The following is a 288,358-nucleotide window of genomic DNA, read 5'->3' as shown; positions in this document are numbered from 1 at the left end:
GAGAGAAATTTGTGGGCCTTCTCAGAGAGATGCTCGTGTTCTTTCATGTCATTCAGTGTCGATTGGATCTGTAGGGAGAAATTACAAGTAGGGTCAGAATCAAGGAGTGCATAGTGAGATCGATTATTGAGATGTTTCATGGCTTCATCGATGTACTGCTGGCGGTCCATAACAACGACGGCTGATCCTTTGTCTGCAGGCTTGATGATGATGTCGGACCTGTTTTTGAGTGATGAGAGAGCCTGGCGTTCTTCTCGAGGAAGGTTGTCATGTGCTCTGGTGACGAGGGTATCTGTGGAGCGAACTTGGGATGAGACAGCTTGGATGTAAGTTTCAAGGGAAGGAACTCTATTCTTAGGTGGAATCCATGTGATTTTCTTGTAGAAGGGCTCGGGATCAGAAGGGGGTGCATCTAAAAAGAACTTTTTGAGACGCATCCTGCGATAGAATGTAGAGAGGTCTTGGCTGAGAGCTATCTGTTCAACTTCTGGTGGCGTGGGGTAAAACTTGAGACCTTTAGAGAGAAGAGAGGTTTCTGCTTGGGAGAGAGGGGAGGATGAGAGATTAACAACCAAATGGGGGGATACATCATTGTTGTTGGTATGTCGTCTAAATCTGTTTGACCGTTGTCGCTTCTTTGTGAGGTTGCCTATTTTCTTGTTTCTGCGTTCAGTGAGGAGAGACCTGTGTTTAGAGAGATCAGATTCAATTTCATCATTATACTGAAGCCATTGGGTTTGGGTACAGCAAGAACGTAGTTCGTCTTCCAGGCTACTGATGTCAGCTGAAAAAGAATCAAGAGAAGCAATACACTGTTCAGAGAGGATGTTAATTAATCGAACTGAAGCTCCATGTAAGATCTGGTTCCATCGTTTGCGAAGTTCAGGTGTGAGCGTACCGAGACCGGGAGTGCAATGAAGTTGGAGGCCTGTGGGTATAATGCGATTGAGGGAATAAAATCTGTAATTGTCCTGGTGAAAAGAGGTCTTGAGGGCCTTCAGCTTGATCTTCCTGAGCTGGTGAAATAAAGATAGATGGTTAGTCATGGTAGAAAAGAGACCTAGAATAAAAAAAAGTGTAAAACAAAGAAAATGGATATTCATAACAAATCAAAATGTAAAGAAGGAGAAAAGTCGAGCAGATTTGAACTGGACCTAAAACAGAATGATAATAAGAATACACAAAGTTAATTAAATCAAGCTGAAAGAGACCTAGAATAAAAAAATAAAAAAGGTGTAAAACAAAGAAAATGGAAATTCAAAACAAATCAAATATAAAGAATGAGAAAAGTCGAGTAGATTTGAACTGGACCTAAAACAGAATGATGATAAGAATACACAAAGTTAATTAAATCAAGCTGAAAAGTAAAATCGACCAGACAAAGATACCAGAAAAAAACAAAACAAAAAACAAAGTTATGCAAGTTTAACTATGAAAGGAAAGTAAACAAGAAAACACTAAAATACAAATACAGAAAATCAAACATATATGGATAAAACAAGACAAATTAGATAAGAAGGATCACATGTGAGAGATACAACAGAAGAATAGGAGATCAATGGCAAAAAGAAGCTGCTGAAAACTGCTTATCTAATAAAAGAGAGCCAATGGAGTAAATTAGAAAGTCAAAAAGGGGCCTAAGCTTTCGATCCTAGCAGAATCTTCGTCGGAGGCAAAATGACAAACATATAAAGTGGAACAACCATAATATAGACCACAAACAAGCTACAGCAACACTAGAAACTAGGAGACAAAATGGGCATTAGTGAGTAGAGAAGACCAATCAGGTTAGTGAAGGGGATGAAAGAAAAGGAGTAGGCAGACACAAAGGGAAGTTAGTGTAAGTAAGGCCAGTAAAAGACCTCAAGCCAAGAGGGATTAAAATAATGAGGCAGGCAACATCAAACAGGATCTGGAACAAAACAGTGATAATGGGATGAAAAACAAGAGAATTAGTGAGAGGTGGGTCAAACAGGTTACAAAGAAAGGCTTAATAAACTGGTGCATAAGAGTGGGGGGAAAAAGAAAAAGAATGGGGAACAACTGATAATGTGCAAAAGACATATAAGTATATATGATAAAGCATTAAACAAACTAAGAGAAGAAGGTAAGTGTAAATATGTATCTATAAGTGATATGTATATAAATATATCCAAAAAAGAAATGTATATGAAAAAATATATAAATACACATATGGTGTAACTGATATTGTAATCCGCTAGGTGTGACGGGAAAAAAACATAAGACTATATAGTAGGAAAAAAAAAAAAAAAAACCTGTATATGTGAAAAAGAGGAAGCAAATTGCCTAAAACGGTAAAAAACATAGAAATTTAGCGTAGACTTTCCTCCAGACCCAAATATTTATTATAGCAAATAAAGAATAATAAGCAACAATTAAAAAAAAAAGACCCCATGATCTTATTAATGTTGAACAAAATGTAAATATAGCATAGTCTTTCCTCCAGACCAAGTTATAAAAAAATCATTCAAAAACAAAACAACAACCAAAAACAGACTCCGCAATCTTTTCAACATTGAATAGCTTCTTCTTCGTCTTCTTCTTTCCTTGGTTGGCAACCAGTCAGGATTGACTATTTTTGCCACAGCCTCGGTTAATTTTCAATAGCTTATTTTTTTTGTCTTTTCCTTTCCTTTTTTTTTCTTCTCTCTCTTTTCCTTTTTCTTTTTTTTTCCTTCCTTTTCTTTTTCTTTTTTTTCTTTCTCCTTTTTTTCTTCTTTTTTTTTCCTTTTCTTTTCTTGTTATTTTTCTTTTCTTCTGTTTTCTTTTCTTTTCTTGCTATTTTTTTTTTTTTCTTTTTTCCTCTTATATTTTTTATCTTTCCTTTTCTATTTTTCTTTTTTTTTCTTTATGCGTTCTGTTTCTTGCAGCACGTTTGATTCTCTTCTGCTACAGCAAGCTGCAACAGAGAAAACAAAAGTAAACTGGATTTGTGGCCTGATAAAACTTCAGGTTTCGGGACACCGAAAACTAAAGTATGGGATGAAAGTGCAAAAAAAAAAAAAAAAAAATTGAAAACAAAACCAAACAAACCAACAAATAAACAAAACTTCTCTGTTCATCCTTTTCTCCTTTCTGTCCCCCCTGACAAATCATCAAATTGATAACTCGGATAGCATCGAAATATCGTGTAGTCTTTGTTCCAGCCCCGGTTATTTCAAAATAGCAAATCATAAAGAACAATATTAACAAATACCCCACAATTTCATTAATAATAATAATACATAAGATTTATATAGCGCACTTTCAATCCTGATTAGATGCTCAAGGCGCTTTAGAGCAGAACAAAACTATTTACATATAATACATGTCTGAACAATAAGTCAATGTCAATCAAAAAACACTTTTGTACAGGTATGTTTTCAGGTTGCCCTTGAAGGTGGTCACTGAAGTCTGGGTTTTCAAACTATTAGGGAGAGAATTCCACAGGCTAGGCCCTATATGAACAAAGGCCCGCTCCCCGCATGATTTATTAGCAACTGGAATTTGTAAGAGATTAGATGATGAGGATCGTAAATTTCTTGAGGGTTGGTAATGATGCATCAAAGACCTATTGTAACTGGGGGAAGTTCCATTGACTATATGAAAAATCAAAAGAAGGATTTTAAAGACTATGCGTTCCTTCAGGGGCAACCAGTGAAGAGTTTTCAATATAGGGGTGATGTGGCTGCGCTTGCTAGATAGAGTTACAATACGCGCAGCTGCATTTTGCAACCTTTGCAATTTTCCAAGTTGAGAATCTGGTAAGTTGTAAAGAAGGCTATTACCAAAATCGAATCGTGAAGAAATGAGTGAATGTACCAGTTTCTCTGTTGCTGAGCGAGTGAGATATTTTCTTATGAAACCAATATCGCGCAATTGATAACGAACTGATCTGCAAATGTTTGTAATCTGGTTGGACATGGACATGTGAGAATCAAAGATAACTCCAAGATTGCGACATGTTTTTGACAAGGGGATGTCATTGCCTGAGATAGAAATGGAATCAATGTTGAATTTGTTAAGTTGAAACTTTGAGCCAAAAACTAAAAACTCACATTTACTATGGTTCAAAAGCAACGAGTTTGACTTCAACCAAGTGTCAATGTCCATTATGCATCTTTCAAGATTACACAGGGCTTGTGTGGCACTAGTTTGATTGGGTGAAAACGATACAAAAATCTGAATATCATCTGCATATAAGTGATAGTGAACAGAGTGACGTTTAAAAATATCTTGAAGCCCTGTCAAATAAATGGAAAACAAAGTGGGCCCTCCAACAGAGCCCTGGGGGACGCCGCAGACAAGTGGCCTAGATGAAAAGGTAACATCATTGATGAGGACTGACTGTGATTGCAATGAGAGATAAGATTTCAGCCATTGTAGGGCCTTGCCCTGAACACCTAAACTAGTCAGAGTGTTAATAAGTATGGTGCACTGGCGTAAATCCGTGTTGAGGGGTGGGGGGGATGACTGAAATATTTTGGCATTTTTTTTGCAATCATGTTTTTAGATATGCAAGGAATTGTAATTGATATGTCCACAGTGGCGTACCGTGGGTCACGGCATTGTGGGGGCACCAGCAAAATCTTTGAATCACTGAGTGAGCGCGCGAAGCGCGCTCAGTTGCTAGTTATTCTGACCTAATAGAGACATTTTAAGGACAATGTCATTGAACGGATATGTATCTCACTGATCAAATTATGCGAGCGCGAAGCGCGAGCTGAATTTTGTAAATATTCACACCTAAAAAGGGACATTATAATCAAATTTGCGTAATCATGATAGTTACCTGTCTCGCTAAACAATGCGAGCGCGAAGCGCGAGCTGAAATTTTCGTATATTTTGACCCCAAACAGCGAGATTTTAAGGAATATATTTTAGGAATCCATTAAGAGTATGCATATCTCACCATAGTCATCTAATGCGAGTGCCAAGCGCTTGCTGATTTTAGTAGAATTACATCTGAACACATGAAACACTTTTTGTAGTCATTGCAATCATGATTATCATACGCATCTCACTAATCAAATATTGCGAGCGTGAGGCGCGAGCAGAAAATTTAGATAAGTTAGATAATTCAGACCTGAAGTGGGGCATTCTAAGGTTTCTTCGTAGGAATTAACTTGGACCATACGTATTTCATTAACCAAATGATGCGAGTGCGAAGCGCGAGCTGAAAATTTTTGATATTCATATCAGAAAAAGGGACATTTTAAGGACTGATTTTAGGAATTCATGAAGAGCAGACATATCTCACCAATCCACTAATGCGAACGTAATCACGGACAGGAAATGTTTTTATATATACGAAGACCTTAACATGGGGCAATCACTTTTTGAGTCATGTAAAAGAAGCATAGGCCTATGTCACTACATAAAACAATGATAATTCAAGTGCTAGGAAATATATTTGGTTTATATTGACTTGAAAACGGGATGTTTTAGTACAACAGGATTATCGTTGAACAGACAATGCGAGCACCAGGAACAATGAAGACGTAGGCCCTGGGCAAATTATGTTTCATAAAGTAATGATAAAAATGTTTCTTATGTAATGTAACATAACATAATTATAATATAATATAACATTATAATGAATAATACTTTCTTCTTTCCCACTACGTTTCTTTTCCTTTCTCCCTCTTTTCTCTTTTTCCCCATTTCCCCGGGGTTTTTTTGTCAGCCGATGGGGGGAGCATGTGCCTCCCATGCCCCCCCCCCCCCGTAGTTACGCCACTGTATGTCCATATGGCAAATACCCCTCCAATATTATTATTTTTTTACCCCATGATGGTTTAATGGTTTTATTAGAGATTACATTAAAAAAAATTTGACATTCCATCTTAATCCCTTCCCAAAGACCCCAACATTGATGAATTGGAAGAAACGGGGGTTTCTCTTCAATGTTATAATAAGGACATAAGTATTTCGTTTGGAAATGGTGAACTGGCTCTTTATTTGCATTTTATGATTCAATAATATTGTTTTATTTGTTAAGCGGTATTTTAGGAAGAATTTTCACCAATAAAACAATTATCTCTTGTGATTTTTTTTTATTTCTTTCGTAAAAAGTGGGGGGGATGATTGTACAGGCCATCCCCCCCTCCTCGAAAAGTGGGGGGGATATATCCCCCCCATCCCCCCCGGGATTTACGCCAGTGGTATGGTGTGGTCTACGGTGTCAAAAGCGCCCGACAGATCTAGGAGTACCATTGCTGTGACAGATCCACTGTCCATTTTCTGTAAGATAAAGCTAGAAACATTAGTGAGGAGCGTCTCGACACTGTGATGAGGTCGATAGGCAGACTGAAACGGGTCAAATAAATCATGTTCTAACAAATAATCTGTGAGTCTTGAAAAGACAACCCTCTCAAGAATCTTGAACAAAAAAGGAAGATTACTAACTGGTCGGTAATTTGTGAGTGATTCACAATCTAAAGATGGTTTTTTTTTTCAATAAAGGACGAATAAGGGCCGTTTTCAAAGCTAATGGGACAGTGGCCTCATCTATGCTTCTGTTTACAATATCATAAATTATTGGAGCGAAAGTAGAGGCAAAATCTTTTAAAAGAGTTGTGGGGATTGGATCTAATTGGCAAGATTTTGGAGGCAGTTTACGAAGAAGATTAAGGATCTCATCTGCAGAGGTATGTTCAAAAGTATCCAGCGTGGAAGTGGTGACAGGTTCAGGATTTGGGTAGACAATATTAGGACTCAAACTATGACGAATGTTGAATAACTTGAAAATATAGCTTAGTCTTTCTTCAAGATCCAGTTATTTTAAGATAACATATCATAAAAAAGATATTATAATAATAATAATAAAACAAAAGCCCCACAATCTTATTGATGTTGAATAACTGTGTGTGTGTGTGTATTTGAGTTTTGTCAGACGTGTATCAATCACATATAAATATAGCGTAGTCTTCCCTCCAGACCCACTTATTTTAAAATTACAAATCATTTTTTTAAGAGTCAACAAGTAACAAAGGCCCCCACTATCTTATTAATGTTAAATAACATGGAAATATAGCGTAGTCTTTCATCCAGACCCAGATCTTTCAATTAACAAATGATGAATAATGATAATAAATTAATAATAATAATAAAAACAAAAGACCCACGATCCTATTTATTTTGAATAACATGGAAATATAGCGTAGTCTTTCCTCCAGACCCAGTTATAAAAATCATTAAAAACACAATAACAACAAAACAAAGACCCTGCAATCTTATCAACATTGAATAGCATGGAATTATGGTGTAGTCTATGCTCCAGACCCATTTATTAAAAAAAGGGAAATTATAAGAAACAATAATAACAAACAATATTAACAAAGACCCCACAATATCATTGATGTAGAATAATGATGTTGATGTTGTTGTTGTTGTTGTTGTTGTTGTTATCTTGGGTTTTAAGGCGCGTATCATTCAGATATGAATATTTACGCCTATGATTAATTTGTCGTTTTTGTGGTATGCATTATCACAGGGTTTTATAGTTTAAAGATTGGTCTTAGCTTTGATTTTTTTTTCAATATTTGTTTATCTTTTAAACAACCGGGTCTAGACGAAAGACTAAGCATAATACTCGTGTTATTCCACAGGAATAAGAATATGACAAAGTCTTATGTTTTTAAGATTGTTTAATTTTTTTTTTAATGACTGGGTCTGGAATAAAGACAACGCTCGAAACATGTGCTTTTCTACATGGTTTTAATTTGGAGGATTGTTGGTTCTTAGATTCCTTGTTGGGGGTTGGGTTTTATTGCTTTTATTCTTGAAATAACTGTGTCTGGAGGAAAGTCTACAATCGATCTTCATGTTATTCCACAGTAAATAGATTATTGGGTATTCGTTTGAGAATATTTGTAAAAACTTTTTTTTTCAAATAATAACCAAGTCTGGAGAAAGGATGTTTGCTTTACCCATGCATTGTTACAATGTTTTGCAGAGGTCCTAGTATTATATAAAAAAAAAATGGGTGTGGGGTAAAGACATATTTTTTTTGCTGGGTGTAACTTTTGAGGATTGGTCTTAGATTTGAAGTTTTTTTAATTCATTTTTTAAATAACCGGGTCTGGAGGAAAGAGTGTGTTTTAAAACTCATGTTATTCCACAAGAAGAAGAATGTGATAGGGTCTTAGGTTAGAAGATTTTTTTCGTAATTTTTTTAATGATTAGGTCTGGAATAAAGACAACGCTCTAAACCGGGTTCTTAGGTTGAAGGATTGTTTTGTCTTAGATTTTGATTTTTTTTTAATATTATTACTATTAGCTTTATTTTGAAAATTACTATTAGCTTTATTTTGAAAAAAATAACTGGGTCTGGCTGAAAGACTACGCTATATGTCCATGTTATCCAGCATTAATAAGATTATGGAGTCTTTATACTGTTTTTGTTGTATTGTTATTTATAGTTTTAGAATAACAGGATTTGGAGAAAAGACTGAGCTCGATTTTCATTTTTATTCCACTGGAATATCAGTATGGTATTTTAGTTTGGACCTATATTATAATTTTTTTAACAACCGGGTTTCGAAAAAAGACTTTGGACTTATATTATGACTTTTGAATTAACCGGGTCTGGAAAAAAGACTTTGCACTTTTGATTCTATATGAACGCATTAGTATAGGGTTTTAGTTTTTAGTTTTAAATAACCGGGTCTGGAGAAAAGACTACGCTTGATTCTCAATTTACTCTTAGTGCATATATTCACAATACGCGCCGAATAAATTAAAGCAACAACAAAGACATTAATTCCACCAGTTTTAATTAACTGGGTCTGGAGAAAAGACTAAACTCGATTCTCATTTTTATTCCACTGGAATATCATTATCGTATCTTAGTTTGGACTTATATTATAATTTTTGAAATAACCGGGTCTGGAAAAAAGACTTAACTTATATTACAATTTTTGAAACAACCGGGTCTGGAAAAAAGACTTTGCACTTTTGTGCTATATGAACGCATTACTATAGGATTTTAGTTAAGAAGGGATTCGCCAAAAATCCGTTCACATTTATTACATTTGTGGGTAAAGTCATTATCACATTTGTGGGCGATCAAAAATTATTACATTTGTGGGTGAAGTGTTATTAGATTTGTGGGTGCAACACCCCCCCCCCCTCCCCCGTAAAGGTAATAATGGTAAAGGTAAAATGACGGAGTTAAAACTGGCAGATCGAGGTTTAGGTGGCAGAGGCAAAAATGACAAGAGGTAATAAAACATCATGACATGCTAAAAAATCTTTCAGGAGCGGGTGTGAAATGATTTGTATATTGATATACTTAAGGTACAATAAAAACTATTTTAATTTTTCTCTAAGAAAATGACATTTCATTGATATTTTTATTGCACCATATATGGGATAAACTGCTCGCAAATGACGTCACCACTAAAATATGAAAATCTATTTGCTTTTTAAATCTTTGATGGTTTCCCTAAAACCCTCACCAATATCATTTAATTGTATTTTTCTATTACAATGAACTTTATATGTCAGGGTGAATTTTCCCTTTAATGAATTGAATAAAATACTTGGGATTCAAAGTGTGCTTCAAATTTGAATATTAGAAGAGCGATTTGACATGAGAAGGCCGTGCATGTAAGTCAAGGAAAAAATAAGAAATACCAACTCGAGTGTTATCAATTTGGTGCAGAAGGTCGAAAGTATGATTTAAAAATGATACTGTTTCCATTAGTTCCCACATTATAATTCTTATTTTCTTCTCAGAACCTTTCTCATTCAATCTACTGTACATGGAGGGGCTTTTGGACTTTTTGGCATGGGAGTTTAAGACTGGCCATATTCACCTCTGCCATTTTTACGTCTGCCATTTTTACCTTTGTCATTTTTACCTCTGTCATTGTTACACCGATGCAAAAATTTGATTTGATTGATTGATTCATTTATTATATTTCCACACTTCATTAAAAGATGGTATTACATAGTACAGTACAATATATACATTTGAATATTCCAACGCAAAAAGAAAATATACACTACACTAAAATAACATTATTTTCTGAATATTATGTAATTAAAATTGTCTAAATTTGTGCAACTTTTATGATTTTTGCCGGATACGCAATGTAAAGTAAGGATTGCTTTTTGTCTACTGTTTTTAGTCTGGTTGTAATTGACCTATTGTAGATTTGATTGTTCTTTTAAGTTCTTGATTTACCCTGCCATAACATATATTTTGTATGTAAGGGGGTCACTGTTTAGCAAGCCATAGGCTTTTGTTGTGATTTCCGTACACATTTTATTTTATGAATTATTAATAAGTTGAATACTTGCTCCAATACACATCTGACTCAACTCTCTTAAACACTTTTACTCAAAATGGTATTATCATTTTATGATGACATATATCAATATGTCATCTTAGCCCCGTAGGGAAGATGGCAACAACTGGCGAAACCTTAAACTCCAAAGTGTACACGATGAATGGTAGCCCGGTTATCACAATCTACTCATAAAATTGCCAATATGAAATTTACAGTATCGCAATCTCGGTTCTCCTGGTCCAATTGCATTCTGGTGGATGTTTCATGCTTTCACATACACTATTTTTGTCTCACCTGAAAATGTATATAGACTTAGTTCGTGAAACTTAAACATAAGGTTAATCAAGTATTACTAAACATCCTGCCTGAGTTTCAGGTCACATGATCAAGGTAAAAGGTAATTTAACCCTTTGAGTGCGACGGGCTTCCACAGAAGCCCAGCGAGTCGTTCACTTAGCTACGACGGGCTTCTACAGAAGCCGAGAAATGTTTGGTTTAATTCAGTGAAGTTTTTCAGCTTTTTCGTAATTGTTATGTACTAAAACCTCTGACACTATTTCCTTCATAAACCTATTTCGATAACAGATTGAAAAAAATATACAGCTACGTGGGGAAAAATCCCGAAAATATAGGAAATCATTTCAACTTTACCCGATTTTTTCGTTGGAGTCGGACGGGGAGGATAAATTTTGTGACGAGCACGTACGCGCGCGCATAAGGCCTGATCACGTGATTCGTTCTGATCACGTGATTTGATCCATATCGTTGTTCTGATAGATACATACGCTAACATCTTTTCTGCAAGATCGTCACGTAATAAGCTACGCGTTTATTCACCATTTTCGTCTTATTTGTTTAATCAAGAAGATATCATTTTAGATAGAATGATATCTCCTTGGTTTCATCGATCGATTGCATTTTCAGAAAAGCAAAAAGCTTGTAATGTCTTAGTACTTTGAGCTGATCTCAGTGCACTTTTTGAACTTTTTCCCTCCCCATCATCCCTCTTCTTCTCATTATTTTTGTCTACTATTCTGAAAAAAGGAGAAAAGAAAGCAGTTTAGCACACCATTCATCTTCTGCTCTTTTCAAAGGGGGAACGTCCATGTAGTTCATGATATCGGCACTACCCGAACAAAAGAATGTCTGGGCGGCCACTCAAACAAATTCCTTCCGAAAAGAGCAGGATACAGATGGCCAACGCCCCGAACAAAAGGAAGATTAGTGTTTATCGGCAGGATGACCCATTGAACGCTTTTCGTACTTAGCAATACAAAAAGCTTTTATGAATCTTTTTTCGACCAACATACCGTATCTAAAAAAATGTCTCATTACCGACAACACAGGTGCTTATGACATCCGTCAGTGATTCATATTGCAAAAAGGCGCTTCCCCTGGGTGATGATGCATATAAGGATGAACGAATAATTATTTAGGGAAATTATCGAAAAAATATGTTCAAATGTCAGGGAGGACGAGAGAGAATGAGATACAGAGATAAAAGGGGTAACAGACAAGTGCGCTTTTGCTAAAATTCCATGAATATCTACTTAAACGAATTACAACATGACTTTATTTTTTGGTTAGATTACTTTTTAAAAAATCCCACAATGTTTGTTTGTTGCAACTCGGTCCTAAGACCCTTGCCAAACTGATGACTTTTTATCATTGTTCTTGTTTGCCCCCCCCCCCCCCCCACCCGAAGAAAAATGTTCTGACCTACACTCTAATATTTCTTGTTTGTCTCCTCTCTCCGATTTTCTGTTTTTAATTGCGAGTAACGCTGTAGAAAAAATAAGAATAAAGATCGTCCTGGCCCCTTTTTTCCCCCGTTACGACCAAAAAAAAAATCGCATTTTGGGCGCTTACCATGGTTAGCATCTAAACCAAAATGTTTGGAAAAATATGTTATACAGGGACTGCAATGTTTTTTTTATGGTGCAAGTGTTGAGCTGTGGGACGGGGATGAAGCGGCTAAAAAAATACAATTTGTTAATTCATGTAATTTTACAGAATGAATTTATAATAGGTTAGGTTTTAGAACCTCTTCATCTTATTTCCTTTTCTCACCCAGATGAAAACTTCTGCATTGAAAAGTTGACGGAAACATAATTACTTCAAATGATAAAACCAATAATGAACTAAGTTTCCTCGCGCGAAATGGAGGAAATAGAATAATACAGGATGATACATTACGCTAAGGCACCCCCTATAAAGAAAACACGTTTGTATGGCGTGTCACCCGACAGAATCCTCTCAATCCTACAAACTTTTATTCATGTGCAACCTACCCCCCCCCCCCAAAAAAAAGGTTGATACCGACCCAAATTTTATTGATTTTCGTACTTTTTGCCGATTTCTTTCTCATTTTTTTAACTGGCGAATAGCGTGGTAGAAAAGATTCATAGAGGAAAAAAAATTGTTTCCGTGACTGAATGTGGGAGGGAGTGGACCGGCCGAAAAAAAAATCAGAAAGTTATATAGACTTCGGATTTTTTGTACATGTTTGCTGAAAGAGGTGAGGACGGTTATTTATTATCGGTTCTGAAATCAAGGAGACAATAGAACAAAACGAAAGAACAAATAAAAAACAACACTTATGATTGCGGATGCTATAATTTATTCAAGAAAAAATACTTTCTTTTACTTTCAGTAATTGCTTTGCTCTTTTTGAGGGAATAGTAAGATAAAGAAACGTAGAAAGTGACAAGAAGAGAGTTGGGAGGTATGATTTCAGACTTACAATTTTAGTCACTTTTATTCGTTTAACTCTTTGAAATAATTTCATGATATTACAATTTGAATACCGATGCGCAAACTTCAGGAACAAAATTATTTTATTACTATAATATCTGCGGGGGAAATCGAATTAAATGAAACATATAATTTATAAAAAAATCTAAAAAAGAAAATTACTTTTAGTGAAAGATTAAGGCCTCTGTCTTGCCATAACCCTAAGCCCCAGGTTCACAAAAAATAGTTTAGTCGTGCATTTTTATACGATGATGATGATGATCATCATCATATTGTCTTTTGTGAAAGATATCTACCCACGTTTTCAATATAGAAAATGGAAGATGATATAGAATTTTTTGTGAAATGACAGTTACAATAGTAATTTTAGAAGGTTTTTCGGGACATTATTTGAGAAATAGGGGGAAAACCCCCCAAATTTTCGACATGATAACCACGATGCAATAGGACGAGAGGCCCACAAATGCAACCATCTCCAATCAATACAAGTTGGCAAAAACGAGGCATTGATCTCTCGAAACCGTTACCGATGAAGAGAGGGGGGGGGAGATGTTAGATGTAATGTAAAATGACAGGTACTGAGAAGAAAAAAATCAGAAAGAAAGGATTGAGGGGGATGGGGGCGGGTATATACCTCGTAATCCAAATCGGGAAGAAAGAAGACGATACAGATATAATTCAAATGAGAAGAACTCAGAGAAAAAAGGTGTAGAAGGGAGGGGATATAGAAAGACGATAGATATAAGGGAATGAAAGCGGTATACATTCAGTTACAGGTTAGAAACCAGAGAAAGGGAAAACGAGGAAATCCCTAATTGGTACCGTTTTATAAATACATTATACATGCACATGTTATATTAAAAAATGCGCAATAATTTAAACAAATTTACCATCCGCCAGTCAAATAGAATGATATAGCTTTCAAGTGTTATTGAAAACTTGTAAACAAATTTTATATAAAACGGGCCCCTGGACAACTTTTGAACCCTCCCCCCCCCCCCCCCCCCCCGCTTTCTCTCGTTCTCTCATCCGATATTGCTCTTATTTTTGTCTTCTATTTCAAAGGAAACAAACAGAAAATAAAGGAATTAAGAACAACGTTTATCCTCTGCTCTTTTAAAAATGAACAAAAGAAAGTCATGGCGGACGCTCAAACAAATTCCTTATAAAAAAGAGCAGGGGACTAATAGCCAACGCCCTGAATAAAATGAAGATTAGTGTATTTCGTCAGGATGACCTAGTAAATTATCGGATTATCGTCGTAATTATACACTTTGCAAAGATCTGCAAGGGGGTAAAGAGACCATTCATGAGCAATGAAAAAAGAGCAGACAACAAAGCGGTATCGATCGTACCCGACTTGTCCGCGCGTGCTGATTGCCCTTACGCATTTTTGTACACAGTGCCTATTGACCGAAGATTTTACAAAATAACACGACTTTTTCCTCGTAAATTCCTTAACTATTCTGTTGATTTGAGAAGCAAGACCGTTAATTCTATAAAGAAAAATGTCTGATCTTTCATCTTTACATTTACTAAAAATCCTGAAAATACTTCAGTTTGGCGCAATTAGCAATAGATTAGGAAAACACCGCCACAGATCCAAATACCAGCAATGTACAAAAACAGCTCCGCCGCAGGGAGAAGTATCCGGTTTCGCGGGCCCGCACGCAAAGGGTTAAGGTCAATGAACTTAGACTACGTTGCGGGAATCAACGTCAAAATCATAACATAAGGTAAAGTTTTTTAAAAATGTCATCATAACTTTGCAAATATAGGGACCTAGTTCATGAAACTTGAACGTAGTGTTAATCAAGTATTATTGAACATCCTGACTGACTTTCAAGTCACATGACTAAGGTCAAAGGTCATTAAGGGTTTTTGATTGTGTTACGATACTTCAACAAATAACAATGAAAATTTAGTTTTTAATTCTATTTCCTTTTCTTTTATTACAGGAAATAGATCAATTAACAAAACAAAAACAAAACATCTTGAATAGTTAGATGTGCAATCCAAGGTTATGATAGTCCCGTATTAAATCAAAATAAAATCCAAGTTGGTTGGCGAAGATTCCTTAAATTAAAGTTCACAATGATGGCTATGGTGAAATCGATGTTGAAGCACGATGAATAACAAGAGTCACTGTAACCATGGTAACGAGTTGAAATGTCTGTGAAGACGATGTTGATGATAATTAACAGTCAATTTCTGCAATCCATGGGTGAAAAAGCGTTCATTAAAACAGGTTGATGATCTCGAGAACTGAGAATTCCTCTCTCAAAGTAACTGCAAACAGTTCATTGATGGCGTGCAAATAATTCCACAGAAGATAAATGTTGTAATTAAGTATCACTGAACATCCTGTGCGAGGTTCAGGTCACATGATCAAAGTCATGGCCATGATGGGGGTATTTTGTTGAATAACCATCATAACTCTGAAAGTGTATGGATCTAGTTCATAAAACCTGAACATAAGAGTAATCAAGTATAACTGAACATCTGCGAGTTTCAGGTAACATTACCAAAGTCACCAAAGTCAAAGGTCATTTAAGGTCAATGGACTTTGGCCATTTTGTAGTCGATTATTAGATTGCTGTCATAATTTTCAAATTTTATAGATATGGTTCATAACACTGGTCTCCAGTTTCCGATGGGGGAGGGGAGGTAGGACATCCGTACTTTTTTTTTCTTCATGTCATCATTTTAACCTATGCCAATGTATGTATTGCCATGATGGCACTCGGGGTCTGCCTCGTTAAGACCTTTCGGTCTTTTGCAGTCTCCCAAATTTCATTTTGTATTTATGTATGTTTAATTGCTTTGTTACCAATTATGTATTTCTCCGATATTGTATTGAATTGAATTGAATTGTCAAGTCATAGGTCGCATGATCAAGGTTAAATGTCATTTATTGTCAATGAACATATAGTATTGTATCATTATATGAATTGTGTTTTTGTGAATAATTATTTTATTGTAGTTTTCAAAGTCAGCAATGTTGCTTTGATGAATCGCGTGATGCAGGTGAGACTGCCAGAGGCGCCTTACTTGTGTTTTTTTATTTTTTTTTTAACAAGTTCACACCTAGTTACCAATAATGCATAAAGCATTTCCATTTATTTGAAAGCAGGATAAAAGAGCATTGTAGATTAAATGCCTTGCTCACGGGCATAGGTGCCGCGGCCGAGGATCGAACCCCGGACTTTACATGTATAGCCAGGCGCCTTAGACCACTCGGCCACGGCACCTCTACTTGTTCTTTCTAGGAATCGATTCACGTTTATGATGAAATTAAATTGGTAAAAGCACGTGACTTTAGCAATAGGATTAATAGTTCCCCTCAAATATAGCTCGATGATTCTTTGAGTTGAAGTTTAGTTTTAAAAATGGTCGCCATGTTTAGTATTATAAATCACGTGGGTTTTTTTTATAATATTTAAGCTTCAACAACCTTAATGATTATTTGGGGCGAGCTTTTATCCACTCCTGTCATGCCGTGGACTTTCTCAAGCCAATTGATCAGTCACAAAGTTTGCTGCCTGTGGTGGTCTGTACCTCCGTGTTTCTTGATCACAGGACCGAAGACTGGAGACAATGTATATCCATGCAGAGTCTCTGTACTTGATTAATCCTTTAATTCTTTCACCTCTATCATTCCCAAATGATGAAAGTTTCCGTAATACACGTGTTTTTTTTTTATACGCAGATATACAGACCACCCGCTGACAAGCTTAAGGCTAATGAACCGGCCTTTCGACAGAACACACTCAGACGTGTCATCTTATATTTCGAAAACGAAAAGAGGATGTCAGATATAAGATGAGTGAATAACCATCAAGGGCATATTCTGTGGATTAAATGGCAGACATGATCTTAAAAAGCCTAATTCTGAAAAAAGGGATACATCCATCGACAGCATTCAGAAAATAGACATTCTCTTTTGTTTTTATTATCATGTCCTACGAAATCTGGATTATCAAGTAATCCGAGTATATAACATTTGAATCACATGTATTATGAAAGTTTTGCTGCCCATGCAACATTGGATAGTTAAGAGTTAGACCATAGACCCTACAACGAGTAACACCTTCGTAGAAGGGTTCATGGTTAGACTCTCAGAGGCCAATAATATATTTTAGAGGTCAGAATTAATGGGATTGACAGAAATGCATGCAAATTAATCAAAAGTTTAGAATGAAAAAGGACCAACAGGAGTGAGTCTCATTCTAAATGAGTGAGAGTTGACAGCCCTGCAAAAATTTCACTAATCTGTCAGTGTTGGATTTCTCTATTTTTTGTTAAATTTGTATGTATCACTCTCCGGACTGCTTTTCCAATGTCTTTCATAATAAATCGAATTGAAATGAAAAGAAACAATTGAACTGAAAAAGAATGCAGCCCTTACTCCTCGCAAAATTCCCTTCCGCAGACGTTTCAACCTGAAAAAAACGAAACTGGGAGCAGTTTGTCGTAGATCTGGATAATATCTTCAGAACCTCCCTGCACTCACTGCTTATTACCATGATTACGACACCTTTGTAAAACTGCTGAAGAAATATCAAGGAAGAATATTCCATGAAAATGCCATACAAGAATACACTCCGGGCTCGACGGATGACTCTAAGCTGCTGTACAATGAATATGTGAGGTGCTTTGAGAATGATCCCTTTCGCGCCGATACACTTGAATGTGGGGGAAAACTTGACAACTGCTATCATGGATAGTAAAAAAAAAAAAAAAAGCAAGATTTCATTGAATCAACACATATGACTTACAGCAGCAGGAAAGCCTCGAAAACAATTCGGATCCTTGTAAACGACAATACAAAGTCTCAACCTAGGCCCCAGGTTTCTGCCGACCAAGTGGCCCATCAGTTGCTTGTGAACAGTTAAGGTAACCCTATTCATTGCCAGCAAAGATTCAACCTCCCTAAAGGTGGAGGAAGAGCCTCTCAAGAGTTATCTGAATTTACAAGACATTTCAGTGTGAACGACATCGGCATGAACGACGCTATCAAAGCGGTGAAGAACAAGGCTGCTGGATTGGATGATGTTCTCTGTAAGCATATCAAACATTTTGGATTTGTTTAACTCCATTGGCTGTTTGACATGCTTAACTACTTTTTGAGTGAAAACAAAATGCCAAACATATGGAGGAAATCAAGGATAGTTGCCTTACTCAAACCAGGCAAAGATCCAGCCAGCCCAAAGAGCTACATATTCATATATCAGCTCTGTCACATACACGCAAGCTCTTTGAAATGTTCATGCTCAACCGCATTTCTTCCTTTGTGGATGAGCTCCTCAATCCAAAACAGGCAGGTTTCCGCTCAGGGAAGTCTTGTACTGGTCAACCGCTGAATCTGACACAGTATATCGAAGATGGCTTTGAGAAAGGGCTGATAACTAGAGCAGCCCTTGTCGACCTTAATGCAGCTTATGACACAGTAAATCATCGGATACTCACATATAATATGTCTTTGAGATGACGAAGGACCTTGAGCTGACACAGCTGATCCAGAAGATGCGTTTAAAACCGGCAGGTTTTTTTTTTTTTTTAATCTTGGTGGATCCAGCAGCAAATGGCGGAAGCAGGAAAATGGTCCCCCACAAGGAAGCGTCCTCGCCCATTCCTCTTTAACATCTACAAGAATGACAAACCAATCCACCCAGGTACTACGAGCTGCATGTACACTGATGACCTGTGCATTGCTCTGCAAAAGCAGTCCTTTGAAGAGGTGGAAAAAGCACTCGGCGATGCTCTGGTAAGCCCTACTCCTTACTATGCTGCATATTATCTCCTGGCAAATCCAGAATAAAAAAAACAACTCGGCGCGAGAGGGTCGAAAATTCAAACTCCTTGGATCTTCTTTATTTTGCGTGTAATGATCGGTTAGGATGCTAAAACATCCCAGGGAGCGAAGACGGCTGGTTTTGGGGGGGGGGGGGGTTCGGGGGCAATTCTGGAGAAAAAAAAAATTGCCCAATTTTGGCCAATTTTCCATGTCGCGGGTGGGGCGAGAGGGTCGAAAATGCAAACTCCTTGGATCTTCTTTATTTTGCGTATAATGATCGGTTCGGATGCTAAAACATCCCAGGGAGCGAAGACGGCTGGTTTGGGGGGGTTTCGGGGGCAATTCTGGAAGAAAAAAAAATTTGCCCAATTTTGGCCAATTTTCCATGTCGCGGGTGGGGCGAGAGGGTCGAAAATTCAAACTCCTTGGATCTTCTTTATTTTGCGTATAATGATCGGTTAGGATGCTAAAACATCCCAGGGAGCGAAGACGGCTGGTTTGGGGGGGTTTCGGGGGCAATTCTGGAGGAAAAAAAATTTGCCCAATTTTGGCCAATTTTCCATGTCGCGGGTGGGGCGAGAGGGTCGAAAATTCAAACTCCTTGGATCTTCTTTATTTTGCGTATAATGATCGGTTAGGATGCTAAAACATCCCAGGGAGCGAAGACGGCTGGTTTTGGGGGGGGGGGTTCGGGGGCAATTCTGGAAAAAAAAAGTTTGCCAAATTTTGGCCAATTTTCCATGTCGCGGGTCGGGCGAGAGGGTCGAAAATTCAAACAGAGATGCAGACCGGCAATTGAGGGTCAGATGGTATTAAAAATTGTTGAAACACACTAGCAAGCCAATCTACCTCGGCGTCACCCTAGACGTTTCTCTTACATACAAAGAACTTGATGCCAAGACAAAGGCTAAAGTTGGAGCAAGGAACAGCATCATGAAGAAGTTTGCCAACACAAAATGAGGAATAGATGCCAAGACAGCTCTTGCCCTACGTTACTTGACTGAGTATACAGCCCCTGTTTGATGTAGGTCATCCCTTTATTGCTGCAAAGATTGCTCCAGCCCTGAATGCTTCTTGCAGAGCAATTACTGGCTGTATGCGACCAACAAGAGTAGATGATCTTTACCTACTGTATGGTATTGCCCCTTCACACATCAGAAGAGAGGTGATGTCAGCTCAGGCGGAAACAAGGCAACCAGCAAGAAGCTATTCCCCATTATCCACCCTTTAACCACGAACCGGTCAAACAAAAAAGACTCAAATCAAAACGTAGCTTCCTTCACTCGACTGAATCTCTTGATGCCTCTGCTCACAATCAAAGAGCCACTCTATGGTCTAACCACCTTCTGTCTTTGACACACAAACTGTCCTATGGACCACTCCCTCAAGGTCCGAATGAGGAATGGCCAATCTTGCTATGTCTTAATCTCCTACGGTCTGGAACACTACGGTGCAAAGTCGTAATGCAGAAATGGGGCTACAGCAGGGATGGAGAAACTGCCTGCGACTGTGGGAGGATCTGACGGTGTAACACCTTCTGGTCTGCCCTTCCTATCAGAGCTGTGCACTGCCGAAGATCTGGGGTCTTTTAACCCGAAAGCCAGATCTTGTACCCTCCACCTGGCAGGACTTGTGTAGGGACCCGAGAAGATGCTCGCCTGTGTTTAAAATAAATAAAAAGCAGAAAGCCTAATTTTCAAAAGAAACAAATGAAAGTGTGAAGATTAAGCGTGACCCGTTGGAGCCAATATTCATTTGCCATAATACCTTTTCTGAATACTAATAGAAAGTGACTACATATAAATGAGAGAAAGAAGGGACGAAAATGAAAAGAGATAAATTGAAAATATTTGTGAAGAAAAAGAGTGAGGAAACAAAAGTCAACTACTATTTCATATTGTCGAATGTATAATAGCCCACCTCGCATAAAAAGAAAGAAACCTTACATCTATGTCTATTTTTGAAGACCGATGTTACCAGCCCTTCGACACAATACTGTTTTTAATTTATACAGATTTGAAATGCCAGGTTTCACGGTCTAGAATTAAGTCAATATACACAGAGAATAATTCAACTCGCGTAAAGCGTTTTCATATATTTTGTTTTATAAGTTCATGATCATAAAAAATAAATTATATAAATAAAATATGTTTAAATATAATGAGATATACGTATTGTTTCCAATATTACGGATAAATGTTGTTATATTGCAGATGCTTTCTGCTCGTGTTTTTAATGTATGGCTAAAACGCCCTATATAGAGGATAATGTGATATCTTCTGAGTTTATCTATTAATCTTGTATTTTGTCCAACTGGATATTCAGCCAAGTCAGCCAATTTCCCCTCCCCCCCCCCCTCTTTTTTCGTGTTCTTTTACCTCTGTCACGTCGTATTCCCTTACTGCTATAGGGAATATTGGATGGCCTTGGATGGGATGCATAGAAATATTTTACGGGCTGAAGAACCATATTGGATGAGTCGGAGACGAATCCAATATTGTTCTTCAGCGAGTAACAATAATTTTTACGCATCCCAATTGGTCATCGAATTATTATTATTATTATTATTATTACTTAGACACCCCCACAAAGCTAAACACGAATTAATAACGCAAAAACATTTTTTTTTTACTCATTAATGTCAATCCTGTAAATCATGAGCATGGCAATCTCTGTAAAGATGCGCTAGCGTATAGTGCAAGCGCATTTGAATTCAAAATTGACGCAATCTCGCTCCTTTGCCACACCTCCTGGCAACTACATGCAATACGCAATGCATTTCATTGTGACGTAACAATTGCTTCATTTTAATCTTGTGGGCGGGCAAAATATTCATTTCATCCAATATTAAAGCAATATTGACTGGCCTCGGGGGCGATACGACATATATCACCCAAACTAGATTTATATCGCCCGAGTTGTAGACCGGGTGATATCAATTTAGTGAGGGCGATATATGTCCTTTTGTCCCCAGGCCAGTCACTATTTCTATTACTAACCAAATCAGACATCTAGAACAAAAATCGTTCAAATTTAGATATTTCAAAGTTTAAGAATGAGAATCTAGTTGGTCATGTTGAGAAGACTGGGCCTCCGAACTTTACCATTGTGACGTAATTGAAATGACGCATCCCTGGCCTTGTTTGTTTGTTTGTATTTATTTCCATATAAAACAAATAATATACATAATCAAATTACAAGAAGAAAAAGAAAAATCGTCAAATGAAATATGGAGGATTGCCCATTTCAGCGGCATTAACATAATGCCGCTGTTCTTCCATGGGGTCCTTTGCAACGTAAACATGGTAAATACGTATTATAACAAAAAAATACACAATACTTAATCAGTAACATAACAAGGAGAAAAAAAATGCAAAGACTAAAACTAACTTACGGTTAAAAAATATCCCATTGTGGAAATGCCCCCCTCCCCTTTAACCCACCCTACTATTGATTACTTAAACGCCCAATTTAGTCTGTTATTACACCGGTTACTATCGTATGGCAGTGAATAAGGGATTGCGGATTTCAAATATCAAAATAGTCAAAAAAATTCTGAACGTGTTTATTAAATATATTAAGTGTGTCCAGCTGGCGTAGCTTGAGTGGTAGTTTATTGTACAAGACAGATCCACGATATAAGAATGTACGTTTACATTGATTTGTTCTTGGTTTGGGAAGCATTAGGTCTGAATTTGATCTTAGTCCATAGTGCTTTTCGTTAAAAACAAATTTATCAGTCATATAATCGGGCGTTAACTTATGGAACGCAGTATCCAACGTTGTCTCAACCTGGGGGGCGTTTCATGAAAGGACTTGTCGGACGTTTTATCCGACAAGTCCCATTTTATCCGACAGTTACCATAGGAACAGTGCCTCTCAGCCAATCAAAATCATGGAAAGATGTCAGATCTGACAACTTGTCGGATGAAAATATTGATGAAACGCTCCCCGGATTAACATTTACCGTGTTTACATGTGATCGGCTTTTGCATCGGCTCGCGGTTCTGAACCGCGAGCCGATGCAGAATCGGCTTTTTTTTGCGTGTAAACGCGATTAACTTACATCGGCTCTCGGTTCAGAAACGGCAATTTTGCACTACAAAAGTAAAAGGTGCAGAATCGCGAGCCGATGCAGAATCGGCTTTTTTACTTCGTGTAAACAGAAAGCCGATTCTGCATCGGCAGTTGGCGCGCATTTCATGTACTTTACCATTATGACGTACTTCAAAGCGCACTGATCCAGTTTTGTCTTTATTATGACGTATATTGTTGGTGCGCGGATCATTTCAGGTTTTTGACCCAAAAGCCGATTCTGAACCGTGAGCTGTAACAGCGTGTAAACGCGGTGCAAGATAAACCAAAATCCGATTCTGCATCGGCTTTTGGTTCTGAACGAAAGGCCGATCACATGTAAACACGGTAATTGTGACGTATAGCACTGCGCGGTTCAAAGACGCGTACAAAACGCGTAGAATACCCGGATGTTAGCTCTGCCTTATTGCCCGCGACATTTCCACGCATTTTCTCATTAGTGGGTTTTCGCCCAGCGTCGTACGACGTAGAACGTACGTGTGCAAAAATCGCCAACTTTCATGGAAACAGAGGCCCGAGCGTTCTTGAGCTCAAATCACGGACGGTTCTTCCGCAAATTAGCGGGCGTCCGCATTAGAACGTAGGATTTGTCAACAGCCGTCAACAGCCAATCAGATCGCTTGTAGAGCGAGCAAGCTGAGCCGATCGATGTAAACACATTCGCCCATCGCGTGCATGCACATGTTGTACTCTACTCTGACTACACTGATAGCTGAAAGCTTCAAAACATGGACTCGAATGCGAGTTTTTCGGTGAGTACCATTTCAATTATACTAAAATCAAGCTAAGTATAATTTCAAAATGTTACAGTAGAAGTTTAAACGAGTATGATTATTGAAATATGATTGAAAAGCCGTTGCATGGCTCGGTCGACGACGCGACTGCAAGACACATGGCACTGCCAGTTGTGTGCACATAGTAGGAACATATACAATGCACATGTTGGCGTGTCAACATTACATGCCAACCATGCCAGCCGGTCGATCCGGCCGCGTTCAGCGATTTGCGAAACTGCTTACAAGCGAGAGTTGAGCGCGACGGACGCACGAACAAAGAGATCGTTCTACGTCGTAGATAGCGTCGTACGACGCTGGGCGAAAACCCACTATTGACTTTCCTGAGCGGGCAATAAATTGGGCCCGTGAATAAACAATCGACCAGTTCGTAGTTAATCATGGACGATTTTGGTCAAATGACCTTTCATTTCTTTCACTATGATAGGCATATTTCAAAGCAAGATATATCGTAAGCTTGCCTTACATAGCAGGATGAAGAAATTGAGTGGACCAGGTGACTAGAATAGCACACCAATGAACACTTGTATTTGTTGCATTGCTACTTTGAATGCATTCCATAGCGTGTTGCACAATGTACTTGGCAAACTGTGAAATACCAGTCGTTCGTGGACGCATTGTTGTTTTTTGTGGATGTAAAAGAAAACCACAATTCAAAAGAATATATGAATAATCAAGACATCAAAGTTGGTGCTTATCTCATTATATTTTAAACCACCATGTCACTTCAGTACAAATGACCTTCCTCTGATCATGCGCAGAAAGGAACTACGAACTGGCTTATTGGAAATTTATTGACCGGCCATTTGATCCCAGTCTTAGGCAGGCAACAATGTATCAAATTTGCCCTGCTCAGATGTCTGATACGGTTAGTAATGGAAAATATTGGATGGTTTTCATAGGCATATACGTTAACAAGTGGAACGCCTCTGGCAGTCTCGCCTGCATTACGCGATTTAACATAGCAGCAGTGCTAACTTTGAAATCTACTATAAAATAATAATTCACAAAAACACCATTCATATAATGACATACCACGTTCACTGACCATACATGACATTTGAACGGTGACTTAAGACTTGTCACTTACACCCATGTCCACATTTCATTCACTCTATCCATAAACTTTCAAAGTTATGATGGCAATTCAACAATTACCCCAACATGGCCTAAGTTTATTGACCTTAACTGACCTTTGACCTCGGTTTTGTGACCTGTAACTCACAGGGGATGTTCAGTGATACTTTATTACTCTTATATCCCAAGTTTTATGAAATAGATCCATAAACTTCAGAGTTAGGATGGTAATTCAACAAATACCCCCAACACGGCCAAAGTTCATTGACCTTAAATGACCTTTGACCATGGTCATGTGACCTGACACTCGTACAGGGTGTTCAGTGATACTCGATCACTCTTATGTCCAAGTTTTACGAACTAGATCAATAAACCTTCAAAGTTAGGATGGTAATTTAACAAAGACCCCCAACACGGCCAAAGTTCATTGACCTTAAATGACCATTGACCATGGTCATGTGACCTGAAACTCGCACAGGATATTCAGTGGTACTTGATTAACTAACCTAATGTCCAAGTTTTATGAACTAGATCCATAAATTTTCAAAGTTATGAAGGTAATTCAACAAATACCCCCAACTTGGCCAAAGTATATTGACCCTAAATGACCTTTGATCTTGGTCATGTGACCTGGAACTCGAGCAGGATGTTCACTAATACTTGATTAACCTTATGTCTAAGTTTCATGAACTAGGTCTATATACTTTCTAAGTTATGAAGTCATTTCAAAAACTTAACCTTAGGTTAAGATTTGATGTTGACGCCGCCGTCGCCGTCGGAAAAGCGGCGCCTATAGTCTCGCTCTGCTATGCAGGCGAGACAAAAATCAGTTTTAATATTTTTGTCTCTTTGAAACAACCTCACAAGACGTCAAAATATATCTGCGCCTCTAAAACCCTACATCTAAATAATAATATTTTCCATCTTCTTCCTTTCTTTTATTACATGTCAACTAAACTTCTTTATGTGCCCATTACCGATTACGAGTACATGTATATATAGGGCAATTAATTTTGTTCGTTTCGAATAGATTTTTAGTGTAATAAGTATTGTATCAATTATACTTTTTCACAGGTTGCAAAAACTATATTGCAGTATGATATCATATAAGGTAATATAAATGAATTATATATAGTGTGGCATGGGTAGTATGTGGAATAATGTTTTTCATTTTGTTAAGTACACCATCGTTTCTCAAGATACTAGTAGTATGTGTTCATTCCAATTTAAATTTGCATCTATTGTAACACACTTAAATTTGGTGTGTTTTTTTTCTTTTCAGAGGAATATAGTCAATGGTTACATTGTAAGAAAATTCAGCCATGTGTGAATTTATATGTTTGAATATATAAAGTTTGTTTTATCGATGTAAACTGAAAGCGTATTACAGTTAACATACTTAAGCCACAAAGATAGTTTTGGCAATTTACGATTAATTGTGTCTACTAAAGTTTCTAAACTTTTTTGTGACCAAAAAATGTTTGTGTCATCTGCGAATATTACAAATTTATAATTACATATTATAAAGGCGTTACATTAGTCAATGAGTACTACATATTTTTTTAAAGCAAAGGGTCCGAGATCGATCCTTGTGGAACGCTGTATTTCATTGATTGAAGGTTAGAAGAAATATTATTATGCATATTTCAACTCGTTATTCAAAAAACAAAGGAAAATTGGATATAAAGCTTAATAAATTAAGTTAATTCTGTAAGATATGTAGGTGTTTAAGTTGATCGTAATCTCATATGGAATGTTCATGTAAAACATCTTTGTAGATCAATATCATTTAAGTTACATGCTTTAAGACATTTAAGTTCAACTCTTAAACCAGATTTACTTAATACTTTATATAAAACAACTATTCAGCCATGTATAGATTATGCTTGTTCCGTTTGGGGTAATTTTTCATTAAATTATTACATTATTATATCATTATATTATCTTTGTATTGTATTTTGTGTATTGTATATATTTATATGTCCACAGGCGTATCCCGCCACAAGCATGTTCTTCTAGGGACCTACGCCTTCCTCTATATACATAAGTTGTATATATTTATATTCTTTATGGAAATTGATTTCATATGAACTCTTGTTAACAAAAATGAAGAAATTTTGTAAAATGGAGGAAAAATAAATGTTTATTTGAAATGAAATGAAATGAAATGAAATGAAATGAAAAACAGGGAACTTATCATAAGACTGCAAATGCGAGCGGCACGTATTGTAATAAAAGAATATGATATTTGTATTAGTTGTACACTAATGAAGAAACTGAAATGGCAATCTTGTGATACAAGGAGGGATTATTTTTCATGTATTTTAGCTTACCAATGTATATATGGCCTTGCAACTAGTAGACTATGTAATGATATTGAACTATTTATCGATAGACATGAAATGTATACACGTAATGCTGATTCACCGAATGCTTTATTACCTAAGCCAAATATTGAAAGTTTCAAGCAATCCGTTAAATACAGTGCGTATCAAAAAAAGTTTACACTGTGAAAAAGCCCTGAAAATTAAAAAATGTACAACATGTGGGTAATTGTTTCACATATAATCTTGGGTTTGGGTCTAATCTATCCAATGAAAGTAAAAGTTTGACAGAATTTGAGTGAGCACTGTCTATTTTCGTAAAGCTCGCAGAAATCTGTTTGCGCAGAAAGGCTCGTTTTCACGCTGTGTCAAAAGGAAAGGGCAAGTGTCAAACTTAGCCTGCGAAACATTTCTCATACATTTTCCTTGCACTTTAAGCCAACTGAAATAAAACGGATACATTCAAGCATTTCGTAACAATTTTGACACCCAAATTGAAATTTCAACACTTAGTAAGCACAACATTCACCCTTTTTTGTGCCAGCTGGATCTGAGGACATAACTAAATCTGAACAAACGTTTAGATCAGACACCTCAAAAAAAATTTCAGTAAGTTTTTATCATTTAAAGTGGGATTACATTTCATTTATCATTTAATACTTGTTTCTCCATACTTTTCCCAAGCTTCCCAATGCTTAACAGAATGGAAATCAAGCCTGAGCCATTTCATGTAAATCACAGCTCAGTGGAAAGCAAATATCGTCACGATGGCCTCGGTGTGTGGGGGAGTGGGATGGGGCGCAATGCACTCTTCGAAGTATTTTGGGTAAAGGAAACAAGTTAAAAATAAAATATATCTTCAAATCAGTTTTACTAGCTACATTTCACGTGTTCTTCATGATTAAGGTCGACTTTTATTCCCATAACTATTTCAAAGTTATGCGCAATTCATTTTTCACTAACTTTTCAAAAGTAAGTGATGCTCACTCAAGCGGATATATTTTTCGACAGTTATATCGTCGTTTGCTTAAATGGATCTGTACCAATGTTTAAATGTGGAAAAATCTTCAGGATATTACAAATGTATAGTTTTACAGGACTTTTTCTAAGTGTAAACTTTTTTTTATACGCACTGTATATATAGTGCAATATTTCAAACCATTACATCATACATTTCAAGAGGTCATACAAAAACAAGTATTTTTAAATTGACAGTTGACTGATTTTTATCCATATTTTATTGTGTAATTATAGTTGCACTGTTTTCTTTCCTCTCTTTCTTTCTCTCCCCCTCTCTCTCTACTTCTGCCATATACTTAACCACACTATCTCTGTCTTACCTCTCTCTATCTTCCTGCTCTTTCTATTTTAGTGCAACTTTTATTGTAAATTAAGCATACCCAGTATCTTAACTTAATTAAGTTTGTATGCATTTTTATTGTTGTTTGATATTTTTTAATGTAACAGGACCGTGTTGAAAAACAGTGTATTTTATTTGAACATGTTTCAGTTTCAGTTTAGTTTATTTCACTTCCATTTTCTGATAATAAACATAACAAACATATATATATACATATGTATGAATGTACAACACAGAATAAGTGTCATAAGAATACTTCAATGATTAATTAACAAATTCGTAGGAAATAGATGGAATGTATACAATTTTTTTTGCTCCAAATATATTTTGATGATTAGACAAATTATAGATTACAGTTAGCATGTGAAAATGAAAATTAGGGACTTATTAAAAAGCGAAGCTTGTAATTGTAAGTCCCTTATCCTGTATGTTATCCTGTATAAAGATGTTTTAATAAATAAATAAATAAATATATTTGTGAATTAGATTTTTTCTATCTGACAAATAGCTCTCAATCCATGATAACACAATTACTATATCTCCATAATTTTCAAGTTTTTAATGTAAAATTTGGTTGTCGAGGGTATCAGATGCTTTGCTTAGGTCCATGGTACTCCTTTTATATTCATTGTTTGACATTGCATTTGTGATTTTATCGTATATGTACTAAAGATTTGTCCGTTGAATGTCCTTTCCTGAATCCATATTGGTTTGAATGTATATAGAGAAAAGTATAAAGGAATGTGTAAAATCTGTTGTAAATATTTTATTGTTAATATTTTGGATATGCCGGGAAGAATAGACATCGGCATGTGATTGGTTATTTCATGTGGATTGCCTTCACAAAAAACCTTGGCATATTTTTAGGGAATTAGGACGTCTGCCGGTGAAGATCGATATAATCGAAACATGATGCAATACATAGTTGTTTAGGAATGAAAGTGCTTATTCTATATTGAGATTTGCTTGATATGAGATGTGTTTTTATTTCAATTATTTCCTGAACATTTGTGGGTTTAAAGAATAGCGAATCATTAGTGGTGTGGGAAGAAATCTTGCAAAATTTTGATTTGGTCTGTAAAGTTGGTTTGCCAATGAGGGTCCTATGTTAACAAAAAAATGAATAAAATGTATCAGCTACATCTTCTGAATTTATTGCGGCATCGAGAACTTTGAAATTATCTTTGGCTAATGTTTTAGATTACCAGTGTCAAATCAATTCATTAATGATCTTCCATGAGGTTCTCATATTTGATTAATTCTATTAAGTTTCTCCGAATAAGAAGATTTGGCGAGAAGCTCGAAATATATTCGTTAATCCATTTCTATAAGTTTTATGTTTATTTGTGTTAAATAGAAGGGTTCTTTAAAATGCTTTATATAGTTTTGATATGTATAGATTGTAAAGTTGATATTGTATTCCATGACATTTGAGGGGTTTTTTTAACAGGTGATACCCAGGGCCCTGTGATTTTTTTACTCGGAGCTGAGGTGGATTTGAAAAGAAAAATTAATAAATAAAAAAAGGTTACACTCCAAAATGGAGGTCATTTTTACACATCTTTGAGAATACCAGGGGTGCTACCTTTGGAAAACAATACACTCAGCATCCCCAAGGAAATATCGGAGCTCTTCAGCCCCCCCCCCCCCCTCCCTTTACCATGGTGATACCAGAGGGAAAAAAATCATAATATTTCTGTATTTTTTGGTTAAAATTTATGCATGCTGTATTTGAATGACACTCATGAAAAACATCCAACCGGTTTTCACTTGCAAGATCACTTTTAAATTATTCAATGTTATTATTATGATTTAATATTATCATTTCATTGTTATTATTTCATCTTACACTAAACATGTAGTTTTAATAAAGAAATGTATTATATTTTGCAATCGATTTTTTTTTCTTTTCTTTTTTTAATATAGAGGCAACAATCATTTTCATGACTTAAATGGGACCCTTTCCTTACAATCCCTGCTCTTCAGGGTTTCTCATTGTCTTTTCTTTCAATACTTTAATCATTTGCTGTGTTGTTTTTAACAGTCATGATGATGTATGATAACGCTGAAAATCGGCTGAATTCACAAAAAGCACCTTTGTAAAAGGCTTGTTTGTAGAGCAAGAGAGACGAATAAATCTTTAAATAGCTCTACGAGACTTTGGCTTGTATTTCATTCAGAGTCTCGACTCACTTTTTATCTTAAAAAATGAATGATGACAGAAACATTGTTCAATTGATTATTTTTCATAGTCAGGTTGATATCCGACAAGGTTATGGAGAACAACGTGTAATGTTGCTCATAAAAAATATGCTCGAAAGGCAATTTTGTACCGGTTGCGAAGGAAACTTGGAATATCACCGAAATAATACCACCGCCCTAAATGCCGCTACGATGGTAATCAAATTTCCAACACATATACAAAATGCATCATGCACGTCTTTACCCCCAAGATGAATATTTGTGGCAAAGTTTCATGAGCACTGGCTAAAAACTGGGTAAGTGGTTTAATCTGCAATAATTTTAATGGACGTTTGACCATAATAATCATGGGCCACGATTACCGCATATTAAGACCAAAAGTCCAGGAAAACTATTCATGCCTCACAATTTATGACATACGTATGCGAAAAAAAATCATCAGGCACATCTTTAGCTGAAGACCTGTTTGTGTGTTCCCAATTACGTGAGCACAGGTCATAAAATGAAGAAGTAGTTGAATCAGCTTGATGCTTACACATACATCGGTATTATACGCCGTTACCATGACAACGCAGTTCCAAAATATTATTTGAAGAAAATAATATTTAAATGCTAAAATGCATCCTAATATTTTAATATTAATGGTCTATAGCCATTCTCCGGAGGTGAAAGGGGTACTTGAATTGTAACATGATACCTATGTGCCGCGCCAAAGTCTAAGATGGGGGCTGCGGAACTAAATATTGGTCTTAATACGGGGGTTTCAGGAACGGCTCTTGGATCTAAGATTGCTAAAAGTGCAATGCTCCGGAACTGGCTACATAAAAAACGGGGGTCTCTGGAACTCATAGATCGTAGGCGTAATTGGTAGCGGCTATGTAAAAAAAAAAAAACGTGCACGCGTCTTGCTAGATGCATATCGGGCTAGCGCAAGCTAGCTACGGGCGCGGGGGCTTAGGCGGGCCGGCGCTATGCCTATGCGCCAATCGAGCTCGCCGCTCCGACCGGCTGAGTGAGTACATGTGATGGACGTGCACTGGAACGAGAAAACACAAATTTGATAGTCTTCGGAACGGGGAACAAACATGTGAATTATTATACAACACATAGATCCATGACAGCTGATTGGATGAATGCACGTCACATGATAAATCAGCTATAGCACGCAAAATCATGACATCCATTCAATAGCTCCCAAACTCAATAAATGCGCATACCATGGCTGTGGCCAACGAACGTAGAGGGCAGCAATGAATCCTATAAAAGAATTTACGATTTGAAATCAGAAAAAAAAAAGAGTTTGAAGAAAGAAAATGGAATATGGTAGGGATCAAATTATATCCCCAATGAACAAGAAATGCTAATTGATTCATTCAGCGTTGGAGCTCAAACTAACGGCACTGCAAGATTGTGAAAAGTAGCCCATGTATGGTAGTTAGAATATATCTGAAATGTCTAAAAATATTGCCAAAATCTTCATTTTGTTATGAATAACGCATATTTAGTCCCACTGTAGTTATATTGAGCGCCTCATGTTAAACAACACAAAATCACTTTATCGTATTAATTTTTTTCATATCTATTTGAGATGGAAGTGGATATTGGCCATGGGTGTATTCCTATTTTGAAGGTTTGATATCTTAATTTCACTTTTAAATGTTACTGTAACAAGTTAGAGCTGTCACCCAGCAACATTGTGATACATGAATGACGTATTTATAACATATACAAGCGGAGATATGGCAAATTACATTTCACCTTCCCCTCAAAAGTTACTGATTTTTTTTTCTTCATTTTTTGCTATGTTACATTGCGCTTTAAATTCAACGGTACCACAATTTGAGACTACTACCTACCTAGCAGTGATCTAGAGGGTCCATACTACCTATGGTATCAAACCTTTTCAGTGGTGTGGATTGCATGAACTCATTTTTCACAGGTCCTTGCTCCCGGACTAGTATATTGGGAAACTTTGTATGGAGGATGTAGTGGACTTGTACCTTCGATTTATATCATCAATATCAAATAATGGAGCTATTTCCATGATTATTCCTGATTGTTTATCTCTCCTTCCTCTTCTTTAGTTTATAGATTTTGTTGTTTTGATGGATTCTGCATTTTATATCTTTAAAAAGAATGTATTTTCCTTACAGACTTTATACAGTGAATGTGATGATGACAAACATATCCAATCTAAATGCTGAGCGCCTAGCAAGAAGGCAAAAAGTCCAATTTTTTAAGTCTTTGGTATGACTCGGCAGAGGATCGAACCCACGACCTCCCGTACATGAGGTGGACGCTCTTCAATTGAGCCACCATGCCCGGCAAAACCATACAATAATTCACCATGGTATGTCTTCTCTGTCTGCCCTTTTAGGGGCGAGAAATAGAAAACTAATGAAAAATGAACAATTGTATAACATGAAATTCATTTAAAAAAAAATTGGAGAATCAATAAAGCTGTAAATAAAAAAGTGCTGCTTCGCAAAGGGCACATTTCATTTTGAAAAAAAAATCTTTCTTTTTTCCTGTCGGCGATTTTTGGAGGGCAATTCCCCCGCTCCCTCCTCGGTTCCGCCCCTCCCTAGCCTCTTGTCGAGGCCCTGGCGGCTGCTTCCCGAGCGAAGCGAGGGATTTTCTAATTCGCGAAGCGAGCCTTGCGCGAGCCAGGGCCTCTTGACATCTGAGCTGAATTATATATTCATGAGAAACGTCTTCCTAATGAATATACATGAGACATGATATTACCGGTCACCTAGTAAACCAATGAAATGTCAAAGCTGTTTCGTCTGGGTTTCGGAATACTATAGTAGTCCACTATTCTGCAGGGGATTCATTTAATTGCGGGACACTAAAGGGAATATAACCAGCAAAATGCTACAAGTTGAAGTAGTGGTACTACTACTACTAGTAGTACTGGCCGTAACAGACCCATTACCGCCCCGAAACTTCCCGGGATATACTGGTCAGCCGCTGGTCAGACTCGAGTCAAGTGGAAGCAACTCCACTCCAGCATTCCCTCACTGCACAGCGGAGATCGATAGTCGACTCATAGTGGAATCGCATGAAATATTACATTTTTTCAATATCCTGTGGGAAGATTTACAAAAACATCTCGTCCTTTCAGTGCAGATTTAATTTCATCGACATGCAAATCCTTAAATTGGTCAATATTCAGCATTTTAGAGGCATATTCAATGCTCTTTGATATTTCGTCGTCACTCTTTGCCAAGAATCCACGGGTCGCCATTCAAGATGAGCTCATGAATATAATTAGTCAATGTGAAGTCAAAGCAGCCCGCGCTCTCATTGCATGATTTTCACCGACCAGTTTTTGGTCGGAATATTGGTAAAAACAATAAAAAAAACAAAAGAAAGTCGGTGAAATTCGGCTCAGATGTCAAGAGGCCCTGTCTCGCGGCGCTCTGCTTCGCGATGTTCGCTTGGAAAGCAGCCGACAGGGCCTCGACAAGAGGCTAGCCCCTCCCCACTTTTTGGGACTCTTCTCTAGCGCATGTGCAAATAGGAGATACTAAATGCAGCTGCAAACAGCTGCAGATGAAAACATTGAACTTGTCTTTTTAGCCATTCTGCTGTACAGCAGGAAACTGATTCCATCTGAATGAATTACACTTTGCGTTAATCTGCGTTTTAAAAAAGATGAATAGAGTGGAGTGATTGTGATTTCTTTCTTCTTTTTTTGCAAGAAGGTAAGTTCTATACTTCTCTATACTCAAGATTATTGTTATGGTAAAATCGTTCGTAACGTAGTTCAAGTTTCAAGTTTATTAATTTCCATAATCTGATAAAAACAATTCAATTCATTTGTTCTTTTCAATTAAAAACATCAAAATAAGTACAGATGAAATATACATGTATATACAAAAAATAGATCATACATAAGCATAGCAAATAAAAGTAAGAAAAATAAAGGAAAAAAAACTGTAGAAAGCTTTTTTTATTGAAAAAAAAAATTGTAAATGGCAGGAGTCCAAATGTTAACAAATAAAAATATAATGATAATAATAATAGATGGCACATGTATTTGAATAAAAAACAATAAAGTATCTAAAAAAACATTGAAGATGAATTCAAAATATATTACAATTAATAGAATATTAATAACAGCAGAACGTGGTGGGATCAACAATGGACCTAAAGACATTTTGAAGGTCGGTCCGTGCCACATGAAACAGACTTAGCCCAAAGTATATAATGTGAACCGCAGCTACAATATAAAAACTGTGATTTTAATTCGTCATGATGACGAATTAAATGGTCTGTCATATCATTTTTTTGAGCGAAATTACTTATTGATAATAAACTATTGGTCATCATAGTAATCTGGAGAACAAAATTTGATCATGACAATAATGGTCAACGTGATAAGATAATCTAAATGATATGACTAAACGATGATGATGATAATGATGATGGTGATGATGATGATGATGATGATGATGATGCTGATCCAATAATGATAATGATAATGATCATGATGGTGGTGGTGGCGGTGGTGGTGGTTGTGATGATGATGATGATGATGATGATGTTGGTGATGATTATGATGATAATCCTGTAATGATGATGCAAAAGATGAGGAGGAGGATGGTAATAATAATGATAATCCAATGATGGCGGTGATAATAATGATGGTGGTGGCGGTGATGATAATGGTGGTGGTGGTGGTGATGATGATGGTGGTGGTGGTGGTGATGATGATGATGATGATGATGATGGTGGTGGTGGTGGTGGTGGTGGTGATGATGATGATGATGATGGTGGTGGAGGTGGTGGTGATGGTGATGGTGATGATGGTGGTGGTGGTGATGATGATGATGATGATGATGATAGTGATGATGAAGATGGTGGTGGTGGTGATGATGATGGTGATGATAATGATGAAAACATAAAAGTAAAGGGAATGGGAATGGAAGAAGGATAGATTTTGCAAAACATTTGGCAAATCGTGAGGCTATTCCACATCCCCGGCCCGAGTATTTACATAAAATGCCGGGCTAGGCCGTCCGATTTCACTTTTTGACATTTTCACCTAAATATGGGATATTCTATTCATTTTTTTTTGTCATCACGATTGTGACCAATGCTACCTGTATTTTGTTCTCGGTCTCACCTCAATTTTTATCAAAATATGATTTTTTTTCATATTAAGTTCTTGCCTAAATTGGGATTCGAACCCACAACCTTGCCATTGTAGGCCTATCCCAAAGGGTTTATCTCAGTTACCTTTGTTGCTCGGGCTATTGTCAGTTATGTTATAGCTTTCCAATTCAATTCAAGTATTCATTTCCAAATTCATCAAAAAGAACACAACGGTCGTATTCTAAACTCAGGTTAACTTAGACCATGGTCTAACTCCGTGCTAAAATTATGGGGAGCCAAAATCGCAAAATTTCTTCTTATATTGTATATTTATTCTATTTGCTATTTTGTTTCCCACAGCTTTCATAATGAAGAAAATATTTCAGTTATCATTCTGAGACAGTTACGAACGATTCGAGTGTCATAAGAGTTAATAAATTGAACTCGTACTAATAAAGATTTGTGCCCCAATTTGCTCTCCATAATAAAACCAGGGTTTAACGCAACCCCGATTTCAGAATAAGGACCAATGAGAACAAAATTATACTATACACAAAGAAAATGTAAATACCAACAAAAACAAAGGTATTAAGAGAACATAACCGGAACAAACAGTGGTCATAGTAAAATAATGGTTGGCACATAACTACAAAATTATGTATGAATAAAATAATAAATGGAAATGGATCATGCACTAAAAAGAAGTAAAAAAACTTTTTAAACGCACATACCCAAGATTCACCGTATGGATGGATGCGGCAAGTACCAAAGAATAAATAAAAATAAGAATCATCATTTAACAAAACACTAAAACTAACTTGAAAATTTTCGCTTCATATTGATGGATATTCATGATGTGTAGCCTTTGACGAAATAAACCATATTTTGACGTCGGGAAGGAAAGCTGGTAGGAAAAAAATCGACAGACAAAAACGTTATCAACTCAATTCAATTGTATTGTTTAATCATCAAATGCAAAAGCAATGCAAACATGTCGACAACAAAATTAAGGGAAAATACAATATACAATGATGGTAAGGTGACCCCGGAGAAGCATGGCTTATAAAAAGCGGTCACCAGGTAACAAACATATCAAAAATTATCAAATATACAAACATAACTGTCTATTTAAAAAAATACTCTCATCTATAAATAACACACTCATGCAAAAAAGGGGGATAAGTAATTTTTGAAATTCTAGATGTTTTTATTTTTTGACATTCAGTCTCTGCCATCAATCTCTTTCGAACTGCAATGAACATGCACTGCAACGGTTCCTCTCTTTCGCACGATGCATGTTTTGCCTCCGTATTCGCAATCGCGACTGGGGCAGATTCTATCCTGCACAGAAAATCGATCGAAAATGCCCGTCAGACCACATTAAATGAACAGCTGAGAGGTCTTTGTCGAGCATTGGTGAACCGGTACAGCTGATTGTCGTAGGATTCTGAGCTGACGAGAAATTTCAAATATGTCGTTTGTACACTGAGAGTCCTGGACGAAAGTGCTGTTTTTATTCACCGATTTTCGACAGAGATTGCTTTCTTATGAACCAGTCGCCCGGGGGGGGATTTCAACGGCGAGTGGATACCATGCGCGACCATGTGGTCTCGAAAAGCACCCTAAACACGTTTTTTTCCATATTCTGAAAATGCACCCCTTAACAAGTATTGTCGTGTGAAACCCTACCCTTAACAAGTATTGGAAACAAACGATACTCATGGCAAATATCTCCTGAATTGACCCCCTAAACAAGTACAATGATATTGTCGTCGGTTTTACCTATACCTGATTGGGTTAGTACAGCCCCACCTCCAACATCTCACGCAAAATCGTACCCTAAACACGTAGTTTTGACTCTTGGGGCAAAAAAGTACATCCTTTGTAAAACAATTTAGTCTTAATTTTTTACACCCTCGCAAATTTGACCCTAAACACGTACTTTTTAATTTTCTAAGTGTTTTTTGACACCATTATTACGTTACGTACGTAACGTGCCCTATCTTGAAAAAGACTTCCCTTTTACGTGTCTTTTTTTTGGTCGCGCATGGTATCCACTCGTCAATGTAAGTGCCCCCCTCCCCCCGGGACCAGTCGTGAATGGCTTTTGACAATATATATTCTATGTTAAAGAATTTGTTCCCGTCGCGATTGCGAAACTGCCCATTCTTTATCAAGATGGGACCATATACTACCGGTATCATTGTAATCAATAATTCTTCGGTAAAAAATTTGGACACCTCGCTATATTGTCTGGTCATTGTGACAGTGGCATCTGTTATCACACCTTACAATTGTGTTACATTGTGTTTCAAATTTAGAGATTAATATATAATTGGAATCAATACACATTGCATTATTCTCAATTTTCTAAACACAAATGTAAAAAAAAATCAAAACACACACGCTATGAAGCAAATCTCATTCTAAATAATATATATATATATATATATATATATATATATATAAAATATAAATGGCATTTATTATGAACGAAAAAATCTCTCGTATTTTTTTCAAGACCAACACTGGGAACAAAATGCCTATAGGTCATGCTAGATGGAATTGATATGCCTAGTTATATCCATAAAACTTTTACGGCATTAATTGCAATCAAGGGTCAGTGGCATCGCACTTATTATTATAAACTCCTCAAAAAAGTTTGGAAATCTGACTTTGATCGATAATCCCTCTTCGGTTTTAGTAAATATCAATGTGAAATTAATATCAATCAAAAGAGCATTTAATTATCCTTAAGATGATACTCTACATGACATGATTATGGTTCACATGGAGGTGCAGTGCCTTGAAATGTGGGGCAAGGTCAAAATTCAAAAGCTGCAAAATGGCACAATATTGAAAGTCACTGTTCTTTTTTCCGTGGTGATGAGCGAGTTTATCAGCGGATTTGTTTTTACTTTGACCGATAATTCCTCATCGGGTTTAGTAAATATCAATGTGTAATTAATATCAATGAATAGATCATGTAATTTTCTTTAAAATGATACCTTATATGATATGATTATCATTGACATGGATGTGCAGTGCCTTGAAATGTGGGGCAATTGCAAAATGACGCAATATTGGAAGTCACTGTTCTTTTTTCCGTAGTGATGAGTGAGTTTTTCTGTAATTTCTTTTGTTTTCATGCACCTTAACATCAACATTAACATGGAATCAAACACACCTCTGCACAAGCAAAAAAAAAAAACATGCATGGGTATTTCAAACAACGACACAAACCATCTCACAGAACCATCACTACAGAAACAGGGGCTTGTTTTTTTTGAGAGGTTTACATCCGTTTTCAAGGAAGCTAATCCAAGAGAGAGAAAATCGGTATTTAATATGTTATAATTACATTAAGCTTATAATGCTGCTCTTTGCTAATAATATTAAACACAAATTGCCCACTTTCTATTCCACTTTCAATAGGAAATTCAGGTTAGTCAGTATTTTCTATATCAATATGTCACCTGACTGCGCGGACGATCGAATTATGCGGTGATAGGCTTTTTGCACTAGTATTCAACCTAGTCATAATAGATGTTGTGTCTTACATTGTGTAGATTGCTCAACTCCATGTATATCAGTCCACGCTGAGTTTGACTAATTCCCTGTTTGGTCTCATTCCCAATGGTAGTCAAGTACATGGATGGGGCAGGAGCCGATTATGAAAAAGCGTCATTAGGTTGAATACTAGTGCAAAAAGTCATTCTAATGTTTTTTGCCTCACCTGCATGGCAGAATGAGACTGTAGGCGCCGCTTTTCCGACGACGGCGGCGGCGTCAACATCAAATCTTAACCGGCAAGGTTAAGTTTTTGAAACAACTTGAGCATAACTTAGAATGTATACAAACCTAGTTAATGAAACTTAGACATAAAGTTAATCCAGTATTACTTAACACCCCGTCTGAGTTTCAGGTCACATGACTACGGTCAAAGGTCATTTAGGGTCAATGAACTTAGACAGTGTTGGGGGAATCAACATCAAAAACTTAACCTAAGGTTAAGTTTGGTTTTTTTCGTCATAACTTCAAAAGTATATCGACGCAGTTCAGACCTAGTTCATGAACTTGGCCATAAGGGTAATCAAGTATTACTAAACACCCTGCCTGAGTTTCAAGTCATATGACGAAGGTCAATGGTCATTTACGGTCAATGAACTTTGACCATGTTGGGGGTATTTGTTGAATTACCATCATAACTCTGAAAGTGTATTGCTCAAGTTTCAAGTCACTCTTGTGAGATCTTTGACGTGATGATAAATCCTGGAGATGCAGGATTGATCCAGGTCAAACAGAACAGACAGGTCCAACTAAACTTCTGCAGGATTTCGTCGTGATACATTGATCATAATAGCTGCAGGATCCAGGCCAACATGCCTAAAAATGGAACTGACCGGTCTAAATCAACTCTGGCAAAATCTTTCACGTCATGATAGATGCCAGAGCTGCAAGATTGATCCAGGTAAAAAAAAAAACTTGGAATCGGAACTAACAGGTCCAAATTAACTTCTGTAGAAGACACCATAGATCATGTAGCAGCAGGATCCAGGCCAACACGCATGGAAACGGAACTCAGTGATCCAAATCAACTATAAAAGATCTTTCACTTCACGCTAGATCCCGGAGCTGCGCAGGATTGATCATAGTCAAAACACCTGGAGACGGAAATGACAAGTCAAAATCAACTCCTGCACGTAGCATTAGGTCCGGGAACAGCATGGAGAACTAATTTTATCATTGCAGGCTACGGAAGGGAGGGGTTAAACCAAGGCCTTTCAAGCGACCGACTACTGTTAGCAAGGTATAACATGGTACCCATGCGGGCACTCATTTGGAAATTACATTCTGGCGATATTTTGGTGTTTTAAATGATTTTAAACTTAGTTGACTGAATCACTTCTTGGCGGTCATTTTTTCACCTCTCCAAGATCAGAGATCAGATATAGGTTGTAAGAACCCATGACCTCCTGGTCAGCTCTTGTAACCGTTCTTCTACAAAAGTGACCACTCGTTCAATGTTTATTTTGTGGAATTCTTTCCAAGGGCATTTGTAGGTATACAGGTTTTTAAAATTGTTTAATAGGGCCTCATTGGAAAATAGATAGCCACAAATTTGCAAAATGTCGACAGTTTCTAGACTTGATTCTTGATGATACAAGTGTCGATCAATTCTACCTGTATTCTCAATCGCTCAGATAAGTAATCATTAGGACTTTCATCATTTAATGATAAGCATAACTATATAGTAATTACAAACATTAAAAAATAACCCTTTACTATCAAAGACGCCAAGTAATTTGATCAATGATTGATCTTTTCCATAATTATGTTTAGGTTAATTCCTAATAATCATGGTTTCCAAATGGAGAAAGATTGGTTTTAAGGTGAGTTTTCTAACAAGCAACAAGTATAGTTATGCCAATGATATGGACCCCATAAACATCGTTTTTGGAAATATAAACCATACCATGAGGTAGTTTAATTTGTGCAACGTTTTCAATGTTTTACGTTTTAAGCATCTACTAGTATGAGTACCTCTCAAATGCTTTGATAATCTTACCATACGGCCTTTAACAATCGGTTGCAGAAAACATGCTACTTAGCACCTGGTACTTGTCATGGGCGGGTAAACATGGTATACATGTTCCTGGGTTGTTGTGATTAATGTATTGATGCTTAAATATTATAGATATGGTGGGTCACAAAAAATTATAATCATTAAAACACCCTATAAAAGAGTTTGTAATTGAGGAAATATGTTACCGAGCAATCTTTGCCTTGGTGCTCATTGGGTATACCTATGGAAACATTCATCACATAAGGAATCTATGGGCCAAAATTAATTTCTGAGCTCTTCTGAGTAAATTATAATGATCTGAACTATTATAAACTATTGTTGCTATCGAAAAAGGTCCCTTAGAAACTGTTGCTATGAATAAATGGATCAAAACTGTTGTGATACAAAGAAATATGCTTTAGATAAAAGTTTATGTGACATTTTGCTTGTAAAACTGTTCCTCAAGCCCAATAAAGCTCAGTTACTAAGGAAATATGCTACCTAGTAAAGTAGCACTTAAGACATATCTCTTTCGTAAATATACACAACAAAAAAGTAAGTCCCCCTCCCCCCTAAATCAAAGGGCTGTTACTTTTGATAGGAATAATTTTGAAATTTAATATTTCGTAGGTGTTTTTACACTCATTCAGCAAATCCGGGCGAAAATGAGATTGATCGGTTGAGTCATGCATTAGTAATCAAAGATTGAATTAAAATGACTATTTGTTTTATGGTCACAAGAGTCGTTTTTCAGATTGTGTAAATACAAACATAACAAAGTTGGGCAAAGGTTGTTTTGTGGTGAATTTCATGGTGTTAAAGATAACGTATGTTCATGGTTTAATGAGCACATTCTTTTTGTGACGCATCATCATAGGGGTTTGTGGTAGTATCCCATGTAACTTGTTAAAACTTGTTAAAATTTGAAAATTTTAGTAGTTCCCCTCCCCCAATTTCTCGGCACCTCCCCACTTTCAAATACTGGATCCACCACTGATTTGTCTATAAATTCAACCGATCCTGAGAAATTGTAAGGAAAAGAATACAGTCGTATGCAGTAAAAGAGTATTAATTACTAAGTCTTAGAGTGTGCTCGCTCAACCATGAAAGTGTAAAAAGATCGGAAAGTGTGTGATGATAGAAATGATGGGTGATAAAAACAACACCAAATAAGTTACATTTAAAACCGAATTTGCCCCCATTATTCACTTTATAACCCCTCAAAATGAGTCTGTGAAAATATCAATTATCCCCCTTTAAGGCGTGCTCACTCATCCATAGATAAATAAATTGATTTCACTTTTTTCATATGAAGTCTGCACATAGGTTGATAAACATTACTGCCAAATGATACTGCTCAAGACAGCTTTGAAAAAAAGTTTCACCACATTGAATGAGGGGTTACTTATTCGCAAACATATGCACCCATAGTGTACACAATTTCTATGAGAGAGGAATTCAAAATTTTAACAAAATTTAACTAAGGGTTTGTTTCATAGATGGTTTTTGTTACTTCTGCCAATAGTTTTCTCATGAAACTTCTCACATGCTTATTAGAGTTGCACTATCAGAAAGGCGCGCACGCCAGAATAACCATTCGATAAGGCATGGAGTGGGGCCAAGGCCTTGAACTTTCATCTCAATTGCATAATTTTCGAATATTGTCTGCTCACTGAAGCATTGAACATCGGGAATTTCATTAAAAAAATCAAATTAACTATGCAAGGAGGTTTATGGCAGATATCCATAATTAGCAATTGCATTTTTTCCAATAACGTTAAAAAGAGCTAATCACATTCCACGTGTTCATTCAAGCGTGAATGTTGAATTAAACGCCTTTGAATCATTGAAACATGTAACTTGGTCATGAACATCACCAAAAGATAATTTCAGTTACCAAATTAAAACATTACTTGCCAATGATATCTAAAAATCGAATTTTTGTTTTCATTGAGTCTTCATTGAGCCGTAAAATAATGAATATTGTTGAATATACTCTTCCCAAAAATAATTGTCATGGTATTCGATCATTTTTATCGATAGAAATGTGTAAAAATTCCAATAAAAGCAAATTTCGACTGTGTTTATTCAACCGTGGAATTTAGCCAAAAAAGTTGTAGCGTCTTTTAGAAAGTACCTTTTACAAGCGTCCTGACTATTTTTCATGGTGCAAAATGTGGGAATCGTTCCAATGAATTGGAATCAAAGTCATGATATTTTGCTTGTGACTTTTAAAAAGTGACAATTTTGCCTTCTGGTGGTGCTCACTGAAGCATGACATAAAATACGTCCGTAATATTCACTAAGAGGGGAGCTTATAAAATTACCAACACGCTCACGTAAAAATATAGTTAAAAATCCCAGTGGTTCGGAAATTATGGATGTTTGTTTAAGGGGGGACTTATTTTTTTGTTGAGTATAGTATGATTTTTAAGGTTTATTTGTCCGTAGTTAAGTTGGTATTTTAGATATATAAGGTAGTTACGTTGGATGTTTAGTTATGTAAGGTAGTTAAGTTAATAAGGGAGTTTAGTTTATTAAGTTAAGTAGTTAGGTTTTGTGATGTAAAGCGCTTAGAGCAATTTTGATAGGCGCTATATTTTTTTTACTTTGATGTGGTCAGTGAACTCACCCAAACAAGATAGTTTGAAAAAAAAAATATTAAAGATGTACAGAACTGAGAATCTGATTTTTTTTATTGGAAGGAAAATTTATTACATTACATTTCTGTAATAGATGGGAAAGTTCACCAAAACGAGAACTTTGTTGTAAAAACAGCCAAAATTTCTTTCCGCTTTTGACCAGTGATCAACATCCGGTAAATTTTTTTCCGCTTCAAGCAGTGATCAAAATCCGGTAAATTTCTTTCCGCTTCAAGCAGTGATCAAAATCTGGTAAATTTCTTTCCGCTTTGATCAGTGATCACAATCGGGTAAATTTCTTTCCGCTTTGACCAGTGGTCACAATCGGGTAAATTTCCTTCCGCTTTGACCAGTGATCACAATCGGGTAAATTTCTTTCCGCTTTGACCAGTGATCAAAATCCGGTTAATTTCTTTCCGCTTTGATCAGTGATCACAATCCGGTAAATTTCTTTCCGCTTTGACCCAGGGTTGTTGATTTTTTTTTATTTTTTTTTTTAAATAAAAAAAATCGGATTTTTTTTTTTTATCGGATTTTTATGATTTAAATCAGATTTTTTTTATTTTTTTCCAACGAAAAATAATGGTCACACTTAACAAGTTTTAAACTATATTTAAACTGTTTTACACCAATAATAGTGGTCAAGTAGTCTTTTGAACATTGCTTCTTTAAATGATAACACTTTAAAGCATTTTTTGCTCTGTTTCATTTCTATATTCCCATAGACATGTTAGCATACACGTGAGAACATGCAACTCAGATTTTTAAAACTGAACACAATGTTAACCAATGCCTTTAAGCCATTGTAAAGCTTTGTCATATTAAGACTTGTTTCCACAGAAATAGGGTTTGCAACTCTAGAGCTACATCTGGTATACAAAGCATTCGCAAGTCACAACTGTACGTTAACATCTAATTTGAATATAATATTTAACCAGATTTGCAATAGGCTCTTCCTGATATGCTTGTAACAAAATACACATTTTATGTTTTCATTACAGTGTAACCTCAGTTCCAAATAAAACTTCAATAAATTTCGTTGCAAGATGCAGGATAAGCACCACTGTCTACCACATCATTGATGTGCTGTTTTTTTCAAACTATTACATGAACAAGCAAGCACAGCAGTTGTATTGCTGCATACAGTAACACTTGCCCAGCAACTTTCCCATTTTTAAATTCTTACTTATTAAGTATACATGTGTACTTTAAAATTGTGTAATTGAATGTATGGGTATTGGTAAGAAAATACACGAGCATGCAAATATACATGTAATTCTTATCAAATGTACACATATGCCTTCAACTTAAGTAATTGAAAGAATGGGTATTAATAGTAACAAGAAGGAGGTACATACAAGTAGTTCAGCTGTTTTGTAAAAGTATCCAAGTTGTGGACTTTGAGCACCTTTGTAGATTTTATATATTATTTTATTGAAGATTTAACAGTTTGGTGTACATACAGAGAGTTATTTATCATTACTTCGTTAGAAACTTGTTGTTTTCATCTGTTTTGCTTGTTTTACAATTTGAAAATAAAACAGTGGTGTTAAATCAGACTCCATGAGGGTGTATCATTCTTTTAAAGTATATCTAAAGCATGTGGAACAGAAATGAAAATGATTACATTGAAAGTATCTGTTAAGAAGAAGAGAAAATAGAGAAAACTTATTTTTTTCATAAAAGTTGATTTAAATCAATGATTTTTTTGAAAAAAATCAAGTGATTTAAATCGCGATTTAAATCATGATTTAAATCGACATGATTTAAATCAAACAACCCTGCTTTGACCAGTGATCAAAATCCGGTAAATTTCTTTCCGCTTTGATCAGTGATCAAAATCCGGTAAGTTTCTTTCCGCTTTGATCAGTGATCACAATCCGGTAAATTTCTTTCCGCTTTGACCAGTGATCACAATCCGGTAAATTTCTTTCCGCTTTGACCAGTTGGGGATGGAATTAATACATGTGTACTTTTGATTATGTAATCTTATATTTGTATATATCTGTATAAATTAATTAAATGAAACCTTTGTATTATTTGTAATTAAAATAATTATAGTAATACTGTAATACTGTGTGTGGCATTTGTCTGTTTTTTTTTATAATTGCGTGACAGAGAGAAAGAGTAGAAGAGAGTAAGAGGAAATGAGGAGTTACAGGCACAGTGTTTTCACATATGAGGTGTTCATTGTTGTATGGTATAAATAAACATTTACCATCAAATGGACATGAAATTGGCTAATTATATCCGGATATAATAATATGTTTGGGTCTATTTACCAATTCATACATAAAATTCAATTTCTTTTGAAATAATTTGCCGTTATTAGTGAAGATTTGAGGAAAATCCATTAAAGATTGAGAAATTTATTAGAATTTCAAGTTTTTGAATTGTGACGACATAAACTTGCAGCTGTCCAATGTGTTAAGTAATATAAAATGCATAAAGTTCTTTATGGGGGGTTCTTGGTGACTTATCTTTGATTTTCTTTTTAGGAGCTTGTGTGAAATAATTTGTTTATTAATATACTGAAGTTACAATAAAAGCCACTTTCAATTTTCTGAGAAAGTTACATTTCGTAAGGTTTTACCATACGATATGTAGAAAAATTCCTCGCATATGACGTCACAAATCAAATGATTAAATTAAAATGGTGGATTTTCCTTAAAGGACAAGTCCAATCCAACAAAAAGTTTATTTCAATAAAATGATATAATGTCATAACTAGCGTTATGCTACTTTGATTTTTTTCTCTTTTTATTCAAATCAATATTTTTTCTGGGGTGGACTTGCCCTTTACACTTTCGCCAATATGTTTTATCATTTTTCTGCTATTTTTACAATAAATATTTTGTCAGGGTGAACTTCCCCTTAGACAAATAAAAAGGAAAAGAAAAATGGTGAAAAATGCCGCACGTCAGTATTCTCATTTGCATATACCCTGTGAGATGCTCATCTCTGTTTTGTGAAAATGAACAAAATTTCGAGTTATAATAACGTTATTTTCACCCCAATTCCGATTGAGTTTCAAATGTTACAGTAGGCTTTTATTTTACTATTTGTAATTAATTCTTTTTTCTTGGTGGATGTGATCCAACGATGCTTGTAGGACTATGCATATTCATCGGTCCAAGGGAATAGCCTGTATTCTCTACACTATCAGTTCAATTATGTACAATTATGTATTACTTTTCTATTTTTCGATTCGCCTCTCCCTTACAGAATTCATCTATTCAACTTGCAATGGCCTCTATACACCAGTTCCTTCTACTGGCATGGCTTATTTCTCTTGTGACCGTAGTTGTGATATCACTCTGGAGCTCAAACAGTCAGGAATGGAAAACGATGAAACTGGTAGAACAAAAGAAGCCGCAAAATCATAAGTCAGTTCAGAGAGAAATAGGAATCAAACAAAAAGAAAATATTCCAACTGGAAGTGACGACCCTTACGCATACTTTTTCCGAGTTCTACATAGAAGTACAAACTTTTCGGACATACACAGTCCAAACAAGCCCAGTGCTAATGAAACCCAGAGTCCAAATTGCTCTAGACAAGTCCAGATATGGGGTCCTAATGTATTCCAGATCCGACCTCGAGGGATAGAACCTTGTCCCGGTTTACCATGCGGTGTTAGATTGATCTTCGATACAAACTATGAAACTCTGAATAACAGCCACGCTGTCTTTCCATTCCATTTGGTGAAGTGGGATTGGAGTAAATTAATAAATCAGAAACCTAAAGGACAAAAATGGATCTTCTTCTCAAATGAAAGCCCAGTGAACACAGAACCCCATAGTGTCCCACCTCAGGAATACCGCACTAGGGCTTATGATTATTACATGACGTATCGATCCCGGTATGCACAACTGTTCGGGGGTTATGGCTACTACAATGCCAGCAAACCATCAGTCGAGCTCAATGATACACGAAATTGGGCAAGCGGTCGGAAAGGAAAGGTTGTTTGGTTGGCGCAACAATGTGATCATGTTAACAATCGATATCTTCACTGGAATAGGACAGGCTTCGTCAAAGAACTCTCTCGCCTGGTGGATGTAGGTATATATGGCAAGTGTGGTAAACAGGCCCCTTGTCCTGCACGTCATGCCAAAAGAGAAGGGGAGAACTTTGTGACATCATGCAGTAGTTTCCTCCGACAATTCAAGTTCTACCTTGCCTTTGAGAACAGCGCCTGTCGTGATTACATCACTGAAAAATTATGGAACAATGCCTATATGAACGATTTAATCCCAATTGTCTTTGGAGCTCCGCGCGCAGATTACGAAGCAGTGGCCCCTCCCCATTCATTCATCCATGTTGAGGACTTTGAAACCCTCCAGGACCTTGCTGACTATATCAACCTCTTAGACAGAAACGACCGTCTCTATAATACGTTTTTTGAATGGAAGAAATACGGATCCGTTGTGGCTTTTAGTGAAAACATGGCAAAATGGCTCTTTGAGCCCTGGAATATGTGTCAAGTCGTCAACAGATTGCTAGCTGATGAGAAATCAACCAGTGAGGGTCTGTCGGTCCGCCAAAGCCTTCCTCCTTTAACAAAATGGTGGACGAACTCCTGCCGGAAACTTGAAGGATTTCCAATAAATATACAGAAATAAATCAGACCTAATGGGATTAAAACATAGAACCCACTTTAATTTGGTCTATAATTATAGGTTTCATGGTCAGGACCTAATTTTGCTGAATTATTTGTTGTTGTGTCTTGCCCAATTGCAATTTGCAAACTGCGGGAGCTGTATTGACGTTTCTGCATTTTTTTTCTTGTATGTCTCGATTCAAGGACAACATACTATTTTGATATCTTCCCCAGGTAACAATACAGCGTTGGACCAACGTTGGGAATTTTTTTTCCCAACGTTGCCTCAACGTTGGCAGGCAAACGTTGAATCATCGATAGAAGTGCACGCGCATACATCGTCAGACCAACAACATTTCCAACGTCAGTTCAACGTTGTCCAGCAACAATGTTTCAACGTTGTCTGGCAACGTTGATCCAATGTTGGCTAAATAGTCAAATACAACATTGCTACAATGTTGGTAAGCAACGTTGCATCATCGATAGAAGTGCACGTCCATACATCGTCAGACCAACAACATTTCCAACGTCAGTTCAACGTTGTCCACCATCAATGCTCCAACGTTGGTATAATGTCGGCTGAGTCATCAATAACAGCGTTGCTGCAACGTTGATGGGCAACGTTGAAGCAGCGATGGACGTGCACGTGCATACATCGTCAGTCCAACTATGTTTACAACGTTGGTTCAACGCTGTCCAGCAACAATGCTCCAACGTTGTCTGGCAACATTGTTACAACGTTGTCACAACGTTGCTCCAACATTGATCCAACGTTATTCCAACGTATGGCAGTAATTAACAAAACATTAATTGGTTTCAAGGTGAAGTCCACCATTACAACTCTACACTCTAATCTTTATCATCATGTCTTATCCTATCCTAAAATCCTACACCCTAATCCTATATCCTATTCCTATCATCCTACACCTATCCACTGTATCCTGTCATTGACTCCTATATATAGAGCAACTTTGCTATACTTGGCAGAATACAGTTAATATCATTTCCACACTTAACCTTGAAAATTTCACTTAGAATAATATGTTTTGATTATACATGATATGGTAGTGGAGCCACATACTTTTCTGAAACTTTTCATGGTGGAAATATTGAATAAACATAAATACATGTACTCTAATTATTATAGCAATATTACCAAAAATTTGGGTCATTTACTGATGTAATGAATATTCATGAGTGCATAATCATTATGTCCAGATGAGGCAGGTATGGCAGCGTTGGTCCAATTTTGGTCCAACGTTGGGTGATGTTGATCCAACGTTGGTATAATGTTGGTCCAATGTTGATGGAAAGTTGATTCAACTTTAGTCCAATGTTAGTCCAACGTTGGCGTAAACGTTGATTCAATGTTTGTCTAATATCGGTTAAATGTTGTTGTAACGTTGATTCTTTGTTGGTCTAATTTTAAACAAATCCAACGATGCGCCATCTCCATCAAACAGTTTTCAACACTGTGCCATCATCATCTGTAACCTGTTCATGATTCTATCAAAAAACATTACAACTATTATTACAGCTATTCATTTATTTTCATTCTTTCTGTTACAAGTCTCTTCACATTATTAAGAGGAATCAAGAGAATTACGTGTGATATTTATTGAGGCCTTTGTAGCATTCAAACTTTTTTGACATCCTCTTTTTCTCAAACAAGACTAATACCAAAAAACATATGCATATGTAATAAGAATTAAGATGTATTACATTTTCTTGCGAGTTGCAATCTCTGTTTCTGTCTACAATTGTTTAATGACTCGGTATGCAATGCCAATTGCAATGTCCGTAATCATCACAAAAACGCACATGTGTAATTGCAGTCTCTCAGTATTTACAAAATCTAAAAAGGAGGTCGCGTAACTTGGCCTCACTCAGAGTAACGTAGCTACTGCCTCTTTTTGATTAAGATAGAAGTCAACTGATATCTCAATATGCATGACCATGGCCTAGTCTCGCTCGTGCCATAACTATTAAATGATATTTCAGCGTCAAGTGTAGCATGCCTCACATAGCAACTACTACAGGTTTGACTGCAGTTGGAAAACACTCGGTCCAGGCTAGGCCAGGCAGGACCGACCAGGTCAATTCAAGGCAGCGTATAATAAATAAGGCAGGAATGCCGGGTAGCAAGTCATTGGGTGATTTAAGTACGGTGTACGGTGTTGAGAGCGTGAAAGGGCCGCTGAACTGAGCTCCAACACCAAGCGTAATATTATTTTTCATTGAAATGTATTAAAACTCCAATGATTTGCTCTCATCTTAAATGTAAAAGATAATTTTACGGAGATGGTTCGTCGTATTCGTCCCCTGTTCGTGAGCTACAGTTCATCAACACCAACACTGAACTTTAAAGGCCAAGTCCACCCCAGAAAATTGTTGATTTGAATCGATAAAGAAAAATAAAACAAACATAACGCAACAAATTTCATCAAAATCGGATGTAAAATAAGAAAGTTATGACGTTTTAAAGTTTTGCTAATTTTTCACAAAACAGTTAAACGCACAACTCAGCGATATGCAAATGAGAGAGTCGATGATGTCCATCACTCACTATTTCTTTTGTTTTTTATTGTTTGAATTATACAATATTTCAATTTTTACAGATTTGACAATAAGGACCAACTTGACTTAACCATAAACTGTTAAAATAATGGTAATTCCACATGTTCAGGGAGTAATAAAATTTTGTTTCACATGACAATGGGGAGAAAATTAGAATTTTTCATATTTCATAAGATAAAATACAAAAGAAATAGTGAGTGGGTGACGTCATCAGTCTCCTCATTTGCATACCCACCAGGATGTGCATATAACTGTTTTTGTGAAATTAAGCAAAACTTTAAAATGTCACAACTTTCTTATTTTACATCCGATTTTGATGAAATTTTCAGTGTTTTCCTTGTTGGATTTTCTCCTTTTATTCAAATTAACTTTTTGGTGGGGTGGACTTGTTCTTTAAATCACGATTCTCCCAATCCCTGGGGGTCGGTGTTGCTGAATGGGGAAATTGCATGTAGATCATCAACACCATGCAGCCACAGTGCAGTGTTGGGTTCAGCAGATGACAATCAACACCAGCCTTCAACACAAACTGCCGGAAATACACCATATTTTCCGAGGTCATTCTCAACACCAGCCTGATTCAAGTACGGTGTTGTCACAACGCCAACACCAGATTTCAACACTGTACTTGAAATTATTGAAATCACCCAATGACTGTTGCATTGCCCTTGGTATCGCATACTCGCTCCCACTCACACGTATTGCGAGGTTAGTATTAGCATGGACCTATTACGAATGGACATTCAACGAGAGCATTTTATGACCACCACCTGTTTCCAGCTGTCAAAATTGCTGTCTAACCCTTAAAGGTCAAGTCCACCCAAGGAAAATGCTAAAATGAATAAATAAATAAAAATCAAACTAGCCTAGTGCTGAAAATTTCATCAAAATCGGATGTAAAATAAGAAAGTTATGACATTTTAAAGTTTCGCTTATTTTTCACAAAACAGTGATATGCACAACTAGGTGAGTCAGTCGATGATGTTCATCACTCACTATTTCTTTTGTTTTTTATTGTTTGAATTATACAATATTTCATTTTTTATAAATTTGACAATAAGGACCAACTTGACTGAACCATATAGTATTAAACAATGCTAATACCACATGTTCAGGGAGGAATTAATCATTGTATCACTTGACAATGAGGAGAAAATTAGAATATTTCATATTTCATATAATAAAATACAAAAGAAATAGTGAGTGGATGACGTCATAGTCTCCTCATTTGCATATAAGCCAGGATGTGCATATAACTGTTTTGTGAAATTAAGCGAAACTTTAAAATGTCATACCTTTCTTATTTTACATCCGATTTTGATGAAACTTTCGGTGTTACGCTTGTTGGGTTTTTCTCTTTTTATTCAAATCAACTTTTTGTTGGGGTGGACTTGTCCTTTAACTTTCTCTTTACGCGGTTTTTACGACGACCGCCCGGGGCGATTGTTTACACAAGCTCCTTTCGGCCGATGATCGTCACCGATCGATCACTGGCCCTCTTTCGACCAAAGACGGTCATGTTGTAGCCCCGATTGCCAATAGGGAAAGTCCCTACATTACCTAGAATGCAATGCGCAATTCATATCCGGTTTTTCAGTACATTATTTTAGGCTGTCTATAATGTGCGATTGTCGTCTGTCCATCAAAAAAAATCCCGTTAAATTTCATCAATCCTGTGGAATTTTATGCCCAAATGAAAATCAACTTCTGACCGAAGGTAAGCGCTACTATCGACATCAATATTGTCCGAAAAAGATGAAATTTTAACGTTTTTCCGCAGATTTTTTCGTCAAATTTCAACTGCTTTTTTGCCGTAGATATACGGATCTGCAAGGTGATATCAATGCATTTCATTTCCGGTTGTTAGCGATGTACGTAAAAAATACGTTTATGCACGCCTGTTTTCTTGTTTCTGCTATCATTTTCATAGCGCTAACGTTCGCTGCTGTGCGTTGCTTTTGATAAAGTGAACGAACAACATCCCAATGGGTAGGAGCAGCGTACAATTGATTTCCGCTGTCCATCAGTGAGAGCGTGTTTTACGACCGGCTTGATGGGTGTCAGCTGCCAGCGCTCTGTTTATAAAAGGATTAGCGGCGACGGTCTTTGTGTCAAAGGAGGGGATTCGTTGAATGTCCATTCGTTCGTAATAGGTCCATGGTATTAGTCACTCACACAAGCTAATTACGCGGTTAGTTAGTATGTTATACTGTGCAGTGACTGGTGTTAAGTACTACTTTACTACTACTTACACGAATATAGTAGCGTCGGACTGTACGCGCACAGAAGCTGACTCCGGGATCTTTCGGAGGGGATCAATGGTTGCATTTACCGATTATCTGCAAGTGCAAAGAAAATTCCACTGTAGATTGTAGGTCCTAAATATGCAGCTTATAAGTACTGTTCCAGATCACTAGATATTCTGGAATTTAATTGTCTATATCCAGTCCAAATTCTGCCGGATGGGCCAGATTCTTCAAGTTCAAAATTGAAGGAAGCAGACTACACAGACATGACAGAAGGAGTCCGACGTCGCGACTAATTCTGCGCATCAGAATAGTATGGTATTTTTAAATAGGCACATTTGATGCTTGTATTTCCTTCTTCAATTTCTTCTATAGTTATGTGACGGTAGGCCTATTACATATCTCGTACTTACTGTGAAAGGCCTAGCCAGCTGCAAAGGACGAGGGCATTTCTGGAAATTCTGGTCTTGAACTACATTTTTTTCTTGTTTTTCTCTCTATTTTCTATATTAATCGACACATTTGCACCCCCCCGGTTCATGCAGCCTCTCTATTCTACCCCATCTTTATTTTTGTTTTCCCCTTAGACTTAGTTTTAGTTCCTCTTTCCCTTCCATTATTTTCCTTCTCTCTCGATTTCTTTTCCCCTTATTGCTGGGGGATACCAAGGGTGACATGGATAGACAAGCAAACTTACTTGATCGACCCCCCCCCCCCTTGGCCCAATTGGAAATTATGCGAGTAGTCGTCTGTATATCATTATCAATTCTCCAATGAACCAGTTTCTAACGCTCTCAACACTGTGTATATTATGCCGGGATATTATGTTGACTGTCAAACAAATCTCCAAGAAAATAGTTTCCAACGTTGTTCCTTTGTCGGTTGTTCAGCAACTCTCCATCGAACTAGTTTCCGACGTAGTCAACGCTGTGCCTTTGTTGGCTGTTCAACACCTATCCAATCAAACACGCGTTTCCAACGTTGTGACGTTGTTGACTGTCCAACAAATCTCCAACACACTAGTTTCCAATGTTGTGCCATTGTCTGTTGTTCAACAACTTTCCAACGTTGCCAAAGTTGTGTCATCGTCGACTATCCTACTGATCTCCAATCTACCAGTTTCCAATCAGTTTCCAACGTTGTTCCAGTGTCAGTTGTTCAACAACTTTCCATCTAACTAGTTTCCAGCTTTATCAAGGTTGTGCCATCGTCGACTATCCAACAAATCTCCATCGAACTAGTTTCTAGCTTTGACAACGTTGTGCCATAGTTGGTTGTTCAACAACTTTCCATCGAACTAGTTTCCAACGTTGCCAACCTTGTGTCATCGTCGACTATCCAACTAATCTCCAACCTACTCGTTTCCATCATTGTGCCATTGTCGACTGTCCAACAACTCTCCAACTAACAAGTTCCCAACGTTGCCAACGTCGTGTCATTGTTGATTGTTCAACAACTTTCCAGCGAACTAGTTTCCAACGTTGCGAACGTTGTGCCTTTGCTGGCTGTCAACAACTATCCAATCAAACGTGTCTCCAACGTTGTGACATTGTCGACTGTCCAACAACTCTCCAACTTACTAGTCTCCAACGTTGTGCCATTGTCGACCGTCCAACAAATCTCCAAACAAACTAGTTTCCAACTTCGTCAACGTTGTGCCATTGTCGGTTGTTCAACAACTTTCCAGCGAACTAGTTTCCAACGTTGCCAACGTTGTGCCTTTGCTGGCTGTTCAACAACTATCCAATCAAACGTGTTTCCAACGTTGTGACATTGTCGACTGTCCAACAACTCTCCAACTAACAAGTTTCCAACGTTGCCAACGTCGTGTCATTGTTGATTGTCCATCATCTTTCCATCAAACTAGTTTCCAACGTCGATTCAACGTTAATCCATCAAGTTTTTCCAACGTCCAACGACTTTCAAGTTTCCAACGTGGAGCCAACGTTGGCTTGTTACCTGGGTCGTATGGTCCATTGGGGGAACTTAAATCTATGGTACACCCCTGATACATACAGACCTATGACTAGGGCGTAAGCTGGTTAGAGCATGGGGATCCAAGTGGACGGCATGGTATCGGTGTGCACATCTTGGGGTTGGAACAAAAATTTGGAATATTAGCCGCTGAAAGCAGAAGAAGGGGTACAAATTTCGTTTTGCTTGCCGTAATGTCGGAACCCCTCTGCCTCGATAAGCGGCAGGATACACATGCACCCCAGCCTACGCCCTTGTATGCGTCGACCGTTGAGGCCACCTTCACGACTGCAGTATGGGTGCTGATGCAAAAAGAAGATGCAAATGATATGTTGTACGGTTGATTTAGCCTGAATACTGACCTAGTTCTTTTCTCTTCTCTACTAGGTATTATTATGTATTTTACATAGTTTGATTGAAGCTTCGATATGTCCTTTCTTCTATTCTTTCTATTTCTTTTATTTCTTCCTATTCTCCTCTTCTTGTTGTTATTGTCGTCACGTTTATGCTGTTGTTCTTCTCCTTATTTATTTCCCTTCGTTATCAGTTTCTTCCGTCTCCTTCTACTCCTCGTCCCCTCTCTTCTTCTGTTCCTCCTCTTCCTTCTCCTTCTTTTCTTCTTCTTCTTCGTTATATTCTTGTATATATCTTATTTATTGTCTATATATCTTATTTATTGGTAATAGTAAATTCTGATTTTTTTCTTCATTTTTAATATGTAAATAGTATAATTTTAACATTTTATTATCTTAATTCTGTATATTGAGGACCCCACTGGAAATAAGCTTTCGAGCTTTCGTGGGTCATCCTGTGCAAGCCTGTTGTTTTAATGCTACTGTATATATGTTATGGTGACTTGCCAAATAAAATCAATCAATCAAAACTAGCGGCCTGAAAGTGAATGGACTGAACGAGGTTCCCCTTATTATATTAAGGACGTTCCACAGTTATGTTTGTGCGCATTATGATCTGCGCATAGTTTACACTCTGCGCGCTGACGTCACAATGGATGAACAGGTGATTAATTAGCTGCGGGTATGAGCTGATTTTTCTCATCTTCTGCACTTTAACTGCAGATCCGATACGTTATTTCATGATGCTAAAAAATGGAATTATTCCATGGACCATTCAAAAAAAAAATTATCTACAATTTCAAAATACTTTACTCTGCAGTGCTGCCAAGAATCACTAATATTACCCCGAGTTTGAATAAATGGTAGAGTGGTTTTGATTTTTTCTTCACACAGATACAAAGCATTCGGCGCATTTTTGGTGTTTTAAAAAGCACATTTGCTCTAATAAAAATGCTGATAGTTTAAAAACAAGCACATGAACCCCTATTTTTTAATGTTTGTACCTCTTAGGTATACCTTCCTCTACAACTCTGCAAATTTTGGTGAAAATTACATGGATTTTGAATAAAGTGCAGCATTTATTGTACGTTTGTAGTTTGTTACTGAAATTTCACATTTTTTAGATTGGGATTTTGTTATCTTTTACGCTATTTTTAAGAACTGACAGTGCTGTTAAATTTAAAATTGCAAACAAATAGCACTATACATAGATTCTCCATTCTAATGATATAATTATTAACTCTCTTGCGAAATTTGATGACTTTTTCATGTATTTTGACTGAGTAATAGAGGTTTAAACTCATTGTAGTAATCTTGGGCGGTCTAAAAATGATAATTCTTTTGAATGCGCAATTCTTATGAACATCAATTTGGGTGAACTTTGAAGCTCTATAGCAAAAAATCAAGCACAAGGACCTATGTTAATTTTTGCATATTTCGAATATTAAGGTTCTAAAGTATCTATGTGCAAAGTATGGTGAAAATGACATGGATTTCACTTTAACTGTGGAACGTCCTTAAGAACAATACCCCCCCCCCCCCCCTCCCCTACACATTAATTCTGGGTTCACATTGCCTTTTCACGTGACATAGCTATATCACGTGAAAAGGCAATAGACGGTCAATATATGGTTTGACCCGGAACAAATTGCAACAAATGATTTTTCAACGGCGCTTTGTACAATTTGACCTTAGCAATAACATACTAAAAATCTACCAAATCCGCATATGGGAAAGTAGTTAGTTTCAAGATGGCGTCCAAGATGGCCGCCATTCACTGAAAAAGGATATAACTCACTCATTATCCACCCTAGAATCATATTTGATTCATATTACATTGTCCAGTGGGTAAAAGAATTTATTGATACAAGTTAGAGTGAATATTAGCACTCCTGGGTACTAGGAAAATCCAAGATGGCGCCCAAAATGGCTGCAGGAGGCTAAAAATCTAAAATTCATATATTACTTACTTAAGTGGCTTTAATTTGTTTTTTATTCAGTGGTTTCGATGGTGAAGTAGTATATCGGTACAAGTTACAAGGATAGCTAGTGGTCTGGTGTGTCCAAAAATCCAAGATGGCTTCAGAGTGGGTTTAAAATGGCTGTAAATACTTAAAATGGACATAGCTCATATAATATCCACCTGGGAGATATGATTTCGGTGTCTAGACCACGGTTTAAATTGTCTAATAATACATTGGGACAAGTTAAAAGGACTGTCAGTGGTCCAGTAGGTTAAAAAATTCAAGATGGCTTCCAAAAATGGAGTTTAAAAAAAATGCTGTTTCTACTTAAAAAAACAACAACATAATTTTTTCCAACATCCGGGAATATGATTTTTGTGCCTATACCGTGGTTAAATGGGTAAAATAATACATTGGGATAAGTTACAAGGACGATGGGTGGTCAAATATGTCCAAAAGTCCACAGTGGCTTGAAAAATATTATAAATTAGCCGCTGGTATTTAAAAATGGACATAACTCATGTAATATCCGTCAAGGCTATGTGATTCTTATGTCTTTACCATGGTTTTAAAAGTCAGAAAATTAGTTACAAGGACAGTCGGTGGTCCGGTATGTCGAAATTCCAAGATGGCTTCCAAAAAATCGGAGTCTAAAATGACTGCTGTTACTTTAAAAATTGACATATTTCATTTAAAATCCACAAAGGAGATATGATTTCGGTGTCCACACTATGGTTTCATGGTTGAAATAAAACGTTTGAACTGGTTACATGAATATGCAGTTGTCCAGTTTGCCTAAAAATCCAAGAGGGTTTTCAAAAAAGGCATCTAGAGTGACTCATATCACTCAATAATGGTCAGAGTTCTACAATATATATCTGTAAGAAATAATGTTGGTGTCTAAATTTTGGCATGAATGGTCAAATAATACATTCGGACAAGAAACAAGGATGGTTAGTATTCCATTTTGTCAAAAAAATCCATGGCGGATTCTAAGATTTCATCAAAATGGATGCTGTTACCAACTCATGAAATAATATGATAACGTATCCCCATGTATTTAAGTGTAGGCACCAAGATTATTTCTCACAGGTGGATATTGTATGAACTATGTCAATATTTAAGTAACAGCAGTCACTTTAAAACCCATCTTTATAAAGCCAACTTGGATTTTATGGCAAAATGGATAACTGCATATCATGGTTACTAGTTCCAAAGTATCTTTTGACCCTTGAAGCCCTAGTGCAGATACCAAAATAATATCCCCAATGTGTATTTGTAATGTTCTACATCCACTTTCAAAGGTCAGTTCCACCCCAGGAAAATGCTGACTTGAATAAATAGGGAAAAATCAAACTAGCATAGTGCTGAAAATTTCATCAAAATCGGATGTAAAATAAGAAAGTTATGACATTTTAAATTTTCACTTATTTTTCACAATACAGTGCTATGCACAACTAGGTGAGTCAGTGTCGATGATGTCCATCACTCACTATTTCTTTTGTTTTTTATTGTTTGAAATATACAATATTTCATTTTTTATATATTTGACAATAAGGACCAACTTGACTGAACCATATAGTATTAAACAATGCTAATTCCACATGTTCAGGGAGGAATTTATTGTTGCATCACTTGACAATGAGGAGAAAAATAGAATATTTCATATTTCATATAATAAAATACAAAAGAAATAGTGAGTAGATGACGTCATGGTCTCCTCATTTGCATACCAGCCAGGATGTGCATATAACTATTTTGTGAAATTAAGCGAAACTTAAAAATGTCACAACTTTCTTATTTTGCATCCGATTTTGATGAAATTTTCAGTGTTATGCTTGTTGGATTTTTTTCTTTTTATTCAAATCAACTTTTGGTTGGGGTAGACTTGTCCTTTAAGTATTAAACAACAGTCATTTAAGACCCCCATTTTTTAAGCCATCTTCAATTTTCAGACTACCTGACACCTGACTGTCCTTTCAACTTAACCCAATGTGTTACTTGACCCTTTAAACTCTAGTGAAGCCAGTAAAATTATACCTCCGAGGTGTATTTCTAATAAGCTATGTATAATTTTAAGTAACAACAGTCAATTTACACCCCATTTTTTAAGTCATCTTGGATTTTTTTACATACAAACAACTGACTGGTCTTGTAACTTGCCCTAGTGTATTACTTGACCCTTTAAACCATGGTTTAGACACCTAAAGCAAATCTCACAGGCGGATATAAAATGAGCAGAAGCCATTTAAAAATCAATTTTTGAAGCCATATTGGATTTTCGGTCATACAAGACAACTGACTGTCCTTAAAACTTGTCCTAATATATAATTTGACTCTTAAAACCATAGTTTAGACACCTAAATCAAATCTCACAGGCGGATATAAAATGAGCAGAAGCCATTTTAAAATCAATTTTTGAAGCCATATTGGATTTTTGGTCAAACAAGACCACTGACTGTCCTTAAAACTTGTCCTAATGTATTATTTTGACCCTTGAAACCAGTGGTTTAGACACCAAAATCACATCTCCCAGGCCGATATGAAATAAGCTATATCCAATTTAAGTAACAGCAGTCAATTTAGAATCAATTTTTGGAAGCCATCTACGATTTTTTTTGACATATCAGATCACTGACCTGCTGACTGTCATTGTAACTTATCCTAATGTATTATTTGACCCTTGAAACCAGTGGTTTAGACATTAAAGTCACATCTCCCAGGCCAAAATGATATGAGTTATATCCGCTTTAAGTATTAGCAGCCATTTCAGAAAAAAAAATTGGAACCCATCGCAGATTTTTGCACATACCAGACCACTGACTTTCCTTGTAACCTGTCCCAATGTATTATTTGACCCATTCAACCATGGCATAGACACAAAAATCATATTTCTGGATATTGAACAAACTATGTCGGTTTTTTAAGTAGCAACTGCAATTTTAGACTCCATTTTTGGAAGCCATTATGGATTTTTAACATACTGGACTACTGACTGTCCTTGTAGCTTGTCCCAATGTCTTGTTTGACCATTAAAAACATGGTATAGACACCAAAATCATTATGTCCCCGGCGGATATGAAATGAACTATGTCCATTTCAATTATCAACAGCCATTTTAAACTACATTTTTGGAAGCCATCTTGGATTTTTGGACACACCAGACCACTGGCTGTGCTTGTAACTTGTTCCAATGTACTACTTCACCCTTAAAACCATTGAATAGAAACCAAATTAAAGCCACTTAGATGAATTGTGGATTTTCAGTCTGCGGCAGCCATTTTGGTCGCCATCTTGGATTTGCCAGGTACACTGGAGGGCTTATGGTTGCACGGGCCTAATCACAACTGACAGGCCATAGATATTCATTCGAGCCAACCCATTGCTCAATTTTTAAATTTGATATTGCTGATTGACAAAAATGAATGAATATGACTGACAATCTAACACTGATTGTAGGTACGGTACCTACTGAACTTACTTTTTCCAAATTGGAAAGATATATCACCACTATGAAACTATATTTTTACTGGCGGAAGAATTAGGGTCATTTTACTCTCTCAAGTGATGAATTTGGTCCTGTCAGGTGTAGTCTTCATAAATGCTGATTTATTTTTAAAATGAGCCGGTCGAGGTACCATTTTCTGGTCAGATATGGAATGTCAGACATTTATCCTATCCACAGGTAGTAAACATTCAACCCTCGAATTTCCTCCTTATTTTTTATGAATTCTTTTTAAGTGCCACTTTAACACACGAGTCTATGGGAAATGAATTAGGCCTGTGAGCCCTTATAATTCACTTTAGCCTGTATCAACATTTTTTTTACCCCTAGACCATGGATTATGAACCGAAATAGGATTCTAGGGTGGATAATGAGTCAGTTGTATCCATGTTCAGTGAATGGCGGCCATCTTGGACGCCATCTTGAAAATAACCACTTTCCCGGATGCGGATTTTGGTAGATTTTTAGTATGTTATTCCTGAGGTCAAATAGTACAAACACCGTTGAAAAATAATTTGTTGCCATTTGTTACGGGTAAGGGTATTTTTGGTCGTAAATTGACCCGTCTACAAATAAAGAGCCAGGCGACTATAGTCGCCTGACTCTTCATTACAAATTTTTCATATTGTTCGTTAGCAATAACTATTGTTCGCTGATTTCCAGTTCAGTATTCAAGCCGGCCTACGTCCACTTCAAGGCGATACACGCCAATTGCAGGACTGGGATCGGCGTACTGAGGCGCCTTAATTAAAACCACATCCCATTTATGGTGGACTCGGTCCGAGGCGGCGTGCAGTCCGGCAAAAAAGAGTGCGGTGATATACAATAAAGTCGAGCTGCCTCTGACGCCTGGATATTCTGAAAATAACCTACATCCTGAAAATTGTCACAAATTTCACCAAAAGTGTGCAATTTTTTTTTTTTCAGTTTAACTCTTTTTCGAGTTTCTCCGAAAAGTTTAATGTGCCCCCCCCCCCCCTCCCTGGGAAAAAAAATCTGCATGCAGCCATGTTTCAGTCCACTTTCAGCGTAAGTATATCATCACCCTATGTTAACAATACAAAAAAGTATTCGATGGTCACCTATAATTTGCAAGGTTTGTTTGCCTTCTAAACCTACACCTTTGCTTTAAACGTAGTGTATGTTATAATGTAGGTAAACCCAAGAAGATTCTATGACTGGAGTTCCAACAGGCAACAAATTTATTCAAGCAGATGTTCATTTCTAAAGAAGCACAAAAGAAAGAACGGCAGTAAGGACCTTTTGATGTCCGCATTCGAAGCCGCCAGTTTCAGTGAAGAAATCCGAGGGGTGAAATTTTACGAATATCCATTTGTATCAATTTTCCATCTTTCATATTAATAAACAAACTGAAATTTGAATGCATGACAAAACATCAATAACCAAGCACTATTACGACGAGATATTTGCCCAGACTATATCAATTAACCTTTAATTGGTGAAAAAAAAAAGAATTTGACCTTTACTGAAACCAGATTTTTACACTTTTCCGATCGTTTGCGGCGAATAACAATTTCAAATGCGGTCGGTGGAATATTGTTGTTCATTACTGTATATGCCAGATGAGTGCCCGCACATGCCCAGTCGAGCAAATTTGAGTCATATTTCAGGACATATTGCATAGTTTATTTTCGCATGCCTCCGAATTATGTACTACACATATAACCAGACCAAGATCATGAAGATGCCGCTATTGTTATTTTTTTCTGGATCTCATTCACTACAATGTCCAAGTTACACTATTCTCGAGATAAGCTGTTGTCAATTGGAGCTACGTGTAAACAAAACAAAGTAACATTAGATGTATACCATATATTACAGCAAAATGGAATATGTAGAGTACAACCAACTAGACGAGGAAGACGATCGTTTGACAAAAAACAGCATCCTATTCCAGTCCTTACACGATCACGAAAACATTTGAAGATACACTACTGGACTGAGAGAGGACAAACTTCCAGCAGAGGTTGCCCATGAACTGAACTGCCATTTTGCTAGAGTCTGTAATGAACTTCCCTCTCTAGATTTGGCTGCCTTATCGACCTACCTTCCCGGACCAAGTCCTCCTACTCTAAAGAGGGAGGAAGTCTACAAACGTCTCAGGAAGTTGAATGCTTCAAAGGCTGGACATCCCAATGATGTCGCCATCCGGCTCTTAAAGGTGTTTGCGTATGAACTGTCACTTCCCTTGACCATCATCTTCAATAACTGTCTTACGGATAGTCACTTCCCAAGCAGCTGGAAAACTGCATCGGTGTGTCCCGTTCCGAAGACGTCACCAGTCAAAGAGTACAACCAGCTTCGGCCAATTTTGATCACACCGATCATAGCACATGTCTTTGAAGGTTTCCTGGCAGAGTGGGTGATGGCTGATATAAAGAAACAAATTGATCCGAATCAGTTTGGCAACATGAAAGGCAGCTCTGTGTCTCATTACCTAGTCAGTCTACTTGATGTTCTTCAGAAAGGCCTGGATAAGCCAAGTCACCATGCCACGATATGTACAATTGACTTTATGAAGGCATTTGATCTTATCGACCATACAAAGGCTCTACAAAAGCTGATTCTAATGGGTGTCAACCCGGCCATAATCCCAGTGATAGCTAGCTTTCTCACGCAACGTACGCAGACAACTCGATATTGCGGTGTGTCATCTTCGCTAAAAGAGCTATTATGTGGAGTTCCTCAAGGAACCAAACTCGGCCCGGTGATGTTCCTCATAATGATCAATGATGCTGCGGAGACAACCACAAAGAGATGGAAATATGTTGATGACCTAACGATTGCTGAGGTTATCCATAAATCCGAGTCAAGTCATCTGCAATCTCATGTGGATGCTCTATCTGCCTGGAGTGAGCTGAATTCGATGAAACCGAAAGCTGAAAAATGCAAGGTGATGCATGTAATTCTCCAGCGTAATGTTTCACCTCCACCAGTGATCACTATCGGAAATCAAGTTTTGGAGGCTGTTACGTCTCTCCGCCTACTTGGTGTTGTCATACAATCAAATCTAAAGTGGGATCAGCAAGTGGAACAGCTCATCAAACGTGCTTCGAAACGTCTGTATATATTATGCAAGCTGAAAAGGAATGGAGTTCCAGCAATTGATCTTGTGTTCATATACACAATGTATATCAGGCCATTGATGGAATATTGTGCACCAGTTTGGAGCAGTAGTTTGACAACTCAGCAATCAGACAGTATAGAGCGGGTACAGCGTAGGGCTCTCAGGATGATATCGTACCCTGACCAACATCACTCTGAGGAACTCCTGAGCAGTTTTAACATTCCTTCCCTTGCCAAGAGAAGAAAAGACCTGCTGACCAACTTTGCCAAGTCAATCCTTGTCTCATCGCGACATCGTCATTTGCTACATGCTGAACGGCAGCACTTGGACCTTCCTTATACTAGAACTGAACGATATAGGAAATCAAGTGTACCCTCACTTGTCAAACTGGTCAATGCTCAGTTGTAAATGTTTAGCTATATGAATGATTTTTTTTATTTATATGCATGTATTTGTTCTCATTAATTGTTAATTTTGATTTTCTTTAGAATTATTATGAATTATTTTATCAGCCTCAATCCGATATCTCAAAGTAATCTCGGTTCCATTCTTAATGGATTTCATATCTCAAAGGTTATTATTATTATTTAAATTTTCTATAACTATGATTAATCCTGTTGCAATAACTTGATTGTAAATCTCTTCATAATGAATATCAAATCTGAATTATATTTCTGACCTTTTTGTTGTATAATTGTAAGTTTAAAACAGGTTTTTCCCCAATACACAATTATCAGAATCCCATGCTAGTAATATCTACTGAAATCTCACTTATGCATGACTCAATCAACCAACTGTTTCTGATTTATACGTGAATAATTTTTTTAAGTGTATATACAATCTTCAAATGTAAATAGTAATCAATGTAAACATTGCACAATTAGTCTTCGGACTACAGCATTGTATTCTGTTTTATATCTAATAAACCGAATTGAATTGAATTGAATTGAATTGAAATTGAAAAAGTAATTATCATCACAAAAGCATATTTCCCTTTATGTATGACCTATAGCTGCGAGTCATGCGGGAATCATTTGTCTACACAATTGCAAGACATGTTGAGCAAAGTGCATGCCTGACATACTTTCTGCTGGCGGCTTTTAACCTTGTTCAAAGAGATTTTATATGATGTTACTCCATCTCATTTGAAACCTCCTTGGTAAACCTTATGTATATTTGATCATTAGCATTGATATTAGATCTCGTCACGTTAGCCGCTGAATTCGTGTGAGCTACCACAAAAAAATATATATATATATTTGGAATAAATTTCAAAGTTCCAGCATTTCGCGCTCTAAAGTAATACCTTTGTAATTTTCAGCAAGACAAGTATACCATATAGATTAAGATAAATCAGAAGAAGTCATTTTAAAAATAGAGTTTTCGTGTTCACATTGCCTATAAATCCATTAAAGTTTGTTTATGATAATTGCAGCTAATCAATGAATTTATTCAATTGCGCTAATAATTTATGCATGAAAATCACAATTTCTGATTAAAAACACTAAAGGAATCTCTGGAAATGGTAATAATTGGCGAAAGGGCTCTTTCAACAAATTTCCTCGAAGGGAGTAGGATTTTGAATTACTTTGTATAATATGATATTATTTGCTTTTGATATCTTATTGCCCTTTTGCAGTAAACTATCGCCAATGAAATTGTTTGTGACCATGAAGAGAAATATGTTAATGAATTACTGAATATGAAATGGTAAAATAATTTAGAACTATGATAAAAGCACAATGTTTGTATTTTAATTGGAATTCATGTATATGTGACACCATAATATCACGAACGGATTTTTTTCTTTATGATTAATATTTATTTTAAACCATGGTATAATGAAATAATAAACGCAGTAACTTTAGATAATAAAATACAGCCACAGAAATATCAAGAATACAAATACTACAGTGTTGTTTAAGTAGCTACCCTACCCGGGGGCCACTTACATTGACGAGTGTATACCATGCGCGACCAAAAAACACGTAAAAATGATGTCTTTTTCAAGATAGGGCACGTTACGTACGTAACCTGATAAGGGTGTCAAAAACACAAAAATAATGAAAAAGGGTATCTATTTCGCTAGGAAAGCTTTGTGTTTAGGGTCAAATTCGCGGGGATGATAAAACAAAATTGAAATGTTTTATAAAGGATGTCCTTTTTCCCCCAACACTACGTGTTTAGAATGAGTCCAATTTGCGCGAGGTGTAGAAGGTGGGGCCGTAGGCCTACTAAACCAAATGTAAAGGTAAAACCGATGACCGACGAACCCGTGAAATAAAATATCGCTGTACTTGTTTCGGTGTTCATTTCAGGGAATACTTGCCAAGAGTATCGTTTTATTTCCAATACTTGTTAAGGGTAGGGTTTCAGACGCCAATACTTGTTAAGGGGTGCATTTTCAGAATATGGAAAATACGTGTTTAGGGTGCTTTTCGAGACCCCATGGTCGCGCATGGTATCCACTCGTCAATGGAAGCGGCCCCTGGGCTACCCTATTGCAAAAAGAGAGATATATTTACAGCCCAGTGAATGGACATCAAATCTTGACTTAGTAGTGATTCAAACACATGTGTCGTTTTGTGCAGAGAAACGGCGCGCACCTGTGTGTCACTTCTTTGATTTTTTTTACAAAGAATTTCTTGTGTCGATTTTTCACTTTAATTATTTCATTAATTAGAGAGAAATGGGTTCTAGATTTCGGTGAAATGATAGACCATAGCTAGACAATAGTAAAACTGAAAGAAACTCAAAATTGACTTTTCGCGTGATTTGGGGACGTTGTGGCACTTCGTGGATTCAGCGACGTTATATACGACGTTGTTATTATACAGTGCGTATCAAAAAAACGGGACAGTTTTGAAAAGTCTATCAACATTTTGTTTCAAATTATGATGTCTATATTTTGTTGTTCATAGATGGTCTAAAGTCTTATTTTTCCAATGTCATTGAAAATATCAGTTTCGTTCATGCTCGAGTGCACACGGAACACTTTTGTGAGGGGTTCAAGAAAAGGCTTGCGCCAAACAGCACTAAAATTAGAAAATACTGATCATCAGACTTCTTGCTAATCAGCAAGCTTCCTTTTGATCATTTTATTATCTCCGCCATAATTTTCGAATTATGCTCTCAAAATCCATTTACAAATGTATTCATTTACTTCAATTGTTTTGTTGGTGTTTTTAAAAAATTGTATCTTTTAGCATTGAATGTCTTTTCATAAGCGAAAACAAAAAATTGTCAACCCAAGTAAGGGGATTCGTATTATTAATGGGATAGTTTGTAATTTGATCAAATCCCTTTATTGTGGGCTCCAAAGGTGTTGGTGCCTTTGAAAGACATGAATCCTTCTGCTAGAATTATTATAATCCTGTCAAGCACACAATTTGACTTGTTGGCAAGGAGTCAATTTTCCCTTTACAACAGGATCCATGTCTTTCAATTGCACCATAACCTTTGTTGCACATAATAAAAAGGAAATGAATAAATTACAAGCTCTTCTATTAATAATGGATATCTCCTTGCTTAGGTTGACAATTTTTGTTCTTACTTATGAAAGAATATTCAATGCTAAAAGATAACATATTTGAATGAAACAAGGTGGTTTGCGAACCATAAGTCTCGCCTGATTTCGCGATGATTAAAATATGTAATATAATCTTTTGACCCCTAGACGACCTTTGACCCCATCATCCTCATGGATACACATGTATTATTACCCACCCAAGAATATGTGCCAAGTATGAACATGATTGATGCAGAGAAATAAAGAAATCAGAGCAAGTTGAACAAAAACTTCAAAATTGATGGACATGACCACATATCTTTTGACCCGTTGACGACCTTCGACCTCATCATCCTCAAAGACAGATATGTAACATTATCCAATGATAATATTTATCAAGTATGAATATAATTGATGCAGAAATAAAGAAATGAGAGCAAATTGAATAAAAAACTAGCAAGAAGTCTGATGATCAATATTTTCAAATTTTCTGGCATTTGGCGCAAGCCTTTTTTTAACCCCTCACAAAAACGTCTTGTGTTCGCTCAAGCATGAACGAAACTATATTTTTAAAGCATTAGAAAGATAAGACATCAGAGGATCTATTAACATCAAAATATAGACATCATGATTTGAAACAAAATTTTGATAGACTTTTCTAAACTGTCCCGTTTTTTTATACACACTGTATATGTTATCATATCTGTACATGTATGTGCCCATCTGTTTCTCCCTCTGTACTAATCATATGTTTCGTTCGTTTTCGCTTATATAGAACCCATGAAGAAAGCTTAAAGCCGAAAGCTTGGAATAAATTGTGGTCTATCAGCAACGTCTAATCGTCTTGTCATTTTTTCGTCAAGTATTTGGTACAAGACAGAGTCACGTTAAGGATTAGATGCCTGTTTACATTTATATATATATATATATATATGTGTGTGTGTGTGTGTGTGTGTGTGTAAGGGTGTGTGGGTGTGTGTGTGTGAGGGTGAGGGAGGGTGTGTGTGTATATTCTTTTTTTCCTATGAAGGCTGTCATTGTTTGCTTCCACGATTAAATCAACATTTCATTTTGAAATTAGAGATATGACCAAGAAATAATGAGAAAAACGAAAATTCATATTATTCCTAATAAAATAATCATTTATATGAAAGCATGAACATGTAAACATAAACATGGTACAGATACATATAACCAATTACTACAAATTAACATTCAAGAAAGCATGTCATGAACGTGATGATAAATTTTGCAATTGATTTTCACTGACTAATTTGCTCTGAGCCAATCAAATGCAACGAATTTCAGTAGCTTATAACATCTGTCGGTTAAAATCATTGACAAAATTATTCACGAAAATATATAAGGATCCCCTCAGTTGTCATGTATTTTAATATTGCACCTTTAATTCATTATAATTCAAGTCAGCATGAAAGATCAATGAATGTAATAAAAATTATAATAGTCATCATCATCATAACAATTTGATACATAGAATTTCAATTTGTACAACGGACTTTCCAGCTTAATTAGATGCTCAAGGCGCTTCAGATCAAATTACAAAGCTAAAAGAAAATAAAATTGACCCTTAAAAGAGCACCTCCCCGAAAAAAATCTAAACTATTTCTCAGTTTTTTGAAGTTTTGTTACTTTTTGTGAAAGTGTCTTCTATTTTATCCTCTTTATAAACTAACTTCTCGTTTAAGTAATAAAGGCCTAGGATTATACTAACTCAAGAACATTGTAACGCCTCCTGGTATTTATACAAGACGAAATTGCTCAAATCATTACGTCCAAGCTTCATCATACTATTGGACAGTTCCATTGCCGCCTGGTGGGGAGGTATGAGTTTCAGTGATCTGAATCGCCAATCCCTCAGGGCACTAAAATGACGGTCATGCTCGGGTTGTGGAGGGAAGAGATGGTCGATGCGGGCGAGCTCGGTGTCGGGGAGATTGAGGGCGTAGGCGAGCTCGTACCATCGGTTTGTGAGGTTTGTCGCGATCGTCCACAGAACTTGGTCACTGAGCGGACCTACAGAGTGAGAAAAGGAATAGAAGAGAATGCAAGTGATATGGAATATCATCATGGGTTTTATTTCCAAATATCGTGTGATTGCGTCGAGATACTAATACTACTACTGATAATAATGATAATAATATCAAAGGGATCGTTTCACATGTGAGCAGCTGATTTAAAAAATTCTCAAACTAAGATGATACCCCGGGGGGAGGGCACTCGACCAAAAATGTGGTAGGGGTGTGCCGCGGGCGAGACAAAAAACGGGGGCCTTGGAGCGGGCTAATTTTAAAAAGGAGGGTCCTCGGAACTGGCTTCGGAACTACAAATGTTTGTAAAACGGGGGTCCTTGGAACGGATCGCCAGCCTGTGATGAGTGCGTATGCATCCCTATGGAACGGGCATGCGTGCATGATGCAATTAGCGCGGCCACCGCCGGGTGCGCTCGCGCAGAGGCGATGGTCGGACAGCGCTCTGCGGCCGCTTTTCACCAAAATGCAGCTCCTTGTAGCAGATCAATGCGACCGGAACGGCGTAACGAAAAATGTGCGAAGCTTTGGAGCGGATTTCTTTCTTCTTTTTTCTCGATAAGAAGAAAATGCTATGCTTTGGAGCGGCTTTCTTTGTTCTTTTTCTCAATAAGACAAAAATGCTATGCCTTGGAACGGAAATTTGCGTGTAAAAATGGGGGTCCCCTCCGCGGCACATACCCACTATGCATTATATACTGAGTGCCCCCCCCCCCCCCGGGGATGATACATGTGTATGAGTGCCTGCATTATTTTGTCCTTAAAAAAACCTGACACAGACAACAATATATGATGAAAAACTCTAATTTAGACACAAGTCGCAATTTATTGATTGATTTTGACAACCGTCTGTAAGACGCATTCAGCTTATGCCCAATTTTCCCATTAGCTGTGTGTATCTCCTATGCACATACTATTATTAGGTGCAGTGTTCATTCAGTTTACAGTACCTTGCACACACTGTATGTGGGTCATGCTGGCTTCATCTAGAGTTTGTGTGTTGTGGTGCACAGATTCGCTGTCATTGAAACCAACCTCCAATTATTTTCAAACTTTGGTTTAGATCTCCGAAGTTTTTGAATACCTCCTTTACATAAAACTTTGAAGCTTTTGTGATTGTATTTTTACACTATAAGCCTAATGTTTAACCCATTTTCAATAACCAAACCCGGGGGGCCACTTCCATTCACGAGTGGATACCATGCGCGACCATGGGGTCTCGAAAAGCACCCTAAACACGTAATTTTCTATATTCTGAAAATGCACCCCTTAACAAGTATTGGCGTGTGAAACCCTACCCTTAACAAGTATTGGAAACAAAACGATACTCTTGGCAAATATTCCCTGAAATGAACCCCTAAACAAGTACAGGAATGTTTTATTGTTACGGGTCCTTCGGTCGTCGGCTTTACCTTATTTGGTTTAGTACGACCCCACCTTCTACACCTCGCGCAAATTGGACTCTAAACACGAAGTGTTGGGGCAAAAAGGACATCCTTTATAAAATATTTTAATTTTGATTTATCATCCCCGCAAATTCGACCCTAAACACGTAATTGTCCTAGCGAAATAGATACCCTTTTTTCATTATTTTTGTGTTTTTGACACCCTTATCACGTTACGTACATAACGTGCCCTATCGTGAAAAGGACATCCTTTTTACGTGTTTTTTTTGGTCGCGCATGGTATCCACTCGTCAACGGAAGTGCCCCCCCCCCCCCCCGGAACCAAACTGAGATTTTTTTTTATCAGAAAAAAGTGAAATGATCACTTTGATAATGATAACATTTCTACAGCGCTTTTTCTTGGAAAGGTAAAAAGCGCATTACATCATAAAGTATTTGCAATGAAACAAAGCATAAACATAATATAAATGCGAATTAAAATTAACACAGAACGACCAATGCTAGCAAGCTTAAAAGTAAACGTGTAACCTTAAGTTTTGTGACCTACGTCACGAAGGTCGGATCAATCGCACTTTGATCATAATGCTTTGCGTAAATAAGAAGTTTTCCGCTCCGCGACGTACAGAGGATTCCAGAACACAGTAAATTTATGTATTGAAAATATCCGTCAAATGACAATGAACAGCTCGAAGGTCTTTGTCGAAAATTTAATTGTGAACCGGAACAGCTGTTTCGTCCTAAGTTTCGGAGCTGACGAAAAATTTGCAAACATGTCTATTGTCCAGAGCCATGGAATAAAATGCTGTTTTGATTCGCCAATTTTCGACAAAGATTTCGAAGCGTGAAAGTGATTTCACATTGTGCTCCACACTGCGAACACACTTTAGAACGCACTCGGGGACACTAATATTTCCAGTAGGGCACCCCCCCCCCCCTCCTGTCCTTAATTCACTCTGGATTCATACCTTCTGGAGCTTTGATGGGCACATTTGAGTTAAGTTGGTAGTATGAAGTAGCGTCTCCGTTTCTCGGCATCTTGTTCGTCTTATTGCCGTCAACAAACAGATTGAGTTGTATCAAAATAAGGTTTCCTATAAACCGTTCGATGTTTAGTTTCTTCAACCTAAATGGAAGATTAAAAAATGAAGAAAAAAATACCGTAAAGATTTTCTTAAAATTTATCATTTTACGTACTTTATTAGAGAAAATGTTAATACCCCAAGCCATTGTTTGCACGCTCTGTAAGAGTTTCCCCCAAATATCGGATCCACCTGTGAATTATTCCCAAGTTTTGATTTTTTTTTCAACAAATAATGAACTTATTTTACCTTATGATTTATAAAGAGCGTATCAAAAAAAAGTTTACACTTTGAAAAAGCCCTGGGAAGTAAAACAATATATAACATGTGGGTATTTTTTTCACATATATTCTTGGGTTTGGGTCTCATCTATCCAATAAAACTAAAAGTTATGACAGAATGTTGCACTTGAGTGAGCACTGTCCATTTTTGTAAAGCTCGCAAAAATCTGTTTGCGCAGAAATGCTTGTTTTCACGCTGTGTCAAGGGGAGAGGGCGAAATCAAACTTACCCTGCGAAACATTTCTCATAAATTTCCCTTGCACTTTTAGTCAATTGAAATAAAACGGATACATTCAAGCATTTTGTAACAATTTTGCCACCTAAATTGAAATTTCAACACTTAGTAAGCACAACCTTAACCCTTCTTGTGCTAGCTGGATCTGAGGACATAACTGAATCTAAACAAAAGTTTATATCAGACATCTCCAGTATTTTTTCACTAAGTTATTATCATTTAAAATGGGTTTAAATATCATTTTTCATTTAATACTTGTTTCTCCACACTTTTCCCAAGCTTGACAATGATTAACAAAATGAAAATCAAGCCTAAGCCATTTCATGGAAATCACAGCTCAGTGTAAAGCAAATATCGTCACGATGGCTTTGGTGTGTGGGGGTGGGGTGGGGCGAAATGCACTCTTCGAAGTGTTTTGAGCAAAGCAAGAAGTCAACTCCCTCACTTTAATCTATTTCTCTCGCTTTTATTTCAATTATTGGTGGTATAATATTCGTGAAAAAAGGCCAGAGCTGCTCCCCCCAGTGGCGTACCTACATGTAGGATTTTCCACGGGGGGGGGGCAAAATCGGCCGCCAAAAAAATTGACAAGCAAAAAAAAAAAGTCTTCAATAAAAAATAAAGGTTTTCGTAGCAAAAAATTAAAAAAAATTCAAAAAAGGTCTTCAAGCTCGTCAGAGGGGCAGGGATATGTTTTTTGTATGGGTTGTGGCTCGTCAGGGCCCCCTGCCCCCCCCCCCCCGTAGGTACGCTAGTGCCCCCCCCCCCCCCCCATGCATTCCCGCACTCACCTTATTGGTCGACTTGTGAAAATAGTATAATTCCATTGATTCTGTTGAACCACATGCGATTTTAACCAGTATTGATTACATTTTCATATTTGTTGTTATAACTGTAATCTGACTGAAGTGTTTATATTATTTTCAAAAGGAGCTTATGGCTTCGATTTAACCCTTTTATCCCGTACATTTCTGTACATAATGTAATTCAAGATACATTTTACCAATGAATAATATCGCAAGAATCGTTTAAAAGACATTTAAATATTAGACATAGGCCCTGCACCGATTTTCTGTCTACTATGTTATTTTCGGAAACCCTCATCCCTGTTGGCCTGGTATTAGCTCGCATCAGATATTTCAAACATAGAGTCTAGTATGCGAAAGTACATGTTGCATTGACACTCGAAATACTGACAAATTTACAGATATTACTCGATTGTATGTATTTGTTTAATTTTGGAAGATTACGAAGTATGATGAAGTGTCATTTTTATACTCAGATTATTGCGAAGTGTGACTATATATATACACACTCTCTAATCGAAATTCACTTACCAATTGTCTGTCTCTCAATGCATATCCAACAAACCAAAAACGAAGTTCTCCAATGTAAAGTTTATCCAGGAACTGACATTTACCTTTAAAATATCATCGTTGAATTCGTAATTCTGAAAATATGGTCGACCAAAATTATCATAAAATTAAGTTTTTTGCAGGTATCGCGAATTTGAATAACATGAATCATATCCAATATACACACTCTCTTCGCAACATACATTATGTCATTGTGAGACAGCTGATAAACACGGTACAACCTTCACGCGTCGTGTTGGCACACACTCCCATTCATAATTTGACCTTATAGGTCGCATGCAGGGACTGAAAGGGGTGCAAAGTTACCCCTCTCATATTAATCTCAACTTTACCCCTTCTCTCAAAACAATCCCAAACGTGAAACTTCTATATTGACATGATGAGGGCTATATTGTCATGGTAACAGAATATATACTGTTTTTTTTCTTCTTCATGAATGGAGAGTGGAATTTTATTTTGCCTCTTTTTCCCCTCACTCCCTGATACGCCTCTATACAGTCGAGTGGGAGGGGACAAAAGTCAAGACGATTTGAGTTCCTATTCATAAGATTTACTGGGCAATAATAGTCTATTGTTATGCTAACCGGTTATCGAAGAGCGATGAAAGTCCCGCCGATAACAGTTGTATGTTGCTATGCAACGAAGTAAACAGAACTTAGATTTGGGGTATAGCCTCTCTCCCGGGAATCTCTATAAATATTCCGCAGGACATTTTTCCTTTATTTATTGTGTGAACAAAAACTTGGCTGATTCATTCAGATGGACTGTATAGATTATAAATAAACTAATAAACTTTTTTTTTATTTACTTACTTATTTATCCTAAATCGCCTATGGGTTTTTCTTTTGATGTCATTAATTTCTATTTTATCATTGTTGCATTGATTGAACAATCATGAAAATGGTGCATCATCTCGATGACTCGTAACGAAATAATTGTACATCTCTATTTATTTATTTATTTATCCTTAATCGCGTTTGTGTTTATTTATTTTGATGTCATTAATATCTATTTTATCATAATTGCATGGATTGAACAATCATGAAAGTAGTACATCATTTCAATAACTCGTAACGAAATAATTGTACATCTCCATAGTGCTCAGAAGATCATTTTGAGGGGATGCTCACACTCATGCAATCCTAAAAACAAAATGGGCCTTTTTTTGTACCGCTTCACCCTCTCTCCCTCTATTCACTATTCATTCTCCGCCCCCCCCCCCCCCCCTCTCTCTCTCTCTCTCCGTCTTTCTCTCACTCTCTCTCTCTTCCTTTTTCTCTCTTTTTATGCTCACATTCTCTTCTTTCTTGTCGTCCAAACACCCGTCTCTTCCCTCTTGCTCTCCCGTCCCCTTTCTTTCTCTCTCTTCCCATTTATGACTTACATCTCTGAATATTTTTTCCTCTCCATCAGCTTTCTCTCATTTCCCCCCTTTCAAGCGTTTTTTTTTATCTCTCCTTATTAATTACACTTGTATTCAAGACCTTTATACAAGAAGCCTGATCACAAATATACGTTACAGTAAACTATCTTTATAGAATTTCACACATCATTAAAATAAATATTTACAATGTTTTTGCATGAAACTGGCATAGCACACACTTATAGTATGCTCGTTAGAATTTCGGTGTGAATACCATTTACATAAATCTACAAGACTTTTTCACAAAAAGTATTTCATACTCTATTCAATAAATCAATTTTTCCTAATAAAACAGGAAATGGATAAGAATTTATCACATTTAGATTTTAAAAAGTACACAGAAAATAAAGATTTTTTTTAAACCCCACAAAATATCATTACTTTACATTTTCTTCTTTGAACAAACGTCAAATGTAAGAGCACTTATATAATGCCTCCAAACAACAGTTGAATTTCCTCAGTTTGAGGTTAAAGGAGAAAAGTAAAAACATAATTAGGAGCAGTCAATAAAATAATTATTTACCAAAATCCATTTGTTAAACAAAGCAGGTCTGACCTTTTACAATATCTGTAAATCTCAGGGAAGTTCATGTGGTCGACAGACATTCATGTAATCAATCACATCATTTAATAAACCTAATAAAATATATCTTGAAATAAAAGCAGAACATGTCCAATAAGCCTGTTCACGGTTGTAAACTGCGCACGAGCAGAAAAAGGTCATTGGAGACAACCATGAAGGTGGCTTTCAAATTCACTGACATAGGCATTTGTGATTTGATGATTAGTCATGTATTCCTTTCAAAATATTTATCACATCCAAGCTGAAGAGTAATAAATAGAGCCTTCATAATCACTGGTATTTGACAGTAGCCTAAACAATAGTCAAATGTGCCAAAGGCAGACAATAAAATAGATTTCCAAACTTTATCCCTGATGTACTATTCTAGTCACCTGGTCTATTCAATGCCTTTTGTTCTTAGAATTTGAATACTCTACCGGTAAAGCTTACGCAACATCTACATTTGAAAATTATAGTGCTTATCCTAATGAAAAATCACAAAGGTCATTTGAGAAAAGTTGATCATGAGCTAACCGTGAACTGGCTTATAGAGTGCTAGTGAAATGAAATGAATTGCAATGGATAAATTTCATTCATACTAACCAATTCAAATTCATTATTCATGAAAGAGAATAGGACCTTGCCTGACCTTGCAATATGTAATATAATATGTGACCAGCCACCCAAATCCAACAATAAGTGGCCAAAAAAAAGAATTTTGAGATTTTCATTGAGTTTAAGTTTTAAAATGATATATGACTTTATCAACAATAACTCAAATACTTAAAGATAAATTCCAGTTTTGGTAACGATCTAAAAATGACTTTTTACAGAATCTAATATAATGACCATCTAAGTGTCTGTTTGTATGAATAAAAAATATGTGCCAAAGGATTCTGGAAGAAATTGTGTAATTGCTGAGAAATAAGCAAAATAAGCGCGGATTCGGTCACTTCCGTCGGGTCTTTATTTTAGCAATAATAATACACTGTCCCACGTGTGCCTATCTGTGTTGGTGATCTTCAGTGTGAACATTTTTCAGCGTAGATTTCAAGATTTCACAAAGTTCAGTTTATGTAACTGTACCAGATCTAGATCCTCGATGATATACTGACAATTAAGCCTTGTTTTACAGACTTTCTCATGAAATCAGTGTTTACTGCAAATACTGGAATTTCTCTTTAATTGAATGCAGAAGGAGAAAAGCGAGAGCTTCAGAAAATAAGGAGAAAACAGTATTTGAAGTTTGTGTTCACTCAAGCATGAGATGTGCACACTGTGCAATTTCAATAAAACTTCCAAGCAGTCTGCAAAAAACTTGTGCCAAAGAGACTCTTGTAATTTGTTTTATATTCAACTTAACTTGACATTTTTACAGGGTAAAGATGAAGAAATACTCTTCCAGGAAGCTAAGTTTTGAATTTTGTTTTTTTGAAGACCAATTTACTATTTTGGCTATTACAGAGAACCTTCCCTGTCGATTTATTGGTGGTTAGGGGTGGTTGGTCACTATGCAATCACATTCTTATTATTAACCTTCTATCAATCGCAAATGAAGGAATCATTCACACTTATTATTCATTCATAATCATGAAAACAGCCCCAATATTATTATGGAGAATATCATTAAAAAGAGCTTAAAAACAAAATAAAAAAGAAAAGGCAAGTTTATGAATACTCAGCATTTTGTCAATACAAATTTCCCATAGACATATCAAAAATTTGTATATGGTTGATATTTATCATTCATCTAAAAAATAAAACTTGATATCTCCAGCAATAAAAAAAGAATTCAAAATAAAAATAAATATAGTTTGGCATTTGAATTTGTCACATTTCTGTAATGTAATGTAGTAAATTTTCTCTCACTAATCTGAAATACAAATAAACACAAAATAAACGTATCAATATGATTTTTTGTGTGTGTGTGGGGGTTCTTTTTACTCAAAAAAAAAATAAGTTTATGACCTGGATAATATTACCTTTATTAGAGGTGTTTAATAGAAACAAATCTGAATTCTAAGAGGTAAAAGTTGAGACAAATTAAACAAAATTTCAATCTCCAGATTTTAAAGAAAGTAGATGCATTTTCATAAAACTCAGAGATAAAATCAAATTTAAACTATTTGCTTTGACTTCAATAAAGGATCTGGGGGGTGTTTCACAAAGATTTAAGTATGACTTAAGTGGCACTTAAATGCCGACGCGTACATGATATGCAACGCACGATGTTATCGATAGATACGCAGTAGTGCGCGTCCTCATGACACAATCTGATCAATGCGGTCAAGCCTTTCATACCGTACGCAACTCGGTATTTAAGTGGTACTCTAAGTTATACTTAAATCTTTGGGAAACACCCCCCAGTTTTCTTGTTGTATCATCATTTCTTACAACAAAAAGAAAAAAAAATCTCAAAGAGAAATGCAAGGTAATAGCGAGCACACAATACGTTACACTTCTGTCCATTTCAAACATCTTTCAATTGATAATTCCACAATAATTCAATAAGAATTAATATTTGTACAAAACAATAAATACAGTACTTTGACTGAATACTTTAAATAGGACGGCTACAATTTAACCTCAAGGTTGTCACTTTACAAATACAGTAACTGAATACTATACAATAAATAAACAATACTGACAGATATTTACATGAAACAGATATACATATCTTGCAATTTATGAATACATAATTACACGACTATCATACCTACAAATTAGCATCATCCAAAATCAATTGTTCTCAAATATTGAGGATTTTCCAAATAATAATAATCAAACTAAATTGCTAAATATGTCATTTTAAATACTATTCAATGATTAAATCAATCAAAATGTGTAAATGCATTTTTATGCCTCTTCTAGGAAAGTCATTAAGATAAACATTCTCTGCATTCTTCTTTCACGCAAGACTTAATACTCAATGACAGTTTCTTTTTTCAGACAATTTTACCTATAAAAGCTTGGTTCTCTGGCAGTTTCTTGGTAATTGTATCTAATCCAGTACAGTATTTCATGACCAGGCAAGCAATTAAGTATATGAATATATGAATGACCAAAGTCCATGATAGTTTATTTTGAGTAAATCTAGAAAAACAAAGCAATTTTGTGTATGTCCATTGAGAATGTGGTCAGATTTTCTCATTCATTTCTGGTCTTTTGGGTGGAATTCTGGGATGTAAATTACACACAAGATAGGCTCATGTATAAGCAACATTAGCTAAATGAGGTATTTTGGAGACAAGATACTAACGCATAATTTGTCTGCCTGATTGATTGACTAAACACAAAATATGTCACGATGGACCAGCCAGGGTTCTGCTGTATGACTAGCAACCCTAATACACATTCACCCCTTCTCCACAAATTTGTCATTTTCCCATTGCGCCTCTATAATAAACTATCGGGCCATGATATTCCTACATGTATTCCCATGTCATCAAATCCTAGTGCAGGTCTGGTGTACACGCATAGAGATGTGGACACATCAAGTGTATGTGCACGCAAGCATGATGCTGTATACACTTCAAGTCACTTAGCAAGGATACTTCATCAAGTTCACGAATATCCTGAATTCAAAAGTACCAACAGGCAAACAGACATAAATTGTTACCAATAATAGCTTGAATTACAAATCATACAGCTGTAGGCCTATAGGTAATAATACTGAATGGCTTTCAATTTCTGGAGATACCACATTATATTTCCCTCAGTAGACCCATATTGCCCTCGTCAAGACTCAGGTAATACGAGACTACTTCAGGAAATACATGTGCTATCTCCCTCAAAGCCAGTCAATATTATATAAATATCCCATGTTCAACTAAACTTTGCCAAGAGATGGTCTGGGGCAGTTTTAACACTCACACACTCAATTGCATGTATGAATAATAATAATAATAGATGGCATTTGTAATGCACCAAATCCACTCTGCAAAGTGCCCAGGGTGCAGGAGTGAGTAAAAGGCTACATATATTTTCAAGCAATGATTTATTTTGCAGTAAGCCTCGCTTTCTTAGGCACAGGTTATTGTTCTTGCTCATTAGTTTTCTTAATACAGACCGAAATCGTATTAAGCACTTTACACTGGGCAACAATCAATCTGGACTAGTCAATATTTCTCTTATAAAAGCAGTGTGAATTTTCAAATGATTCTCTAGCTTCTTCATGACAAACTTATCCAATACCCAAGTCAAACACCCTGGGCATAAACATTCCAATACATCATGAAATAATGATGCACAGTGATATGCAGTTTTAAAACCTCCTTTTCATGTACGCCCAAGAATACACAATATTTCTTACATCGTAGTACTTTATTGGTATACATAAAAGGGGGTTAAGAAACCAGGGTAAGATGCTAACGATACCTACAGATATTTTGCATACTTCTCCATGAATTTATAGAGAAATACTTGCCAATGATATGAAAATGCAGTTTGAAGCATTTCTACTTAGTGAGATTGACTTTCTCTTTGCTCGAGTAGCTCATAATACTGTTAAGAAGTTTGTATGGTAGAGAAAGAGGAAATGATTCGCTTACAGTGTAATATTATCGATGTGGGCTTTTAAACCTTAAAATCTAAACATTTTGGCATTTCATAGACAGCTAAAAACAACTGTCAAATAACGTAATATAATATAAGTAAGTTGACCTGTCCTTTGACCAATAATCAGAATTTCACAGCCTTTACACAGTGCAAAAGCAAAGCTGGAATCGCTATTGCCAAAAACATGTGTACCGTAATGACGATGTACACATTCTTTCACAGAAATGGCATTACACATTCCTCACAATAAAAGTTTCCCGATTCCTGTTGGTACTTTGGGGCCAACACTTTGCTAGAACGCAGCATTACTCACATGGCACCCACTTGGGATATCCTGACGGATATCGACCTCCTTTAAGTCAACTAGCTACACCTATGACCCAGACACTGTGGTGTCAAATACAAACTACTAAATTGAAAATAAATTCCTAAGGGTACAATACTCTTATCAATAACAAGAGTAATCATCCCAATTTCTTCTCCTTTTTTTAACCTGACTGTTGGCACATTTTGAATGGATTTGTTAGAAATACAGCACCATGTTTTGTTTCAATTGCTTTCAGCTAATTTCACTAAAAGTAGCCACGAACAGCAATTTGTGATCTCCAACTGTCGTAACACAGACTAGCGCTTGTCCTCAAGGCAATTTTTTGAAAGATTTCAAGATAAGGTTGATTAGCAACTGACAAAATTCTTGAAGTTCTGGTGCTGACAAGCTTCATACAAGAAATGAAAAGATTGCCAACTACAAAAATCTTTTGGAACAGAGTCTGTTGCAGGATGCCAGCTTTGGAAATGGCAATTTCATTCTGTTTTAACTGCTTCCTAGGTCATAGATCAGGGGCCTATTTCATGAAGACTTCAACTATTGTAACTTCCGTTGAAAACTTGATTGTGATTGAATGCTGAACCCTGCTACCATATTAATTGCAATAATAGCAAATAGCTGTAATTCTCTATGAGACATCCCCTAAATCGCTAATGTTGTCTTACCACTAAAAGAGCAGGGTTATTTGGATCCATCTCACAGCGCCGCAAAAGTTTGCACGGTGGTAGTGTGCGATAGAATCTACTAGGCTGTATGGTTAATTTTTTTTTAATAATAAGATTTTTTATTTAATGAATTAATTATGCAAATTTATGCATGAAATAAAATATTTGCTCTAATCAACTATCATACAGCCCCAAAACTGTTAATTTTTTATTCACAGACTCTTTGTAGATCAAATGGGCTTCAAAAATACTTTAGTATGACCATTTTTTTTTTATGCATTTTAGCTTTTTTTAATTTCTTATGTACTTCTCTTTTTTTTAACTTTTTTTTAAATTGTTTTTTCGATGCAAATTGTTTCTGATCATAAACATGACAATATCAATTTTAATCAGTAAAGGTAGAAATAATGATACGTTTATGAATTTTGGCTAAATACACAATTTGCATTGGATTTGTACATGAATTCAAGTTTTTGAGCAGTTTTGGGTTTGACATGCACTTACATAATGTTGCGTAATTTTGTAACCGCGTATCCGGGCATGGCAAATTTGGTCTCAGAAGTTGTGTGAGATTTGAAAATAAAAAGTCAGCGAGCGGCGCGGTTGAAAAATTTTGCGCGGCAGATTTATCATGAAAAATGTAGGCCCCCCAGCCTTTTAGGGTTAATGTTGAATCGAGAGCTATCAACCTATTCAAGAATCAAAATTGACAGTAAGACCCATATTCTCAAAAGAGGTTTCAATTGTACCATGGTAAAAAAAACATGGTTTTTGCAGATTTCTTGTATTATTGCGCATCCCTTTCAGCACCCTTTGCCAAAGACACACATTTAATGGGATTTTTCTTAGTGTATGCCATGAAATGAGCATAATTATGGACAAAAATTTTGCACAATTCAAGGTTTTGTACCATAGTATAATTGAAACCTCCTTTGAGAATATGGGCTTGAGTGTCTGGTGATAATCTCCTTTGGAAAACTCTAAAAGAATGCAACTTCCCAGATCATCTAGCATACATAATTCAGATCAACAGATACATATTGATGAGTGTCAGAGGATGAAAGCTAATCATTAACTCAAAAGGAAGGTCACTCGAGCCACCTATCTAGAGATGGTGCAATGTCAGTAGCTATTGAGTCTTCAGACAAGGCATCTTTACATGTATTCTCATCAGCCATTATGGTGCCATATACATTTTTATTTTTTATTAAATATGTTTTCAACCAACACAAAACAATGTTGGGATTAACAGAGGGCTTTGATAGGTGATTCTGGAGCTAATAAGTAGTAGTGTCAGTCATGCCACCAATCTTGACATGGTGGAATGCAAGTCACCTATCAGGCTTCTTCGGAAGGCATCTTCAGGACCCCAGTTACATAAAGCTAAAAAATCGATCATGGATCGTTCATTGCTACGATTGATTGCCATTGATTATCATGTATGATCAATTGTAAAAATGAACCCCAAGATCAATTGCTAAGCTTCATGACAAAGGGCCCAGGATGAAATGTCAGTATGGTGAAGGGTTACAGTCTGGCATTGATGGGTAACAAAGGGTAAGGCTAGTCTTCAATTGCCATAGTGCCACTTATCTACACATAACACAATGCAAGAAGCTATCTAGCTTCTCACTACGACATCTTCTGACGCAAAGGCCTGTATTCTCAAGAGGTTTCAATTGAACCATGGTACAAAACCATGGACTATATAGATTTTGGGTATTATCACGCTTCAATTAGGCACCCTTTGCCAAAAGTGCGCACTTAGAATTGGACTTTTCTCAGTTTAGGTGATTAAATGAGGATAATTATATACACAAATCTGCATAGTCCATGGTTTGATACCATAGTACGATTGAAACTTCTATTGAGAATATGAGCCATAGAGTCAGGGTTGACTGGCAGCTTGGGGAAGATTGGCAGTTTGGCATTGGTGAGTATGTATCCAGGGGTAAGGCTATTCTTGAATCACCAAAGGACCATACATCTGGACATGGTGCAGTACAAGTAGCTTGCTTCCAAATGGGCATCTGTTCGGAGATTCTTGATGTCTACAGCGATTGTCCTTGACAGGTAGGGTTCTAACAGTCTTATTAGTTTGTTCTGATGGCGAGGTACAGAAGGGATATAAAGGCTATCATAGCCTGGAGTCCTTACGGCTTAACTTGGAAGTATAGAAGAGGATATAGGCGTTGGATGTTACAACATTGCACTCCTTTAGTTGCGTGACTCTGCAGAAGGGAAAACAAAGGGGGAAAATTAGTTCATCAGATTAGAAAAAAAATAAAATGAAGAAAGTTATTACAATAGTAATAACAATACGGCTTCAGGCATAGGAGTAAATAAAGCAACTCTTCATAATATTCTTGCAATCTTATAAATATCTGATTAATATATAGAAATATCATTTTGATCAACATCACTATAAAAATTTAACATTTTTTTTTTTCAATCTAGTGGTTGAAACAACAGTGCCAAAAAACAACAACACAAAATCAAAGTAATACTGACTAAAATTGCTTAATCTTTTAGGCCCAGATTAAACTAGATCATGGTCTAACCCTGTGCTGAAGCTGAAAAATGTCAACATTTTGTAAATATACATTGAATTTTTTCTAATGTTTACTATGTTGTTTCCTCATGCTCTAATGATGAGGAAAGCTATTTTTGCAATAATTATTCCTGGACAGTTATGAAAGATTTGAGAGTAAAATGAGCTGATGAACTGAGCTGTTAAAGATTTGTGTTACAACTGGCTTTCCATAGTAAATCTACAACTTCAGACCAGACTTTAAATTGAACTGAAGTTCAATGCACGGACCAAAATGTCAAAATAGCCCTCTTGAGTTGCGGGAGTACCAAAGCAAAATGTCTTTGGATGAAATAGGCTAACAAGTGCACAACAAACCAGAGGTAGAAAAAAAATTATATGACCTTTGACATATTTTGGCCCATGACCTTTTCTGTGACGTTCTTACCTTTCATCATCATACTTGTACCACTGGTCATCTTCAGGATGTCTGCAGTACGCTATGTAGTGACCTCCTGCAGTCCCCCCATAATGATTGCACACGGCCTGTAGGTGGTAACGGGAACACGGATCGGCTGGAGGAGAATATAAATATAAAAAATAATGATATGGAACATTTACATAGCGCTTAATAAAATAGCCCGTATTCTGAAGTCAGGTTTAACTTAGACCATGGTCTAACTCTGTGCTAAAATTATGGGAAGCCAAAGGTATCAAAATTTGTTATTAAGTTGTATGTTTCTTTACTGTGCTCTTTCCTGATTCATCTATGGTGATGACATTCATCTATTTATACTTCCTAGACAATTATGAATGATTTGAGAGCCAAATGAGCTGAAATATGATATCTCTATTGTTAGTGATTTCTGTAACAATTGGTTATCCATACTTAAACCACAACTTTAAACCTGAGTTTAAGTTAAACCCGACTTCAGAATACGGGCCGATGTTTCTAAGTGCTCCATACTATTACTCTGACTTTAGCACAGCTACCCTGAGGTGCTAGAGCATTCGAGGAATTTCACTCCCACCAGGAACCCATTTATTACACCTGGGAGTGTTTCATTAAGATTTAAGTGCAACTTAAAGCCATGCTTAGTGCTGACGCGCGCATGATTTTTTAACGCACTATATTATTAATACGCGGTAGTGTCCTCTTAACATAATTTGACCAATGTGGTGATGCCTTTTATTCGGTCAGCAGCTGGACATTTATTCCATTGGACACTGAGCATGCATATATGCGGCCTGAGGTCTATGGAAAGCATGTGTTATACCAAAATTATACAGTCTCATAAGGGTTAAATGTGACTTCAAGTCATACTTAACCCTAAATATACTGGGCTATTTCAACGCCTAAGAAGACGGGGGGGCTGATTCACAAAGAGTTACCAACAAGGAATTTCTAATTTCTTACCGTCTTGCGATAGATTATTGCTGAGATCAAGACCCCGAAGTGGTGCATCTACATGAGTGTCTACCTTCCGCGTCAGTCCGGTATGTGACGATGAAAACCTCTTTAATTCTATCATGAAAGATAAAAATAATAACAACAGCAATAATAATAATAATAGCTGGATATATAAAGTACTTTTTGCCTGAGGATACAAAGCGATGCTATCACTACCCCGGTTTTAGCTGTGCTGCTATTTAGGTGCTGAAGCATTCAAGGAATTTCTTCGTATCGGGTTGAGTGCAGCACAATGTGGGTAAATTTCTTGCTGAAGAAAAACACGCCATGACTGGGAATCGAACTCACGTCCCTCAGATTGAAAGACATGAGTCATAACAACTAGACCACTACGCCCCCTACTATTACCACATAATGTTAATAGTAGTTACATTCAAATGGCGCTTCATACATATTGTTTCTTAGCGCTTTACATTGCAATTATCACCCCGGTCATTAGATCCTAGCATGCCCGCACACAATGTATGCACTTTCTCCACTCCCTGGGGAGCATTCCAATAAGATTTCCAAGACTCAGTTGCTAGGCATACCACATAGGCTTTTGCATCCTATTGGGTACCCATTTTACACCTGGGTGGAGAGTGGCAGTGTGGACTGACGCCTTGCCAAAGGACACTACGCCGCAGTGGGATTCAAACACGCAACCCTCTGATTACAAGGTGAGAGTCATAACCCCTACACCACGACCCTCCCATGAAATATACATTATGTAAAAATAAAATAAATACTGTGTGAGCTGAACTTTTCTGGTGATGTCATTTTTGCTAATCTTGCTCTATCCACGTTGCCCAAACTTCTGTATATATATGACTAACTGGTATGCACAATGAGTTAAATGGATCAGGAGAAATTGGCCCAAATTGAACAGAAAACACCTTTGGTACAGAGCCCAAATTACAAGCCACATAACATAATGTTAGCACACATTTCTCTCATTGAGTTACTTTCATTTAAATATATTCAGAATATTTGATATGCTTGATTCACAACATTTTTTTTTTTTTACAATGATTCTTTGATACAATAAGCACACACATATTTTTGGCCACCAAATGGATGAATTAATAAAAAGGCCTTATCAATCAAAGAATTCATAATAACAGAAGTCTTAAACAAAGGACAAAGCTAAAGTAAATTTTGAAGCAAAAGTACTTACGGATGATGAGAACTTTAGGGCATCTCTCTATCTCCATCTTTTTGGTACCCGATCGTAACGTTTTGCACTTTTCACATCGCTGAAGAACATGAAACAAAACGAAATAGATAAATCATCAGGATTAATGCCAGCTTTCTTTAATATCAATACTGTAGATAGGTAAGAATGAAAGGTTTCCTTCTTCATACATGTATACACAATGGCCTGCATTCTGAGCTTGGGTTTGAACTATGGATAGCCAATTGTAACAGAAATCTATTAACAGAACAGCATTGATTTAGCAAGTCATCTGTTACTCAGATCATTCATAACTGCCTGAGAATATAAACTGAATTAGCTTTCTTCACTATTATAACGTGATGAAAGAGCACAAAGAACATATGAAAACAAATTATGTTAATAAACATTTGACATTTTCGGCTTCGCATAATTTTAGCAGAGTTAAAATAGACCATGATCTATAAAGTTAAAACCGACTCCAGAATACAGGCCAATAACAAATTAAGTTGAAACCTGACAAAGCCAGTTGGTTAAATATGTCCAAATCAAAATCATTGATGGAGCTGCTAATGCAATCATAATTACAATATTTTTAGGTCAGACTTGACTGGTCTCAGCTTAAGATTAACGGAATAGAACCTCATATCAAAAGAATTGGCTTCAAAGGTCTTACTATTTCCGATAAATTTTTTTTTCCATCTTTGTTAAATACCCAATATCTTTTACTCTGTTCCTGTCTCTCCCCCTCTCTTCCTCTTATTTCATTTTGTCTTTCTTTCTAACAATGTTCTCACTACATGTACTTCATTCTACCTCTGAGGCTTCCATCTCATATGCTGGGTATTTCAATTACTTTCATATTTATGTATAATTATTTTGTAGAATAATTTCATTTTGATATTTGCGTATTTTATTCTAAGTTGTATATTTTTTATATGTCTGTATATGCCATCTGTAAACTGAATGTAATTCAGCCTTTGGCTGCTATTTTCAGTGAATATTTGAAATAAATAAACCATTCAATCAATCAATCAATGGATAGTTTACTCATAAAATGAAAACAAGAATACCATCTTTTAGCCCCTGAAATGTCAAAACTAGCCCTTGAAGATGAATTAAATGATGACACTTACAAATTTGTTTTCTCCTGTTAACGTTTCTGGTTTGGTATACAGCTCTAAGGCATCTGCTAGGGAACTACACCCCTATTTGGAAAAGGGAAAATAAAAGTATAAACGTCAAATAAGTGAGTAATGATTTAAGCACAAGCGGAATAAAATCCTGGGCAAGGGGTTCATACAGCTGTTCATAAATTTTGCATAAACATGTAGACCAATGGAACATGTTCTTAGGTGCTACTAGTCATTCCATCAGGGCCCCATTGCATAAATTAAAAGTTACTTTTATAGTAACTTTGCCATCCAGTAGTTCTACCATGTTAACAATGATCAACAGCCAATCAAAATCAAGGATTCCATGCAAGTTACCAATGTAAGGCAAAGTTACCACAATGGTAATTTAAATGCAATGGGGCCCTGGTCTGGTCCATTTTTGTCACAACAGAACTAAAAAAAAAAACATGTCTCATTTAAACTAGGCAAAAATCTTCTGATGATTACTTCAGCAATAAGTGGCGTCAAACCAAGGTTTACTAATCAAACATCATGATGTATTGCAATGTCAGACCTGGCAGTCTATTGCCAATGATGCATAAATATGATGTCCATGCAACATTGTTAAAAAAAATAATTTGAACTACAACAGATCAAGAAAATATTTTCAAGATCAAACATGAAGTACTTTATAATGGTAGGAGACCTTTCTCACATTGACACATAAAAACATAGCGATGTCTGAATTAATCTTCACTGTGAAAAAGAATAGTTGATACCTACATAACATTCACATCCTGTAATTTTTTACACAACCTGGGTTCCATTTCAGAAAGACTTATTATAATAACAAATACCCAATTTCTATAACAAATGTACTATCAACCAATCAGATTGAAAGATTTCAATAGCTTTAAACTGTTATCGTAAATTTGTTATTATAATAAGTTTTATGAAACGGGCCCCAGAATGGAATTACCCAGAGCAGATTCTCAATCATTTTTCCATCCGTCAAAGTTGAAACTGAAAATAAACATATATTTCGTCGCTGGGGAGTTCAAAAATTCTATCACAAAGAAATGATGGTGGTGATTAAAACAAGCCAATCACTTGACTTACCGTAGGAATAGGCACTGAGAGGTCATAGAAGAGTTCAAAGGTCACTGAGACGTAGTCACATGTGGAACATCTTAGTGTGCTGCGTGTTAGGCCATTGAAGAGGTCAAATATGATGGACTGGGTCAGCTGTTGCTGGCGCCGCCACATGAGATTGGCAAGATCAACGGGGCTAAAGGATGGACGGAAAGAAAAACGGTTCAATGTAAAGATAATAATATTATATAGGATTTACGAGGTGCTGATTATATAGTTGCCCATTCAATGGTGTACTGTATACTACCACAGCTTTAGCTCCAGCTGCCTCAAGTCGCTTGGTGCATTCAATGATCGACCCTGCCGGGTACCCGTTCACCTCACCTGGGTTGAGTGCAGCACAATGTGGATGAATTTCTTGCTGAAGGAGACTATGCCATGGCTGGGATTCGAACTCATTACCCTTTGTTTGAAAGGCGAGAGAACCACCAGATAACTTACAGTGCTTCACAACAGATGAGATTGTATTATAAAAGAAATATTCTTCAAAGAATTTTATCATAGTGCACTCGGCCTGAATCTGTCAAGGAGGAACATTGGAAACTGTACAATGCAATTAGTTTCTGATGCTTTCCTTTATAATGCAAGCTAAGACATTCTATCTCAGGGTAAAACCTTCAGTGTTCTCTTTTATTTTGGCTTTATGACAATATCAACATTCAAATTCAAATCTTTATACATGAATGAAATTTTACAATTGAATTGGGATTGGCATGTTGCACTTGTAACATGCTACCCCAAAATCAACAATATATCACACAATGATGTTTTAGATTTCTATGGACCTTGAAAAGGCACATCCTAAGTTTTAAAATAAAATATAACTTGTCAAAACTGATCAACAACTACCTCTAGGCAGCATTTGATTATGCGCTCTGTGTCCAGTCTTTGTCTATACTTACTTGAGGTTCTCTGGCATAGCACCCAGCCTGGGGGGATTTTTGACTCTGTTAACATCTTCACTCAACTCAGCAAGAAGACTCAATAAAAACTCTGCAGCATCATGTTGCCTACATAAACAAAAAGAAAACAGTTTAGCTGTGGACTACTGAATAACTTTAGCAATATCCAACTCAATAAGACTGGGGGGCTGTTTTAGCCCCCCCCCCCTCGCCTATTTTCGCGATAAATCTGCAGCGCAAATTTTTTTTTACCGTGCTATTGGCTGACCTTTTACTTTCCAGCGTTGCGCAACTTTTGAGAGCAAAATTGCTACCCCCAGGTACGCAATCTCCACGGCTGAGATCCTTAGGCCCCCTCCCCCCCCCCCCCCCCCCCCGTTCTTCTTAGGCATCAAAATAGCCCAGTCTTTATAGGGTTAATACTAATTCTGTCCATTTTTAACTCTGACAAGTAAACAATCTCTCGCGATGGAAGAGAGAGACAAAAATTTCATGATGTATTAATAATCTTAATATGCTGATCTGTGCTAACTACAAAAAAGCCGAAACTGAACTGAAAGTACCAAACACAAATATCCCTGAAGATTACAAATCATGAAATCTACAGTGTTCTGCTTGTATGTTTGTTTTCAATGTAATAATAATAATAATAATGTGACTTAAAAAGTGCCAAATACACTCTGTAGAGTGCTCAAGTGACATAAAGAGCTAAGAGTTAAATAAAAAAAGTTTTTAGAAGATTTTTGAAAGTCTCGACAGAGGTACATTTTTTTTTATGTCTTCAGGAAGGTGTCACATAGAAATTAGAATTGCATTTACTTGTGCATATCTTAAGATGATACAGATTAAGAGAGAGATGATATAGAGAGAGTAAGAACGTGCTTCTTGTGCCATTGGTGGTGAATGACTAAATGAGACTTAGGCCCTAAGTGTTGGGATTAGTGTGAAAATTGAAGATTAACTTTCTAGTGTGAAAGGGGTCTCGTATTAAGTTTATCTTGTGCCTGAGGTAGTTGAAATATATGTTAATCAGTGCAGGAGAAAGAGGTTTAATTTCTTAGTGTGAAAGGGTCTAGTTTATAGAGTCTGTAATGCAAGTTAATTGAGCTGCATGCCTTATTTTATTCAGCCCAGGATAGGTTTTTGTGTTTAGGAATTTTCAGGTGCAAATATGCAAATTAACTTTGGACATGTTCCTTGTACTGAACTTGTAGAAAGGTACATTTGGGGCAGACACACCCAGCCAGTTAGAGAAGGAGGACATGCCAAGCCTGAGCATGGATCCTCAGGAGATTTTGTTCATTAAATTTCTTCAGCAATTTCTGTTTAGTCTTTAATCTAATTCTCCAAGTTTGAGAACAGGAGAAGAACCTGTTTTGACAGGGTATTTCATCAATTTCATCAATCACACGTAGTTAATTCAGCACCACCGATGGCACGTAGTCTGGGGCAGGATGCACCCCCGTCCCATCCTTAACTCCGACGTATGCGAACTTAGACACCAATGGAGTGCTGTTTAGCAAGATCTTTGGAAATTAGTCGTTATAGCATTGATTCTTCGGAGTATGAACTATTCATCAAAGAATGAACAGAATGGTGATGTATGGAACTGAAACAATGAGCGTGATTGGATTCTAAGAACAGTTGCATGCATATGCGCTTATTTTCCAGTGATTATCGTAGAGAGAGTGCATTTAATCTAGCAAAGAAATGGTTCAGAATTAGAGAGTGGATAGTAGAGGGAATACTGATGTAAGAGGCTAATAGATATTAAGTAAGTGAGTTGGTATAGGTTTAAGATTTGGAGAGGTTACGATCATGTCAGTACAGGATCTGCTTTGTGTATGTTAGCCCTAGAGGCAGGTACGGTTGTGAAACGTGGAAATATTGTTTGAGAAATATTGTTACTTGGAGAGAGATAGAAGGTATTATCCTTTAGAAATAAAGAATCTGAGTTAAAGGCATGGCTGATGTGAATATTGTTTTTATTTAGTTGTTCCCATGTGACAGAAGGCTATTCCACAAAGTGGGGGATGCAAAAGCAAATGATCTTTCCCCCAAAGTTTTTGAAACTTTTGGAATAACAAGGAGGCCAGAAGTGAATGAGCGCAAAGACCTGCTTGGTCTCTAGTAATTGATAAATGAAAGACTGTATTGTGGTGCTGATCCAAGAATACTATGAAAAGCAAGCAAAAAAATCCATTTTTTTATAGGGAGCCAGTGCAGCGAATTCAAGATGGGAGTCATATGAGAGCGTTAATTTGACAAAGTAACAATGCGAGCAGCTGCATTCTGAAGCTTTTGAGGCTTATATAACTAAGCCTGCGGTAAATTGAACATAAGGACATTACAAAAATCAAGGCAGGGGGAAATCAAGGCATGTACCATCTTTTCGATCGCAGATTTAGATAAATATTTCCGGATAAAACCTAGGTTACGTAGATGGTACCGAACTGATTTACAGATATTTGAGATATGGGAAGACATTGTCATATGTGAATCAAAAGTTACTCCAGGATTACAGCAAGTCTAAGACAAATGAATTGTGTGGCCAGAAAATGAAAAGAAATCGACATCAATTTTGTTGAGCTACGCTTTAGAGCCAAACATAAGACATTCACACTTATCTAAATTTAGTTTCAAGAAATGAGTTTGCATCCAGTTATGAACATCAATCATACATGATTGCAAACGATGAATAGCATTATCAGCTGCTTGTTGATTCGAATCAAACGAAATCATAAGTTGAATGTCGTCTGCATAAATATGGTAGTCAATTCTGTGATGGAGCATCACTTGCCGCAATCTAATCAAATAAATTGAGAAAAGGGTCGGTCCGCCCACAGAGCCCTGCGGTACACCATGGGTCAGAGGTGTACATATTCCAGATGAAATATTGTTAAGCTGGACCTGGGGTGGTATTCTGAGATCCATTTTATCTCAGATAAAATAAAATATTTTATCTCCGTTTAAATCAGTAAGATAAAATACCCTTAAAATCTCTCCGAATTGGTATTCTGAGAACAATTTTATCTTCATTTTATCTTTGCAAGACACACCTATTTTTTAATCAATATCCAATTAGAAACGCGCTTTTATAGCTCTCTCATATCACTCAACCAATGAAAATCCATTCCGCGAGGAGGTGTGGCGAAGGAGTGAGATTGCGTCAATTTTATTGACTTCAATACGCTTGCACTATACGCTTGCGCTTCTTTACAGAGATTTCTTTTTAACAAAAATGGCAATACTCATCTTTTTTTCGAAGTCTATATCGCATCTTTTCAAGCTTCATTTCAAAGACAATATTAGTCAAGAAAAGTCTTATGAAATGATTCCTGATTGTACAGGAATAACTTTAAGGTGTTGTTCTCAATGAATATATCATTTTTCTTAATTTTCATGCCAACATTTGGAGTTGATTCACCTAGAAATATTGACGAAATCAACGTCGCGGAGATAAAATAGCCCCTACCCTCTTTTAAGTTTATTTAATTTTTTCTTCAAAGTAACTTGGGCGCAAGCACATTACCCGCGTTGCAATGGCCAGATACGCGATGGGTATATGTCTACGCAGCCACTGCTCTGTTGCGTATCATCATATATACGCAAGATAAAATTTATACGCAAGATAAAATTTAAATTTTATCTGAGAGATAAAATGTCATCTCAGAATACCAATTTCATTTTAAGAGATAAAATAAAATATTTTAAAGATAAAATGACCTCAGAATACCGCCCCTGACCATTAGAATCTAGGAATATAGTACGAACCTGTAACCACGAAACTCATGACTGAGCATGTTGCCAATTTGACGCTTCAGGTTGTGCGGCGTCAAGGAGCTGACGGTAGAGTCGGGGTCCCAGAGTTTCTTGAGAGTCTCTGCAAACTCTGAATCAAAGAGCATCAGAAGGATCACATCAATTTCTATGCTAATGGCAGTACTACATATTTGTAGGCCAATAATATTTCAAGACTCCAGTTGGGTGTTAAGCAATGCTGCTGGCAGTTAGTACTTAGGATGAGTTTTACTTAATAGTAGAGGTAAATAATAAAGTAAATCATAAATGCACCTATTTATTTACATGAAATCAGAGGCCCTAAAAATGTACCCAGAAGAATCTATGATTTCAAATACATGTATTTTACATACTTAACCAGGGGCCCATGTACAGAAAGGAATGTGTTTGATCACAACTAAAAAAAATACAAGTGGATGTGATTGGTTGAAAAACAAGTTGAAGAAATCAGTTTTGTATTGATACTGAATATTGACTTAAATGCAGACTGAATAATGTAATATTTTCTTTATTATTCTCATAACTCCTGGAAACATTTCATGAAGTGTCTTCTCAGTGATTTCCATCTGAAAATTTGCTTTTAGCCAATCAGATGCAAGAATTTCAGTAGCTTACTACATCCGTTTATGGAAATCACTGATGAATTGTTCCATGAAATGCTTCCCCCTTTACCTTGAAAGAGTTTGCCAGAGTGGTAGCTATTGCTGTTAACATGATCGTTGCGCAAGAAGTTATCCATCTGAAGGCAATACTTGGACAACTCCGGAATGGAAGACAGACACTGGATAATGGTGTTCATATAACACTGCAAGAAATACACAAAGACAAACACTGGATGATGGTGTTCATAAAACAGAGAAAGAAATAAACAAGACAGACACTCGATAATGGTGTTCATATAACACTGCAAGAAATACACAAAGACAGACACTGGATAAAGGTTTCCCTATAACACTGAAAGAAATACACAAAGACAGACACTGGATAATGGTGTTTATGTACCGGGGGTATTGTATTTCTTCACTGCAAGAAATACACTAGACAGACACTGCAAAATAGTGTTCATATAACAATGAAAAAAATAAACAAGACAGAAACTGGACAAAGGTGTTCATATAACACTGAAAGAAATACACAAAACAGAATGGATAATGTTGATCATATAACACCACTAGAAATACAAAAGAGAAATACACAATCATAAAAAATACAATTTTTTTTTTAATGCTGTGGAGCCCGAAGGAACTCAATGGCCCGAATTCACAAAGGTGGTTTTGAAAACCCATGGTTGAGTCCATGGTTTATGCAGATTTCCTGTAAAGATTACGCTTATTTTACCGCGTATGATGAAAAATGTCCAATGCTGATGCGCGCTTTTGCCACAGTGCGCCAAATTGATGCCTGTTGCCGTGGTTATCCACCCTATTTTATTAATGAGTCCACTCTTCAAACAGTGGACTCATAAATAAAATAGCGTATCTAACCATGGTAACAGGCGTCAATTTGGCGCACTGTGACATAAGCGCGCATCAGCATTGGACATTTTTTATACACGCGCCCGATACGCGGTAAAATAAGCGTAATTTATACAGGAAATCTGCATAAACCATGGATTCAACCGTGGGTTTTCAAAACCACCTTTGTGAATTCGGGCCAATGGGAGCCAAAATTACCATTTTTACTCGCCACACAGGTCCCATAGGTAATCTGTGATCTATTCAGGGGGCCGTTTCATAAAGCTGTTCGTAAGTTAAGAGCGACTTTAAGAACGACTGGTGATACTTTCTTACGCGCTAAACCATCGCCAATGTATATACCATTTACCACAAGAAAGGTTCACCAGTCGTTCTTAAAATCGCTCTTAACTTGTGAACAGCTTTATGAAACACCCGCCAGTTGTCCTTACTTTACATTAAGATATCATAATCAGAACCTTTCAATTGAAGAAAGACCACAATTAAGAATTTCAGATTCAGAGGTTAATAAGATCATCTTACCGTATTTCCTATGTTTTTCAGCCCTCTTTTCCCAGCTCCTTTGATCGTGGAAAGACCGTACTGTTCATGAAGAAAAAATAATAATTGAAACTAAAGCACATATACATGTAGGTAAATTAACATTAGTTAAACATATCAGGACCGCACCAGTCTGTTAAATAAATTTTACGTAAAACAGGCACATGTACATTTCACACATTTTTTTCAATATGAACTCGTAGACCAGTGTTTTGAACTCAAATTTAACGGAGGCCATGGTCTAACTTTGTTCTAAAATTGGAGGGAGCAAACAGTGCCACACTTGTTTACAATAAATTTTATTTACAATTTAATGTGCACCTTCCTCATGCTTTGGTTGTGAAAAAAACTATGGTATTATTCCCAGACAGTTGTAAATGATTTAACATCAAATTAACTGATAAACTGAGCCTGCCCATTTCAATGTGTGTAGCACCAATGACTGTCCATTGGTAAACCACAGCCAGAGTTTAAATCACATTTGAGTTCAGAATACAGGAAGTACTCTAGTTTAATTTAATAATCTTACCTCTCCAGCTGTCGATCTTGAAGAATAATCACCTAGACTTGATCTCCTATTTGATAATTTCACAATACTTGGAGTTCTTTTAAGGGTTGAATAGCTTGACCCCCTATTGGGCAGTGAAGGTCGGTATGTTTTTTCTGTCCTACTGTAACTATCCTTGACCTCTTCCGTATTATTTGCAGATGAAGTCCTGCTCTCGGAGCTATCCCGCGGACGCGGTGCCTGCAAGTCCTCGATGGAAGATTTATAAAGGTTATCATGCACGCTGCCAAAATTTGAACTTTTATACGTCCTGGACGGTGAATCGTCCATGAGAGGCAGCTTCAGTAGGTCCCGAGATAGCGAAGACACGCTCGGGCTACGCTGCTCTTGTCGGAGCGACCTTGAGGCGTATTTAGTACTGTAGGTGGTGATATTTGAGGAGTCGGCACCGTATTTATTTGGCTCATACGTGGCGGTGATGGGGTTGGTGGAGGTTCGACTGGTGATACTGGACCGATGAGGGCGGTAGGCATCGCGGCTGGTGGTGGATGGTGATCCGTAACTGCTTGAATACAAGTTGGTCGGCTTGCTGTATGAGGATGTGTCGAGGGCATGTTGGGTGGCGCGTGGTGCGATGCGTCGCCGAATCGAAGAGCTGCCTGTACTCTGGTAGCTAGCTGGGGGGCGGGGTATCATGCTGGTTCTTGTTGTAGAGTGCCCATGATAGGTCACTGGAGAGGGGCGCACACGTACAGGCATGGTTTCATCCTCAAGCTATACATCAGGGTAGCGAGTGGGATCTGAATTGCACTTGACCCAATGGGAGAACTCCTAGAGTATAGAGAAACATAATTGACATTTTTTTAAATGTACACAAACTGCAATAAAGTGGGCAGAAAAGTTAAAATTAAATACCCAGTATTAAATTATGCAAAGGAACTGATTAATGGTACATACTGTACAGTAATACAAAGAATCAAGCAAATTGTTCCCTACTATTAAAACAAATTTCAATTGGGAGTAAAAATTATAGAAGTATTTTTAATCCTTTTTTTTCTTTTTTTTTTCTCTTTATTACTCTATTTTTTTTTTTTTTTTTCATAATTTACTTCTTTCATATAACATTCTTTTTTTTTCTTCTTCTTAATTTCTTTCTGTATTTCTTTTCCTTTCATTTTTCTTCATTTTCTGTTCCTTAGAAGATGATTGGGAATTTCTATTATGCTACATGTACTTACCACCTTTTACATCCAAGAAGTATTGAGTCCAATCAGTAAATGTGAAGCTGTTGCAATTGTGTGGTCAGTTATTTGGTTTTTAATGGTATCTCTTGGAATGAATGCTTCAATGCCTGCTTTCAGAAACTGTCACAGATGTCATGTAAATTCCTTGTCTAAAAATCAATCATATGTTATCAAATGCAATTTAAAACTGACATCCATGTGTTCTTGCTTTTTCCATTTGAAAAGGAAACATGTGACGTTTAAAAGAATCACATGATTATCTCCAGTACATTTCTTCATTAGATCCAGATGGGTTTTTTTTTTTCTTTCCTGTTACTTTTTTTTCTTGAAACTTGTTCTGTGACCACCTTGATATATAAACCTCCAGATGAAAATATGTTGCACACTGCCAAGTCAGCTTTTATATGTCTTGTTTACTTTTAGTTGAGTTTCCTTTGCTTTCACTCCAGAATAAACCTGTTAGGATGAGAAAAAAGGGGGAATATTGTTAACATTTCAATGCACAGATTTTCTCATGATCTGCAGAACCTGTTCATTCTCAGGAAATTTCAGAAGCGGTGCAATGTCAGGACAGTCAGGCATGCATTTGAAGCAATTCTTTAGGGCCTATTGTCCACCTTAGGGGTGCCTATCAGACCCATACAAATTTAATTCAATTTCAAATTCCATACAATTCTAGGCAAACTTCTCGGGCTCCCTGGGCAATTCATGAAGATTTTTTCACACAATTACAATTACTAGTAGATCTACTGTACAGTACTTGTTATAGTAAACCAAAACCAAAAAATCATGTTTTAATATATGTCTACAGCTTCTCTGCACAATTCTTAGTTCTAAACTTTCTATTCACAAAATATTTCTACCAATGATTGTTTTAGACTTTAAGGTAAATTCCACCCCAGAAAAATGTTGATTTGAATCAATAGAGAAAAATCAGACAAGCATAATGCTGAAAATTTCATCAAAATCTGATGTAAAACAAGAAAGTTATGACATTTCAAAGTTTTGCTTACATGTATTTCTCACAAAAGAGTTATATGCACAATTTAGTCACAAGTATGCTAATGAGTGAAACCATGATGTCCTTCACTCACTATTTCTTTCGTTTTTTATCGTTTGAATTATACCGGTAATATACAATATTTAATTTTTTGCAGATTTGGCCATAAGGACCAGCTTGACTGAACCATAGAATGTTAAACAATGGTAATCCCACATGTTCAGGGAGAAATGAAAATTTGTTTCACAGGACAATGAGGAGAAAATTAGAATATTTCTTATTTCATATGATAGTGAGTGATGTCATCAGTCCCCTCATTTGCATACCGACCACATTTTGTACATAAACGTTTTGTAAAATTAAGCGAATCTTTAATGTCATAATTTTCTTATTTTACATCCGATTTTGATGAATTTTTTAGCAAAAGACTCTTAGAACCTATGCTTGTTTGATTTTTCTCTATTGATTCAAATCAACAACTTTCTGGGGTGGGCTTGACCTTAAATATAATTTGTATTTATTTATAAATGCAATGTAAAAATTTACAAGGTATTATTACGAATTTACACCTGCAAATGAAAGGTCTACAGTTCTTTTAACGGTAGACAGATATTCATTGAAATATCTGATTCAAAATGCCGTTAACTGGGGTGACTTTGTTGGTTTCTAAGCACTATATAATTGTAAATATCACCCCATTACTATATTAAACAAAACAACACCCCTCTCTGTTGTGTCCAAAGTCACCCCAGTTTAGGTGTGGAGGAAAAATATTGAATTTCAGGCATTTCATGTGACAACCTAAAAATGCAGCCTTTCTCATAGAAATCCCTGAATCGTACGAGTGTAAAGTGAATGAGTGTGCAAACATGGGGCACCAGTGTTTCCAATCATTCCCAACATTTAAGAAATTTCTGGAAATTTTTACTTTTTCCAGAAAAGGTTCAGGAAATGAAAAAATTCCAGGAAATCCAAAAATTAGTCTACATGTAAGTTACAATTTCATGTTTATCATGTTCATGTTATATTTAAAGAATTGTTCAGCTCAATACTTAGTCTTAGCTCAAAGTTTGCTCGCGCTCCGATTTCATAATTTTGTTCTTATTTTAAAAGAGGGCAAAAACAAAAAAATATTAATTCGTTGATTTTGGTCACTTGGTCTTGGACCAAATTTAGGCTCGCTGTAACTATTTATTGCCTGATTTTTGTTAAGAGTTAGGCCTAGGGCCTAAAGGCCTAAGTCTTAATAATCAAACTTCGAAAATTCCAGGAAATGTCTATAAATTTCGGAAAATTTTGGATTCAATTTTGGGAATTTGTTTTGGATCTTTGGAAACACTGCAAGGCACTATATTTTTGCTCAATCTGATCTGAAAATTTGAGAATTTAGATTTTTTTTTTTCAAGAAAATCATTGATCAACTTTAATTAGGCCTAGGGCAGTATACTATATAGGCCTAGGGGTAGGGTGTCTGAAGCCACACTGAAAAGTGTCAGCATAAGACAGGCTGATTTAGGGGAAAATGTGGCATATTTTTTTCGGGAAGTTCAGGCTACTAGAAAAACGTGATCTGAATTGATTATTAACTTGTGTTTGGCATGTATGGAAAGAGAAAATTCAGGGGCTTCTTTTGACAGTAAGGACAAGTTTATATGATCATTTGAATTAAGGATTTAGAGATAAATTGCAAACCCTTATTTTTGTGTGTGTTGAGATTGCCATTTCCCCATGCATTTTCTATGGGAAAATGAAATTTCTGTTTTGCACAATTTTTTCACTTTGTCGCAATTTTTCATTGTGATCTGGTTTCCAAATCTTTATAAAAATCATACCATCAGAAAGAGCATAAAAAATCCTATTTGACTCTTTATGGACAAGTTTTTGGCATTAATAATAAATTTATAACAGCTCTCGGAAGCTAAAAATTTGGATTTGTGTGTGTCCATTTCTTAACTACAGTCTATGGCAGAGAAATGCTGAAAATTGACCTAATTTCATTCTTCTTTTTTGTAGCCAATAATCAGATTTTTTTCAAAAATGTTACATTTCTGTCCGTCTGAAGGTCATTTCTCTTCAAATTCACAAAGAAAATGTGATATTTTCTTGAAATAAGAAAAATAATATTTTTCTCCAGACACCCTAGGCCTACTAGGCCCCTACCGGTAATGACTCGTCTCATCATCATGTTTCTCCGAAATTTTGATGAGATATTTGGAACACTTACTGTTACTATCATAAGGAACATTATCAACAGAGATTTTCTGTGGAATAAAAAGAAATTCGGTTAAAAAAAAACAAGTTAAATTTTAGGTGCGCAGACATAGCCGGGGCCCCCATCATACAGCCGTGGAATCGGCTCGCGAAGGGGGAAGGTATCCGCTGCACCCGGCACCCGTCCGTACCATACCCATTTATGGCATTCCATGCAATAGCACTACAACACATCGCGACAACGCAAAAAATACCGGTACCGACCTCATCTTGTAACGCAATTTTCATCTTTAAGAGACTGAATTGTTCAAAAACATCTAAACTGCAACCATTTAATTTATCTCCAGATTGTAACTTTTACATGACAATTATTACTTACTGCTTCAAAAGGCTGAATTTCTTGAGTAAACCAAGGTTGGTCACTGCGGTCGCAGGCTTATTTACATCTGCGAAGAGATTACCATTAAAATGGCGGTAAATCACGTGACTCGGCTATAATCATTGTCATGGTGACGTTATCTCTCGAGTCGATCGACGATCTCGGGCGGATGCCCGGAATTGGAAGCCAAGGTTGATTATCTGCATTTGGATTTTATCTTCTTAAATCATGTCTTAAGGACGTTCCACAGTTAAAGTGAAATCCATGTCATTTTCACCAAACTTTGCACATAGATACTTTAGAACCTTAATATTCGAAATATGCAAAAAGAAACATAGGTCCATGTGCTTGATTTTTTGCTATAGAGCTTCAAAGTTCACCCAAATTGATGTTCTTAAGAATTGCGCATTCAAAAGAATTTGGCATTTTTAGACCGCCCAAGATTACTACAATGAGTTTAAACCTCCATTACTCAGTCAAAATACATGAAAAAGTCATCAAATTTCGCAAGAGAGTTAATAATTGTATCGTTAGAATGGAGAATCTATTAATAGTGCTATTTGTTTGCAATTTTAAGTTTAACAGCACTGTCAGTTATTAAAAATGGCGTAAAAGATAACAAAATCCCAATCTAAAAAATGTAAAATTTCAGTAACAAACTACAAACGTACAATAAATGCTGCACTTTATTCAAAATCCATGTCATTTTCACCAAATTTTGCAGAGTTGTAGAGGAAGGTATACCTAAGAGGTACAAACATTAAAAAATAGGGGTTCATGTGCTTGTTTTTAAACTATCAGCATTTTTATTAGAGCAAATGTGCTTTTTAAAACACCAAAAATGGGCCGAATGCTTAGTATCTATGTGAAGAAAAAATCAAAACCACTCTACCATTTATTCAAACTCAGGGTAATATTCGTAATTCTTGGCAGCACTGCAGAGTAAAGTATTTTGAAATTGTAGATAATATTTTTTTGAATGGTCCATGGAATAATTCAATTTTTTAGCTTCATGAAATAACGAATCGGATCTGCAGTTAAAGTGCAGAAGATGAGAAAAACCAGCTCATACCCGCAGCTTATTAATCACCTGTTCATCCATTGTGACGTCAGTGCGCAGAGTGTAAACTATGCGCAGATCATGATGCGCACAAATATAACTGTGGAACGTCCTTAAAATATCATCATCATCTCACCACCATCATCATCATTATCATCATAATTATCATCATCACCACCACCATCATCGATTCCGATCTGCGTTGAACTCGACCTTTCCTGTGAGTCCCTTTAACAGTTTTTTTTTTCTCTCCATGATATTTTCTTCTGTTTTTTTCTTTTCATCTTGTTTCCTTATTTACTTAAATCATTTTTGCCTAAAACACTGGTATTTGCCATGGGGATGACTCAATCTTGCTTTTTTTTTCATTTTTAATGAAATATAATTGTTATGGACCCGCATCAGCATCCCCCCCCTTCTCTCTCTCTCCCCCCCCCCTCTCTCTCTCTCTATTTAAGCCCCCCCCCCCCCCCTCCTCTCTCCCTCTCTCCCCTCTCTCTCTATCCCTCTCTCCCCAGATTGATTGATCAAGTTTCCGAATCCTTCTCTCCCCCTCTCCATCTTTTTCCGTGACTATGACGATTTTAAAAGATACTTAGATTATTAATTTAAAAGATAATAGGCAAAGAAAGCAAGCATTTTCAATCATGTCATATTAAAAGCTCTCTCATTTATTAAAAAAACTATTTCTGCCACATTAATTACATTTTGAAACATTTAATGAAAAATATTCCGTCTAGACCTACAAAATTGATGCTTCATCAAATTATTTTCATATATCAAACTTAATTCTTAAAGCCGATCTATTAATTAGTAGGCATACGTTATGACAATATGAAAAAGGCGAAAATACTAAAGGCTTACATAGGTCCTACTTTTCCGCCATTTTTCAAATGCATTTTGTGTTACCAAGTTGATAGTTGCAATCTTTCAGATAAAGGTGAAGAATTAAATTCGATGGGGGCATCAAATATTCTTCAATGGGATTGAAACAGTATTCTTTTCTTTTTCTTTTTTGAAGAGGGAGGGGGGGGTAATTGACAAAAAGTAAGAAATAAAAAATATCAGAAAAAAGCCTCGTTCCAAATGGGAACAAATTCCATCATCACAAAAGATGATGGCAGGGGAAGCAGGGGAAGATGACAATCATCATTTGGGGGGACATGGATGCCTATAGCTGCGCATGTGCACCATATACTTTTTTCGAGATTTCGTTTTTAAATATACTTCTGTCATTCGTATTGAGTCACGCGTTTCCGCAAATAATTGGGCCAAGCATCACTTCACATTTTGAGTTGATTCGCAATAACGGGCTAAATGCCAGTCTACTGTGGTTCGTCGTATATCAACAAGTTCGTCAAAGATTGTATTGTCGTTGTTCGCTGATGACCACTCTCCCCTCAGATTCTTGTACAAGAGCAAAGACAAAGCGGATGCATCGAAACGGTGCTTCCCCAACCGCGCGCCGGTTGGAGCGATACACGCGCGATCGAGCGCGCATGCTAATAAGGGGTCAACCAACTTTTCCTGCAAAAGGGGATTCCCGATAAATATTTGTCTGTTCGCCGCCGCATGCGGAGTGATATTTCGTGACTCAAAATACTCGGCTCGCTTGACTCCAAGAGCAGAAAACATTTTTTGAGAGGTGAAGTAATAGATGTGACCCTTCGGGGTATCTTGGGTTCCACGCGGATCAAATGAGTGAAAATGTGTCATATATCCTTTGTGACGGGTGACGTAAGGAATAAGATCACGTAGCGATTTCTTGAAGCGAATAGAAGTGTCTGCCCAGAAGATTGAACCAAATTCCTGAAGGGTCGCCTGACAGAATGCAAAACAAAACAACAACAAAAAAACATAAAGAAACAATCACTAAACCTACTTGATTTTAATTGGCATTATGCTAGTATTGTCGTTACTAATGGCAGTAACCGTTATACAGTGCATCCCACAAAAAACGAAACCGAGATTTATCGATGATTTATCATAACTTAATCACAAATACAATTGATAAATGACATACCATTGTAAAGCTTAGAATCTCTTCTTTCATCTGAAATTACTAAGATTATTCCTCATTCACGCATGAGTGAGCAAAAACAATTTGAAGATAGGATACCAAAAACTCATTTTGCGGGGGTATCTGAATTTCAAAAAGAAAACCACATTTCTAAAAAGATCAATATCTGCTCTTTTATTTGATACCTTAATCACAGAAAATTGTCAAGAAGTAAAACAGTTCTGTTCCCTCGAAACAATGCTTGTATTTCCATAATTTCATCAAATAAATGTGTTTTCACCGGTTTCCCACAGAAGCTATCGCATGGTTAAAGGAGAATGAAACCCTTGAAACCAGCTGAATCCATATCAAAGAGAAAATCAAAGAAACATATTGTTGAAAATTTGAGGAAGATTGAATGAATAATAAGAAAGTTATGAGCATTTGAATATTGAGATCACTAATGCCATGTAGATCCTCCCATTGACAATGCGACCAAGATCTGTGATGTCACACACGTACAACTCCCTCATTACTTTAGTACTTATTTCACTTATATTCTCACTTTTATAGAGTCTATCACAAGGTGAGGTGTTCTCTTTATGAGAGGACAAGTACAGAGGTTTCACAACATTATATCATTGATGAATCATTTTGTCATATGATTAGAATGAGCAAAAAGAGATGTTTTGGGGTATATTTTCAGTGTCCAAAAGGGGAGAGTTGTTCATCTGTGACATCATAGATCTTGGTCGCATTGCCAAAAGGAGGATCTCCATAGCATTAGTGATCTCGACATTCAAATGCTCATAACTCTTCTATTGCTAGTCCTATTTTACTCAAACTTTTGTTCATCTTATTCTTTGATTTTTCTGCTTTCACAAAAGCTAACTTACTCCAAGAGTTTCATTCTCCTTTAACAAAAGACTTAATGCATGGCTGATCGTCAACAAAACGGAGTGTCGAGTGACTCGGAACGCTAGCCTGTAAAACCTCTTCATTTTATGAAATTATTGAAATTCAAGCTTTATTTCAAATAACCATAACTTTGTTATTTCTTGGCCATTTTCTGTAATTTAGGTATCAAATTAAAGAGCAGATATTGAACTTTTTAAAATCATCGATAAATCTCGGTTTCGTTTTTTGTGGGACGCACTGTATAGGAAATTTATTCAACATAACCTGTGTCGTCTCACTTTATCTCTCGAACCCTATAGATAAGTTTTGATGAATTAAAACATGCAGTTATTTATTTAAGGATTCATAAAAAATAACGAATGTAAAGAACATCTGTATAGTCCGATTACAAATAGACCTACTCCATTTTGAGACCCAATATAATATATAAAGATATTTTTTAATATCTAGAAAATACTGTCTAAGATATATAAATCTATATATTCTGATTTTGTCACAACGCGAATTTAGAATAAAATCGAACATGGAACTTAGTGATCGATTGTGTCGGTGTTTTCTTCTTCTTTTTTTACAATAATTGCAAATAACAGAACATATCAGCCCATAATCAATTTAACTGGGGCCAAGATGATCCAGCGATTTCCACTGACAAATTTACTCTAAGCCAATCAGATGCAATGATATGGGGAGCTTAAAGGGATGGTCCGGGCTGAAAATATTTATATCTTAATACATAGAGTAGAATTCACTGAGCAAAATGCCGAAAATTTCATCAAAATCGGATAACAAATGATAAAGTTATTGAAGTTTAAAGTTTAGCAATATTTTGTGAAAACAGTCGTCATGCATATTCATTAGGTGGGCTGATGATGTCACATCTCCACTTTCCGTTTTCTTATGTTATTACATAAAATCATATTTTTTTCATTATTTCATACTTGTGTGAATAATATGTCTCCCTTATAATGTCAATAAATATCTAATGCACTAAATCAGTTGTCAATCCAATTTTTCTAGTTCTTGGAGGAAAAAATTTCAATAAACCTATTTTCATATAATGAAATACAAAAGAACAAGTGGATGTGTGACATCATCAGCCCACCTAATGAATATTCATGACGACTGTTTTCACAAAATATTGCTAAACTAAAAAAATCAATAACTTTGTTATTTGTTATCCGATTTTGATGAAATTTTCGGCATTTTGCTCATTGAATTCTACTCTATTTATTAAGCTATACATGCTTTCAGCCCGGACCATCCCTTTAAAGTCGATGAAAAACGATTGTCTATTTATTTCATGTTATACTCCCCAGCAGTGGCGGATCCAGGGGGCACATCCGGCTCGCGCCCCCTTTTGAAGAGCCATAGTCAACTTTTTAATGTAAATATGCCGTTCTTACACAAGTGTGCCCCCCCCCCCCCCCCCCACTTGAAAGGTACATATTTTTAATGGATATATGTCATTCATATAGAAGTGAGGACCCTTTTTTAGTTGTCAAATTATTCGTGGACGAAATTACCTTCATTTTTTGGTGGTAACTGTTTTTTTCTTTGCTTGCTTGTCAAATTTTCCTCGGGAAAAATTTGCCTCCCCCCCCCCCTTTTGGTAAACCCTGGATCCGCCCTGCTACCAGACCATTTCTTTTCTTACATTAATAATGATGACTTTCCACGCGTATGTATGAAGGTCCTTCACATGGGGTGGATATTCATCAAACGGAAAACTTCTTACTTCAACATGGCACAGCTTTTTAACCTGTTAATCATGGACGAAGAAAAAAAAAGATTAGTTCTAAATTATTTTTTGCTTTTCAGCAGTAAAACATTTTTAGTGTATGGGGCTGCGAGTGTGGGTGTACTGTATACATATATGTATCCAAGTACATGCGGATGTAATGATTATTGTAAGTTTGCTACGGTAATCAGCAGTATAGTAAGACTCAAGAACGACAAGATCGAGATTATCATCACCATCATCATCACTTAACCATAATAATAATAGTCGTCTTCATCTGCATCAGTCATCATCTTTTTCACCATCTCTTTCATCTTCTTTTTCTTCTTCTCTTCCCTCATCATCATTATCCCCGTTATAACCATTATTATCAACAGATCAATCTCTTTCTTGTCATCATCACCGTTCTCATCCTCGTCATCTTCTCAGTCATCATCACCGTCAGCGCCATTATAATCGTCATCATCAACATCGTCATCATCGATCGTCAACATCATCATAATCGTCATCATCATTATCAGCAGACCTTCGAATCATATCACCATTCTCATCGCTATCTTCTTCGTCATCATCGTCATCGTCGCCATCATCACCAATATCATACATATCATCATACATTTTATTTTCATCAATATCATCATCGTCGCCGTCGTCAGTATCACTAGGCCTAATACTCATATATCGGCTACCTTGTATAAAGTATCCGCATCTATCCCGAGATCGTAAATCACAAGATCCTTATCCGGCATCTCTTTCTGCACCGTTCCAATGAGTCCCAGTGCCTCCTTGTAATGGTTCTGAGAAAAAGCGGTTACGATCCGAAGCTGCCGGTACAACCGCTCCAAGATGACCGGGTCTTCGATTGTCCGGTTTGTTGTGAAGATGGCCGGGTCGAGCCCGTCGAAGGGTGTAGGCGATGGAAGCGGGATGGGGATGTGTTTAGGGAAGTGAGGTCTCGGTGGAAGATGCATCCAGTCAACGGGTTCTCCTGTAAAGAAAATGACGAAAGAGACAGCTGCATGCCTAATGGTTGTCTAGGTTATGTTTTAAAGGGCTTTGAATACATATTTTAACATCATCATGAAATAGAGGCGAATTATTGACTTAAAACAGCAAATAGCCCGACATTCAAATTTTGATAATGATTTCACTTTAAATTCAAAATATTAGTCGAATGCGTTGAATGGTAATTTGTCTTCACATAACGATTTTGGGGTCTAGATTTAAATCACATTGGAGATAATATATCACGTTTTTAAATAATGTTAGTGGAGTTGAATTAACATAATAGTTTTGAAAGATTTAATGGGCAGGAGAAAGAGTCGAATGAGAACGCGTTCCACATAATGATTGACCTCGATTAAAGGGGGCACCAGGCGTTACCCATGGACATGCAACCTCATCCATCGAAAGCCCGGGGGGCCACTTACATTGACGAGTGGATACCATGCGCGACCAAAAAAACATGTAAAAAGGATGTCTTTTTCAAGGTAGGGCACGTTACGTACGTAACGTGATAAGGGTGTCAAAAACACAAACATATTGAAAAAAGGGTATCTATTTTGCCCGGAAAAATATACGTGTTTAGGGTCAAATGTGCGGGGATGATAAAACAAAATCAAAATGTTTTATAAAGGATGTCCTTTTTGCCCCAACACTACGTGTTTAGAGTCCGATTTGCGCGAGGTGTGGAAGATGGGGCCGTACTTAACCAAAATAATGGTGTCTAAAGGTAAAACCGACGACCGATGGACGCGTGACATAAAAATACAATATATCTGTACTTGTTTAGGGGTTCATTTCAGGGAATACTTGCTAAGAGTATCGTTTTGTTTCCAATACTTGTTAAGGGGTGCATTTTCAGAATATGGAAAATACATCGCTGTACTTGTTTAGGGGCTCAGTTCTGGGAATACTTGCCAATAGTATTTGTTTCCAATACTTGTTAAGGGTAGGGTTTCACACGCCAATACTTGTTAAGGGGTGCATTTTCAGAATATGGAAAATACGTGTTTAGGGTGCTTCTCAAGACCCCGTGGTCGCGCATGGTATCCACTCGTCAATGGAAGCGGGATCGAAAGGGAGGAGGGGCGGAGCGATTTGTTCCTGCCTCTCTATTTCTCAAGTGACACTTTCATCGCAGACAGACATAGCTTATAATCAGTGGCGTACCGTGGGTCACGGCATTGGGGAGGCACCAGCATAAATTTTGTCACTGAATGAGCGCGCGAAGCACGCTTAGTTGCCAGGTATACTGACCTAATAGAGATATTTTAAGGACAGTGCCATTAAACAGATACGTATTTACTGATCAAATAATGCGAGCGCGAAGCGCGAGCTGAAAATCGTTGATATTCAGACCTGGAAAGGGACATTATAAGCAAATTTTTGTTATCATGTTACGTACCGGTCTCGCTAAACAAACAATACGAGCGCGAAGAGCAAGATGAAATTTTTGTATATATTGACCCCAAACAGGGACATTTTAAGGACTATATTTTAGGAATCCATTAAGAGTAGACATATCTCACCATAGTCATCTAATGCGAGTGCCAAGCGCTTGCTGATTTAGTTAGAATTACATCTAAACACATGAAGCACTTTTTGTAGTCATTGTATTTATGATTATCATACGCATCTCTCTAATCAAATATTGCGAGCGCGAAGCGCGAGCTGAAAATATAGGAAATTCAGACCTGAAGAGGGGCATTCTACGGCTTGTTTGTAGGAATTCACTAAGACCATAGTATTTCAGTAACCAAATGATGCGAAGCGCGAGCTGAAAATTTGTGATATTCAGATCAGAAAAAGGGACATTTTAAGGACCGATTTTATGAATTCATGAAGAGAAGACATATCTCACCAATCCTTTAATGCGAACGTCACGGACAGGAATGTTTTATATTAAGACCTTAAAATGGGGCGATCACTTTAAGTAGTCATGAAAAAGAAGCATATGTCACTACATAACACAATAATAGCTCGAAGTGCGAGGAAATATATTTGGTGTATATTGACTTGACTTGACATCAACGTCACGTCTCTCAAATATACTTGAAAACTATAGTATTCCGAAAAAAAAAAATTATTTGATCTATTATATCTAGTTAAACAGACAATGCGAGCACAAGGAACAATGAAGGCATAGGCCCCGAGCGAATTATGTTTCATAAAGTTATTAAAAAAACGTTTTTTTTAATGTAATATACAGTAACATAACATAATTATAATATAATTAAACATTATAATGAACAATAATTTCTTCTTTCCCACTACGTTTATTTTCCTTTTCCCTCTTTTTCTCCTTTTTTTTGGCCAGCCGATTGGGGGGCACGTGCCCCCCATGCCCCCCCCCCGTAATTACGCCACTGCTTATAACACCAACACAACAAAACAGGGGCATCGCTACAGGGGACAGGGGCACACCCCCCCCCCCTCCCCCGGCCCCCACCATAGCTTTATACGATTAATTTTGAAAAGGGAGGAGGGGTGCAGAGGAAGAATGTGGAAGAAAGGGGGAATATAAAAATAACACTTTTGAGAGGTATGTGAATCGTGTAACTCTTATTTACCCCAGTAATATCATCCGAGAGAATAAAAACGAAGTAACTTTGAGGTTGTATTGCACCCGGGCGCCCCTCCCCCATCAAATCCCGGAGCCGCCCCTGCAACAATACACCAATAGGCAGATAGGGGTGGCCTGTATTGTAAACTGAAGATAAATCCCTTAACTTTCCTCACTTAAACAAAGAATACGCCCCAATAAATAAATCAATTTGAATGAAAAGGAAAAAAAATCAAACAAGCTAGACGCTGAATATTAATTTTCATCAAAATCAGAAGTATATGACGTTTCGAAGTTTGCACATCCGCCGCTTGCGATGACGTCACCCGCCCACTATTTCTTTTGGTTTGTATTATACAAAAATGAAAACTTTAAAAATATGAAAACTTTTATATTCTCCTTATCATAAAGTGGGTAATAGTTGGACTCCTCCCTAAACATGTGGATTCGCATGCCGAGTAATTGCCAATTCGAAATAATAATTATTATAATCAACATAAATAGTGAATAAGTGACATCGATCGTCAACTCTTTCATTTGCATATTAATCGTTTTTCATATGGTTTATCATTATCATATCTTACTCTGAAATGTGACACAAAGCTCAGCAATGATCGTAGAACATTTTGCTACGATTGATTCCATTGACTATAATGTACAATCAATCTTAAAAATCAAGCGTACGATTGATCGCTAATATTGGCTCAACTTTATCTTTAAAACTCATCACACCTATGGAATCAGACGAGCCAGGGCTGGTCGAGGGTTGCGGAGACGAAAATAAAGAAACAGATGTTATTTTCATTTCCCTGAAGATGTGAGGTCATTGAGGTCAATCAAGTTCATGAATAAGGTCACGAACATCATGCAGCGTCAAAACAAGAGGGGTATATAATAATGTGATTGGAATTTCGGCAGGAGTGGTAGGGGTTAATTCCAAATTCGTCTAATGCCTATTCGTCCAATTGCCAACTCGTCTACTATCATTTAGTCTACCATCGTATCCACATGGTCGAATTGCCAAGAAGTCCACTCACCATTTCGTCTAATAACCAATGATCCAATAGCCATTTAGTCCATATACCCTTCATTTTTAATCTAATTGTGCAAAATGAACGAAAAATGAAATGGATATTAGACCAACTGGTTATGAGACGAAATGGTCATAGGCGAAATGGTGGTTTAGACGAACGGATGATTGGTCCAAATGGTTATTGGATCAAACGGTTGTTAGACAAAAATGGAATGGCATATACAGTAGACTAAATGAAAGTAGACCATATGTGGTGAGTGGACGAGCTGGCAGTATATAGACAAATTGGCAATTTACCGTAGGGGGATAGAGGAAGAGTGGTGCGGGGCGGAGAATGAGCCGCGAGCATGACGAGTTGGGAGGAATTAAAGAGGATGGGTGGAAGGAAATGGGAGCAAGGGTCTGACAACGAATTTTAAAATGGGGGCGGGTGCTGAATATGGGTATATAAAATCACAATTTAATGGTAATATTTTCACGCTCTTTACATGTATTTACTATTTTAAAAAACGAAAAGGAGGTACTCAGAATTGGAAAGGGTATAAGCCTATAATTTGTGGCACGTATACGAAAATCTGAAACCATAGCTTAAGAACTGAACAAGGAGGGCTTTGCTGCAAATGGAGATATTTAACACGAAACACAAGGAGGGGCGTACCATAGCTGTGATGGAGGGGGAAGAGCATGAAGAAGTTATCTATCTCATATTAGAAGAATGATCATAATTTTGAAAAGGATTATGGTTAAAAGTGCATGTTAAAGACACCACACACATCACATTTGACCTATATATCATGCCTTCTGTATGAAATTCATTCAGGGGCAGGGGAGGTGAATGCAGGCCCCTGTTTGTGAGGATAGTGTTCACATAAAGCTGAACAGCGATTAATATACAATTTTAAGCAAATTCAAAGTATATATATATATATATATATCCAAGAGCAGTATTCAGATATGCTTATGCGATATAATTGTACACTTGATCATTTCAAAACCTAAATCCGCGGGCTAAATATTGAAATAGAGTCTCCGACCTCGATCCGTATATCCTTCCTCTTCTTCCTTTAAAGTATTGATCAATCATCATTTCAATGTCGAGAAATACTAGTATAATCATCCAGCATCGTATCCATCGCTTAGAACCACATACCTTATACCTTCGCCATACAACGTGGGGCCACAGGGAGCAGTTACCCCCATCCCCACCCACCACCCCAAAAAGGGGGTAAAAACTTGTTCTTTTTACTGGAAAAATTGATTGTCACAAAACTCATCAAAAGTGTGCCCGAAATCTTTTAATCTAACTTTTAAAATGCAAAAGCGCCCCCATGACAAGTCTTTTATACATATGATGTTGTATAAAGAGTTGCTCAGACAGTCATGTCAGACTCTTGATACCGTTTAGTTTAGGTCAAGGGTATATAACCCGATTTCCAGACATGAAGCAGATTGAAATCAAGCATAGCCAGTAACCAATATGTAACGACTTAGGTAGGCTATATCCATTGAAAAAATTAGGCCTATATTAGCTACACCACCTTAACACTCATAACACAAGTTTGCTTCCACTTGATAACAGATGTTATAATACTCATATCGTCTAACGCCACCAAAATGACAAACTCGCTTCTTCTCTTACCGTTTGGGTGTGTCCGGCCGCAGTGGCGTAACTACGGGGGGGGGGGGCATGGGGGGCACGTGCCCCCATCGGCTGACAAAAAAACCAAAAAAAAAAAAAAAACGGGGAAAAGGAGAAAAAGAGGGAGAAAGGAAGAGAAACGTAGTGGAAAGAAGACATTATTGTTCATTCTAATGTTATATTATATCATAATTATGTTATGTTATATTACATAAGAAACATTTTTTTTCATAACTTTATGAAGCATAATTTGCTCAGGGCCTATATGTCGTCATTGTTCCTGGTGCTCGCATTGTCTGTTTATCGAGATATATAATCCTGTTATACTAAAACCTCCCGTTTCCAAGTCAATATACACCAAACTGCCAAATATATTTCCTCGCACTTTGAGTTATTATAGTTTTTTGTACAATAGTATGCTTCTTTTTCATGACTACTTTGCCCCATTTTAAGGTCTTAATATAAAACATTTCCTGTCCGTGCTTACGTTCGCAGTAGTGAATTGGTGAAATATGTCTGCTCTCCATGAATTCCTAGAATCAGTCCTTAAGATGTCCCTTTTTCTGATCTGAATATCAAAAATTTTCAGCTCGCGCTTCGCGCTCGCATCACTTGGTTAGTGAACTACGTATGGTCTTCGTGAATTCCTACAAACAAGCCTTAAAATGCCCCTCTTCAGGTCTGAATTTCCTCAATTTTCAGCTCGCGCTTCGCGCTCGCAAGATTTGATTAGTGAGATGGGTATTTTAATCATGATTACAAGTGCTTTATGTGCATGTTTAGATGTAATTCTAACAAAATCAGCAAGCGCTAATTGGCACTTTGCATTAGATGACTATGATGAGATGTGTATACTCTTAATGAATTCCTAAAATATAGTCCTTAAAATCTTTCTGTTTGGGGGTCAATATTTACAAAAATTTCAGCTCGCGCTTCGCGCTCGCATTATTTAGCGAGACAGGTACGTATAAGGATTACAAAAGATTGATTATAATGTCCCTTCGCGCTCGCATTATTTTACCAGTGAGATACATATCCGTTAAATGGCACTGTCCTTAAAATGTCTCTATTAGGTCAGTATACCTGGCAACTGGGCGCGCTTCGCGCGCTCACTAAGTGACTCAATTTTTTTGCTGGTGCCCCCCCCCCCCCAATGCCGTGACCCACGGTACGCCACTGTGTCCGGGTGTATATATCATCACTTCTTCTAGTACTCACTTTGTTTAACTGTAGCTTTTAGTTCAATGCCCTGATTTTCTTAAAACCATAAATTAGACAAAATTGCAATTGGGCTATAAATGGCAATGATATATATAAGACCATAGCGCGCATATATATGGTTTATCCTCCTTATGTCGGGTCCTTATGATATAAACCTTCTATGCCTGATCAAAAGGTGCTGTATTTTTTTATTATAAGCTCTGAATGATAGCCATTTCTACTTGTGTTGAATCTGAATTTGACTTTGATTTCAATATATCGATCGCAAGGTCGGGAACCAGATAGTCGACCGACAAAATATGGATGCAGTTCGTGTTAAATTCTCTAACGGAAGTGCATGGCACACTGAATGACTGAGAGTATCAAAGGAACAGGAATATGATACAACATTTAGGTCAAGTCGATTTGAGCTCAGATTGTGCAATGATTTGATTCGTCAGCAAATAAATTGGATCGACCAGTCTCAAGCGCGGGGATATTACATTCAGATCTTAAAGTTAATAAGTAAAATCAATGGATTATATAGTATGTCTTAATAAGTTAGTTGTATCCTTCATTACTGTGAAATGATTATGATGGTAGGCCTAACATATACTCACACTCTGATTATTCTTATTACTATCACGTCAGTAATCGCTGTCATTTTTTTCTGTTGCTGTGAAAAGGCGGGAAAGTGTGACTTCTATGTTATACTTGATTGGTAAAATAATTGTCCAACCTCTTTTTCTTTCTTATTAGCTGTAGTATATTTTGAGTTAACTTATTTTTACCACAGCAAGGCAGGGGTCGTGGGCTAGTTTATTTTATAGGCCTTCACTCTAAAAAAAAAAGATTTACCCAATATTGGGTAAAACAGGAACATGCATGTTGTTGGGTAAGAAGATACCCGGTATTTTGTCAATTTTACGCCGTGTAGCGGTGAAATAGCCAAATCGGGGTACAAAAAAAATACCCAGCAAGCATGCATGATCCCTTTTTACCCAATATTTGATTTAAAAAATTAATCATTGTTTTTAGAGTGTATTGGCCTATATACGCCCATAAACTTGTTAAATAAGGAGATTGCATCAGGAAGTGCATTGTACATCAATGTTTATCTGTTGATGATAAAATGTTTATACGTGATATCAAATTATTTTATGGTTTTTCATTATAAGCATCATGCAGGTCGGGCTATTTTTCATATGAACGTATAGTATAGGCCTACGTATAGGCCTAGGCCTATACACAGGCGGGAACAGTGGAGGGGCCAGTGATATGGTCACCTCCGGGGGTCACCTCCACGTTTTTTGGGAGGCGGTGCATTAAGGGCTCCCGACCCCGGTTCCGCGACCCCTTTTATTTTTTAAACAACATTGTGACGTAAAATTAAACAAGATCGATCGAAAATCTTCCCCCCCCCCTCTCCCTCCTCGGCCATCCCCTCCCCCATCTTACCTGTTGGTGGCGGTTTTCTCTGATAAGATTTCAATATAATCACACAGTATAAGAAGAGAGCACCCGAAAACACTATAACAATATTTGGAACCGTCTGTCTGCTCCGAAAGAGATCCATGATTCCCTGATCGACCTCATCGAAATGCAAGATGAAAATGTAACCGTGGCAACGTCCTTGAGGTAATGCCGTATTCCGAGCCTTTAAGGGACGATGGTAACTTGGAAAACAGCTTGACTCAAATTCAAGTGTAAGCTCCCCCCTTCATCCACTTGTCAAGCAGCAGCAGTTTTATATGTTATACGTCGGGTGCATTATGGATACCGAACAGCATACTGTCACTATCCCGAAGGATGACATCAAACCTGGATCGGAAGGGCGGATATATAGTCTTTTAAAGAAGGGGCGCGACATCCAGTCTTTTAATGCATAGTGGTGCTCATTTTGCCTACTGGAAGTAATTGCCCGGAATCGCTATAGTGGAAGCAATGATCAGCTGATCGGTGGCAACTGCTCTTGACTTTTAGGCCTATAAATAAGGCAATTGGTCTCAAAGGCGTATCTGGAATTCGTTAATGAAGGGGGAGCTATAGGTCGCGAATTGTGACTGATCAGATGTCAATCAGCGGGGGGGGGGGGTCACCATTGTCCCTTTGGAGCACTTCTTTATCCGATTTTTAAAGAGCCCCCGGCAAATCCTAGGACCTTTAAAAAGTTAGGGGCTTGGTCGGGCGATATTTCTCCAAAACATTTCATGAATGAAACAGAAAGAAAAAGTAAAGGAAAAGCGCTAAGATATGATTTCATTTTCTGAACATCATCTCAGAATCTATCACAATTTTTTTTTGTTTGAAAGGTCAATTTGTTTTTGTCCCCTCGCTCAATCGCAGTTTGTTTTCGAAATGTTGCATCATCAGTCATACCAGGCCCTGAATATACGGGCGTGATTTTAAAACAATTACTTGGTTTCGAAATGCTTCTTCGATCATGTATACCAGTATATAAAAGTCTGTAAATACTATTGGAAATAGGTCCTGTTCTTCAAAACTCTTGCGACAACAACATTTTTTAAGTAAAGAGGAAACTTTAGATATTATTATCTCATAAAAAAAACACATTCATGTTCGTACGCACTTGGCTGGGGGCGGGACGCGTAAACCTTTTCAAACTTTTATTTCACGGAGAGAACTGACCAAGCTTGCCACTGGGGCGCTTTCGTATTTTGTAAAATGAAAATGAAGGATTTCGTGCATATAGGCCTACTATAGGTGAATTGGGGGATTTTTTTAAAGTAAAAAGTGCAATTAACTTTCCACAATTTCAGGGGGCAACTACACCCTGCCCCCGGCGCTGTGTTCGACCATGAACTCATTCCTTATTAGTTTAAAAGGCGAGATGATCAATCCGTAAAGGGGGGGGTGACCTCCCCCCCCCCCCCCCGGTTTCACCTCTAATTCCCAACAAGTTCTGGTACAAGTTCGCAAGTGACACGTTGATAGAAACGAGAAAACAGACGGTTTCCTTTATACCAGCGACACGTAGGCCTCCGGTTAGATGTGACCTTGGTATATACTGCCTAATAATGTTTTTAACCTTCTTATAATGCAGAGGCGTGCTTGGGATAGACCTGCTTGGCTGAAATGGGGAAGTGAACTTTGACTTTGTAAATCTCGGTCGGCTGCAAGGCCTGCAGGGATATCTCAGATTATTTGGGAATTGGGGTTACACCACTTGCACATAGAGTGGGCATATATATACACAGCGAGGAGCAGTGACGTACAGAAGGCGGGCTTGGGGTCGCCCTTAATTGCCTCCCCGTTTAAAAAAATCACGACCAATAAAAAAAAAAGGAAAGAGATAAAGGGTGAAATCTACTTTATTTTTTATTAATATTGACATGTTAAAATCTGTCACAATTTGGATTTTTGTAATAGAAATGCCGAAATTTTTGCTCACTAGCTTCGCTCGCTCGCTTGCCAATTTTATCTGGTCCCCTAAAAAATGTTTCCTCATTACGCCTCTATGGTGAGGAGGAGAGGCATATGCAGTCATCCCCAAAGGTTCCAATATCGGGGTTGACTCATTGATCCCTTCACCCGCTTTCATTATTCTATTTTCTAAAATCTATCACAAATAAATTTCCCTTTTAAATAATTCCAAAATTTGCCCCTGTAGTCCCATTATCCCATCCCCCCCCCCAATATTCTATATTATTATTTTGTTCATTCATTCATTCATTTTGGGGAGCTTATTAAATGTGCGTTGAAAACTGCCCATCCCAATATAGCAGAAAATTTGTTGATTTTTTACTGCAATCCACCATGAGCCCATCGTGCGAGCAAGGCTACAATTGTCAATATTTTGCGATGTTGATATCAAGAGATAAGAGGTTTGGCCATAGGGCAAATTCCCTATGTGGATTTATGTTGGAAAACAACTTTTTTCATGATTTATATATATATATACATCAATAAAATTAACATGAGGAGGTATAGCATGGAGGGGCCGGAAGGGGGGGGCTTAATTTCAACCCGGCCCTCATTTTGATCCACCATTATTGGGACCCCCCCCCCCCCCCGCCCCTTCGGCGGTGACCCCTTTGATTTTTCAACTCCCACTGAACCAGTGTGGAAATAAAGAGAAGAAAAAGAGTATATAACAGAACTGTCGACCTATAGCTGGACCGGAAAATTTATATCACTTCACAGCATTGGCGGCGGAAGCCAAAAAAGTTGGGGGGGTCCACCTGAAATTTAGGGCTGCGCTATATGGACACAGGTAAAAAATTGGACAAGCAAAAAAAAAACAAAAAAAAGTTATCAACCAAAATTTAGGGAAGACCACAAAAATTATTGTTAGGTGGTCCACCACCTGCCAATTTAGGAATGGACACAGGTAAAAAATTGGAAAATTGTTTTTTTTTTTTTTGGGGGGGGGGATCCGTCCACTCCACCTCAAATTTTGTGGGGACAGGACCTCCCCCCCCCCCCTCCCTTCCGCCGCCTGTGCTTCACAGACGCCAAGCCCTCTCGGTAAATCCCGCGGTTCAAATGTGCCGACTGGAGATCGAGATCAAAGACTAGATCTATTTCTATTGATAAAGTGTAGGTTTCGTCAGAAAGTGATACGGATGACACGTTGCACAGCTGATTTCGTCTCATTTCTAGTTCCAATCACCTCCACTTTTGTCTAACAAGCCACTGAAGTCTACTGGAAAGGTATGAAATTCGTTCATTTGCCGTTTTTTCTTCATAGTAAGGCATGAGTTGTCTCCAAAATGTAAATTCACATTTTGTGCGGTCCCACGCCTTCATTTTTGTGTTTGTTGTTTCCTCAGTGATACTTAGTGATAAATAGGCGCGGCGTCACCGTCAGTCACTCAGTCAGTGTTTGAGATCTAGATCATATGCTTGTAACACTAACAGAGAACAAGGTTAGGCCACTCACACAAAGTGAAAGGTTGGTAAACATTGCCTCGTTAACAATAACAGAAATAAAATATTTGCTGAAGACAAGTGAAACTCGTTTTCGCTTCTCACCAGGCGGGGCTCTTTCTGGTTAACTTAGACTAGTTAGACCTGTTTGTGTTACTTAGTGGCTATCCATCTTTTTATTTTAAAATATTTTTTAAATATAAAAACAAAATTGCCTACCTCGGCCTGTAAAGTGGGTTCGCATAGATCTATCTCTTCCCATGCTTCAAGTTCCACAGAGATAAAAAGGAAGCTCGATGGATTGGTGGCGCTAATAAAATTCACAAACATAATTCAGCTCGTCGTAGGTATTTTATAACTGCCTAAATTCATTGTATGCAAAATGTCTGTTTGTTTGATAAAATATGGACACCAATCAATGCAATACCTTCCAAAACATACTTTTAGATTATTATCGCTGATAATGACACTTTGGAAATCATTTAAAGCGATGACAAATTAAACCAAAATTTTATGTGCCTTGAATGAAGCCAACAGTGCGAGCCTTTGTCAACAAACATCCACCAAAGTCTATACAGGAAAAAGATTAGACACTTTGCCGACTTCGCATAACGCTTGGCTAGATTTGTGTGTAATTAAAATAGTGGTAGTGCCTAGTCTTTTCCTTGTAGTGTCTTTGATATGAATATAAATTGCGCGCCCTCCTTAGTCGAAAATTAGTCTGCACAATTGTCCAAAGCACCGACGTAAACAGCAACAAAAAGCATTTTTTATTCAAAAGTTGAAGTCCAAAAAGTCACCCCCCTGTACATCAATCGGTAAGTGCAGTGCAATGGAACAATTTGATTAGATTTTAGATTTCGTCAAAGTATCAAATTTCGCGCAATCCCATGGAAGTGATTCGTCTGGGCTCCAGAATCTCCAAAAAAGTGGAAGAATCAGCTCAGAGAGAGAGAGGTGCATGCTTCGTGCCTGCAATTTTTCTGTGCACGGCAGCATGTAATACACCCCGGGGGGAGGGGGGGCACTTACATTGACGAGTGGATACCATGTTTGACCCAAAAAACACATAAAGAGGGTGTCTTTTTCAAGATAGGGCATAACGTAATAAGGGTATCAAAAACACTAAAATAATGAAAAAAAAGGTATCTATTTTCGGTAGAAGAGCTACGTGTTTAGGGTCAAATTTGCGAGGGTATAGAAAATTAGGACTAAAATGTTTTATAAAGGATGTACTTTTTGCCCCAACATTCAACACTACGTGTTTAGAGTACGATTTGTGAGAGGTGGGGCCGTACTAAACCCAATGATGTAGCTAAAGGTAAAGCCGACGTACGTGAGTAACAATTAAAATATCACTGTACTTGTTTGGGGTTCAATTCAGGGAATACTTGCCAAGAGTATCGTTTTGTTTCCAATACTTGTTAAGGGTAGGGGTTCACACGCCAATACTTGTTAAGGGGTGAATTTTCAGAATATGGAAAATATGTGTTTAGGGTGCTTTTTGAGACCCCATGGTCGTGCATAGTATCCACCCGTCAATGGAAGTGCCCCCCCCCCCCCCCGGAATACACCCATTGGTGAGGTTAGCTGGTGAGGCCTACATCATGACCTTGTTCAATGAATGCGTGACTATATGATTCAGCGAAAAATATATACGGGAGCGCTGAGCGATTTCGCTCTCGTAAGCTTTGAAATCGCACTTGCAAACCCAATAGAGAGAGCGATCGGGAAAAAAAAAATCGCTCCCGTGAGCTTGTGTACAGTAACTAGCTCGGCCATACGTCCGCTGTCTTCCCTTCGTGCATGGGTTATAACGTGCACGTAATGTACCATTCACATTCACAAAGCTCAGCGCAGTGAGCGCACTAGTACGGTACGTATGGTAGATGAAAAAATGGCAGCCGTGTGTTGCTGCCCTCTATGTTCAATGAGGTGTGCTTTTATCAAGGCTTTCCGATTAGAATTTTCGATATCCTGGCGAATCAATGCGAGCGACAAGTTCCGAACGCACGCACGTAGATTACAAGCGCAAAGCAGCGGCACAAATCGCGATATATAGCGACTGGTAAATACGTCTAAGGATGATGACGTCATCCAAGATGGCAACTTACGTTGACCAACGGAAGGATCAAAGATGACGATGTTTCGATATCATTTGAAAGGAATTAGCGGTAACTGCGGTCTAAGGTACGATACTTCTGAATTTTATACATTTTTTCGTAAATATGGATGTAATTTCTTTTTCATAATGTGACATTTTATGTACAAAAAACGATCGGAAAATCGGGTTTCCGAATATTAGATCTAACGTTACTGCTAATACGTTGTCTGTACGTACGGGCCTCCAAGGTCTTCAGTCTATGTATTGGTGAGTGAGCCAACGCAGTTCAGCGGAACAACCAAAATACAGAGACTGAAGCTTTTGGTCTACTGCCAGGCCTGTCGTGCGTATGCTGCTCGCTCCGGTCCCCATCGCAGGGAAAGGGGTAGTTGTGAGCTTTGGTGATCAGTTCATTTCAGTCTCTAGTCACGTGAAAAAGCATTCAGCTATGAGGCATACCACGTTCCTCATTTATTATGAGCATTAAGCATTTGTTCCTAAGGAAACTGCACACCAAATTATGCTTATTTACTAATCAAAATCCATGAGAATGTACTCTATTCTATTGGATACTGTACAAAACATATTGAATACCAGCCTTTCATGTATTATTTTACAGTTGTGTAGTAACCTCTCTTTATCTCTTCTTTCAAAGTTTCAGTATCACTCACACAGCCACATCAAAAATTTGATAATCAGATTTTTCTACAATAGCACTGAATAAAGACAAATGGCAATATATATCTAAGTAAATCATTCATTACTTTTATTAGTAAAAAAAAATAGTAGAGATGGCACATTAAATCAAATGGCATTATTGCAATCATTACTTTTGTTGGTAAAAGAAATAAAGAAATAGTACTGATGGCACATTAAAATACAACAAACAATACTTCAAATTTAACTTGTCTAAAATAATAATAATTACAAATGATATGTTTCCTTTTTTTTATTTTAAAAATGGCTCTAGCAAATTAAAAAATGGCTCTTGGAAATTGAAAAATGGCTCCCATAAATTTGTGACCAGTGAGAAAAATGGCTCCTGTAAAAAAAAGAGTATTTTTTCCCTGATATGATTGCATGTCCCATTAAAGGGTATGATGTGAATGAGATGGAAAACTTAAAGTGATGTTTTATTAGCATATCTCGAGACTAATAAAATAGACTCGAGATATTTTTTTTTTACATCAAAATTTATTTGAATTTGAATTTTAATCAACATCAAGTGCCCTGCAAACTCTTATGGTCTTGTCGTAAAAGCATCAGGTCAGAGAGCATATGTACTGTACTGATTTTAATTGCGGACCCCATCAGTCAACATACAGACATACGAGGTCCATTCAGTTCAATATACGTTTATATTCAATTCAATAATTAAAATTTCTTTCCCAAAGGCTATTAACATTAAAGTTATAAAAGTTACAACATGATGGGAGTGCCAACTCTGAATGTACTCTTGTAACAAGTGCACTATAAAAACAACAAAATCAAATTTAATAAAAGAAATCTTCAAAAAAATTCAAATTCTTTTCATACTGTTCACAGATGGAAGTGCAGCAAGCGAACCATTGGCCGCTCTACATCAATGCTGCTATGTCAGTATGTGCCTTCATCCTCACCGTACGGCTCATTCCACGGTTCTATGATCTCTTCATCGCAGCAGACATGTACGGCAAGGATATGAGCAAGAAGGTGCCAAAAGGACAACAACCAAAGAAAGTGTAAGAGAATGGCTATCCTTTCTGAGTTCAGAATATCTTCTGGTGGGTGTTTCATAAAGCTGTTCGTAAGTTAAGAATGACTGGTGATCCTTTCTTGTGATAAAGTGTATACACCAAAACTCTCATTGGCGATGGTTTATTAGCGCGTAAGAAAGGTTTACCAGTCGTTCTTAAAGTCGCTCTTAACTTACGAACAACTTTATGAAACGGCCCCCAGGTGTATTATCGTACTATTGAGGTTTGCAGGGGACTGGCAGGTGCAATACACAGAGTGAACTTCCTACTCTTTGATGAATAGTGAATTGGTTTTTAATAGCATGCATAGGTTTTGACTCTCCTACGTATAGAACCAACATTTGCATCTTTATCATTGATCAAATAAAAAATATCAGGACATTAAAAGAAACTTAAATATTTCCAATTACAAATCAAGCAAATATGGGTGATGCAAGAAAATTGGGTTGCTTTTGAAATCAATATCACAAAAAAATCATTTAATCAATGGAAGTACGCTCGTTTTTTTTTTTAATAAAAGGTTCTAATTTTAGACATTTTATATAACTTCTGCTCGTTCCAGTAATGATGCTACACTACCACTAAATTACGGTACCTATAATCTAAAAACTCCCAAATTTTACTTTATTACTTCATAGCTTTAAAGCCATATCACTTGATGAAGAAACTCATTGTAATAATACCGTCCAAGTGAGAATGGATTTTGTATTCAAAGAGAATAGGGGGGAAAGTTTCATAGATTGAGATTGTTTAGTGATAAAGACCTGTGTGTATAAAATGATGTCATTATGAAGGGATTTAGCAAAACTTAGTATTCCTTTACATTGAATTACGGTTACACTGTAGGCTATATTGATAAATACATTCAGGAGATCATCTTTTATGAGTTTCTTCCCTGTTATGTGAGCAGACAGTTCACTTTAAACAATTAAAAAAAATGAAATTTTTAACAGATGATAATTTATTTATTACCTTCTAGAAAAGAAGTTGTTGTCATGGTTGATTTTTCACCACCTACGTGTAATCTGTTTCAAATCTTTTGATTATCAACTCAGATTGACACAAATTGGTGTTGGTGTGAGGGAGGGTCAAAACTTTTTTTTCATGAATAACTTAATATCTTTCTCTCTCCCTCTCCCTTCTTTTTTCTTATGTCATTGCTATAGTCCAGAGGGCCTTGGGGTCATCACTGGAGCTGTTTTTCTCATTGTCATGTTTCTCTTCATTCCTGTTCCGTTTTGGAGGATGTGGAAGGCAGATACCAGAGAAGATTTCCCTCATGACAGGGTAAGACTGAGGTGTTGTGGATAATATTCAGGGGTGTGACAGTTCAGCTTCTTTGCTGATTTCAGCTTTTCAGCTTATTTTTAGATAAAACTTTTTTTTAAATCTTTTCACAATCAATTTGGTTTTACCTAGTCAGCTTACGTCTACTAGTTTCTGCAGGCTTCTTCAGTCTAGCGCTGACTCGCCGTAGTGGGGTAGTATTGGCAGCGCGAGTCTGAAGAAGCCTGCAGAAACGAGTAGGCAAAAGCTCACAAGGATTGATTGTGAAAATATGAATATTTGTTTTATTTGAGTTCTACCAATCAGATGAATCTGTTAACCCTATCTTAACTGGGCTTTTTCAGACCAATATATACTGGTGGTGGGGGGGGGGTCAATTTGACACCCCCCCCCCCCCAGATCTCAGCCGTTGATTGTGCGATAGCTGCAAAAATTTGCACGCGCGTAGAGCCGGAGGTAAACTACAGGACTGCATAGTAAAATTTTCAAAAAATTAATTGCTTATATTTTGTTATTGTTTAATTATGCAAATAAGCATATGATATTTGCCCTAATTTATTTTTGTTTGTGTATGTTTTTGCCTTTAACTCAATTCATATAGCTAGTAGAATGCAAATTTTTGGTGAACATAGATTTTTACATTTCTAACAGAAATCTACACAAAATTGCTGAAAAAAAATTAATTTCTTATGTAACTTATTGTTTATTTAGTTCTTATGTATTTCTTTGTTGGGGACCCTTTTGCGGTCATAAATAACATAAAAACAAATCCATCTAGACCAACAAAAGTAAAAATAATCATACATCAATGATTTTTGGTTGAAAAACACAATTTGCATTGACTCCGTACGTGTAATCACATTTTTGAACAATTTTGGGACCGACATGCGCTTACGAAATATTGTACCCGGGCGTCGCAAATTTGGTCTCTAAAGATGCACAAGACTTGAAAGTAAAAAGTCAGCGGCGCGGTCAACAAAATTTGCTCAGCAGCATAGTGGCAAAATTTGTCGAGGGGGGGGGTCAAATTGACCCCTCCCCCCAGTTTAATAAGGGTTAACAGAGCTTATTTTCAGCTTTTTGTGTTACTTTATCTATACTAAAGTAAAGGAGCTATTGTTATTTCAGCTATTTTCATTTGCAGTTACTCATAACCCTGAAACAGGTTGATGGTATTCTGCTAAACATTTAACATAAGTGTATCGACGATGTCTTCATTGAAATGCCTAGTCATCCAGACATTTAGTATTCCAGATTGGATGCAAAAGTAATCGGAGTTCAAGGATGCCACTTTTCAGACTAAAGCCCGAATTCACACTTTAATATCAACATGTTTTTTTCCAGAGAAAGCACCTTTTTGTCTTATAGGAAAGGGTTCTTTCTAGATAATTGTCAGACTCTTTTTATTACCTACCTATGGGTAACTATGGATGCTTCAAAACCTACCTGTTTAATTTCACAGTTGTGGGTCGGTCAATTGGAGATGCACACCAGTTTTGATTATGACTAAGTGTGTCTCCTTCCCCCCCCCCCCCCCAAAGTATAAACCATAAACAGAGCACAGTGCACTTAGAAATACCTGTAGTAAGCGCATTAGAAATGTTATGTACTATACTATTATTCTGAATGCAGGCTTGAGCCTCTGTATTTAGCTCCAAATTCCATCTCCTCTTTAGCATCCCGTTAGTTTTTCTTTGCATTTAAATGAGTGCAGTTGAGAAACCCTCTCTTGATGACATTATGTTTCTCTTTCCAATGCAGTTTGTTGAATTCATAGCGGCCTTGCTGTCCATATGCTGTATGATATTCCTGGGCTTTGCGGACGATGTCTTGGACCTGAGATGGCGGCATAAGCTCCAGCTGCCTACGATGGCGACGCTACCCTTGCTGATGGTCTATGTCGTCAATTATGGCTCTACAACCATCATGGTCCCCAAACCACTGAATGCTTACATTGGAAATGACCTCAACTTGGGTAAGATAATAATGATAATATACAGTTCTTGTATAGCGCATATCATATTATGATCATAACATCTCTCTTCGCTTTCAAAGGACTTGGACACTATTACCCCGGCTTTAGTTTGGAGTCTTGTAACTCTTTTTGGAATGTTCCCCGAGAAGTGGAGAAAGTAAATACTGTATATTGTGTGCAAGAATGCCAGAATGAAAAGGGTCACTGATGAAAACAATACCCAAGATGGCTTCTACCCCAAGAAAATTTGTTAGTCACTTCTACCCAGCAATTTTTGCTAGAAAAGGGTATAGTTTGATTTGCTTAGGTACCTTGTCAAAAAGCAGAGCAGCGTCTTCCATGCTGGAATCCCACACTTCCACTACTAGTGCTGCCAAGTAGTACAGATTTTCCGTGTTTAGTACTGAAAAATGAGAAAAATACTGATGGTTTCATGCAAAATACTGACTTCTAAAGTTTCACTGTTATGTGGTGTTGTATGGTATTTCTTTGAAAATACTGATTTCCTCACCAAAATACTAATTTTAGCTTTTGAAATACTGAAACGTTCTTGTTGGTAACTCGACATTCTATCTCCATGATGCAGGTGTGTTGTACTACATATACATGGGTATGTTAGCCGTCTTCTGTACCAACGCTATTAACATCTTGGCTGGAGTGAATGGTATAGAGTGTGGTCAGTCTGCTGTCATCTGCATTAGTGTTATCATCTTTAATATTGTCCAACTTTCAGGTATGCAGTAGTTTTAATGATTCCATTTGTGATTTGTGATCAGTGATTCTACAAATCGGCGTTCACCTAATTTTTAGGCAAATTTTTGAAAATTAAGAGGGTTTCTTGTATTTTTGGAAAGCCTTACATTTACTCTTTAAAGTCATCAAATTTCAGATTTAAATTTGTTTTATTTAAAGAATAAGAGAAGATTAAAGGGGGAGTGAACTGTGTGTGGTCTCTCATTGATTGTGTGTTATAAAAACGGTCTTAAAATATACGTTTTCAGATATCTACTAATACTACAGATAATAAATTGATGTATAATTGTATTTGCATAGAGAAACTAAAATGTTTTGAGAGGAAAAGTAATTGTTTTGCTACTTGGTAACATAATTATTGCGGTATATATGTATGGAGTAGTTAATTAGCATGTTATCATTCAAGTGGGTCTATATTCCTAGACTACACTAGCGTTATGGGTCAGGAAACTGGCCAGGGGCCTGTTGCATAAAAATTTTTACCTGAGAAAACTGGTAAAAACTGAAAACTAAGGTTAGTCTGATTTCTGCCATTGACTTTAACACAGGGCAAAAACTGCGGTAAAAACAACCTGAGTTTTCCCAGGTAAAAAGTTTTATGCAACGGGCCCCAGGTATGAGTAGTCAAGGACTCGAGATGGCGCTATTGGTTCGTATCTGCTTTAAAACTTTGCAAAAACTGGCACATCCTGTCCTTTGATTTTACGAGCGTCCTAAATCATTGTTTCTGTACCATTGTATAGCAGTCTCTTGAATGGCATGCACAGGTAAAACACCCGATCTGAATGCTGCGCGTATGCATTGAGAAATATTACAAACTGACATAAACTGTAGTTTATGCTGCCAAAACCTATGTCACAAAAACTGTGATTCGCATGGTTTTACACAGTTGCCTAAATTCCTGTTTTTCATAAATATAAACAGTATTTGAAATGTCCTTTTAAAATTGTGAATAGTATACCATTCAGATTTCGAATAGATGGTAAATTTTTTCTACTTTTTAGTTGTCAGAATTGTATTTGTCATTGCACCCATTTCTACTTTTCTGGAGCTATTTTGGAACTTAATAGGATTTTTCTCACATACTATTGTCAAATGAAGCCTTTGTATGTTTTCCCCTAGTCATGCAATCAATATCCTATATTTATTGTTGTTTCTTAATTCAATAAATACGGAAGACGGTACAATCTTTGCTATATGGAGTTTTTAATTAGAATTAAATTAAAATGTTGTAATCTCTATATAATGTAGAATCTGAGGAAAGTTTTGTGTTTTTTAAACAAGGAAATGACCAATAAAGTTATTGAATTGAATTGATATTGAAGATTTTGCTTACCATGCTCTCCTTGCAGGCAACTGGACAGAAGCACATCAATTCTCTTTGTATTTCATGATGCCATTTTGTGCTGTATGCCTGGCTCTTCTATATCATAATTGGTGAGTTGACCATCATTAGATAACATCATTATTATCTCAATTTTTATCAGCAAACCCTCCAAAGTCAAAGTGACTGATAAGCACTCTTGTAACTGAAAGTCATTTTGAAAGAAATTTTCTTTCAAATGTTCTTCCCAGAATAGATCATATTTCAATCTTTGATTTTAGGTTTTGCCTGAATTTTAGATGTTGAGAAGAAATGATCTTCAAACATTCATGACCCGTAAGAAAAGTTAAGCACAAAATTGAACAAGTAGCTTTATTTCTTGTTTGTCCATGAAGGAAGAGATCCCAGTCATGCTATATACCTCATGAGAATTGATGTTCATGTATTTGACTTGCATTCAAATTAAAATGAAGGATGCATTCTTATTATTTGCTTCATTTCAATTCGTTTTGTTGATTCCAACTTTATGTGTGAAAACAATGAAAATATATTTATTTACAATGTATTCAATAAAATAAGGCATTGATACATAAGGTGTGGACCCCTTAAAATAAATGAATTAAAAAATTGTGAAATTCTATCCGATTCTTCATCAGTTTGTATCTGCCACAAATTTCATTCCCTAGGTATCCTTCTAGAGCCTTTGTGGGAGACACCTTCTGTTATTTTGCTGGAATGACCTTTGCCGTGGTCGCCATCTTAGGCCATTTTAGTAAGACAATGCTTCTCTTCTTCATACCGCAAGTCATCAACTTCATCTTCTCAGTTCCTCAGCTCTTCCATTTTGTGCCCTGCCCCCGGCATAGACTACCAAAGTAAGTACATGATACAGAGGGGGGTTGATTAGTAAATATAAGTTTTTAGTTCTTTTGCTCTTCCATTTTGTGCCCTGTCCCCAGCATAGACTCCCAAAGTAAGTACATGATACAGAGGGAGGTTAATTAGTAAAGTGAACTGTACTGTCCTTTCGCTCTTCCATTTTGTGCCCTGCCCCTGGCATAGACTCCCAAGGTTAGTACTGTATACAGAGGGAGACTAATCAGAAAAATTGCATAATGCTTATCTGTATTACTCATTTGCCATTCTTCATGGAATGTTGTGATTTTCCCAATTGAATAACTTGAATGACCATTTCTCTCAGATAAATTGAGCATCAAACAACGCTAGTGAACCAATGAAGATAGGCGTAGTATATGTAATTAACTTAAGTCCGTCTTATGTAGTTAATATATGGGCTCAACATCAGATATTATTTGAGCAAACCACAAAATGTGCCCTATAGTTTTGTGTGAATTTTGTTCTTTATGCCTACATGTAAAATATATCATATTTGATGTACATAATTAATGTATCAGTTTGTCTTTTTATTGACAGGTTTGATCCACAGTCAGATACCCTAGGAATGAGCTATTCAAGATTTAAGATGAAGAATCTTGGTTTCATTGGTGAGTTTGAACCATTGTGATCATTCCACCAGACTTGATAGCTTTCATATAATTATGGTAACTATCTCAAAGAATTCTAACAGTTCCAACACAATGACTTATTAGATTTAGCGCATTGTTACCCAGTGGACTAGTGTCCGGACTTTTAAAGAGAGGGTCATGGGTTCAAATCCCCAAGCCATGGCGTAACTTCCTTCAGCAAGATATTGATCCCCATCTTGCTGCACTCGACCCTGGTGAAGAGTGATTGGGTACCCGGTTGGATTTATTCCTTGAATGCGTTAGTGCCTCTGGCAGGTCAACTGCAGGTGTCTGATTTTTAAGACTAACTTTGTCTTCTTTTGGCTCTTCCACAATAATGTACATGTCTTTATATTACGTTTGAATTCCTTACTTGGTTCATTTTCCTCTTCAATTGTGTGTTTTTCCTATTTTTGTACATATTTGTAATGTTTTTTTATTAATATTGGTGAAATAAATGATTTGATTTTTGATAATATGATATCAAGTGCAGCAGTGTATATACATACACATAGAAACAGGCGGCATAGCACTATACAAATGGACATATTATTATTATTATTTATGAATAAATATAAGCAAAATGGTCTGGTAGAAAATAAATCATTGCTTTAATAGTAATGAGCAAAATAAGCATGGCATTCTGTATTAAGACATGTTGTTCTTATTCCCCTGTGTCTGAATGTTAATCTCTGTTATCACATCACAGCAAAATACTGCTTTTGTAAAATTGCATTTTACTGGCTGCTTTGCTTTGTGCTTTAACTTTATGCCTTTACTGCTTTTTCTTTCTTAAAATTGCATTTTACTTCTTTGTTGTTGTTGTTTTTTCAGGGAGGTTAGCAGTGCGTGTCTGTGGGCTTGTAGGAGTGATACACATCAAGGAAGGAGTGGGGGAAGATAAAGATGAGACAGAATGCAGTAATTTCACCATCCTAAATCTTGTCCTTAAAATTATGGGCCCGATGCATGAAAGAAATTTGGTTCTTGTTATGCTCTTCATACAGGTGAGAATGGCTTTGTGCTCATTTTCTCTACCCGCAGTACAACATTTTATTGATCGTTAAATTAAACCATCGTTAAAATTTTGTAATACGGGGAGAGCAAATTGGCTTTGTGAAGACTCAAAACTTTGCTAGCGTCTCTTCACTTGCATCTAAATTCTGTCAATTTTTTTTCTGATTTTAACAAAGTTTAGTGTTTATCAATTAATTTTATTAAGCTGTTGCCAGTTGAAGATCGAGCCCACAGATATAGGCCAATGAGCTGTGATCTATGGGAAATCCAGTTCAATGACATTGGGTGATTTCAAGTCCGGTGTTGGCCTTGGTGTTGGTATTGAAATTTGAATTGCTTCCCCTTGCTCCAAAACTTATTCAGAGTTTGTAAAACTGATCCAGATCGCATTATTGACATCTCAACAACTAGAGAGTGACTTTTCTGGTCCATCTTCATTTTATGTTTGGTGTTATAATTGTGTAAAGATTGGCCTAACACCAACACCAAAAGGTCAACACTGAACTTGAAATCACCCATTTGCTCAGGCGACAATTGCTCCACTGTAAATTCCACACACTAGAGGTATGACCAACTTCAGCCCTGGACTTTACACTGTACTTTACCATGAACCTGACTGTACACCTTACCCGGGGGGGCCACTTACATTGACAAGTGGATACCATGCGCGACCAATAAAACATGTAAAAAGGATGTCTTTTTAAAGATAGGGCACGTTACAAATGTAACGTAATAAGGGTGTCAAAAACACTAAAATAATGAAAAAAGGGTATCTATTTTGCTAGGAAAACTACATGTTTAGGGTCAAATTTGCGAGGGTATAAAAAATCAAGACTAAAATGTTTTATAAAGGATGTGATTTTTGCCCCAGGAGTCAACACTACGTGTTTAGAGAAAGATTTGCGCGAGTTGGGCTGTACTAAACCCAATGATGTAGGTAAAGGTAAAACCGACGTCCGTGACATAACATTGAAATATCGCTGTAGGGGGTTTAGGGGTTCAATTCAGGGAATACTTGCCAATAGTATCGTTTTGTTTCCAATACTTGTTAAGGGGTGCATTTTCAGAATATAGAAAATACGTGTTTAGGGTGCTTTTTGAGATCTCATGGTCGCGCATGGTATCCACTCGTGAATGGAAGTGGCCCCCCCGGGACACCTAACATAAAACCTTATTTCAACCCTAACCCTACTCATGCTTGTATGACATAATCGAACTGTCATAGCCCATTAAGTAGCAATGCATTTTGTTATATGCAGAATGCTTGGAGTGTTATGTATTTTCTTTTAAATATGAGGGGGCCCCAAATTTTTGGCCTATACTGTAAGTCTTAAAGGAGAATGAAACTCTTGGAGCAAGTTAGCTTTTGTGAAAGCAGAAAAATCAAAGAATAAGATCAACAAAATAGGACTAGCAATAGAAGAGTTATGAGCATTTGAATGTCGAGATCACTAATGCTATGGAGATCCTCCCATTGGCAATGCGACCAAGATCTATGATGTCACAGATGAATAACTCTCCCCTTTTGGACACTGAAAATATACCCCAAAACATCTGTTTTTGCTCATTCTAATCATATGACAAACGATTCATCAATGATATAATGTTGTGAAACCTCTGTACTTGTCCTCTCATAAAGAGAACACCTCACCTTGTGATAGACTATAAAAATGAGAATATAAGTGAAACAAGTACTAAAGTAATGAGGGAGTTGTACGTGTGTGACACCATAGATCTTGGTTGCATTGCCAATGAGAGGATCTACATGGCATTAGTGATCTCAATATTCAAATGCTCATAACTTTCTTATTATTCATTCAATCTTCCTCAAACTTTCAACAATATGTTTCTTTGATTTTTCTCTTTGATATGGATTCAGCTGGTTTCAAGGGTTTCATTCTCCTTTAAACGAAATAAAGCCTGGGGCAATTGTCGTGTCATCAGTAATGCCAGTCCGTCTCCAATGGGTTAAGAAGTATAATTTGCATTTAAAACATATTTCTATATTAGAACAATGATATTTACTCATTTCAATTTTGCTGTAGCGATTTTTTCCCCTTTTATGACCCTTTTACACATTTGGTCATTTGTAACTCAAAGGGTTATAGGGATGTGTGTTCATTTTGTCTTTTATTTTCTTTGAGAGTTGTTTGTTCTATGTGTATGGGGATAATGGTATTAACTTTCTTAGTTGGACAATACTTGAATATGTACATCCAACCCTCATTTTTCTCCACTCTTTCTTCACTTATTGACCTCTTCAAGCCACAATAATTCGAGAGCATTACACCTTTTTTATGAAGCAGAAAATAAACCGATCTGGTGGGAGTTTCATAAAGCTTTTTGTAATTTAAGAGCGACTTTAAGAATGACTGGTGAATCTTTCTTATACGCAAAATAATGACCAATGAACATTTAATAGTGACTATCATTTACCACAAGAAAGGATCACCAGTCATTCTTAAAGTCACTCTTAACTTACGAACTGCTCTATGAAATGGCCACCAGGAATGTCCTACATATGAATTTAGCTGTACATATCTCATGGCAATTGCCCAGTTTAAGTATCTTGCTTGATATATTTGTATATCATTTATTTATATGCACAAAATTTGAATTCTTTATATATTTCAATAGTTTAAAGCTAAATTACAGTAGTTGTAGTAAAACACTAATTTCGTGAGAAAGTCTGTAAAACCAAGGTTAAGTATGACTTTATCATCGTGGATCTAGATCTGGTACAGTTACATAAACTGAACTTTGTGAAATCATAAAATCTAAGCTGAAATACGATCACACTGAAGATCGCCAACACAGATAGGCACACGTGGGACAGTGTATTATTATTGCTGGAATAAAGACCCGACGGAAGTGACCGAATCCGCGCTTATTTTGCTTATTTCTCAGCAATTACAAAATTTCTTCCAGAATCCTTTGGCACATATTTTTTATTCATACAAACAGACACTTGGGTGGTCATTATATTAAATTCTGTAAAAATTAATTTTGAGATCGTTACCAGAACTGGAATTTACCTTTAATTCTTTCTTTTTGTTTACCCTCCAGGTTCTTGGATCATGTGTAGCTTTCTTTGTGCGGTTCTACCTGGCCGGATTCTTCTACGATGTTATAGAATACTAGATAATTGATATTTCCAAAGGTTATTTTGAAAAATTATATATATTTGATCATATTTCTGAAATTATATTATCACAAAAAGTGTTTTGTATGAATCATGTGCATAACTGAAACAAATAACCTTTTAAATTACATATGTAATATGTTCAAATATGTAATGTCACTCACATAATCCTATCTAAATCCAAGACACAAATGAATTTTGTTAATACATAATTATGTATCTTATAAACTTATTCTATTCAATTGTTTCTCTTCTTTATTTAAATTTGATTATTTGTGTATGGTTGACCCACTCCTTATTGACCACCTAATTTTCTAAGCATTGTATATGGGAAAATAATTATCAGTTTTACCCACATGTAGTCTGTGTCTCATTTGTGCAGAAACTTGAGCAGATCAGAATCCCAAGTTTAGATCGAAGACTCAGATTCTATGCGCGTATATATCGACGACCCAATGAATTTGACAATTTCAATTATGCTCATTTGCACTCTTCTTTTAGGACCGACCACCTGCTAAACACTAATTTTATGGCCGATTCTTGTCGTGCTGGCAAAATATTTTGACTCTTCCAAATCAGTTCCATGATGTCACCATGCTAAATGATTGTCTCAATACTTTCACTACGAGCTCCGGCACATGATTCGACGATTGATGATGGATATTTGTTCTAAAGGCGATTCCTATCGGATTTATTGCTTTGAACAACTGTTTTTGCAGCGGGTTTTGGGTCTGGTCAATACGATTTTGATAAATTCTACAAAAATTGTACATTTGTATCCCTCTTTTTTCTCTCGTAAAATCAATTCTTATTGTTCCTATGGATGCTGCGTCTACTTTCCGCGTGGAGGGTTTATGATACGTAATATTCTCAATGCGTGCAAGGTGGTCGGTTTCAAAAGAGTTAGTCGATATGTATTGGACTCACTATACAGGGATTCTTAGAAAGACACATAGGTAAATGCACACCCTGAAGTAATTAATAAAGAACAATGATTTGAGCAAATCCCGTTAGTTTCACTTTTGAATAACTATAAGATGAATGAGAAATGATTTTGTGTCACATAGAAACCATGTTCAAGCACTGAGATTCTTAGGTAAGATAATATTTAAAACATATGTGACTTTAACAACTAAATGTAATTTATCTGCCTTTTTTATGTATATTGTTCTTAATATTGAGGAGCTGCCTATTTGCATGCCAGATTTTGCCAGAGAAGAAAAATTACTTCATTTATTCGTCCAATGAATCTTTCAAATCACCAATCATGAATCACCAAATGAAAAAAAAAATTAATTCAACATTTTTCTATTGCAAAAGTCATGCTTTGTAAAATATCCAGTAAATATCACTTGATATTGCATTTAGAGAAAGAGTGATAACATCGTTCAGTCATGCTCATCTGCTGTGTTAATATCAATATTGCTATGTCTACATTTTCAGTAAATTCCATTTATACCAGTAATGTAATTTACTTAACAAATCAGCACCAAAAAGAGAGAATCACTATTGATTTGATTTCTGTCATGCAACACTCTTTTCAAACAGGCAGTATTTATTCCATTCCAACTGATGGGTATATGTATAAGGATGGGGGATTGCCCTTCACCCCCCCCCCCCCCCAAAAAAAAAAAAAATAATAATAATAATAATAATAGTAAATAAATAAAAATAAATAAAAATTGTGCCTATGAGATGACAAAATCACCCAAACTTATCTTTACCTTAAAAATTCTTTGGAGTACTGTTTCAAGCTAGATAAATCTGTTTTTTTTTTCAATTGCATTACCTTTGAAGAATTTTTGGGTGTCTTTCACATCAATTTCATGGTAAAGATATATAATTTTATGGAAATGTCAGTTGTCTTTTGTCTACCTTTCTTCAAGGGGGGGGATTGGGAATTTTATTTTCCCATCGATTGATTTTAAATAAGTGGATCAATAGATCATGAACTTTATGTTAAATTGTCTTATTGATGCTACGACTATGTTACCATTGTTGTGAATTTTTTATGTCAGCATTATTATTGAATATGTGCAGACAAATATAATTATATTTCATACGAATACTGACTCACCTGATGTTTCGTTTCTTCTTTTGTTTTATTAGTATTTCTTTTTGGAAAAAAAAAGAATAACTAAACTCAAACTTGTCGAATGTCAAGCTGGCAGGAATGATGAAATACATATAAAAATATATTGAAAAAAGGGACATCACACTTGATCAGCACATAATACTCTAATGAATTGTCTGTATAAATTTATGTAGGCTTTGGATATTGTTATCCCCATTTTAAGCTTAGATTTGATCAAATTTTACATGTATGACTAAAAAGGCAATTGATTGGAGAAGTGCCATGTAAAATGCCTTTGGTTTATTAATATTAAATAAGAAGTAATCTTTTTGTCTTACCCGCATGAAAAATCTGTGCATTAAGCCATAAATAATACACAAATACCCTTACAAGGAGGAATTTTCCCTCAGATACATTTGTGGGGTTCAAGGACAGAGAGAATTATGTATTCACATGACACAAAAGGTGGTCTATAAAGTCTCAAGATTTTCTGTCCTCGATGTGCAGCGTTGGCTTTCAGAAAAGAGCGTAAAACTGCCATTCTGGTTCTGAGATATTTGACAAAGGTTTGTAATCCTTTTTCTAGTGACAATAAATTGACCCTAAACTGACTAGGATATTTTAGATGTATTGAGGACAGGAGGGGGGCAGGCGCGTAGCCAGGGGGGGCGGTCGCCCCCCCCCCCAAAACGTCCCCAAAAAGAAAAAAAAGAAGGGAAAAAAAGAGAGGAGAAAAGGAAAAGCAAAGGGAAGAAAGGTAGCTTTGTGGGTTTTTCCTTTTATTCTTTTTTTTTTTTTTTCAAAAAGAGAAACTCCTTCACTCTTGCTCTAAATTTATATATATGAATTTTGCTTACGCGCTGCGCGCGGATAAATGACAATATTGCAGTTCTCCTCTGTTTCCCCCACCCTTTCTCTAACCCTGTTTTTCCACCTCAGCTATACGTGTTTCTTGCCAGTTCAAGTTCAAATGTATACAGTACATGAGGGCATGGAATTAGAGTAAGGTTAGGCCGAAGTGTATGAAGTCTTTTTTTTTCAAATTAATCGCGAAACTTCTGGTCGGGTTGACTCCAGGCGGGTCAAATCTTTATATCAATTTCTGCCGTCACCTCCACTAGGGCAACTTCTCCCGCTTTTCAACTCATTATTTAACAACCATAATTTTGGGGCAAACGGGTTTCTAATTAAAAAAAAAGAAGATATAAAATTCGTGTCGTATCAAATAAAAAGGTACAATGTTTTTTTAATCAAATTCTAGTAAATTTCATGTCATTTCCCTGCCCTGTCCTATTTTGCGCCCTCAGTTTGAAATTTTGAATGACACTTAAGTTTCTTTATCGTTAAAAATGAAGCGCTTCAAGATTAGTCAAAGACATTATACATCATCCTTTTTATATAATTTTAATAAATCACAGAAGTTTCAACTTTTTGAGCGGTATTTTCCTTGTAATGAAGTTAAATAATCTTAGAAAATCAATTGAATTAGAACCGCTGGGTATAGAGATATCTGCATGTAATGAAACGTCCGACCTTTAAGATTTCAGAGTTTCATTGCTCTGCGCGCGGAAGAATATCTTCCTCCCGGCATATCTTCTCCTCTGTTTTGCGAGTTAAAGATATGCACTGTGGCTAAATTGTAATCAAATCTGATCTTTCCGAGGGAAGCATTCAATATGACTTAGAGAATACCATTATTTCGGGACCCTTTTCTTTGCCAAAAAATTATAAAATGCATGAGCTTCCGCACTTCGCGCGGGGTGATTATTATTATAATTTCCTTTATTTTATCCCTTTTTGTGCGTTCACAATCACTTTTGAAAACAAGATTCAAAATCACAATAGAGTGAACTGAATTGGAGCTGATACAGGCAGGGTTGGAAACAGGTACTAGAGACAAGATAGACGGCTCCTTTTCATTTTAATTTATGAAACACCGAAAGCTTCGCGTGGGAGGGGGAAACTCACCCTCCCTGCACCCACCCCCTAGGGAGCGCGCTTTGCGCGCTCTGTAAGTGTTGGCACGCTTCGCGTGCACTTACCGCCCCCTCCAAAATGAAATCCTGGCTACGCGGTTGGAGGGGGGGGGGGGTCCCGTCCTTTAATATTTCTCTGAATGCCCTGTATGTCAGTGAACAAATCAAATAAATATTAACCCTATTCCTTCAAGAAAGTCTGTAGAGAAATGAAAGAAGTTTGTTTCCTCTTCCATCAGAAAAGGTTTGGGAGGTCTCTTTATACTCAATAGTTAAGAACCTACTACGGTATATATAATGCCCTCCTCTTTTTTTTCTTTTTCTTCTCTTTTCTTACTTTTTTCTTCTTCTTGTTCCTTCTTTTTATCTTCTCTTTTTTCTTCTTTTCTTCTTCTCTTTTCTTTTTACTTTTCTTCTACTTTTTTTTCTTCTTCGCTTTTTTCTTTTTCTCTTTCCTTCTTCTGTTTTCATTATCATCTTCTTCTGCAATTTTCATAAAACGTTGACATAAGTATACATCAGTGATTTTGTAATTTCAATAAAATAAATTTATTCCATTATACAAATGTATACATCATAGGCCTAATATACAATCAGAACCATAATTTAGTGATATGAAAAGAATAACAGAAAGAAAGGAGATGAAAATAAAAAACAATTCACCAGTAGGAAAGTAAAAAGGGAAAGAAATAGAAATGCCACCTCAGTACAAGAGAATTTAAGCAAGTTAGCAAGGAAAACTTGTCAAAGTACATCTGCATGAACCTTACCTTTCGGGAAATTTTGCCATCTACTGTATACTCTTTTCTGTACCAGTGTCATCACAAGGAATTTTTTTAGCAGTGGTCAGAAAATCTAGCCAAGTTGGTTCAGGGGAAATTTTCATGAAAGGACTTGGACGTTTAATCTGACAAGTCCCGTTTTATCTGACGTTTACCATAGTCACAGCCCTCCTCAGCCAATCAGAATCAAGGAAAATTGTCAGATCTGACAACTTGTTGGACAAAATTCTTGATGAAATGTTCATCCACAGGATGAAAAACAAGTTGTTTTTATTTTCTTCTCTTTGTCAGTAGGTATATTAATGCTGGTCAAGTAGGTGAGATTGCTTTTGAGTGGTGGACATTTCAACAGCATGCTCTATTTCTCTTTCTCATTTTCTCCATCTCTCTCTCTCTCTTTCTCCATCTCCCGGCACTCTATCTCTCTCTTTCTCTCTGGCCCTTTCTCAAAATATCAATATTTCAAAATCAAATCTACTTTGTGCGATATACATTTCTAATCATCATTTTTCCCACTCTCTTTCGTTCCATCATTCACAACTTCCCTTTCTATATCATTCTATCTTTATCAATGTACAAGGAATAATCATTTTCACCCACATACAATTAATAGGGTCTATTCATTCATTTCGTGTCAATCAATGTGCCATTTACACAGAGTTACGGTGACTCATTATCCTGAATGCCAGCAATTATGCATGGAATATGATTAGAAACACAAAATGCACAGATTACCATTTCGAGTGCAGGATGTGATCCCGCTCTTGAATAAATTTTGTTTTTGATGATTATAAGCTAATCATTGCACACACTAAATTGGCAACATGATAAAAACAGCATCTTAAATTGAAATTTAGCTACTATCAGACATTTTGACTGATATTAAACAATTGATTTTTTTTTCAAAGAATCAATTATTGCCAATCTAAGGGAAAAAGACTGATTTAATCTAGAGCTGGTAAAAAATTTAAGAAAGCCGTGCTCCTCATTTGAAGCATTTGGCCATTTGCATGCACTGCAATTAGCTCAACAGTAATCCCAAAACTTCAAAGGATTCATTTCTCAGAGAATCTTTCAGAATTCCAGACCCTTGTTTTCACAAAGTTTCATGAAATTTGAAAAGTTTTTCAAATTTCATTAATTTTAAAAAGCTTATAAATGTTATAAGCTATCAAGAAGACAGTCTCGTTGGCTAAAATCAAATCTGTCATAAATGTTCAACATCTGTGATTGGTAACAAGTTGAGCAAAGGTGTAATATATGAATGACTAAAATTAGAAATTGAAAGCAGTATTTTTACATCTTATATTAGTCCATACGATCCCACAAGATTGAAATGCGATACTCCATAAGACAATAATGAACAGTGCCGATTTTTTGCAAGTTATTACTTGCATTTACAGCTAAACTCCAGTCAAGTCAAACCTTTTGGCACCGTACAGAAATAAGTCCAACTTGGAGGAAAATTTGACTTAGAAACTAGGATGTAGTCCAGACCATTCCTTCAGAGTCACGCTGGAGAAATCCTTCTCCCATACAATCAGAACATGTGACTAGGGACGAGGCCGGCAAAAAGTGGCCTTGAGGCTGGCCGAGACTGCATCCCTGCTTTAGATGCGGTGAATAATGCATCTTTAAATTAATAAAGCTGGTGTATCACAAAGATTTAAGTGTGACTTAAAATCAATTTAATTGTCGATAGCGAATGGTGTACAGTCCATCACCACATTGGACACTTCATGCTCAGCGGACGCACGTTAACCGCGTATTCATAAATGAGATCGAACGTTATATTTCATGTACGCATTGGCACTCAATCACAGCATAAAAATCACACTTAAATCGTTGTGAAACATACCATACTCCTAAGGAGCGTTGACTTAACAGAAGGACTTGTTGGATCATTTATCCAACAAATTCTATTTATGCCGACAGTCGCCATAGTAATGGTGCTTCTCATCCAATCAAAACCAAGGAAGATGTTGGACGAAAGAAGTTGAAGAAACGCTCCTCTGAGTCCGTTCTGAATAATTGCTTTGACTTCCAACACTATTTGACTACAGGATGGTTGATTGTGCAGACTTGACTGCATTAGGGGCAGTGGAACATGGGGGCTCAACTTTTGGTTTAGCCCCCGCCCCACTTTCAACATCATTCCGCTGCCCATGTGTATATTGATAAGCTGTGGCATTCTGGGTACCCATGATGCAATGCTTGATCAAGAATGGTTCACAAATCACAGTTCCAATTACTGGTCCCCATGCTCAGATGCTATAATCATCATGGAACAGAGCTGTATCATTATTCTTCAGTCGATTTCAAGTGTTCAAATGACTGTTGACCATCCTCAGATGCTAAAATCATCGTTGAAAGGAGCTGTATCACTATTTTCCAGTCAATTTTCAGGTGTTCAATTGGATGACTGATTACATAATACTGCACTGATCCCCCTGGGGCAATCCTGGTATCCGGGGTAGACCATTCTCATCAAAGGGCATACCAACATTCTGTAGTGAGGGATGCAGATGGGAAGTGAATATAAGACAAATTAAAGCAGATTGTTATTGATTTACTGAAGATTAAAATATCAACTAAAATAATATTAAATCTTTATTTAAAAATTAATTCGAGAAAATCTGATTGTGGCTGGGAATCAAACACTCAAAGAAAAGTGAAGAGTTTTAGGGGTATCAGCATGCAAAAATACTAGGAAAATTTATTTTAGCAATATTTTGATAACAGATGCCGTGGCTGAGTCGTTTAATGCACCTGACTAGACAAATGAAAAATATGCTTTTTTCGTTACTGTGCACTCGTTTGATTTTCTTTAATAAAAAGTAAAACAAAATAACACTCAATCTATGACAGATCGGGAAAAATTGGTAAATTTTGGGAACTTTGAACAATCATTGGGGGACTTGTCCAAAGAAAACTGAAGAAAAAGTTGGCCCCTTTTCAAAAAGAATCAATTGCTTACCATATCTCCAACAATCTCAGCAGGTGGCTGTCCTAGGCTTTCCATCTGTTGATCAAAATTAAGATAGATAATAACTATTATTCTATTGAAAATGTTGTATCAAATCAGAGCAAATATGTACAACATCATGACCACAACTATGACACAATACTATTACCCCACCACTGAGACGACTACGTTATCATCGTTGTCTCCATGATCACCACCAACGTCACAATTGCACACAATATAATAATATGCACAGTTCTACATAGCATATTATGATGTAACATCTTTATGTGCTCTCAAAAAAAAAGTTTGGATATCATTACCCCAGCTTTAGCCCCTCACCCTTTTAATGTGTGGAAACATTTTAAGGATTGAATCCTGCCAGTCCCCATTTACATCACCTTAGTTGATTGCAGCACAGCATGAATAAATTCCTTGCTGAAGGAAATTAACGTGGCTGGGATTTGAATCCACAGCTCTCTGATTGAAAGGTTAGGGTCAAAACCACTAGGCCACGACACTCTCACAACCATGAGTGTTGCGGCCCAGTGGATTACTCTCCATACATTGAAAAAGAGGGTCATGGGTTGGAATCCCATCCATGGCACAATTTTTTTTTCAGCAAGACATTGACCAACATGATGCTGCACTCAACCCAGGTGATGTGAATAAGTATCTGGCAGGATGGACTCCTTGAATGCACAGTGCCATTACATCATCATGGTATACACAGACCTTCTAGTGGTTATGACTCTCGTCTTTCAATCTTAGAGACGTGGGTTTGATTCCCAGTCATGGCATGTTTTCCTTCAGCAAGAAATTTACCCAAATTGTGCTGCACGCAACCCAGGTGAGGTGAATGGGAACCCGGAAGGAAGAAATTCCTTGAATGCTTCAGCACCTCTATGGCAGCATGGCTAAGGCTGGGGTAACAATAGCAGCGCTTTGTATCCTCAGGCAAAAATGGCTTAATAAATCCAGCTATGATTATCATTATTATTATCTTACCTTTTGAATAAGGTCCATTATCCTGGCCATCCTCTCCTGTTTGACTGAACTGCTATCTGTGTCTTGTTCTGCTTCATACTCCACACAAAGCTGTGACATTAATCTATGTTGCTCACTGTATCTCTGGTGATCTTCACTATTCAGCGTTGGTTCCTTTTCATCTAACCACCCTTGGTACTGGAGAAATTAAAAAAAATAATAAAGAGTAATCTTATCTATGATGCCAGTAACATATTCATACAGCAAGCTGGCTATCATGCCTTAGCAACCTCAACAAACCTTACAGAGACACAGAGACTGTGCCCAGTTTTTATTAGTAGCAGCACCACTATGAGGGGATGTCTTTCACACATCCTCCATTGTTTGAATGTGTGAATTAGGAATGAAGAGAAAGAGACAGGATCCATGAGAGAGAGACACACACACAGCTCTGAATTTTTACTAAGATGCCCTATACATACAACATGGCAATGCAAGAAAAAAATAGATATTTCATTTTGTTTTGTTTTTCTTATTCTTCTCTTCCTCCTTTTCACTCTTTTCTTTTAATAGTAGATAATTTTTTTTCTTCCTTTATTCTTCCCTCTTTCCATCCAATATCTATTTCATTCCTCCTCCATATCTTATCCTTTATCTCCTCCGCTCATCTTTCACTTTAATATTCCTCTTCCTCCTCTTCTTCTTCTCCTTCATCCCTGTCCCCTTTTTCCTTTTCCACCTCCTCCTCCGTATTGTTCTTCTCATTCACCTTTTGCCTTTCATCACGTGTCCTTTCTTCTTCATCTCCTCCTCTTTCTTCAACTCATCAATTTTTAACACAACCCCTTCTTTTTATCATTTTTTATTACTAATATCAGTATTATCATTATTATTATCATTATTATCATTATTATCATTATTAATATTATTAATATTATTATTATTATTATTATTACCATTATTACCATTATTATTATAATTTAATACTATCACTCTTCCTGCTATGGTAATTAATTACAGGTCTAGTAACATCAATTTTTGCAATTAATTGTTTAATGGCAATGGCCAATCAAGATCATCATTACACATGAACTTTGTACAAACATGGACCACAAACCAATCAGAATGCTTCTTTCGTATATGTTATTCACCATTATTCTTGGTGATACAGGCCCTGTTCTGATTATATATTTCTAAAGAGCTTACCTTATCTACTACTTCTTTTAATGATGGATAGAGAATATCTTTAGAGAGAAGGCTCTGCATCATAGTCTGGACCATCGGTAGAAGTTCAGCATTGCCTCCTTCTAGGTTCATACCTCCAAACGATCTTAATAATTCTTCATCAGGTACTTGCCCATCCTAAAATAAAATTTTAAAAAGAGAATATTTCACTCTTACACAGCTCTCATATCATAGCATATTGGAACAACACCTATAAGCTCTTAATGGATAGCCTCCGGTCAACAAAGTCTGGCATGCCAGCATACAGGGCATACACAATCTCCAATCTTAGGGAGTATTGCAAATTTGCAAATGAACTGAACAGATTTCCATCAGGTACTTGCCAACCCACAAAATGAAACAACAATATTTCACCCTTTCACAGCACTTATCATATAAAAAGTTCGGAAAAATATGAATATAGCACTTCATAGATATATAGTAGAGTAGCGAAGTGTGACATCATCCATTTTCTTTTTGTATACCATTTACATAACACATATTTTCATGACAATTCAGAAGAGCATAATGAAAAACCTCTACACACCAATTTTGAAAGAAATTGGTTGATGGTTGCCCAGGGTATGATCAAATGACTACCTTATAAATGCAATACAAACACAACTAAATAGAATATTACTTCTCCAGAAAAAAGCTCTAAGAATAATTTTTCAAACACACTTTAGATCACATACTGATATCTTATTTTTTGAAAATAACATCCTCAAAGTAAGTGACATATATCTCTTCGAACTAAGTCAATTTATGTTCAAATTAAGCAAGGACGATCTCCCCACTATTTCTCAAATATGTTCCATAAAAATGCATCCGTACACTGTTACCCAACAAGGCAACGACAATATTATCATCTCCCATTAACAAGAACTCTATTTGCAAAGAATTCATTTGTCTTTTCCGGGCCTGCCTACTGGAACTCTCTGCCTCAAGATTTTAAAGAATCCCCTAATATAAATATTTTTAAATGCAAACTGCAAAAAAATGTTAATATTGCAATACTCGTTGCAAGCAGATCATGCTGAATAATTGAATATTATTTGTTATTACTGTTTTCTTCTTAAAATTGCAACTAGCCAAAGTACCTGCTCCTGCTGCCCGCTTTCTTTCTATGTTATGTACCCTGCACTTCTCTGTCCCTCCCCTCTTCTCCCCCTCACATTCCCCCTCTCTCCCTAATGCTATTTTTTTTTGTAATGTAACTAAGTTTATTTAGGGGCTTGCCTTTTGTACAAGCTTTGCTTTTTTCGGCAAGACCCTCCGTTTTACTTTAAAATACAATTGTCATACAAGGTAATTTTATTTATCGAATTATGTTCCTTAAATCTAAGATTATGTTATGTATATTTTATTACGTCTTGCATTATTTTCGACCTTGTTTTGTTATACTTATCATGCTTATGTTGTGCAACGGAAATCAATAAATCAAATCAAAGCAAATCAAAGCTTTATTGAAATCAGAGTAAATTGGCTTGGTTCATGACCGTTTAGAACCATGCCAATTTAGTCTGATTTCAATCGGGCTATAAAGTAAGTATTCATACAGCCACATCTTAAGGCCCCAGCAAACCAAGTCCCAGTTCCACCAAACTTGGTTGTAGATATTTGTCATTGTGCTCTGCACAGATGTTGTATAAAATCTTCTAAATTCAAAATATTTGTTTTTGTTCCGTCATTACTTTGGTAGCCCACTCTATTGCCCATTCATCAAATTCTGGAATGTCAGTATACATTGTATGCAAAACTTTCACTCTCAAACCTTCAAAAGATCCTCATCAGATAGCTGCCCATCCTGAAATAAAACAATGATACTTTGCTTTTACATCACAATTGCTTAGCAGATGTGAACAACATCTATAAAAACTTCACAGATATATCTCAGTTTTGAAATTCTACTATGCCTTATAGTGTATGCAAAATCTTCACTCTCAGGATAAGTATTTAAAAATATTGAATGAGGTGCATAGTATGAAACATACCTGTAGGTCCTTTGCATTCTGTGCTAATCTGTTAAGAGTATCTGCAAGAGTTGAAGTCACATCTTCTGGGTTTTGAGTTGTGTTGGAATCACTTGTATCACGAGCTGAAGAAAATGATTTTAATACGAATATTGTAATAAATTTCACATTGTTGCTAAAATGAGATATGTATAAACCTGAACTCAAAAGGAATTTACATGAATTTTTACAGCAGATAATGCATAATAGAGATTTTCTTTTAATTCATTATTGTGGTAGGGTTCGAATACATCAATGCCTTAGCAGAAAATATTTCAGCCCCATCATCATCATATCAACAGCAGCATCATCATCATCACATCACCATCCCGATTATCATCATCAGATCATCATCCCCATCTTTCCATCATCATCATCATCACCATCATCATCATCACCACCACCACCATCACCACCACTGTCATCATCATCTCATCACAACCACCACCACCAATACCACCATCATCAATCATCATTATCATCACCATACCCATCACCACCACTACCATCTGCATCATTACCACCATCATCATCACCACCATTTTTATATTCAGTATTGCCACTATCATTGTCATCCCCATCATCAATATCCCCCTAACAATTTTCATCTCCACTATTATCATCACTCATCATCACAACCACAATCAACATCAACACCACCATCACCCCTATTCTAACCATAATCACCATCATCACAATCATCACTGACATCACTACCACCATCATTACCATTTACCATCATCATTATCATCACTAACATCTTTATTATCCCCAACATTATTACCTTCACAATCATCATCATCATCCCCATTATCATCTATCATAATCTATCTTCAAGAAGGCAATACTCACCAGCAGGTGCAGGAGTTCCTGATGGAGCCCCTGCAGGGTTAGGCATGGCACCAGCTCCTGCAGCCATCGTCTCAAACATCTTCTGCATCTCCGAGGCCATCTGAGGATCACCTCCAAATCCCTGACCAAGCTCCGCCATCAGCCCCGAGAGGACGTTCTCAAACTCCGCAGCAGACTGCTGACCCGCTGGACTGTCGTTGAAGAGCGCTTCAAAGAGCGCATCTTGGCTTGGTGGAAGTTGGGGTCCCTAGGAAGATAATGAATGAAGAGAAATAGAAACACTGACCAAATCCCACTTCCAGACTTGAGATGTTGTTCTTGAAGTCAGCAACAGCCTGCTGGACCTTGCTGGACAATTACACCGCAATCTATCTATCTGGTTCTAAGACATTTGCTCCAGCGACAATTGCTACACTGTAAATTCACACAGTAATGGAATTGCTAACTTCACCCCTGGATTTAACACTATACACTACTCTATGCTAAACCTAACCCTATAAAACCTAACATAAAACCCTATTACAACTATCTATCTATTTATCTATCTATCTAGTATCTATCTATCTAGTATTTAATGTATCTATCTAGTATCTATCTATCCATCTATCTATCTATCTAGTATCTATCTATCTAGTATCTATCTATCTATCTATTTACCTACCTATCTACATATCAATCTATTAATTCATGTATCTACCTATTGATATCTCCCTCCCCTCTCCTTCTCCATCCCCTATCCATCTCCTCTAGTCCAGTTAGCTTTTTTTCTGCAAATGACAAAATATATATATTAACAAATTTGGGGAAATGCTGCTATTAGTGCTATTAGAGAAGTAGAGATAACAAGGACTTATTCTCACCTCTTTTGTCTGTTTCTCTGCCTTCTTTGCTCCATCACTTTCCGTCTTCTTTTCACCGCCCTGTTCTTTGGATGTAGTTAGAATATTAAGCCCTGGACTTGATTTAGCAACATCTGGTTCTTCTAAGGAAGCTGGTTGCAATGGTTTGTCAAAATCACTCAAGGCACCTAAAAGTTCAACAAAGTTTATAATGATTAAGAAGGTCCCCAGCTCCAGGCCATGCAAAATTACTGTGCATTTTTATGCACATATTTCCGTGAGGATATGATTATGTGATTAGTTATTCAAATGTGCATCTAGGAACTTATTTAACCCACAGGAATGCACATTCATTTTGCAAGGTTATTAACCTTGTGTTAGATATCAAGGCATACCACGCCTTAATAGATTTTTAAAAAGATGATTTATAACAATACCATCAACCATGGTCTGGAGAATCATTCCCACTCTCGGGCTGCACGGTTGCTCATCACCATTGGAACTGAAGCAATCAACCAACTACAATGTTGATAATTAGTATACTAATACTAACCTCGCAATACATGTGAGTGGGTACCAGGAGAAGAATGGTGGCCTTTTCAACCTATTTATTTTTCCCAGTAATCACCAGTATCGCTTAAAGTTTTATAATCTTCACTCATTCAATGAACAAGGTTATGATATAACCTTGTTCTCAGTTATATCTCCATGTGTGGCAAAATAAGGGTGACAATTTTTGGCTTATATTCTCTTTTTCTTTGGGACAAATGCTTGATTTTTTTTACACTGAGTTTCCATTACACCTATTCGTCATACAACTTGGCTCTTAAGTAAATTTGATTCTTTAAATTATTTTTTTCTTAGTTAAAAATAGAGATCAAAAAATGAAAATTTTCATGCCATAATTACTTTCCACCAATAGAGGGCATACACAAAAATATGCCCAAAAATCAAGTTTTTGAGCGCTCTGGTGAATACAAAAATTATTCCCAAGTTACTAATGAAAAATAAATTGCAACTGTATGGAAATTAGTAATTTTGGTCACAAAAGTGATATTTTAATGATTCTTTAAAGTGTGTGCTCTGTACAACATTGGCATACCATAGTCCTACCTGTAGATTCCCCACAAGCAGGATAGTTGCAGTGAACAAGTGATAATCTTTAACTTGATTTTTTTTTTCCTGAATAGTGTTACTACAAGTGGTGCACCAAATGGGGTGGGACAAGGAAGACCCCGCCCCAAAACAATTTTTTTTTTTTTTGGGGGGGGCTTTTGCAGTAGCATCGTTCGGGAAAAGTGATACAGAGAAAAAAAATTTTAATAAAAAACGTAAAAAGCCCAGACCCCAGTGCCCAGGATTCAGAAATAGACCCACTCACACGTATTGCGAGGTTAGTATTAGTTAGACAGGAATAACCGTCGTTTCTGGGGATTTATTCAACAATTTCTGACATTTTACTGTAATCCCCATTTACCATTTATGTATGGTGAGTGGAGCCAACGTAGTTCAGCGGAACAACCAAAATACAGAGACTGAAGCTTTTGGTCTAAGTATTAGTAGGGTAACGCGCCCGGTATTCGGTCACTTAAGGGGAAATCGCCGGTAAAATAAATACCTACCTCATTTATTTGTAAATCCACCGACCAGGAGAAAGAAAAAATTGTCCTCTTTCAGATTATTGAACTCATTTAGAATATTGAATATTGTTGAACAAAATATTGCCGATAGACCGAGGTGGTGTTTTCCGCCCAGTATTCGGTCACGCCGCCCAGAATTCGGTCGCGCGAAAACGCGCGATTTATCTGATGTTAACTATTCGAATTTCTCTTATGCTTACTGTTTTTTATTCCTTTTATGTGATCTCCACATCTTAATTATGCATTTCTAGTGTTTACTTTTTAATAATAGCAACAATAAAACCTAATTAGTCCACTAGAAATAACAGAACAGGTGGAAGAATTGAGACTGAACGGTATTGTTTGAAATTTCGCCATGTGATGGCGTAAACTGAATATATATGTTTCATTATTCATTCTATGAAAATACATGTTTAATAATTAACTTTTGTATTTTTTCTTCCCTCTTTTACAGGCAAAACTCCTTTTGTATTATTTTACTCTGTTTATGATTTATAATTTCCTACTTTCAATCACTTGTTTTGCTTTGCGACGTTACATTTCATGTTATTTTTTTCTGTTTTGTTTTGGTATTTATATAATCCCAACTTGCATGGTTTCTTACCTGTTTGCCGTTCTCATATTCCTATGCATGCCCCGGATGCATGCTCGTTTGTTTGGGGTTTTTGTGTTCTTATATTTTGTTTATGAATTTCAATTTCCTACTTTCAATCACTTGTTTTGCTTTTCGATGTTATGTTTATGTTGTTTTTGTGTTTTGTTTTGGTAACATTCCAACTTGCATGGTTTCATACCCGTTTGCCGTTTTCATTTTCAGATGCATGCTCGCTTGTTTGGGGTTCTGTTTTTGTCTGAGGGAGTCTTTAATTATTTTGGTCTGTTTATTATTATTATTATTATTTTGCTTATTTGGTAATTCAGTACAGTGGGGAATCCAAGCGGGGAGCAAGGTCCGTGTACCCGTAATTCCCGTTTCTTTTTACATGATAAAAGTGTCAAATTAAGGGGGCTCATCCCTGGATCCGCTACTGAGTAGAATCTATTATTTTGGAGATTTTACTTAATGTTCATAATTTTCTAAAATCATATTTTTAATCTGCCATCCCGATAGTCCTGATAGTCATTCATGAAAATCTATCAAATAACTTGGTTTTTGTTTTTAGTCGCTCCAGTCAATCACCAAAAGATAATCAGCCACACAACCTATGTCAAATAGTAGATCAACACTAGCTCATTCAAACTATGGGCATCGGAGAAGAGGATTATCTTTTGTATTTTTTAGGGGGTGGATGCAACAATAGAGGTCCCCAATGAATATTAATCCTCTGCTCTGCTGACCATATCAATCCCCTCTCGTTAAGATTATATAAATTTTCAATCACTCAGAATTTTTAATACAACAATCCAAAACGGAATCAACCAGAAAATGGCGCAGCATCATCGTTTCAGTCAATTTCATTACAGACAAAGAGTCAAATGGGCAACATGTTATTGAAACTTCACGTCTTTGCAGTCAAGATATTGTTTATTTTTTTCAGTCTATGAAATGAATGGCAAGGTGAATGTAGAATTAATACAAATGGCAAATAAGTTTCATACTCTTGTCTTTCATAAATGGAAAGAAATCAATAAATCAAATACTCTGTAACAAAATTTACTGTTTGGCCATCTACGTACAATACATTAAATTTATATAAAATTAAGAATGATATGAATACAAACAATAGAATGTAAAAATAATTATTGTACTGCAAAATAATTAGTACCAGGGCGTAACAACTGCGTAGAATATATATTTTCTTTGTAATTTCTTGGATTTTATATTAGTTTATTTTTTACAATAAAATTAATGGCTCAATGATACTTATAAGATCTACGTCGGCCTCCGATATAGGGAAAGCGAAGAGGAAATTTGGATTTCATATCATTCCTTTGATAAATCAAACAAAGTTTTAGGGAACATTGTGATATAAGAGGTCATTGAAGACTATCTTTAATTCACTCAATGCTAAATCTTTCTTGAATACAAGTGTGGTACGCCTTCTTGATGAAATAATTTGAATGAAGATAATGTACATAAATTAATTTCATCATAATGGCCTTAATCTATTATTCTTACACTATCCTTTTCATAATTATGCTCATTGTTTTATTGCAACTTCCTTCAATATCATAATTTACTGGTTCCATATTAAAACACAAAACTACTGCCCTCGCTATTGTCATTTCCTTTACTACATCAATGGTCCTTTAAATCCCCCAAAAATGAACGAGAAAAATTAAATGGGAAAGAAAGACAAAATAACGACGAGACCGACAATTAATTTTGAATCATCTGCTGAAACTCTAGTCTCTTCACCCCGAATTTTGCCATCCGCTGTTCCAATGCCGCCAAATTTGCTTTCATAGCAACGGACAGGTAAGGGCTGGAACCATGCCGCGATTTTACTGGTGTCTTCCCATCGATCTGTGGAGAAACTGGTAAGGAAAAATTTTAGAACATTTGAATTACACAGCATGATGGAAATTACCGATTGATATAATAGTTTAAGTTCAGAGTATGGTTAAGTAAATAAAAAGATGTAGACCTACTTTATCCCTATGCGTTGATTTAGGTATCCCATATACCTAAGACGCCCTCCTTTTTGACATCTTGTCTACCATCCAATACCGAGTTGTCAACCTGCTGTTTGATATACTGTTAGTAAAGATTTTGATATCTGTTTGAAAAGTCATTGAAAGTATGAACTCAAAGAATTTAAAATTAATATTAGACGAAAGGAACATTTTATTAATTCTATAAATCACTTTAGGCCTAACTCGGGCAACTGAATTCCAATTGAATTCACAACAGTAACTGATAATTCTAACCGAATTCGTCAACATTGTCATCCACTTTCGATTGATGTTATTAGCAATGATGACAATATTAAAAGGCCCCTTGTTTTAAATTAAAACGACCAAAAAAATTAGCCGCAGACCTCTGATATGTGAGGGACGGGCAAAATTGAGGGGCAATTTTCCAGCCTTTGATCTAGCAATGACGTCTTTTAAAATAACACTCGTGGAAGAGCCTTTTTAATTTTTTTTTTCTTGGGGGTCCATCATCCCTGGAACCGGATGTATTATTCAAATTAATAATAATATTGAAAATAACTATGATAACATTAAAAAAATAACACGGTTTAACTATTGAGGTTGAGTTTGACTATTGAGGCCAAAAAGGAAATCACTAAGACTTAATCTCAATCACGTTAAAGGCAATATCAAAATGAGCCCTGGTCAAATTCGCCAACTTCGTCACCATCGTCATTCACCCGCTCATATTGCATTTTCACAGGCAATAAACATCTTTGTTCTAAGATTTTTATTAATAAAAATAATTGTAGGTATATTCTTAACTTATTTAGGCCTAACGTAGGCATATCATTTGCCCTATCATTTGAGAAAGATGTAGACTTCAACTCAATCACGCAAAGGCAATCAAAATGAGCCTTGGTCAAATTTACCAACTTCGTCACCATCGTCATTCACCTGCTCAAATTGCATTTTCATAGGCAATAAACATCTTTGATTTAAGATTTTTATTCATGAAAAATAATTTTAGATATATTCTAAACTTATTTAGGCCTAACAGAACAAAAAATGGATTAAGATAAGTGTTTCACTTGCGAGGAGCAACGTATCTGCACGCTCTTCCCTCCTCACAAACACACCGGCAAAACACTCAATGTTGCGCGACCGAATTCTGGTCGAGCGCCCTCTCACTATAGGGGCAATGTATAAGCCCTCGCTACTCATCAGTTTCACTGCTAGTTGCATATTCGCTGCGACTGGGTGAACACACAAGTCTTCCCCTTCACACTCGTACCAAATTCACTACACCTACACACAAAGTCATGACGTCACAAGAGTTTACATGAGGTTGCGTCCGCTTAACTCAATAGCTAAGAAACCCGGAAGTAAACAAAACCCCCCCGACGCGGTCAATTTTAAGGTTAGTTTTTGGCTGTGTGCTTGTCTTAATCGACATTTTTTTTGAGGTGGGCTGGAAGTGCTGGTTTCTTGCATGATATGCCAAAGTTTTCTGGCTCATGCATTATTTTTTTTTTTTCAACAGCTGTTGAAACAGCTGTCTGACCGAATTCTGGGAGGTGACCGAATACCGGGCGCGTTACCCTATACTAACCTCGCTCGCACCACGAACCGCGTTTGGCAGTGGATTTCTAACTAGTGGGTCGCGCGTGCTGGGATCTCACTTCTTGGGTCCCCAACACACGACTTCTATGGCTTGATTTTTCTGTGCGCGGCGGCATGTAATGAACCCTTGCTTGGCCTTGGGTGAAATAGACCTAGGCCTACAAAAAAATATTTTATAAATAGGGCCTACCGCCTAGGCCTATATTTTCTACCGCCTAGGCCTATATTTTTTTATTACAAGTGCAAACAGTACTTGCACCCATCAATTTCCAACCTTTAATTGGAGGAAGACTTCAAATGTTTCCACCACATCACGCAAACTCGGCAGAATAACATTGTCATTAACAAAAACTTTGACAAATTAGTTAGACTTGGTGCATACGCAAAAACAAGCATGTGGGACCGAAATTTTCAACGCCCCTTACAACAACGTTGGGTTTTATGGTCATGTGAGAATCGAGAATGCTCTTACTGTCCAATAACTGATCGAGATCTACGTCATCTTTACTTTCACTGTCCACCACCTGACTTAATGATTCCTTTGAGGGTTTTTCTTCAGCCGGACTGGTCATCGTTCCTTCCACTTTCTCACTATCAGCTGCTGCCATTTTTAAGATAAGCACGAGCGATGAGGGCGGGCTTGCAAAACATTGCCAAAATTAAAAAAGGCAAAAAGGGGTGATCTGCATGGTGGACTGCGATCCCCCGGGTGGGGGGGGGGGGGCTTCAAAATTTGCACACAAAACACTAGGGTGGATTTTCTCCCCCTAAATGGACCAAAAACCTCACAAAAATTGCCGCACCTGCTGATGTGCAATAGCAGTTCATTTCCATCGATAATTTTTTTTTTTTGGGGGGGGGGGTCAATCCGAAGATGCAGTGGAATTACGAGGGAGTAGAACTAAGTTTTAGCTTTTTGTTCTAACTTTTTTACATGTATAACATTAGTCATGTAGAGTATAGTTTATCATTTAGGTGATGTTTAATAAAATTGTTTCGTTATAATTGAACTGGCACTAGATCGATCTGCTCATGCAGCTGTTGGCCTTTATTATTTTTCTCTCTCCATATATTGAATATGATATGTCATATACACCTCATGATTTCTTTGCATCGACATAATTTTGTATAATTCGCATATATCTTTAATTGATTAGGCCTATACCTTTTAGGCAATCAAAATTGATGTCAGTGTCGTGCTCATTGCAGTGACAGCTCGTTATTTGCACTGCTATAAAGGGGGTTTCAAATTATTTCATTCGATCCGATCTATTGTGATGGACATAAAATAGTAAAATATATAGATTTCTATTGGCCAATCGTTTCAAGAAAATCAGTCTTAACTCTCAAAGGTCAAGTTCCCCTAAAAAAATATTTCAATTTTTTTTTTATTTGAATCAATTCAAACAAGCATATAACTCTGAAAATTTCATTAAAATCGAATGTAAAATGAAATCTGATAGTTAACGTTTTGCTCGTTTTTCACAAAACAGTTATATGCACAAATATGTGATATGCAAATGAGAGAACCGATGATGTCCCTCCCTCACTCACTATTTCGTTTACTGTTTTAATTATTCAATATTCCAGTTTTTCAGATTTGACAGTGATAAATGGACTGCAGAAAATGTTAAAACAACGGTAATTTACATATTCAGGGAGGAATGAAACTTTGTATTACATTATAATGAGGGGAAAGTTAAAATATATTGTATTTCATAATGATAATACAAACGAAATAGTGAGTGAAAATGTCATCAGTCCCCTCATTTACATACCGACCAGAATGTGCATATAACCGTTTTGTGAAATTAAGCGAAACTTTAAAATGTCATATTTTTCTTATTTTGCATCTGATTTTGATGATTTTTTTTTTATTGGAGTTTTTCCTTTTTTGTTGTTGCTGGGATGGACTTTTTCTTCAAGTCAATCACTATTAATTTTTTTTAGGTAATAAGGCTTTCAAAAGTTTACGACATAGGCCTACTTAATTTGGGGATTTATCTCCTCCAAACATAAACAAACAAGAATGAGGAAAGAAAAGAAGGATACAAGAAAGAAAATAGTGACATATATATTAGTCATAATCTATCACATATTTCCATTCTTTAATTTTTCTCGCTTGCTCCGCTACCACTCATTTTTTTATCAAATACAATTTTCTTTTGTCCCAACTGTGCCCATACAAAATATCGGGCTCACTGTGCCATTGACGCAGTATGAGTTTGAGAAAAATATAATAAAAATTATTTTAAAAGGGGATGGGGATACGACAAAAGAATGGAAGGGAAACGGGAGTATAGGGCATATTCCTGTTATTTCATTGTTGAGAGGGAGGGGGTCGCGGCACCTTATCATATACTCTCCCCCTATCCCGACACTGCCCTTGAGTATGTATGGACTTCACCGGGGAGGATAGGCCTATGCATCGAAGAATGTGGAGGTTTTTGATCAATTTAACACTTTTATAAAATCAATATACTTTGTGTTAAAAAAAGTAATAAAAGAGAAGGAAAAAAAATCTCATAAAACAGAAAGCAAAGGAGTTTGGAAAAGTTCTCGGTCATGAATTATAAACCCCTCAAAAAAAGTTTTAATCTGACTTTGATCGACAATCCTTCCTCGTTTTTAGTGAATATCAATGTGTAATTGATACCAATGAATCATTTAATTCTCTTTAAATTGATACCCTACATGATATGATTATGGTCCACATGGAGGTGCAGTGCCTTGAAATGTGGGACAAGGTCACAATTCAAAAGTTGCAAAGTGACACAATATTGAAAGTCACTGTTCTTTTTTTTTCTTGGTGATGAGTGAGTTTCTCAGCGGTTTCTTTTGTTTTCATGCACCTTAACAGCAACATTAACATGGAGATCTGTGAGATAACATGGTTTGAAATACACATGCATGTTTGTTTGTTAGTTATGTGTTTGCTTGTGCAGAGGTGTGTTTGATTCCATGTTAAAGGTCAAGTCCACCCCAAAAATTTGTTGATTTGAATGGATAGAGAAAAATCAAACGAACATAACACTGAAAATTTCATCAAAATCGGATGTAAAATAAGAAAGTTATGACATTTTTAAATTTTGCTTATTTTTCACAAAACAGTTATATGCACAACTCATTGATATGCAAATGAGAGAGTCGATGATGTCACTCACTCACTATTTCTTTTGTTTTTTATTGTTTGAATTATACAATATTTCAATTTTTACAGATTTGACAATTGGGACCAACTTGATTCAACCACAAACTGTTAAAATAATGGTAATTGCACATGTTCAGGGAGGAACAAAAGTTTGTTCCACATGACAATGAGGAGAAAATTCGAATTTTTCATATTTCATATAATAAAATACAAAAGAAATAGTGAGTGGGTGACGTCATCTGTCTGCTCATTTGCATACCGACCAGGATGTGCATATAACTGTTTTGTGAAATTCAGCAAAACTTTGAAATGTCATAACTTTCTTATTTTACAACCGATTTTGATGAAATTTTCAGTGTTGCGTTTGTTGGATTTTTCTCCTTTTATTCAAACCAAATTTTTATTGGGATGGACTTGTCCTTTAATGTTAAGGTGCATGAAAATAAAAGAAACCGATCAGAAACCCACTCATCACCACGAAAAAAAGAACAGTGACTTTCAATATTGTGTCATTTTGCAACTTTTGAATTTTGACCCTGCCCCTCATTTCAAGGCACTGCACCTCCATGTGAACCATAATCATATCATGTAGGGTATAATTTTAAAGAGAATTAAATGATATTTTGAATGATATCAAATATGCATTGTGTAAAATTGGGAGTTGGGAGAAATTAATGGCCAAACTCAGATTTCCAAACTTTTTTGAGTTTATAATATCCCTTTCATTTCAGAGATGCTAACACTTCAGGAGGCCGTTTCATAAAGCTGTTCGTAAGTTAAGAGCGACTTTAAGAACGACTGGTGATCCTTTCTTGTGGTAAGTGACGGTTCACCATTATGTTCATTAGTGATTATTTAGCGCGTAAGAAAGGTTCACCAGTCGCTCTTAAAGTCGCTCTTAACTTACGAACAGCTTTATGAAACACTCACCAGGTATTATTCCCCATCCAATACCCCCCCCCCTCCACGTACGCACACACAACCTCTGATCGAAACGCCCATACTCATCAACATAGATTCTTTAAAATAGCTTTGCCGGTAAATAGACTCAAATAAAAGAGCGGGTATACTCCGTAAAGTAAAGTGCATTAAAGTTTATTAACATTTTACGCACACTCAGAACAATGGCCACATTAAGCATAAAAACAGATAAAATCAATCAAAATATCGACTCTTTGAGATGAAATCAATTATTGAGATGATACTAGATCAAATATTTACATTATATATCATATTTCATTCTATAGATTAAAGGCAACTCGCGTAATAATAGAGGAGACTTCTTTGCTGCGTAATCAAAACAGCAGGAACAAAAAATGGACAAGCATAGGCCAGACATCCATGAAAATTTAAACAATATGCAAATAAGAAAAATCATATTTCATGAAGGGTTCAATGCTTCGGAAAGAAATTCAAATCAAAACTGTTTGTTTAGGTGAAAAGAATAGACATTACCCAATTATAACAGTATCTTATTATTCCCCTATTCCATTTCTCACCTATAACAGCACAGTCGTTATGCGATGTTTTATGTTCGATAACAGCCCATTATTAGAATATAAAAAAATGCCATCTAGAGTATGAATTTAAAAAAATGTACGATCCAGGGGCCGCGGAACACTCTAAAAACAAATCAGTAAAAAATGACTGGTTAATAGGGTCAGCTGGGAGCAACTGTTATTCTAGTCATATTTGACTATTTTACTAAAATAGAGTTATTTCTGACTAGAATATATGTCAGATATGTGACTATCAGTGATTGCCATATCAGTTGCTCCCAGCTGACTACTGGTCTAGTCAATTTGACTGATCTGTTTTAAGAGTGAACGGTTTGGGAAATTTTGGCTTATCATACAAAAACTAAACCAGATGTTCATTTTAAAGTTTTTTTCTACACGTTTATTGAGAAAAAAAAAGGATGAGGGACGGGAGGCTCCCCTTTCCGAGCCCCCAGGTTCCGCGGTCCATGCATTGGGATCGATGAACTTTATCTGCGTAGGAAATGAGCAAAGAGTTGGAAAATAGGAAACAATGTTGATAAATACATGTAGATGAATGATCAAAAAAGGAAAGTGATTTTCCACAGTTTTTTTATAAAGTTATATACCCTGCAAACCCCATATGCTATCTACAAGTATCTCTGTGTATAAATAAAAGAAATATGAACGATGATTTAGCTTAAAAGATTATCGCTTTATAATGAAACAAGAAAATATGCTTCGGATTTCAAAATTTTGGCATTTTCTTCGAACATGGTCTTGTATGTCGAATTCGCATTCACCCTCGATTTCATGTAAATTAAACAAACTATTATGGAAAAGTAATGAACTTTCCTAATGATATGATTTTTTCTCGGGAAACATCACGATCGTACATGATATGATGATCACAGTGGTGAATCTAGTAAGACAATAGCATGAAAATTAGACCTACAAGAAAGCAGTCGTAGTATGATAATAAAGTATTCTTGTGAAACCTTGAACCATTCGAATGGAGACATACTAGATATTGAGATACCAAATAAGAAAATATTGATACGATCATCAGGTTTATCTTGCTCCAAAAAGTGCCATCATGGCAAAAAGAACTAAAACACAGATTTGCATGCATTGCCAACAACACACAATTTTCACCACAGAATATAAAATCTAAAAATATAATCTGTATGAACACGAGTATACTACACTGGACGGATATCTAAACCGGAAAACCGATGATCCGAAAATTATCCGACAATGGACGAATTTCGTCAGAGACTGTACGTGGTGCATCGAAAATATACACTAATGTATCCCTTTGGCAATTTGCTTTCATTTATCAAATCATAAAACAATATTTAGTTGTAGGCCTGTATGAAAATTTTTAGAAAAAAAAAGGCATTTGTTTAAACATTCATCATTTGCAGAACTAATGTCAAATGATTGATTATTGCAATTACGAATATCAATATGATGATATAAAATCAGACCTTAAAATATTGTGTGTGAAAGTAACAATTTATATTCATAAAAGTTCATTTGAATTTGTTGCAAAATCATATTTTTGCTGGGAAGAACCGATCCATATCATATTGCTGTATTATTATTACTTATTTATCATGATTTATTTCATTCATCAACTCAAGTAGCCATTTAGACTTTAATCATGATTACCCAAACTAAAGAAAGCCTGGTAATAACTGCAAATTGCAGGGCTGCACAGAGTCTCTCGTCGGTGATTTTCTCTGACTTTTGTGATAAGCTACCGAAATCATTGCATCTGATTGGCCGAGAGCAAATTCATCCGAGAAGATTGAGTGATGTGACACTTCGTGAAACGCTTCTCGAACAATGATCATGCTTATCTTTCCCACGTCCATTCAGCGTGTACTGTGCTATACAGATCGCCGAAACACCGCACGACTATATAGTCGCATATAAACGTTCGCCAACATGCGAATCCATTTTGTTACGAAAGTCACTGACCGAAGTCACGCCCAGCGCGTTCTCAAACAGTACCGGCTAGAGCAGTTCTTCCAACAGCTTGTAATCCAGTATTTCCATTTGCTCCTTCTTTCACTTGTCTCTCTTTTAATGCCTTTCGCCGTTTCATTTCCTGTTGAAGAATATACAACCGCGCCTTGCACATCTGCGGACGTTGTCCTTTGTAAGTCGCCTTATGAATGGTCGTAAAGTCCTGTTTTCCCATTCTCTGTACAGGCTCATCGTGAGGTTTGAAGCTTGGCGTCGGTTCATCAAGCGGAATATCCTTGTACGTCTGACTATTCCAGCTCTCCACTTCCATTTTCCCTCGGGGTTTGACGTATATCTTCGCTTCGTGGAAGTCGCCGTAGCGTATGCGGGGTTTTGCGCCCCAGTTGCGGAAGAAGCGATTGTTCGTTGTCTGGTCGTAGAACTTGGCGGAGCGGGGGCCACCTTGGGTGTGAGGCCGACGGTTGGGTTGAAGGTACGCGGACTTGTCTTCAATCGGGCGATAATCCACCTGAAAACGGAGATTTGAAAATATACAAAGTGGTAGTTAGAATTTGAGTAATTGAACTAAACAGTATTTTAAAATGAGTATCTGCAGGATATATACAGTGTATTCCAAATAGGGCCTATACACTAAGTAGATGAAATATGACTGGAAGAAAACTTCATAATGAGAGGAGAAAATAATGCGATGTCTTGATTACCATTGGCTTGATTCTGTATACGCACATCAACTTTTGGAATCCAAATAGTTTCTCATATTATAATAGTTTGGAGTTGTTTTCTTAAATTTTTATTATCGCATTCATACAAAATACGGTACGTATTAAACTGACCACATCATTAATTGCTAGGTACATGTTTTACTTTGACCAATGTATAAATTTTCGCTTGCAAACAATACGAACACAATATAACATAATAATATAACATAAAAATCATTATTCTATTTTGAGAGGGGTATTCCAGCACGACACCGAAATACCACGTTTTTATCGAGTCAAATATAATAAATTACCTTATGACTGGAATCCGTTGCAAACTTGATGGATGGTGGGTTGTAGGTATCTGAATCTTTCTTCATTGTCGCAGGCTTGGGGTTCACAAGAACATCATGGCCCTGGAATTCTTGAGTATTCTCCGTCACGAAATCAATTCTGATAAAGACAACGGTACAAAATATATTCTCAACAATTAATAACACCGGAAATCAACGTGGACATTCTCATTATTGGGATGGGATGGGAGGGTTAGAAACCCGGGGGGGGGGGCACTCGACCAAAAAAGTGGTAGGGGTGTGCCGCGGGCGAGGCAAAAAACGGGGGCCTTGGAGCGGGCTTATTGTGAAAAGGAGGGTCCTCGGAACGGGCTTCGGAACTACAAATGTTTGTGAAAACGGGGGTCCTCGGAACGGATCTCCGTATCTCTGTGAGTGCGTATGCATCCCTATGGAACGGGCAATCGTGCATGACACATCTAGCACGGCCTCCGCCGGGTGCGCTCGCGCTTAGGCGATGGTCGAAAAGCGCTCTACGGGCCGCTTTTCACCAAAATTGCAGCTCCTTGTAGCAGATCAATGCGACCGGAACGGCGTAACGAAAAATATGCGAAGCTTTGGAACGGATTTCTTTCTTCGTTTTTCTCGATAAGAAGGAAATGCTATGCCTTGGAGCGGCTTTCTTTGTTCTTTTTCTCAAAAAGACAAAAATGCTATGCCTTGGAACGGAAATTTGAGTGTAAAAATGGGGGTCCCCTCCGCGGCACATACCCACTATGCATTATATACTGAGTGCCCCCCCCCCCCCGGGGTTAGAAAGCACATTTTTAGCATTGGAGGCTTTTAGCAAAAGTCGAAAGTAATTTCATATCAATCCTGAAAGTATTGCAGTCGTTACAAAGATCATCTAGATTCAATTACGATGAGTTCAGAAGCAGATGATTGTATCGATTTTAAATGTATATCTCTGCCTCTGAAGTAAACACGATGAAGGGAAGACTATTCTGGTGCCGATAGGCAAGCCATTAAGACAATAAACAAAGGCACAATATCAACTATTACGTTTAGACTTCAATAACAATTATGGATTAATTCTTCTTTGAACTGCAATAGTACTTCCTTTAATTTGTCAGCACATACGAGCATTAGACTGTTTTTAGACATTACGGCTCCCCGGAAAAATTATTATGAACAACGTCCACCTCCTAAACAAAAGGAACTGTTCGTTGATAGACGAAGCTTTATCATTATTTTATTGAATACAATTTTTGAGGAGCATTTCTTTTAGAAGTTTCTTTCTCTAAAGAATTGTTAAGATCCAGTTCAACTTACTTTGAGTCCATACTAAGTCTGATGGTCGCGGGAGGCGGCGTGCAGGGTTTCGGCGGTAAGGGTTGGCTCTGGTACCCGGGATAATCTTTCCTCGTCTGCGTCACCCCATCGAACTTGGCCCTCCTTGCTGCGGAGGGATACTGATTGCTAGGTCGGGCATTCTTTGATTTGTGGCCCGGACCCACGTCCTTGTAGGTCAGTTTGTGGATGGTGTTGTGGTCGAATTTTCCTGATCAAATGAAATGAAAGATCACGTCAAATTATGAATCATTTATCCAAGTACACTGCAAAAACTCCGGTGTTGATTTAACACCAACCCGGAATCTATTTATGTCCACACCAGTGAAGTGTTAAACAACACCAGTTTCGTTTTGGTCTAACACCAGAAAGGTGTTTATACAACACCAATTAGTATTAAAACAGCATCGGTGTGATTCCAAACTGGTGTTGTTTCAATACTTCTCTGGAGTGGACATATATAGATTCCGGGCTGGTGTTAAATCAACACCGGAGTTATTGCAGTGTATGGAAGTACACACTCGTTCTTTTTTTCAGTTGTGATGTATATATATCCCGAAATACATAGAATAACAGATTTTCACTCCTTTCTACGTTTATCATCCTCATTTTGGTGGCAGCGGTGGGATAAATGACAAGCTCAGACAAGACACGTGATTCGTACTTTTCAATTGTGCTAGGTGCGCAATAGGAACTGTTAAGAGTTGAAAATGTCCATGCTTTCCATGTTTATACATGTTATAAATCTCTTGATATGACCCCCAAATTAAAGTAGACTCGAAATCAAAACGGCAAAACAGCCCCCCCCCCCCCTCTAAAAGGGAACAACTCAGCTTCACAATAATCTCTTCACTTTACAGGATTCTTTATTTAAAAAAGAATGATTAAATTTACCATTACTCTAATCCCAACACCATGCACACGATAATTTATTTTTTTTAATCACATTATATAATGACACAGCAAAATAGAATGAAAGGAGTTGGGCCACATAAACAAGATCAAGTTTAGAAGTGTGTCACGACATACCTTCTCTCACTTGAATGTTACTCCCGACACCGGTTCGGATCATTTCAGATTTATTAATAGGTCTTTCTACGAAGTCTTGTTGGGTCATAGATTGGAGATTTGTCATGTCGCCGGGGTACAAGATGGAACCTGAAAAACGAGGGATTTCAAACGAAATTTTAACGATAAACTTTGAAGTGATTGTTGCAACGATTTTAAAGAGTACCAACAACTTTTATGATTTGTTGTCAATATTAATGAACACTGATATTCCTTATCAATAAGATGCAGCTCATGATGGAAACCAAATCGAATTATTAATCAGATCTATTAAAATTTATAACGGTTGCAATAAAACTTCAAAGAACAACACAAAAATATTATTGTTTCACATTATATAATTGGGGGATAAAAATTATCCTTGCGCTTTTTATTGTCAATTGAATATAAATTAACCATACTCTTGCATTTCATAACTAAAGGGGCCTTTGAGTTTCTCATCTTGTTTGCTTAACCAATGCGTTTTTTTTCTTCTCATTATGCAGGCTCATAATAACGACTTTAATGTTCGGTTGTATGTATACCTGCAAACGATGGTAGTTCGCCGAAAGCAACCGAAGGCTTGGCCGCCCACGCTCGGAACTCTTCCTTATTCGTCGTTCGTTGGTCGAACTTTGCCGATCTTTCCCGATAGCCCTTACTCGGTGGCCGTGCTTGGCTGATTTGTGGGAACTGTGTATGGCCAGGGTATGTTACCTTGTAAACTGTTTCGCCGTCAAGTGGTTCTTTGGTTGGTTGGTAATTTTCAACCTGTTTACACAAAAGAAAAATATTGAATGAAATAACACCTTAATAATTAATACATTATCTTGATCATAATGAAAATGTCACTGGAGATTTTTTTTAAATATGTGTTGCTTCCGTTACGATGGAATGCAATCAACTTCTTAACATTAATAAATACCGAGGTTATACCGAGGTTTTTTTACCTGACTGCTAAGAGAGCACGAATGCCTGTGAGCAAGCAACCATGGGACCAACGGATTAAGGTCCTCTCCGAGGGACCTGGTAATGAGGATAAATGCCTTACCAAAGGGCACTAGCGCTCTACTTGGGAATCGAACCCGGGTCACCGGATTCCGAAACCCCTGCTCTACCGACTGAGCTTTTGATGTTTGTTCATTCCTAAGATTCTATCGGTAAAATATTCCTTTAAACTTGTTATTAATTGACAGAACAATTAATAATTAACTCGACTGACAAGCCTTCATCGGGAAAGTTTGACGTTTTCAGTTGCCAGCTAGGCATAATGCAGATCTACATGGAAAATGAAATAATTGTTTATATTCACATTTCCAGTATGTATTTAATAAAAAGTAAATTCACAAGAGCGTCTTTTCAGGGTTGTGGGGTTCAGCAACAGGGCGTATCTTCTCCGGAAAACAACGAACAGGAACAGTGTTATAATTTTTCCCATTCCAGCATCTCAACCCGGCGGGGGGTAGAAAAGAAGGGACAAGAGTGTAAAAATCAAATCCCCCTTCTTCATTTGTTTTTATTGTATTTATAAGGGTGGGCTAATTGTTCCCTTAATGTTCCTCTTCTTCTCCCCCATTATCCCACTCCCCTGCCCCCCCCCCCCAACACCAAAAGTGGAGCCCGGAGTACATGTACGTGATCCCATGACCACTTCCTCCTCTCATATGCCACTCATCAGTTGGAGGTGCGTTACCCCCCCCCCAAAAAAAAAAAAAAAAAAAATAATAATAATAATAATAATAATAATAAATAAATAAAAAGGGCCTTTCCATCAATTCCATGTACATAATTATCGTAACAGGGGTCTATATTGGGAGGGGTGATTTTTTTTTTATTCTTACCGGTTTTATTTTCTCAGGTTTCGTCACCTCTCCCCGCGGTATGAAGTCGTGTCTTTGCGTGGTGTCAAACACCATCCGTGGGGGGTGGGGGTCCCGGGGCGTCGGGGGAGGTATAAGGGGCAACTGCCTTTGTGCATCGGGATAGGAAGTGAAGGTCTGTTGGTAATGACTGAGTTCACAAGGGCGGTCCGCCCCGGCAGGTCGCCGTTTTCGATTGTAGTCTTTGTTGCGCCCACACCGTCTGGAATTAAAGAAGAAAAAATGACAAAATGACATGAGATTATACAAAAGCTTTACAAAATTCAAACAGAAGGGCAGATTATGCAATTCAATTTCATTAATATAATCATCTCACCCGATGAAAATATATACAATTTCCACTTCATTTGTAATACCATAAGAACCCTTTAAACTTACAAAAGTAAAAATATACTACATTATTTGACACGTTAGAACATAATGACACGGCAATCACAACAAATAAGGGGGAAATCATAAAATTACAGACTTTGAGCACAAGATTATTTTTAAATGACATGACGAAAACAAACTTTTCTTAATTTTTTTAGAATAATATTTAAGTGAGATATAAGGGCAGGGGTGTGAAATGAGAATAGGAGAAAGGGTATTAAGTGTGAAACAGAAGAGAAAAAGAATAGAGAGAGAGTGACAGCTAACCTTTTATCATAAGCTTCAATATAGACATTAATGAAAATCGAATCTGCATCTGTTTGATTCAGATTCAAATCAATAATGCATTTTCAATCTATTATATCATAATTACTAAGTTATTAGTCCACAATGCATGAATCAATTCCCATAGTTCATTTGGATCCCCCGGAAAGACATGCATGCATGCAATTTCTTTGTAATCTATTCGAAATGTATGTTATGACATGTTAATGTTAACATATGACTTGGGCGGTAGATTCAATTCAAAGCCCTTTGAAATACCAAACAGCATAGACTTGACAAAATCCCAGTCTTCAGAAAACATGTTTGTCGGGGGTCTTTTATGACGATATTTATCGACATATTGCACAGCTTTTCACTTGCCCTTCACCGCTGTAAAGGAGCGAACTCTGAGTAATAATCATGATAATAACTTAACAGTCACAGAGGCAATAACAGTAAAAAGACATCATAAAAATCAATATATGGGCTCGAAGTTCAAGGCTGCCAAATATTGAGAATTCTATAGCGCGACGCCCCTTCACCGACGAAAAAAGGGTTTTGTGCTGCTAGGCAACGCGAAGCGAAGTGTTTGGTGACAAGAGTGTGAGGACACCGCAATTCAAAGGACCCGCTTGGAAACGGGCTTTCAGAGTACTGAAAGCTGGATCATACGCAGCTAGGGGGGGGGGGTGATTCCCCTAACCATTTTTCTCTTCTGAAAATATATCTTGAGTGTTTAAGGACGTTCCACAGTTAAAGTGAAATCCATGTCATTTTCACCAAACTTTGCACATAGATACTTTAGAACCTTAATATTCGAAATATGCAAAAATTAACATAGGTCCATGTGCTTGATTTTTTGCTATAGAGCTTCAAAGTTCACCCAAATTGATGTTCTTAAGAATTGCGCATTCAAAAGAATTTGGCGTTTTTAGACCGCCCAAGATTACTACAATGAGTTTAAACCTCTATTACTCAGTCAAAATACATGAAAAAGTCATCAAATTTCGCAAGAGAGTTAATAATTGTATCGTTAGAATGGAGAGTCTATTTAAAGTGCTATTTGTCTGCAATTTTTAGTTTAACAGCACTGTCAGTTCTTAAAAATGACGTAAGAGATAACAAAATCCCGATCTAAAAGATGTAAAATTTCAGTAACAAACTACAAACGTACAATAAATGCTGCACTTTATTAAAAATCCATGTCATTTTCACCAGAATTTGCAGAGTTGTAGAGGAAGGTATACCTAAGAGGTACAAGCATTAACAAATAGGGGTTCATGTGCTTGTTTTTAAACTATCAGCATTTTTATTAGAGCCAATGTGCTTTTTAAAACACCAAAAATGCGCCGAATGCTTTGTATCTATGTGAAGAAAAAATCAAAACCATTCTACCATTTATTCAAACTCGGGGTAATATTCGTGATTCTTGGCAGCACTGCAGAGTAAAGTATTTTGAAATTGTAGAGGTTTTTTTGGGAATGGTCCATGGACTAATTCCATTTTTTAGCTTCGTGAAATAAGGCATCGGATCTGCAGTTAAAGTGCAGAAGATGAGAAAAATCAGCTCATACCCGCAGCTAATTAATCACCTGTTCATCCATTGTGACGTCAGCGCGCAGAGTGTAAACTATGCGCAGATCATAATGCGCACAAACATAACTGTGCAACGTCCTTAAATTCTTCTTTTTCAACAATAAAATGAACAAACAAAAATGAAAATTCCCGACTTAAGGACGTTCCACAGTTATGTTTGTGCGCATTATGATCTGCGCATAGTTTACACTCTGCGCGCTGACGTCACAATTGATGAACAGGTGACTAATTAGCTGCGGGTATGAGCTGATTTTTCTCATCTTCTGCACTTTAACTGCAAATCCGATGCGTTATTTCATGAAGCTTAAAAATGGAATTATTCCATGGACCATTAAAAAAAAATTCTCTACAATTTCAAAATACTTTACTCTGCAGTGCTGCCAAGAATCACGAATATTACCCCGAGTTTGAATAAATGGTAGAGTGGTTTTGATTTTTTCTTCACTTAGATACAAAGCATTCGGCGCATTTTTGGTGTTTTAAAAAGCACATTTGCTCTGATAAAAATGCTGATAGTTTAAAAACAAGCACATGAACCCCTAGTTTTTAATGTTTGTACCTCTTAGTTATACCTTCCTCTACAACTCTGCAAATTTTGGTGAAAATGACATGGATTTCGAATAAAGTGCAGCATTTATTGTACGTTTGTAGTTTGTTACTGAAATTTCAAATTTTTTAGATTGGGATTTTGTTATCTTTTACGCCATTTTTAAGAACTGACAGTGCTGTTAAACTAAATATTGCAGACAAATAGGACTATAAATAGATTCTCCATTCTAATTATACAATTATTAACTCTCTTGCGAAATTTGATGACTTTTTCATGTATTTTGACTGAATAATAGAGGTTTAAACTCATTGTAGTAATTTTGGGCGGTCTAAAAATGCCAAATTCTTTTGAATGCGCAATTCTTAATAGCAAAAAAATCAAGCACATGGACCTATGTTAATTTTTGCATATTTCGAATATTAAGGTTCTAAAGTATCTATGTGCAAAGTTTGGTGAAAATGACATGGATTTCACTTTAACTGTGGAACGTCCTTAAGGGCCCGTTTTCTGAAGTCGGGTTTAACTTAAACTCAGGTTTAAAGTTGTAGTTTAAGTATGGGAAGCCAAAAGTATCAAAATTTGTATTAAGTTGTGTTTCTTATGTTTACTGTGCTCTTTCCTGATTCATCGATGGTGAAGACAATCATCTATTTATACTTCCTAGACAATTATGAATGATTTGATAGCCAAATGAGCTGAAGTATGATATCTCTGCTGTAAGTGATTTATGTAACAATTGGCTCCCATACTTAAACCACAACTTTAAACCTGCGTTTAAGTTAAACACGACTTCAGAATACGGGCCATGGTGATGACGATCATGACAATGGTAGTGATGATGATGATGATGATGATGACGACGATGATGATGATGATGACAATGATGATGCTGCTGATGATGATGACGATGGTGATGATTATGATGATGACGATGATTTCTCAAATACTAAAACGTCAGTTAAAGATTATTCTTTCAATGATCAGAAGAAGACGAGTTGGACGCATCCACTATAGGCTCTTATAAAGGGCCGGAGGATCTTATAAAAAATGGTAACATTAAAAAAAATTTGTATCGATTAATTAAGAATGCCTTTACGCAGTGCCCTCTTTTGAATGTACACAATGACATCAAGGTGAACCGGAAATGGCGAGCAGGTGATGTATTTTGTATCCATTCACTGCACCGACGACAACCAGTTTGAGCGACATTTCCTATTGACATGGCGACCAGAAAACCCGAATTATAAAACTAAATCCCTATCAAAGTCATGTTCCTAAGAAATCATGGTTTATCCATGATTACTGGCGTACAGACGGAAGGGGGGGGGGTGGGGTCTTGGTGGAAATGCTGGACCCCAAAATCTTCACGACTAAGAAATAAGGGAAATAAAAATAAAGGAAAAATTGTGAAATATTAGACTACTTTTTGAATATCATGTCAAAATCTATTGAAAAATTAGATTTTTGTATCAAAAATGTAAATTTTAACAATAAATTTTGTCCCCTTGAAATTTGTTGCTCTATTGAGCGTGGCTTTCAAAAATTGTGATTCTGCAACCATGTCGACGTGGTTTATAGATAAGGTAATTTAACATCGTATGAAGTAAACGAAAATGTGTCACATTTCTTTTATCAATATGGAGAAAAATAATTCTGCAATTTTTTTTTCATTCTTTGATTTCCTTATTTCTCTTTGTCGTTGTGATTGCTACGTTTTGTTCTGGTTAATGCATTACGGCTAATACATAATCAATTCAAGGCTTAAATACAAGCATGTACATGTACATAATGTGAGAGAATTACTAGAGTTTGATAGAGCAAATATTGAACGTTGACAAGTTGACGCTGACACCAAACAGAATCAAATTTACAAGTCAACTCAAACATTCTAGCTCCTCTTTGAATGTTATATACCACTACGTTCAGTGGTGATTTTTCAGGGCGCGTTTTTTGTTTAAAGAACAAACCCATTCGTGAAGTATAATTGATTACACTTACTGACAAATGTTTAACCAACCCTTAAAGGACAGGTCGACTCCAACAAAAAGTTAAATTGAGTAAAAAGAGAGAAAAAAAAGCATAACACTGAAAATTTCATCGAAATCGGATGTAAAATTAAGTTATGACATTTTAAAGTTTTGCTTAAATTCACAAAACATTTATATGTACATCCTGGTCGGCATGCAAATGAGGGGAATGATAACACCACTCACTATTTCTTTTGTATTTCGTTATATGAAATATTTCAATTGTTTCCTCATTGTCGTGTGAACCAATGAAAGTTTTATTCCTCCATGAACATGTGGAACTACCAACCCCCTGTTTAACCTATTTTACATGTACTTCAGTCAAGTTGTTCATGTCAGATCTGCAGAAATATGTGTCCGACCGGCAAATATGGTCAAAATTACTAATTGCTTAAATATATCAATATTTTGTTCTTTTTAATTCCCATTAGTTTTTGTTCAACTTAATAATGAAAAGAATCTTGTTATTTACGAATATTATTTTCTACAAGAATCTAGTCATTCTTTTATAGAAATTCTAATACATGAAAGTGCACCTCTGACTACATAAACAATTTGATGTCTTTTCAAGTTTGAGTTGTTTGATTCTTTTTTAGAATGTTGGTTAAAACTTCTGTGACTGTTTTCAATTACTGGTAATGAAAACGAAAAGATAAAAATAACACAACTGGCTTAAGAAGAATTTGCACTGTTGATGAATAAAATAACATTAACTTTACGCATTATGAAGGGTTGCCAATGAAACATTGCTTAAATTTATCTTTTTTTACCCATCAAACCTAAACATAACTAATTATACACACCCTTTCTCTCAATACTCTACATTTTCAGTTTATCTTAGAATTAGATGGGGGTGGATTGACTGTAATTGTAGCAGTGGTCATGATAATATTCCGGGAATTCATCTGGAGGGAAACATTTGTTTGTTTTCCCCCACATTTTGGGAATAATTTTTCAGATAACTTTTGAAGAAGAAAAGATATAGAATTATTCATTGATTATAGCCTCAATTAAACACAGGAATACACGATCTTGTACATCTTATCAAAAACTTTTTTTCCACACTGTTTCAAATTTCTTTTTGAAGCAAAGACACAAAGTTGTGAAAAAATGTATGTAGTTAAAATGAATTCTGTCACTCTTCGATCAGAAAATTTGGTAAAATTGGAACCACTCCAACAACTTGCTCAAGAGTTTATACACAGTATTAATTCATTTCTTATCTAGGTCCTTTCGCAGACAATAATTATTTTAATCAGTTATCAAATGAAAATACTAAAGGGTGCTGACATAATATTGATAAACAATGAAGACAACTCAATATTTATCAATTTATCAAATATCAATATATGATATCCGATTATTTCCAGTGCATGGGACAATTTACTTTTGATAATATCCATATATGCCATTATTATATTCAGATATGAATTTGAAATTCGATGTCTGCACGTGCCGGCATGAATTAACATCTAAACAAGAATTTGAACAAAATAATTTGTTTTGCTTATTGCTTCTGTTTTTTTTTTTCATTTCGATATTTTTTCTTTGTGGTGGAGTAAGGGAATATAAGATAAGGGTTTACATGAAATGGGTTACATTACAAGTATTGTTTGGGAAATGTCAAAAACTAAAACAACACATAATAAAAAATTACCACTTGACATCTATCAAACATTAAAATCGAAAACAAACCATAAATACTCACCCGCATTCGCAGATCTCACTAATCTTTGTAAATCTTGGGAATTCCATGTTAAGAATTTCAGTGTCAATTGTCCCCGCAGTTCCTACATTTCTCGAAGCAGGCATCTTGTCTCACGATTTTTATCCAAAATATAAATACAAAACTAACACACTCCAAAGTCACGATACGTCCTTCATTCAATTCTCCAAGAATCCAAAGTTTGGGTTCGTTGCCATAGTAATTTGTAATCGGACGTCCCAAATGGAGTATACTTCCACGCGTTGAGTGTTGATATTGGAGTCGATCGCTGGCAGCGGTTCCCCGTTGAAGGTGAGGTCAAGAGTGGTACCCGTCCCACGAACAAGCTTCGCTAAATTGTCTTCTTTCTTTCCCCTACTAGTAAAAATGTCCGTCAAATAAATCCGAATGAACAGTTTGTTTGATGAAATTCAGCTTAAACTAATATTTGGAATAAGGCAACGATATTAGCCAGAAAAATAGTGCAAATTGGATAAAATATACCCAAGAAACATATATATGTTACACGAGTCGCAATTATGTTTCGCGGTCGGGTTTACAAGCCGATGAATAGTTTTTGCTACGCTATACACCTGTTACTACCAACAGCAATCAGCGAAGGCTCAGCGACCCGTGTTCTATTGTGTGCGTTGTGTGGGTCCGTTGCTAAGGCCTCTAAGTGGTGTATGAATATTCATTGGGCGGCGGTCACGTGGACAATCGTCGAACAAAGTTGATTATTTGATATCTCCAAACTAAAACAGGGTGCGTTTCATATTTGCTATAGTTTCATCCGCGGAAATGCGGAACATGTATAACTAGTTGTTAAGGTTTTTTGCTTAATATAATTCATTAGGGCCTAAATTCCAACATTGCGACTGTGTCCTGACAGGAATAATATTGACGTCCCGGATTGACGTACACTCTAGAACTTTGCAGCCTACATGCATGTTTACTTGCATGCATAGTTGTATATTCAGGGATTTTTTTTTTTTTGGGGGGGGGGGGGTGGGGCTGATTTATGACCCCTAAATTGTGTAAGCATATCACCAGAAGAGGCAAAATATAGATCAGGGCCCCGTCTTACAAAGAGTTACGATTGATCCGATCACTCGTTAGTATGGACGGCCAGCAACGTCACCATGTATTATTCATGTTTGTTCAAAATATTTTCTAGCTATGATGTATATTCATGCACTCATTATTTTCTCGAAAATTTGCTGCGCTTCTCTTTGCTTACAGAGGATATTGTGCAAGTTTTTCGTAGAAAAAATTATGACACTGATGGATTTCCATAGAGTTACGTTTGATCGGATCAATCGTAACTCTTTGTAAGACGGGGCCCAGGTCGATTCTCATTATTTCATTCAATTTCATTCAATTAAAGATATAATTACAACCTTTCTGGAATTCATTGTTGAAATAGGAGGCTTCCATCCAGAAGAGTGGTACTAGAGTAATATTCATATCAAAAATACAAATATATTTCTTAGTTTGGTTCCCTCTCGCCTACATGTCACATAAGCATGGGGGTGGGGATTTATGATTTATTACACAGCAAAAACCGTGGTGTTAACCGGTGTACATAGAGGACCACACCAGTTATTTTACACCGGTGTTGAATTGGTGGTGTTAGTGTTACACCTATAGGTGTCATTACAACACATTTGGTTGTTACATTTACACGCTTTGGTGTTATTTTTAATCTCTAGGGTGTAATTTTAACACCTCGGGGTGTGGTCCTCTATTAACACCAACTGGTGTCAGTTTTAACACCGCAGTTTTTACAGTGTATTAACCTGCATGCAATGAGAATTTTTGTTATAATTACCATCTTCCTTGCTATAACATAAAGGTGCCGTGATTGACAGATGGGGAGGGCGGGGGTAATTATTATGAGGGAGCAAGGGGACTGGGGATGAGCGGAAACAATTGAGGGAGCAATGCGAGTGAAGGAGGGGTGAGCCGATGGAACAAGTGGACTGACGGTTGACTCTATTGTAAAAAAGCTAATTTGCGCCTGAAATGTCTGTTCCGGTACAAAAATTTGCGTGAATACGAAATCCAGACGAGTTTTAAGTTTTTCATTAATACAGTGTTTATTTGATTATGATAATTGAGCATGGTACTACTGTCTTGGAAAGGTTGATCAAAAAAGGTTTATAATAAAACAAAATAAGATTGTTAGATCAATTAATCTATCAATCGACGTCGCACTTAGCACAGCCCAGAGGTCGTTTTCGAAAAAAAATCCGATTACTAGGGATAAGTGGTTCCATGACATTTGCTCCGGCGACAATAAGCCAGTTCGTAGTTCCACTCTGCGCATGATCGAAGGATTCTACGCATGATCAGAGGAAGGTCATTTGTACTAAAGTGACATAGTGGTTTAAAATTTAATGAGATAAGCACAAACTTCGATGTCTTGATTATTCATATATTCTTTTGAATTTTGTTTTTCAATCAGATCCACAAAAAAAGCGTCCACGAAAGACTGGTATATTTCACAGTTTGCCTAGTACATTGTACAACCATAGAGCTATTAACGGTACAACATCCTCTAATATGCATTCAAAGTAGAAGTGCAACAAATACCTTCATAGGGTGTTCATTGATTTGCTATTCTAGTCACCTGGGGGCGTTCCATCAACATTTTCGTCCGAGAAGTTGTCAGATCTGACAACTTTCCTTGATAATGATTGGCTGAAAGTCACTGTTACCATAGTAGCTGTCGGATAAAACAGAACTTGTCGGATAAAACGTCCTACAAGTCCTTTCATGAAACACCCCCTCCCCCCACCCCCGGTCTATTCAATTTCTTCATCCCGCTATGTAAGGCATGCATACGTAATACTTTGCTTTGAAATCTGCCTATCTTAATGAAAGACATGAAAGGTCATTTGACCAAAATTGTCCATGAAGTAACTACGAACTGGTCTATTACTCCGCTCTAAATTCCACACACTAATGGAATGGCCAATTTCAACCTGTCCCTGGGTTTAAAACTATATCGTACCCTAAACCTTACCATATTACAACCCTAACCCTACATCTTAGACGAAAATAAGCCCGGAGCAATTATTGTCGTAGGAGCAATGTCTTGTCACTGGAGAGGTTGGGCCTCTAATAAAGGCCCGTATTATCGAGGTAGCTTAATTTTCCAAGGCAATTTATTATACAGACGCATAATCAATCGAACTTGGACTTTGTTAGAGATGTAATTAATAATGCAAAACACCCAAACACCTGGTAAACAAAACGACCCTTTTTGACCGACAGAATCTACAAGGACAATGTGCGGCTTTTGCTGAATTCATTTTGACCAGACCTTGCTTTGAGGTAGCGTTGAAAGGATTATTGATTTTTTTCTTTTGACTCAATTGCTCTTAACAAGCTCGATTGAAAATATATCCTCCTTTTGAATGCCTTATCTCGCAGCTCATCATAGGCTAGGTAAGACAAATTTGATTTCTATAGGGGCGCGGTGCCGGTGATTTTTTTTTTGGGGGGGAGGGGGGAGAGAAGCAATCTTTATGGTGGCACTGGAGGAAAAAATATAACTTCGCGGAAACGCAATTGAATGTTATAGTGAATGTCGAGTTGGGGGGGGGGGGGGGTGTTAGCGTAAATGATAATGAAATACTGTAGTCTTGTCAATATTTTTGCTGACAAAAAGTGCCCAAACCCTCTGCCAAATTTCGGATCCGCCCCTTATCACGGTATATTCACATTAAAGCCCTCGACATATATTAATCATGCAGCCGCCCATCGAGTATTCCATATCAATCATTCTCACAATGTCTTCGCCCCCGAGAACCCCCTCCTCTATTATAAATCTCCTCCTGGCCTTCTCATTCTTTATTTTTCTCCTCTACCTCCCCACCATTTCTTTCTCTCTGCCTTCTTCCGTTTTTATCTCTTTTCCCCCACAAGCGTCAACATTATTATACCATCACACTCCCATCAAAATCAAATCAAACAAATATTCCTACCAATAACCACAATCATCAAAACTCTCAATATTTCATCTAGATCCTATGCAGGGCCCAATTTCACAAAGACTTGAAATAGTAACACAGTTTCTAAAACAAGAATATTACCAGCCAATCAGAGTGATTGATTTCAGTAGCTTTAAACTGCTTTAATGCAAATTTGTTAATATAACAAGATTTAGACTAATACCCCTTTCATAAACTCAATTATGCGGCTAATAGCAGCATAATTTGGTCGTAAAATCGGAGGAGGACCAGAGTTATCCGCATTATTTTGATGCTGCAATTATCCGCATAATAGCGGCATCGGGACCAGATTTTGACTTTATGAACGCATTTCCAAAGTAATGCGGATAATTGCCATGGTGCGGTCACAAGGTCACCCTTTTCCAACACAACCGCATCGGAGGGGGTGTGTGCGGTTGCCATGACGATTATCCGCCTTTTTCAGGACGGGCGCTCGTAAAAATAGTGCAGATTATTTTCGGAGTTTGTGAACGCAATTTTTATTGAATTATCCGCATTACTCTTAGGCGGCTAATTGGAGGATGGGTTTATGAAAGGGGTATAAGTAGTTAGACCAAGGGCCTCTTCACACGTGAGTCTTGAATCATCGTTGTAATGATGATTGCTATTGCAATCGTGACTGAGATTAGCGTTCGTTATTCTAATCCTGTTCTAGTTTGGTTTCACACGTGCTAAATATTCGTCCTTAGCCTTGTTTTTCACTGGAATCATTCAAATTACGATTTTTTTTATCGTGTGAAAGGGTGGCCAGTGTAGCATTGTGTTATTCGACTATCTGAGAAGTAGGCTGCTTGTAGATAACCCAGCTGATCATCCCCCTTTTCTAAAATTTAAGACCCCCATCCACTCCCATACAAAATCAATCATGGAATAAAATCAACATGTTCATTCACAAAAATTATTTTTCATGTATTTATTCAGCAATCATAAATTTGTAATCTCAACATTTTCTTGGCAAATACAACATCAACTAACAAGAAATACAGGTGTTGATATATTGCAATGGAAGTAAATGATGAACTACATACAATGGTAAATTGCCAATTCGTCTACTGCCAACTCGTCCACTCATCACACGGTCTACCTTCATTTAGTCTAATGCTATTCTGTCCAACATTTCGTCTAACAACCATTTGGTCCAATAACCAATTGGTCTCATAATCAGTTGATCTAGTATCTATTTTATTTTCATTCACTTTGCCGAATTAGACCAATGGTATACGGACTAAATGGCTATTGGACTAACTGGTTATTAGACGAAATGGCGAAAGGACGAAATGACAATTAGACAATGTGGATAGTGGACGAACTGATGGTAGAACAAATGATAGTAGACGAGTTGGTAACTGGACGAATTGAAAATAAACCTTTACGATTGGCAATTATTTTATGGCAATACAAGTCATTAAATTATGCAGCACTACCCCGAAAAAATATGACACAAATCAAGACAAATCCAAACAAATAAAAAGATAACAATACAATAAGAATATGTGCATAATTTTAGCCATTCAATGGGATATACATGTATCTCTAACTTGAAATCTATCAAAACACTAATTCTCATGATATTGGTAAACTGGTTCTAAACAAATCCACTGTTATGATTTATCTACTGATTATTGCTCGAAACCCCATTGCATAAAAGTTCCATTATGCTAAAACCTTTGACATGCAAAGTTAGCTTTCAGGGGAATCCTTGATTCTGATTGGCTGTTTAACACTTTTTTTTTCTTTCAATCTTTACTGATCAAAGTATAAATTACAATAGAAATCAATCAACAATCTTGCGACACATCCTATGACAATGTACAATCAAATTCCTATAAGAAATTCAAAACAGTATACATGGACACCTAATACACAAGAAATGACCTAAAATACTCATAAGAATCAAATAATCAAATATGGATGTCACTCAAGGGGCAAAGTGAACCTTTAACAAGTCTAAAATGGGTGCTTCTGGGGCCGTTTCATAAAGCTGTTTGCAAGTTAAGAGTGACTTTAAGAACGACTGGTGAACCTTTTTTTATGGTAAATGATATCCACCATTAAATGTTCACTGGTGATTATCTAGCATGTAAGAAAGGATCAACAGTCATTCTTAAAGTTGCTCTTAACTTACACACAGCTTTATAAAACACCCACCTGATTGGATCAAATAAAGATACCTTTGATGTTTACAGAGTTGCATTAATTGCAATTACCAGTTGGAGTTGGCTCTACTCTAAAAAAAATTGAGTGAATAATTCAACTTGCCGACAGAGTGAATAAACTTTCACCCATAAAAGAGTGAACTTTCACTCCTTTTCACACTGGCTGTTCGTAGAGTTCAGTGAACATTACCCCCATGTACAATTTTCCGAGCAAATATACAATTGATATCCCTTGCATTGACCAATAAGATCTGAGCATTTTTTCTTCGCGTATCCACTTACATCCAATCACAAGCCTTATTTTCAGCGCGCTTGTGCGAACAATTGTTGTTTGGACATGTACACGGCATACAATGTACACGGCCTGGCTCGCCTGTGAACTTTGACATCAAAGATAGCTCTCTTCTTGTTTTTAGTTCTACATCATTTTTTTTATAGGTGGTATTCCATCTAGAAAAGTCCATGTGAATCTGTCTAGGTCAGCAGAGCAGACTTTCGTGAGGCGCTTCGGAGGGAATTTCCTAAACTTCAAGGCATATCGTTCGACTATTGCTGCGCTGATATTAGGAAAAAGGTTTATAGACTTCCTGATGAAATTAATTCCCCATCTTCCATCAGAGGCTACGAAAGAAATGTGGTCTCCATTACACCTGCTGCCTGTTGTGGTAATTCCTTATGCTTTAAAAGTAGTCTTTGAGATAGCATCAGAATCGAATGCAACTTGTTTTGTATAAGGGAATTGCTTATTAACTTGAAAACAAATCTCTCGGGAATGCCATATACCATTCTAGTTTTATCTATAACAGCTGAAATCTAAAGTTGTAGATTTCCGAATGGTTTTGCCCCATTTTCGTGTCAAAATATGGTGCATTTATGTATTGATATAACATTTTATTCTGTTAATACATATTCTGGTTGTGTTTACAGGTAACAAATGATGTTGAAACCAAAGGGAGGATGAGGCCAGCCTTTGACATCATATCAATGAATTGAAAAAGCTGGCTTCACGTCGCAATCCTGACCCTGTCGCAGTTAAAGACAAGATGGAGAGAACGTATGCTCATAGGCAGCAATTCATCAAGGAACATTCTTATCCTTGCAGAATATCCTATTCTGAAAGAGGAAAATCAGGTAATGAAGTTTTCACACTAAACATGCTAAATAGGCTGGGCCATTTTGACACCAACACTACCGTGACAAAGTGTCATCATGCTTTTTGCGATTCTTTGGCAGTAAAACTGTTTTCTTTGCTGTTATGCTATTGATGATTTGTCGGTTTTTGCAACCATGATTTTTCATAACCATGATTAAAGCAAGACGTAGATGGTGTTTGGTTGTGACATCCACCACAAATCAGTGAAACATTAATCAATTTCTATTGTATGATAATTCTGAAGACTGAACAGTTTATTGATTCTAATTAAAGTTTACATAATATTTTCTCTTTTTTTCTTGCAAACCATTACACGAGACAAAATTATCCATAAAGTATATGTCCCATGTTTTTAACACCTTTTATACCATGTACAGCTAATCAGAGAATTTGAGAGGGGCTTTATCACTTCAACAACATCGACCCTTTTACAGAATGTATTCAGACAGTGTGCACTCGTTGACTACTGTAGGCCCCGGCAAGCTGCAATCGGCTGCTTTCTCAATTTGAGGACATGACAGCTGATTGTGAAACTGAGAAGCAGAAAGAAGTTAAGTTTTAACTTATTTACTGTACATTCTTATTTAAACAAATTAATATCTATGTATATATTGCATTTTCATTCACGCTTTGAATTTCACCTTACACACATTCACAACCACCACGCTATTATATGACCCAGAGTCATCCAGGGTCTTTGAGACCGATCATGAACTAAAATGCCACAGCTACAGATATAGAGATGATCAAACTCATGCTCCTTACGGAGTACATAACGTTGATCAATGGAGATGGTGTGGACAGTGGAGAGGACGTCGGATTTCATAGAAGTGGACAGAGGGTTAAGGCAGGAGAGAGTGAAAGTGGAGAATGCCACCAGTCAGCTGGATATGGGGCCCATCGAACTCTTTTACATTCAAACAGCCCACATCGTGTGGGTAAAGCCGGAAACGTTGGACTGTCTATAAAGCTTTGTGGGTTACCTAAAAATCAGCCTTCCGAAGATGACGGTAGCAGAGATGTCTGACCGCATCCGCACCCTACTACGCCACATCGACGGGATGGAGCTGACACTTCAGATAGTGTATCGGTCTTTTGGACGGAAGGAGAGGCTGCCGGCAAGATAGCAAGGGCAAGCAGGGAGAAGGCGACCAGACTCTGTCTAACGTTAGATAGAGAGGTGCTGTCCACGGTGATGAAGAAATTGTCTTGTGATTTCAACAACATTGGCAAGATCGCAGAACAATGCAATATCATTTTCGCCATGCCAGAATGTCAACGCTTGGGAACGATCGACACCACAAACCTGCAAGACGCAACGGATTTCATCATTTCCCACAGCTTGTTGGCGGACACAGAAACACCACAGAGTTACAGACGTTGCCTGGTTGCCATACTACCTCATGTTGCCGTGTCAGCGTACAGAAATAAGTACGGAGAAAAGAGAACAATTCATAGACATTTTTTTATAAAAGAACTTGAATGCTATAACATTGACTGGTCGGAGACACGATTCCCTCGTATATCTTCCATCATCTTGAAACTTTGTAAGAACTTCTCATTATACATCGGTACTGTTGAATAGAATCAGTTGCAATGAAAATAATTGATATCATGTCATAAGCTACGTTGATCTGGAGAAGAGATGTAAATATGAATCGAGATTAAATTCCATGGAATAATGTAAATTTCAATATTGATGATTTTTTTTTTTATTTACCGATTGAATGTATTGTGTAGTGAGAGTGATACTCCCTGTGTCATGTCTGTGTGTGTGCTGTTGATGCTGTGCGCGTGTCTTTTATAATTATAATCCCTGGGTAATGAGGGATGTCTGTTTTTGTGGTGTTTGTATATATACAGTGTTGTTGAGGGTGTGCAAGTAATAGATATAATAACGATGTAATGAACGATACACACTAAGAAATAAAGGTGCAGTTTAGGGTTCAATTTTGCGTTCAGCACACATATCTCGACAAGGGTTGAATATTCCACCTTTATGGGTTCACTTTGTACGAACCAGGGTTCAATTTCCAGGAAGGTTCAATTTTGAACCTTTCTGTATGGATGATTAGTCTTGTACAGAAACCTACAGAAAAGCGATTATTATATTGTTCACATGTTACAGCCAGTATCTCTTATAAAAGTAAGACCCCTGTTACATCTGAAAGTTTCCTACCCGAGACCCGACCGTGCTTCTGACTAGTGCATCAGTTCCACAGATATATGTACTTGCACATGGCATGTTACGCAGACCTGACGGCAGCGACCAAGCTCGAAACGTTGTTAACTTTATACTGTGATTGGCGGTGTGCTTTGATATTTAGTTGGCAATTGCTATTCTTGTGTATTTCATTTCAAAATAGCAGAAAGTACAATTTTATATTTTAAGTGGATACTTCAAGCCTGATTTAGTGATTTTAGTATGATATTTATTGAACACTATGAGGAAATTTGAGGGTTTTACATGAGGTTAGGGGGCTATTTTGTTATTTCTAGTTGCTACATTTAAATTGCCCTCAGCCCCTGTGTATTTCCTACGCCGTTTTGAAAGTACATGAAGCTCCTTAGTGGATTATGGATGTTAAAACAGAATGTACAAGGAAAACACGTACATGTTTTATGAAGAAGTACAGGCTGAGATATTCCTAGATGTTCCTGACAAGGAAAACACGTACATGTTTTATGAAGAAGTACAGGCTGAGATATTCCTAGATGTTCCTGACAAGGAAAACACGTACATGTTTTATGAAGAAGTACAGGCTGAGATATTCCTAGATGTTCCTGACAAGGAAAACACGTACATGTTTTATGAAGAAGTACAGGCTGAGATATTCCTAGATGTTCCTGACATTGACAAAGAACTGGTACTCTGCATGCTGTGTTCCATGGACTACCGTATAGCAATGGGAGTGTCAGACAAAGACAAATTGGTCAAATCCACAGGACCACTTAATTTATCACAGATTACTTCAAAAGCATACCATTTTTTATTTCATATGTACCAGTGTTTTTTTTTTCCTAATGCATTTCATGTTTTGATGCTTATGGAGCATTGTTAATTTTTATTGAAGGACACATGGAAACAATCACTGATCAACAAATTCAAACATGAAAGGACACCTCTGACAAGTGAAGATGTTCTCAAGAAGAGAGGAATGTTTGGCCATAAGCGGGCACCAATAGATCTCAATCGACCACCTTCCCCTGTGAAACGAGCTAAGCGGAATTCTCTTGAGGTGAACATAATCACACAAGTTTTTTTGTATTTACCATCTTACCCACCAGAATTCAGTTAAAAAATGTGTTGTACATGTAATTGGCTATGTTTCTCTGAACCGGAGTGGTTTGGGTTGTAGCCATCCATGATAAATGTTTATTATTTGCCACGCTTAAGGATGACCCCATACACAACTTCTTTCAGCTTTGCAGTCTTTTTCATCATTAATTATTTGGTGATCAAACAATTTTATTTCTAAAATTTTGTGGAGAAGGCTAATTGCTATGGCAGAAATATTACAGCATAACTGCAAAACTTAGATTCTTTTAAGTATTCAATTATTTCCTGATTTTATATATTTACTCGTAAGCCTGCATATTATGTTTTTTCTTATGTTTTTGTTCATTCAAATCACATCAATTTCAGGCTAATGTCTGACCATCATAAGTATTTATAAATTAGTTGCAGTAATTAGAAGGGAAAATAATGAAATTTTAATGACTATTCATTTAATTACACGGAGAAATGATTTTACATTGACAAATTATTTAATATCTGTGGTTTTGTTGTTCATTTAGAAAACTGTGAATGGCGAAGATGTTGCTAGCATACAACGCCATGTACGTGATCTAAAGATCTTAGCCACAAGACGTGAACCAGAGAAGGGAATCCTGGAGGACAAAATGGCACGAACAAGGGCTTATAGGATGGAGTACATTGCGCAACATTCAGTCCCAGAAATACTTGATGAATTTCCAATTTTCAGAGAAGAAAAACAGGTATGTAATACCACTAAGTTGTAATTTTTTAGGCATTAAAATTTGCATTTATTAACATGTAAAAAGAGAATGTGCACTCATTAACATTACTTTAATGTCTCGGGTCTGAGACAATAGAAATTACAGTAAAAAATTTGTTAATTTCAGCAGAAACGTGTCATAAATCTTCACTGCACGAAGAATTTCATTATGGTAAAAGAAATGTGCATTGACTGTCGCGAACAGCTAAGTATGCTGGCAGATGATCCTTTAAGTATTTTAGTAAATTAACAATATTAGGTGATTTTTTTAATATAAATATTAAGATGAATTACAGAACTGAATTTCAGTGTGATGCCAAAATTAGACCATTTGAATTGATTTCCAAGGACTTCATTTTCTTTCCCTTCAAGCTTTTACGAGAACTTCAGGTGGCTTATGGAGGGGTGGATGTGCATGTCTCCATGTGCAAATTCCTATTGGCTACAGCAGATGTCATCCTTCAGATGGCCGAGAAGAACAACTGCTGTAAAGAAATTATGGAGTCTTTCACAGCAGCGGTTGATGAATGCACTACAGACCAGATGAAAGGAGGTAATGCTTGATTATTACATATTTACCGATTCATTATACATGTACAAGTAACTGACCATGAGATAATGTCTGATACTCCCCTTGCAGATAGACTAAAACTTTTTCGAAACTATTGAAATTCAAAATAATAAAGCATGATTAGAATTATCTGTTTGATGGATTTTTGTTCCTTCACCAAACTTAATGTACAGTAATTTTACAATATGGTCCTATGAGGTAATAAGAGTCGTGCATATATACATATATATATAAATTTATATACATATATGAGTCTCTAGGAGGCAGTTCAAATCAAGATCTGGCACAATTCCACTGAAACCGAGTTTCTTACCCCGATACATGTGCTTTACTAAAGGTACTTTTGCGTTATTTTCTTCTGTATCCAGTATTTTACACATGTTAATTTTAGGTGTGTTAAAGAGACTTCCTATCTATAATGCTATCTAAATTATTTTGAGATTAGAAGAACTTTGTTACATGCATGGTTGTAGAGTATCCATTTTCAATCCCAGATTTGTTTTCTAAGTATAGAAGTAAGTTTTGCATGTGGTGATGCGTATTTTATGGTGCGTGTGGGTAGCACTTACATGGACTGTCATATAGGGTAACAAGTTTTTTTTTTTTTTTAGATAAATGCAAGCTTTTCAAATGTAATTACACCTTCAGCCCCAACATGCATTATAAAAAGCTTTGTCAATTTCCTCATAGATCTAACTGTGGATGCATCATGCCTTCTTCTACCGCTGTTGCTTGGACTCAAGCTCTGACTTATGTCATTGACAAGGTACCTACAATGCAAGTTTATATCCTATTACATATATAAGCATAATAACATTGTAAAATGTAAATATATGCCACTTAATGATATGATTGGAAATAACAATGAGAATAGAGTTTTTGTAACATACTGTATTGATGTAGTTTTGCAATGCAAAAAAATGAGAAAAAGTTGCAGGAAACCGGCATGCATGTAGACAGTATTGCTCCAAGCACCTCTTTTGTTCCTTGTGAAGACATTTATTGTTAAAGATATGCACATTCACTGGTTCATAAATCAAACAAGCAAAATGATACGTGTATGGAATATGCGTAACCTACTTTACTGTCCACTTAATGAATCCAGATCTATTTGATGGTTGCAATTTTTTCACCAAATTCAGTGTACATATTTCAACAACAAATCAATTATTTGTTTCTATCTTTAAGGAAGCCACAGTACCGACACCAACGCTTGTGATTAAGGGTAAACCCCTTGACACAAAAGAGCTGCACATCAAAATGGAACAAGGATACACTGTAGGACATCCAGCGTATCGAAGGGATGTGCAGCAACCTTTGCCGCCTACTATATCTTTGGAGTGGAGTACCCCCGCAATGGTAGGAATGTACTGCTGTTTTGATTTGGTTCTGTTATTGACTTTTATAGGTCAGAGGAAGGATTTTCATAAAAATCACAAGACAAAAAAGAGTAAAGTAGGAACTAGGAAATATAATACAGACAATAAATCTTGATAATGCACATGTATATCATTGTATACTCCCCTATACTGACATGTAAAATTTTACTCTTCTATTCATTATAGAACATGAGCAGCAAAATACAGCATTCTTTTTGCTGTCTGAGTTGTTCTCAGGAAAGAGGAAAGGCGGGGGTAGGGTCTCAAAGGAAGAGAGTGGATCATCATTTATTGATATGCAGTGTGTAAGTTTAGTTACTAAAACAATCAATTTCTAATTCAGTGTGATACTATAAGTTGCAATATTGGTGATAATTGTGTATTCTCTTGCACTGTTATGTTCAATCAAAGAAATGTTCTGTTTTTCTTCATAATGCAAAGTAAAATGTGAGAAAAATAAGTAAATTTTCAGGTTTCTTGTAAAGAATAACATATTCAGGATATTGTCAAAATAATTGATTAAAGAACTTTCTGTTTTGACATAATTTTATTATTTTATGCCATTGCACACCATATGTGATTCAGTGCCAGATATATGTTGCTCTATCCCTAACAAGTTATAAGCACCAGTCATCTCTTTTAGCATCTGACATGGCTGCACTCTTAAAATGTTGGGTAAATTTAGTTGGGTAATTGTTGGTTGGTTAAAAAAATTCGTTATTCTGGGCTATTATTAACCAATTAAGCATTCAAGTGTTTTAACCAATATTGGGCAATTATTTTTACTTAATTATTGGGCGGATATTTACCAACAGTATTGGTAAATGAGGGTTGGGAACTAGTTGCCCCGTAGTTGTGTAATTTTGCCACATTTCCTTTGCGAGTTGGGTAAATTTCGTTGGGCAACTGATGGTTGCGTAGAAATTCGCCTAGAAATTTACCAACATTATTTTGCAAATTAGGATTGAGTAATTTTTGCCTGTAGTTGTGTAATTTTGTCACATTCCAACTGCGAGTTGGGTAAATTTCGTTGGGCAACTGATGGTTGGGTATACACTCTTAGAAGGTTGGTTGAAATTACTTGGGCAATTGATGGTTGGTCGTGAAATCGTTTCCAAAGTTGGGTAATTTTTATCCCAATCTATTTCAGGGCATTTACACAACTTATGTCAAATATATTTACCCAATTATTAGACATTTAGCAACAACATCATTCCAAGGAGTTGAGAGCAATTTACCAAGTAGTTGGGTAATTCTTAGATGCTGAGTAATAATTACTCATCACCACTTACCCAATTTTACTTTGCTCAAATTTTGTTTGCTCATAATTGGGTAATAATTGACCACCGCCTCTTACCCAATTTTACTTTGCCCAAATTTTTGTTTGCTCATATGCTGAGTAATAATTACCCATCACCACTTACCCAATTTTACTTTGCTCAAATTTTTGTTAGCTCATATATTGGGTAATAAATGACCACCGCCTCTTACCCAATTTTACTTTGCCCAATTTTTTGTTTGCTCATATGCTGAGTAATAATTACTCATCACCACTTACCCAATTTTACTTTGCTCAAATTTTGTTTGCTCATAATTGGGTAATAATTACCCATCACCACTTACCCAATTTTACTTTGCTCAAATTTTTGTTTGCTCATATATTGGGTAATAAATGACCACCGCCTCTTACCCAATTTTACTTTGCTCAAATTTTTGTTTGCTCATATGCTGAGTAATAATTACCCATCACCACTTACCCAATTATTTGCTCAATTTTTGTTTGCTCATACATTGGGTACTATTTGACCAACGCCTGTTACCCAATTTCACTTTGCGCCTTTTTTTGTTTGCTTACATAGGGTAGTAATTGACCACCGCCTTTTACCAAATATATTTAGCTCAATTTTCTTTAGCTCATAATCTGCTGTGTAGGCCTAAATATTGCTATGAAAAATTAAAATTATCTCCTGTAATTATAACCATTTACTTATTTTAAAATTATAACAACAGAGTGCTGAAGCGACGATGAATGTGTGCGAGTTTGATCCTGAAAGAGTCCAAGATTTATCTTTTGTGAAAACTGAGCCATCTTAACCATGTAGGCCTATAGAGTTACATAATCTACGTAAGTAATGATCATGGAACGTACAGGTACGTACGCTATCATCGTCAATTACGCGCATGCGTAATGGCAGTGGAAACCTTCGATTGGGGACTAGACTTACGTTTAACCCATTGATCTCTACGTAGAGATCAGTGGTTTAACCAGACTTGGGTAAAGTTTGCCTGGTATTGGTCTTGGGGTAGCGCGCACATGGTCGCTCGCGATCAGCATGGCATGCATGCGCAGTACTTTTTCTATTTACTCAGTATAGCCGGCGCGGCCGTCCCGGGCGCGGCCTGGAGCTCGAGCTAGATGATACACCAACGTAACTAGCAGCCTGTACGTACGTACATGTACGTACGTACACGCATCATAGCGGAGTCTTACATATGCTAGAGCCTGAGGGTCTAAAAATGGAGCTCGACAACTGCTGCGGAGATAGTTCAAGTGAAGATGGGTTCATAGACCCTCTCACCAAAATCGTTCAAAGATGGGGATGTCCGTCAGTGTTAAAGATACTAGAGGGTACGTTCACATCTTATTTAGATTAGAAGTTTATAACATGATCAACAGGTACTTGTTGTTTGTAGACTTGTTCCCATATCCATAACAACACATGGGCAACATGTAGACTAGTTCTATGCCTCAGTGCTCAATGCCTTAATGAATACGCTTCAATTCAATTGGTCTATTAAACTTTGCCTCAAATTTGCTCTTTTAATGCATGTGTCACTAATCCAAACTAATATTTGATTGATATAGATATCAAATTCAAATTGTGTACTGTTTTCATGAATTTTAGATCACAAATGAATATTTAAAAAAATATTTTGTTCAAGATTTTAGTAAAAACCCAAAGCCCAAAACCTGGATTTCTGTGCTGTTTCCTGCTACAATACATACATAACACAATACCCTCCATTTTCTATGGATCATGGGTTGTATGTGGTCCAATACATTTGACCACATACTTGTAGGTGTGTACCCAGATAGTATACAGTACATGGGACTGGTGTCATTTTGAACAATTATCTCTGTTATCTGAAATTGGTATTAGATCTAGACTAGACTACTATTATCTAGTCTAGATCTAGGTCTAGATCTAGGTCTAGGCCTACTTATATTTAATAATCAACACTGAACTGAATGATTCATCAGAAAATTGAAGTTGTCAAATAATGTACAATTTTATGAACATTATTTTGTGGAAGATCATCTTTCATTTTCCTGTAGAACTAGAAGTCTAGATTTCAAAACGTGAGACATTGTCTTGCCCATTGCCATGTTAAGGATTTTGCCCTTTCATTTTCTACAGGACTTTGAAATCCAAACACTCTTAAAAATGTTGGGCAAGTGCCCAATTTTTACCCAACATGAAGGCACTTATGTGTCCGACTAACTATTGGGTACATTAAAGATTTTGCATGATTTACCCAGTGTTGGATGAAAAGAAAATACCCAACTTTTAACCAAAATTTTTTGCCCCAATCAGAAATTCACCCAATTCTCACCATAATGTGTAGTATATTCGACACTAGTTGGGCAAATTATTTCATCAGTAACTACATGGTTGGTAGAAAATAACCCAATTATTGGACAAAAATGACCAACTTTAATTTGCCCAAAAATATTACCCAATTATTTCATCGGTAACTACATGGTTGGTAGAAAATAACCCAATTGTTGGACCAAATTTGCCCAACATCAGTTTTACCAAGTAACACCTACCCAACTTATTTTTGACCTTTTATTAGGTAACTTCATACAGTAAATGGTTGGGAGAAAATAACCCAATTATTTGACAAAAACGTGCCCAACTTTGATTTGCCCAGTAACATCTGCCTAACTTTTTTTTTTACAGAGCATACATCCTCTTGGTTTTAAATGGGGCTATTAATTATGTGCTATTGAGATATTCCTTGTCACAACTAAAAGACAGTTGACCCACATATTAGCCCATATTAATAGCCTAATTCAAAACCAAGAGGCTGTGGTGGTTTTCGAAATTGCAGTGTCCTCGCTGTAGTACACGAATGGGCACAATTTTTAACATGGGTACATTTTTTCTCATTTTTTAAAATCTTTTTCTGAAAAGAATTTTTAAATATGGAAAAATTACAGATGCTTAAGCCACCAAATTATGCCCACAAAATTGTACACTATTTGACTACATGTCCAGATTTCAATGAAATCATTAGACCCGATGGACGGATTACCATCCAAACTTGGGACATGCACATGTATGTATCTTGCAAGTTGCAAAGCCAACGAACTGATTCGATTTTGGGATGGAGGTGCACGTGGAGGAAGGACATTCGTTAGTACAGGATTAATTGTCCTATTTTGCTTCATATCAGTGAAATGTTCCAGCACATGCATTTTTTAATGTTTCACACCACTAAACAATAGGCTGTACAAAAGAATTATTAAACACCACAAATTATCTTTTCTAGGATAAACAATTGTCAGTTGCCTCTATTCAAGGGAACACACTAGAATTTATATATGGTTGTATGGTACTGTAAGTGGCCTGTGAAAGGCTTGAGTGCTAGACTTTTTGAGAAACCCTGGTCAGATAAAGCTAGGTTATTTGTCATACTAAAGCTGAGAAACATGGCTACTAATGCAGACAATATCATGGCAGCCGCAAAACGTAGAAAAAAACAATTATGGCAGTTTATAGTTGAAGTAATAGGCATGACAGTGCACATGGAGAAGACACATATATGATTATCAATGAATTGGTAATGTTAATTAACCAATCAGCATACATTGACCTATATGCTAACTCTCAAATCATTCTGATTCATTTGGTAAGTTGAATGACTTTCTTTGAAATCAAATTCATTGCTGATGCAACTAATCTTTATACTTAGGCCCCTACATTGTTAAAAATTAGGCACAATTTGACTAAACTTAGGTGATTACTAGTATGACTTTAGAAAAGTTTTCCATTCTTAATTTGATTGTGTGGATGTTAGTAACATAACCTGAAAATAAATAGCAACTGGTTGATACAATTCGCTAGTATGATCTAAAAGTAAGTTTTCTATACGAAGACCAAATTTTCGAGAAAATCGCATATGAAAATTCCGATTTTCATAGACCCTTGTGGAATAATAAAACATTGATTATGCGATTTATTCAAAATGAAAGATATTTTAGCTGGAACATGAGCAAATGTTTACAGCTTATCATTACCTAAAACATATACTTTTTTTAAATTTGCCCAACCATACGTGTGTTTGTGGTATTATATGAAAACAATCAGTTTATGCTGCACTAATGCTTATTTATCAATCTCTCCCTCTTCTTCTCCAGAAAATGAAGTTGATGTGAAAACCCTTCCCCTTCTAAGTGAAAGTATAATCACATCCTTCATACCCAAGATTGGACCTCGATTGAAGTTTCTCGCTGGGTGGCGTGCAGAGGTAGGCCCTACATGTGGCACAATATCTCACTATGGATAGTTACAGATGCTTTCAGTGTCTTGATTTAATTAGGGGGGATATTTCTTGCCTATTCCATCATTTAAAATACACACATACAACAACCAGGGGAAAAAATGTAAGTATAACATGCATGCAAGGGGCATGTAGACTAACATTTCGTACATTATCGGGATATAGAAAACATCTCGTTTCAAAGCACGCTGCACGGATCAAGACGTCAAGCACAACTACAAAAGCAGTTCCAGATCACCAAAGTGAAACCTGTTATGAAGGATCTGTTCTAGGAAAGAATAACAACACTGAAGGGAATTTGGAACAACTGCACCAGGAAAAGGCATTGTTTGCTGGAGAAAGCAGTGAGCAGGAAGATGTCTCTTTTGAAACGCAAACAGAGAGACTACCTGATATTGCAGCAAAGTTTGTAGCAGAACTCAGGGCAAGGACTAATGTGCCTGCTTCACACACCAACAAGGTCATTCAAACAGCACAAGATTTGGTTATTTCTGTGTTACAAACTGTGCAACAGGATGTCATGGATATCTTAAGTGAGCCACAATATGCAGCTAACAGTGAGCTGAGATCTGATATACAAGATGTATTCGAGAATTCAAAGAATCCATTTTCAGAGCTCATGTCAGATACTCAACAGAAAAAATATTTCTCTGAGAAAGGTGATTTCATTCAGCCTTGTGAGGTGTTGTTGGGAACTTGCTTAAAACCAAAAATTGATCGAAAGACAGGTGATCCACTGCAAAGCACAGAAAAAGAAACCTTTCAATATATACCACTAGCTGACACTATCAAACAATACTTAGAGCGACCAGGAGTAATGAACGCCATACTGTCTCAAAAAGGATCAGAAGATAATGATGTTCTGTATTTATTCAAAGATGGTCACTATTATAAAAGGCAGGATGCTACTGCTAGACAAGATTGTGAATTCTTAGTGCCTCTGTTGTTGTACAATGATGAATTTGAGACAGCCAATCCGCTTGGGTCAAAACGCGGCAAACACAAGGTAAGTGCCTTTTATACAAGTGTGTTATCCCTTCCCAGGAAATACCAGGCTAGGCTGGAAAATATCATGCTCACAGCTATGATCACATCTCCGCTTTTGAGTAAATATGGCATCTCAGAAGTTTTGAAGGTAATCAAGGATGATCTGCAGCAGATGTGGACTGATGGACTCATTATCAAGTGCAAAGAGTTTGAGGGGAGGGTCAGACCCTACTTATTCCAAGTTGTAGGGGACAATCTTGGCATTCATGCCATGCTGGGATGTACAACCTGTTTCCGTGCCAACTATTACTGTAGATTCTGTAGAGGCCATCGCTCGTTGCTTCAGAAACAGCCAAAAGAGGATGCCCAATATCTCCGTGATGAAATAAACTATGATACAGATCTTCAAAAGCCCTTGTCAGAATCTGGCTTGAAGCATGCAACAGTTTTGAATGATTTGCCTTACTACCATTCCACCCAAAACTTATGTCCAGATGTAATGCATGATTTTACAGAGGGAGTCTTGCCCCTGGAAATGCACCTTGTTTTGAGTAGACTTGTTCAGAAGGGTTTCATAACACTGGATGAGGTGAACAGTAGAATATCCTCATTCAATTTTGGCTTTGTGGACCGCAAAAACAGACCAAGCCCAATCAGGCAGGCATCACTGAAGAATCCATATTCTGCCAGTGGACAGACATCAGCACAGATGACGTGCCTTGCATACAACATCCCTCTCATGTTAGGAGACAAGATTGATGAGATGTGTGATGAGTGGGAACTCTTACTGTCAATCATTGACATCTTCAAAATCATTATGAGTCCCAGTATCAGTAAGTCTGCCATCTATGTCCTGAAGGCAATGATTGATGATCACCACAGGCTCTTCATGCAGCTCTTCCCTGAAGCTAGTCTAACTCCGAAGCAGCACTTTCTTGTGCATTACCCACGTGCACTGAAACACCTTGGGCCACTGACCCAGTATTCAGCATTGCGTTTTGAAGCAATGCACAGACCTTTCAAGCAGATTGCAAGTGTATCTTGCAACTACCAAAACATTGTCAAAACATTGGCTAACAGATACCAAATGGCACGGTGCTACAGGTCAGTATCAAATCAGTCACTGGATAGCCAAGATATCAATGTGTCACAGCAAGCTGCAGCCCTGCTTGGTGATCTACTTGATGATGAGGCACTTTGCAAAAAAATTAACTGTGGAAGGGGAACCGAAGTTACAGTTGCTGGAAAAGTGGACATTCATGGATATGAGTTCCGGGCAGGTGTTGATGTACTTCTATATTGGACTGATGATGATGGACCCATGTTTGGACGTGTTCAGCATATTGTAGTGGTGCAAGAAAAGTTGTATCTGCTCCTTCGGCTGTATCAGACCTTGTACTTCAACAGACATGTTGAAGCATTTGCAGTACAGGTGGGCAGAGAGGAAGCACAAGCTGCTGTTGAATGGTGTGACCTGTTTGATCACAGGCCAGTCAATGCTGTCCAGTCGTATAGTGGAAGAGGGCGCTGCTTGTATATTGTGGTGCACCATTCATTCATCTAGGAACAAGAAGGTACGTGTAGGCAACCCGTTGCAAGCAAGTGATATATTTTTACAACTAGACATTACAGGTGCACTTGCAAATTTTGTCTAAGAGAACAGAACCAAAACAAAGCAAAAGAAAGAAACTGTTATTCCAATTATACCTATGAATCAGTTCTTAGTGTATCATTCTACACATTTTGATTGAAAAAATAGCTAAGAAGTTAACCTTGATTGATCTGTACTGACTTGCTAACAAATTTTGATTATTCCAATGAAAATTTTACAGTAAATATGTGGTTTGAATTTTTTAACTCGTTATTAACTTCATTGTTTCTGTATCTGAAAATGTGTCTGTTATATTTGCATTCATTCATATTATGTTGTAATTTCTTAAATTTATACCATGACTCATGCTAAGTTTTTCTAAAATATGACTTCAGAAACAGTGAGAATGATTTTCCCCTTCAAGGAATATAAACTTAATACTAAAGTCTAACCCGGTGCTTTTTGTGTCATTAATAATGTAAAGAATAATCAGTTATTTACATGTACATTGAAAGTTCAATTATTTTTCATTTATTTATTGTAGTATCATGCTGCAAATCAACAAAGCATGGAACAAGCATCAACGTCGACAAGAAGCCCATCAGTGTTCTCCTTAGATGACTGCTCAGATCTCTCTTGTATAACAGGAAGTGAGTGGAGTCCCAGACAAAGCCCTTCCCAGCCCAGTTTGGATACGCCACTTTACGACTCCCCAGAATCCAAGAGTCCTGATCAACATCCTCCCCTGAAACGGGTCAAGAAAGTGCATTTCGTAAGTTTATGTATATAGTGGGCTTATACAATTGAAGAGTGGGCATGTCGAGTCACCATCATTCATCAGTTTTTATGCCTCCAACACATAAGGGTGCCGGAGGCATTATGTCTTGGAGTTATATCTGTCCGTCAGTATTTCTGACAAGCAGCAGGGCTCAAAGGTGAAAGGTCAGTTCAAAGGTTATTCAAGTTTTTACTCAAAATACCATTTTATTTCTACATCTGCAGAATGGCTAGTGATATGATTTGGTACATGTAGGTACATTTTGGTATGAATGAATAAAGGAATGTTATGGAAAATGTTTGGTTGGGGTTATGGGTTTTAAGCTAGTCTAAGGTCAGTTTCAAGGTTTCATTGAAATTTTTTATCAGAACAAAGTTTGCAAGGAATGCCCAGTGAGTGATTTATGATGGGCTTATTGTAGAAGGTCGGACAGCCAGAGACATACCCACCGACTGCATGCTGTCACATTTCACTTTTTTATTCTGAATTTACTGATCTTTAAAAAAAAAAATCCTTTATCTGTTGCAGAACATTGCTTGTATATTGAGAGAGACCACCATGGGAAGAGCAGCATTAAGGAACATCAATGCTACAAATCTCTGCAGCAAAAGGGACCGGCATACTGTTGTGGATATGTTGACTCAGTACCTGATACGGGAGTATGGTACCAAGCCAAGCTCATTTGTGAAGGCATCAATGGCCCATGCCATTGTGACAAGCTTTCCTTTCTTAAAAGATCCAGAATCTCCACTTGGCTATGTAAGTCCTGTCCATGAATTGCTTTTCTTGATATATGTAACCTCAGGTATGGCTCGGATCACCACTTTTTTCTGGACTGATTTATGGATTGATTCTTACCACAGTGGGCATTTATTACTTGGAGGTGCCAGATACATTATCTTCTTAGGTTGTCCATCCATCCCTCCATCTGTCCCTAACCCACAGACCCCATTTACAAGAAAGTGAAATTTTATGAGAAGTTTGAGCCAGAAGCAATAAGCCACTTTAAGGTCTAAATCAAACAAATTATGTGTTTATGCAATAACTTCTGGAATACTGGATCATATTATTTTGTGTAACTTGTTATGGAGCATCCTCAATTTTGGTATTCTTTTATTTATTATATTAGAGATGCTATATCAACTGCATGTTGTATCACAGTATCACAAGCATAATAAGAGCATCTCTGGCAATAGTAAATTTAACAGTAGACAGGCATGAAAAGCTTACAAATAATGAAAAGCTAATATGGCATCAATCACTAAATCGTGCAATATTTTGGTTTATTTTTACCACTTGTTTATAAGTTATATTATCAAGTAATGACACATCTCTTATTTAGACTTGTGTCTCTGCATGCCATTGAGTATTGGATATTCACAGAATTATCAATCATTCACTTTGTTTTTGCAATGACTTGATGACATTGCAGGAATATAACAGTGTGCGGTTAGAAATAGGTACTTACGAGGACAAACCTTGTTATTGCAAACACTGACATATGAAACAAAATATGTAAATGTACAGCTAACACTGGAATTATATTGTGCTTTTATTTGATTATTATTAATGTTTAACAAATGTTGTTGAGCATTACTGTTTTTGAAGTTGAATTATGAAGGAATTTTAATTTATTTGAGCAGGAGGCCTGGTACTGCGTGGGGGCCAAGGGACGGCCAGCAACGGGCTACCTGGAGGAGCATCTGAGGTACGTCAGAAAGAAGGAGAAGTCCCTGAGGGTACCAGTAGCTGAAGACGAGGCACAGTCTCAAAAGCAAGGTATGCTGGCTACTTTTTCATATAGTTAAAGTTATGAGTTATTCAGATCCGTCTGATGAAGTCATACTGTGCCATAACAAACTGACGGGGCCTGAGCAATGCCAACTAAAACCCCCCTTCCAATACAATCATCAAAAACTTGTTGATACATGCTAATTGTTGATTGTTCTGTTGCATTATATCCAGGAGATACTGATCTTGAGTCTGTGAATGATGATAACATCGCGACAATGGAAGAATGGCTGCGTAACAACAAGGAGCCAGAGGACATGGTGAAGGACTACATGAAACAAACGGCAAAAAAAAGACATGACTGGATCAAGAGAAGTGACTGTTGTGTGAAGAACATTCTTACCACATATCCCAGACTTCTCGATGCTGGAATGGTATGTGGACCTTGATTTTTCTTCTGCATGTGACAAGAAAGGACATTAAATTAAACTAGAGTCGCATGTTTTGAGAAGTAACTTTTTTGTTTTTTTGTTGCATGGGCAGGTTTACTTTAGCAGTCTCCTTAAAGGGATAGTTTAGCAATCTGAGATACACGGTCCTACATGTTACCAGTGTCTGTGATACGGTGTAATATTGAAGCCCTAAAAAAATCGCGCTTCAAAATAATCAAGAAGTGCCTCAAAAAAGGAAAAATCTATTATGTCTTGTGACTCTTGTCTTGTAAATAAATACAAAACTATTCGTTTCTGTTTAGATATTGTTTAGAGATTTAAATTTAAAATTTAATTGTTATTTTTGTATGCTTCTGCACCTAAGATAGTAAATTGGATTGAATGTACACCTACAATAGCCACAATTGATGTTAAGATAACGATTTGAATGGTACACACTAACAATTATCGGTTCAATAGGGGTGCACGATTTCTGTACCAAGACTCGACTTGCTCATTCCCTCCCTTACAAGTGCACGGACTGGTTCGCAGTGCAACATAGCTCCTGTATGGGAATTCAAACCCCTATCTGCACCTCAATCTTAGGGTGCACATCTGCACCCTAAGAGGGTAGGGGTTTGAATTATCATGCGGGAGCTATCTTGTACTTTGAACAAAATCCTGCACTAGTTAAGGAACGCGCAAGCACGACGAGTCCTACAGAAATCGTGCACCCCTATTGAACCGATAATTGTTAGTGTGTACCATTCAAATCCTTGCAAGTCCTCATCAATAATCAATAATTCTTAGTGAGTATAGGTAACATCATGAAAAGAAATTTCATGGTAAAGAGAAGATGCAAATGAAAGATATCCTACCTTTCATCTGGCTTCTATAACTATCCTAACAATTACAGATTGAAGGAGATTTTGCAGTATTGTTCCCAGAGAAAGCAAACGCGCTGTACCAGAAGTGGCCCACTTTCTGTAACAAAGTAGTGGACTTCACCGAGAAAACTGGCAACTGGAGAAGTGCAAGAGCCGAATTCGAAAACATTCATGACCCTGGGAAACTCAGTCTTGGTATGTGGTGTCAGAACACACACTTGACAGTATTAGTGAAAATGACTTGAGAGAAAGTCAAAAGAATTTATTTCAACTACACTATATGATGTTTATTTTTGTGGCCAGGACCAAACATTGAGTCTAATATTCCCCCTGTAAGGAATTGAACTGAAATAAATAAAAGTGCTCTGAAACATATAATACATGTACAACATATATGATAAAAACATGATTCCATGACAAAGGTTTAGCATACTTTTACTTGCTTCTTTTGTTTAATCTCACAAAATGTACAGTTAAATTGTTTGCTTTTTGGGGTGCGGGATGGTGGTTTAAAGCTCATTGGGAAGCCCATGCTGATGTTTGTGCAATTTTGATTTTCTCAGTTTACTCAGAAAGCTGAGCTTCAAATTACTGACTGACATTTACGTTGAGTGATTTTACCCATATTTGTAGAAAATAATTGTTGTATTCGACCGTTATTTTTAATTTGCTGTAACTGTACATTTTGTGAGATGTTCCATAATTGACCTGTTTGCTCTTGCACCTTTTCTTCATATGTAATTGGGACTTAATTACTTAACTCTTTCATTGTTTCCCTCTTTTTAGAGGAAAAGAGCAATCTTGGATTCTACATGCTCCCAGTCTTGTTCCGAGGAAGGAAAGATTCCAAGAGAGGAACGTACACCACTGCAGAAACATTGTCGTCCTTCATTGACATTCAACCAGTAAGTATACATGTGGTTTTTGTGCTGGGGAGGTGGTAAAGAAGACATGTAAGATATATATTTTGTTTTGTGTTTAAAATCTTGCCATAGTAATCATATTTCATTACAAACAAATTCAATAGTTAATTTGTTAAGAGTTTAAAACCTAGGACAACTGATGAAATTGAGGTTGAAATGCAATACCTATGTTCTTACCAGATAAGGCATTGCCATAACATTTTATTTGTGCAAACTTGAAAAGCAACCATTTTCAAGTTCCTAGTAATGAGCACGCAGGTCCCCAAGGAGGCCCTGCAGGGGCAACACTAGGCACTTTAATCTTAATAAGTCAGTTCGTCATTAGCTGTGGTACAACTACAGATGGCCTCAGATTTGTCATCACATCGCATTTCACTCATGAATGCAAGCAAGTCCTTTAACCTGCAAATGACATGTGAAAAATGCATGCTTATTAACAGGCTGTATGCCTTCCAGCTTAGTTGATGTAATGCTCTGAACATGACCAGTTTGGGTACAGGTGACCTTTGCCGCGGGATATATTAGAATACCCAGTATTGTTTTGATGGGACAGGGATGAACATGCATGAACAAATTTGGGTGTACTGTAGGTGATTGTGAATTCATAAGCAGAAGCATTCCACAAGCATCAAATATATATATATATATATCAATCCATATTATTACAAATGATTTCTTCATAATTTCTCTTTGGACTACAGGAGGTTCTCGACATCCAAACATATGTTGATAACATTGATGAAGCAGTCCGGCCACAGCCATTTGTTGTTGTGCGTGGGAACATTCTCACACCAATACAGGCGTACGTCGTCGTAGAGAGGAGGGTACTTCCTGCCACAACACTGCTTAAAGCAGTCGACTTGTGCTTTAAGGCACTTTATGTGATGGATATCGAATATCAGCCGCAAAGCTGTTCTGTTTGGAAATTTCTCCAGATTGTGGTGTTCCAGTTTACCGATGGGGAGCATCTTACACCAAAGCTGCGGGAGGTCCGAGCCTTCATGAACATGCCATAAGCCATCATGCTGTGTTCACACCAAGGATGATTACTGGTGATATATTTCTTACAGATGAAACTGACAAATCATCGGCCACTTGAACCACTTTATTTTTGGAGAAAAAAAACTGGAAAAAAGGATTATTTTGGACAAAATAACCTAAAAGGCAAACTGTTATGAGTTGGATTCGACACATTATTTTACATAATTTAGACATGTTTGTGTAAGACTGAAGATCTGAGGGTGGGGTGAGGATCGCTGAACAACATTAAAAAAAAAGTGAATTTGTACACAGCAGAAGTCTTTGTGTAAATTTTAAAATGATGAAAGGCCTAATTTTTTTTATACCAATCATTGCTTAACATCCCCACCTTGAAAGTTTAAGAAAACAAATGAATATGTGCCAAGTATAAATACAATACATATTGGCTATAAATCTTTTGCACTGGCGTATAACTTCTCAAATCAATAGAAGGCTAAATCTTACAAATGCTTATCGTGTTCGGTCTTAATCCCAAGAGTACTGTTTCATAACCCATACATCAAAATTATATATTTCTTCATAAAACATGATTTATGATATTTTCTGCATTTAAAACAGCAAGTGGGGTATACGATTGTAAATTACATGTACCATTAATTTTTATGTAATGTGTATCGTCCATTGACCCTACGCTGAACTCTCTGCTGAATGGACTGCACGCATTAATTTACATCGCGCAAAGCAGAAGTAGAGAAGTCAACATTTTCATCTACATTTTGCAAAATTTTATTGATATTATTGATAATATCAATAAAATCTTTCAAACTGAGTATAGCATAGGGTCAATTGATTTTTGTTGTCTTTAATCTAATCAAAAAGTTATAGTAGGCAATGTGTATCCTTGTTATTTGATCAGTACCTGTTCACCATCACAGATAACCAAACTTTCATGTTGTACTTCTGCACATGTCAAATAATCTAGATGGATTTGCATTTATTTCCTCTTTTTTTCACTTCACAAAAATGTGTGCATGGGTAACACTCTAAGGCAGAGTATTGGTGTGTCAGGATAAATGAACACTATGCCACACCCACAAAATATATATGATGCACATATTCATGTATGAAATCAGAGTGTGTGGGATACATACAGAGTACATCAAAGTTAAACATTATCATGCTGCACCAAACAGGGGCTATATTTCCATTTACTTTTCTTAAAAGGTTGTATTTTTTTTCACCAAAAATTGGAATGTTGTAGTCGATGTTAACAAGTTTTGTTTTTACGTTTCTGATGAAAACAGCAACATGTGTTTACTTTGTATGTTATTTGTGTTTCAGTTAAGCAATTATTACCCATTAGATGAGAAAAAGATTTGAGCAAATAGATGTTATGGAGAAAGTGTTGAGCAATGATTATCCAACAGACGAATTAAAGAGTTGGGCAAATAGATGTTGTGGAGATAAAGTTGAGCAATTATTACCCAATAGATGGGTATTTTGAGAGTTGGGCAAATGAATATTGCAGAGAAATTGTTAAGCAATTATTACCCAATAGATGGGTGTTTTGAGAGTTGGGCAAATGGATATTGTGGAGAAATTGTTGAGCAATTATTACCCAATAGATGAGTGTTTTGAGAGTTGGGCAAATGGAGATTGTGGAGAAATTGTTGAGCAATTATTACCCAGTAGATGGGTGTTTTGAGAGTTGGGCAAATGGATATTGTGGAGAAATTGTTGAGCAATTATTACCCAATAGATGGGTGTTTTGAGAGTTGGGCAAATGGATATTGCGGAGAAATTGTTGAGCAATTATTACCCAATAGATGGGTGTTTTGAGAGGTGGGCAAATGGATATTGTGGAGAAATTGTTGAGCAAATATTACCCAATAGATGGGTGTTTTGAAAGTTGGGCAAATGGATATTGCGGAGAAATTGTTGAGCAATTGTTATACAACAGATGGGAGTTTGGCAAGTTGGGCAGACTGGGAGTTGGGTAAAAACTGGTTGGGCATTTAATTAACCAACATTAAACTTACTCAAAAGTTGGGCAAATAGAAGGTTGGGCAATATCTAACTGGGTAAAATTGGTTGGGCAAGAAATTACCCAACTGAAAATATAACCAACTGTTAGGCAATTGTAGAGTTGGGTAAAATCTGATGGGTCACCAACTGATGGGCAATTTAATTTGCCCAACCACATAGCAAACTGATTACCCAACATCAGTTGGGCAGATTTTAACCAATAGTTGTGTGGACCGTATGTTGCTCAGTGTTGGTTAAAAGTTGGGCATTTTTTTGCCCAACTATTTTAAGTGTGTGGGATTTGAATCATCATCCTCCCGACCATGATTCGGATGCACTACAAACTGAGCCATGCAAAACATAGGTTACAATTGTTATTATCGCATCTGTGAATTTTTTATAACCTGATTCTGATAAGTATATTTTGCAGATAAGTTCAGGCCAATTTCATTATGAAATCATGGGATTTTGTTGTTTATGCCACTGATAAGGATGGTTTTTCTTATGTTTCTAATGTGAGATGACATTTAGGGATACATATAAAGGTTATTCATGTTACATCATTTAGGAGACTTCTAAGGTTGGCACTAGTGGGTAGCAGGCCTTGTGGAGAATGCATCCCCCCATTGTCTGTGGTCAAGACATTGATCGTTTGCTCTCATTTTCATCTGATGTAGGTTTTTACATGCAGTCCACGAGAGGAGCACACCGACTTCAGCCATATGTACTGTGCCTTGGGGGTACAAAATTGGAACCACATCAGGTCTTTGCCTCATTGAAGGAAAGGTGGTTGAAACTAAAACTGTCACTGTGCGGTTGATCTGTGTTTCAAAGCTTGCTATGCCTACAATCTTGAATATCAGGCGCAATGCTCAGGAACTTGGGAATTTATTCAAAGCATTATGTATGAAATGCCAGGCCAAGTAAAATGCCCCATTGTCAGATAGTTCAGGGCTTTCCAGAAAACTCTTAAAGACCAATAGGCATTCAACTGTTTTTCATATATTTTTTGGTTGTTGTTTATATTCAAAAGGTACTAATGCACCTTGTTTAAACAGGGTTTTTTTTATTAAGGTTTAGCCTTAAGAGATTCTTTGAGTATTTTTTTGAAACCTCAATTTTGATCATTGCCATTTATAGAGCATAAGTTGTTCAAGAATGCATGTTCTTTGATGACATTACATGGGGAAAACTACATTGATATAAAATTTTTGGTTCTTTTGATCGTAGTTGTAATTGAGAACTCTTATTACCATTACCATGTGTAAACTGAATAAGTGTTATATATATGGTGTAACATGCCAGTAAATGGTTCATGGCCTTCTAGTTTTAGAGAGCTCTGTGTGAAGTAATTACAATGGAGGAACCTTTATAAATTTAATAGTCATATTCTATAGTAATGACTTGTTGATTTGATTAATACGCCAGAAAGATACAATGGTAGCTTGTTTCGCACCTGTTTCGCCAAAAATGAGTTAAAAACTGTTCAGTATTCATTGTGAACCCAACTTAATTATTTTTTCTTTAAATTGTAAGAATACTTAAAGTCGATATCACTCTCAAGACGTCATGTCAAGTCTTTTAAATTAAAATGGGAGAACATCCGATCGCATTTTATGTGTAGCATAAACGTAATGCAATGACGATGCAATGACACATTGCTCCCCATATAGGTTAAAATTGTCTTCAGTTCAGGCTGCCAATAGGAGGATCTCCATAGCATTAGTGATCTCGACATTCAAATGCTCATATCTCTTCTATTGCTAGTCCTATTATACTCAAACTTTTGTTGATCTTATTCTTTTATTTTTCTGCTTTCACAAAAGCTAACTTGCTCCAAGAGTTTCATTCTCCTTTAAGTTAGGTAATATTTACACAATAAATTGTGTTTTGTAGTTTACATAATGATTTACATAATATTTGTGAAATTCACTTTTAGGTAAAAATTACATAAAAGTTATGGAGTTCCTATTGAACATCACTTTTCACGCTTCGACAAGCACAACATCTAACACTATTCATGTAGCCTCTCTTCCACCTGATCCACCAACTGCTCCTCAATCGGCTACAATGAAGACCAACCCAGCACCAGCAGTGCAAATGTGTCCTTTCAAGAGCTACAACCTCTCCAAAAAAGTAGTTCGTCCGCAGGAAACGAGCAAACGTCGAAAACAACAATCTGGGGAACTCACTACTGAAGAGTATGTAAATGATATCAGAGAACTTGAGAAAACAGAAAAGCTCCACAGAAAAAAAAGTACAACTCAACAGAAGGCAAAGGGAAACAAAGGAAAGGAAGCAAAGGAAGCATCCAAACAAAAGCAAGCAACTCAAGTGCCAAAAGATGCAGAAATAAAACCCCACAATTTTTGTCATTACTGCGAGACATTCTTTTATGATGATGAAGGTGAAGTCCAGTGGATTGAATGCCAGTTATGTGGATGTTGGGCTCATGAGGACTGTGCAGGAGTTGAAATCACAATAAAAGTATATTTGACCCATGTATAGCCCACTCCTAATAAAATGATAATAATAAAAGACCCATTACGATAAGAGAGAAAGGGAGAGCAAGAGAGAGATTACAAGTTTTCAAAAGAACGTGCCATTTAAATCAAAACAAATTGTGGGTCTGTCACTGAAAGAGTTGTCTCGTAACGACGATTAAACCATTCGTTTTAGCAAGTAATATATACAATATTGTCCACATACAGATGATAAAGTTCCCTGGAGCCTCTGCTTATTATAACTCCAAGACATTGTATTCCTGTTTAAATCATTAAGTTTCACTAAAATAAAATTCTAGGTTTACTTTACTGTCTGTATTGACCATAGTAGTAAAGGTGTACGTATTGTCACATAACTAATCCCTATTGTTCTAAACAATAGAAATATGAATTATGAATATTCTATTGTTCTCAACAATAGAATATGAAATATTAATAAAGTTATGAAATATGATTATGAAATATGAAATATGAAATAAGAATATGAAATATGATTATGAATTATGAAATATGGATCAATAAATATGAAATATGGATCGATAAGTATGGAAATATGTATTATACCTTAAAACAATAGCGATATGGATTAAAACCTTAAAATAATAGCGATATGAATTAAAACCTTAAAACAATAGCAATATGAATTAAAACCTTAAACAATAGCGACATGGCTTAACACGTTAAAACAATAAGAATATGGATTAAAAGTTAAAACAATAAGAATATGGAATAATTATTGAATGACGTCATAGATTTGAGACGCATCGAAAGCAAATGACGTCACCAGTGTGACGTAAAACAAATGACGTCATAGAGTGACGAAACATGAAAAACAAATGACGTCATATCATCAGGCAGAACAAGAAATAAGAAAAGAAATAGAATTCAACAAGTCCTGACAAGTGTGACGTCATGAAATGGCGAAACGAACGTGCAAAACCAATGACGTCATAGAGAATTGCACAACACCGATGAAATCATATCCATAAATAACCATTAAAACAAGAAGAAAGTAAAAGATACATCCAAACAAGTCTGGACCATGTCAAGATAGAACTAAATATAGTAACTTACAGCTTTATAGTGGGGTCAGAAAACGTATAAAAGGGGGTAACGGATACATTTTTTTCATCGGAATAGTGACGAGCCCTCAACCATGTACAGCTACTTCAACCCTGCAAGATCATACCATACAGCATCAACTAGCGAAAACGATTGTGGAAACGATTTAAACATGGATTTATTTTCATATTCGGAACCTGTGAAAGACACAACCTTATTTGAAACAGATAAAGGCAGTGATGCTGTTGTTCTAGAGAAAACCGAGGAAAAGTTGACGTCAGGAGACAATGCCACAGGCAAGCTCGGCGAACCAAAAAATATGGATGGTGCGAATATATGTAAATTCAATATAGGAGATGACAAGAAGCCAAAATATGTGACAGTCAGGCATTTTCAAGGAAAAGTATACGTCGACATTCGTGAGTTTTATACTTCAGACGGTCTTCATTTTCCAACAAAGAAAGGGATAACGTTAACGGTTAACAATTTCAAATCACTTCTTAGTGTAACAAAGAGGGTCAACGCAGGTATCTACCAAGCCCGTCAGCGTAATAAAAAGCGCCAGTGAGGGGAATGATAGTCATCGCATGTCTAATTTATTTCTGAACGGATAGTTTTGTTTCTTTCAGCCAGTAAGTCTAAAACAACTGTCAATGCATAACCGTAATTACTGAACGGGAGAATAAGGCAGGGTCCAGACGAGAGGTCTGAGCTTGTCAATGGATAGAAGATGTCCTTATCCTCGTTCAATTAAAAGTACAGACTTTAATAGAAAAATCTTCTTTTCACCATTGATTTTAACTTTCCATGAAACAATACACAGCGAGAAGTTGATCCACGCAAGATTGTATGCTTGTGTTTAAGAAGGGAGGGCCGAGACGAGAGGTCTGAGCGATTTCAATGGATGGAAGATCCTCGTTAAATTAGATGTACAGACTTATACCACGGTCACATTTGCTCTACGGCGGCCGTACGGCGAGTCGAAAACAGCCGTTTTGTTCATTTTTACTCAAACACCTATATGTAGCTGGTACAAACAAATGTTAAAACGGCTGTTTTCGACTCGCCGTACGGCCGCCGTAGAACAATGTGACCAAGGTATTAAATAGAATTTTTTTCTTTTCATCAGGGATTTTAACTTTCGAACAAAACATAAAGAAAAGTTCATCGTTGTACCCGTAAAGAAGGGAGTGTTTAGACGTGAAGTCAATGTAATTGAGTCAATGGGATGTAAATATTGGTAAGCCGTTACGATTAAAGCAGTAAAATATGAAACAATAGGGAGCTTATTCTTTGACTTGGGCGTGGACTTGTTTGCAAAGGTTTTGTTTGGTGTTATAAAAGCAAGACATCTCACACCGCAGGTCATTTACCGAGGTATCGTTTACTGTCTGTATTGCTTGTAACCCGATATCCACGCTGTCCTTTTTTTATAACTATATTTCCTAACATGTCTTCGCAAGACTCCAATTCTGAATCCCAACGTTCTAGGAACTTTCGTCATAGTCTCCAAAATTTACTGACAACCCTTTATCCACTGACTTCTTCTCAACTACAAGCTACGGTTGAGAAGACGGTGAACAATGTGCAAGAACTTTTTCGTCTAGCAGTACCATCATCATCTTCGAATAGCGTCAATCGAAACGAGGTAAGTGAGCGTGAAGTCAATTCTGAATGTACTGTTAGGGATAAATCGAGAGATGTGGGTAATGTAAACGTACAAGATGTTTCAGGGCCATCCCATCACCAGGGTCAAGGGACTAGCTACGAACCAAATTCTCCACCCCCACCGCATGTTAACTACTATGCATCCTCAGACGAGGAAGACATGGACACGTGTCCGTCGTTTCAGGTGGGTGGGCAGAAGAGAAAACATAGAGATGAGAACGAGATGGAAAGTATCGCTAGAAAAAACAAGAAACAAGAAGAGGTTACAAACAGAAAAAATGTTGAAAAACAGGGAGGTAAAAGAAAAACCAAAACCAATCGTCACAATGAAAGTCAAGTCATGTCAGACTCTGAAAAGGAGCTTGATGATGAATCTTTTGGCGAACCCTTTTCTACCCCACCTGAACTATCTTCCACCCCCGAATGGGAATATGTAGATCAAAGGATCTCCAAACGATTTGGTGTTCGGGAGGTGTGGTACGATTATAAAAGTATAAGTAGAAAAGAACGTCTCAATCGAAAAAGTCTTTGATAATATCCGGTCTTCCCTCGAAAAACTAAAACGTACCATACTGAAAGATGCAGAACCTCGGGATTACATTCGTCTCGTTCTTGTCTCTGAACAATTGACTATACCTATAGCATTTCCCTGGGCCTTGGTGAGGGATTTTGATATCGAACTTATACTTGCACGTATCGAAGAGGTGTTGAATAGTAATCAGCACTTTTTCTTAGAGTGTGGATTTACGATCCGTGTACACCATGTAGTAAACCCTGCGGGAGGTCGTGCTAGAAAGTTCGACGGTATCGAATCCAAAATGGCTGCATTGAAAAAGCGTTCGATTATAACGATACCGCCTGCCACTGATAACATGTGTTTTGCCAAAGCAGTGGTTATTGCTCAATTGCATGCGGAAAAGGATGGGAGATACCGTACATGGACTAGAAACAAGCAACGACCTCCCAGCAAACAGTTGCTCAAAATGGCAAAAGAATTGCATGTGAAAGCTGGCATAGAACCAGGTATTGTGGATTCAACGCAATTTGACGCTTTCCAGAAAGTGTTGTCTCCAAAATACCGATTGATGATCTATAGGGGTAGACGAAGTGAGGCGTTGATATATGCGGGTCCAACAAAGGGAACACCCGTTTACCTCTATCTTACAAACAAGCACTACAATGTCGTAACGAATCCCGAGGCGTTTTTGTGTGCTTTCCATTTCTGTGACGAGTGTCATGAAACTTACCGCGATCCACGCTATCACGAGTGTTGTCGTATGTGTATCGATTGTCAATCGACAACTTGCGATCGCGGTAAATTTCATGACGGGCACACATCTCCCATAGTGTGTAAAAAGTGTGGAATCACATTCATTACAGAACTCTGTTTCGAACTTCATAGTGTTACTTTATTCGAAGGTCAAACGGCGTGTCAACGTAGATTCAAATGCCGTGACTGTGAACGAGTCTTTGATTTGGATGCGCTCGATGGGGACCCCCAAAATCATAACTGTTCAGACATTTACTGTAAAACCTGTAAAGAGTATGTAGATGGTAGGGTTCATAAGTGTTACATGAAGGTGACCAAAGAGAGTCCATATTACGTGAACAACAAATCAAAAAAGAATTAAACACCCGAAGAGGTCAATTCCCAATCATCAAAAACCGATAAGAAAGAGAAAGAGCCTCCTGTAAAGAAATACATCTTTTTTGACTTCGAGTGTACCCAGGAAACAGGGTTACACGTACCAAATTTTGTGCATGCGTCATGGGAGTGTACTCGATGTATGGATGACGACAGTCCTAACCCCAATTGTTCGCGTTGTGGTCCACCTGAAAGTAGGCAAATTACATTCGAAGGCGATGATACATTAAGTAACTTTTCTTTGTGGTTATTTAGCGAAGATAACGATCATTCAATCGCCATTGCTCACAATGCCAAGGCGTACGATACCTATTTCTTGCTCAACCATTTGGTTTCCAAAGGCATTACACCTCAGGTCATCTTGAACGGTGGTAAAATCATCCAACTCAAAACATCAGACCCTAGTATCGTGATCAAAGATTCATTGAATTTTTTTCAGATGGCGCTTGGTAAATTACCGAAAACGTTCGGACTGAAAGAACTAAAGAAGGGGTACTTCCCCCATTTTTTTAACAAGCGCGATAATGCCAACTACATTGGTCCCCTGCCTGACAAAATGTACTATGGGTTTGACAGTATGATGAAAAGGGATCAGGCAGCCTTCTCCGCATGGTACCATGAACTGAAAGAAGAGGGCTATGTATTTGATATGAAGAAGGAATTGCGTGAGTATTGCATCAGTGACGTGCAGATATTACATCAAAGTTGCAAAGTGTTCCGCGGTCACTTTAAAGCACTCACGACTACTCCGACTAATCCCAAAAGGCATTGACCCTTTTCTGAAATCTCTTACACTACCCAGCGCTTGCAACCTACTCTATAGAACCAATTACCTACAACCAGGTAAAATTGGTTTAATTCCACAGGATGGTTACACCAGTGCGAAAAAACAATCGATCAGTGCGGGGGAATGGCTCCATCACGAAGCCATAACCAAAGGCATAGACATACAACATGCTTTCAATGGGGGAGAACGTATGGTGCACGGGAGATATGTCGACGGATACTGCGAAATGAGGGAAGAAAAACATGTGTGGGAATTTTTTGGTTGTTTTTATCATGGGTGCCCAAAATGTTTCGTAAACGATGAACAAATGAATTTGATGGTAGGAAAGACAATGAGGGATTTGTACAAGGAAGCCATGTGTAGAATGGACCTCCTGCGAAATGCTGGATACATCGTCCATCATACATGGGGTCATGAATGGAAACTAGAAAGGGAAAAACCCGAAGTACTAGAACTAGTCAAACATCTTAAAGACACGTTCCAACACCCCCTCAATCCCCGAGAGTCATTTTTTGGGGGGCGCACTGATGGATGTTCGTTGTTTTACGAAGCCAAACCAGGAGAAAGAATTCTGTACTATGATTTCACAAGTTTATATCCTTACATAAATAAATTCTCAAAATACCCTCTAGGTCATCCAAGGATTATTTTGTCTAAATTTCCATCCCTCGACCGTATTTACGGTTTGGTAAAATGCAAAATCACACCCCCGAATGATCTCTACCACCCCGTGCTACCTTACAGGTGTGGTGGTAAGCTTACATTTCCCCTCTGTCGATCGTGCGCAGATTCATTGAATCAACAAAAGTGTAATCATTCAGATAGGGAAAGAGAGTTGGAAGGCGTCTGGGTTAGTGAAGAGCTAAAAAAGGCTGTAGAGATTGGTTATACCAATTTAAAGATGATTGAAGTTTGGCATTACGATCGATTTACTGTCTATGATAAGACCACACGGACTGGAGGACTTTTCTCTTCATACATCGATGCATTCATGCGTATCAAACAGGCGTCTTCGGGTTACCCCGCCCACGTGAAAACCCCCGAAGATCGTGAAAAGTATGTCAAAGATTACTTCACTCACGAAGGTATTCTACTCGATCCCGCTAAGATAACCAAAAATCCTGGTTTGAGGGCTATAGCGAAAAACAATCTCAATGTCCTTTGGGGTAAATTTGCAGAAAGGGAAAACATGAAGAAAACGGTGTTTGTGAAAACTACGGATGAATTGTTAAAATACTTTAGTTAAAGATTTGATCGTCCATAACGAAGACTCCATCGAGCTGCATTACACACAGGCAACGGGATTCGTTACGCAGAACTTAAATACCAACATCGTGATAGCCAGTTTCACGACTGCACTAGCGCGACTCAAACTGTATTCTGTATTAGAACAATTAGGTGATAGGGTATTGTACATGGATACCGATAGTGTCGTCTTCAGGACGGATCCTACTCATGAACACAATGATCCCAAAACCGGGGACTACCTTGGTGATCTTACTGATGAGATAGATCCCAATCATCAGGAATACATCCAAACTTGGCTATGCGGTGGTCCGAAGAATTATAGTTATCGGACCAATAAAGGTAACACCGTCTGCAAAGTGAGGGGTTTTACCTTAAATGCCGCAAACTCCATGGTAATCAACCATGATAGCCTCAAAGAATTGATTCAAGGTGAGCCTGGTGAATCAATAACGATCAAAGAAAAAAGAATTATAAGAGATGGGAAATCCAAAACAATTCACACTGTTGACTCAAAAAAGGATTACAGAGTTGTGTTCACGAAAAGGGTCCGTCTTCAAGATGAAAACACGTTACCCTATGGTCACAAAGATGTTCCATCAACAGAACATCCCTTATAAATACGGTGTATTTTCACATGGAAAGCCAGTATAGTTGTCAACCTTCGTCTCGATAACATTATCTGAAATAACGATTTTTATCATTATGGGGGACGATACCATTTCTTCAAACGTACAAAAAATGTTTAAAAGAATGCGAATTAATTCTACATCGCAAGTATTGGTCTTTATTCTATTTATATGTACTATTATTGTATCATGCTTCCTCGAATCGTTGGTGTTTGAGGAAACGGGTGACATGGCAGGGTCTTCAAACTATTTAAATAGAACGAATCCTACTGAGTACCTCAGTTCTGTCACAGAATTTTGAAGACCTATGATCGTCATATATATCAATCTACGTAATTTCATTTACGTTATGAAATGTTTTTTTAGTGATACCAGGATCTCCTTATATACGGTATAATGTTATTTCATTTTGTGTAGAGTATATGTTACCCACATCTCTCAATTCACGCTCACTTACTGAAGTTACGATTTACATTTTCATATTGTTTTAGCATACCTATATAAATATAATGGACGCACGTCTAAAACACGGTTTTTCTTGTATGGTGGTGGGACCAAGCTTTTCTGGTAAAACACAATTTGTGAAAAAACTTCTTGAAAATGCCTCCAAAATGATCTATCCACCACCGAAAAGAATGTGGTTTTATGGCTAATACCAAGCCTGTTATTCGCAAATGCGTGCATCCATTCCAAACATAGAGTTTTATGAAAATTTACTGAATGATTTCAATGATTTTACATCGTCCGAAAGGTCGACCTTATTTGTCATAGATGACTTGATGGATACTGCCGCAGACGACAAGAGAGTAGCTGCTTTGTTTACAAAGGGTTGTCACCATAGAAACGTTAGTGTCATTTACATAACCCAGAATTTATTTCACCGTGGTAAAGAATCGAGGACAATATCACTGAATACACAATATTATTGTCTTTTTAAAAATTGTAGGGACAAATTACAAATAACGTGTCTAGGAAAACAAATGTATCCAAGACGTACTAAATTTTTTCAAGAAGCATATAACGATGCGACAAAAGGTAAATGGGGTTATTTGTTTGTAGACCTCAAACCAGACACACCCGAGGAATTTCGCCTTCGCACGAACATTTTTCCAGGAGAGACCCAATTTGCCTACGTTCCAAAAGTATAAAAAAGCTACAAACTGTCTGCATGATTTAGTTCGATAACGATGTCTCGACGTGTTCGGACCCACGCGGTTCTCCTAAAGACATTGGCACATTGTTCAGCGAAACAGCGACGTCAACTTTTGAAAACTGCGGACCACGGGCTCATCGACGCCATCTGTGAATGTGTATTTAACGTGCTTCGGGGGAACGTAAAACTTTCTGCCAACCATAAACGAACACTGTCCAAACATAAACATCATCTACGAAAACTAGCAGATCGAAAAACATCTCTGAAGGAAAGAAAAAGAATCATCACACAACGGGGAGGTTTCTTTATACCTCTCCTTTCTCGATTAGTTGGTCCTGTTTTGGGAGCTCTTGCGAACATTGTTACCCCACGTGGAAAATAACATCAAATACGCATGGAAAACACACGAAAAATGGTGTTGGTGCCCCAAGAAACTTTACGAAATTTGCAAACTCCACAACCAACCGTGAAAGAGAGTCAAGTCAACGCCTTAGATGAACAAATAAAAACGGTTCTTGACAGAGACGATCTTGATATATACGGTAAAGCTCAACTTTATTCCCAATACCTACGTCAGTATCTTCACGCCACAGACACTCTCAAACAGCCCCTCTCCATAGAACTGAAAGATATTCATCAGTCACCGTCCAGTCCAGGACCGAACACGTTACCTGTTTTGAAAGAGGAGAATGCCATAGAGCGTGACATATTACACCATGTGCCGAAACTTTACGTGAAAAGAGCAAAACAACTCTTAGAAAAAATGAAACAGCATAACGATATAGGATGGACAGAACACGGTGAACTCACTCTAAACGATCAACGCATGGCGGGTACAAACATATGTGACCTGGTCTATGACTTATTCAGAGAACGTCGTGGTTACACACCGAGTGGCAGTGAACATTTTATTCGAGGCTTGGCCAGGATGAATCTTCCCGACACCGTCGTCAGCAACCCCAGAGGAGGGGCGAACTCCAGCGATTAAAACATGGGATGGAGCCAATCAATTCTATACCAGCCCCGGGTGTGTCTTCTCCTTTACCATCTAAATCCCCTATCAAGAGATCTAAACGAAATAAAAATCAGTTGAAAAGTCCTCGATCTCTAAATTGGGTACCATTTTAAAAGTCTTTTTACACATGGTTAGAATACAGACACGAAACCTCGGTACATAGTTTGATTTTAATGAAGATAGTATTTAAATAACGTGTTTATATTCGTATGTTTAATCGGTCTCATTTCATCTACAGTATTTTAAAAGTCATATTGATAAATATCTTAAGAATCAAACTATACACAAACTTTTATTTTCCAAAATGTTTGAGTAACTTGAATGGACGTTGTATATAGAAATGATGGATTTATTTACAGGATCGTAAAACAATAATTTTATGATTTATGTCGTCTTTTTGGTAAAGACAATTCAGTACATGAATCGAAAAACAAACGTTTCGTGATTGGCATACCTGCCAACCATTCCGATTTTGGCGGAATTATACCGATTTTTTAGCCTCCATTCCGAATTCCGAATTTTTAAACCAAAATTCCGATTTTTAGGTCAATCAATATAGTGTTGAAATTATTGAAACGACTGTATGATGCGACTAACGCATAAGCGGCTGTAACATACGACTAACGCATAAACAACTGGGGCGCACGGCTAAGTGCTAAGTGCACAGTTCCATTGCAATTGCATGTGAAAATTACGAGCAGCGGCCACAGCGGCGCGGCCGATATTAGCGTTGACTTCCGGAACAAAATGGCGGCTGACATCGGCTCGCGAAAGTGCCAGTTTTCAGTGAGGACACGTTTTCAAAATCCACGAACATCGGAAAAACCGTGAAAAATTCACTTTTTTAGACCCCTTGTTTCCTAACTACGATGTATAGAATTAAGGATGGTGATATTTTTGACGCGAAATATGGTGATTTAGTAAGATAATTTCACTTTTTATTCGAGGTTTTGCTCTTTTCGCCGGATGATTTTGTATTGTGGAATGAGTTAGTGAATGAGTCGTGTACTGGTGTCTAGAGTGTGTTGGTAATATCATTGATGAGTCTGCTTACCGGCGCCTGCTTACCCGGCCGATCGGCCGCGCGGTGCACATCGGGAGGCTCTGCCGCAGTTATTCAAGTTTATCCCTACGCAATGTTAAATTGATCTGTACTTTATTTTTTCGAATAATTGTCAAATTTGTGAGAAAGAAAGCGGCAATTATCAACTTTCGAGTCAAGTTGATCCATCGGAGCCGAACGCCAAATCTACTTGCTTCGCTTGCCTAAACTCCCGGCGCCCGAGTTGCAGCGCCTCAGCCTCCCAGTCTCATCGGCGCACCGCAAGTGCAGTGGTGGGTGCGGGTCGGGCGTATTCCGCCGTATTACTTCGGCTCCGTTTTTGTCATGGCTGAAAATATGCTTTCTTATGCCAACAAGCACTTATCTAATAAAGGTTATGATATAACCTTGTCCTCAGTCACTACTCCTGTGTGGTGAAATATAAACATGAATAAGATGACAATGTTTGGCTTATTTTGATGCATATGATAGACTTGATATAATTATAAATGATAAATAAATGTTCTGGATCTGGATGTATACGATGCAGGGCCCTCCTGGGCATAAACGCATCGGGTGAGAGAGGGCGGGGTGAGGATTAGAAAGCTCTGTCAATGGCCTTCTTGAATGAGCTTGTCGATGTTGAGTTGATGACAGCGTCACTCAAGTGATTCCATCACTTTTTTTGCACTCAGTTTTTAATACAGTAGGCTAGGCCAACTTGAATCTGAATTAATGATACAAAATATCCCTTGGCCCAAAACTCAATTGAATTCTTGAAATTAGTTTTTTTCTGATTAAAAAGAGAATCTTTCCAGAAACTTTCCAACAATAGAGGGCCTTACAAAAATATGCTCAAAATCAAATTATTCCTAAATCTATATAGATTTCAATGAAAACAAATCACACCTGAATGAAACTGGGTGTATTTTTTTGTCACAAACGTGATATCTTAAAGACCCTTGTTTTAATGTTTGATTGATAAATGATATTATATTACATATAAGTAGACTAACGTTACATGTAGGTCATCCTGTGGTATGGTTAAGAGGGTAAATTTGCTTTAAAAAGGGTAGGGAAATGCTACTTTTACATGCAGAAAATGCAGAGTCCCTACCATGGGAGGGGGAAACCATCTCGCGCGCGACCCGCTCGGCGCCCTCGTGACTTTGATACTGATTTTTTATTATCAAAGGTTGGCAGGTATGGATTGCAATGTAAAATGTGTAAAAAGTATTGTATATAAGAATAACATTTGGATTTTAAATATTGATAATTGAGTTTATAGGATAGTTATTAAGGAGTTTTATTGAACCTAAAGGACATACCTTTAAAAGAGTTGACGTTATGTCAATTTGAATAGATTGTAGAAATAAACAAAATAAAGAAATGAACAAAATGAAGAAATGAACATATTGAAGAAATGAACGAGATGAACAAATTGATATCATGCTTCGATCATCAGTAATTTGAATGAATTTAGCGTTCTTTCACTACTTTGACAAGTAGATTTGTATAAGTGAAATAGTTTTTTCACGTGTCATATTCAATTATTTTGATTGTATTACTTTACATGTATTTTTAGTGATAGAAGGTTGACGTGTATATTTTTATTTGATGGTTTATTATACCCCTAGTTTTAAGACATTTCATTACCTCAATATCGTTTTTCTTCTTCTCTCTCACTCTCTCCACTCACTTCATTTCTCTCTCGCTCTCATTTCCTTTCTTTCATTCGATTTGCTGCAAAACTTGTAAATAATACACAGTGTGAAGAACAAGAAAATTAATTGACAAACGATGTTTTATTTACATATGATTAAAACTTTCAACTTATTACATTGAATACCTTTCTTCTATCTTATTGTATTTATTGCACCGTTGTTTTCCTTGAATGTAATCCTCATATAGAGTGTACGAGAGAAAACGAATACAAGATTACTGTTACATGCGTGATAAAAGTGGCGAAGAAGATGAGGGGACAAAAGGGGATGATTTTTACAGGAAAGTTGTGAGGTATGCTTATATAGATGTGTATCAGAAAAAAGTACGGTGTGGAGAAAAGAATAAAGAAAACATTCCGTGTGAGTAAGTTGAAGTTGAGTATGGACTATGTATAGCGAAGAGACATGAGAGAATTAAAAATAACAATGTATGACGGTGTAAGAAAGTAAGAAAAGAGTTAACGGTGTAGGAGAGAGGGAAACTATAATCCGAAGTAAAAAAAGAGAGTCCATATTAAAAGTAGGATAAAAGAGGGGTTGATGCTGTCAGAGATAAAAATAAAGGATAACATTTATGAGAAAGAAGAAAATAAATGACAAATTAAAAGGGGTAGGGGCTCTATAATAATGTAGACAAAGATTGAGCCGAATAATGGAGGGTCAATTCATTCAATCAAATGCATAGAAAACGGAGAAGGGTGAATCCTTATAAAAAAGTAAAGACAAGCATAAATTATCTCCCCTATAAAGACGATTAAATAGCCAGACTTTGTGCGATTTGTCTAAAAATCAAAGATGGGTCTTGTAAGGGGAACGAGGAACCAAAACGTCGATTACACCAGTCGTTGATTTTTTTATCATTTTGTCTATAATCTTTACCAAATACCCTTAGTACACGATTAAGTCCCTGGCCCTGGCATCTTTTTATGATATAATACAATATTGTCCACATACCGTAGAACCTATCCCTTGCACCCGCTTTTTATTATGAACCCATGACACGGTGTTTCTTTGAAGAAAATTGGTAAATGTAGGACTGTAAAAAGAAGGTTCGTTCCCATAAGAACAAAAAATTTCCCCATGACCCTCTTAAAAAAAGAAAGCGATCCAATGTGAGCCCGCTTTGTTGCTGGGGTCTGTATTCACAACGTAGCATATTGTCTTTTCTTGTCAATCTCCCTGGGTAATTGGTCCAATGCACACGTTCCTCTGTAATAGGGGTGCGTGGAAGGATGCTGTTTCAATACATGATCGATCTGATGGGTATCCATTTTATTGAATGGTAAGGCGATTATCCTTGATGATCGTAGATGATGTTCCTGCTTCGGTCAATCTCGATGAGCCCCTGTGCTTCGGATAAGACGATACAGTTTGCAGTTTTTGTCAAAGGTGTATCAAACTGGAGTTCGAGTCGTAGGTTGCCTTGTTTAACAAGATTAAGGTGACATCCATCCGATAGATCGGGAGTCAGGTCAAAAGCATACAACGTGTATCCCTTTGAATAGTCTTCTCTGTCAATGTCCAATCCTTTATCCGTAAACATACGTCCACAACCCATAAAGAGTGAATTGTAAGCTTGTAGAAAATTCTGTCCTGGTCCTTCTACGTAATTTGGACGAAGAGGTCTCATAGGTATTGTTTCTCCGTCGATAGTAACCCCAATGAAGTTGAGATGAAGATGTTTGAAGTTATAAGGATTTTTGGTATAGGATCAATTGTAGGCATCGTCTACGAAACCGACGATGATTCGGTTGGGGAGTTGACCAAGAAATAGATTGTCCTTGCTCACTGACATGTTACCAGCTGGGATCGAGAAGGAACGGACATCTACTTTGTTCACGGGATACTTTGCGGTTGATTTTTCCAATGTTTTAGCGTGTGAGATCATCACCGATGGGTTGACTTTCACTCTCCTGACGTAGAGGGCAGCCTTATCAATGACCACTTTGTACTTTGGATTTGCGTCGGATGATAGGAGACAGAACGAGTCCTTGCTACGGTTGAATTTGAGTTTTAAATCGACTCCAGGGAGTAAAAGCCTTTCCTGAAAGAACAAATCGGCGTATACCGGTCCTATCATAGAGAGAAGTTTACTTCCAGCTATAAACGTATGTCGTTTTTTTAGTCCATTGTTTGTTTCCCCATCTATAGGATTGACGATGTCCATTTTACCCGCCTCGTCTTTGTAGTACAATTGTTGTGTAAGCTGGGATGTTTTTGTTTCACCTCCGTAGTGTAACAATGTTTCCAATAAGGCTCTATAAGGGTAGGTGTTCGAAGGTTGGGAAACCAATTTTTCATTGAGCATCACATCTACCTGACTGAAAAGCGAAGGTAAAAATAAATTGACAGGTCCAACCTGCGCATCTGCACCGAGAGGTGAATTGTCTGGGTTGACGATTTTGGTTGTCACTTGAATCATGGTTTCAGAAAGATCGACATATTCTTCCACAGTTCCGCCTACGTTGAATTCAATAGGAGCTGCATCTGTGATAGTACTGACAGGATGATATTCGACCCAAGGTCCTTTGAGAATACTCATTTGTGTACTAGGAATGGTAAAGAGATCCAATTCGGATTTACAGCAGGCATCACTCTTGTCGTGTAATTTAGCCATGATGGAAACGTTGTTATGCAGATTGGTTGAATGAATTACTGATCAAAGATGTCTGGTACCCGACGTCTTTTCGCTGGAGGGTTTTTCGACCGAATGGTCCTTTTCCTTGCTTGCTTCTTTCTTTTAACTTCTCTGAAGATCAACCTACGATTCCCTCCTGTCTGCGTTCCTCCTAGTGTCGTCTTGATCCTGCCCATTGTTTTGGATGCCAGTCGCTTCCCGGCTTTCGACACATTCTTCCTGGTCGCCTTTTTAATATTTTCACCATTGAGGGTATCTTGAACAATGTTCAGTCCTGTACTCATTGCCTCCTTACCCAGTGCCATAGCCCCCCTTTTCAAAAGTGGGGCAGCCGATCTAAATAAACCCTTGACCAAACTACCCAGCCCATGTCCTCGTTGCATGACAGCTCCTTTAAAAACTGGGATACCATACCCTATTTGACGTTGATAAATATGCATTTTATTTTTTAACATGGAAGGTCGTCTACGATGATGTATCATTACAGTTTTATACAATCAATCGTTTTCACAATGAGGACGCACGTTCCCTAAAATGAAGCTTCACGATCACCTTCCCTCTTTCAAATGACACAACTTCACCGGTTTCATTCGTTAATATAATATCTATAGTTTCAAATTGATACAGGTTTAAAGGAACGTAATGAGGGGAATCGTAAGTGCAAATGATGTTATCCGACTCTTTATTTGGAATGACAGCTACGGTTCTCAAAAGAGGTACACATGCATCCCCTACATATTGATGTTGCACAATATCGGAATAAATATAAAATGTGTGAAAGAACATTTGAACGTCCATCGGCAGAGGGCTTAACGTAGATTCTGTAAGGTGACATTCCCCGTCAAAACCCATCATTCTCGCTAGATTACAGGGTATCATCACCGCCGTTCCTTCTCCAATTTGTATGTAACACTTTCTCATTGTATGTTTATAAAAGAAACCAACGAAAGACCGTACACGTCTATCCATGACACCATTGATTACCATGATTAATTCTTCTCCCGAATTATAATAACCCGATGGTAATGTAATCGATTTCACCATGTTTGGGTTACTGGAATTCGCATCATTACGGTGGATAGTAATTACATTATTTTCTTCGTTGATTGTATTCCAGCTCTTCTGGAATTGGAGCTCAGCGAGCCCTACTTCGAAATTTTCCGTGAGGGAAATAGGTGTATGAAGCTTGGTCGTGTAACGACATGTTTTGTTTTCAGGATAAATATTCATAGAGCTATTGCTCGGTAAAGTGACGTAAAATTGAGAGCTCATGATGAAGACCATCCAAACATGACCCTGTCCGAAACACGATTTGACATTTTCTTGCGTTGTTAAACACCTTTATCTCTTTTCTATCCTCTTTTCCCAACTGTCGAATTCTTTCTCATAACCCTTCCAACGTACCAGATATTGTTTTTTACCCTTACGAGTCCTTGTTTTCAACACCTTTTCTATCAAATATTTGGCGTGTTTATCTTTCCTAATCTTTTGAAGTTCGTATTCGTAAAAAGTACCCAATAGTTCCTCTCCGTTGTAATCTTTCAGTTTGTATACCGGTGGTATCCTCCCAATGCATTTGCTGATAGTGAAAATTTCTTCCGACCAGTTACTCGCATACCCCTTTTCAAACCTCAGTTTGTTTTTACTGATACGTACCTGGTCACCCACTGCATATTTCACCTTCTTTTTCCTTTTAAGTTTTTTCTTTGTTTTTGTTCCAAACAACGCTTTTAAAGCACGTTTTTGATTCTCGATTGTCACTTCTTTGGGCTTCATACCGATGCTCGAGTGAACAGCCCCATTGTACCCGCGCATGATTTCCTGCAATACATCGATGTATCGATACGAATTGTTAAAAGTTAAATACCTGTATACCCTAGTCATGAGAGTACGGTTAAAACGTTCCGCTACAGCACATTTGATGCTGTTTTCTGTGGTGAAAAATTGAATATTTTGTTCTTTCAGAAAATTTTGAAATTTCTTGTTTAAAAATTCCTTTCCTTTGTCCGTGTGTAACATAATAGGGACACGACTCTGTTTCAAGATTTTTTTGAAACCGTGTATGATGTCATGGGAGGATTTTGTTTTGAGGGGTATGGCCCATGCATATTTAGATAGAACGTCGATACACGTTAGAATATATCGATATCCCTTGTTAAATTTTGTTATATTATTTAAATCGATCAAATCAGCTTCCCAAATTTCATCTATCCCTCGCACTTTCACACGATTTCTTTTAAATTTCTTTCTTGCCGGTGTATGCAAAGTGTATGCATCCTGATGTTGTAACCATTCTTTCACCTTTTTCACTTCGACATTTGGGAATCCATGTTCTCTCACAGCCCGCCATAATTTTACCACACTTCCAAAGCCTGCACCGTGTTCTGGATTGTAATAAATTTCTCTCAAAGCTCTCTCCAACTTCTTCATGATTTGTTGTTAACGGCACTCCAAATTCTCTTATCAATGACTTATCTTTCACAAACACTAGGTTATAAATGATTGGTTACTCACTATTCTATCAAACTACACACACACATTTCTATATACTGCCCAAATAATGATGTAGCTACACGTTTCTTTGTTGGTTTCTGAGTTATTATTATTACGAACAAATTATATTAATGTATAATACAAAGCATCACTGGAAGAGTCTATTTACATCGATGTTACAAATGTACAGTATAAAATGTAAAATACTTCTAGGGAGCAACCAAGGTAAGAGTCCATACAATGACTCGGGTGTTGTACTGTTCCAAGGTATTTCATACATCTTCAGTCCTATGACAAAGAGTGAGTAGAGTTCCCTTTTCTTCGTTGTCGACATGTCAGTCATGTTATACACCTTCTCGAAGTAACAAAGCGTCGCCATTGCCCTGGGTAACAGATGAGGATGGTCCTTTCTTTCGAGACTCTCGGAGAGCAATATGTCTACAAATAACTGCAGATTGTCGGTCTCTCGTAGACGCGTGACGTACAGACCTTGAAAGTCATCCTGCTGTTTTATCATTTGACATATGATCCTTAATAGTTTGGATAGCTCCCTCTCCTTCATCTCAGGATTCAGCTCCAACAAAATCCCTTCTATCAGAACAAAGGGGGTGTCATCATCGGAGGAAAGCCCCTGTCGACGTCCATGGCTCGGTATACAACCTGCACTGCCGCTTCGATTCCCTCCAGATGACGGGCTATATTCTTTCTCCTGGCTTCCAATTCCTCCTCTGTCTCCCCTTTCAGAATGAATTGAAGATGTTCCATGTACAGTCTGCAATCGACCTGGTCCGGTTTCAGCCAGAGGACTCGAGCCACGTGGGGGTAAAACTGCTCCACCTTCTGAGGGTCCAGGTAGCTGACTGTCTGGTGTACCATGTGTTGTGGGTCGGATGATGGAAGGTAGCTCGATATGTCGTCCGGTTGGTTTTTGAGGCTCCACTGTGTTTCTATGATCATCAGGTACTCCGTCAGCATCATGAGTTCGACCTTCTCTACCGTCGTCTGCATATCGTGGCACCAATCGTCTGGAGTTTCGGTCATCTTGTATCATTTGTGTTGGTCAATTATAGAGAGCAGTTTCGCAATGAAGTTTCATGATACCAATAACCCCTTTTATACGTTTTCTGACCCCGCTATAAGTAAGTTATGTAAGTTACTATATTTAGTTCTATCTTGACATGGTCCAGACTTGTTTGGATGTATCTTTTACTTTCTTCTTGTTTTAATGGTTATTTATGGATATGATTTCATCGGTGTTGTGCAATTCTCTATGACGTCATTGGTTTTGCACGTTCGTTTCGCCATTTCATGACGTCACACTTCTATTTCTTTTCTTATTTCTTGTTCTGCCTGATGATATGACGTCATTTGTTTTTCATGTTTCGTCACTCTATGACGTCATTTGTTTTACGTCACACTGGTGACGTCATTCGCTTTCGATGCGTCTCAAATCTATGACGTCATTCAATAATTATTCCATATTCTTATTGTTTTAACTTTTAATCCATATTCTTATTGTTTTAACGTGTTAAGCCATGTCGCTATTGTTTAAGGTTTTAATTCATATTGCTATTGTTTTAAGGTTTTAATTCATATCGCTATTATTTTAAGGTTTTAATCCATATCGCTATTGTTTTAAGGTATAATCCATATTTCCATACTTGTCGATCCATATTTCATATTTATTGATCCATATTTCATAATTCATAATCATATTTCATAATCTTATTTCATATTTCATATTCATATTTCATAATCATATTTCATAACTTTATTAATATTTCATATTCTATTGTTTAGAATAATAGAATATTCATAATTCATATTTCTATTGTTTAGAACAATAGGGTTTAGTTATGTGACTATACGTATACCTTTACTACTGACCATTAACAGTTATCTCAAAATTTTAAGACTAGCTGTTGTACACATAGTCAATGAGACTGAGAGGGATTACTTTCATGGTCAATGGTGAATAGTGAATGGTAAATCAGTGGTGGATGTGTGGTAGGTCAATGGTGGATTGTGAATGGTAGGTCAATGGTGGATGTATGGTAGGTCAATGGTGTATAGTGAATGGTAGGTCAATGGTGGATGTATGGTGGGTCAATGGTGGATAGTGAATGGTAGATCAATGGTGGATGTATGGTAGGTCAATGGTGTATAGTGAATGGTAGGTCATTGGTGGATGTATGGTAGGTCAATGGTGGATAGTGAATGGTAGATCAATGGTGGATGTATGGTAGGTCAATGGTGGATTGTGAATGGTAAATCAGTGGTGGATGTATGGTAGATCAATGGTACATGTATGGTATGTCAATGGTGGATTGTGAATGGTAGGTCATTGGTGGATGTATGGTAGGTCAATGGTGGATGAATGGTAGGTCATTGGTGGATGTATGGTATGTCAATGGTGGATTGTGAATGGTAAATCAGTGGTGGATGTATGGTAGATCAATGGTACATGTATGGTATGTCAATGGTGGATAGTGAATGGTAGGTCATTGGTGGATGTATGGTAGGTCAATGGTGGATGAATGGTAGGTCATTGGTGGATGTATGGTATGTCAATGGTGGATTGTGAATGGTAAATCAGTGGTGGATGTATGGTAGGTCAATGGTGGATTGTGAATGGTAAATCAGTGGTGGATGTGTGGTAGGTCAATGGTGGATTGTGAATGGTAGGTCAATGGTGGATGTATGGTAGGTCAATGGTGTATAGTGAATGGTAGGTCAATGGTGGATGTATGGTGGGTCAATGGTGGATTGTGAATGGTAAATCAGTGGTGGATGTATGGTATGTCAATGGTGGATTGTGAATGGTAAATCAGTGGTGGATGTGTGGTAGGTCAATGGTGGATTGTGAATGGTAGGTCAATGGTGGATGTATGGTAGGTCAATGGTGTATAGTGAATGGTAGGTCAATGGTGGATGTATGGTGGGTCAATGGTGGATAGTGAATGGTAGATCAATGGTGGATGTATGGTAGGTCAATGGTGTATAGTGAATGGTAGGTCATTGGTGGATGTATGGTAGGTCAATGGTGGATAGTGAATGGTAGATCAATGGTGGATGTATGGTAGGTCAATGGTGGATTGTGAATGGTAAATCAGTGGTGGATGTATGGTAGGTCAATGGTACATGTATGGTATGTCAATGGTGGATTGTGAATGGTAAATCAGTGGTGGATGTATGGTAGATCAATGGTGGATGTATGGTAGGTCAATGGTGGATAGTGAATGGTAGATCAATGGTGGATGTATGGTAGGTCAATGGTGGATTGTGAATGGTAAATCAGTGGTGGATGTGTGGTAGGTCAATGGTGGATTGTGAATGGTAGGTCAATGGTGGATGTATGGTAGGTCAATGGTGTATAGTGAATGGTAGGTCATTGGTGGATGTATGGTAGGTCAATGGTGGATAGTGAATGGTATGTCAATGGTGGATGTATGGTAGGTCAATGGTGGATTGTGAATGGTAGGTCAATGGTGGATGTATGGTAGGTCAATGGTGAAAAGTGAATGGTAGATCAATGGTGGATTTGTGGTAGTTCAATGGTGGATATTTAGTGGTAGGTCAATGGTGGATGAATGGTAGATCAATGGTACATGTATGGTATGTCAATGGTGGATTGTGAATGGTAAATCAGTGGTGGATGTATGGTAGATCAATGGTGGATGTATGGTAGACCAATGAAACACCATTCAGCCACCACTGGTATGCAAATTAGGTTACTCAATGGTGCCCTACCATTGGACTACCGTTGGGCTACCATTGGATATGCAAATGAGCGTCTAAAAAATTTGAATTAGTTTCAATGGTGTTTCAATGGTATTTCAATGGTGTTTTTTTTTTGTGCTTCAATGGTGTCGTGGTTTGTGATGGTTGAATGGTAATCCATTGGTAACATCAATGGTAGCTCAATGGTATACCAATGGTATACAGTACCATTGGAAATTTTCTGTAAGGGTATTAGCAGAGTGTTGTTATTGCTGCTCCTTCTGATAGGATTAACTTGAAGGCTTACAAATCCTACAAGAGTTTACAAAGGAAATAATTTCCTGAGGCTCTATTCTGAAACTTAAAAGAATATCAATATTACTGCTGAAAAGAAGTAATTTTAAGAGTGAGAAAGTATTTGAATTGAGGGAAGTTACTAAAAAGTTCTATACCTGAAATGTATTCATAATACAGTGATACTGATGAGGGTCTATACTTTTATTTATTGTCTTTGCATACAGAAAGAAAAGACTGCCACAGCTAAGAAAACAAAAGAGGCTGCCTTAAAAAATATCATGGCTAAAAAGATTAACGAGAGGAGCAACTCCTCGTCATTTGCCTCATCAAGTACTAGTACAAGTAGGACTACAAAAACGGCTGTAGTAAAAAAGGCGAATACAATGACCACCACTCCTGCCATCCCTTCCAATTCTTCCTGTGCAAATTGTAAGATTCAGTCTTCAAAACTGAAAAAAACGACCGAAAAAACGAATCCCTCGAGGCAGAGATGGCCCGTCTAACTGAATTAAACAGGAGGCTCCAAGTTGAGGTCTTGGATAAGTTTAATACAGGTAACTATACTCATATTCATATTGTATTAATATTGTCCACAATGCAGGCCTTAATAAAAGCAGGAGAATGCTATAAAATTTCAATGCTCATAAAAAAAAAACATATTCATAGACCCTTCATGAGTGCTGAAGATACATAATTGGTCATATTATTGGAGAAAACAAATGTTGCAAATTAGGATTTTTTTTTTCAGTGTCTAAGCTCCATGTCCAATCGATTCGGGTCACTAGTATTAGGGTCACTAGTATTAGCTTTCTCTTCAATCAATTTTTTTTTTTCTTATTTTTTTTTATATCAGTGACTGGAATATGCACAACTAGTACTGGAAGAACTACCCAGACGGGCCAGACCCCAGGCATTTCAGCTACAGATGATCCAGCTAGTACAGATTCAGAAGTCAAATATATGGCTCAAGACGGACAGGTAGGCCAATAAGCTTACTCTCTGAATTCTTCACATCGTAATCGATTAAATTTGGGGGGGGGTCAATATTATAAATTGAAAATAAGATTGAGATTATTTTGGATTTACCCTCACCACAATCTAATGATTAATTTTTTTTTTATCTGAGCAATTTAGATTAATAAAATTTAAATTTGTCTACTAGATCCAACTATGTGATTAAAATTATAATGGTATGTTGTCTGATAACCACATAACCATTTGACAAATCAAACTTATCAGCTCATGTTAATATGATAAATTGCCTCTGTGATTTGGACCCCCTTTTTTATTTATGAATTATTGTTAAGATTGAACCTTGCATGTTTTCCAGATTACTTGGCAATGTTTTACCAAGTATTCTAGGTTGAAAATAATAATTTCCATGGATAATACTAAAGTCGGGCAAACAAAAGACTGAAAATTGTATGAAAATCATAACAAAGTGGTACATGTTAATGTTTTCATTTAATTCAATAAGCAGTTTTAAATCCGTCCTCATGAATATTCAATGCAAAGGCTGATTATAATGTCTTATCTCCGCCAATTACTTTTTATTTCATCATATGAAATTAAATGAACATTAATTTAATGTTTGTCCCTCAAGAATTAACAAAGAATATGGATTAAGTACAATGTATAATTGCTGCAACTTATTCTGCTACAAGGAATGGTCGTATCTTAGGATAATTCTGATTTCATATTAACATAATATATAAGGATTAAAAGAAATTTGGGACACGAAATTATCATCCAATTTCTTACGAATATTCATGAGAGGGATTTTTTTAATAGTCTGGAGTACCCCTTTATTACATGTATATTAAGATGTGCAATGTAAATTGACATGCATTATCTATTTAATACATATATCCCCTTTTTCAGGTTTCCTTGGGGGAAGGAATGAAAATCCCCAAGGAAAATGTCGATAGAAAAAAAACATCTCCATCAAAAAAAGTATTGGACAATATCCGTTCTTTCCTTGAAAAGTTAAAACATACAATACTGAAAGATACCGAACCTCATGATTACATTCGTCTCGTTTGCTGTCTCTGAACAGTTGAATATATCTACATGTAAATAGCATTTCCCTGGGCCCTGGTGAGGGATTTTGATATTGAGCTTATTCTTGCACAAATTGATGAGGTGGTGAGCAGTGGGGATACTGTATCCATTAAATGGGGCACCAGGAAGAGTCTTACTACCCATTTGGCGAAGGTGCTGGCGTTTAACGGGTCGAAAGAGAAGCTTATCGCTAAACGCAACAGAGTATGCAAAGGACTATCCATGGGCAGAGAGGACACTGTCAGGGGCATGAGGAGAAAAAAGCCTTAGCAGTTGTCCTCTGACTCAGAATCTGAGGAGGAGAATTTTATGTTCAAGCTAAGAAAGTCAAGTCAAACAAGACATTAACCAAATGTATGCTATTCAAAACCTCTTTGATACGTGCACAAACCAAAGAGGTTTTGAATAGTGATCAGCACTTTCTTTAGTATGGATTCACTCTCCATCAAGTAGTTAGCCCTGTGGGAGGTCGTGCCCGAAAGTTTGATGGCATTTAAGCCAAAATCGCTGCTTTGAAAATCATTCTATCATAACTCTACCACCTGCCACTGATAACATATACTTCGCAAAAACAGTGGTTATCGCTAAATTACATGCTGAAAGACATAAGAGATATCGCACATGGACTAGATATAAGCAATGACCTCCTAGCAAAGAATTGCTTAACATGGCAAAGGAACTACTTGAGAAAGCTGGTAGAGAACCAGTGTTGTCTCCAAATACCTGATATATCGGGGTAGACATAACAAGGCATTGATATATGCAGGTCCGACGAAGGGTACACTCTTTCAATTTAATACGAATAATCACTACGTCGTAACAAACCAAAAGCGTTTTTGTGTGCTTTTCATTTCTGTGACGAGTGTCATTAAACTAATATCGCGATCCACGCTATCAGGAGTGTTGTCGTATGTGCATCGACTGCCAATCGACAACTTGCAATCATGGTAAGTTTTACAACGGTGACGCATCTACAATAGTTTGCAAAAATTTTGGACTCACATTCCTTTACATGGAAAGCCGTTTCCAACTTCATAGCGTCACTCTGTTTGAAGGCCAAACGTCAATGGCGATTCAAATATTGTGACTGGGAAAGAGTGCTTGATATAAAGATGTGTTCGATGGGGACCCCAAAATCATAACTGCTCAGACATAAACCTGTAAACTGTAAAGAGTACAACGTCATAAGGTGACAAAAGAGAGTCCGTATTATATGCACAAAAAACACAAACAAAATGATGACACAACACCCAAAGAAGTCGAATCCCAACCAAAAATTGATAAGAGAAAGACCCTCCAGTAAATAAGGGACATCTTTTTTGGCTTTGAGTGTGTTCATGAAACAGGGGTACATGTACATTACATGTACAGCTAGAAGTACATCCCACGATTCTCTTTAAGAGAGGAATGAAAGTATTTAAATGTAGCCTCCTCTTCTTTCGAGGTTTATAATGCTTGCACATTTTAGACAATTCCATCGGATTGGTGAACAAATTGTCCGGTTTATAGGAAATTCATTATTTATGGACGAGCTGACATTTTTATTCTTTCTAGCACTGTAGCAGGCATAAAACGGTTTGAATCTGAAATGAAAGAGGCTTCCAGTAATCGAAACTGGATGATAGTTATTCGATGGGAGGTTGTCTTAAAAGATACCCCAGAACATTTCTAACCAATAAAAATTTCATATTAACAAAATGAAAAATAACTGAAACAGGCGTAAAAAGGGTGTGCTGATCTGTTTCTTAGTGAATGTAAATTGTAATGGGAATTTTCAAGGATTAGAAATTGAATAAAGAAGAAAAAACGTGCATTTCATCCGTAAATTGACAGTGTGTCCTCAAAAAGAGTGAAGACATTTTATCGTATTCTAAAAGATGGAGTAGTAATAACCTGTACATGCTTCCGCTATTAGCAGGGTATCGTTAATTTTTTCCATGTTTAATTGTTGATCAAACTTTCTCTTTCCTCACAAGATTTCACTAGTTCAAGATAGCATTTTCTAGTGTTTTCTTCTCAGATAACCAAAGGCTTACCATGCAGCACGGGATGTCACATGTCTAAACCTCAGCAAACTTTTCAAGGTCAGTGTTAATGTATTAAAATAGAAAAGTCAAGCCAAAGTCCAGAAAATCGTTAAATCTAATTTTTATTCCCTTACAAAACAGGTAAAAAAAACCAATATCTCATTCATAATGAATATCAAACCATGTCATCATCTGAAAAGGAGATTTATGACTATTCTTTTGATGAACTATTTGCTACCCCCTCCTGAACTGTTTTCAACCCAAGAATGGGGATTTGCAGACCAAGGAATCACCAAACAATTTGGTGTTCGAGAGGTGTGGTATGATTACAAAAGCAAAGTAGGAAAAAAACATCTCTCCATCAAAAAAGTCTTTGACAATATCCGGTCTTCCCTTGAAAAGTTAAAACAAACAATACTGAAAGATACCGAACCTCGTGATAACATTCTTCTCGTTGCTATCTCTGAACAGTAGAATATATCTACATGTAAATAGCATTTCCCTGGGCCCTGGTGAGGGATTTTGATATTGAACTTATTCTTGCACAAATTGATGAGGTGGTGAGCAGTGGGGATACTGTATCCATTGAATGGGGCACCAGGAAGAGTCTTACTACCCATTTGGCGAAGGTGCTGGCGTTTAACGGGTCGAAAGAGAAGCTTATTGCTAAACGCAACAGAGTATGCAAAGGACTATCCATGGGCAGAGAGGACACTGGCACGGGCATGAGGAGAAAAAAGCCTTTGCAGTTGTCCTCTGACTCAGAATCTGACGAGAATTTTATGTTCAAGCTAAGAAAGTCAAGTCAAACAAGACATTAACCAAATGTATGCTATTCAAAACCTCTTTGATACGTGCACAAATCAAAGAGGTTTTGAATAGAGATCAGCACTTTCTTTAGTATGGATTCACTCTCCATCAAGTAGTTAGCCCTATGGGAGGTCGTGCCCGAAAGTTTGATGGCATTCTATCATAACACTACCACCTGCCACTGATAACACGTACTTCGCAAAAACAGTGGTTATCGCTCAATTACATGCTAAAAGACATTAGAGATATCGCACATGGATTAGATATAAGCAATGACCTCCTAGCAAAGAATTGCTTAACATGGCAAAGGAACTACTTGAGAAAGCTGGTATAGAACCAGTGTTGTCTCCTAAATACCTGATACAGTATATCAAGGTAGACATAACAAGGCATTGATATATGCAGGTCCGACGAAGGGTACACTCTTTCAATTTAATACGAATAATCAATACGTGATAACAAACCAAAAGCGTTTTTGTGTGCTTTTCATTTCTGTGACGAGTGTCATTAAACTAATATCGCGATCCACGCTATCAGGAGTGTTGTCGTATGTGCATCGACTGCCAATCGACAACTTGCAATCATGGTAAGTTTTACAACGGTGACGCATCTACAACAGTTTGAAAAAATTTTGGACTCAAATTCCTTTACATGGAAAGCCGTTTCCAACTTCATAGCGTCACTCTGTTTGAAGGCCAAACGTCAATGGCGATTCAAATATTGTGACTGGGAAAGAGTGCTTGATATAAAGATGTGTTCGATGGGGACCCCAAAATCATAACTGCTCAGACATAAACCTGTAAACTGTAAAGAGTACAACGTCATAAGGTGACAAAAGAGAGTCCGTATTATATGCACAAAAAACACAAACAAAATGATGACACAACACCCCAAGAAGTTGAATCCCAACCAAAAATTGATAAGAGAAAGACCCTCCAGTAAATAAGGGACATCTTTTTTGGCTTTGATTGTGTTCATGAAACAGGGGTACATGTACATTACATGTACAGCTAGAAGTACATCCCACGATTCTCTTTGAGAAGAGAGGAATGAAAGTAGTTAAATGTAGCCTCCTCTTCTTTCGAGGTTTATAATGCTTGCACATTTTAGACAATTCCATCGGATTGGTGAACAAATTGTCCGGTTTATAGGAAATTCATTATTCATGGACGAGCTGACATTTTTATTCTTTCTAGCACTGTAGCAGGCATAAAACGGTTTGAATCTGAAATGAAAGAGGCTTCCAGTAATCGAAACTGGATGATAGTTATTCGATGGGAGGTTGTCTTAAAAGATACCCCAGAACATTTCTAACCTATAAAAAAATATGTAATTATGTAACAAAATACAATGGTAATGAATTTTTTAATGTTGTCTTTAGGAAGATTCACATGATTTTTGGTGTATAAAGGGCAAGGCGTGATGTTGGACGTTGATGCATTTAAGCTTACTTTAGCTCAGCGCTATACGCGTTGCCGAAACTGATAAAGCAAACAGAGCCTTTTATAAACTTATGCTCATTCAGAAAGGGCTCATCGGCGGTCTCATGGCCACCGGCAAAAGGAATACCGATCCATTTTGCCGCTAAATTTTCACAGCAGTGCTGTATCAAGGAGATGATAGAACATGCAAGAGACATGGACTTAATAGGGGAAAATAAATAAGGTCGGGGCAAGGCCCGGTAGGTAGATAAGTCACAGGCCACCATCTCCCAGCCAAAATCTACTTAAAATATATAAACTACTGTGTAAAAAAATATACAGAGATGACTGAGCATGGCCGTTCACCTACAATTTAAAGGGCAAGGGCCGGTAGGCACATTGACATGTCACCGTCTCCCAGCCAGAAACTACTGCATAACAAAATCTGCCTCGGCATGGCCGTTCACCTACAAATTAAGGGGCAAGGCCCTGTAGGCATATAATTCACAAGCCACCATCTCCCAGCCAGAATCTACTTAAAATATGCAAACTACCATACAAATAAAAATAAAAAGATATGACTGGGCATGGCTTTCACCTACAATAATAAAGGGCAAGGCCCAGTGGCACATAATTCACAGGCCACCATCTTTAAACCGGAATCTACTTAATATGTACACTACTGTGTAAAAAAGAAAAAAGGATATGACTAGGCGTGGCCGTTCACCTACAATTTAAGGGGCAAGGCCTGGTAGGCACATTATTTACAGGCTACCGTTTTCCAGCCAAAATCTAATAGAATCATGTAAACTACTGCATAACAAAATCTGCCTGGGCGTGGCAGCTCAACCAAAAGTTAAGGGGCAAGACCCAGTAGGCACATAATTCACAGGCCACCATCTCCTAGTCAGAATCTACTTAAACTATGTAGACTACTGCATAATAATATCTGCCTGGGCGTGGCCGTTCACCTACAATTTAAGGGGCAAGGCCCGGTAGGCACATAATTCACAGGCCACCATCTCCCAGCCAAAATCTACTTAAAATATGTAAACTACCGTGTAAAAAATAAAAAGATATGACTGGGCGTGGCCGTTCACCTACAATTTAAGGGGCAAGGCCCAGTAGGCACATTATTCACAGGCCACCATCTCCCAGCCAGAATCTATTTAAACTACCAATGTAAAAAAATATAAAGATTTGACGGGCGTGGCTTTCACTTACAATTTAAGGGGCAAGGCCCGGTAAGCACATTTACAGGCCACCGTCTCCCAGCAAGAATCTAATAGAATTATGTAAACTACTGCATATAAAAAAATCTGCATGGGCGTGGCCGTTCACCTACAATTTAAGGGGCAAGGCCCGGTAGGCAAATAATTCACAGGCCACCATCTCCCAGCCAAAATCTACTTAAAATATGTAAACTACCGTGTAAAAAATAAAAAGATATGACTGGGCGTGGCCATTCACCTACAATATAAGGGGCAAGGCCCAGTAGGCATATAATTCGAAGGCCACCATTTCCCTGCTAGAATCTACTTAAAATATGTAGACTACTGTGTAAGATATGACTGGGCGTGGCCGTTCACCTACAATTTAAGGGGCAAGGCCCAGTAGGCACATTCACAGGCCACCATCTCCCAGCCAGAATCTATTTAAACTACCAATGTAAAAAAATATAAAGATTTGACGGGCGTGGCTTTCACTTACAATTTAAGGGGCAAGGCCCGGTAAGCACATTTACAGGCCACCGTCTCCCAGCAAGAATCTACTTAAAATATGTAAACTACCGTGTAAAAAATAAAAAGATATGACTGGGCGTGGCCGTTCACCTACAATATAAGGGGCAAGGCCCAGTAGGCACATTATTCACAGGCCACCATCTCCCAGCCAGAATCTATTTAAACTACCAATGTAAAAAATATAAAGATATGACGGGCGTGGCTTTCACTTACAATTTAAGGGGCAAGGCCCGGTAGGCACATTTACAGGCCACCTTCTCCCAGCAAGAATCTAATAGAATTATGTAAACTACTGCATATAAAAAAATCTGCATGGGCGTGGCCGTTCACCTACAATTTAAGGGGCAAGGCCCGGTAGGCACATAATTCACAGGCCACCATCTCCCAGCCAAAATCTACTTAAAATATGTAAACTACCGTGTAAAAAATAAAAAGATATGACTGGGCATGGCCGTTCACCTACAATATAAGGGGCAAGGCCCAGTAGGCACATTATTCACAGGCCACCATCTCCCAGCCAGAATCTATTTAAACTACCAATGTAAAAAATATAAAGATATGACGGGCGTGGCTTTCACTTACAATTTAAGGGGCAAGGCCCGGTAGGCACATTTACAGGCCACCTTCTCCCAGCAAGAATCTAATAGAATTATGTAAACTACTGCATAACAAAATCTGCCTGGGTGTGGCCGTACACCTACAATTTAAGGGGCAAGGCCCGGTAGGTACATAATTCTCAGGCCACCATCTCCCAGCCAAAATGTACAAGTATTTGAATTTCAACATGTTGTCTTGTGACGCTTTAAAACAAGACAGCGATCCTGGAGATTAAGTTCATCAGCAGCTTTACCCAAATGGACAAAAGACCATTATGATACCTCAATGAGTAAACTTGTTCAAGCACATCATATAGCATAAGCAATCACATATAAGTTCACTATTTCCAGGCAGTTCTTCACATGGTACACCAGGACAAACTCGATTTCCACCATATTTTAGAAGATTAAAACTTTGGTGTTTGTAATATCCTTCTTTTTTTTCAAAGTATCTTTTAAAGTCTTTTTATTTGAAGGATCATGGCTGACAACCAATCACGATCACAACATACTAGTTACTTATTAAATTGTTACTAGACCTGTACGAACTTACATCTTCACAATTGAACTCTTAAAGGGATCGTTTAACTTTGTGAGCAGCTGATTTAAACAAGTGGAACGCCTCTGGCAGTCTCGCCTGCATTACGCAACTTAATATAGCAGCAGTGCTAACTTTGAAAACTACTATAAAATAATCATTCACAAAAACACCATTCATATGGTCAAATACACCCATGACCACATTTCATTCACTCTATCCATAAACTTTCAAAGTTATGATGGCAATTCAACAATTACCCCAACATGGCCTAAGTTTATTGACCTTAACTGACCTTTGACCTTGGTTTTGTGACCTGAAACTCACAGGGGATGTTTAGTGATACTTGATTACTCTTATATCCCAAGTTTTATGAAATAGATCCATAAACTTCAGAGTTAGGATGGTAATTCAACAAATACCCCCAACACGGCCAAAGTTCATTGACCTTAAATGACCTTTGACCATGGTCATGTGACCTGAAACTCGTACAAGATGTTCAGTGATACTCGATTACTCTTATGTCCAAGTTTTATGAACTAGATCCATAAACCTTCAGAGTTAGGATGGTAATTTAACAAAGACTCCCAACACGGCTAAAGTTCATTGACCTTAAATGACCATTGACCATGGTCATGTGACCTGAAACTTGCACAGGACATTCAGTGGTACTTGATTAACCTAATGTCCAAGTTTCATGAACTAGATCCATAAATTTTCAAAGTTATGAAGGTAATTCAACAAATACCCCCAACTTGGCCAAAGTTCATTGACCCTAAATGACCTTTGACCTTGGCCATGTGACCTGAAACTCAGGCAGGATGTTCACTAATACTTGATTAACCTTATGTCCAAGTTTCATGAACTAGATCCATACATTTTCAAAGTTAAGATAGTAATTCAACAAATACCCCCAACTTGACCAAAGTTCATTGACCTTAAATGACCTTCGACCTTGGTCATGTGACCTGAAACTCAAGCAGGATGTTCACTAATACTTGATTAACCTTATGCCCAAGTTTCATGAACTAGGTCCATATATTTTCTAAGTTATGATGTCATTTCAAAAACTTAACCTTCGGTTAAGATTTTGAAAATAATTCTCCCAACATGGTCTAAGTTCATTGACTCTAAATGACCTTTGACCTTAGTCATGTGACCTGAAACTCAAGCAGGATGTTCAGTAATACTTGATTAACCTTATGTCCAAGTTTCATGAACTAGGTCCATATACTTTCTAAGTTATGATGTCATTTCAAAAACTTAACCTTAGGTTAAGATTTGATGTTGACGCCGCCGCCGTCGCCGTCGGAAAAGCGGCGCCTATAGTCTCGCTCTGCTATGCAGGCGAGACAAAAATTCTCACACTGAGACGAAACATGTGTATGAGTGCCTGTATTTGTCCTCAAAAACCCTGAAACAGACCACAATATAGGAGGAAAAACTCTAATTTAGATACAAGTAGCAATTTATTAGCTTGATTTTGAGAACCGTCTAGTAGATGGGTTCCAGCTTATGACCAGTTTTCTCCAATTCAAAAAGTCCGTTGGCTATGTTGACTGCCTTCTGCTCTGTGTATCTCCTATACACATGCTATTATTAGCTGCACTGTACATTCAGTGTATACCTTATACACACTGTATGTAGGTCATGCTGGTTTCATCTAGAGTTGATGTGTTGTGTTGCACAGATTCGCTCTATACACATACATGAAGTCATTGAAACCAACTCCCAATTATTTTCAAACTTTGGTTTACATCTCCAAGGTTTTAAAATTGATCCTGTAGATAAAATACTTTGAAACTTTTGGGATGGTATTTGTACACTATAAGCCTTATGTTTAGCCCATTTTCAAGAACCAAAATGAGAATTTTTTAAATCAGAACAAAGTGAAATGATCACTTTAAGTGAAAGAGGCGGTTGAAGGGGTTCAGAATGTGGCTCGAAAGTCTATCAACCAGCCCAGCCAAAAGGAAGGGGTATTGTGATCTTGATCATAGACCTTTTAATAGAAACATGATGGAAAATGTCACTCAATACAATGAACCTTGCTAATCATAATATTCCAGCCCCTTCTGACCAAGGGACAGGGGTACTTACAACTCAACGAGTTTCCCACCATTAACAGAAATCGATAGTAATTCTTCAGACATGGAATATTTTGATAAAAGACAATGAGGTTGTAGGACTGTTACCCATCGATAGCAACAAACGTGAAATTAAAAAAAGTAAGTGGGAGGGAAACATAAAACAAAACAAAATTATGTAGAAGATATTCCAGATAAAAACCTTTCTCTTGATACACCCCAAACATCCTTACCAGAGGTTGACACCAACTCTGAATCTGAGGAAGTTATAAATAGGGATTGGGAGTATGACAATTATGTCTGACACAGACGATCACCCACCATTTTCGACACCCAAGTGGCACTTTGTAGGTGAACACAAATCCAAAAGGTTTAGGGCAAGAGAATTATGATACGATTTCTTGGACATTCCCCAAAACACTACAGTCACTCATGTACGTTTGCTTATATTATATCATCTTTGGAAGAACTGCAAGAGACCCTTCACTGAGACTTATCGGAGAGGGATTACTTGAGGCTTGTTCTAGTTTCAGAACAATTAAATGTTCCAATCGCATTCTCATGGGTAACTTTGATTTTGACATATCTGCAATGGAAGGGGTCCTGAATAGTACAAAGAACTTTTGAAATCCCGGGTTCACAATACAGTTTCATCATGTGGAAAACCCTAGGGGGGCACGTTGCTTTGACTGTATTGTGGATGGGGTTGACTGTGCTAGAAAATGATCCTTCACCGTTCCCCTGTTACCGAATAATACTGCTGTACAGCCAAATCTGTCAATATAGCCTGTAATAAAGTGAAAAATGACACAAGGACTGCCTTATGGAAAAAAAAATTGACCCTACCAGGGTGTTTGCTGTGAGAAGCGGAAGAGTTACACGAGTCCACCAGTGCTCCCTTAAGCCCTGTTGATTCTAGTGTGTACCATAAATTTCAAGATGCATTATTTCCTACCTACAGGCTTGTCATCTCAAGGGATAGAAGAGAAGTGATGATTTTCGCACGCGATCATGACACCAAAACGTTTATCAGAAACGGAGGCCAGTCATTACTTTACAATGTCATCATCAACCCTGCGACCGTTCTTTGCATGAGACAATCGTGTGAAAATTGTCTCACACCAAAGAGGTGACATTCTGGGTGTCACATGGCACGATACAAAGCGGGTCAGCGCTCTCTCAACCATCCATCCATCTGGATGTCAACAGAGGCAGGTGCATGACAGGAGATCAGCAGGAGGGATCCACCAAGTCACCAAGCCAACAGCAATTCTGCGGCTACAACTCATCAATGAGAGGACTGGACTTACTTGACCAGCGTATGTCATACTATCGCAATCCTCACCGTCACATCAAGTGGTATATGGTGGTATTTCACTTTTTGCTAGAAGTAGCACTCGTCAACGTCAAAGTTCTTCACTTTGTGCACCAGGACCAACTTGATTTCCACCATATGTCAGACGATAAATATCTTTGGTGTTTGCACAGAATTTTTACTTTTATAAGACTGTGTTCATCTTCCTCATCAAATTGATTTGTCAGATGTTACAATGTATCATGTTTTTAATGATATCATTTAATAGCCAAATCGAATGAAGAGCCAGGGACACGAGGCTGTTGTAATTGCATCAAATAGACGGAAAGTCCACAAAATTGGGACCAAAATTGGTTTAAGAGCGGTTACAAAGGAGGTAGAGGACAGCTTCCATCGGAGCATATGTGGAGGTAATTGTGAATTAAGCCTGACTTGAACTGGGCAGTCAACTGATGCAAGTTGGACGATGGCGATCATTGGTGCCAAAGTTGTCCAGACTAGTGCACTGCTGAAATAAGAAATTCAATGTCACCCAAGACTGAGGATATCAATGACTGTACCTATATTTCTTTCTTTTTATAGATCTGCATTATAGATATCAAAACAATTATATATTTTTCACATCAAAAGTTTTCACAAAAAGCATTGATCCATGAAACTAGAATTTTGTGGTAAATTCAGTGAAGAATGCTAATTCAGCAACAAATATTTACTTTCCAGATAAAAAGAAAAAAACATGACCTTAAATGGAAGAGGACTGCCAACCTTCAAGGTGTCAAAGGTGTCAAACGAAAGTGTCATTGGTATAGCAACTGGCATGCTGGGATAAAGAGGATACAACATGACCTTAAATGGAACAGGACAGCTAACCTGCAAGGTGTCAAAGGAAAGTGTAAAATGTGTTAAGGGAAAGTGTCAAAGGTGTCAAGGGAAAGTGTCAAAAGTATTGCAGGCCAAGAGAGGATATGGGACAACCTTACATGGAACCGAACTTCTAATCTTGGCTATTACAAGGAAAGTGTCTGCCACTGGATGGAGTGTGAAATCCTAAATAATTCATCAAAAGGTATCCAGAACAGTTTGTCAATGTTCTGTGTCAATGGTATGGCAACTGGCATGCTGGGAGTAAAAAAAGAGGATACAACATGACCTTAAATGGAATCGGACAGCAAGTTTTCAAGGTGTCAAAGAAAAGTGGAAAAGGTGTCAAGGGAAAGTGTCAAAAGTACAGAATGACCTTATATGGAACCGAACTTCCAATCTTCCAGGTGGCTATTAAAGGAAAGTGTCTGCCACTGGATAGAGTGTGTGAAATCCTTAATAATTAATCAAGAGGTATGTAGAACAGTTTGTCAATGTTCTGTGTGTATAATCGAGGCTTAAGCACCAGTACCAAAGTCTAGAAAAAGAAAAAACATGATCTGAAATGGAAGAGAACTGAAAACCTTCAAGGTTTCAAAGGTGTCAAACGAAAGTGTCAATGGTATGGCAACTGGCATGCTCGGAGTAAAAAAAGAGGATACAACATGACCTTAAATGGAATCGGACAGCAAACCTTCAAGGTGTCAAAGGTGTCAAGGGAAAGTGTCATAAGTATTGCAGGCCAGAAGGATACGGAATGACCTTAAATGGAACCGAACTTCCAATCTTCCAGGTGGCTATTAAAGGAAAGTGTCTGCCACTGGATAGAGTGTTTGAAATCCTAAATAATTCATCAAAAGGTATGCAGAACAGTTTGTCAATTATGCTCTGTGTGTATAATCGAGGCTGAAGCACCAGTACCAAAGTCTAGAAAAAAAAGAAAAAACATGACCTTAAATGGAAAAGGACTGCCAACCTTCAAGGTGTCAAACAAAAAAGTGTCAATGGTATGGCAACTGGCATCCTGGGAGAAAAAAAAGAGGATGCAACATGACTTTACATTAAATGGAATAGGACAGCAAATCTTCAAGGTGTCAAAGGAAAGTGTAAAAGGTGTCAAGGGAAAGTGTCAAAAGGTGTTGCAGGCCAGAAGAGAGGATACGGGACGACCTTAAATGGAACCATACTTCTAATCTTCCAGGTGGCTATTTAAGGAAAGTGTCTGCCACTGGATAGAGTGTTTGAAATCCTTAATAATTAATCAAAAGGTATGCAGAACAGTTTGTCAATGTTCTGTGTGTATAATCGAGGCTGAAGCACCAGTACCAAATTCACTCCAAAACAATTTTTCTTGTGAATAATTGCAAATACTGTACTGACACTTTGAATTTACCCGGTGTCTAACCAAAGATAGGCCATGACTGTATGACCAACATCAAAGAAGCACAATCATGCTAGAAAACAAACTTCCTCATCATTTTACATGTATGAAACTTTGAGCAGCTAAAAAAATGAAACTATCAAGAAAGTGCTCTTTTCTAGTAATTTATGCAAAAAATGAACATGCTTTTTAAAATAACCATGTAATATATACCGGTATTTTAACTTTGACAATTCGGTTTTTCTGTCCTCCGTTTTTTTTATTCAGTCTCATTTCATTATATACACATGCACTTTTAATTTCATTTTGTTTCATATATATTCATATAAGTTAATGCATTTTAAAACATGATTTTTTTTTCATTGTGTAAAGGTCTAATAATGGGTACTGCATAATATATTCCTTTTTTCTGACATTACATTTTATGCAGTGGATTGTGTGAACTGAAATTGTTAGTCTTCAGATTAATTTTCAAATTTTTTTTTAGAAGGTTTCAAGTGATCAAAATTATTTAAAATGTCTCAAACGCCCCGTTTATGGAATTACAGACCAGTCAGAGAGATACAAGTGTTATGGTGTGTTAGAAAGAAGACGAGCGTGTATGTTGTTGACATTTGGAGACTCGTCTCGAGCCATTGTCATTACGTTAATGGGGAGGGGGCTCCGCATTATAGCTGAATGCATGGTACACTTTTGCTTGACCATGTGGCTGACATAATGCTTTGTTCTGTATGTGGCATAAAATCATGAATATTCAAATAGGAGTTGCCCTCTGTAGGGCGTATCAGAATTTAAACCAGCCAATGGTGATCAAGTACGATAATACTCATGCTTCGGACTAGCCAATGTTGGGCAAGTTTTGTTACTATACGTGACAATTAACAAAAATTACAGTACATTGGCTAGTCGCTATCGCAAGAGCATGCTTGAGATGATGCATTTGCAAGGTTCCAATCGCTTGTCTACCGGTTGACTACTGGGCTTCTAAACCTTCATATCAGTAGTGGTTTAAAAAACAATGAAGACAAATCTCCTTTTTGGCAATCTCATGATCTCATCTAACCGTTTAGTTTCTGGTCATGGCCTTTGTTTTCATCTCCCTCTTTTCAAAAGAGCAAGCTTTTAACAAAAAAAAATAAATACCAATGATAACTTGATTTCTTACCAATCAAACAGAAGCACACTTAGGAATTGTGTAACAAAAATTAGGGTTGCAATACATGTAGGTCCCCTGAGTCTATAGGTTGTGTTGTCTGAGAACTAAAAAATGAATTAGATTTCAATGAATTCTTTGGAATATTATCTTTCTTTTTTTAAATCAATATTTAAGTGTGACTCTAATCACACTAATCCGCCTCTTTCAATGATGGTTTAGTATAGAGTTAGACCTGGGCCTGCAATACAAAGTTTAGCATTGACTGCAATGTACAATTCATCGTGAAAATCAAGCGTACGATTAATTGCTAACGTTTGTGTTACGGGACCCAGGACTTACAATCATAGGGTTGGCAATTTCCTGGGAAAATTAAGTCCCAACCAGGAGGGAAATACTGGGGGGAAAAAATGCTGGGAAGCACTAGGATGGTAAGGGTGGTATAGGAAAATGCTAGAACATGCTTGAGAAACACCTCAACGATACAAGGAAAATATTCAAGAAGAAACTTTCTTACTATTTCCCTGCATTTCCAAATTATTGAGGCAGTATTTGTATTTACTTCTAGTATTTCCCACTTTATAGGCCAACCCTGTTTTAAATATCACCCATAAATATTGGTCTAAACAATTGCATTTAAGGGAGATAGCCTCTACATTTCACTAAATACTACAAAATGCAAACTAAAACCATGCACACATTAAAATGTGATTTTTTTAAATAAACTACCCCCCCCCCCTTCCCCCGCTCTTAATTATATATATAATTCAGAAACCTGGGCTACTCTTGCAATGTGACATTTGGAAGCTTGGTCTGTCTGTCATCGGTGAGGGCGTACTTATCTTGTGCCTGGAATGTCCCATGCTTGGCCACTTACTGGAAACCTTGTAGTGCTCGACATTTCTCCAGCTGCTCAGTCAAACGTCACTCAAATGTTTCCGGGCGCCGTCTTACATGAGGGCACCCTTTTTCCAAGATTCGATGAAATCCCAAGAATAGCATGGCAGTTTCTCTCTATCTCTATCCAGCAAGCTCAATCCTCGCACATCATTTTGCCAAAGACTCTGTTCAAATATGGAAAACAAAATATATATCATTCCAGTAGTGGGTAAACAAGAAAAGCTTTTGCAAAGAATCCAACAAACTTGATCACGGAGTGTTTGTATACTTTGCATGAATAAAAATCATTTGCTAAAATGACTGGTTGAAAATTGATTATTGGTCAGTAATTGACAAAATTACAATATATAAAGTCTCATTTCCAAAGGAATATCCCTACATGAATATACTAACTTTACAAAACCTTTGCTCCCTTTTGAGGCTGCAGACCTTTTGTCATACTGTGCATGTAGATGGTGCACTTCTTGATACAGCTCTCTCCACCATAAACAATGCCATTCTAAAACTTCATCGTTCAACATCAGCAACTATGCCATCTGAGACAAAAAAACTGATGCTTTCAGCCTCACAAGTCAAAGGTTACTACCATGAGAAAAACATTTCATGAAAGCAAAAAAAAAAAAAAAAATTCCTCACAATATCCCTATATTATCTGGTGATTTAATGACACAGCCCTTTCTTTCAACAAAACACCAATTTTGTTTTTCAGAAATGCAAATATTTTTCTCTTGACATCTTGTGTTATAGCATTTTCAGCAACACGATGGTACGATTTGTCTCTATTTATTAGCTAAATTGGGGTGCAGAAACTGCTTATCAATACCTCTATGTATTTCCAGAGCCTTGTCCAATCTAGAGGGCCAACTCCTGCAGACTGTTGTCTTCATTGACCACGTCCAACATCAACATCCTCCATCCCATTTCTGCCTTTGGGTCGAGCTCCTGATCTTGTGGAACAATTGCAGTTATCGGTCACTATATCGGTGTCCATGGTTTTAAAACCATCACTCAGACATGCTCTTCAGGTCACTCAGACAATTTTTTGCCTCTTCCATGCTCAATATTTGATTGTGAATTGTCACAAGTATTTTCCAAAAGGTTAACGAATACCTATAAAAAGTCTTCAACATCAATTACATTGTCTGACTCAACATTGGACCATTGTTCCCCATCTTGGAAACCTAGCAAAAGACTTTTTTCAGAGGACTTTTACACTCCAAGCCCATGTCATCAGACACATCGTCATCTTGTATGTGGATGAAAAACTTGCTTCATCAGATTTAAGAGAATTATGAGGAATACAAAGTGACTATAAAACTTCTTCACTCCTTGATGATCAGGGGACGATTTCATCAATATTTTGGTCTGACGAGCTGTCAGATCTGACATCTTTTCTTCATTCTGATTGGCCGAGAAGCACTGTTACTATGGTAACAGTTGGATAAAAACAGTCAGATAATAAGTCTGACAAGTCCTTTCACTAAATGCTCCCCTGAGTAATGTCATTGTTAGATCCAGAGACCTAATCCAGATTATCCTTTCCTTCTATCTGCTTATCTTTCACCTTGCATGACAACTAATCCCTCAATGGACTGTCCACTGCTCTCTTGGAATACCTCCACTACTACATGGTATTTGATCATCTGATTTACCAAAGGTACCTCGTATTTCCAGAGCTATTGCCATGTAGAATGTAAGGTATTTCTGTACACTCGTCTTGCCAACTTGTTGAGGTAGAGGTGGGGACTGATTCAGTCTGTTTCTGATTGCCTCATATAGCCATCTTCAGCTTTATTACACGTAATACTCTGTGAAAGATTCACAAAGGACCTTGAGTAGACCCAAATGGTGAGCACCTGTGGTGAACAATAAAAGCACACACACAAAAAAGTTGAAAATAAAATGTCAGAAATTCAGATACTTTTCTCCCCAGGTATTAGTGCCGAGTCAATAAGGGGCAATTCCATATTTTAAAAAAGTATCAATCTTTTCGTACATTTGACCCGAATTTTTCTCAATTATTATACTTCATTTTATAAACTGACCAAGTCATGGTCATTTGAGAGCATTACAGACTGTCATAAGAACCAGAAATCAGAGACGGATAATTTCATGAAGGTCACACATATATGGGGTCGGACGTACATATTTTATAGAATTGCCCTATAAGGCAAACACATTCATTTCATGCCACTTTTGTTGGGGCCAGGGGAGCCTTTCATGAAAGGCTTGTCAGCTGTGTTATCTGACAAACTTACCATAATAACAGCGCTTCTCAGCCAATCAAAATCAGGGCAAGTTTTTCAGTTCTGACTTGTTGGATGGAAATCTTTATTAGATGCCCCCCTCGTTTGATAAATGTCAGAGGTGGCATGCCAATAATTATAATATCATTTAAAGGACAATTCCACCCCAACAAAAAGTTGATTTGAATAAAAAGAGAAAAATCTGACAATCATAACACTGAAAATGTCATCAAAATTGGATGTGAAATAAGAAGTTATGACATTTATAAAGTTTTGCTTAATTTCACAAACAGTGATATGCACATCCTTCTCAGTATGCAAATGAGGAGACTAATGACGTCATCCACTATTTCTTTTGTATTTTATTACATGAAATATTCTGATTTTCTCCTCATTGTCAAGTGAAATGATTAATTCCTCCCTGTGGAATTAGCAATGTTTGATACTACATGGTTAAGTCATGTTCATCCTAATTGCCAAATAAAATGAAACATTCTCTTTCCAGCAATTTGCCAATTCCATTATAAGATGATTAAAGGTTTGAAATTCAATATCATATTCTTATCTACAATAAAGGGAAATGTAAGTCCCAAACCATGAGAAAATTGAATCATATGCAATTTGCATACTATATGATTTACCAAAATTAGGAAAGAGTTCCATATGCACCCCCCACCAAAAATAACAAGATTGTCGAGACTTCCGGTTCGTTCACTTCAGATTTTTCTATCATTTTTAACTGTTGCTCACCTTAGTTGAGACTCGAACTCACCTCGTTTTATCTGCAGTCAAGACCTCTTCCCGCTATGCTAGCGAGAAGCGCTGATACTGGTAAGGGTATTTTAATGATTTTCAGACGTAGTTCGACTAGTCTTGACTCACAGACCCTTTACTGACTAAATAAACCGATGTCTATGGACAATTACACGCACTAGATCCTGCTCGAAATTTGACGGAATAAAGCCATATTTTGGTATTTATTTCCACTCCCCCATCATATATGTTCTATATTATGGCTAAATATATTATTCTGAGCCTTCTCCATTTCATTTTCAATTTTAGTGGGAGTGCATATGGAACTCTTGCCCAAAATTACCCTGACTTGGCCTCGAGAGAAACTTGCCTGGTTCATATACATGATGTATTTAGACCAAAGTTTGACTTAATTCTTTAAATTTATTGGCAATAAAATTTAAAGAATTAAGAGTCATCACTTTATTTGAAATTTAGCAACAATCTAGCATTTATGTGCAAACAAGCTAGATATCTATAGAGTCTAGACTAAAAAGAGAAAATAGGAGAAAATTACTCAAACCCAAGCAAGTCAAAAATAGTCTGGTATTGCCAAACGGAAACCCCGGGTGCCGGTGCCAAATTGCAAACGCCCTTCCCTTCTCATCCCTAGTGCACTTTCGCACCCAACTCGAGACCACCGAGAATATAGCTGAAAGGACAAGTCCACCCCAACAAAAAGTTGATTTGAATAAAAAGAGAAAAATACTACAAGCATAATAACACTGAAAATTTCATCAAAATCGGATGTAAAATAAGAAAGTTATGACATTATCAAGTTTCGCTTAATTTCACAAAACAGTTATGTGCACATCCTGGTGGTTATGCAAATGAGGAGACTGATGACGTCATCCACTCACTATTTCTTTTGTATTTTATTATATGAAATCGGGAATATTCTATTTTTCTCCTCATTGCCAAGTGAAACAACAATTAATTCCTCCCTGAACATATGGAATGAGCATTGTTTAACATTATATGATTAAGTCAAGTTGGTCCTTACTTGTCAAATCTATAAAAAATAAAATATTGTATAATTCAAACAGTAAAAAACAAAAGAAATAGTGTCTTTAGTGAGTGAGGGACATCATCGACTGTCTCATTTGAGTTGTGCATATATTATCACTGTTTTGTGAAAAAAAAGCAAAACTTTATAATGTCATAACTTTCTTATTTTATATCCGATTTTGATGAAATTTTCAGCGTTTTGCTAGTTTGATTTTTCTATATTTATTCAAATCAACATTTTTCTGGGGTGGACTTGACCTTGAAAAAAATCGGGGTCAACACGGCGAGTACGTTTTAAAGCACTGACTTATTTCGCTTGGCCTTGGGGTGCGAAAGCACATTATTAGTAATGTGCTTTCGCACCCCAAGCGAAATGTCATTACCGCCATGACCACCAAGTCAGTGGAAGTAAATGTTGAATAGAATATAATTTGGTACGTTTGCTTTCGTGATTCGATGAGTCAAACAAATTAATGCTATAAAAGGTATCTTACTTACCTAGTCCTGCCATGGAGCTAAACACCAACACACCTCTAATTGCAAAGGCTAATTGGAAAAATATGATTTCCACTCCATCCAGCTCCTTCACAAAAATCCAGCAAGCTATCACATGGCATTGCATAATATAAAATTGCGCGCGCAGCTAAAGCTGCACTTGGCTCATGCATATGCATGCGGCATGGGTTGGTATAGTCTATTGATACAGACCCCATTACACAAAAAAGTTGCTTGCACCCACGTTTTCACGGCAAAGCACTACGGCCTGGAACAACAAAATTGCGCAGAAATGTGTAATTTTGCTGATGCCACAAGTCCGGTACAAGTGATGTACATGTAATGTGAAATTGGCTTTATACCCTTATTGGTCTTGCAGACAGACTAGTAGAACAATGGCTTTTGTTCATAATTCCTTCACGGACATGATGGAAGCATTCAAGCATCCCTCGATACTTGACCACAGAAATACAATACGATTAGTTAATTGGACTTGACGGACTGTAATTGACCAATACAGTTGGTGGTTTCAATAATGTACCCCCTATCGGAGGCTTTCTTTTCAAGCAAACCAGGGCATGATTTTGGCGGGAAAGGGACAGAAGCAATCAGTGGCGTATGAGCCAAAATTTTTGAGGGGGCTCAATATGGCGTACTGCGTAAGCGAGCGAGCAAAATGAATTCGACATTTTTGTTTCAAACATTCAAGTTTGTGATAGATTTTGACATAATATTCTGAAAATAAAATCATATATCACCCTTATCCCTTTAATTTTCTTTCCTTTTTCTTGGTCGTAAAAACTTATTTCGGGGGGGGGGGGGCAGAGGCCAAGAGCCCCAATCTGTAAGCCCTTGGAAGCACTGAAATTTTGAGGAGTTGTCTCACCAGCGTCTGGTCAATTAACCCAACATGGTTTTTGCAATAAAGGATATAAATGCTTGTAGGCAGTAGGTATGCACGGCTGAATGAAATGTTGACACCCCCCCCCAAAAAAAAAAAACGGTGTACTTCACCACAAATTTTAGGTCATTTCCTACCAAAAAAAATTGACAATTAAAAAGTCTTCACCACAAAGTTTTAGTCGTTTTGTACCTGCCAAAAAAAATGACATGCAAATATGAAAAAAAAAAGTCTTCAATTTTTTTTCGGGGGGTGGGTATATCAAAAAATTTAAGGGGGTCGAACCCCTGTAAACCCCCCCCCCTGTCTGGATTATGCCTTCTTTCACAAGTATTACAATCGATCAATATAGGCCTATACGAAGAGTAATAGGGCGGCTCCAGGGTAGTTTGACAGGAGGCATGCATTATATGACCTAAAAGGGTGTCCCAGCTTCCTTACTTCAATTTTTTTCCTCATTTTCCATATTTTCTCCCCATATTCTTGACTTGTAAAATCATAGGAGCAGTTGCCCTAGCTCAGACACATCTGGGACACATATCGACCCCCCCCCCCCTCACCGGAGAAGGGGTTGTCTTCTGAATGTTGTTGTTGATTTGGGCGCTCTCATTATGCGCCAATCAAAATTATGTTATATTAATAAAAACGGCTTAAATTAGTTCAGTACTTTCAGTTTAGAGAAGGCCCTCATTATATAGTTGAAGAGATGTTGAGAAATATATATAGCGGGTTGTTGGTGTATAGATAAAAAAATCACAAGCGCACAAAAGTTTTGGTACACCTATACTGTAAAAGAAATGTCTCTTCCTTTTCATATTTTTTATTACAGTAGATCCCACGGGCGAATCCAGGGGGGGGGGGGCACAGCCGGCCTGTGCCCCCCCCCCCCCCTTGAGAAGCAAAAGTAAAATTTGTAATGTAAAAATGCCGTTGAAACAGAAGTGTGCCCCCCCCCCCCCTTGAAAGTGAAGACCATTTTTTGTTTTATTAATCTTTTTTTTTTTTGAAAATCCTGGATCCGCCCCTGGTAGACCCTATACTAATTGGATTAGAGTCATGTAAGGTGTACGTGTCAGTCAGTATTAAATTCAGGGCTACTACTGAAAATATATTAGGTTTAAAACTTGGAGGGAGGGGATACTTTCTAAAACCAAAGAAATATTGTGAAGGTCAGCATAATTTAATGAAGATAATTGGCGAAAAATATTTTTGTCGGAAAAAAGTGCCCTATATAGTTATGATAGTCGTTCTCGAGCTTTGCTATCAATAGAAATTCGCGTTGATTCTTTATCTTAAAAAAGTTTTTTTTATTACTATTCAAAGATATTTAATTAATAATGGTAAGTTATAGCATAGAGCTATTAACAGAGCATGGAGCTATTACAGATAGTATGGTTTAGCTCTTCCTCGGTATCCCTTTTGTGATGCTTGTCATCAGTGGCGTACCTAGGATTTTCCACAGGGGGGGGCAAATTCGTCCTCCAAAAAAATTGACAAGCAAAAAAAAAAAAAAAAAAAAAAAAGGTCAACCACAAATAACGAATTTCGTATATACCAGAGAAAAATTTGACAAGCAAAAAAATTTTTAAAAAAAATTAGGTCTTCAAGACTCGTCAGGGGGGGGGGGCAGGGATATGTCCCTTGCATGGGTTGTGACTCGTCAGGGGCAGTCTGCCCCCTCCCGTAGGTACGCTAGTGCTTGTCATTCATTCGAGAGAGCCTAGCTTTCCCCAAAACATGGCCTTCTGAGAGTTGTTCCTATAGATGGGGTAAGTGTAGACGAAAGAGAAAGGGGGATATATTACGCTATATACATGGTCAGTTTTTATCATGTAAAAGAAACCACCGCTTTTAAATGGTGAGATAAGAGGAGAAAAAAAACCTATATAGGCCTCAGTCTTAATGATTCAGATAAATATTTGCCAGGGCGGGAATAGGGCCTCCTCGATCTGAGAACGAGATAACCTTTTGAGGGTTCTTATTGAGAATCCATGCATGGACGAATGTTGTTGGCCATGATGGAATGACATCCCGGTATAGGTGGTGTCGGGGGGGGGGGGCGGTTACTCGGAGTCGGGCACCTTTGTGCTGATCTTATATTTACTCGGGATCGGGCAGCTTTGTGCTTATTTATAAGCTCATTTCTGTTTGTCGACTCACATAATTCATTCAGCTGAGCATGCATAATTAATCGTAATCAATTAAACCTTCTATTTTTACAAAATCCAAATGAATAAGATGAAACGCCCGGCCCTATTTATAGGGCCTTCTACAAGCAATGCGTGGGAAGGGACTTTTGTCATTAAAAGACAAGTCCACCTCAACAAAAATTTATTTGAATAAAAAGAGAAAAATCAAACAAACCCAACACTGAAAATTTCATCAAAATCGGATGTAAAATAAGAAAGTTATGACATTTTAAAGTTTCACTTAATTTCACAAAACAGTTATATGCACATCCTGTTCGGTATGCAAATGAGGAGACTGATGACATCATCCACTCACTATTTCTTTTGTATTATATTATATGAAATATTTTAATTTTCTCCTCATTGTCACGTGAAACAATGATTATTTCCTCCCTAAACATGTGGAATCGGCATTGTTTAATACTATATGGTTCAGAGAAGTTGGTCCTTAATTATCAAATCTGTAATAAATAAAATATTGTATAAATCAAACAATAAATAACAAAATAAATAGTGAGCGATGGACATCATCGGCTGTCCCATTTGCCTGTCACTGAGTTGTGCATATCACTGTTTTGTGACAAATAAGCGAAATGTTAATATGTCATCACTTTCTTATTTTACATCCGATTTTGATGAATTTTTCAGCGTTATGTGCTAGTTTGAATTTTTCTTTATTTATTCGAATCAACGGTTTTCTGGGGTGGATTTGACCTTTAAGAAAACGAAAGAGCTTGAAGTAATGTCAGAGTTTAGTCGAATATCGTCATATCAAGTAGATGTAACTTTAAAGACTAAATTAAGTCAAATTTTTGGGCACACGACCGTGTTGGGCCTTTATGATAGCTCTTGAAAAAGTCTACATTTACAGACTACAATATTGTGAAAAATTCGTCCAAGGGCTCATACGTGTAGTCTGCTAACACAGACGCAAGTGTGACACTTTAACAATTTATGCCATGACTAGACACATGGAAAACTAAAAATATACCCTAAACTTTCTGTATGTGTCAAGCCATGGATAGATTCTTCATAAAATTGGCTTACCTTTAGAATCCAATGTCATGAATCGATTACAAAAATCTCTAGATTTTAAAACGAGAAAACAACGGATACGACGTACCGGTACTTGTTAACTTTTTTAGAAATTACGTTTTTGAGATAAAAGCGGATACATGGATACTAAGATACGTGGATACACATGGATACGAGGATACGTGGATACTGGGATACGTGGATACTACTACCGTACTGATAAATGGATACATGGATACGAAGATACGTGGATACGCGGATACGTGGATACTACTACCGTACTGATAACTGGATACATGGATACGAGGATACGTGGATACGCGGATACGTGGATACTACTACCGTACTGATAACTGGATACATGGATACGAAGATACGCGGATACGTGGATACCATGCGTGGATACGAGGATACGGGCAGCTGGGATAATGCTTGTGGATACGGGAGAGGGGGTACAGGGGAGTATCCAGCTTTCGCCAAAGGGGGGGGGGGTGGAAGGAGGGAGAGTCGTGGGGGTATGTTATACAGGGGAGGATCCATGCACCTTTCGCGAAAAGGGGGAAAAGAAGGGAGAATCAGAAAATATTTTCATCCACATTTCAGTCGGTCGATCTGTCGTTAACTAAAAGTAGAATTTTGTTGGTTTATATTATTTTCTTGGTTTAACATGGCCCAGTGCAGTACGTGTCTCAGTCATCTTATTTAAAAAAAATCATTTTCAAGACAATACAGGCATATAGCTCATTTTTTTGTCCTTGTTTAAACACTTTTCCTTTTCCTTTACGTTGTTTTTCTCCTTTCTTTTCTATTTTTTTTTTAAATATATTTTTCTTTTCTCTTTTATATTCTTCCTTTCTTGTCAATTCTATTTTTGTTTCTTTTTTAATTAAAAGAAAAATTGTACAGGCCTACCTATTTTTTTTTAAATCAAATTCTTGTGATTTTCACAGTAAATTATAAGACAGAAAACTGGACTTTTGGTTCGTATAATTAAAATAATATATACATGTATATACCCTTCTTTTTAGAATTGTAGAGCAATATTTTTGCTGTTTTTTTTCTCTATAAATCTAGAGATTATGATGAATATGACATGGATTCTGAATGTTTAGGAGGATAAATATGAAGCGATTCGTATAATATAGGCATAGCTCATTTTCTGTCCTTGTTTGAACCCCGCGGGGGGGGGGCACTTACATTGACGAGTGGATACCATGCGCGACAAAAAAAAAAAACACGTAAAAAGGATGTCTTTTTCACGATAGGGCACGTTATGTACGTAACGTGATAAGGGTGTCAAAAACACAAAAATAATGAAAAAAGGGTATCTATTTCGCTAGGAAAATTACGTGTTTAGGGTCGAATTCGCGGGGATGATAAAACAAAATTAAAATGTTTTATAAAGGATGTCCTTTTTGCCCCAACACTTCGTATTTAGAGTCACGATTTGCGCGAGGTGTAGAAGGTGGGGTCGTACTAAACCAAATAAGGTAAAGCCGACGACCGAAGGACCCGTAACAATAAAACATTCCTGTACTTGTTTAGGGGTTCATTTCAGGGAACATTTGCCAAGAGTATCGTTTTGTTACCAATTCTTGTTAAGGGTAGGGTTTCACGCGCCAATACTTGTTAAGGGGCGCATTTTCAGAATATGGAAATTACGTGTTTAGGGTGCTTTTCGAGACCCCATGGTCGCGCATGGTATCCACTCTTGAATGGAAGTGGCTCGCGCTTCGCGCTCGCATTGCCTTTGTAATGATTCCCATTCAAGAGAATTAAATGACATTTCATATATCCAGTTCTGAAATCAATTTGCACACAATGTTTTAGCTCGCACCTCAAGCTTTCATTATTTTGTTTGATTTACACAAATTGTTATATAAAAGTTTCCAGCTCGCGCTGCGCACTCGCATTGTTTGATTTGTGAGATACCTATCCTCTTTGGATATTCTTTCCAAAATTTGTCAAAATGCTCCTTTATCATGTCAATATACAAAAAATTAAGCTCGTGCTTCGCGCTCACATTTAATTGTTTGAGACACACAGCTTGTTTTTTTAAGGCGGTTTTCCACTAGGGCGCGGACAAGACCAGGAAGGGTTGCGGAAGCTACTTTTGTCATTTCGGCATGCTGTCCGCAACCAAATTCCGTAAAAGATTATGCAAATGATCTTGTCCTAGGACACGACCAGGACTGTCTGCGTATTGTCGTAGGACATTCCTGGAACTGTCCTGGGACAAGATTATCTAAATCAATTTGTCGGCGTTCGGCGCGGACAGCATGCAGATCGTATTAGGACAGAACCGGAGACATTTAGGACAACGTCACGAGTGGTAAATTTAAGGACGAGGACAATAAGAATAATTTTCGGACAAATTGCGAATACTCCAAGAAAATTATCGTTCATATATTTTTTTTAAATGAATTTAGGGGTGTTATTTGGGGTTTGGGGTGCGGTTTTTTTTTAAAGAAACATTGATTTTCTTATTAAATCCGATTTAGGAGCAGGCGAGAATGAAGTAATTCGTCATGAAAGTACGCTATTAAAAAAAAAATCGACTACAAAGACGATGTAGGGTTTTCTTTTATTTCAAATCAAATTGCATACATTGGTGGAAATCCCTGGGGGACAGGGAGACGCTTCCCCTCACTTTTTGGAATTTGATATCAAATGCCCCCCCCCCCCCACTTTTTGGAACGAGCAAACAGGAAAAAATGGAAAGAGAGGAAAAAGAAGAGAAAAGAGAATAGAAAATGAAGAGGGAAAATAAGAGGAGTAAGACGAGTGAATAAAATAAGATGAGGGGGGGGGGGATTTCATGTCACTATTTTAAATTTTCGCTCGCTTTGTGCTCACATTGCCTAATCTATGATATACATAACTTGCTCAATAGGCTTATATTGAGCTTAAAATATCAAGTTTTAAAGTAAATATATGAAATATTTCTCGGACACTGAGTTTTCAATTTGTTTGATTTACAAATATATTTTATAGTTTTCTGTAAAATGACTATATTTTATGGTCTAAATATCGACATTTTCCGCTCGCGCTGCGCACTAGCATTATTTAATTCGTCAAGTAACTATTCTCTTCGTGTATTCCATATTTTTTTGAAAAATATCCCTTTTTAGGCTTATCTGATTCTGAATAGTATCAGCTAAAGCTGCGCACTTGCATTTTCATTGGGGAGTAATGTATACCTATATCAATTGTAACAAATTATTTTAAATTCCTCTTTCTTGACAGTTTATCAAAATTTTCGGCTTGCAATTTGCGCTCGCATTATTTTTAAAGTATTCTTTAAAGTATATTAACCCATGCATCCTTTTCATGATTACAAAATATCCAGTTTTTTTACCTTGATATTAATTTCGCGACCTCATTGGGCTTATTAGATTAATAAGTAAGATAATAATATTTTCATTATTTCCTAATAATCATTGTCCGGTTTTTTTTTCAGAACGGAATATCGACAAGTTTCATCTCTCGACAAAAACAAAAATGTCCTTAAAATTTCCCGGTCGCAACTGGAAATATATGTATTGATAAAAATATAAACTTGCGCTTTGACTCGCATCATTTATTAAGCACGATCCATATCCAATTCGTAATTGCGCTTAAATTAACTTTTTTTTTGGGATCGGAAAATCAAATATCTTTAGCTCGCGGATCGCGCTCTTATTATTGATATTATGATAAAGAATGTAATTAGAATGTCCAGATTCTAGGTTTGAATCTAAACACACGCACGCATATTTATTTAGATACGAATCTTGTTCCAGTTTCAGATCAGATTATCAAATTATTAATGTAGGAATGTTATCCATTTATCCACTTATCCATCCTTGCCATGATTTACAAAACGTGAGATGTCGAATTTCGTTTCGGCTCGCGCTTCGCGATCACATCAAGTGTATAGTCATACCCCTATCTTGTTCGTGATTTTAGAAGGTGCTTAGAATGCCCTGTATATAGCTGGGAATGTAAGAAATATTCAGCTCGCGCTTTGCGCTCACATTATTTGATTGTTGAAATATGTAGGCTAAAAACAATTGTGTTTGTCGGTGTAATAGTATTCACTTTTTGAAAGCAGATTTTGTGCATTTTATACATGACAATAAATTATCTCGGATCTAAGGTAACTTTAAAAAGACTGCATATGTTAATAGCAAAGTCGAGGCTCCCTTTATAACATTACTTTCTAATAGTTTTTTCCACAAATTAATACATATATTACAAAAGAGGAAGAAAACGGGAAGTTAGGATGCAAATTGCATTCGACAGGCACATGCAGACCAAGGGGCGAGGTGGTCTTGCTTACCCCTTTAAAAAAAGTACAAACAGAAGAAATATAAGTAAAATGGAAAGGGAAACTTAAAAAATGATATGGTGGAAAAGAAAAACAAAGGGGGAATGTCGTGCTAATACGGCCCTCCTCTCCCTGCTGCTGGCTTATCCCTCCCAGTATTAAAGAGATATACAAACAGCACAAAAGAAATAGGAATTACAGGGGCCGCGGAACCGGGGGGGGGGGCTGGGGGGCTTCAGCCCCCCCCCCCCACTTTTGGCTCAGCCCCCCCCCCCACTTTGAAAACCATTCCGCGGCCCCTGGATAAACAAAGGAGATGAATGAAATGAGGTGAAATAGAATCAAGTAGGAAAAAAAATCGCGATAATGAACAGAAAATAATTGGCCAAGATTGTGAATGTGTAAGATTAGAAATATCAGTTTTAATTTTTGGACGAACTTGTGAATCCAGTGTCTAATCGCCTTTGCCTCCTCTTGTACCAATTAAAATATAGACTAAAAAAGAAAATGTAAATGGGCAATTCCAGGAGGCCGAATGCGATCTCTACGCCCTATTGGCTGCGTAAGAAGGAAAAATGGAATAAATGCAAAGAAGAGTGGAAAAGAAGAAAAAGAGTGAAGAAATTTACAGACGGGAAGATATCAGTGTTTCAGCTAGGTCAATTTGTTAAAATTATTGGTTCATTTCGCTCTTCATGCTTTTAATACTTTAATTAAGAAGATTGTGCACGCTATTCATTTTTACGAAAAATACTTAGGTCTTTTCGTCCTTGATGTTTGAAAGAAGTTCGCGCTCATATTTTATGTTTATGAGAAACATGTTCTGTGCACGACTTTTTCAGGAAGGCCTTTTTTTTAAGAGTCGTGGCGTATAGTGGTTCTGACTCCCGCCTTGTAAACGGAGAGTCGTGTGTTCGATTCTCACCGCGGTCTATATACCGTCCTTTGGTAAGACGTATTGCCGGCACACCTTGCCACTCTCGACCCAGGTGCTAAATGGGTACCCGGTTGGATGCGAAAGTTATTGTATGCTTGAATTTGCAAGCGCCATTTCGAGGCTGCGATGAATGCAAGGAATGCTTCCCAAGATGTGGAAATTGTGCACTTTTCATGCGGGATTGAAATGAATCATGGGACAATAATATGCTGTAAATCGTTTTGAGCCGTTCTGAGAAAAGCGATATTTATGAACATGCTATCATTTATTATTATTTCTTATTAATAAAATATCATTCACGATCAAACAAAGTGCTTAAAATGCATTAGGAATATAAACTTGAATTTCTGTTTTTTCTTATATTCCTTTTTCACATTTTTTTTTTATTTCATCTTTCTTTCCTCGTCTCATGCCGGTCTCACGTTCATGCCGGTCATTAACTTCAATAGATTACGTAATCACTATTAAATCTTAATCCCTCCTTTCAAGAATTTGGGGTATTAATCTTACACGGTATCCCTATAGTCTCAAAGTCATTCACAGGTGGTTCTTTATCAATGAGCTGAAGGAATTCTGAAGTGACATTTTTTAACATAATTAAATCGAATTACATGTGTTGTGCAAGCACGTCATATTTCAAAATTTCCAATTGTTGAAAATAAGCGTATCTTTAAATGTCATAACTTTCTTATTTTATATTCGATTTTGATAAATTTTCAGTATACTGCATTCGAGCAAGACAGTATCTAATTACCAGTTTATTAATAAGGTGATGTTGTAACTGTAGGTATGTCGTGTATGCATTTTTCGTTACAGCATAATCGTAGATGATAATAAATATTGGCAATTAAACACATTATTTAACGTAAATTACTAAATAATTTTTAATGCATACAACAAGACCCCCCCCCAAAAAAAAAAAAGCAAGGAATGTCCGTTTTTAGGTCTAAATTTATGTACAAAACGTACTTAAAATATGAAGTTTCCGATCGCAATAGGCCCTATAACATATTTTAAATCGCGCTTCGCACTCGAATCAGTAATATTGTTTAGTCAGATATAACATTCCTGTTCACCATTTCAAAAAACGCTAAGAAAGTCATGTCTTTTCATAAACCGGTCAACTTATTCAATTTTTAACTAGGTCTAAATTCATAAAATATTTATTAAAAAAAAAATCATTTTTGATAAAAATTAAGATATAGAACGAATCATATAGGACTAATACTTATCCGTATTTATAATCAGAACGAGACATTCACATTACAACCCACCAATTAAAGTTTAATCCAATTTATGCTTAAAACGAGATATTATATCATAGGCGTCATTGCATGCCGATGTTCTGTTACAATTGCAGTTCTCCATGCTCTCTTGATAGTCTTCTGGATGTATAAGTAGGAAGATAATTTTTGAAAAGAAGTAAATTATATGCCAATAATGCAATATATCATTCACAAAACTTTGTATTGCACTCCCTTACTTCATATTCCTATTTTTCTTCATTCTCCTCCTCCGTCTTCTCCTTTTATCCTATTTTCCCCCTTCTGTAATTCCTCTTCTATTTCTCTTCATCAAGTTCACTCTTTCTATAATTTTTGAAAAGAAGTAAATTATATGCCAATAATTATAAATAGAACGAGTCATATGAGATAATTTATAATCAGAACGAGACATTCACATAACAAGACATAGGAATGAAATTAATTTGTTTAAAAAAAGGATTGTGATATTGGCCCTATGATGTGTCTCGTTGCAATTACCAACAGGAGTGAGTGAAATTAATTGTCGAATTGTAACCAATGTTTTGAAATTGATTGGTCATTTTAATATAACCAAAACGTATATCGTTCTTATTATCCCCTTACTTAACTATTTTGTTGTTCTCTGTTGCTCGTGTCTTATTACTTATCACTGAGTTGTACATGATTGTAATTGTTTTGCGAAATATAAGCGAAAAACTTCCAAATGTCATAACTTTCTTATTTTACATACGTTTTTTTATGAAATTGGCTTGTTTCTTATTTCTCTATTGATTCAAATCAATAACTTTTTGGGTAGACTTGACCTTTAAGCTGCATATTCGTACATGTTATTATATTAGCCTTCTTTTATGTTGACTGAAAAATCTATAATAATCCAAATAGTTTATTTATATTTTGTTTACTGATATCAACTTAATTAAATAAAATCAATCCTAAAAAGGATTAAGATTAATTGGTCAAATTGTAATCATATGGGCTTAGGGAATTGATATATGTCTCGTTATAATTATAAAGAGAGCAGCCAATTTTTAACGATTCACTGATGAAAGTAGCCTTTTCTATCTTTTCTCTCAAGAAAAATACAGATTAAAAGTGACGATGTCAATTATCTGAAAATAAGGTAATTAGGGTCTGAGTGATGCTTCGTTCTAAAAGTACACTTAGTATCATGCACTTCTTTATGTGTTTTCCATGTTCCAGAGTATCAAAAACTCCTTGATGTTCTTATCCAAGTATCTATGTATCTAAGTTTTCATGTAGGCATGTGCCCGTAGCCGCGTATCCACGTATCCGCGTATCCACGTATCCAAGTATCCAAGTCTCCAATAGTATCCAAGTATCCACGTATCCACGTATCCACGTATCCACGTATCCAAGTATCCAAGTATCCAATAGTATCAAAGTATCCACGTATCCACGTATCCGCGTATCCACGTATCCACGTATCCAAGTATCCAAGTATCCAAGTATCCAATAGTATCCAAGTATCCACGTATCCACGTATCCGCGTATCCACGTATCCAAGTATCCAAGTATCCAACAGTATCCAAGTATCCACGTATCCACGTATCCAAGTATCCAAGTATCCAAGTCTCCAATAGTATCCAAGTATCCACGTATCCACGTATCCGCGTATCCACGTATCCAAGTATCCGCGTATCCAAGTATCCAATAGTATCCGCGTATCCACGTATCCGCGTATCCACGTATCCACGTATCCAAGTATCCAAGTATCCAATAGTATCCAAGTATCCACGTATCCACGTATCCGCGTATCCACGTATCCAAGTATCCAAGTATCCAACAGTATCCAAGTATCCACGTATCCACGTATCCAAGTATCCAAGTATCCAAGTCTCCAATAGTATCCAAGTATCCACGTATCCACGTATCCGCGTATCCACGTATCCACGTATCCACGTATCCAAGTATCCAAGTATCCAATAGTATCCAAGTATCCACGTATCCACGTATCCGCGTATCCACGTATCCAAGTATCCAAGTATCCAACAGTATCCAAGTATCCCCGTATCCACGTATCCACGTATCCACGTATCCACGTATCCAAGTATCCAAGTATCCAATAGTATCCAAGTATCCACGTATCCATGTATTCATATCCATACATGTTTTAATATAATAGTATCCAAGTATTCTGTATCCATATATAGATATCAACGTATATCATTCCTTAAACAACATCATCAATATAATTATATACCATTGCACGTGTCCTCGATCACGCGCCCCCTCTTTGATCCCTTCATATATATCATCCCTTTTTAAGTCCTCTGATTATTATATCACCTGCCATTACTTCACTCTCTCCTACTACATCCACCACATTGGACAAGTCGTGTACTCCCTCTACGGGGCCATCCCCCCTCCCCCATCTGCCCCCTCCCCCCATCCTTTATCCATCTCCCGATCCGATTCCTGCTTGTCGCCGGGGACTCTTAATTCACTCACGAACGTAGAGGGCGACAAAACTGATATCGCACCACACCGGCAGCAGCAATTAGTAGGTAATTGCTCTTTTGTAATCGATTCATGACATTGGATTCTAAAGGTACTCCATAAAATTAAGACATTTTACATGAATGTATCTATTTCAACTTCTTCAGGCACCAGGTTCAGGCACTGTTTACATACTATACAGAATAAAGGTCTGTGCTTACAGACTAGTAGGGGATATGCAGCAAATATACCGGAAGTAAACACGAAAATACCGAACCGAATTGCTCGCGCGACCTGCCTTACAAGTACAAATGAATGAATAAATAAATCTAACTAACTTCTCAAGTAGTCTAACGTTAGATCTATTTTTCTATTCACAAAAATGTCGTCAGTAAAAAGAAGGAGGAATTCCAGGAGAGAGGATGTGGATGTGAATGAAATGTCGTACCTTGACATGATTCCGGATGTGGTGCTGATTGAAATTTTGTCTTATCTTCACGCAACTGAAGTCGCCAAAGTCACCGCTATTAGCAAACGCCTTCGTGACCTGTCTCGCACCCCGACGGGTTCCCGGTAAGCTCAGTAGCGATTCCGCTGGTTTGGAGAAGACCGCGGACTCCGTGGCATGGCCGTGCGTGCCTTGCTAAGGCTAAGCCTAAGCCTATGCCTATGGCCATATGGCGCCTTCTTAATCTTACTTTAGTTTTTACTTCACACAATCACTGCACTGAAACAGTTTTTTTTTTTGGGGGGGGGGGTGGGGGTATTTGTTTATCTCTCTCTCTCTCTTTCTTTCCAATAATATCCGCAGGCCGCATGATTAGCAGCATCATAAGCATGTTGTTAAAGAATAAGAAGTTGACGGTATGACTAGCCAGGCGGCTTCTAGAGAGTAAAAATCATTTACTAACGTAAGGTCACTCTCATACGAAGCCAGGGCTTCCGTCATATACTTTTGCGTGTACCACCAAAAAACCTGAAACTTTCGCCCCCGAGATTTCTACCTTCTTTCTAAAAGATCTAGCCCTAAATCATGTACATGGGATACAACTTCATTTCCGACATTTCTACGCTATGGATTTTATTTTTAGACAAGAATTCATCCAAAAAAAATGAGAAAAATATCATGAATAGACGGAAGAGACTTGCCCGATGTTTACGCCGCCATCTTGTTTTCTATTGTTCTTCACCCACTATACGGACGCTTGCGTCGCGTAACGTTGGGGAAGTACAATAAGATAAGAGATTATCTCCAATATCAGAGACTTTTGTAAAGAATTTGGGTATCCAATTTCAGAGACATTCCAGTTTTGGAGTCCAATTTCCTTTGTTTACATTTGCTGCAAAAGGATTACCTTGGCGGCAAATAAAAATGTGATAAGCAGATTCCTCATGAAAAATTACCCCTTTTCACCGTCTACTTTAAAAATTCACCGTCTACTTTTATTTTGATAAGGAATTTTTTTGTCAATCACACAAAAAAAATGGGCTTCTGACCTCAGTGAGACAAAATTTTGGGTGGAAAAAATCATACTTTTGTTGGTGTTGTTTCTTTTGTCCTTTTGCAAAGCAAGTCTCCAATGTGGGAGATTGTCTCCCCTATTAGAGAGAGTCTCCCATATTGGCCGTGCGCCTCTACTGATATTGGTCTAACCTTTAGTACCATGCTTACCTGTGGCTGTGCGGATCCATGTCATGACCATGATTTTTGTTTTTTAATTTTAGAAGGGGATGTCCAAGAAAAGAAAAAGATCAATACTACATTACAAAAAACAGTCCCAAATAGATCCCTAGCCCTGAGGTTTTTTGTCTCCAAAAAAATTTGAAAAGTATATAAGTTAGTCATTGTCAGAATGTCAGTCAAAAATGGAGGGTTGTTTGTCCAAAAAACTTGATAGCCTGGGTGACGAGCAAAAGAAAAACACAAAAAATAGTTAAAGGACAAGATTATCGCTCCCAATTGGTTGCATTTTACCGGGTCATTCTTTTTTCCTAATTTTATGAAATGTGATTTTTGCGTTTATACTTGAGGAGTTTCAAGCATTTATTATCCAGGCTTAATTTGTTCTCAGTCAACTTTTTGGATGATCAATACTCTCTCCATGGGATTTTTTTTTCTGATTTCCTCTATAGGATTAATTACTCATATGTGTGATATTTTATGGATTTTAATGTTGTGCCTATTTTCACAATTGTCTTTGTATCTTTTGAAAAAATGTGTATAGTGAGCAATTTAGCCACCGGCAGCTACATGTACATCCAGTTTGAAATAAACCATGAATAATAATATCATACTGTTCTGTCTTGCAGTCGCATCAACCTGTCTCAGTGCCTTCACATCACGTTTGAGGGGTTGCAGGAGTACTTCCGGCCCATCACACGAGTGATGACTGGAGCTTTAGACTTGAGCCAGAACCCCTGGATACCAGCAAAGTCCTTTGATAGACTCACCCATTTCATGGTCAATATCACATCTTTGGATATTACTGGCTGCTGCATTAGTGTACCGGTATGTACCCTTTGGTGTATTTTTGTGAGACAGTGTGAGTTTTAATCAGTTGTGAATCCAGGGGGGGGGGGCACATCCGGCCTGTGACCCCCCCCTTTGGAGAGTCATCAAAATTTTTTATGTAAATATGCTGTTCTAATTCAAGTGTGCCCCCCCCTTTGAAAGACACAGCATATATTTTTAATGGGAATATGTCGTTCATGCTTATGTGAGGCCTTTTTTTTTAGGGGGGGCTTGTCAAATTTTCCTCGGAAAAATCCCCCCCTCCCTTTTGGAAACTCCTGGGTCTGCCCCTGACCAGTTTCAATTTATTTCAACCATAGAATATAATAAAATATAACATGATATAATACATCAAGAATCAAACAAGTAGTGACTAGTGGTTACATGTAAGTTTATTTCATCCCAACAATAAACTGCAAAAATGTGTAATTTTTTAAATAAAAATACCTTCTCATTTTCTACAAATGAATTCTAGCAGTATGTGCTATGACTTTACATTGAGGTGCATTGCTTTGAAGCTCAACAATAAAAGCTGCATAATGACTTGATATTTAAAGTCACTTCTGGGTATCATTTTAAAAGACTTGATATGATAACAAATGCACAAATTTTATAACAAATTAAAAGAAATGGGGCCCTGTTATTGATGAGTGTCAGTGAATGTCCCATATGTCTCAAGATTAAGTTTGTACGCTGTATGTTTTGTATGAAATGACTTTAAACCATGATCTGCACAAAGAACACCTGAAACATACATATATTGCTATTTTGATTAACTTTGAGTTTTTGTTCACAAACCTGCAACAAATCAGTCAAAAAATTAGAAAACGACACTTTAATACAGCATGCATTTTAGATGTTGATTTTGCTGGCTTTCCATAGATTGGTTGGTTGAATGGATCAATCGTAACACTTTGTAAGACGAGGCCCTGATCTCAACAAGGCAGTGACAATAAGTTAATCAAAATAAAGTGTTATTGGGTGTTACAAGAAAGTTAAGTTGCAACTGAACGCAATTAAATAAACACAAATGAATGACAGACCTGCTTGTAATCACTTACACTTGAATTTTGGTACTAACACTTGATTAAGAAGTGAACATGACTTTCTTGCAACGCCAGAAAGGTCTCATCGTGGCAGAGACGATAAATTCTTTTTCATCCATTTCAGTGTCTGAACAAGATCCTTTGCAAGGCAACCAAACTCCACACTCTAGCCTTAACTGATCGAGGCTTCCATTTCATTACATCTTCCGAAGAGGGATCATCCAAGAAGGGTTCCTTCACCAAGAAAAGCCTCCAAACTCTCTCGAGAATCAGGCATCTTACCATAGCCTTCTTGATGTGCAGTGAAGACCTATCCCTGGTAGTCCACTGCCCTAGGCTGGAAGCCCTAAGGATTGATCTGCATGTTCATCAAATGCCATTCAAACTCAGCGCCTGTTATTGTTCCCTTGAAAACCTGCCACGTAAGTTTCTTCAAATGGCAGGGGGGGGGGGGGGGGAGTCCATGGAGCCAAGGGTCCACGAAGCTTATTTTCTATTTTTGTATTTTCTTAATATATCAAGATATATGTTTACGTCATATGAGGTATAGCCTACTTGTACTGTAAACTGATATATTTTTTAAATATTTTGTAATTCATCTTGACTTCTGCTTGTTTTCTGTCTCCTCTTACTACTTCTCATCTTCTTTTTCTCCTTCTCCTCCACCATCTTATTTGTCTTCTCCCAAATGTCATCTAGTTTTATTTTGCAATTTCCCACTAAAACACTCTTTTAGGGTTTCATATATTTATCTTTTCTTCCTCTGTTATCTCCCTCTTCTTTATCCTTCATCTTATTCTACTCCAACTCCATCTTAATGAATGATCATTTAGTTTTGCATTTTCCCAATTAAACACTCCAAATGATTTGATTTCTTGTTTTGTTTTATTTTACTCTTTATTTTCTTCCTCTATTCTCTCCTTGCTTTCCTCTTCATCTTCTACTTAATCTCAGTAAATTCTCATCTAGTGTTATATTGCTATTTCTCAGTGAAAGAAACTCACACTACAGTACTGGATTAAGGCTTCATATTTGTTCAGAAATATTTGTATTTTCTTCTTGTGATATCTTCCAATTTCTCAATATTCATATTTGTATCTTTATAGCCGAGCACTTTTGTAATTTGAGGAGGTTTACTCAAACGAATGTACACTCCATCATGCACCCGCATGTAACAAACCACATGGGCAGTATCATTACAGCGTCATTGGTGAGAATTACTTTGATTGTGTGTATGGTAGGGGGTCCTAAAGCTATGCACCACTCATTGCGCATGCAATTTCAATAGCAAAATGCGCACTGTGTGTGTTTGTGGAATTGTGACTGCAGTGTGACGAACGATTCCTATTCAAATTTTCTACAGAGGCTGCAATAAATCACTAGCTGCAGAGAAAACCAGCAATCATTTTGGATTTTGGAGTTATATTCACTTTTCTTTCATCTTTTTCTAGAATAATATGAACCTATTTTAGAAATTGAGGCACAGGAAATGATATTTCTTTGCATGTAAATCGATTGCATAGCTTTTTGACCCCCCTCTAACATCGGGCAGCGAAATCAAGAGGTGTTCTGAAAACACAGCAGGATTAATTATTGATTCTTGTGATATTTTCATCTTGGTTAAGGATCTTAAAAATCCTTACCACAAATTAGTGAAAGATAATTTGTTCAAATATTAAAATTGGCATAGTTTTTATCATTTGTAAACAATTTGCATAGCTTTAGGTCACCCCATGAAAATGATAGTTTAGTATACAACATTCGAATAGTACTTGTGTGCGGCCGACGTGGTCTAGTGGTTATGACTCTCATCTTTCAATCAGAGGGACGTGGGTTTGAATCACAACCATGGTAAGTTTTCCTTCAGCAAGAAATTTACCCACATTGGGCTGCACTCAACCCAGGTGAGGTGAATGGTTACCCGACAGGATTTAATCCTTAAATGTACCAAGTGCCTTTAACAGCTGGAGCTACAGCCGGGTCAGTTTATAGTGCGCCTATGAATAGCCAACTAGATAATCGGCGCCTCATTAATGCTATCATTATTATTATTATCATTACTTTATAAAATGTTTCAAAGCACTGCATACTATTTAACTACTAACCTGACCCCACGCTAACAAATGCAGGGAAATTCTTCCTACGATGTACCCATTTTCTACACCAGGTTAGAGAGTGGCGAATGTAGATTAACGCCTTGCCAAAGATCGTGTATGCTTTAGTGGAATACTAACCCCAGAGCTTGTGGTTGTGCAGTAGGATATGGGTATTTTTAACAATTCTTAAAAATATCTGTGTAAGATAAGAAATACTCTGATTACATGTACTTTCTTAACTCATTGAGTGCTTCGTGCACGCTACGTATCCTACTATAACATGCCACACTCGTGCTCGCACGCCTACTATTGATTGCTTTGTGCTTGCATTGTTTCCTACCCTCGCCTGCTTCGTGCATGACTGCGCACATTCGGAATTACAATCATTGTTACGCCGTTTTGCGTTGTATTGCGCATCGCATGCACGCCGTAATTAGCACTATTGTGTGCAGTGCGAACTCTGCTTTCTGACAGATCAACTTACGCGGTTTACATTCGACTTTTTCGAGTATTTCTACATTTTTTACAAGATATGGCTCCGCCTCCGAGAGGGAAGAGACCTAGGTTTTTTTATCCATACAAAACACTCCACAAAATGGAACTACTTGATACAACTCATATTTTAGCGGTAAAGATAATAACCAATCCATATAAAGAGGACACCATTATTAAGGGTAATGAAATTTCCTACAACTTTACTACACAATATTTTGTGGATAAACTAATCGTTAGAGAGTTACAAGCAATTGTAATCATGACTATTGAAAGGAGTGAATACGACTCGCGATCCCAAAATCAATGTGGCACAGGGGGGTTTTGTGGCTGGCACAGGGAATTAGCATCGGATTAGCACTGTGGCGTTGGGTTAGTAGTGTGTATGGCATGTTAAGAGTTAAAGGACGATATGTGGCTTGTATCAAAATGTTGAAATTGTAATAAATATATGATAATGGGTTCACCTATCAAGATATGGTAAACAATTGAGGTTTTAATGTGTCCAAGACAATCAAAATTAACAGATTCCTATAAATGTTTAAAACACAGTTATTGTTCTAATTACTCTAAGCCAACTCGCTAGGTTTCCAGAGTGAGGCTGAATGTAAAAATGGCATCCCTGTTTCTTAATCTCATCTCCATTCTTGAAAAGCTGTAAAAAGTGGTGTGTTAGTATTACTTGACAATCGGGGTTGGAAATAATTTTTATTTTTTAGGAGCTATTTTTCTTTTCCACATTGGGGCGATTGCAGAATTGTTAGGGCTATTTCTTTCATTTGAATGGCTAACTTCTTAGGGTGAAAAGAATTATTTTGCAGTAAAAACAAATATTATTCTTCTGCCAGCGGTGAAATTCTGCTTTTCTAAACACTCTTGAATATCGTTTGGAACAGATCTTGGGGTGACTCTAGAAAGAATGGTTACCCTAAAGCATGCATTTTGGGGGGATTTTAGGGGGTGATTAGGGCTGTCATGAGAATGATATCGCCCAAAACCCTCATGTACTTCCTACACTGTGACAATGTGTGACATTTATTGGGGGACAATACACAGCCATATTGTGTTTGTTACATCTGGGAGTAATGAAATATCTATAAGATATGCAGTACCATGCAATGAGATGGACAGTGGTAAAAATGAGTGATAATAACCCCTGCCATGAAATACCTTTTTTTTCCATGGTCTTGCTCTCGTTGCAGCTACGTGGGACGAAATTCACAAAGCTGTTCCTCCCAACATATCTAACTGAGAATGAGGATATCGCTGAAATCAATAAAATGAACAATTCTTGGTCATCAAGCCTCAGCCATGCAGACCTCCCATTTGAGCTGAAGGGACCTGTGCCCTCCCTACGCTACCTACGAACAGACTACCTCCGGTTTAAGAACGTGGAAGATCTTAAACAGTTCCCAAACCTTCAGTATCTCTTCTTGTCACCGGAAGCAGATGGAAAGGTAACAGTTACTGGGTACTATTTTCTGTCTTGCACTATTTTGCCTCTTTCTTCTCTTCCTCTTGCTCATTTCCTCCTCCCCTCCTCATCCTTCCTATTCTTCCACTCCCTCTTGCTCCTCCTCGCTCCTGTTTGCTCCTTCTTCCTTTGCTCCTCCTTCCTCCTCCCCTCCTCCTTTCTATTCCTTCACTCCCTCTTGCTCCTCCTTGCCCCTCCTCCTTCCTGTTCCTTTGCTCCTCCTTCCTCCTCCTTTCCTCCTTCCTCCTCCTTGCTCCTCCTTCCCTTCCTCCTCTTGCTCCTTTTCCTCCCCCTCCCCTCCTTCATATTCCTTCACTCCCTCTTGCTCCTCCTCCTTGCCCCTCTTCCTTCCTGTTCCTTGCTCCTGCTTGCTCCTTCCTTTGCTCCTCCTTCCTCCTCCTTTGCTCCTTCTTTCCTCCTCCTTCCTCCTTGCTCCTCCTCCTTCCCTTCCTCCTCTTGCTCCTTTATCTCCTCCTTCCTATTCCTTCACACCCTCTTGCTCCCCATCCAACTATGAGGTGTTGTGGCTTAAAAAACATTGTATTAATGAAATATAAATAATGATAATAATGATAAAAGTAATGATGATAATAATAAAAATTGTATATTTTCCCAGGGTAGACACTTCAGGTCCAAAAAATGTTCTCCCAGGGGGGCCCTGCTATTGTTAAATGTTGCACATTGTTTGTTATTTTGAAATTGTAATTTGGGTTGTTTATTTTCAGTTGGTCTAATGCTACATGTAATTCTTCCAATCACCAAGTTGCCTACTAGTATCATTTGATTTATCATCAGTTCGTCTACTATCCACGTTGTCTTATTGCCATTTCGTCCACTCACCATTTTGTCTAATAACCAGTTGGTCCAATAGCCATTTCATCCATATACCATTTGGTCAAACTGAACTAAGTGTTAATGAGGTGAAATGAATGAAAATAAAATGGATATTAGACCAACTGGTTATGAGACGAAATAGTCATAGATGAACTGGTGATTAGACTAAGTGATGATTGGACCAAATGGTTATTGGTCCAAATGGTCGTTAGATGAAATGTCGATGGACGAAATGGCATTAGACCAAATGAAGGTAGACCATGCGGGTGAGTGGACAAATTGGCAATAGACGAATTGGCAATTTACCATGTGGGTCCTTTTATATGATTAAAGATCAAGTTCACCCCAGAAAATGTTGATTTGAATCAATAGAGAAAAATCAAACAAGCATAATGCTGAAAATGTCATCAAAATCGGATGTAAAATAAGAAAGTTATGACATTTTAAAGTTTCGCTTATTTTTCACAAAACAGTTATATGCACAACTCAGTGACATGCAAATGAGAGAGTCGATGATGTCCATCACTCACTATTTCTTTTGTTTTTATTGTTTGAATTATATAATATTTCAATTTTTACAAATTTTACTGAACCATACGATGTTATAACAATGGGAATACCACATGTTCAGGGAGGAATAAAACTTTGTCTCAAAGTACAATGAGGAGAAAATCATAATAATTCATATAATAAAATACAACATAAATAGTGAGTGAGTGATGTCATCAGTCCCCTCATCTGCATACCGACCAGGATGTGCATATAACTGTTTTAAGAAACTAAGCGAAACTTAAAAATGTCATAACTTTCTTATTTTACATCCCATTTTGATGATATTTTCTGTGTTATGCTTGTTGTTATGCTTGTTGGATTTCTCTCTTCTTATTCAAATCAACTTTTTGCTAGGGTGGACTTGTCCTTTAACTGATATCTAATCTTTCATGTGACCAGTGGTAACAAATAGGCAAAGTGTTTGTAAAGAATATGTTCCAAGTGGCTCTGGAAGAGGTATATTGCTGAGAAATGAGCAAAATATACATGGAATTTCATCTAGTGTCAGGTATTTTTCCAAGCAATATTAACTGTCCCACATATATGTTATTTCTCTTAGTGATCATAAGTGTTGTCAGTTTGCAGCTAAGTTTTCATGATTTCACAAAGATAAGAGTATGTCAATATACCAGATCTAGATCTATGATAATAGGATGACAACTAACCTTGATTTTTAAGACTTTCACATGAAATGATTATTTGCTGCAAATACATTCTTTCACCTTTAATTGTACGAATCATTGTTCTTTAAACAGTTGGAGTTTAAATTAGATCTACTTCCTATCTTAGCTGATTCTTGCCCTCACCTTATTGGACTGTGCTTACCTGATACTCACATTCATCCCAAGGCTTCTGATGACCCGGTTGCTATGATACTTGGACGATTCAAAAGTAAGCTTATTGATTGATACTTGTATTATCCTTTTAAAAAAAGTCTGGGCTAGTTTGGCACGTGACGAAACCGTGGGCTTATTCAATTTTCCCGTCCCTCAGATATATTTTTGTTCAAATGAAAGTTGTAAAAGTAAGCTTATTGATGTTTGTATTAACCCTCAATTACCATCTCAACTTTGAAAGTTTATGGATCTGATTCATGAAACTTGGACATAAGAGTAATAAAGTATCACTGAACATCATGTGCGAGTTTCAGGTCACATGATCAAGGTCAAAGGTCAATGAACTTTGGCCATGGTGAGGTATTTGTTGAATTAACAACATAACTCTGTAAGTTTATTGGTCTAGTTAATAGAACTTTGACATAAGAGTAATCAAGTACCAATGAACATCCTGTGCGAATTTCAGGTCACATGACTAAGGTCAATGGACTTTGGCCATGTTGGGGGTATTTGTTGAATAACCTTCATAACTCTGAAAGTGTATGGATCTAGTTCATAAAACTTGGACATAAGAGTAATCAAGTATCACTGAACATCTCATGCGAGTTTCAGGTCACATGATCAAAGTCAAAAGTTGTCTCAGGTCATTGAACTTTGGCCATTTTGGAGGTAATTATTAGATTGCTGTGATAACTTTCAAAGTTTAAAGATATAGTTTATAAAATGTGGGTATAGGGGTAATCAAGTATCACTGACAAGTCTTAGGTCTTATAATCAAGGTCAAATGTCATTTATTGTCAATGAACGTAGTATTTTATCATTATATGAATGGTGTTTTTTTTTAATAATTATTTTATAGTACATGTAGTTTTCAAAGTCAGCACTGCTGCTATATTGAATCACGCCATGCAGGTGAGACAGCCAGAGGCGCTCCACTTGTTTTATATATAGTTTTATGGTAAATACTATTAACTGGGCTTGTTTAGACCAACGTCTGTGATGTAATATCCAATTTTGAGCAATTGATTTCCTTTGCAAAGCAAACGTTGTTTTCTATATCATGCTTATTGATGCATGAAAGAACAACCCACAAGTGTAGTCACTTTGTTTTGACTTAAAGAGGCTCTTCAGTGAGAAATTAATGGGAGAAGTATGCATATTTTGGAACTTGGGTTCCATAGAATAATCATGCTATAGACACCGACTTATTGCCCATTCTTTCAAAAGTTTGGGTGATGAGAAATCAGTCAAGCAGCTTATCATATGGAAAAAAATTATGAGTGATGCTTGCAAACCAGGCCTTGAGCATATTACATAATCGCCGCCAGTATATCTGGGAAAAGAAAGTGATGGAAATTGGTATAGATTGAGGAACCAGAATTCACTTTGAACAATAAATTCCTGATGCGTGTTGTTAAACGTGAAATTAAAATCATGAGACCTGGTTAAAATGTTATTGGGTCAAATGGTTATTGAAAACTTAGAAAACAAGTGAATTACACTCCTGAATTTAGTAGAATTCTTACTACTGTCCAAATTTTTATCACAATAGTAGTTTTGGGCTTGCATGACGGACAGATGATAATGCGTAAGCCTTTTGCAAAGACTGCATAATTTATTTCCCCATGATTTGGCAATCACATGTTCCTTAAATCTATTGTTAAACTCCGCCAACCCAAGTTTGAAGGGGGTATATATAGGAATCAGTGTACGGTTGGTAGGGAAATTGAGTTGCCATGGTAACAGCATATGATATGCCCCAAATTAGTTTAAAAATCTTGCGGTTAGTACTTCTTCATCATTCAGTTTTCAACCAATTCTTATGAAATTGGACTCGCACATTGGCCTTTAGGTAAAGATGTGCAGGACACATATTTCCATGTGTTGGAAATTGTGTTGTCATGGTAACAACATAAAAAAATAGACAAAAATCTTGCTGGTAGAACTACTTCATCTGTTTTTATCCAATTCTCATGATATTTGGCTCGCACATAGGTCTTGGGGTAATACTAGGCAAGGCATGTTTTTTCCATGTGTTGGAAAATATTGCCATGGTAACAGCGGGCATATTAATCACCTTCATTAATAGTTCTAGTTATAATTTCTTTCTATATTTACCGGTATATATTTGCAGAGTTACAGCATCTATCTATATCTCCCTGTGCCTTCCAGATACATAATCAGGCCAACCATTCAATGTAAGTAATTGTTGCCTATTCAAATCTTTAAATTGCCGCTTCTTTATAATAATAATCACAACATCATATTTTACCCAGGGTAGCCACATCAGTTCTGAATATTGTTCTCCCAGTGGGCCATGTTTAACATGATTATGTTATTATTACCCCGGCTTTAGCACGGCTACCTTGATTAGGTGCTCAAGCGTTCAAGGAATTTCTTCTTACCGGGTACCCATTCACCTCACAATGTGGTAAATTTCTTGCGGAAGGAAAGCACGCCATGGCTGGTAATTGAACCCACGTCCCTCAGATTGAGCGACCAGAGTCTTAAATACTAGACCACTATGCCCCCACTTTTTCTTTTTTCCTTAGGTCTGATTCCACAGGGACTAGTTCTAGATCAGTGACACACCCTTTGCTCCTGCGACAATTGCTCCGAGCTTAATTTCGGCTAAGATGTAGGGCTAGGGTTATGGTCGCAATATGATTTCAGCTTTCGTTTCGAGTAGGATATATTGCTAAATCCAGGGTTGAAGTTGGTTATCGATTCGTTTGGAGCAATTTTCGCAAGAGCAATTGTCATGGAACTCCAAGATCAATTTGGTCTAAATGCTGCTTAGCCGAAAAGCCATTTTTGTCTAATTTCCAGTTCGGCTACACACATTTCATCTTGTATTTACCTGGTCTAATGCTAGTCTATATGAGTAGTGACTGTTAATGAACGAAATTTGTATTTGACAATGTGCAAGTTAATAGCTAGATGAAGTTTAAGTTAGATCACTGGCTGCTAAAATCTTGGGATTGGGTGTGGTTGGGAGTCTTTAGATCTTTATCTTTCTAGACAACGAAATAGCTTACAGTTCCATATCATCATCATTTTTGTTCCTCCCTTATTATCACTCAAGATGTGGTTTACTTTTTCTTGTTCTTCATGATATTCTAGTCTTTGTTTTACAATTGCCTTGTTTTTTCCTGATTTGTTTGTGTAGTTTTGACACCAAGGAAGACATCGCCGAGAAGAATACAGCACCAACGAGCGTAAGTATGTCGTGATTAATTCACATCAATTTGGAACTACGATTTATTTGGGGATTGTATGCACTTGGTCTAGCAGCAGATGGTCTAAATCTCAGACCTTCACCAGCCATAAAAAAATAAATGGGGGTGGAGGGTGGATTTGTCGAGGGGGTGGAGTTAAATTGACGCCCCCCACCCCCCCCCCCCCCCCCCCCCCCCCCCCCCCGTTTATTACGGGTTAAATCTTTCTTCACAATCAAAGGATCTTCTATCTGAAATACAAGTAAAGTCCAAGATTTTTGGTGATGTAGCCTTTGGGGAAATGGCACCAAAAGAAAGGAATGGCTCATTGGTATTTTTGTTATGTTTTGTTCACTTTAGACCCAAACAGTTCCATTCTTTGGCACTAAGACTAATGATATCCTTCTGACAATGTGTACATTTTAACCCTAAGAAGACTGGTGGGGGGGGCTGTTTCAGCCCCCTTACATTTTATCGCGATTAATTCGCCGCACAAAATATTTTTACCAGTTGCTCACTGACTTTATCCTCCAAATCTCGTGCAGCTTTTGAGACCAAAATTGCGACCCCCAGGCACTCGTTTCCGAAATTACGGAACATTTTGTAAGTGCATGCAGACCCAAAATTGCTCAAAAACATGAATTTGTGTACAAATCCAATGCAAATAGTGTTTTAGCCAAAATTTCTTAATGTATCATTATTTTCCTTTAAAATCAATTAATTTCATCTTGTTTATGGTCAAAATAAAGTACCCGACAATTTCCATTAAAAACAATAGAAACAAAAAGTCCGAAAACAAGGAATTACATAAGAAATTTAGAAAGCAATATAATACAGCTGTACATAAGAAAATGAATGTGATATAGACATTTTTGTTTAGTACATTTGATCAGATTCCTATAAAGAGTCTGTGAACCAAAGATTAGCATTTAAGGAGCATTATTCTTTAATTAGAGCAATTTTTTTATTTTATGCATGAATTAGCATAATTGATTAACAATGAGATATTTTGCAGAATTTGATCTGATAGTTTTGTAGATTATCCCATGGGTAAGATGCGTGCCAATTTTCGTCGCCATCGTGCAATCGATGGCCGAGATTATATCCTTAGGCGTCGAAATAGCCCAGTTTATTTAAGGTTAAAACACACATAGATTTGTTATCAAAAGTTTGGTTGCTGTCTGTAGAAGACATATAAATGTTCCAACTGACAATTGTGGTGTTTCTTTTCTTTTAATGTTTATAATAGAATGAGAGCCCAGCTGAATTATTGAAGGACATATCTGGACTGGTAAAAGCCTGCCCTTTTCTAACGGAACTAGAACTGATCTATCCACAAACAAAGATCATCTTCATATCAAACGGTTCAAGGTAAGGTACCCTTGAATTGCAAAAAAACAATGTTCAGACTTGATGCTAGAATCGTTTTTCTTCCTATTTGTCTTATAAGCTAGTTTCTCTAAGAATTGCTGCCCTCAAGCCTTGAGTGCTATGTTTCCAATATTTGGAAAAGTCTTGGCACTTTTCAAAATTAGTAAAATTGATTTTAAAAGATTTTCTCAACCTTTAATACAGTAATTTTAAATATGAAAATGTGTTTGCTGGCATTTGAAGTTGCTGAAATCCAGGGACCTGGACCCCTGGCCTCTGCTTCTCCCAATCTGGCATTCAGTGGCCTATGCAGGATTTTTGATAGGGGGGGGATGGTTCAAGTTTGAATTTTAGGTCGTTTCCCCAAACACTAATTTGACCAGCAAAAAAAAAAAAAAAAAGGTCTTCAACATTTTTTAGTGGGGGAGGTATCAAAAAAATTAGGGGGGGGGGGGGGAGTTGGACACCTGTACCCCCCCCCTGCATACACCACTGCTGGCATTTCCAAATGTTGGGAGGTATGTGGTTGTAGATTAGGATTAGAACATGTGAGGTGAGATCAAATGCGATAGAGACTACAAACCAATTGGCGATTCAACATCCGTCGTTCCAATGGCCTATGTGCAATTGTATGATTATCATAACTTTTTATGAACTATATTTTTATTAAACAGTGCACCAGTTTGCAGCAAGGAGTCTACAGAGACGGTACCTACCGATACCTCACTCTCTGCTATAGGGAACCTCAAGTTTCTCCAAAGACTAACAATTGGTGGCGCTCTAGGGATCCGTCATGGCGGAGGCTTCTTGAGGATATTCAAGGAATGTCGTCAGCTCTACTTCCTGTCCCTGGCAGACATTGGACTTAGTGGGCAGTGTACGTGGATGCCAGCTTTCTGCGAAGCCCTGCGGTATGCATCATCACTGCGGGATTTAAGGTAATGTCAGATCAAATTAATCCTATAACAGCCAGGTTATGTGGACCCCTCTCACAGCCGGAGGGGGATGGATTCCGCCCTCAATTGAGATCTTGGCCTTCGATCGCGCGAGCGCTGCGAAAATTTGCACAGTGGTAGTGTGCGAAAATTTGCACAGTGGTAGTGTGCGATAAAATCTACAAGGCTGTGTGGTTGATTTTTTTTTAAGAATAAGATTTTTTATTCAATATATTAATTATGCTGATTTCTGCATGAAATTATTTTTCATTCACAGACTCCTTGTAGGATCCCGATCAAATGTACTTTAGAAAAAATTTGTTATTGCAATTTTTTCTTATGTATTTTATTGCTTTTTTAATTTCTTATTTCTTTGTTTTTCGACGTTTTGTTTTTTATTGTTTTTTCAATGGAAATTGTTGCAGACTTAATTCTGATTATAATCAAGACAAAGTTAATAATGACTTTTTAAGATATGAGCTGCGAGGTCCTGTTTGTCACCTGTGTCTGTGATATGATATGAAAATGAAGCCCAGAAAAAAAACCTGCCTGAAAATAATCATTCAATCCTTCAAAAAAATCTGTAAAGTAACCAGAAACACCATCTTAATTTCATCTAAAAAACTAACATGTGTTATATTAATCTTTCCATACCAGGAGATTTAGTTAATGATGATTTTTTTCCATAAAAGATACCTTGAAAATGTCTGTACAATTTTTAAATTATTTTTTTAAATTTTTGTCTCACCTGCATAGCAGAGTGAGACTATAGGCGCCGCTTTTCCGACGGCGGCGGCGGCGTCAACACCAAATCTTAACCGAAGGTTAAGTTTTTGAAATGACAATATTACTTAGAAAGTATATGAACCTAGTTCATGAAACTTGGCCATAAGGTTAATCAAGTATTACTGAACATCCTGCCTGAGTTTCATGTCACATGACCAAGGTCAAAGGTCATTTAGGGTCAATGAACTTAGACCATGTTGGGGGAATCAACATCAAAATCTTAACCTAAGGTTAAGTTTTTGAAATGACAATATTACTGAGAAAATATATGGACCTAGTTCATGAAACTTAGACATAAGGTTAATCAAGTATTACTGAACATCCTGTGCAAGTTTCAGGTCACATGATTAAGGTCAAAGGTCATTTAGGGTCAATGAACTTTGGCCAAATTGGGGGTATTTGTTGAATTACCATCATAACTTTGAAAGTATATTGGTCTAGTTCATAAAAATTGGACATAAAAGTAATCAAGTATCACCAAACATCCTGTGCGCATTTCAGGTCACATGACCAAGGTCAAAGGTCAATGAACTTTGGCCATAATGGGGGTATCTGTTGAATTACCATCATAACTTTGAAAGTTTATAGATCTGACTCATGAAACTTGGACATAAGAGTAATCAAGTATCACTGAACATCCTGTGCAAGTTTTAGGTCACATGTTCAAGGTCAAAGGTCATGTAAGGTCAATGAACTTTGGCCATGTTGGGGGTATTTGTTGAATTACCATCATATCTCTAAGTGTATTGGTCTATTTCATAAAACGTGTACATAAGAGTAACCAAGTATCACTGAACATCTTGTGCAAGTTATAGTAGTTTTCAAAGTCAGCACTGCTGCTACATTGAATCGCATGATGCAGGTGAGACCGCCAGAGGCATTCCACTTGTTGTTTTCCTTGATGTTTCTTCATCCATTATTATGAACAATTTTAAATACAACATACATGTAAATCAAAGTTCAGTGTCTTTTTTTAATATTACCGTTTTATTGTTAACCTATGCTTTTAAGGCCTATTTAAAACCCCTCTTTCTCCCTTGAATTTGCAAGGCAATATCTACTGGAGAAAAGTAAAAATTGTGAAGGGAGATAATTATATAATTATGACTGGCAAAAATATTCATTTTTTTTCATTCAAAGAATCATTATAAACCAAACAAGAAGTAGTTCCATAGCAGAGAAACAAATAAATGATTTTCAGTTTTGGATATCTCGACACTGTGTTCTACTCTTTTTTAAAAATAATTTATGTGACCAATACTAAGTTAGCACCTCGTACATCGATGCTCAGGATTTTCTATTTACAAGACTTCTGTAATGTTTATTAAATGCATTTAATGAATATTTTGTTATCAGGGTGGAACACCAAAACCTGGAGTTGTCAACACAGTTACAGCTTGCTTTACAGAACTGCAAGAGATTGAGAAGGCTTTTCTTGCACTCACAGAAAAGAAGGTAAGTCACAACATCCCCCCCCCCCCCCCCCGCAAACATAAACTCTGTTTGCCGTAGTCCCGCCAACCATAATAAAACCTGCCAAATTTCTAATTTTTTATTTCAAATTTTGCTTTAAACTAAGATGTGCCCACAAAGGTTTATATCCAATTCATCCAATTGCCAACTCGTTTACTATCATTTGGTCCATTCAGTCTAATAACCAGTTGATCCAATAGCCATTTAGTCCATATACCATTTGGTCTAATTGGAATAAGTGTTAAATTGTGCAAAATGAATGAAAATTAAATGGATATTAGACCAACTGGTTATGAGAAGAAATGGTCATAGACGAAATGGTGATTAGAAAAAGTGTTGTTTGGACCAAATGGTTGTTAGACGAAATATTGATGGACGGAATGGCATTAGACTAAATGTGGTGAATGGATGAGTTGGTAGTAGAGGAATTGGCAATTTACCCACACAAAATCTAACTTTCATCAATCTTTCTTCTTTTTATTGATTGTAAATTTTAGTTTACAAATGAAATTCATATAAATTTGCAAATTGCACGGTAGAACTCAGTGTTGTGATGAGAGGACTTTTATGCCTGACTGACCCTCGATCTCAACAATCTATGAGCTTTCATATCATGTTATATAAAACTGACAGTCCTACCCTAATCTTTGCTGCAAATAAACATTGTTTTTTTGGACCAAAGAAGACAATGGACATGGTAATTGAAAAATTTTGTGACTCTCCACATCATAACATTTCACTTCAAAAGGTCAAAAGATGGTAGGGACAACAAATTGTGATGTTTTTTTTCTGAGGAGGACCTTGAAATGTGATATGGGCTGTGCAAGAACTGTTTATTGATTAAGGAGCGTTGTGGCCCAGTGGATAAGTCTTCTGACTTTGAAACAGAGGGTCGTGGGTTTGAATCCCAGCCATGGTGTAATTTCCTTCAGCAAGAAATTTGTCCACATTGTGATGCACTCATCCCAGGTGAGGTGATTGGGTACCGGTAGGATTAATTCCTTGAATGCATGAGCGCTGAAAGTTAGCTCAAGCTAAAGCCGGGTTAATAATAATAATAAACAATGCGCCTCGGAATAGAATATTTCTAGATAGATGGCGCTATATAAATACCTACTATTATTATTACTATGATTATTATTGATATTATTCTAATCACTTTACAAATTTACTTTTGATTCTGTGTAGGATCCAGAAGTCGAAGGGTGGGAACATCTATTGGCCGCAATGTGGGAGGTTTCTAGATTTGCTACGCACCTGTCCCGACCTCCATCTACTGGCCGTGTTTTCTGCAGATCCTAAGACTATGACGAGACTTGGGACGGATGAGAGCAGGTAATTGTGATAGTAGTAATGGAAGTAGGTCATGGAAATGGTAGTAGTAGTATGAGTAGAAGAGGTAGTAGTAGTAGTAGTAGTAGTAGTAGTAGTAATGGTAGTAGCATGGAAGTGGTAGTAGTATTATTAGTAGAAGTAGTAGTAGTAGTAGTAGTAGTAGTAGTAGTAGTAGTAGTAGTAGTAGTAGTAGTAATGGTAGTAGCGTGGAAGTGGTAGTAGTAGTAATAGTAGTAGTAGTAGTAGTAGTAGTAGTAGTAGTAGTAGTAGTAGTAGTAGTAGTAGTAGTAGTAGTAGTAGTAGTAGAAGTAGTAGTAGTAGTAGTAGAAGTAGTAGTATTAGTCGTAGTAGTAGTAGTAGTATTAGTCGTAGTAGTAGTAGTAGTAGTAGTAGTAGCAATAGTAGCAGTAGTAGTAGTAATAGTATTAGAATAGTACTGTTTGTCATAGTAAAAGTAGAAGTGCAGCAGTATTAATGGTAGTAAAAGTAGTAGGTAGCAGTACTAGTAGTAGTAGTACTAGTAGTAGTAGAAGAAGTAGTAGTAGAAGTAGTAGTAGTAGTATTGTAGGGGTGGTAGTAAAAGTAGTTATAATAGTAGTAGTAGTAGTAGTAGTAGTAGTAGTAGTAGTAGTAGTAGTAGTAGTAGTAGCAATAGTAGCAGTAGTAGTAGTAATAGTATTAGAATAGTACTGTTTGTCATAGTAAAAGTAGAAGTGCAGCAGTATTAATGGTAGTAAAAGTAGTAGGTAGCAGTACTAGTAGTAGTAGTACTAGTAGTAGTAGAAGAAGTAGTAGTAGAAGTAGTAGTAGTAGTATTGTAGGGGTGGTAGTAAAAGTAGTTGTAATAGTAGTAGTAGTAGTAGTAGTAGTAGTAGTAGTAGTAGTAGTAGTAGTAGTAGCAATAGTAGCAGTAGTAGTAGTAATAGTATTAGAATAGTACTGTTTGTCATAGTAAAAGTAGAAGTGCAGCAGTATTAATGGTAGTAAAAGTAGTAGGTAGCAGTACTAGTAGTAGTAGTACTAGTAGTAGTAGAAGAAGTAGTAGTAGTAGTATTGTAGGGGTGGTAGTAAAAGTAGTTGTAATAGTAGTAGTATTAGTAAGTCAGAGAAGAAGTGGTATGAGTAGAAGAAGTCGTAAAGCGTTGTGGTCCAGTGGATTAGTGACTTTAAACAGAGGGTTGTGTGTTCAAATCCCAGCCATGGAGTAATTTTCTTCCGCAAGATATCTATCCACATTGTGCTGCACTCATCCCAGGTGAGGTAAATGGGTACCTTTCAGGAAGGTATTAATTCCTTGAAATGCATGTGCACTGTAAATGATTATGGTACCATGCTAAAGCCAGGTTTATGATATCCAAGTCCATTTGAAGAGCATAGAGACATCTTATATCATAACAAGAAGTGAAGCGGTTCTGACTATATCGCCTTGTAATCAGAGGGTCGTGTGTTCAAATCCCACCATGGCCTAGCACCCTTTGACAAAGTGTCAATCCACTCTTTGCCACACTCCACCCTGGTGCTAATTGGGTACCAGTAGGAAACGATCATCATCATGGTTTGGTTAGGAAGTGTGTGCCTAACAGGCTGCAAAAAAGGTATAATAGCAATAATAAGCAGTTCTTGTGTAGCACATATCACATGAATATAACATCTCTGTGCTTCCAAAGGACTTGGATATCATAAGCTCATCCGGCCCGAAGGGCCAGATGAGCTTATGCTGTGGCGTGGCGTCCGTCGTCCGTCCACAATTTCAAAATGCTTCTTCTTCGCCATTTCAAGTCAGATTTCAATTCTGTTTGCTTTATATGATAGCACTAGGTGGGGGATTCTTAACAGAATTTTGAAACTCATTTAATATGCTAATTTATGCGCATTTTTCAAAATTCACTAAAAATGCTTCTTCTTTATTTATTGACCGATTTTGAATTTTTTGCTTCCATCTGGTAGAGATTTAATGAGGTTCACCAAACTTCTTCACAGAATTTTGAAATTTTCAGTAGAAAATTATGTATGCTAATTTATGCGAAATGTATTCATAAATCACAGAAAATGCCTCTTTATTTGTTGACTGAATTTCAAAATGCTTCTTCTTTGTCATTTCAAGTCTGATTTCAATTCTGTTTGCTTTATATGATAGCATTAGGTAGGGGATTCAAAACTTCTACACAGAATTTTGAAACTCATTAAATATGCTAATTTATGTGCATTTTTCAAAATTCACAAAAAATGCTTCTTCTTTATTTATTGACCGATTTTGAATTTTTTGCTTCCATCTGGTAGAGCTTTATGAAGTTCACCAAACTTCTTCACAGAATTTTGAAATTTTCAGTAGAAAATTATGTATGCTAATTTATGCGAAATATATTCATAAATTACAGAAAATGCCTCTTCTTCTTTATTTGTTGACCGATTTTGATTTTTTTTCCATCTGGTAGAGCTGCATAAGGTTCACCAAACTTGTACACAAAATTTTGAAATTTTGTCCAGAAAATTATTTATGCTAATTTATGCAAAGTTTATTCATAAATTACAAAAAACGTTTTTTCTTCTTCATTTATTGATCGATTTCAATTTTGTTTGCTTTATATGATAACATTAGGTAGGGGATTCAAAACTTCTACACAGAATTTTGAAGCTCATTAAATATGCTAATTTATGTGTATTTTTAAAAATTCACATAAAATGCTTCTTCTTTTTTAATTGTTGACCAATTTTGATTTTTTTTTCTTCCATCTGGTAGAACTTAATGAGGTTCACCAAACTTCTACACAGAATTTTGAAATTTTCAGTAGAAAATTATTTGTGCTAATTTATGCGATAAGTTTATTCATAAATCACAAAAAACGTTTTTTCTTCTTCATTTATTGATCAATTTCAATATATGATAGCTCGAGGTGGAGATACAAAATTTCAACACAGAATTTTGAAACTCATTAAATATGTTAATTTATTCATATATTTTCAAAACTCACAAAAAGTAATTATTGATTTTGATTATTTTTGTTCCATCTGAGAGCTCCATGAGGTTCACCAAGGTTCTACACAGAGTTTAGAAATTTTGACTAGAAAATTATTTATGCTTACCGGTAATTTATATGAAATTTATTCATAGATCACAAAAAATGCTTCTATGTCATTTCTTCATCAATTTCAATTCTATATCCTGAATTTATGTCACCAATGTAATTCACTACAGTGTTAACTGGGCTGAAATTAAAATTGTGTTAAATCTCGTTGCGAGATGCCGGATGAGCTCCACATCATTGATGTGCTAGTTACCCTGGCTTTAGCGTGGTGGCTGTAATTACTTTCAGCGCACACGCATTTCAAGGAATTAATACCTACAGGGTACCTATTTACCTCACCTGGGTTGAGTGCAGCACACTGTGGATGAATTCCTTGCTGAAGAACACTATGCCATGGCTGGGATTTGAACCCATGACCCTCTGTTTCAAAGTCAAGAGACTAATCCACTGGGCCACAACACTCTTCTGAATCCAGTTACATGATTGTGCTTTGAGTAGTTGTAGATTGATACCGCGCTTTATAAAAAGCCAATTATTGTTATTATTATTAAGAACTGTTCATTGTAATGGTTATTATCATTATGATAAAGATGACTTTTCTATCGATATGTTGCTTTTTTTAGGTTGAAGAAGAGCAGACTGGAAGCCTTCTTTGGATTGTCTTTCCCACAGTGCCGACATAATCTTCGTTTCGACAACATCAACTGGCGAGAGTTTGTGGTATTTGGACATCATGTGTGTGACCCACCGAGAGTTATTGTCATGTGATCTGATAGGGCCCTTGTCATACAAAGAGTTATGACCGATCCAATCGATCACAACTCTGGGAAGCCAGCGATGCCAGCATCCACAGTGCGTACATCCGTTATTGAAATTAATTTTCAAATACTCGTACATGCATCACTGTCTTGAACAATCAACATACTCTTCATTGTTTCCAAGGAGACATTGGCCCATATTCCGAAGTAGAGTTTAAACTCAGGTTTAAAGTTGTGGTTTACGTATGGATAGCCAATTGTTACATAAATCACTAACAGTAGAGATACATGTATCTTATTTCAGATCATTTGGCTCTCATATCATTCATAATTGTCTAGGAAGTATAAATAGATGATTGTCTTCGCCATCTATGAATCAGGAAAGAGCCCAGTAAAAATAAGAAACACACTTTTGGCTTCCCATAATTTTAGCACAGAGCTAGACCATGGTCTAAGTTAAACATGACTTCAGAATAAGGGCCATTGTGTACATTTCCTTTATGAAGAAATATGACATTGATTGATTTCCATAGTTCAGACTGATCAGGGCCTCGTCTTACAAAGAGTTGCGATTGATCTGACCAATCACAACTATGGAAAGCCAGCAAAGTCAACATATGAAATATGTTTGTTAAAAAAATTCTTGATATGAATGTATATCCATAAATTCATTGATTTCTTGACAGTTTGGTGTGTCATTTGTTAACAAAGGACATTTTGCAAATTTCCTATAAAAAATGATGACACTGATGGATTTCCATAGAGTTACGATTGATTGGATCAATCATAATTTGCTGTAAGACAGGTACTTGGTGTTTGTGGTGCTCTTCAATGCCAGAGAGACGGAGCAAGGGGCTACGTGCTGGGAATCTTCTGATCTCCACATAAGGAAAGGTTTCCAGTTACTTTTCCTGTATGAGTGAATTGTGCATGCTACGCAAACAGCTGCATGCAGTACATGGTTAATGAATTATTCATGAGTTCTGTGGCACAATACCCCACTCGAAACGATCTGCACGCTCTACCCTCGCAAACCTGAAATAGAAGATTTTAGAAAAAGTGTGAGAGAATGACATCAACTCCCTCACTTAGATATTCATAGAGAATGGTGAGGAAATGCATTCCCACAAATATATAGAATTTCATAAACTATCATGATGTTCTTATTTTATTCAATTTTCGTTGTTTTTGCACCATTCTGTAGGCAAAATATTGTCTTCTGAAATTATATTAATTCTGGGCCCCGTCTTACAAAGAGTTGATGCAACCTCTAAAACAATTGAACTCAGTTACATTTTTTATTTTGCTGGTTCAAAATATCAAAAATAGAAGTAGCCCTGCCAGGATAAAATCTCTGTGAAATGTAGTTCCAATCAAAATCTTTATTTTTAAATCGGTTGGCTTATAATGGTAGATAATGGTAGAGACAAGAATTTCCATGGGTATATTGCAGTTGCAGATAAGAAATGTGTTCCATAACAACTGTGAGTAGGCATTCACAATATTTATATTAACTCAATGACAACTGTCAATCCATTATCAGGATTTGCATTCAGTGAAAGTTTTATATAACACTAACAGAAATATCTTCCAACTCAATGCTTAAGGTAAACAAATACTGTAAATTGCTTTTCACACTGCATTTCCTTAACCCCGGACTATCCTTAACCCCATACTATCTTTTTTTCGATTCACACTGTCTTTCTTAACCCCATACTATCTGCTCAGCCGGGGATAATGCATTAACCCCGGACTATCCCTCAACTCATGAATATTGATGATTTTACCATACAGAGCGTGATTAACGTGCAATTCGACTTCCGTGATTGGCTAAATGCTTAGCCCCACATTCCTTAGCCCTGTTCGTTTTCACACTGCATTCTCTTAGCACCGCAATTGTGGTGCTAGCACCACAATAAGCCGGCTAACCCTGCTTTTTTGCAGGGCCAGATAGTACCGTACTATTTACCGTGCTAGCCCACTTTGCTAAAAAGTAGTGTGAAAACGAAGTGGGCTAAGCTTAACCTTGGGAAATTGGTGGGGCTAAGACCCCCCCTTAGCCCCACCAATTTCCCAGGGTTAAGGAAAAAAAGTGCATTGTGAAAAGCATATTAGTGTGCTAATATTCCTTTAAAAGAAAATTATCTTTCAATGTGATGGATAAAAGTCATAGGAGTGTTGCTGCAGGTACAGGTGAACTTTTTTTAGTTAACAGGCCTTCTAATAGGTCTGTTATTCACCTTAGTCGGTGCAATTTTCTAGACCAGGGGGTGTTTCACAAAGATTTAAGTCTGACTTAGAGTCTCACTTAAATGCTTACGCGTACATGATAATCTTATGTAGTGTGCATCCTCTTGGCATAATCTGACCAATGTGGTCAAGCCTTTTATATATCAGGCATTTAAGTGCCATTCTAAGTCATGCTTAAATCTTTGCGAAACACCCCCTGGGGCTGTAAACTAAACAGATATGCTTAATATTTAATATTAGTTTTATCTGTTTGTACACGATATGTCAAATACTTACAGTTATGCTCAATTGTGCAATCAATTGTATCTTTTATGTTACAGAGTCTTTATTAGTTATAAACATGTGTTACAACCTCTTTTTAGTCGAATCGCTCTTAAGTGGTACACTGTAAAAACTGTGGTGTTAAAACTGACACCAGTTGGTTCTAATCGAGGACCACGCCCTGAGGTGTTAAAATCACACCCTAGAGATTGAACATAACACCAAAGAGTGTAAATGTAACAACCAAAGGTACTGTATAACACCTATAGCTGTTAAACTAACACTAAACTGGTGTGGTCCTCTATGTACACCGGTTAACGCCACAGTCTTTGCTGTGTACATATTTCTGTGGACCCAAAAGATTTGACTTCAGCAGAGTTACCTTTGACTGAAATCATGGCATTGATCATGAGTAGATTTACACACTTGATAAACCATTTGCCTGGCAAAAAGTGTTCTACTCTGCTGATTTTCATCATTTGTTATAAATGAAATGAATACATGAATGAATGGATAAAATAACAAATTAAAAGAATAAATGCAGATAGAAATACACCTCTGATTCCTGTTGCAAAAAAACAATCATACCAGGTAGGCGTTTCATAAAGCTGTTTGTAATTTGATGATGATGATGATGATGATGATGCACAGCATTTGTATAGCGCCATATATCTATCAAAGACATTTAAAGGCGCTTTTTGGGAGGAGCCAGCCAATCTGGGTCGCCTAGAAGTCGCGCAAACAGAACTGTGACCCGCAGGTCTCTCCTCCCGATATAACTGATTGGGGGAATGCAGGTGGACCACTACACCGGGGTTACGAGCGACTTTACGAAAAACTGGTGACCCTTCTCAGGAGCTAAATCAATACCATTACCAAATCAGGAGCCCGTAACACAGAGCTTAGCAATGATCGTAGAAACACTTTTCTACGATTGATTCCATTGACTACAATACACAATCAATCGTGAAAATCAAGCGTATGATTAATCGCTAACCTTTGTGTTACGGAACCCAGGTGTTATCAGAAAAGGATCACCAGTCAAGGCGCTTGTAACTTATAAACGGCTTTATGAAACACCCGCCTGCCATCGATTGTCAAAGTGCTATTTATTACATCCCCCAAGATTGATTTTGGTCATAAATTTGTTTAAAGGACCCACTCCAACAAAAAATTGATTTGAATAAAAAGAGAAAAATTCAACAAGCCTAACACTGAAAATTTCATCAAAATCGGATGTAAAATAAAAAAGTTATGACATTTTAAAGTTTCGCTTAATTTCACAAAAGAGTTATATGCACATTCCGGCTGGTATGCAAATGAGGAGACTGATGACATCATCCACTCACTATTTCGTTTGTATTTTATTATACGAAATATGAAATATTCTAATTTTCTCCTCATTGTCGAGTGATACAACAATTAATTCCTCCCTGAACATGTGGAATTAGCATTTTTTTACTACTGTATGGTTCAGTCAAGTTGGTCCTTGTTGTCAAATCTATAAAAAATGAAATATTGTATCATTCAAACAATAAAAAACAAAAGAAATAGTGAGTGAGGGACATCATCGACTGTCCCATTTGAGTTGTGCATATGAATGTTATGTGAAAAATAAGCAAAACTTTAAAATGTCATAACTTTCTTATTTTACATCCGATTTTGATGAAATTTTCAGCATTTTGCTAGTTTGATTTTTCTCTATTTATTCAAATCAACATTTTTGTGTAGTGGACTTGACCTTTAAGTATTGATTGCAAATTCTTGTCACAGTCAAACTGGTGAAGTTGTCTCCAAACCATCAAACTCTGATACCAATGACGTACTAGCATTCAGATTAGAGTCTGTTCATCGGTGTGACAGGGAGGTCAAGTGTTACATACGTTTGTCTTCAAACGTTTTTCCTCTTAGCCTGATGATCTGGGGCCCCGTCTTACAAAGAGTTACGATTGGTTCGATCTACCACAACTATGGAAAGCCATCAATGTCAACATCTCAAATGCATGTTTGTTTAAAATATTTATTCAGATATAATGGATATTCATACATTCATCAATATCTTTAACAATTGAGTGTGCTTCTCTTTGTTTATAAAGAACATTGTCCTAATTTCCATTAGAAAAAGTTATGACATTGTTGTAAGTTATGACTCTTTGTAAGATTGGCCCTTGATCTATCATGAATGTAAACTTATTCATGTAAACCCTAGGAAACATTGTCATTTTAACCACATAGGCCAATATTCTGAAGTCGGGTTTAACTTAATCCTAAATTTCCCGGGGTATTAAGTTTAATCAGTAAAAGTGGAAATAAAGATACATTTATGAATTTTGGCTAAATACACAATTTGCATTGGATTTGTACATGAAATCACGTTTATGAGCAATTTTGGGTCTGACATGCACTTACATAATGTTGCGTAATGTCGTAACCGCGTACCCGGGCGTCACAAATTTAGTCTCAAAATTTGCGCGAGACTTGAAAGTAAAAAGTCAAAAAAATTTGCGCAGCAGATATATCGCAAAAATTGTCGAGGGGGGGGGGCCATTATGCCCCCCCCCCCCGGGAGAATTAGGGTTAAACTCAGGTTTAAAGTTGTGGTTTAAGTATGGATAACCAACGGTTACATAAATCACTAAAGATAGATGTATCATATTTCAGCTCATTTGGCTCTCAAATTATTCATAATTATCTAGGAAGTATAAATAAATGATTGTCTTCACCATCGATGAATCAGGAAAGAGCACAGTAAAAATAAAAAACATACAACTTAATAAAAATTTTGACACTTATGGCTCCCCATAATTTTAGCACAGAGTTAGACCATGGTCTAAGTTAAACCTGACTTCAGAATACGGGGCAAAGAAGTCAACTATACACCTTTGGTGCATGTTTTGAAACCAAAAGCAAGGTTTGTGAGATTAGCAGCTATTAAAGCATAAATAATTTTTGATGTAGACGAACATTAATCATGGGTTCCATGACATTTGCTCTGGCGACAATTGCTCGGCTCAAAATTCCACACACTAATCAAATGACCAACGTCAACCCTGAGTTTAACACTATACCCTACCCTAAACCTAACATAAAACCCTATTGCAACCCTAACCCTCTATCTTAGACCAAACAAAGCCAGAGTAATTGTCGCCAGAGAAAAGGTCGTGTCACCATGTCCTAGGCCTCTTGGGCAGACCATGGTGTGACTGCAGGTTTGTTTGTTGTTTTTTTTAAGTTGGAGAATGATTTGATGAAAAAGTGTAATGATCACCTTGACATTTATTATTTCACCACCACCTCTCAGGATGAAGGTGGGAAATGTTATGTTCTGTTATGTCACTTAGTTTCATTTCTTGAAAACTCGATACAGAAAAATATTTTTGATATAAAAATTGATTAATTAAACATGCTTGATGGGTATTTTTTATTTTGTTAGACGTAAATTTTAAAGTTAGAGAAATGGGAAGGGAGAGAGAGAGAGATTTAGATCGGGAAATGGAGGGGGTGTATGATAAAGAGAACGAGGGAAAGAGGAAGATAGAGAGAGTATGATATGAGGGGAAAGGAAAAGACCGAGCGTGTATGGGAGGTCGAGAAAGACAGTCTGTATGAGAGACGGGGGAAGA

At 37.1% G+C, this 288,358-nt stretch overlaps 8 protein-coding genes and 1 long non-coding RNA gene across 11 annotated transcripts; 3 read left to right on the top strand and 6 right to left on the bottom strand.

The window, feature by feature from the left end:
• Positions 1-68,944: 68,944 nt before the first annotated feature.
• LOC129266827 (uncharacterized) lies at positions 68,945-74,499 on the bottom strand. The gene is made up of 3 exons (XM_064103525.1): positions 74,213-74,499; positions 72,245-72,402; positions 68,945-69,859 (listed from the first exon to the last, which is right to left on the bottom strand). The coding sequence occupies exons 2-3, from the start codon at positions 72,312-72,314 to the stop codon at positions 69,558-69,560; spliced, it is 372 nt and encodes a 123-aa protein (XP_063959595.1). The 5' UTR covers positions 72,315-72,402; positions 74,213-74,499; the 3' UTR covers positions 68,945-69,557.
• A 6,784-nt stretch (positions 74,500-81,283) lies between these two features.
• LOC129266351 (ubiquitin carboxyl-terminal hydrolase 2-like) lies at positions 81,284-101,378 on the bottom strand. Its single transcript, XM_064103524.1, has 13 exons — positions 101,268-101,378; positions 97,672-98,133; positions 96,455-97,264; positions 95,908-95,967; positions 94,583-94,715; positions 93,884-94,001; positions 90,110-90,217; positions 89,175-89,343; positions 88,077-88,148; positions 86,944-87,022; positions 85,734-85,841; positions 84,765-84,891; positions 81,284-84,017 (listed from the first exon to the last, which is right to left on the bottom strand). The coding sequence occupies exons 3-13, from the start codon at positions 97,190-97,192 to the stop codon at positions 83,924-83,926; spliced, it is 1,806 nt and encodes a 601-aa protein (XP_063959594.1). The 5' UTR covers positions 97,193-97,264; positions 97,672-98,133; positions 101,268-101,378; the 3' UTR covers positions 81,284-83,923.
• Positions 101,379-102,977: 1,599 nt separating this feature from the next.
• LOC129266832 (uncharacterized) lies at positions 102,978-116,635 on the bottom strand. The gene is made up of 4 exons (XM_054904619.2): positions 115,878-116,635; positions 107,672-107,970; positions 106,899-107,003; positions 102,978-104,148 (listed from the first exon to the last, which is right to left on the bottom strand). Exons 1-4 carry the CDS (start codon positions 115,993-115,995, stop codon positions 103,606-103,608), a joined length of 1,065 nt encoding a protein of 354 aa, XP_054760594.2. The 5' UTR covers positions 115,996-116,635; the 3' UTR covers positions 102,978-103,605.
• Positions 116,636-118,736: 2,101 nt separating this feature from the next.
• LOC129266353 (UDP-N-acetylglucosamine--dolichyl-phosphate N-acetylglucosaminephosphotransferase-like) lies at positions 118,737-135,813 on the top strand. Its single transcript, XM_064103522.1, has 10 exons — positions 118,737-119,093; positions 122,959-123,134; positions 124,316-124,436; positions 126,198-126,411; positions 126,998-127,144; positions 128,517-128,601; positions 129,175-129,363; positions 129,923-129,993; positions 130,849-131,021; positions 134,098-135,813. The coding sequence occupies exons 2-10, from the start codon at positions 122,959-122,961 to the stop codon at positions 134,170-134,172; spliced, it is 1,251 nt and encodes a 416-aa protein (XP_063959592.1). The 5' UTR covers positions 118,737-119,093; the 3' UTR covers positions 134,173-135,813.
• A 2,864-nt stretch (positions 135,814-138,677) lies between these two features.
• On the bottom strand, positions 138,678-154,356 carry LOC129266357 (peroxisomal biogenesis factor 19-like). 2 transcript variants are annotated; one of them, XR_010294392.1, is made up of 9 exons: positions 154,197-154,356; positions 147,906-148,072; positions 147,046-147,292; positions 146,176-146,279; positions 144,164-144,319; positions 142,979-143,155; positions 141,983-142,027; positions 139,255-141,512; positions 138,753-139,130 (listed from the first exon to the last, which is right to left on the bottom strand). XR_010294392.1 is itself a non-coding variant. In XM_064103521.1 (8 exons), the coding sequence occupies exons 1-8, from the start codon at positions 154,330-154,332 to the stop codon at positions 141,432-141,434; spliced, it is 1,113 nt and encodes a 370-aa protein (XP_063959591.1). In that variant the 5' UTR covers positions 154,333-154,356; the 3' UTR covers positions 138,678-141,431. The 2 variants fall into 2 exon arrangements, 1 of the variants encoding a protein (XP_063959591.1); XM_064103521.1 differs by having other exon boundaries at positions 138,678-141,512.
• A 3,598-nt stretch (positions 154,357-157,954) lies between these two features.
• On the bottom strand, positions 157,955-172,747 carry LOC129266355 (uncharacterized). 2 transcript variants are annotated; one of them, XR_010294391.1, is made up of 8 exons: positions 172,137-172,717; positions 165,581-165,821; positions 164,285-164,510; positions 163,722-163,850; positions 162,675-162,903; positions 161,364-161,502; positions 158,704-160,856; positions 157,955-158,539 (listed from the first exon to the last, which is right to left on the bottom strand). XR_010294391.1 is itself a non-coding variant. In XM_064103520.1 (7 exons), exons 1-7 carry the CDS (start codon positions 172,238-172,240, stop codon positions 160,362-160,364), a joined length of 1,563 nt encoding a protein of 520 aa, XP_063959590.1. In that variant the 5' UTR covers positions 172,241-172,747; the 3' UTR covers positions 157,955-160,361. The 2 variants fall into 2 exon arrangements, 1 of the variants encoding a protein (XP_063959590.1); XM_064103520.1 differs by having other exon boundaries at positions 157,955-160,856; positions 172,137-172,747.
• Positions 172,748-187,923: 15,176 nt separating this feature from the next.
• LOC129263634 (uncharacterized) lies at positions 187,924-203,811 on the top strand. The gene is made up of 9 exons (XM_054901536.2): positions 187,924-188,059; positions 190,856-190,965; positions 194,121-194,348; positions 194,883-195,113; positions 195,998-196,133; positions 196,320-196,519; positions 197,433-197,598; positions 198,190-198,308; positions 199,028-203,811. Exons 1-9 carry the CDS (start codon positions 187,924-187,926, stop codon positions 199,340-199,342), a joined length of 1,641 nt encoding a protein of 546 aa, XP_054757511.2. The 3' UTR covers positions 199,343-203,811.
• Positions 203,812-239,580: 35,769 nt separating this feature from the next.
• Positions 239,581-246,717, bottom strand: LOC135155047 (uncharacterized). The gene is made up of 3 exons (XR_010294390.1): positions 246,391-246,717; positions 242,670-243,702; positions 239,581-242,010 (listed from the first exon to the last, which is right to left on the bottom strand). It is a non-coding gene; the product is annotated as an uncharacterized LOC135155047 (long non-coding RNA).
• A 12,982-nt stretch (positions 246,718-259,699) lies between these two features.
• Positions 259,700-285,250, top strand: LOC129266358 (F-box/LRR-repeat protein 18-like). The gene is made up of 13 exons (XM_064103519.1): positions 259,700-260,053; positions 261,791-261,989; positions 263,163-263,460; positions 264,145-264,248; positions 266,829-267,083; positions 269,242-269,377; positions 271,457-271,520; positions 272,492-272,540; positions 273,790-273,911; positions 274,586-274,849; positions 276,989-277,087; positions 278,294-278,440; positions 282,090-285,250. The coding sequence occupies exons 1-13, from the start codon at positions 259,863-259,865 to the stop codon at positions 282,232-282,234; spliced, it is 2,073 nt and encodes a 690-aa protein (XP_063959589.1). The 5' UTR covers positions 259,700-259,862; the 3' UTR covers positions 282,235-285,250.
• Positions 285,251-288,358: the final 3,108 nt, after the last annotated feature.

Source organism: Lytechinus pictus, chromosome 8 (assembly GCF_037042905.1).
Source record: "Lytechinus pictus isolate F3 Inbred chromosome 8, Lp3.0, whole genome shotgun sequence".
Classification (NCBI taxonomy): Eukaryota; Metazoa; Echinodermata; class Echinoidea; order Temnopleuroida; family Toxopneustidae; genus Lytechinus; species Lytechinus pictus.
This window is presented reverse-complemented; position numbering and strand designations above follow the sequence as displayed.

Coding starts and splice junctions, on each gene's coding strand:
- LOC129266827 (XM_064103525.1), bottom strand. CDS start 72,314: ATGCCGAGAAACGGAGACGCTACTTCATACTACCAACTTAACTCAAAT. Junction 69,860..72,244: donor GCCCATCAAAGCTCCAGAAG/GTATGAATCCAG, acceptor CTCACTCTGTAG/GTCCGCTCAGTGACCAAGTT.
- LOC129266351 (XM_064103524.1), bottom strand. CDS start 97,192: ATGCCTGTACGTGTGCGCCCCTCTCCAGTGACCTATCATGGGCACTCT. Junction 88,149..89,174: donor TCTCAGTGCCTATTCCTACG/GTAAGTCAAGTG, acceptor TTTTCCAAATAG/GGGTGTAGTTCCCTAGCAGA. Junction 84,892..85,733: donor CAATAATCTATCGCAAGACG/GTAAGAAATTAG, acceptor ATTCTCCTCCAG/CCGATCCGTGTTCCCGTTAC.
- LOC129266832 (XM_054904619.2), bottom strand. CDS start 115,995: ATGGATCTCTTTCGGAGCAGACAGACGGTTCCAAATATTGTTATAGTG. Junction 107,004..107,671: donor ATGCGGATACTTTATACAAG/GTAGCCGATATA, acceptor CATGATTAACAG/GTTAAAAAGCTGTGCCATGT. Junction 104,149..106,898: donor GGAAAGTCATCATTATTAAT/GTAAGAAAAGAA, acceptor GCATTCTGTCAG/GCGACCCTTCAGGAATTTGG.
- LOC129266353 (XM_064103522.1), top strand. CDS start 122,959: ATGGAAGTGCAGCAAGCGAACCATTGGCCGCTCTACATCAATGCTGCT. Junction 126,412..126,997: donor TGGAAATGACCTCAACTTGG/GTAAGATAATAA, acceptor TCCATGATGCAG/GTGTGTTGTACTACATATAC. Junction 129,994..130,848: donor GAAGAATCTTGGTTTCATTG/GTGAGTTTGAAC, acceptor TTGTTTTTTCAG/GGAGGTTAGCAGTGCGTGTC.
- LOC129266357 (XM_064103521.1), bottom strand. CDS start 154,332: ATGGCAGCAGCTGATAGTGAGAAAGTGGAAGGAACGATGACCAGTCCG. Junction 143,156..144,163: donor TAAAAGAAGTAGTAGATAAG/GTAAGCTCTTTA, acceptor TAATTTCTCCAG/TACCAAGGGTGGTTAGATGA. Junction 142,028..142,978: donor TAATGGACCTTATTCAAAAG/GTAAGATAATAA, acceptor TTTGATCAACAG/ATGGAAAGCCTAGGACAGCC.
- LOC129266355 (XM_064103520.1), bottom strand. CDS start 172,240: ATGCCTGCTTCGAGAAATGTAGGAACTGCGGGGACAATTGACACTGAA. Junction 163,851..164,284: donor CGAACTACCATCGTTTGCAG/GTATACATACAA, acceptor CTCGTTTTTCAG/GTTCCATCTTGTACCCCGGC. Junction 161,503..162,674: donor AGACTTAGTATGGACTCAAA/GTAAGTTGAACT, acceptor TGTCTTTATCAG/AATTGATTTCGTGACGGAGA.
- LOC129263634 (XM_054901536.2), top strand. CDS start 187,924: ATGCTAGAGCCTGAGGGTCTAAAAATGGAGCTCGACAACTGCTGCGGA. Junction 190,966..194,120: donor TCGCTGGGTGGCGTGCAGAG/GTAGGCCCTACA, acceptor TATTTATTGTAG/TATCATGCTGCAAATCAACA. Junction 194,349..194,882: donor GGGTCAAGAAAGTGCATTTC/GTAAGTTTATGT, acceptor TATCTGTTGCAG/AACATTGCTTGTATATTGAG.
- LOC129266358 (XM_064103519.1), top strand. CDS start 259,863: ATGTCGTCAGTAAAAAGAAGGAGGAATTCCAGGAGAGAGGATGTGGAT. Junction 263,461..264,144: donor TTCCCTTGAAAACCTGCCAC/GTAAGTTTCTTC, acceptor GTATCTTTATAG/CCGAGCACTTTTGTAATTTG. Junction 278,441..282,089: donor CTTGGGACGGATGAGAGCAG/GTAATTGTGATA, acceptor TGCTTTTTTTAG/GTTGAAGAAGAGCAGACTGG.